Consider the following 288,358-nt stretch of genomic DNA (forward strand, 5'->3'; position numbering starts at 1 on the left):
GTGGTGCTCCCCTGAAAACCCCTGGACCTCCACCTATGTGGTACCATTCTGGGTCTATGGTTATGGCTGCTGTGAGGGGATGCAAGTGCCATGGGTACCACACTCTCCTGGTCAATGCCAACTGTATGCTGTCCCTCGCCTATGGCCATTGGTGGTGAGGGATGTATTGACAGTATGAGTGTGCGCACAGATGGGTTTGAACGCTGTGTACTGTCGATTGGCGGACCAATGACAGTCAAATCTTCCTGTGTCAAAATACATGTGTCATCATCACCACTATTCATGGCAGTGGCTTCAGGTTGCCTGCTGCTTTCGCCAACCACTAACTCAGCACCTGTGAGAGGAAGACAGGAAACACACTTTATGGTCTGCACATGCACACATGCACACATGCACACATGCACATATGAACACATAAACACATGAACACATGCACACATGGACACATGGACACATTGACACATGGACACATGGACACATGGACACATACACACATGGACACATACACACATGAACACATGAGCACATGCACACATGAACACATGCACACATGCACACTAATACACACCTCACTACAGCACATACACACACATACCAGCAATCCAACACATACTCTATAGTGGATGAAGGTGGGTGTCAGTATCACAAGGTAGACAGTCACCACACATGTGTCAGCATGCAGAATATGTGTTGCACAAGACCATGCAGTGCAAGTGTAGGCGTCCCTATTAAATGGCAGTATACATGGCTTTGATGCAACTGTGTAGTTGTTCAGTGATTGGCTACACCCTGGAACACAATGTGTACATGGACACAACATTGCTGTGCAGGTATTATCAGCTCTGCAATGCCCTGTGCACCATCACTCACAAGTATGCATGCCATGGCTGCATGTATTATCTGTATGACACATAGATATCCATGTCTGAGTGCAGTGTCTGTGTCCATAGCAGATAATAGTGGGCACGGGTGTAGCACATGCATGCTATGTACACACATGGGATGTGCGGTGCATGTTGACATGAAGGAATCCCAATGTCCAACATGGCCAGTGTACAGTGGTTATGGTGAGTGTGGGACATATTGCAGATATGTGAGTGCCAGACATGGCATGGCATGCTACACGACTGCAACATTAAACACCACACATACCCAATGTGTGTCAAGTGACCTATACACCCACTAGCATTCCAGGACATATATGTGACACTTTGTGTGGATGGTGACTGCTGTGCATATTGTGTATACTGGCATATGTAAGCACACAGACAACATGCTATGCATATTGTGCATAGGTGCATATGTTTGCACACACACACAACACTGAGGTGCAAAGCAATGACTGCTATGAGTAGTACTGTGGTCACTGTAAATGGATGGGGTGTAGTACCCTGTTCCATCATCAACACGCATCTTGTGGTCACTCACAGCTACTAATGTGTGCAAGACCACCGCCTAGCATGCTGTACCTGAACTGCAGTGCCATGGCTACATTCACAATTACACAGCCACCTTGTACATGGGTGTGTGAGGTGCCCAATAGGGAGCATTGCCTAACATGTGTCGCAGAGTGTTGCACAGCCCCATGATAGGCCTCTACCCCTGAGGTGCATCATGTGTGTGTGCATGACATGTGGGATACTGGTGTGACCTTACAGCGGGTGTGTGGTAATGCCAAATGTAGCATGTTTTCGTGTACTGCGTATGATAAACTTGTTCTGTTGTGTACAGCTGTAGCAACTATGCATATCCAATGTGCAGTACAGTGTTGCCACAATTGTGTCTGCTGCACTGTGCATTGCATGTGAGTGAGGCAGCTACTGACTTTACTGAGATGATTGATGTCTCACAGCAAACATGCACAGTATGCATTATGCATAGGTGTGCTACGTGTACATGGCCTACACCTCACCTATGACATGCACATTTCATTACCAATATTAAAGTGTTAACACACTCACCAGCATTTATTGTCTGCCCTGCTGTCACACCAGAGGGACCTAGAAGAATATGACACAGTTTGTCAGTGGCCACAACTGTGGCATTGCTACTGTGAGTGTGCTAAACGACAGTGGAACAACAGTCAACAGTCACAGGTGTACGGATACTATTCCAAATATCAGTATTGTACACATTAGGCAGCACAGCTGCTAAACACACAGTACACATCTCACATATGCATATTCTAACAATACAGGTAACGGTAGTCTACAGCTATGGCGTGTTACCTGCATGCTCCATGTCATACTGCTGGGTGGCTCCAGCCTCCATGGTGACACATGTGTGGCGCTGTTTCTGCTGTAGGCCAGGAGCCACCACACTTAGGAGCAGCTCCTCCACTCTGATGAGGCGGGATGTATGGCCGCCCCACCACCTGTGGCAAGCTGTTGCCTATGGATATCAGATGCACGCCGCCGGACATGTCTAATTAAATCACTGCAGTGATGGCGTACCTGCTCATATGTCTGGTTATGCATGCCTATGTCATTTACCCGGCGAACGTCTTGCCACAGTGCAGTACGGTCATGCTGGTGCTGGCTGGCCCTGGAAAAAAGCAGGTTATAGTGCTGCACCAGGCTGTTCAGAATTTCCTGCTCCTCCGCAGCTGAATACGATGGGTTTTGTTGATGAGCCATAACCCTGGAAGACAATAAAATGATATGTGTGAGCACGTCATGTGGCACACTTAACATTATGAAGTACAGATATCACTTAACTGCCATATATAGCATCTATCTGTCTATCAGAGGATACACACATTCAATACCACATATCAGTGCTCAGCCCACAACTGGCTGACAGTGCCATATAACACACCAGTATACACCAGTAGTCAGCACACTGTTTGGGATACAATGCACAACCTCGCCCCAGGGGTATATATCAAGCTAATGCATGAAGAAATATGTCATCCAGTGCAATGAATGTCATGTACATTTACAGTATTACCGGTAAACCACCCTAGTCTTTGATGCCATACCCCTACCTGACATATGTGCACAGTTGTTGATATAGCTGGCATACTGCTGTAACAGAGTATACATGTTGCTAGGTACACACACATACCCTGTAACACACATGTCATTGCGGGCATGGCACAGGTATCATTAAACACACATTGGACATACATATGACACACAGATGTATGCCGACACAGATGAGCATTACCTGTGTACCTTATAGTACTGTGTGCCCCTACTTACAGATACCTATGCCTGTGGTATGTAATCTGTGCAGACTACAGGAAAAAACACAAGACAGTGTTACCAGGGACTGTGAACATACACCATACTGTGCTGTTTAGGCCTACAGCTTCAGGTAGTACAACAGTTCATATGTGAGCTGGAGTCACCAGCAGTACCACTTACTGAGTATACATGTATTGCTTCAGCCTACATTAGGACACCACAGTCGTACACAAGGAACTACGTCACAACATATGCCATCCTACTATGTCTGCATCCCAATAACTGACACATCTTTCTCCGGCCTCACACCTAGGACACAAACTACGATGACAGACACAACCTCACACTAAGCTATCACACCTTTACAAACCTTGCACACACTGTCACACTCATTCTACCTCACATAGCAGGTATTGCACTGAGTACATGTGTGTGTGCATTGTGTCATAGGTAGGTAATACGCTATTGGCCCTAGGGCCTAGAGCAGCCTAGCCATATGCTACCCTGGCCTTTGACACACATGTAATGTGATTTCACTTGCTCCTGTCAACTGGATACACAGAGGTGACTCCCAGGGCATATTACCTATCTCCAAAACAATCATCAGGGGTATGTATGACATCTGCTAATGAGGAGCCTTGTTTGTTCATGCTGGGTGGTTTAGTCCAGAGTATGGCATATTTGTGGATAGGAACCTGTACCTCCAGCATGTGCTGTTTAGTGAGGTGACAAGGATTAGGGCCCTAGGTCATGTAGCCCAGAGGGATTGTGAGGTGTTGTCATGGTGGTTGGCCGACTGCTATGGGTGTGACATACCTCTGTATGTCCTGCAGTGGTAACCTCTGGGTGGGCGGTATGCAACACACTCTAGCTGTGGTTTGTGAGTCAGTCTGCATAGGGCATGTGTTTGAGGGCAGTATTACTCTTTGTTAGGTATGTCTGTGGCCTTTCCAATTGCTGTAGTTGTCATGTGAGGTACATACCACATGGGGCATTGTGATGAGTACAGGGGAACACCGACCTATATTTCCCTAGATGACACACCTTTTGTGATGACACATACCACGTAGACAGATTACATTACTACTGTTGTCACTGTGATTATCAAAGGGGAGTCTACTGTCCATCTGTGTCCCATGTACCCTTCTGACACCATCAGTGTTAGGCAGGCTACCACCTATGTGGCAGTTACTGCCTAAGGTGTTTTGGAATGGGGTATGGCACTACAGGCACCTGTTGCAGTACATATGACCCCATGTCTCCCTCACTCTCTCTCTCATATATATATATATATATATATATATATATATATATATATATATATATACACATACATACATATATACATATCTATCCATATCTATCCGTATCTATCCATATCTATCCATATCTATCCATATTTATACATATCCATACATATCTATACATATCCATACATATCCATACATATCTATATATATCTATATATATCTATATATATCTACATATATCCATATATACATATATACATATATATCTATATATATCTATATACTGCTTGGTAGTAACTTGATTAAAGTGTAGCTATCATTCTAAGCCTTTTGGATTAAGCACTTGGGCTTCAGACCAGTTGTTTTACATTAGGAAGGTTTGTGGCCTGCACTGTGGTGGCAGGACTGGTAGCTTACATCCTTCTAAGTTGGGAACTGCTGATTGAGGGCTCAGTGTCTGTTATTCTAAAAGTGTATTAGTTCTGGTTTAAGCACTTGGACTTCAGGCCAGTTATTCTACATTAAGAAGGTTTGTGGTCTGCACTCTTGTGGGAGGAGAGGCTGGACTCTGCCCTTCTGAGCTGGGAATTTCTGGTTAAAGGCTTATAGTGCCTGCATATTTGAACTGTTTCTTACTGAAATTGGTACACCTTGTTTGCTGTAGCATAGACTAGATCCAGGCCTGCTGAATCTAGCTTTGTTTGTATGCTTGTTTGCTTGTTATTTCCCTGAAATGGTAATTCCACCTAAAACGCGGCTTTTCAGCACTTCTGTGGATCCCTAGTGATATCAGCATTGCTTACTGTACTTATTTCCTTGTTTCACTTGAAAGAAAGTTACTGTTTGTCATTTTGCATTTAAGTTACCTGTAACACATTGCATTTAAGTTACCTGGCACTTGCTCACTAAAGCAATTATATAAGTTAGCACTAAAAAAATAAAAGCACTACACCCTCACAAACTCCCCTTGAGTAACTTGTTCCCCATTGGTCCTTTTTTCAATTATAAAGGAATTCCCAATACTATTCTAGCATGTCCAAAGGTCAGTTGTCAATCTCCTCTCCGGTCCAGCTGGTGAATCTGGGAATGTTGAGGCAATGTTACAACTGCCTCATGTACACAGACAACCCTCTCCTCCTCCCAACAAATTCCAACACATGTGAGAGATGCAACCATATAGCCAAACTGGAGGCTAAGCTCTCTCAACTCAGTACTGGCGTAACCAGTCAGGAGGAGAAGGAAATCACACTCACTACAATTCCAGTCTCACATAGACCTACCACGCCAGCAAACCAAACACATAAACACACAAAAACATACTCAGAGGCTCTAAATAAAAACCTGCCTAAGCAGCAGAGACCTCCAAAGCAGACACCCAAGCAACCGCTACCCCAAAACAAAACGCGTGCAACACATAGCTCACAAAGCCAGTGTGCCAAACAGTCACAGCCTTTAAGGCTAAACAACACACCTGATACACTTGTAATAGGTGACTCTATCGTCAGGCACACTGACGTCCCGCTCACCAGGCTGAACAAGGAGAAGGTCACAGTGAGCTGCCTGTCGGGCGCTAGGATCCGCCACATAACACAAGCACTCAGGTCACTCCAAGGCAAGTACAAATATGACTCAGTCATTGTCCATGCTGGTGTGAATGACCTGAGACATACCTCCCTGGACTACATGAAAAGAGACATAGAGGAGCTCTCTGAGCATGTAGCCCAGGCCGTTATGACCCTGACCTTGAGTAGCATCTTACCCTCACCAAGAATGATGCCACAATATGAAGACAAGATGATTAATTTCAACAAATGGCTTAAGTATTGGTGTCATTCAAAGGGGATCCAATGCCTGACAGCCTGGGATGACATGCTCGACAAGCCACGATGCTTCACTAGGGACGGCTTGCACCTGTCACCCCTGGGCTTTCAGATATTGGCAAAAGCTCTTGCTACCCCCATATTGCCTTTTTTAGGCTAGGCTCAAAAAACAAACCACCTCCATAGGTATCACAAGGGATAAGAAACTAAGAGTAATGCTACTCAACGCCAGAAGTCTAAACCTCAAGATGCATGCACTCGAAACTCTCCTTAGAATGGAGAACATCGAAATCTGTGCAGTAACAGAAACCTGGTTCAAGGCTCCCTAGAGCACCTCAGCACTACCAGGTTATACCTCATACCATGCTTTTAGGCCCCAAAACTTGGACCGAACCAGAAAAGGAGGGGGAGTATCAATATTCGTCAAAGATACCCACACCTCCAGGTTGGTGGCACAGCACGAAGCATCAGAGACTATCCATGTGCAACTAACAGTGGGTAAAACTGCCTTCCAGTTTATAGCCTGCTACAGAACACCCTCCCAAACACAGGAACCCCACTCAGCCTTCCTGAGAACATTGGAAAATATGAAGGTCTCTCCAAACACCATTATATTGGGTGACTTCAACTACCCAAACATAGACTGGGAGCATTACTCTAGCTCCAACACCCCTAGCTCAAAGGTTCCTAGAATTTATAAACTCAAATGCTATGGAACAACTTGTTGCCACTCCCACAAGAGGGGAAAACATACTGGACCTGATCATCACCAACATGGGGACTCTATGCTCCAGACTAGAAGTGTATCCCTCACTGGTAAGATCAGACCATAAACTAATCTCACTGGATATTCACATCTCGAACCAACCCCCTGCCCAGAAAACCACAGTGAAAAACTTCTCTAAAGCAAATTTCACACTCCTCAAAACTGAGGTGGAATCCTTCAAAGCCCCTGGGCCTGTGGAAAATACGGCCCAGACCGCAGAATCCTTTATAAACGCATTCTATAAACAAGGAAGCTACTACATGATAGAGCAAAATCCCGAAAAGGAAAGGCTTCTCTGATTAGTGTTAGCAAAAAACTACGGGCACTCATAAAATCGTCTAAGGCCAGCTTCGAGAGAAAAATTGCACAGGACACTAAGGATAAACACAAGACTTTCTTTAGTTATGTTAGGAACCTGGGTGGGAATTCACAGATATGCTCAGAAATAGTCCAAAATGACAAAAAAATACACCGAACCCACAGACATTGCCAACATCCTAGCTGACAGGTTCAGCGCAAACTTCTACCCCCCCTCCCCACCAAAAGGGCAAATATCTATCCCAGCAGAGTGCTGCCCCCCTGACATCTCAGATGCTCAGGTAAGAGCCGCCCTCTCCAAAGCAAAAAACACAGCATCAATGGGACCAGACGGTGTCCCGGGCTGCGTCCTACATGAACTCCAAGAAGAGGTAAACCCAAACATAAAACTACTGTTCAATCTCAGCCTTACCACAGGATATGTACCCAAAGAGTGGCGTACAGCAACAGTGGTCCCTCTCCACAAAGGTGGTGCCTCAATGGATCCTGGAAACTATCACCCCATAACCCTGACTAGCTTGGTCTGCAAAGCTATGGAAAGGATTACCATGGACCTCATAAATAAAGATATTGGGGACCTACAGACACTGGATCCTACCCAGTTCAGCTTTGTTAAGGGAAGATCCTGCCTCTTAAACCTGGTTGATTTCTTTGAAACAGTCACCAAGGCCATTGACGAGGGGAACCTGGACCTCGCAAAAGCCTTCGATACAATACCCCACTCTGGCATTATAGATAAGCTCACCAGCTTAAATATAAACCCCTATGTCACTAGATGGGTTGCAAACTGGCTCAAGGACAGAACCCACATGGTTAGAATTGCTGGAGCCATGTCAGACTCCAAACCAGTTACAAGTGGCATCCCACAAGGCTCAGTCCTGGGACCTCTCTTGTTTGGTATATATTTCTCGGAGGTACAGGCCAACACGGAAGGACTGTGGCTGACCAAGTTCGCAGATGACTGCAAACTGGGCGCCATAATCGACTCTCCAGCAGACACAAGCATCCTCCAAAAGGGCCTCATAGAAACAGACAACTGGTGCCAGAGCCATGGCCTCAAGCTAAACGCCAAAAAGTGTATAGTCATCCCCTTTGGCAAAACAAAGTGCCACAAATTACCACATAGGTGGTAATCCATTAAGTACGGAAGAAGTAATTAGGGACCTGGGGACCCAAGTTGATAGCAATCTCTCATTTGACAACCACGTGGCCAAAGTGGTTAGAAAAACATTTTATATAGCCCACCTAATCATGAAGGGATTCACATCTAGATCAGGGAAGGTCATCGTGCCTCTTTACTCATCCCTCATCAGGCCCATAATTGAGTACAATGCCCCTTTTGGGATGTACCTTACCAGACACCTGCAGCAACTGGAAAGACCCCAAAAGTACCTCACCAAGAGGATCAAAGGGCTCAAACAGATGCCATATGCTGCCCGGTTAAAGAAACTCCAGCTCTACTCAGTGGCATACTGCCTGCTCAGAGGAGATCTGTGCCTGACGTATAAAGACATGTCCAACCCAGAATTAATGGACATGCTGCACCTCAGAAAATCCAAATCCCATCGAGCTACGCGCTCGAGAGACTTGAACCTCAGCACTGAAATAAATAGGACATGCTGGATGGACAGATTCATAACCCAGAGGCTCCCTTCACTCTGGAATAAAATCCCAGTCCAGGTTAGGCAGAGTCCCTCATTGACTCTCTTCAAGAGGAATCTTGATGAGTGGATGGGGGATTGTAGGTTTACCCTGGGTATCACTTCTGTGTCACTGTTAGACAGAGGCATAGTATACTAACCTTGAAAAAGGGCATAGCAAAATTAATTTAAAATGGGTGGCGAAAGCCAAACACACTCTGGCTAGGCTTATAAATGCCCAAGGGCAGATAGCCTAGTATGAACCTATGAACCTATGAACGTATGTATCCATATATATCGATATATATCTATATTTATCCATATATATCCATATATATCCAAATATATCCATATATATATATATATATATATATATATATATATATATATATATATATACATATATATCTATACACACATATATATGTATATATACATGTATATTATACACATACATGTAAACATCCATTCCTGTAAATATAGCTGCACATATAGGCACATATACTGCCCACCTTTCATGGTGGGGATGTCAATTATGCAACAGTTGTGAGACATACGGTTATGTAATACTATTGCACAATGTTGTACAGAATGCATTCTGCTGTCCTCAGGCTGTATAGCTGTTGCAGGCCTCACTGCCTGTAGCTCAGTCCCACAGCGTTTAACACCACATGACATATACTGGCACTGCTTGCTTTCTGCAATGCCACACACTACAACCTACATACATATGTGCACATAGCAGCCTTCAACAACATACTTATGTCCAGCCTTCACTAACAGTTGCAGTATGTCCCTTGCCCTATGCAAATGTGCATGTGCATATAGATATGGACTGCTGCCACATATGGATGATTCACAGTATGTAGAGTACCCTTCAGACACATCTTTCGGATGTCACCAAATACATATCTGTTACATATCTTACCTTTGTATTCCTCACCTCTGTCTGTTGTAGGTGTTGTTTTTTTATTGTTTATTTATTTTTTTTTGGTTTTTGGTTTTGTTTCCTATGTGTGTTGCTGTTTGTTTTCAGCGTCTGTCTCCTTCTGCCTGTTTGTGTCTGTCTGTCTCTGTCTCTCTCGCTTGTGCTCTCTCTCTCACAGTTGTTGCAATGATATTATTGCATGTGTGGACAGCAGATATAGGCTGCCTTTCTAGGTGTCTGCACATGTGCATGTGATGGCCTCTGCACCAATTGGTGGCCACCATTTAGTAATTGCATGCAGCCTGCTGTGTGGTAATTGCAGTTCTCACTGTGATTTCAGGAGACTGCTATAAAATGATAGGTTAGGTAGGCGTAGCCCTTTCAGTTTTGCAAGGTGGGGACCATGCTTGTTTGCTGTGGACACTGTTATCTCAGTCAGAAGGTTGGTATATGTCTCATATCTGAAGCTGGGTTGTAGGCAGTGAAATGAATGTTGTACTGAAACCTGACTGTTGCTTCTTCCAGTACACTCTTCTCAGTGTGTAGGTTTACTCACACCTCCTAATGCTAACACTGGATACATGGGAGTATGTACTTTCTTTTCGAATTAGAGAATTAACTGGCATACAACAGTAGTTATTGCAATGTATTCCTATGGCTTTCCTATTTTCCCTTTACATTCACTCATTGTAATGCATGTTATATTTCTTTCAGCACCAAGTTATTGTATATCTGCTGTGGCTTAGTGATACGTCATGCAGACTGGGGAGTCCAAGGTGTGGGGTTTAAGACTGACAAGGGTATTTTATTTTGTTGCTGAGCAGTACAAGGGCCCTGTCATACAGATTGACTAAGGCACTTTTAAGCAGTTGTAAGTGGGTTTGCGCGATGCTTAGTGATGCTAAGCTAAGCTTAGCTTAGCTTATGTTATTTTAGCAATACTAAGCCAGGCTGGCTTAGCTTATCATATCTTAGCAATGCTAAGCTAAGCGCACACATGCGCACACTGGTGCAAACCCGCTTACTACTGTTTACAAGTGCTCACTCCCGCTAACCCCTGCACTCATTTCTTTGACAGAAAAGTAAATGGGGAGATAGGAAAGTGGTGATAAAGGGTCACAAAGAGGGGAAGACAGTAGGGAAACCAGCTCGGGATGTACAGGATGGGTGTGGAGAGGGTCCATAGCTGCCCATTTCTTTACCAGCAACAGCTGTGCATATGCAATACATTAGAATGGATTTTTGAAACCTTCCACCACTGAGAGAGGGGTGAGGACAACTAAGTATGTTGTACTACCAATTATGAATATCAGGCACATGCACTGTTTGTGAACTGCTACACTGTCATTAGTACGTTGCTCACTTCTGAACAGTTTGTGGTTTGTTTGTGTTGGCATTAGCACAGTCTGCTCAGAACAACTGGACATATTTCACTACTGTGTATGCCTACCTTCACCCTTGGTTGTGCCTGACTACACAGGTATATAGTACCTTTGGGTAGGGGTGCAGAAGAGCAGAGTGCATTATTTATTATCGTGTGATGTTTATCTTACTGAACATGCAGAGTTGATGTGTACCTGTAAGTCTATAAAGGCTAGTAGTCTGTCTGAGTAGCTCCCACCTGTGGACATATCTAGATGGTAGACAGAGGTCAGCCTAGTATTCTTTGACTGTGCACCACAGCAGTCTTTTCAGCACCTGAACAATGGCATTGTCACAGGTGGTTGCTAGCAGTACATGGCTACATCCTTTGATATTTCTGTGTTGTACTTCTACATAAGGGCATGCTTGTGGAATTCATTCTACAGCTATTTGCAGAGTGTGTAACAGCAGACAAGCTGATATGCCTGTGTGTTTCTGACTCTTCCAGGCCTCAGATACTTTCAGGTATATATTTGAACAGCCTCAGGGAAAGGTACATATAACTGGGATACGCCTGTGATATATTTCAGACATTTTGCAGTTCAGACTTTGGGGGATTCAGAGCATATGTATTACTACATCTTTTCTGACGTGCAAGCAGTGTCTACTCTCACTTATTGACATTTGTCATTAAGTGAGATTCAACACCTTTCTGCCTACTGTTAGTACATTTCACAGGGAGTCAGAGGGGCACAGCTAACATTTGTTTACAAATCAGGGTCATCACTGTAGATCAGTCACTGTTGGGAGGTCTGGCCTGTGACCTATGCAAATATGCCAGTGTTTATCCTGCTCTGATATTGTGTGGGGTTTGTAAGGTGCTACTGTAACATTATTCCCTACTAGCATGGCTGATTCTCTTTTCACAGTCATGTCATGCAATTCCACAACACCTGCTGGTTAAGGCCCACAGAACAAGATTTGTGTTATGCCATTCCTATTTTCCCTTTACATTCACTCATGGTAATGCATGATATATTGCTTTCAGCACTGAGTTATTGTATATCTGCTGAGGTGTAGTGGTACTTCATGCAGATGGGTGAGTTCAAGGTCCTGGGTTCGAGACTAACAAGGTTTTTTATTTTGCTGCTGAGCAGTACAAGGGCCTTGTCATACAGAGTGACTAAGGCACTTTTAAGCAGTTGCAAGCGGGTTTGCTCGACGCTTAGCAATGCTTAGCTAAGTGCACACAAGCTCACACTTGCGCACCCCCACTAACTACTGCTTAAAAGTGCTTACTCCCGCTAACCCCCACACTAATTTCTTTTAAAGAAAAGAAAATGGGGAGATAGGAAAGTGGTGAAAAAGGGGGCACAAAGAGGGAAAGACAGTAGGGAAACCAGTTCAGGATATGCAGGATGGGTGTAGGGAAGGTCCATAGCTACCCATTTCTTTACCAACAACAGCTGTGCATATGTTTGAAATTTGGTGTGAAATTTGAAACCTTCCACCTCTGAGAGAGGGGTGAGGAAAACAAAATATGTTGTACTGCCAATTCGAATTATCGGTTTACATGTCCAGCGGACATGTGCGCGAATTGGGCAGCTATGTATGGGGTGTATTTTTTTGTGGGAACAGATTGCCCTTTTTTTAAATTTTTTTTTTCAGCTGAGAGTGGAGTGTGAGGTTGAGAAAGTAGGTATATTTGGGGAGGTAGGTTGGGGAGGTAAACAGACAAGACAAACAAGATGCATACAGGGGCGGAGTTTGACACATGGGGTGGGTGAACACAATTGACGGGGAAGGATGTTTGGAAATCGCAAGCCCATGAGCCCACAGATGGTAACAGTGGAACTGAGATCCCCACCCATGGGCAGTCACCCCTGCACCTTCACAGCCCCGAGGGTGGCTGTGCTGAGTGCTGTGTAGGACGGGCAGGCTCACCCGAGTGACGTGCCACTCTCGCCTCGAGCTGGTGTAGGGGATCAGCGACTGAACGCTGGATCTCCCTACTTACCACAGCCCGGACCCTAGCAAGGGTGGCAGGTGGCCCTCCTCCGCCCACGCTTGCACGGGGGGGACAAGCCCCATCCCCTGCAGCGCTTCCACCCGAAGGTGGCACACGACCAACAGAGGAAGGGAGCCCGGGCTGGGCACCAGAGCCGCTGGTGCCAGGTGCACTCGCCAACTGAGGAGGGACAGGTGGGTCCGCTGGGACCGGCCTTCCCAAACGTTCTGTGATTAGGTGTGTTTAATTACAACATAAACAACAGCATTCCAGATTAGTTGTAACAGCATGCAGTAATATTTCCATTAACCCAACACACCAAGGTTCCAACAGTTGAACAGCAAGCATAAGACATGCATATATTGAACAACAGTGGATGTTCCAACAGCATGCAGGGATGTTTGGTAGCAACAGGCTACCATGAACGTGGTGTTTGAACAGGGCACATGCATCAACATTAATGCAAATATTTATAAAACAATAGGACATATGTCCCAACAAATATTTAAGATTACACATACCCATTGAGGTGTGGAATTGCATGGTTTATGCACATACGGTAGGGTGTAGAAAAAACCTTGGTTAACATCTTATAATGACCTTTTAGTCTACACTACATTCCCAGTGACTGCAAGTGTATATCCCCTACCTGTATTATTACACTTGCCACCATACATTAGGTTGTGTCATGGGTTTGGCTAGTTCAATATATGCTTGACCTATATCTGACATGCTAACTGTCCAGGATGCAGATGTTACTGCTACATATTTCTTGTTTGCATTTATATTTCTTTATCTACATATCTGGGATGTTTTCACATGACATTTTCACTTCAATTTGTACAGAACCCTGCATTTCTTGACACACACTCACATTTCTGGTGAATATTTACATGCTACACGTGTGCCAGGTTTACTTATTCATGCCAGCCACTAACTGACTATTGTGGACTGTATATATGTTTCACAGCTACTAGCACTTCCATCACCCACTTTATATGGGACTGCATAACTCTGGGTTGCCAGCACATTTTCAAACAGTACTGTTTGTATAATGCAAGGGTACAACAACATTTCAGACTCTGTGACACAGACACACTCTGGGTTTTAGACCTTTATTAATGACATTGCACACTTTTCCACAGGCTCACTCCTTTATTTGTTTTAACGGTGTTTATGGCAGACATGTTCAAGACATATTATACCTTTATTAATAGTTTAGAACAATCTTTTTTCAGGCTCACTCACGTATGTTATATGACAGTGCCTGCAGGGATATTATTCCAGACATATGTTACCTTTTTTAATGGGTTACTACACTCTTTTTCTGCCTGTCTGACGTTTTTATCTGACAGTACATGCAGAGGACTTATTCAGGCAATTCTATGGCTGTTTTATTGGACTACAACACTTTCTTTCATGCTCTCACCCATATTTTATATAACAATACATGCAGAATAATCACTAACCTGCCTGGTGGCGCAGCCTTAGCAGCCTATCAGCATAGGCTTGCTGATTCGCAGCACGGTCACCTGCAGCTGTAAAGTAAATGAAGGGATATTGAGACATACCTATCCGTTATACATACTCCATTATCAACTCTTGCATACTGCATTCCATGGCTACATACTCAGTTGTGGGGCATTCTGCATCCCACAGGCCTCCTGTATCCACTGGTTCAGGCGGTCCTGCTTTCGTCTCTTCAGATCTGCATGGTGGTGATGGACCTGCTCACCAGTCCGAGGAATGCCTGTGGCACTGGTGAGGTCACGAGCTAACCGGTTCCAAGCCTCTGTCTTGTACTCCGTCCCTTGGAACTGTCCCTGCAGGAGTCTTGTCTTGTGATGGTGGACAAGGAGCCAAACCATGTATTTGGTCTCCTCGATGCCCCAACGTTGTGCTCGGAAGCATGAACCCTCTCCTGCACCTGCCATTCTGACTGCAAATGTGAGCTACAATCAGTTATGGCGAGTATTCCCACCTATGGGGCTTAAATATGCTGCATTTCCCGCACTTTTTTGTGATTGGCCATTTTGTAAAATTCTTGGCTGACTGCAGACCTGCTTAGTAATGGTTAAACTACCATTCGTAAGTTTATGAATGTTAATAGTGGCTGCTTCCCCTATGTTGTCATGGCTTAGTGGTTCTGTACTTTGATTATGATGCAAAGGGTCCTGGGTTCGAACCTTGTCATTCTTTTATTTTAATACTGTCTAGACAGGCTAGGGGGTGTGGCTGCATTTAAGCAACTTAGCTCTACGTTGCTCCCTGGTGCCCTATGGTGCCCTGGTTGGCGCGGCACGTCCGCACAAACACATTGCGCTGGGTAAAGCATTTTTAAACTTTGGGCAACTCTATTGCACTGGGTAAAGCACTATTACACTATGGGCAACTCTGTTTAGCTGGGTGAAGTGCTAGTAAACTATGGGCAACTCTGTTTAGCTGGATAAAGTGCTATTAAACTATGGGCACCTATGTTTAGCTGTGTAAAACGTTGCTTAACAGCAGGCTATTATATATCTGAGTCCTTCAAAAATTTATTTATTTTTATTTATTTATTTTACATTTGTTGACTGGGCTAGTCTAGCTGGATACATGTCCCTTTTCAGTAGAGGCCCAGAGAGATAAGCTCCAAGCAAAGTAAAATTACAGAAAACAATAGTTTATATTTTGTTCACTGATACATTGGCCATGTCACTGCTTTTAATAAAATTTTAATCATATATGTCTGGTATCATTTCAAATACTGATTTAAAACATAAATAAGAAGGGGAATGGTGGGACTCAAACCGTGAATGCCTTCTCTTTGTGCATACGCTCTACCATTACGCTATTGCAATTTGGTGTGATTTGCATAAACATTCTTTCTTATGCTCTTCCATGTCAGAATTGCTAACTCTAGCTAAGCAATGGGCACACCCACGCACACACGCACAAATATGGGCAGCTATATAGTGGATTTAAAAAAAAAAATTTAATTAATTACTTTATATAAGTGTGATGGGGGTTTACAGTGTCAGGGAATGTGGTGTTGGGGGCAAGTACATTTGAGTGAACTCGCTCTTGTGTGTTGACATTATGCTTTTTAAAACCTTGCAGGGGCGTACACATTTAGACTGCTCGGCAGTCAGATTCGCCCCCTGCTTTCCTACTCAGTCCATGTAAGAGTTACGGTTGAATCAGTGTGTCCTCATGAATATTCATGGCACGCTGACATCATACCATTCAACTGCAGCCTCCGAGTAAGACTTATTAAGTCTTACACGGAGGATTCGTGAATCCAGGGGCGTATCTTTCTCAAAGTAATGTGTTCTCTAACAAGTATTTTATTTATTATTATTTAATATTTCTTAATGGAAAACTCCTACTTGGAATGAACCAATTTTCAGTGGAAGCCCAGGGAGAAATATTCTAGACACATGTCTTTCTAACATAGGAGGAAACTCACATGACATAGGGAGAACATGATGCAGACTCCACACAGGAGGAACCCTAGCTGAGAATCAAACCAGAGAACCTCTTGCTGTGAGGCAACAATGCAAACCACGGTAACACTGCACCATCCAAATATGAAAACACTACCACAGCTTCCATCAGGTCCAAATGAGTGCTAAGCACAAAACTCCGGTATGAAAACACTACCACAGCTTCCATCAGGTCCAAATGAGTGCTAAGCACAAAACTCTGGTATGAAAACACTACCACAGCTTCCATCAGGTCCAAATGAGTGCTAAGCTCAAAACTCCGGTATTGAAGGAGTACTCTCTGGGGACTTTTAATCAGCTTTTTTAACAACATACCCATGGATGTGTACCAGATGTAGAAGGGCCTTGACTTGCTACAGTTCAAATGTAGAAAAGAGACAAGATTTTTTTGTTTTTTTGCTTTTGCTCTTCAATTGAACTGCAAAGAGGAAGAGGAAGAGGAATGTGGCTTGGAGCACCAGACTAAGGAAGTGGTCCTTCTTCAGTAGAAAAGCTGAGGGGGTGGAGTCCCAGATCGCTGACTAGATCCAAGCACTAGATGAGCCAGATATGGCTCTGACTAGAACCTACTTGATATGGTCCAGTGGTTGATTTGGAGATCAGGCTGGGAAGGTCATCAGCTGGACCTTGCCTAAAATGGTGCAACAGGGACTGCAAAAGCTTTCATAAGTATGCAGAAGCCTTGGAGTGAAAGGTGCAGTCAGTCTCTGGTAAAGCAAGTACAGTAGTTAGCCGTCTCATTCCATGCTGACACATGCTAGTGTCTCCTAGAATAACACCAAATGTTTAGTCAATTGTCAAACCCATCATTTTTCTTTACATGTCGGCCTCATTTTTGGTGATGGAAGGATTCTACTCGGTACAAGGGTATATTCTGCATTTGTGACATGCATGGAGAGCTCTGTCATGTCTCTCATTATATCCCTCTGGGTTTTGCACACCAGATCACTTACACCAACATGGACAATCACTGTACCATACTCATCTGTTGAGGTAGCATCCCATGCAAAGCTTCTAGGAGTCCTTATTGATGAATAAGGGTCTATATTAGATGAACGAACAATTAAAATGTTGAGGACAACATGCTCAATACACTTTAATCGAATGTTCATCTGATCGGAAGCGGAAAATGATGAAAATAGGAGTTTTGAAAACTTTTACTTCGCCATGCCAATGCATTTGAGTTGTGACATCAGTACGCTAACCTGTCTCGCAATGTTGACTTGTGACATCAGTACGCTAACCTATCTCGAATGGCAAGGTAAGTGAATTCTTTCCTCGTGAAAGCATTTGCTTTGGCATTGCTGCGGTAGCGTTGTCGCCTCACAGCAAGACATTGTCGCGTTCGATTCTCAGCTAGAGCGTCTTCTGTGTGGAGGCATGTGTGAATGGGCGTGCCTTCGTTGAAGGTTGTGCATCAGGGCTGGTAACTCGGCATGTAAAAATCCACTACCAAACATTAGCAGACCGGAGTTCTGCTGTGGCGACCCCTAACCGGGATAAGCAAAAGATACATTACGGGAATTGCCCTTTCCCCAATGTAGATCAATCTCGAAGGTGGTATATTTAGTTGGGGGGGTGTGGGGGGCACATCAGAAGAATGTTTTTAGATATGAAAGGTTTGAAATACTATGAGCGAGTAGGATTGTACATATATTGGTAGTTTCTTTATGTCTCATATGTCAGTACAGGGAAGGTGTTGGCCAAACAAAATCTTTCGATTACCTGATTTTCAGCCATTCCAGTTTCCTATTAGATGAACGTTCGATTACAGTGTGCTGAGTATGTTGTACTCAACATTTTTACTGTTCGTTCATCATCGAATGTCATATGTCATATGGTCGAAACCATATGATCGAACTTCGAAAAGTTCGAAGGTGAAATGCAATGGCTGTGTACGCGCAGAATGGGGAAATTTCCCTTTTCTGCACTGAAGTGCGATCTCAGAGTTGGTTTATTTAAGTAGGGGGGTGTGGGAGGTGCAGGGGGGCTTGCCCCCTGCTCAGAGCATTAAGGTAAGTTTTTTTTTTTTTTTTTTACTTTTTTATTATATATTCGAGGTTTCAAGTTTTGCTCATATGTTGTCGAACATATGAGGTTCGACATTTCGAAACTTCGAATATATAATATAGACCCCACCTACCTAACAGACTTCTAAGATCCAGTAACCAGAATTTGCTTGAACTGCACAAGCCTGCTCGTCCTCCAGGCAAACACCTGCTATCCTTTTCCCCAGCTCACCTCTGGAACTCCCTGCCACCTATCATTGGTACTATAGACAACCACTCTACCTTTAAGACCCTGCTTCATTCCCATCTCAAAGACCTCTGGGAATGTTTCTGCTCTCATCCCACATGACTCACCTCTTTTTCCCCATTTCTCCCACTCCTTTACTTCTCTCTTCTCTTCATCATAGCAAGCTTCTCTGAGAGTATTACTATATTCATTTTTCTCATTTACTCCTACTCTTGCTCTACTTTTTTTCTTATTGTCCCACCCTTTATAGATTCAACAATTAACACCTCTTATCCCCCTTCCTACTTTAACTCTGCTAATATTTAATGTAAAACTGTAATGTCACCCCTGTTTTATTTCACATTCTAACAAATCTAACAGGAATATGCACAGGTGTGTGTGTGTGTGTGTGTGTGTGTGTGTGTGTGTGTGTGTGTGTGTGTGTGTGTGTGTGTGTGTGTGTGTAATTTTACCTTTTACTTTTCTGACTGTATTTTCACTGCAATCGTGGATTTTTTGTCATGTTGTGTAATACCATAATTCTTCAATAGTATTACTTAAATGTAAATGCATTGTCTTCATATTATATTGTTGTTATTACATCCATGTAAAAGCATTGTCTTCATATTATATTGTTGTTATTACTTAAATGTAAATGCATTGTCTTCATATTATATTGCTGTTATTACATACATGTAAAAGCATTGTCTTCATATTATATTGTTGTTATTACTTAAATGTAAATGCATTGTCTTCATATTATATTGCTGTTATTACATACATGTAAAATCATTGTCTTCCTATTATACTGTTATTACATAAATGTAAAAGCATTGTCTTCATATTATATTGTTGTTATTACATACATGTAAAAGCATTGTCTTCATATTATATTGTTGTTATTACTTAAATGTAAATGCATTGTCTTCATATTATATTGCTATTACATACATGTAAAAGCATTGTCTTCATATTATATTGTTGTTATTACTTAAATGTAAATGCATTGTCTTCATATTATATTGTTGTTATTACATACATGTAAAAGCATTGTCTTCATATTATATTGCTGTTATTACATACATGTAAAAGCATTGTCTTCATATTATATTGTTGTTATTACTTAAATGTAAATGCATTGTCTTCATATTATATTGCTATTACATACATGTAAAAGCATTGTCTTCATATTATATTGTTATTACTTAAATGTAAATGCATTGTCTTCATATTATATTGCTGTTATTACATACATGTAAAATCATTGTCTTCCTATTATACTGTTATTACATAAATGTAAAAGCATTGTCTTCATATTATATTGTTGTTATTAAATACATGTAAATGTATTGTCTTCATATTATATTGTTGTTATTACATAAATGTAAATGCATTGTCTTCATATTATATTGTTGTTATTACATAAATGTAAATGCATTGTCTTCATATTATATTATTGTTATTACATAAATGTAAATGCATTGTCTTCATATTGTATTGTTGTTAATGGAGCTTTTCTCCCGAGGACTCCATTGAAAATGGGATCTTCTTGGCCCAAAGGATTATTCTGGTAAACAAACTGTAAAATAAATAAATAAATAAATAAATAAATAAATAAAATGTTTGTCTGTGTTAAGGGTACCTCATAGCATCAGAAATCTTTGCTCCAGAGAGATAGCTCTCTGTCACCCTGTTTCTTCTAGCCTTGTGACTGTAGATTATGTGTGTCTAACTATGGAGTCACCAGTCACCATTACATTTCCATTTCTTAGGTGTAATTTTTCTGAGATATGCTGTTTCCTGGTGACTCACTGCTTTGTTGTCTTGGTGTTGCAGTACTTTTATGCTGGGACTTGCAGCTACTAGTCCTTTGTGGCTTGGGTGAGGATTTTTTAGGGTCTCAGTATATAATAATTTATTATATACAGACTGTAGTGTAGGTGAGTGATGCTTACAGGCCTGGCTAGCTACTTACATCTCTAACAGACACTGATGAGTTAACTCACTCAAGCCTATAACACCAGCTTTGTATACTTCCAGTTAACACCCATAGCTCTTTATGTTGTCTAGACCTTTTTCTGGGCCTGGCTTCTTTAACCAAATGACTTATTGGCTAATAATAAGCAAAATTTCTCCTGGGGGTTCAAGGTATACCCTTGAAGAATAAGAGAATATAATAATGTTTCAGTTCTCAGGTTAGCGTATTTGTTAAAAAAATGTATATGAAGATTCATTGATATTTTGATCCCTAAGACAACAATCTGCAGTCAATATTCTAGTCTACACTAGCTATAAGATCAGTTTGGTTAGTGAGATAGGAGAAGATGATACTATTTTGGCTTCTAGTTAAGGTATTAATTTGGGATAAACTAATAACTGCAAATAGGAAAAAAATAGTTTCAAGCAGCAAAGCCAGGTAGGTAGTAAATATTTAGGTCTAGACTAACTATGAACTTAGAACTTATTTTTTACTATTTGGGCCATTTGTTTTGGCTACGTATGTACTGCTTTTGAAAACTTTGAAAGATTTGTATAAGTTTTCAGGGCAAAAAACATTTCTTATGATCAATGCTTGTGTACACTTTGACACCTTATCTACTGTGTTTTCTGTCCGTGTATTTATGTAGAGTTTTTTTTTCATTTTTGGCAAGGATTTTTCTGTACTGCTTCTGCTTTTACTTTTGAATGGAGACTGTGCAGGGAACTTTAAGTGTGTGTGTGTGTGTGTGTGTGTGTGTGTGTGTGTGTGTGTGTGTGTGTGTGTGTGTGTGTGTGTGTGTGTTCTGCTTCTGAACACTTGGCCGACAACTTACCTTCTGACTGACCCTTTCAAGCAGAATTTATAGGTAGTCAGGCTGCAGCATGAATACTTACTCCTGTCCTGCTGTCTCTTCCCATTGTACCTAAAACTAAAACATAAAAAAGAACAAAACAGCACAGTAAAAAACCCTTGCCTTCACTGCAGGATGACAGTTCTCAGCCATTGGTGGATAACTCTATAGTAGCCACCTGCTGTTCCTCAGACCACTTGCTTCTCTAGGTTCCTCTGGGGTAGTTTCTTCAGCTACCATGGACTGGCATCAATCATGTCCACTATGGCTGTTCCAGTGTCATATCTGGGAAAGGGAGAACCATCTTCTGTGGGTCTAGGAAACACTCTGGAAAGTTCTTCTCAGTATGGCTGGGGAAATAGACATCTTGAGTGGGCTGAAGTACCATCTCTTAGTCATTTTTTTCAAGGGTGGTCCCTGCAAAACACAAACAAAAGGTTAGATATTGTTCATCTGATGACATGGGGTTTGTTCATAAAGATGATTTTCTTACCTGAGCCTGACAATTCTGCAAGATTTTAAGCCTGGTATTCAGAAACCCCTACAGAGGGCAGTATCAATAAAGAAATTCCCAATGAAACTTTATCAGAGAATTCTGACATTGACAGAAACAGGGTTTCTTTTGCAGGAGATTCCCAAGCCCAGATCTCGGATTCTGAGAAATGTTGGCCCTGTTCATGTCCCTTGGCAAAATGTTCCTTTTCACATACCATTTCCAGGAAGAACGAGGTATTTTGTGGGAATGAGGTGTTTTGTGGAATGTCGGCATAATGTTTAAGGTGTTTACCTTACAAACACAAGGTGCAGGATTTGATTCTCACATGGGGTAATTGGCTAGGCTTAAAATGGCCCCCAAGGGCAGTTAGCCTAGTGCTAATCTATGAATCTACGAATCTATGAGATCGACTATAGATGTGCAATGATGTACCAATGCTTAATTCTGTGATGTATAAACCTATAACTGATGGGCATATCTCTCAGTTCTCCATGATTTTCAAAGACTACCCTGATTTTGACTCAAATTTTAGTTTTGTCCCTCATCCTTCCTAAAATTGGTGACTTTTGGAGAAAAGAGGGTGAATTACACTTAATAAATTGTGGTAATAATTAGAATTGCAGACTTCTTTTACTTCAGAAAATGTATATTAATTCACATTCTTTTATTATGTCAGTGCCTCAAATTAATAGTACTACTATTTTAAAAGTCCTGATTGTCCCATCTTATTTCTGGATTTGTTACTGATTTTGTTAAGATTTATCCCTGATTGGCTGAGAGTTATGCAGGGAGGTGGAGCTAACTAAGTTTCCTAAGAGAGAATTTGAAAATGAAGGTACCTGTATCTGTTAAATAAAGCATTGCACAACCAGGACCTGAGTGCTACAACCCATTGTTAAGCTTAGGGGGGAAAATTAAAGTACCAAAAAGAAAGCCATTAGAACTCCAGCTAATAATGTCCATCTTGTCCAACTTTCAGAAACAGCAACAAATTATTCCCAGTCACCAAATAACTAATACTGCTGTTAGCAAGTGTACACTCTGACTTAAATATATATAATATAAATATATATATATATATATATATATATATATATATATATATATATATATATATATATATATATATATATATACATATAAAATTTAATGTAAGATTAAGCTGTAAAATGAGACAAGGAGTGGAAAGCCATAGGGAAAACACTTTCTTTAGCAAAATGAAGAGGCAATGTAATAAATAAAATGACAGTAAAACGCACAACATAAACAATTTCAACTGAAACTTCTTCCAAGCCAAATGCTCCTGTTTCCACACGACATATCACCAAACATGTCTCCTTTCCAAGTCTCTGATCCACTCTTACGATTTACTGAAGACTGACCCACTTTAGATACTAATGAATAAATTTTAAATTGCACTTTTCTTGATTGTACATTGCATTCTGCTTGCTCAGTCGAGTGTATATACAGAGTTATTGCTATGTAACTAGTCTGAACCACTCTGTTATTGCCTACACTTCTGTATTTTTTGGTTATGAAAATTTTATCTATTTATTTCTTTTACATTTGTTGACCGGGAATGTCTGACTGAGCTAAAGCCCCTTTTCAGCAGAGGCTAAGGGGAGAAAAGCTCCATATATATATATATATATATATATATATATATATATATATATATATATATATATAATTTGGAAGGAGGAGTTGAAATTTTTTTTTTGTGTGTTGAGGATGAGATAGTTATTAGTCAGCCATGTCTCAACAGCATTGAAGGATGTTTGGGTAGTTGACAGGAGTTCAGAGGGTGAGTCGGCAATGGTGATAACTGTGGAGTCATCAGCATATTGTACGAGGGTAGACTGAGAACAAGAGATATGAAGTGAATTAGTCAAAATATTAAAGAGCAGAGGCCCAAGAATGGATCCTTGGCGGACACCAGTTTTAACTGATAGAGGGCTGGATAGCACAGAGTCCCATCTTACTTATTGCTGTCTGTCAGTGACATAGCTAGAGAACCATGAAAGTACATCAGGGGAGAAGTGCAGGTCTGCTAGTTTTTTTAGTAGTAGAGTGTAGGAGACAGTGTCAAAAGCCTTTGAGAGGTCAAGGAATAGGCAGGATATGAGTTTATGGTTGTCTTTGGCTAGAGTTACAGTGTTGAGAAAGGATAGTAGAGCTGTGGCTGTGCTGTGCTTGGGGCTGAAGCCATGCTGTGTGGGGGTGAGTAGATTTTCCTGTGTGAGATAATGAATAACGTGTTTGCGTATACATTCCTCTAGGACTTTGGAGAGACGGGAGAGGATAGCAATAGGTCTGAAGTTAGAGATTTCTGTGGAGTTACCACCTTTATGTATAGCAAGAGTGTAAAACTGTTTCCAGATGGGACTTTGGACACAGAGATGGAGCGATTGATTAGGATAGATATAGGCATAGCGATGGAGTGTGCAGCAATCTGGAGAAAACATGAAGGGATATTGTCAGCAGATACAGAGCAGGGTTTGAGCTTAGAGAGTAAAGTTTTGATATAGTTAGTGGAGACAGGCTTGAGAGAGAAGGAGTTAACTGCGTTAGTGATTGAAGGGGGTACAGCGGGGTTTGAAGTATTGTTGTTTGAGGGGTTTTGTGTCTGGTCCTCAGCCTTCCAAACATTTTACTATTGCTACCCAGTTATCTGAACTTTTAAGAGTGTTTAACTTTTTTAACTTTTTTACAAACGTTTTGTATTTCAGCCGGGTTAAGCCTGAAATTGGTAATGACTGATCAGTGTAGTACCCCGGTAAACAAATCTAAATAAAAATAAATGTAAAACATTGTAAAAACATGTAAAATCACAGGGAATACAGTTAGATTAAACTAAAGGGAGTTCAGGCTGATACTGCAATAACCAGGGGACTGCTCAAGAAACAAAGCCAGCAACTTTAACCAAAAAATACTTTAAAAAAATTATACAAGTCAATAAAATAAGCAAACAATTACTGAAATAAGCAAAACAAATAAAAATGCAACAAAAGTGAAATATTTTCTTGAAAGTATGTGGAGTTTATACTTGAACATTCCGGAGAAATGCCTCTCAGCACACCTGCTTTGCAGCAGTCTCCTAGAGTCTTCCAAACAGACGTAGACATAGGCCTGCAAGTAGTGTTAAGGTGAGGAAAAAGGTTGAAGAACTAATCCAAAATCAGTTAAAAGTTCAGATAATTAGGTAGCAATAGTAACATGTTTGGAAGGCTGGGGACCAGGACACAAGTTCATAAGTTTGTTAAGAGCCTTTTACAAAAGTACTGCAGCTTGGAATTTTGGTCAATTGGAAGTTGTCAATGGAATTGCAGATCCAGATGCACGTAGGGCAGGGATGTCCACTAACACTCAGCTTGGTCAAAATGGGGATGGTAATCTTAGCAGGAGGTAAAATGGAGGAGCTAAAGTCACTGAAGAAGGAAATAAAGGAAAGAGAGGGGTATTTTCCTGAATGTTTGCCATCAGTAGTATGCAGTACTTGGAAAACAGAAGATACTCTGAAGAGGGTCACAGAACATTTTGGAGAGAGAACTTACCAGTAATGCAACTGGAACAAAAAAACAGTGATGGTGACAAAAAGTAAAGGAAAGAAGCAGGTGATATTTGGCAATATATGGCATTAACCAGTCGCCTTGTTCGGAAACCGAATATGAAGGATTCTACAAAGAAATGAAAGGCGAATGTGATAAATATTATGATAAACTCAGTATGGTTACTTCATATAAGTTAAAAACAATTTAGTTACAGAATTTCAGAAATGGATGTTCACTACAGCATAACATATTATTGGAATTTATTATTATTAAAGCCCCCGATACAGGTTGCTTATAATATTCACCATGGTTACATACTTCAACTGTAGCGCTATTACAAAAGGATTTCAATTACAACTGAAAATAAAGATATGCTGAAATCACAGCTGCATTATATAAACTTGCTTCACTAGTATTTTCAGTGTTCTCTGTCTATATAAGTAATTAGTTCCATTTTAATGATATATGAATATCTGAAATGTTTAACAAAACTAATTTTGCAGGATTGAGTTTCAGCCTCTCTCCACTAGTAATACACACACACACACACACACACACACACACACACACACATACACACACACAGACACACACACACACACACACACACACACACACACACACACACACACACACACACACACACACACACACACACACACACACACACACACACACACACACACACACACACACTAAATCTATCCATTTAGATAGTCCTTACTCTAAATCTAAAACATGTACACTTGCCCAATGCTCACCTCTAAATCTAAAACATGTACACTTGCCCAATGCTCATCTTTGTCGATCATAGACTCAAACAAGTGTTCAACCAAATATTATGCCAATCAGTAGGTACAGCAGTTTAGTTGCATGGCACAAACAAGTGTCGACCAAGTGCACTTAACCTGGCTTATTGCACTACTACCATATTGCTAAGTGCAGCATTTATTTTGTTATCACTCAAAGTGATATGTTAGCACACTTTAATCACATACAATATATAGTTCCACTTTAAAAATGGAAAGGAGAACCAAAGATTTACAGATGCTCATTCAATTACAGAAACTTTCATTTCATGCTAATGTTTTAAAGTGCCACCTATCCAAGCCAAAATATGCCATGTCAGTGCTCTGTACTGGTATTACATCTACTTATTTATCTCAGCCATGTTATCATGCAGCTTGTAAACATTTGCTTAACAACAGTACTGCTGGTAATTAATAATTAGTGCACACAGTTAAGGCTCTGATTTGTTAACAAGTTTTTTTGCTGTAGCCAAGGATACTGGGTTTGATTCCCTCCACCTCTATTTTCCTACGGAGTTATTCTGAGCTAGTTGTCACTTAACCAGAAAGAGTTCCTAGTTCATCCCAGAAAAGAGACACTTACATCCAGTGGGTTTACCCAGTCAAAAATGTAAAAAAGTAAAATAAATAAAAAATATCCAATTAAAGAAAAAGAACAGACAAAAAAGCAGTAAATAAGACTTTATCAGTCCTCTAGAGTATTATAAAAAAGCATTTGTTAGCTAGGTAAATTCAATATACATACTGTCAAGGGCAAGCTGGGATTAATATTGATTAATTGACTAGCTTAAATTCATGCAATAGTTAAATGGAGGCTGTGGAAATCAAATCTAGGACTGTTGCAAAATCTAGGTCTAGCAGGACATATCCTAGGATTTAGAAAATCCTCACAGCTTGCAAAAATTGCCTACTGCAATTCAAGGACAGCTATGGCCATGATGAGAAAGATCTCAGCATATATCTGAATCACTCTTGTTTAACACACGTACTGTCAGACTTGGTGGTGGTAGTGTTTTGTCTGGTGAACCATGCATCTCATTCTCAAACACACACATACACACACTATCAGACACCTGTGCATACACATACACACATCTAGCAACACACAAACTCCCCTAAAGTCAAGCACTTGCACAAAGGTGCACTCATCCATTCAGCCACACACCTGCCCCACACACATACACACACTATCAGACACCCGTGCATACACATTCACACACCTAGCAACACACAAACTCCCCCAAAGTCAAACACTTGCACAAAAGCACACTCATACAGCCACACACACACACACACACACACACACACACACACACACACACACACACACACACACACACACATGCACACACAACACGTCCACACATATAAACACTAATATGCTCCCACCCCATGTTTTCACTGAACTTACCTGCACCACAACAGCTTCTATAGGAGTGAATGGTGGCCACTGTCTTTTTCCTTTTTCCTCCATCAATACTACCTTATGCTACCAGAACAATCTCTGAAAATTCATCAGCACATAGGAGTATCACAGGAATTTGTAAGGGAGATCACATGACTAATTAGCATTAGCCCCTCCCTTGGATTGATGCATTAGCATGCAGCTCTATCAGTGACATCACCCTACTTCCTGAGACTGACACTAACAGGAAACTTCAGTGGTAGGGTGGTCTTATCAACTTCAAAAGGCCGTCTGTGACAGAAAAGCCACGCTAAAGCTTTTCCATTAACGATAAGCCTTTCTGAATCCCAGCCATATTTTTAAACTGCTTCATCAAACAAATATCGATTAAACAAAGGAAAATGTAAGGATTGTTTATACTTACTGAAAATCCTGACACAGAAAAGAGCTACAGACCCAACAAATAGGGTTTCTGCTTTGTATGATAATGAGTTAGCTGCAATGATTTTCATGCAATGCTGTTAGCTGCAATGATTTTCATGCAATGCTGTTAGCTGCAATGATTTTCATGCAATGCTGTACATAGATGGTCTACAGAAATGTTTGACCATAGACCATGCAGAGGTTAGAACACATTTTCTACCTCTGTGTGGTTTATTTATTAGTTATAAAAAAATGAACAAGCACAGAAATCTGTCTAGTTCCAACCTCATCACCATGATTGTTGAGGAAAGGATAAAAACAGAGAAACTAGTGGTCTTAAAACTTTGTTGATGAGCTCAGTCGCAATAATTTGCAAAATCATCCGCAACATAGAATGATTTCCTCACCACTGTAGACATGTGATGGTCAAAAGCTAGATTAGTATGTGTATCCCTGACTACTGGGTCAACTCTAAGGGGTGTGTTGTCAATATGATAGCTACCAGGGATGGATGACTTCTCAAAGGATACTATTAGACATTTCTTGGCATTTAGTTGTAGTCCATGGCTCTGACACCAGTTGTTTGTCTGTGTCAGCCCCTCCTGGAGATCATTTGTGTCAGTGTGAGATTCAATGACAGCTCCTACTTTGCAATCATCTGGAAATTTAGTCCGCCAGAGATCACTCACATTTGACTAGACTTCTGAGAAGTAAATGACAAAAAGGAGCAGTCCAAGGACTGATCCCTGAGAGACTCCACTTGTGACTGGCCTCTTTGTAGAAGTGGACTTTCCAATTCTAATTTCCTGGATCCTGCCTGTGAGCCAGTTGGCTATCCACTGGGTGACATATGGGTTTATACCTAACCTCTTGAGTTGTCAACAATGCCCGAGTGGGGTATTGTGTCAAATGGCTTGGTCAGGTCAAGGTAGGCAGTGTGAATGATTTTGCCCTCATCCATTGCTTTGGTGACCTCCTCAAAGAAGTCCACCAGGTTGAGTAGTCATGATCTGACCTTGATGAAACCAAGCTGAGTTAAGTCCAGTGTCTAGAGGTTTACTATATCTCTTTTGATCATTTCCATGATAATTCTTTCCATGGCTTTACATATAAGACTAATGAGATTTATGGGTCTGTAGTTTCCAGGGTCTGTAGATGGCCCACCTTTGTGCAGAGGGATGACTATTTCCTTTCTCCATTTATATCGCACAAAGCCTGTTTGCAGGCTACAGTTAAATAGTAATTCCAGAGGCCCTGATAGGTCTTGTTTCATGCTATTTAGAAGGCATCCTGGGATATTGTCTGGACCCATTGATACAGTGTTCTTGGTCATAGAGAGAGCATTAAGGACCTGTTCTCTAGAGATAGCAGGAGGAGTTATACTTCATGGTATTTTCTGAGGGAAGGCTGTGGGGGGTGAAAGGGGTAAAGCTAAACCTGAATTTATCAGCCATGAGGTTTGCTATATCTTCTGGCTCAGCATAGGTGGCTCCATTTACAATGAGCTCTGCACACAATTCTGTATTGTTTTTGAGGTTGTGGACATAGCTAAAGAATGCTTTTTGGTTGTCCTTGGCCTGGGAGGTCAAACTTACCTCAAATTTAGCTTTGGAGGAATTTATTTGTCCTCTGAGTTGTTTGTTTAGTTTGATGAGAGTGCTTTTATCCTGCTGGGTGCTGCACCTCCTAATTTTTGCCATGATTTTCTTCCTCCTGTTAGATAGCCTATTGATGTTGTGATTCCGCCAGGGTGGCTTGTATTTTGAGTTAGTTCTGTACTTCTTCCTGGTGGGTACAGCTGCCTCTAGGCAGCTATTAACATGCTCTTATAGGGTTTCTGTGAACAATTCTGCATAGGCAGCAGTGTTCTCAGGGTTTATGGGGGCTTGGAATTTTGCCAGGCTGTCACTTAATACCAGGTTAGGCATTACAGTAAGGGGTGTGCAGCAGTCTCCCATATTAGTGAGGACCAGATCCTTTATGGTTGCACCCCTGGTTGGTGTATTGACTATCTGGTCCAGAGAGTTTGTGTTTACAAAATCCAGGAATCTCTGTGCATGTACGTTTGGTGTCGTATAGGATTCACAATTAATAGTGGAGTAATTAAATCACCCATGAATATGGTATTGGGTTGGATGGTTAGTGTTTCTTATAAGTTTATATACATGGTATGGGTTTCCTGGGTCATAAAGGGGGACCTATAGCTTGCAAGGAAGTGGTATTGGATTTTACCTATGGTGATTTGAACATGGAGCAGCTCAGTTGCATTGTCCTGTTTGACAAGTCCTGAAGTATATTTATTTTTGATGTAAGTACAGACACCTCCATCCCTAGTCGCTACCTGTGAAGTAGCTGGCATAAATATGTGAAAGGCTTTATAACCTTGCACTGTTGGTGTGCTTTCACAGATTTAAACCATGTCTCAGTGACCTCACACACGTCAGCATTCTCTCAGGTATAGAGACCTTCTAGGGAGCAGGGGTTTTTGTTTAGACTCCTAGCACTGAGCAGTAATGCCTTTAGATTTTCTTGGTTTTGATTTGCTATGTTGGAAGTACTTTCACTTTAGCATTACCTAAAAAAGGCACTATGAGGAAAACAATTTTTTAGCTAATATTCGGAAGCCTAGAGGGGAGAGGTGCAGACCATGCCTGGCAAAGCAGTGTTGTCTGTTGACCATCTCCTTCCATGCTGACATATATTGCACCCCCTTAGAATGACACCAGGAACTAAGCCAATTATTAAAGTCAATCGTATTTTGTTCGTATTGTGGCATCATCCTTGGAGAAGGTAAAATGCTATTTAGTGCTAGGCTTATACCAGCCTGGGACACATATTCCAAGAGCTCCATGATGTCTCTCTTCATATAGTCTAGGGAGGTACGTCTCAGGTCATTTACATCCACATGAACTATGACTGAGTTATACTGGTAATTGTGGTCTAATGACCTGAGTGTGTGCGCAATTTGTAAATGTGAGTTAAGGCAAAGATTGAAGGGTGAGTAACTTCTTATCTCATTACTGTGTACTGCTTAAACATTTCGATGATTGTCTTTCACCTGAAGCTCTTCCGCTAAGAATGAAACAAAATGAGTAAAATATTCAAATTGTGATTTGTCAGCATTTCCTCTGATGTTAGAAAATGCAACTTGCGTCTCACAATCATTACTTGTCTATGTGGTTAGACAAGAAATAGTACTCTGTAAAGTGGGCTAGCAGAGTTAGCCCTCATCTTAATGTGCACATACCAAATTTAAAAATGTTGATATTGTGCATACCTCTCAAACTCCAAGCATTAAAAATTACAGCAAAGGTCAAAGAGGAACACATTAGTTTTGCAGTAGAAAGTATTTATGTAATAGACTCTGTGTAGTTTGTGGTAGCATACCTCTCAACCTTTTAGGAAAAGAAATTTGGACAAAGCCAAAAATAATGGGGTGACAAAGGCCACAATCAGGGACAGATCTTAAATATTGCTCTTATAAACTTAGAATATTGATAGAATAGCAAGCTTTGCATTTGAATGCATTTTTCTGAAGGATATGAAGTGAGAAACACAAATGTCTGTCATTCTTTATCATACCTCTGAGCTGTACAGGTTTTCTAAGAATGCCCAGATTTTTGCCTCATATTTCTGGCCTGTTTTTAATAAAATGGTGGTTTTCTGGCAAATTAGTGGCAAATCATTAAAGACTGAAATAAGAAAACAATGACAGACATTTGAGTTTCAGACTTCACACCCATTAGAAAATGCATGCTAATGCCAAATCTGTTATTATATTAACTATCTAAGTTTGTAATTGCAATATTTAAAAAAAATGTCCCTGTTTTGGGGCCTTTGTCCCAGTTTTATTTATGCCTTTGTCCAGATTTCTTGCTCTAAGGGGTTGAGAGGTATGAGTGAATTCAATCCCAAAGGTTTTGCCAGAAAACATAATATGAGGAACACACAGCAAATACGAGGCACAAATCTGGCCAGCTTAGAGGAATAAGTGTTGAGGAATATTTTTATACACTTGGTTTAAGTATTTAATAAGGCATGTTCCCATAAACAGGTCTTACTTTGAGGAGAATCATAAGTCTAGGAGGAGCAAGGTGAAAAATGAAAGACAAAATCATGGTGCTATGTCTAAATCATAGCAGTTGGGAGGTAGTGCTATGTCTAAATCATAGCAGTTGGGAGGTAGTGCTATGTCTAAATCATAGCAGTTGGGAGGTAGTGCTATGTCTAAATCATAGCAGTTGGGAGGTAGTGCTATGTCTAAATCATAGCAGTTGGGAGGTAGTGCTATGTCTAAATCATAGCAGTTGGGAGGTAGTGCTATGTCTAAATCATAGCAGTTGGGAGGTAGTGCTATGTCTAAATCATAGCAGTTGGGAGGTAGTGCTATGTCTAAATCATAGCAGTTGGGAGGTAGTGCTATGTCTAAATCATAGCAGTTGGGAGGTAGTGCTATGTCTAAATCATAGCAGTTGGGAGGTAGTGCTATGTCTAAATCATAGCAGTTGGGAGGTAGTGCTATGTCTAAATCATAGCAGTTGGGAGGTAGTGCTGTGTCTAAATCATAGCAGTTGGGAGGTAGTGCTATGTCTAAATCATAGCAGTTGGGAGGTAGTGCTATGTCTAAATCATAGCAGTTGGGAGGTAGTGCTATGTCTAAATCATAGCAGTTGGGAGGTAGTGCTATGTCTAAATCATAGCAGTTGGGAGGTAGTGCTATGTCTAAATCATAGCAGTTGGGAGGTAGTGCTGTGTCTAAATCATAGCATTTGGGAGGTAGTGCTATGTCTAAATCATAGCAGTTGGGAGGTAGTGCTATGTCTAAATCATAGCAGTTGGGAGGTAGTGCTATGTCTAAATCATAGCAGTTGGGAGGTAGTGCTATGTCTAAATCATAGCAGTTGGGAGGTAGTGCTGTGTCTAAATCATAGCAGTTGGGAGGTAGTGCTATGTCTAAATCATAGCAGTTGGGAGGTAGTGCTATGTCTAAATCATAGCAGTTGGGAGGTAGTGCTATGTCTAAATCATAGCAGTTGGGAGGTAGTGCTGTGTCTAAATCATAGCAGTTGGGAGGTAGTGCTATGTCTAAATCATAGCAGTTGGGAGGTAGTGCTATGTCTAAATCATAGCAGTTGGGAGGTAGTGCTATGTCTAAATCATAGCAGTTGGGAGGTATGACGTTGTGTATTGATTGCACTGGGTATCAGAAAGCGGCTGAACCACAGACTCTGATGTTTCAGGAATTATTAATTATCAGACCATAGATTCCCATATTTTGTCCTTCTATAGGTAATTTTCTGTTTTGGGCATATTTATTTATGGGGTTTATACATTTACTGTAAGAGAAAAAGGTTTGCAGGTTTGGCTGCCAGAAAGTATCTACTGTCCCTTATGTTTTGTTAAATGTTAAGGGACTGAAGCAGTACTAAACGGAGGCAATTAATATTGTGTGTTGTGGACACGCAGCTATTTTAAATCCATCTGAAGCAGATACAATTAAAACATGACAACAATCAATCACTATCCTTATAATAAAGTAAATTCTTTAAAAAGTGGGTCTTGCAGCATTAATTAGAAATAGGACAATTCAAGACATGCAAACATTTTATGACATTTAGAGCCATATATTATTAAGCAAGTTCAAACTCAGAGACACACTGTTGACAATTGTTTATATTCCTTTTGCAAATTATCAAAGTTTTCTGTGAAAAACTAAGTTCAGGCTATTAAAATGAAAATCAAGCATAGTTCTTGCTGCTGACGACTTGAATAAAGCTTTAAGTGTTCAGCCGGACAAGTCAGCATCTGTTGTGGGCAATTATTTCAGAAACCATTTCTGTTAGTTAATGATTTTGTAAAGCAACAGAAATATCAATAAGTCTGGCATACTATAATTTTAATTCTGAAAGCCCATACACATCGACCATAAAAATGAAACTTTTCTTACAACAGATTTTTTCTTATATCATTTAATGTAATTATTAAGATTTGTAGCATTGATTTTGTATACTGGTCCTATGTAGCTGTTAAAATGCTATTTGGTTAAATGCAAAGAGAGCTTACAATGAATGAAGATTGACCTGTCATTTAGTCTCCATTGCGTTTGTTTTAGAGCTCATTAAAAACAAAGCAGCGAACATTAATCATTTAATAATAGACATTATTTTAGTATGAAATGGTCTGAGAGTTAGCTCAGAGGATTGAGATTATAAGTTGTTAACAAGCGGCGTCCTGTGACAGAGGGTTTGATTCCCCTAATTTTCTTTTGCCAACCATGTGATTTTGAGTAAGTCACATAACCAAACAGTGCTTTAGCGCAATTGGGGTAAACTTGTCAAAGATCTCCTGGACCCCATGCTTAGTAACTAAAAATGGGATATTTAACAACTTTATCTAGACAAAGTGAATAACCAACAATATCAGTAAACTGGAGAAGCAAACGCTGATTAATCTAAAACAATAACTTATGGTCAATTGCTCCCTTATTATCTGTAACTGTGCCAGTCCTGTGATTTAGAAAGCCTTACTGCAATGTGGAAGCATTAATTGTGACGGTTTTCTGCATTGCAAAAAGCCTTTATGAAGTAATCATTTGAAATGTCAGGACTTGCAATGCTGAGTCCATGAATGTGGATCATGCTATCCCAAACAAAACCAAGACCCAATCATCCAAAGGCAGGCATCCAGTCTGGTGGACCCCTGCCATAAATAAACTGTACAACAGAAGGAGGAAGCTACTACATGATAGAGCAAAATCCCTAATAGGGAAGGCATCTCTGATCAGTACGCAAAAAATTACGATCCCTCATAAAATCCTCTAAGGCCAGCTTCGAGAGAAAAATTGCACAGGACACCAAAGACAAATAAGGCTTTATGTTAGAAACCTGGGATGCAACTCCCAAACCTGTTCTGAGTTGATTCTAAATGACAAAAAATACACTGAACCCACAGACATCGCCAATATCCTGGCAGACAGGTTCAGTGCAAACTTCTCCACCCCCTCCCCCCCAAAAGAGCAAGTATCTATCCCAGCAGAGGGCTGCCTCCCAAACATCTCAGATGCTCAGGTGAAGGCTGCCTCTCCAAAGCAAAAAACACTGCTTCCATGGGACCAGATGGTGTCCCAGGTGCGTCCTACATGAGCTACAAGAGGAACTAATCCCTCAAATAAAACAGCTATACAATCTCAGCCTCACTACAGGATATGTGCCCACAGAATGGCGTACAGCAACAGTGGTCCCACTCCACAAAGGTGGAGCCTCTACGGACCCTGGAAACTATCGCCCCATAAGCCTGACTAGCTTAGTCTGCAAGGCTATGGAGAGGATCATCATGGAGCTCATAAACAAAGACATTGGGGACCTACAGACACTAGATCCTACCCAGTTCGGCTTTGTCAAGGGCAGATCCTGCCTTTTGAACCTGGTTGACTTCTTTGAAACAGTCACCAAAGCCATAGATGAAGGGAAGGTAGTCCACACAGCCTATCTGGGCCTTGCAAAGGCATTTGACACAATACCCCACTCAGGCATCATAGATAAGCTATCCAGCTTAAATATAAACCCCTATGTCACAAGATGGGTCACAAACTGGCTCAAAGACAGAACCCACAGAGTGAGAGTTGCTGGAGCCATGTCAGACTCTAAACCGGTCACAAGTGGCATCCCACAGGGTTCTGTCCTGGGACCAGTCTTGTTCGGTATATACTTTTCCGAGGTACAGGCAAACGTGGGAGGACTATGGCTCACCAAGTTCGCAGACGACTGCAAACTGGGTGCCATAATCAACACTCCAGCTGACACAAACATCCTTCAAAAAGGTCTCACAGAGACAGATAACTGGTGCCAGCGCCATGGTTTAAAGCTAAATGCCAAAAAATGTATAGTCATACCTTTTGGCAAAAACAATGTGCCCACAAATTACCACATAGGCAGAAACCCATTAAGTACAGAGAAAGTTATTAGGGACCTGGGGACCCAAGTTGATAGCAATCTCTCCTTTGAAAACCACATTGCTAAAGTGGTTAGAATGACCTTCTACATAGCCCACCTCATCATGAAGGGTTTCACATCTAGGTCAAGAGAGGTAATCGTGCCCATTTATTCATCCCTCATCAGGCCCATCATAGAATACAATGCCCCTTTTGGGATGTACCTTACCCGACACCTGCAGCAATTAGAACGACCCCAAAGGTATCTCACCAAGAGGATCAAGGGTCTCAAACAGATGTCATATGCTGCTCGGTTAAAAAAACTCCAGCTCTACTCAGTTGCATACTGCCTACTTCGAGGCGATCTATGCCTGACATACAAAGCTATGTCAAATTCAGAATTAATGGACATGCTCCACCTCAGTAAATCTAAATCCCTTAGAGCCACATGCTCGAGGGACTTGAACCTCAGCACAGAAATAAACAGAACTTGCTGGAGGGACAGGTTCATAACCCAGAGGCTCCCTTTGCTCTGGAATAGAATTCCAGTTCATGTGAGGCAGAGCACCTCACTGAATCTCTTCAAGAAGAATCTCGATAAGTGGATGGGGGATCGTAGGTTTGTCCCAGGGATTACTCCCGTGTCACTATTAGACAGAGGCACAATAAACAAAACCTTAAAAAGGGCACAGTATACTCAAATCAAGGGGTGGCGTAAGCCATACAGAATCGGGCTAGGCTTATAATTGCCCCAGGGCAGATAGCCTAGTATGAACCTATGAACCTATGAACCTATGAGTGAATAACTGAAAATGTGGGATTACATCTATTACGTCCGAAATTAATATTTTGCTGAATATTTCCTTTTTTACCAAGATACAGTGATCTTGGAGTTGGTACAGACATGTTTGGGGGGCATGGGGGAACAGGTGGTTCCCACTGCAAAAAACAAGTTTAAAAGAGAAGAACAATATTCAGTACTCAGATTTATCCTATAGGTTTGACCCTATTTTTTGTGCTGTTTTAGGGCTTGGAATTGCAAGTCCAGAATACTCTTTCTCAGAAATGACCACATCTTCAGATTGACTTACTCTGCCAGGTAATTTGGATGTCTAGGAGAACATGTCATGGCATTCACCCAGTCTCACTTATTGAGTAGTCACAGCACAGGTAAGCACAGTGGAGCCATATGGCATATGTGCAATATGCCAGGAGAACTGTATGGGGCCAACTCACAGAGTCACCATGAGTTGGTTTTGACTTGAAGGCATCTACCTTACTTACTTTACTTTTTCAAGATGTAACCCTTTGCCTACCTGAATGACATCTTATATCATGATAAGAATTTATTACACTGTTTAATATCTGCATCTTCTTTTTGTCTACCTTTTAATTTCTTAAACTCTACCAAACTACTATTGAAATTCCCAGCCTATAGTGTCAACAAAAGTGGATTGCAACCAATACCTCACCTTCTCCCAAAACTATTTCATGAGTAAAGCAGAGTTGTAATGCATACATTTATCAGTCTCCAAACATTTCAAACACATTAAAACTTCTAATTAAGTATCTACCTGGATCAATGTCAAACCAAGTATCTATCCAGATCGATGACAAACCAAACATCTATCTGAATCAATGTCAAACCAAGCATCAACCCAGAACAATGTCAAACCAAGCATCTATCTGGATCAATGTCAAGCCAAGCATCTATCCGGATCAATGTCAAACCAAGCATCTATGCGGATCAATGTCAAACCAAGCATCTGTCCGGATCAATGTCAAACCAAGCATCTATCCGGATCAATGTCCAACCAAGCATCAACCCAGATTAATGTCAAACCAAGCATCTATCTGGATCAATGTCAAACCAAGCATCTATCCGGATCAGTGTCAAACCATTGTGATATTTTAAAGTAGTTCCCCTAGAAATGACTACAATCCCAAACAACATATTTAAGCCTAATGACCAATTCTAGAACTGCCTAAATATAAATGTATATTTTTCTGTACCTGACATGCCTCCTGTAACAAATAAACTTAATTAATTTGTTCTTTACTGATTGCACAACACCCATTCTATGTACAGATAAAGTTACACTATTTTCACTTAAAGCAAAGAGGTTCCTCATATACTCATACGAGGCAAATAGATGGCTCATATTTAAGTCTTCTTCATTCACTGCTTTTCATTTCCCAGAGTAACCTTACATAAACGTCTTAGCCCATTCCCCCCAAAGGGTTTAATTTTTATTTTTATTTTGCTTTATTCTGCTTTTGCTTTTATTTGTTGGGTTTGTCTGACTGCAGTTAGTTAAAAAACTCCTTTCAGCAAAGGCCTGGGGAGGAAAAAACTCCAACATATTGCAAGCATTTTAAACAGACATTCAGCAACATACACAAATAGACATTAAGTAATATACATTAACAATTACATATACATTTGCTAATTAGATTACCATCATATGAAATAAAGGAACATATTACAATATCAGACAGATCACAGGCAGTCAAATGGAAGAACTCCATCTCTTCCTTCCTACCTACCCCAACTGGCATACCACAGGGATTGATCCTTGGGCCAATGCTTTTTAACATGTTCATCAATAACTTTCACACTGCTATTCCTGATGCTAAAATCATTCAATACGCAGACGATTAGTCTGCTCTGCCTCAAACCTCTCTGAATTGCTGACTAAAACCCAAACTGTCTTCTCAACAACTGAAAACTGGATGTGCCAAAAGCACCTCTCTCTCAATGCAAATAAATCAAAGATTCTACTATTCCCTCCCACAAAGACCCTCTCCTATGATAAAAACAACTTCAAAGTCTATAGTCAAACCAACTCACCTATAGAAGTAGTACCCTCTGCCAAACTACTTGGCATTACTGTAGATGAACACTTCTAGTTTGATATTCATATTCAACAAAATATTAAGAAAACCCACCAAAAGCTAGGTATGCTGTACAGGAATTATCGCTTTCTCTCCAGGTCTACCAGGCAAACGCTGACTTATCTTCTTCCTTCTTTATTATACGGAGCCCCTCTCCTAACCAACCTGTCCTCCTCTATCACCTCTAAACTAGAAAACTGCTACAACAAAATCTCTAAATTTGCCTCTAAATCTAAAAATACCACCCATCACCGCCTAACCCTACAATCCCTGAATTGGCTTGAATTCCCAAACTACCTAGACTATCTCCAACTCACTACTGCACATAGACTCATATTTCACCCAACAAAATGTCCTGCTCTAACTAATATCCTTCCCCCTTATACACACAACAGAGCTCTCAGATCTGAAAATCAGAACTTAATCACTATCCATAAACCTAAACGTCCTGCTGACCAACTTCTCCTATCTTTCTCACTAGGCAAAAAATGGAATTCCCTTCCCTCCACACTAAGAACCATACCAAACTCAGAAAACTTCAAAATCCAACTATTCAAACACCAGTCCAGTCAATGGAAATGTACCTACCTTCACCCAACCTAATCCAAGGGGGTTCTAACTCTGGTTCCCAAGCTCTACAACTCTCATAGTTATCTTCCTATGAGCCTATCTAAGCTCTCAATAATTTCTATAGCTTCTCTCTAAGCTCTCAACAACTCCTACAGCTACCCTCACACAGCCCAACCTTGTAAATATTGTAAATAGCATTCTACTGTTGATGTGTGTATGTAAAGTGTATTTACATTTTCTTAAAAGGTTTGTATGTAAACTGTTTCCACACCTAACCCACTTCTGTTTTCCTCAAATGAAACTGTGTGATCCCTACCTTCAAGCTTAATGAATTTGACTATGCATGGTATTGAATGCATTTATGAGTAACTATTCTACATAAGATCTTTAATATTAAATATCATTTATATCTAAATTGTATAATGCATCTTGGATATTTTCTCCCCGGGCCTCCACTGAAAATGGGTCAATTCGGCACAGTGGACTTCCCCAATAATCAAATTGCAAATAAATAAAATAAAATAAATAAAAGAAACTTAGGCATTAGTAGATGTTAAACATTGAGCATTTGAAGAGATGTATTAGTGGGTTTGTCAAATAGATAACAGATCTTGTAAACGGATTATAAATCAAAAGAAGTCGAAGTGACGGAAGGAACTTGTGAGGACAGAAAAATGTAATACTGTAATTAGTGGTGGGGTATTAATCAGCTTCAGGGGCAATTATGTTGGATGACTTATAGTAAAAGTATACAGGTGGGGTGGGAAGCAGTGTTGCTAACTTTATATATGGTCAGGAGATGCTAGTAAAAGTCTTCAGGTATTTGGAGAGATCTGGTTGTGGGGCAGAGGTCTGGGAGTGAAAAGAAGTGATTTGATGATATATCAAAACAAGAGCAGATCCGTGGATAAGAAACGTGAAGATTTACTTTTATTTTTAAAGAATTTACATTCTGAATGTAAATGGCAGACAAGTCCTGTTTCAGAGTGACCTTCCTCACGATCTTGAGAGGATCCCTTTAAAAAGAAGTTGGACAAAGGATAGTTCACATTCTGTTCATTGGCCCACCTGCTGCAGTAATCAGTCCTGTCTCTTGAGTGTGTCTATATTTACTGACAGATTTGAGTAGGCCTCATGACTCAGAAAGCTAATAAGTGAGTTCTAGTTCAATAAAAATAAATAAATAAGTAAATAATGATCAGCTGCTCTAGCAGACTGTGTCGATTTTGTGTTTTTTTTGGCAATATTAGAGCACAAGAAACCATCATCCACAGAGGTTCTGTGTGAAGCATTATCCAAGAAAAGATCTAGTGAGTACTCAATGTATTTTCTGACAAGGATATGACAAGCAGATCATGTTTCACTTAGTAAATCTCCTTCATCCCTTCTCCATCACTCCATTGCTTTCATGCTACCATACCCAGCGTAACTTAACAGGAAGAATATGCGAATGTCCCTTGTGCCTGTCAAAATGTCGTCTAATCAGTATGAAGACTACCCTTGCTCTCCTCTGAAAATTGGCCATAAAACTTAGTTCGACTGGCATAGTAAACAAAATATAATATGTGCATATACAGTTACAATATCCATACATACATACATGCATGGATACATACATGTACAACCCTGCTCAGTTTGGGGGGGTGTGAAATATTAAGTGCTTGTAGAGAATCTGCTTAAAGGTGTAGATGACTAGACATGTTAAAGTCCCCATAATCACTTGCCTAGTATGTTCTTATGCCCCTGCACATCTAAATAAATAAGGTACTTCAGTAAACATAACATTATCTGCTACCTGCATAAGCACACCACTGCCTCAAGCTTCCATGGTCCCATATCTACCTGTTACCACCCCTCCCCAGACATATGGCTGCCTGGAACCACTGCAGATAGATCACTGTCTGCTATGTCTGCAGACAGGTCAGTACCTGCTATGTCTACAGACAGCTCAGATCACGTATACAGGTGCAGGGGTGAGTGCATCTGTTTTTATACTATAGTTTTGATAACTGATTATTTTTCTCTGATGCACTGCAGTACATATTAGACTGCATCATTGTGAGGATTGTTATTTATTAGGTAGTACATAGGTTTTACTTTTGGGTGGCTGCGATGGTGCAGAAGTTAGCGTTGCCGCCTCACAGCAAGAGGTTCTCCGGTTCGATTCTTGGCTGGGGTGCCTTCTGTGTGGAGTCTGCATGTCCTCCCTGTGGTCGCGTGGGTTTCCTCTGGCTGCTCCGCTTTCCTCCCACATTCCAAAGACATACTGTAGGTGGATTGGACACTCTAAATTGGCCCTAAGTGTGAGTGTGTGCGTGTGTGTGCCTTCTGCGAAAGGTTGGGCGCTGGGCTGGCAACTCAACACCATAAAACTCCACAATCATGAGCAGACAGGTGATCTGCTGTGGTGACCCCTAACCAGGAAAAAGCCAGAAGAAGAAGAGATAGGTTTTACATTTGGCAGTTAGTTATTATAATGTTTTATTTATTAGTTAGTACATAGGTTTTACTTTTGGCAGTTAGTTATTATAATGTTTTATTAATTAGATAGTACATAGGTTTTCCTTTTGGCAGTTAGTTATTATAATGTTTTATTTATTAGGTAGTACATAGGTTTTCCTTTTGGCAGTTAGTTATTATAATGTTTTATTTATTAGTTAGTACATAGGTTTTCCTTTTTTCAGTTAGTTATTATAATGTTTTATTTATTAGGTAGTACATAGGTTTTCCTTTTGACAGTTAGTTATTATGTTTTATTTATTAGGTAGTACATAGGTTTTACTTTTGGCAGTTAGTTATTATAATGTTTTATTTATTAGGTAGTACATAGGTTTTACTTTTGGCAGTTTATTATAATGTTTTATTTATTAGGTAGTACATAGGTTTTACTTTTGGCAGTTAGTTCATAGCTTCATAGGTTCATACTAGTCTATCTGCCCTAGGGCATTTATAAGCCTAGCCAGAGTGTGTTTGGTTTTCGCCACCCATTTTAAATTAATTTTGCTATGCCCTTTTTCGAGGTTAGTATACTGTGCCTCTGTCTAACAGTGACACAGAAGTGATACCCAGGGTAAACCTACGATCTCCCATCCACTCATCAAGATTCCTCTTGAAGAGAGTCAGTGAGGGACTCTGCCTAACCTGGACTGGGATTTTATTTCAGAATGAAGGGAGCCTCTGGGTTATGAATCTGTCCCTCCAGCATGTCCTATTTATTTCAGTGCTGAGATTCAAGTCTCTCGAGCGCATAGCTCGATGGGATTTGGATTTTCTGAGGTGCAGCATGCCCATTAATTCCGGGTTGGACATGGCTTTATACATCAGGCACAGATCGCCTCTGAGCAGGCGGTATGCCACTGAGTAGAGCTGGAGTTTCTTTAACCGGGCAGCATATGGCATCTGTTTGAGCCCTTTGATCCTCTTGGTGAGGTACTTTTGGGGTCTTTCCAGTTGCTGCAGGTGTCTGGTAAGGTACATCCCAAAAGGAGCATTGTACTCAATTATGGGCCTGATGAGGGATGAGTAAAGAGACACAATGACCTCCCCTGATCTAGATGCAAATCCCTTCATGATTAGGTGGGCTATATAAAATGTTTTTCTAACCACTTTGGCCACGTGGTTGTCAAATGAGAGATTGCTATCAACTTGGGTCCCCAGGTCACTAATTACTTCTTCTGTACTTAATGGATTACCACCTATGTGGTAATTTGTGGGCACTTTGTTTTTGCCAATACACTTTTTGGCATTTAGCTTGAGGCCATGGCTCTGGCACCAGTTATCTGTTTCTATGAGGCCCTTTTGGAGGATGCTTGTGTCGGCTGGAGAGTCAATTATGTCGCCCAGTTTGCAGTCATCTGCAAACTTGGTCAGCCACAGTCCTTCCGTGTTGGCCTGTACCTCCAAGAAATATATACCGAACAAAAGAGGTCCCAGGACTGAGCCTTTTGGGATGCCACTTGTAACTGGTTTGGAGTCTGACATGGCTCCAGCAATTCTAACCATGTGGGTTCTGTCCTTGAGGGTATTATAAACAAGAAATGTTTGGATTCACTTATGGTTTCTGAACCTTCCAAACAGATATTGTATCTTTTACCCAAAATCCACAAGTCTCTAAACAAACCACCTGGTAGACCAATAGTCTCTGGAATAGGTTCACTGACCGAACCCTTATCAGCCTTCTTAACCAAATATCTGAAACCTCTTTTGGGACATATAAGATCTAGGTTGCAGGACACCACACAATTTTTGCAGTTAATCAGTGGTATTTATGTACATTGGATGTAAAATCATTATATACAACATGATATATGATATATCACACAACATCTTTCAGGTGGAAATGGACATTTGGTATCTTAATGACAATGTCTGGGGACTTGATTCCATCAATTTTTGGGCGTCACTGTTTACAGGAACCCAGATAATACTTTGTCCACCAAGGTTTTTAAGTACCCGCAATATAACACTTTGTTACATGCATCTATTCCCATATCCCAATTGTTCAAACATAGAGGAATATCAGTTGGCCAGTAGGGATCTCAGTCAGAGGTTTACATATGATAGATTTGATATTGTGTCTGCATGACTTATTACAATACCAGATCAAGAACAAAAATCTCTCCTCGCAGTACATGTGTCAGATTTATCACTACTTATGGCAGAAATATCAATATGATCAGAAACATTATCAATAAACATTATGCTATGTATTTAAATGGATGAACTGGTTCTGTCCTTGAGCCAGTTTGCAACCCATCTAGTGATATAGGGGTTTTATATTTAAGCTGGTGAGCTTATCTATAATGAGTAGGGTATTGTATCGAAGGGTTTTGCGAGGTCCAGGTAGGCTGTGTGGACCACCTTCCCCTCGTCAATGGCCTTGGTGACTGTTTCAAAGAAATCAACCAGGTTAAGAGGCAGGATCTGCTCTTAACAATGCCGAACTGGGTAGGATCCAGTGTCTGTAGGTCCCCAATATCTTTATTTATGAGGTCCATGATGATCCTTTCCATAGCTAGTTATTATAATGTTTTATTTATTAGATAGTACATAGGTTTTACTTTTGGCAGTTAGTTATTATAATGTTTTATTAATTAGATAGTATATAGGTTTTACTTTTGGCAGTTAGTTATTATAATATTTTATTTATTAGGTAGTACATAGGTTTTACATTTGGCAGTTAGTTATTATAATGTTTTATTTATTAGGTCGTACATAGGTTTTACATTTGGCAGTTAGTTATTATAATGTTTTATTTATTAGGTAGTACATAGGATTTACTTTTGGCAGTTAGTTATTATAATGTGTTATTTATTAGGTAGTACATAGGTTTTACTTTTGGCAGTTAGTTATTATAATGTTTTATTTATTAGGTAATAGATAGGTTTTACTTTTGGCAGTTAGTTATTATAATGTTTTATTTATTGGGTAGTACATAGATTTTACTTTTAGCAGTTAGTTATTATAATGTTTTATTTATTAGGTAGTACTTGGCAGTTAGTTATTATAATGTTTTATTTATTAGGTAGTACTTGGCAGTTAGTTATTATAATGTTTTATTTATTAGGTAGTACATAGGTTTTACTTTTGGCAGTTAGTTATTATAATGTTTTATTTATTAGGTAGTACATAGGTTTTACTTTTGGCAGTTAGTTATTATAATGTTTTATTTATTAGGTAGTACACACGGTGCTATGTTATTATAATGGTTTATTACTTTATTTGCTTCTCAGTAGCTTGGTGTTGGATGGTACTAGTTGGATAGTTCATGGCTGGCATTTGGAAAGTTCCATGTTCTATTCCTACAGCAGGTGCTCTTCTAACACCTGCATGACCTACAACCCATTGCTCCACTGGGGGGGGCATAGGATCTGTTGTCCTGTCTGAAATGCGACTGCGGGACCCACTTGGACTTTTGTTCAGGAAGTGCATACCACAGGGTGGCAACATTCATTGTTTGTAGGGAAACAGTGAGTTGTATCATTAGGGATCAAAGGATTACCAAAGCTACAGAGTCTTGCGCCCATTACACCTTGCTAGTTACCAGACTAGATGGTACTTCCCTTCTGGTACCTTGCCAGTTACCAGACTAGATGGTAACTCCCTTCACACCTTGCCAGCTACCACACTAGATGGTACCTCCCTTCCTGCACCTTGCCAGTTACCACAATAGATGGTACCTCCCTTCTGGCATCTTGCCAGTTACCGCACTAGATTGTACTTCCTTTCAGGCACATTGCCATTTATTACACTAGATGGTATGTCCTTTCTGGAGGAGGGCTATGCCAGTCAAGCCCAGGCTGAATTTATTAATACCCATCCAATTATCCAGGTCTTGTTTGAATGAAGACGGTTAATCACAGTGTTTCGAGTTACACATTTATCTTTTCTCCTTGTTTTACTTATCTCCTGTAGCAGGTTTCTAGCTCTTAATATTGTATTTCAGGGACTATTTGATTTATGAAGGAACAGGACATTCCAGACTACTGGGTCCCTGATTGCTCAACAGGCAAGACACAGGTCTCCTGTGAGGATCATGTAAGACACAGTAAAGAGGAACATTCCTTCTAGCTTTCTAGCTTTTTTTTGGTAGCTTCAGGATTTTAAGCTTGTTATCCTCTTTGTTAAGAACTTCTGTGGCCTATCCAATTGTTTTTATGTATGGTGAGGTACCTCCCAAAAGGGACCATTAAATTCTATAATTGGTCTGATCAGTGCTAAATAAAAGGGGATAGCAATGCCTTTTGATCTTTATATTTTCTTGTCAATCAGCTGCACCAAATTGAAGAATTTCTTGACTATTATTGCTACAGGGTGGTCAAAGAAGAAGGAATTATCAACCTAAGTTTTCAGATCTCTAACTATATTTTCATTCTTGTTGTGGGTATTGTAAATATTATATGCCTGAGAACTGGAGATGTTCTGTTTATCCAAGCCCTGCAGGTGCCGATTATGCTTTATATCCCATATGTGATCGGAAGTTAAACGATCCCAGCCAATCACCCATTCCTTGCTCAGTTGCAACAGATTATTAACACAGGGGTTCTGGGAGAATCAATGAGGAGGACAGTCTCTATCTCAGACAATTTAGGGGTTCGGTACTTCCACATCTCCCTATGAAGGCAATAGCATTCAAACTGATCTAAATATTGAGACTTAGCAATAAAGAGTGGAGAATGGAGGCACTGCAGCTCAACACATTAAAACATGGCTGTTATCACTGCAAGAGTAGTTAGTAGAACCCTACATGGAGTGTATAGGGTGACCTGCTATGGGGTAGCTGGCTTACAAATATGATATCACACCACTCAAGTGCCATGATCAATATAGGGACCCAGAGAGCTCAGCTTTGGTCTGATAATGTTATTACTGACTGGGATAATCTAGTAGTAGGAAACGGTGCACATGCCCTCAGATGTTTTTGGAGAGTTGCATTCAATTTTCCACAAAGAGAACAGGAGTGGTTCCCTTATATACAGCTACACCGAATTTGGATAATTCACATAGTAGGGGTCCGAATGGAGAGATGACAAATCAGCAAGCAAGGGGTAGTATTGGTGAAGTTGAATTCATCCTCAAGTCTTGGTTAGTACCTCCATGAGGTGGACCCTATTTTCACAAAATCTCTCCAAGACGACACTGATATATATAGACTGTATTTATATAACATACATCATGGATAGAAGTAGGTTAAAAATAAAAAAAGAGAGCTGGGTTCACAAGATCCAGGATTAAAAAGTGCCCAATTCTGCTAGGCACACTGGTGCCAGGACTGGAAAAGATGACAGTGTAGAATCCTTAAAATATGGAAACATTCCTACAATGGGGCCAGGCCAGGCCCAGGGGGAGGATGACATGACCCCCCCATGTTGTAGAAGGAAGTAGTAGTCCATAAAAATCATAAAAACTGATAGGCCAAAGAAGAGCCACAAAGACGACAGAGTGGATTATTGAGGATAAGAAAGAAATGATGTATTGTTACTATTATGCAAAAGGCCCAGAAATTCCAGACACAAGATATACAAAGTGATTAAGCGAGAAATTAGACAAAAGAAAAATACTTCCACAAGTAAAACTGTCAGAAGCCTCAAATGAAAATTTGTGTCCATTAACACAACAGATTTGTGAAAAGCAGTCTATAGATCAAGAAACTTTGATCTGTTTTTGGAAAAGAAGCATCTGAGGAAGTGCAAAAATATAAACAACAAAACCAAGAGATATTTGACAAGTATAAAAAAGAAAAATGGACATGGGAAAGAAAGAGAGATTTGATATGGTGCAATATTTATGCAAAGGAAAAAGCCAAGTTAACTAATATTGAGAAGGCAGTCTCAAAAGTATTTGAAGAGAAATACAGGCAAAAGCGTCCAAATATGGAAAAATTCACAATAAAAAGATTAATAGCACAAAGATGTAATGTAGAAAAGACGATTAGTAAAGTAAATGTTAAATAAATAGAAGCTGAAGTTATGGAGTGCCTGCGAAGTGAGGGATTTGGTGTAGAAGGTCTAAGACAGACTATATCACAGCATGATGGAGTGAGTCCCCAGAATAAGGAAAAGCAAGATGATCAGGAGACATGAAGAAGAAATGCGGACAGGGGAAAGGAAAAGAGATTTAATATGGTGTAATATTTATGCAAAGGAAAAAGCCAAATTAATCAATTTAAAGAAGGCAGCCCCAAAGATATTCAAAGAGAAATACAGGCAAAGGTATCCGGATATGGAAAATATCAGAATAAAATAATAATATCACAAAGATGGAATGTAGAAAAGAAGATTAGTAAAGTAGAAGTTAAAAAATAGAAGTTGAAGTTAAGGAGTGCCTGTGAAGTGAAGGATTTGGTGTAGAAGGTCTAACACAGGTTACATCACAGCATGATGGAGTGAGTCCCCAAAGTAAGGAAAAGCAGGAAGATCAGGAGACATGTGAAGAGGAAATATGGACATGGGAAAGAAAAAGAGATTTAATATGATGTAATATTTATGCAAAGGAGAAAGCAAAACTAACTAATACAAAAAGAGCAGCACCAAAGATATTTGAAGAGAAATACAGGCAAAGGAATCTGAACATGGAAAATTGTACAATACAAAAAAATAAGAAGACAAAGAGGAAACATAGAAAAGGAGATCAGTAATGGAGAAGTTAAAGAAATAGAAACTGAGGTCATGGAGCACCTGCAAAGTGAAGGATTCAGTGTAGAAAATCTAATTCAGAAAGAACCACAACAGGATATAGCAATGGATATCCAAATGATAGGGATACCAGAGAAACAGGAAGCAATAGGTGAGGCGCCATATGAAGATATTTTGGACCCTTTCACAGGAAACCAGTATAAATGTTCTCTTGAAGCTAGACAGCAAGGGAAGGAACAGGAAACTGTAGAAACATGCAGTCAATGTTGAGGAGTGATAGGCCAGTGAGTTCCCATATGACAGAGCAATGGATGGCACGGGATGAAATTGAAGAGAATGTGCCAGAGGAAGATGTTATAAAACTTTCTATAGAATCCCCGCAGGAAACGTAAAACAAGGTATACGCTCTCAGTTTGGAAGAAAATGAGCTAAGAGATGAGTTGCTTGATTTATTAGGCATAGACAGATATATCAAGATCAATGAAAGAAGTAGACTGCAGAAGGTTAATAAAACCGAAAAAGTCAGAAATCTGATAAAACAAATGAACACAGTCATTAGGACTGTCCATAGAGATCCATGCAATATAGCAGAAGTAAACAGCATATGTTACTGTGCAGCTAAATTAATAACTGATAAATTTCTACCACAAGAACACCGGGTAGTTAGGGAAAGGAAGGGGAGAAATCAAATACCATCATGGAAGTATTGAACAGAGAAAACTATAAAGCAGTCAAGATAAGAAGTGTCACTGTTAGAAGACTATAGAAGAGGGAACAGATCAACAAAAATACTAAGAAAGATCGATGTGATAAAAGCAATGTGCAGTATTAGAACAGACCAGGATCTATCATGCTCTATCGCAATTAAAAAACTAAAAATTTCAGCATAAGCGGAAAAATTTAGAAGATATGAAGATAAATATAATGGAAAAGTACAAAATAAGCAATTTATTGATGACCCAAAAAAGTTTTCATAGAGAATTGGGAAACAAGGTAAAAGGAATTGAAAGACCACCAAAAAAAATAAGAAATAGCTACATTTTGGAGAAGTATCTATGAAGATCCTGTGGAACATAACAAAGATGCTAAATGGATAGAAGATGTTCAAGAAAGAACAAGAAGTTTAAAAGTACAGGATATGAAATGGGATGAAGTAACAGCCAGAGAGACGGAAACAAAGTTAAGAAAAGCCTCTAATTGGAAAACCTCAGGCCCAGATGTAGCACTTAACTTCTAGCTAAAAGAATTATCTTTTCACGAAGATTTAGCCATAAGTAAGAACTATTTATATGCATACCCCAGACACCATTTAGAAGAAAACCCAATTATGGCAGTAGAACAAAAGGGCAATAAAAAAAAGTCATATGGAAATAAGAATCATTTGTTGTTAAATAAAGTCATAGTGGAGAACTGTAAAATGAGGAAGCATTCAATATGGCATGGATTGACTACAAAAAGTGTTTGATAATACCCCCCATTCATGGATGAAAGAGTGCTACACTGATCAACTACATTACAGTGACCATAAAACAGCAGCAGACCACTTTGCAATTAAGCCATGATAAAGGACAAATTATTATCCCAGGGATAAAAATTCAAAGGGGGATATTCTAGGATGACTCTGTCACTGCTATTCTGCCTTGTCCGTAACCCATTAAGCTGTCTACTTAACAGCTTAAGCCGTGGCTATAATTTGGCTACTATTAAACAACAAAGTGTAAAGATTTCTCATCTTCTCTTTGTCAATGATATATAACTATATAGAGCTTCAGATGTGGAATTGAAATCAGAACTGCAAGTTGTCAAAACTTTTTCCGATGATATAAGAAAGTCATTTAGTCTACATAAATGTGCAAAAGTACCCTTTAAAGCAGGAAAAGTGCAACACCAGGAAAACATCAGTTTGGGACGAGAATGTGATATAAAAGAACTTGAGAAAGAAGGAGTGTCTAAATATTTGTGAAATGATGAAGGATCAACAATAAAACATGAACAAATGTGAATAAAACTTAGTAAGGAATACTTTAAAAGACAAATTAATTCTGAAAACGGCTTTGACATCTAGGAACAAAATCCCAGCTATAAAATTTGCTCTTCCTGTCCTAACTTACAGTTTTGAAGTGATTGAGTGGCCCCAAAAGTGTTGGATAGATTAGATAGGAAAACAAGAAGGATGCTTCATTGTTACCAAATGATTTATAAAAATCAGTGCATACCAAGATTATACATTCCCCGTTCCGAAGGAGGTATGGGCCTCCTTGAAATTGATTACATGTATAGATCTGCAATGGTGGGAATCCACACATATCTGCTGAACTCACAAGACCCAAATGTAGTGAAAGATTTGAATCATGATGAGAATAAATCTAGGATGACTTCCCTGCTTAGGCTAGCAGAAGCATATTGGTGTCAAGCAGGAATGAAAATCAAACCAGAAGTAGATAAAAATCAGGCAGCAATTGAATGTGCCAAAAAATGAAAGAAAGAATATAAAGTGAAGGACCAGATGAGAAAGCAGGAAATGTGGAAAATGCATAAATATATAGTTAAAGTACAGAAAACGTCTGGAAGAACCTTGTGTTGATCAGGAATGAAAGCAGGCATGGTTAAGGAGAGGCGAATTCAAACCAAGAGATGAAAGGTTAATATTGGAACCACAAGATAGTGGGCTACGTATATGTTGGTTTACAAAGTCCATTGAACATGTGGGAGAAAAAGACAAATGTAGGCTTTGTAAAACATAACTGGAAACAGTCGCACACCTTGTAGCTGGTTATGACCTACTAATGACAGAAGGACAGTACACTGAAAGGCATAATAATGTAGTGAGACTGTTACACTGGGGATTGTGCAAGCATTATGGTATTGAATTGGCTGAAAAACACTGGAAACATGAGCCACAAAGCATCATAGAAGATGATGAAGTTTACATCACATGGGATCACCCCATACCAACAGTTCAAAAGTTAGATGCTAGAAAACCGGATATAGTGGTCCAAGAAAAGAAGACAGAAGTAGCATTGATCATTGAAATCGCCACACCTAGTGACTACAGTGTCTTGCGTACAGAGAGACACCAAGTCATAAAATATCAGGATTTACAAGCAGAAACAAGAGCAATGTTGAAGAAAGATACACAGATAGTTCCAATAGTAGTAATAGCAATGGGCCTTATAAAAAAAGAGTCTGCAATCATATTTAGATATGCTACCAATACATGTAATTCTGTACAGATTGCAGAAGGAGTCATTACTGGGCCTATTGTGGGTGCTGTGAAGGGCACTTTTGGCAAATATCAGAGTGAAACAATACTAATTTCATGAACTTTAATCTGACTTTGACTTAGGAATGGGGTCCATTTCCATCATGGTATTAGAAATCCAAAAGATTTGGAGAAATTAAAAATAGGGATAGAAAAACAGAAATAGCATGGGCTAAATGGTCAAAGGTTAAGAAAGTAAGACAAGTGCCATAAACAAAGGTATATTAGGGGCACAAGCTAAAGCAACCCCACGCCAGTTAGGAGGAGGATAGCAGAGGCAGGAGGGACTCCCCTGAATGAAAAGTAATGGGCTGAACTTTGGAGTACTCCCACTAAACTAAATAGGTGGCTGTGCTAGGAAGACAAGCAGATGTGATTCCTATATAGATGGTTATTGTACTCCTGCTAAGGAGTTTACTCAGGATTTTAAACAAAGTTCCAATTGTTGGTAGTGGAATGCACTGAGAGTGGATAATTTCCACATATTTCGGAACTGCTTTCTCATTAAGCCCTACTGGGTGTACCTTACCTGTCTCCTGAAGATGGTCTATAGGGCAATTCTTGCTACGGAATGGAAATTCTGGCTTTTTGGGATGGGTAACCTAGAATTAGTGTGCACTCCTTCAATGTACGTTGGGTTCTTACAAGTGTTGTTAACTGGTGCTAAATAGTGGAAATCTAGGAGGTAAATGCAAAAGGATATGTGAAACAGGTCATGCATACACATTTATGGTATAGTTTGTACTTTTTTAGGCATGCTGGTGACCACACTAATATCCCTGTCACATGGAGTGCCTATTTTGAAAAATTAAAGAGTGACATTGTTTAATTTAAACTAGACAAAGTTACTGTGACCAAAAAGACAAAAAGTTCTGTACCACCGACAGATAAATCAATTCTTTTATTTTCCAACTCTCACAGTAAAATTCAACGAAATAAGCGCTTTCGTCTGCCCAAAGCAGACTTCATCAGATAATGAACCAGTGGTGCCTCCTGTTTTTATACACATTAAAAACAATTAACTAATTTACAAATAATTATTCAATTGATTACAATTGTTGAAACCAGAACTCTGAAGGTTAAAAAATCTTCCTTAAATATACTGTTTCCTTGTTTAAACTGCAAAACATTAAAAAGCTGATATAAAGTGCAACAGTGCTTGAACATATGATCTGGTTTTCTTTATATATATGTATATGTAAAAAAAAGAAGAAAAATTCTTTATTATACAATTGTTAAAAATTAATAAAAGTTAATAATTTATTTTGTTTTTTAAAAAACAGGTTTATAAGTAAATGTAGTGCATATTTGATGTGTTGTAAATAATAAATTTGGAATGCCCTCCTTTTTATTCAGCCGTGTATTTAATTTATACTGAGACTAGTATAATAATGAATAAAAATATATAATAATGGTAAATTATTAAATATATATATGTATGTATATATCACAAAAATATTTTTTAATGATGTTATCAATGAATTTACCAAAACTAAAAGAAACTCTAATGAATAGGTGGGAGTCAAACAATTCCTGCTTTGTCCACTAGGATGGCCTTTATGTTGATATATTCATTGAGACCTGGTGTGATGTTGGACCTCAGTCTCAATTGCCACCTAATCTCCTTTTGTAGTAGAATGTTTTTAGCATCCCCTCCCCTGATGTCCATTTTAACCTTATCCAAAATACCAAATTTAAAATCGGTAAGCAAACTACACAGCGTAGTATGCTTGTAAAGGGCACTGGTCTCCTTTTTAATCCGGATGTCATTCATATGTTCGTAAATTCTATCTTTCAGTGCCCTTTCCGTTTTACCGACATAAATGAAGGACATCGGGTACAGGTAGCCAAATATACCAACATTCTACTTCGACAATTACCTTTACAAAACTTCACTTTACTATCCAGGCCATTCCTCAAATGTACACCTACTACCTGGTTAATATGTGAACATTGTCCTCATCTACCACAGGAAAATGTTCCTTTCCTATTATTAAACTCTGTATTCCCTTTCTCAAAAAGTCTCTTGAAGTTCATGCCTGTCTTGTAAATAAATAAAGGTTTATTCCCTACTATCTCATAAACTTCTTTATTAGTTTTTAAAATAGACCAATTATTTTCCATAATTTTAGTAAAATAGTTAGAAAAACCATTATATTCCACTATACAAGCACCTAAAAAGTTTTTTATCTCCTCCTGTTTAATTTAATCTTTCTCAGTTTGTAGCCATATTGTGGTAGGATTGATGTTTTTGTTATTATTGTTAGGTCAGTATTTGTTGAAATAGTTGCTGCTGAATAGCTGACTTTGTAAACAATGTCATAAGATTTACTCTAAGAAATATTATTTCATTTTTGTTGTTCAATGTTGTTGTGATGTTCTTCAAATTAAAAAAAATAATGCAGTTTAAAAATTGTTATATGCTAACTAGGATAGTTTGTCTTCCAAACGCAACAATGCTGCATTTTTTAGCATTTACTTTAAGGTGATTTTCAATACACCCGGCATTTTATAAGTGTAAGTTCCTGTTGGGGGGCTTCTTTGTCAAACGGGGATTTGACAGTGATATCCTGTTTGCATTCATCTGCAACCATAGTCTTGTTTTTTACTTTGTAGATCAGAGAAGTAAATATTAGAAAAAGTGATGCCAGCACTGAGGCCTGCAGGACAACACTGCTCAATTTCATGTTCTCTGATGTTGCCCCTGTCACCCACATTATGTGCATTCTGTCTTTTAGTTGATTAGCTGGCCATCATACCACATAGGGATTTAATTGTAACACATTTAGTTTATTAATTATACTAGAACTGGGGGGGGGGGTCAAAAGCCTTGGCCAAATCAAGGTAAGATGTGTGAATAGTGTGACCACTGTCAACAGTTTATGTTGCCTTCTCAAAAAAAGTTAATCAGCTTCATTAGACGGGATCTACCTCTAATGAAAGAAATTTGCTTTGTATCTAGCCTTAATAGATTTTTAATGTTGATGTTAAATCAGTTATGTCCTGATGTGTTCCACAGCCTTACAAATCAGACTAATCTGGCTGATGAATGACCTTACAGTTTATGGGGTCAGTATTATGACCACGTTTACAGAGTGACAGTGACAGTGCTGTACACTATACTTCTGTGGTTGATCCTATAGCCAGACTCATGTTAAATGACTTATGCAAAGGTTCTGAGGGGGAATGTTTGTCACTATTTATCAAACAACCATGCATGTTATCTGGTCTTATGGAGGCAGTATTTTTAGTATTGGAGAGTACTTTCAGTAGCTGCTCTTTAGTGACAATGGGGGCAGGGTGATGTGCATTGAGAGCTATGGAGATAGTAGGGCTTGGGATAGCTGTCTCAAGAGTCACCCTGCACTAAATTTATTTGCTAGGATATTGGCAATGCCCAACAGGTCTTAGTAAGTTTTGTCATTTGGTATGAGTTCTGTACATTGCTAAGTGTTGTCTCTTAGTTTTCTTACAAACCTAAAGAAAGATTTGTAATTGGCCTTGGCTTCAACTGTCAACCTGAGTCATGAGCTGTCTTACTGGATCTAATAATCTTTTTAAAATTGTTAGTCAAGTTCCTAATGCTCTTTGATGTTGGTGTCCTTAGATCTGCTAAATATCATTTAATTGCAGTTTTTATTCATGCCAGTGGACCACAGGACTGTTAGCTTTTAAATTTGCCTTTATATTTTGATCTGGATGGGACTGCCGATTTTACACATGTATTTATATGTGTAGTGGTGCTGTGGTAGCGTTGTTGCCTCACAGTAAGATGTTGTCCTGTTCGATTCTCAGCTAGAGCGTCTTCTGTGTGGAGACATGCGTGAATGGGCATACCTTTGTTGAAGGTTGGGCGTCAGAGCTGGCAACTCGGCACGTAAAAAATCTACTGCCAATCATTAGCGGACTGGAGTTCCACTGTGACGACCCCTAACCGGGAAAAGCCGAAAGACACAATAACAACAACCAACCTCCTTGGTGAATTCATCTGCTGAAGCAACGTCTCAATGTCTGGAGTGATGTTAGAAGTGAATTTTGGGATGTCACCATAAAATTTGAGGAAATGTGTGCACTTGAAGTCTATGCATTCTGCTATATTGGGTTCAGGGGTTCTAGATTATTTGAGGAAAAGGTTATTAGGTTATGTTCTGATTTAAATGAAGAGATGGTTGCTAGGGGAGTTGTCTCTGATAACACTACATTTGTAAGTACCAGGTCAAGAATATTTTGTCCACTAGTTGGGCTACTGATAATTTTGTCCACGGATTGTTACTTACTCCATCTAAAATCTTCAGAGCATTTCCTACAGTCATGAAGTAGATACTCCACTTAATAAATGGGTACTTAAAGTCTCCCAGAATAATAACAGTTCTTATTTATTGGGCGTTCCTCCATGACATTTAGGAACCTGACATGGACTTTTGGGGTCATGGAAAAGGTCCAGTAACAGGCGATAAATTGATAGTTGATTTTGTTTAATGTGATTTGCAGTTTGGTAAGTATCATTTGTGGGTCTCAGGGAATATGTCCAGAGATGATATAGTCTTTGACAAATATGGACGTGCCTCCACAGTTGCCGCTGTGTCTGAGAACATGGTAGGCTGTGTACTGACAAAAATCAATCAAACAAGAATTCAACTAATAACCACTCCAGAAATGTGGAAGAAACAGCAAAAGTCCAGATAAAACGTCAGAGATTTATTACAGACAGTTAAGCTCTGGGACTTCTTCAGAACTGCCATTATTGAAATACCAGCCATTTAAATATATCTCAAGCTAATCATGTGACATCCAATGAGTCAAATCAGTTTAATAAAACAATAAAACACTTAAAATTGTGTATAGGTTCATAGGTGTTTACTAGGCTAATGACCACAAGGGCCTTTTTAAGCCTAGCCATGCATCCCAAATCTCTGACAAGTTCTGATACCTTTGATAAGTGTAAGCATGGGCCTGGGAGATGAAGCATCTATAGGTTACCTGTGTCCATTAGAGACCTAGGTGCCAAAACAGGGATGAATTTCCAGTTTCCAATCCAAGTTGCACTTGAATTGGGTTAGGGAGGAATTCTGCTTCACATGGATCCATATGTTCCATAGATGGGGAAGTATCTGGGATACATACCTATATCTCCAGCAGGTCCTATTTATATCACAGGCATGGTTTAAGTCTTTAGAATGGGTACTTCTGGTGCTGTGTGTTTTGTGGATATGCAGGACGTCCATCAGAGTGGGTCTGACAATGACCTGTATGCAAAGCATAGATCTCCCCTCAAAAGTCTGTAGGAGATGGAAAAGAGGGATAAGGCCTTGAGGCGGTCTGTATAGCACATATTACTTACACCCTGTATTCTTTTAGTGAGGAACCTCTGTGGGCATTCCCATTGTTGGATATGCCTGGTTAGGTACATACCAAATGGGGCATTGTACTCAATGATCGGTCTGATGGATGCCGAATACAATGGAACAATGACTTCCTTGGACTTAGATTCCATACCTTTGTTTATAAGTTGGGCAACATAGAATGACTTCCTCACCACTGTAGACATGTGATGATCAAAGGCTACATTACTATCTATGTGTGTCCCTAAGTCTTTGACTACTGGGTCAGCTCTAAAGGGTGTGTTGTCAATATGATAGCTACCAAGGTGGATGACTTCCCAAAGGATACTATTATGCATTTCTTGGCATTTAGTTTTGGTCCATGCCTCTGACACCAGTTGGTTGTCTGCATCACCCCCCCCCCACCCCGTAGAACATTTATGTCAGTGTAAGATTCAATGACAGCTCCTAATTTGCAATCATCTGCCAATTTAGACAGCCAGAGACCACTGACATTGGCCTTGACTTCTGAGAAAAAAATGCCACAAAGGACCGGTCCAAGGACTTATCCCTGAGGGACTCCACGTCTGACTGGCCTCTTGGTAGAGGTGACTCTCCAATTCTAACTTCCTGGGTCCTGTTTGTGAGCCAGGTGGCTATCCACCAGGTGACATATGGGTTTATACCTAACCTCCTGAGTTTGTCAACACTGCCTGAGTGGGATATTGTGTCAAATGCCTTGGCCAGGTCAAGGTAGGCAGTGTGAACAATTTTGCCCTCATCCATTGCTTTGGTGACCTTCTCAAAGAAGTCCACCAGGCTGAGTAGGCATGATCTGCCCTTAACGAAACCAAACTGGGTTGGGTCCAATGTCTGGAGGTTTACTTCATCTCTATTGATCATCTCCATGGCAATTCTTTCCATGGCTTTACATATAAGACTAGTGAGACTTATGGGTCTGTAGTTTCCAGGGTCTGTAGATGGCTCACCTTTGTGCAGTGGGATGACTTTCTCCATTCATGAGGCATGAAACCTGTTTGGAGGCTAAAGTTAAATAGTAATTCCAGAGGCCCTGATAGGTCATGTTTCATGTTATTTAAAAGGCATCCTGGGATATTGTCTGGGCCCACTTATGCAGTGTTTTTGGTCTTAGAGAGAGCATTAAGACCTGTTCCCTAGTGATAGTAGTGGGAGTTATATTTGATGATATTTCCTGAGGAAAGGCTGAGGTAGAGAGAAGAGTAAGGTTGGAGCTGAATTTATCACTTAGGAGGTTTGCTTTATCCTTTGGCTCAATATAGGTGGCTCCATTTACAATGAGCTCTGCACACAACTGTGTATTTCCTTTGAGGTTATAGACTTAGCTAAAGAATACTTTGTGGTTGTCCTTGGCCTGGGAGGCCACACTTACCTCAAATTTGGCTTTGGTAGACTTTATTGTCCTCTGAGTTGTTTGTTTAGTTTGACGAGAGTGCATTTATCCTGCTGGTGGTGCGCCTCCTAATTTTTGCCATTCCTTTCTTCCTCCTGTTACACAAATGATTCATAGATTCATAGATTCATAGATTAGTACTAAGCTAACTGCCCTTGCGGGCCATTGTAAGCCTAGCCAATTATCCCTTGTCAGACTCAAACCCTGCACCTTGTGTTTGTAAGGCAAACACCTTAACCATTAGGCCACCCTCCCAACCCTAATTGATTTTGTGATTCCACCAGGGTGGCTTATTTTTTGAGTTAGGTCTGTGTTTCTTCCTGGTGGGTACTGCTGTCTTTGTGCAGCTATTAACATGCTTGTATAGGGTTTCTGTGAACAGTTTGGCATGGGCAGAAGTGTTCTCAGGGTTTATGGTATATGGAACCTAGTGCTTAAACTAAAACACAAATACATAAAACAGTATGAAAACAAATGTGTGTGCCCCTGAATGATAAACAGATTCATATTAAAACAACACCCCCTTAATTTAGATTTAGATTTAGGAATCGAATCTATTTTTACATAAGTTTAAAAATATGTATAAATAATATTTGTTCTATAAAAACTACTAAATATATAAACTTAATAAAGGGCTAGTAGACCAAGCTTCATTCAACCTACGGGGTGCTGCTGCATTTAATTTCAACTGCCAAATAAGTTCCCTAACCAACAAGTGTCCTTCAATAATATAGACCCCTGGGTCTCTTTTTATCTGCTGAAGAATTGTAAATTTAAATCTCTGACTAGGGCAAGCGTGTACATGTCTGAACAAGACATTAGTAGTTTTTGCCTTATTAACCTCCAGATCATCTTCATAAATTCTCTCCTTTAGTTTTCTGGAGGTTTTTCCTATATAAAAGGCAGGGCAAGAATCACAACAGGCAGTATAAACTATCCAACTAGACTCACAGTCGAAATGTCCTTTAACTTTAAATTTGTGTTCTTTTATATAAAAGGTGTCCCCCACTAATATAAACTGGCACAGCCTACAACACCCACATTTAAACATACCGCTATTACTGTGCTTACTCACATTCCCGGCTTTTCTTTCCAGTAGATTCTTGAAACATTTATTTTTTTATACACCATTTTGGCTTGCCACCCAACAGCCTCTTGAAGTGTTCATCAGAGGATATAATGAGCCAGTTTTCTAAATTACAATCCACTATTTTATCAATGTTGATGATAAAAGTTAGAATAATGGATTTACCAAAATCCATCCCTTTATCCACTCTTACAATGGAGTGCTTTACATTGAGTGGTCCACCACAAATTCTAAATGTTTGTTGTAGCAAGGGCATATAAACCCCTCTCTGCCTTTTCCCCACTTGGGGATGAAAGCGCTTAACTGTTTGTAATAAATCTGTGGAGTTTTACCTGGACTTTTGCTGTTTCTTCCACATTTCTGATGTGGCTAATGATAGGCAGTATATCCAGGTATGGAGTGAGTGCTTCCTGGGTTAGGTTTCAGTGATTACAGATATATGGATGCCATCCAAAGGCAGGAGTGCTTCAAAGCCATTTGTTGACTTCTGTCACTAAGCGGGTCTACCTTAATTTCATCCTGTTTCTGTATTAATAGGTTTACTACATTGTTGTTGTTGTCTTTCGGCTTTTCCCGGTTAGGGGTCACCACAGCGAAACTCCGGTCCACTAATGATTGGCAGTAGATTTTCATAAATGCCGAGGTGCCAGCTTGACGTTCAACCTTCAGCAAAGGCACGCCCATTTACACATGTCTTTCGAATGCCCACCCAACCGCGGGGAGGACATGCAGACTCCACACAGAAGGCACTCCCCGCACTCCAGCTGAGAATCGAACGGGAGAACCTCTTGCTGTGAGGCAACAATGCTACTGCTGCACCACCGCATAGGTTTACTACATTACCAAACCAAAAGCACAAAAGTGAACAACCAAAAAACACCACCAGTGGCTGCAGAATATAAAATAGGAAGGCTACAAAATCTAGCATCAAAACAGTTTTATTCCGCTTTCATCAACAAACTTCTTCAGAATACTCAGTAACATCTCCCCATCATTCTTATAAACCCTTATAATAAAATTGTTCAACAATTAATCAATTAAATAATTAATTAGACATCATTAAACATTTAAAAACACAGTACACGTTTCACAAAAGACAAACTACACTTTTTAAACTTACAGTCTTTTGCTTTTAGAAAACACTTGATGTTTATATTTTCATTCATTCCTGAATGTTGATAGGATCTAAGCCCAATTTTGTTTTTAGTAAAGGAAGGTGTTTTAAAATGTTTTTAGAAAGGGAGGATTTTTTTAATGAAGCCACAACTGATGAAAAGAGAAATTGGAATGTATAGTTGTGGAATATGTAACATGTGTCGGTATATTTATTTTACTAAATATATTCATGTTGAAAGTGTTAACTTTACTGTTTGAAAGATAGATATTCCTGCAAGTCTGAAGGTTTAGTGTACGTAGCTTTATGTTCAGGATGTCCAAGTTTCTATGCAGGTATAACCACAACAAGCCTGGACAAATGTATTAAAGAACATTTATATAATATCAAGGTCAAAGATTCCAGTAGTGCTTTGTACAAACATTCAACTACTTGTACTGGTTATAAGAAATGCTTGTTTTCTGTTTTAGAAAGTTTACCCCAGGATTTTAGATGGAGTAATTATAAAAATGAATTAGAAACTTTAGAAGTAAAATGGCAAATTATATCAAGTGCTTTATTGGTTCGATGTTTACTACACTAACTGAACTTTTCATAAAACAGGCACGACAGGGCCAGCAAAGGCTTTAGCCAGTATGCGGAAGGGAAGCCTTTGAAAAACAGGAGCACATGATCATTTGCAAAGTAGCATAGCCAAGCAAGCCGTTACATGATGACACATACTGTATCCATTTCTTTGTACCATTGTATCATTCATGGACGATTCTGAACAGTATTGCCTGCATTTGTTACATCCACAGAGAGTTTAGCCATCTCTGCATCTGATTGATATTTTTTTTCATGCCATTTTATTCACCCCTACATTCACAGTTATAATATTGTGGTTACATTTGCATGGTACAAGAAACCTAAGGGCACTCGAGATGTCTCAGATGCTTCCAACTGAGATGTAATTCACTGTCACGTTGTCTTTTTCCAACCTAGTGAGTGGGAAATATGTCAGTCTTATTATGGAGTCACCAGTCACTAAACCATTTTTTGTGGAGTGGTCTGCTGTACTGGAATTGACACCCTTTGTCGCATGGCGAATCTTTGTTAAATGTGAAATAATATGCTTATTGAAATTTGATTTTGATTTCTAGTTAGAGTTATGCAGGGATTCAATAACCTCTGTGGGGGCTTTGCACAAATCATACACGGAGTTTACATGTTTCCATGATGAGCAGCTGTGCTAATCTTTGTCGTATGGCGAATCTTTGTTAAATGTGAGATAATATGCTTATTGAAATTTGATTTTGATTTCTAGTTAGACTTATGCAGGGATTCAATAACCTCTGTGGGGGCTTTGCACAAATCATACACGGAGTTTACGTGTTTCCACGATGAGCAGCTGTACTAATCACGTATGCACGCTGTGCTTACATGAATACAAGCAACAATTTTTGGCCAGTATTGTTGGCCATGAAATAATGCAGAGCAGAAGAAACACAGAAAGAACATGCATACAAGTTTGCCTATGGGCACACCTGCTCTGTGAGATTGTGCTTTCAGTCACAATAACAACCAGGTGTGAAAGTTCTGCAAAAACTGCAGTATTAAACCATTATAGAAAAATGTGCTCATTGCAATGTACACTACAACAAGTTTTTGCACACTGAAATAATGGATGTTAGGGTGATCAGCAAGGGCAAATACAATGCAACATAAATACACTAGGCAGGGAAAGTGTGCTGATTAAAATGGCCACAGACATGAATGATAGAATAAAGAAAGAGGAAGTAGGCATGTAAAATATGACAATGTAACCAGGATAGGATATGTCAATGTATTTACACTTCCAAGACATGTCAGTAGCATAACATAAAGCACATATGTACACAGCACAGTATGTGCTGCTGTTTACATATCCTGTGCAAGTATATGTTTGTCACCACACATGATAGTATATATGTGACAGTCACACAAAGGTACGTCAGTGGAGAAGAATGGTTATCATATAGACATCACTAATGTCTTCACTGGAGAGAACATTTAACAAGAATGATATCTAGAACAGAGGAGATGTGCATGTTGTGAAGATCTTCAAAATGACTTGTTTGAATATGGCTGGAATGTCATCACACCTGATGACCGATCATGGAGGCATAACATCAGACTCATGGACAACTGCTGTCAGAAACAGGCACAATCATAAATAATTTAAAATATCAACAACATTAATCTCTGAAATTGCCAGAATATGTGACTTTAATTTATTATACATGTTCTGCAGGAACAGATGTGTTACAGCTATAATAATTGCCAGTATTCTATAAGGGGGCTTCACCAACCCTTTTCCAAAAATAAACTGTCTTTGGGTGAGTTAAGTGGGACAGTGTTAATTGTAGAGTTAAATTCAGGGACAATTCTGGCCATTTGAGAGGTTTCCATGACACATAAGCCACAAGCCACACATGCAAAAATCAAACCCATTCCATGCATGCTGTCAGTGATCCACATATTTACTGGGTGCAACACAGAAAGATGTATCACACATGCATCTTGTATAACACCTTGCAGGGAAGTCTGCACTGTCAATTCCTATTAGGTATGCATACCAAAGAATAGTTCTGTATGGGCGACAAGTTGTGTCCAAGTTCACTGTGCCAAATGTAATACACTTGACTAAAGCATCCCTGGCTGATACAGGTATCGACCATACAGATAACAACATACTATTATGAGTAGATTCCTTACATGCATCTGTGTATTGCATGCATCTGCCACATTTAATAACAACTGATAAATTGAAGCATCTGCAATTGATGTTTGAATTCAGAACAGGTGTGTTATAATGAATGGTAAAGTACTATGTGAGACTGATGGCAATGCATCAACTATGCAACTGTGCACAGATAGTACAACAGTGCAAAGTCTAGCATTAATGAGTGAGGAAGCTGTCATATGATATTGTTCACATACCAAAGAATGTATGGAGCACACTGTATAAGCACATGCCAGACCTCATGACATGTGCCACATGATCACTGTAACCCTGGCATTGCCAGTAAAAATGTTATACTGATATGAATTCCTGACATACATCCATATGTGTTCATGCAAACTACCAAGTGGTAATACTGTTGTGATGTAGCAGTATATCCATGACTCACTGCAGTCACACTATAGCTGTACTCAGGCTACAAGTGGTAATACTGCTGTAATGTAGTGATACATCCCTGACACAGTGCAGTCACACTATAGCTGTACTCAGGATACACGTGGTAATACTGATGTGATGTAGTAGTACATCTGTGACACAGTACAGTCATACTATAGCTGTACTCAGGATACAAGTGGTAATACTGATGTGATGTAGTGGTACATCTGTGACACAGTACAGTCACACTATAGCTGTACTCAGGATACAAGTGGTAATACTGATGTGATGTAGTGGTACATCCCTGACACAGTACAGTCACACTATAGCTGTACTCCGGCTACACATGGTAATACTGATGTGATGCAGTGGTACATCTGTGACACAGTACAGTCACACTATAGCTGTACTCAGGATACAAGTGGTAATACTGATGTGATGTACTGGTACGTCTGTGATGCTGTACAGTCACACTATAGCTGTACTCAGGCTACATGGGGTAATACTGATGTGATGTAGTAGTACATCTGTGACACAGTACAGTCACACTATAGCTGTACTCAGGCTACATGTGGTAATACTGATGTGATGTAGTAGTACATCCATGACAAAGTGCAGTCACACTATAGCTGCACTCAGGCTACAAGTGGTAATACTGATGTGATGTAAGGGTACATCTGTGACACAGTACAGTCACACTATAGCTGTACTCAGGCTACACATGGTAATACTGATGTGATGTAGTGGTACATCTGTGACACAGTACAGTCACACTATAGCTGCACTCAGGCTACAAGTGGTAATACTGATGTGATGTAAGGGTACATCTGTGACACAGTACAGTCACACTATAGCTGTACTCAGGCTACACATGGTAATACTGATGTGATGTAGTGGTACATCTGTGACACAGTACAGTCACACTATAGCTGTACTCAGTATACAAGTGGTAATACTGATGTGATGTAGTGGTACATCTGTGACACAGTACAATCACACTATAGCTGTACTCAGTATACAAGTGGTAATACTGATGTGATGTAGTGGTACATCTGTGACACAGTACAGTCACACTATAGCTGTACTCAGGCTACATGTAGTAATACTGATGTGATGTAGTAGTACATCCATGACACAGTGCAGTCACACTATAGCTGCACTCAGGCTACAAGTGGTAATACTGATGTGATGTACTGGTATGTCTGTGATGCCGTACAGTCACACTATAGCTGTACTCAGGCTACATGGGGTAATACTGATGTGATGTAGTAGTACATCTGTGACACATTACAGTCACACTATAGCTGTACTCAGGCTACATGTGGTAATACTGATGTGATGTAGTGGTACATCCATGACACAGTGCAGTCACACTATAGCTGCACTCAGGCTACAAGTGGTAATACTGATGTGATGTACTGGTACGTCTGTGATGCCGTACAGTCACACTATAGCTGTACTCAGGCTACATGGGGTAATACTGATGTGATGTAGTAGTACATCTGTGACACATTACAGTCACACTATAGCTGTACTCAGGCTATATGTGGTAATACTGATGTGATGTAGTGGTACATCCATGACACAGTGCAGTCACACTATAGCTGCACTCAGGCTACAAGTGGTAATACTGATGTGATGTAGTAGTACATCTGTGACACAGTACAGTCACACTATAGCTGTACTCAGGCTACATGGGGTAATACTGATGTGATGTAGTAGTACATCTGTGACACAGTACAGTCACACTATAGCTGTACTCAGGCTACATGTAGTAATACTGATGTGATGTAGTAGTACATCCATGACAAAGTGCAGTCACACTATAGCTGCACTCAGGCTACAAGTGGTAATACTGATGTGATGTAGTGGTACATCCATGACACAGTACAGTCACACTATAGCTGTACTCAGGCTACATGTGGTAATACTGATGTGATGTACTGGTACATCTGTGACACAGTACAGTCACACTATAGCTGTACTCAGGCTACATGGGGTAATACTGATGTGATGTAGTAGTACATCCATGACACAGTGCAGTCCCACTATAGCTGCACTCAGGCTACAAGTGGTAATACTGATGTGATGTACTGGTACGTCTGTGATGCCGTACAGTCACACTATAGCTGTACTCAGGATACATGGGGTAATACTGATGTGATGTAGTAGTACATCTGTGACACAGTACAGTCACACTATAGCTGTACTCAGGCTACATGTAGTAATACTGATGTGATGTAGTAGTACATCCATGACACAGTGCAGTCACACTATAGCTGCACTCAGGCTACAAGTGGTAATACTGATGTGATGTAGTGGTACATCCATGACACAGTACAGTCACACTATAGCTGTACTCAGGCTACAAGTGGTAATACTGATGTGATGTAGTGGTACGTCTGTGATGCTGTACAGTCACACTGTAGCTGTACCTAGCATACCATTGGAGCTCATAGGTTCATAGGGGAGTACTAGGCTAATGTTCCAAGATGACATAAGACCTAACCATATTTGACCTGAGTTTCACAATTTTAAATATCTATGTGAACAAAGTTCACACAGGTATGAGCCTATACTATGCTATCTAAGACCAACTCTATTCATGAAGGACAAGGGCACAACACCAGTTGTTCAATTAACATTAACCATCCATTGATGTAGGTTGCACTTGAGTACAATTAGGAAACATCTTTCCTTTACATGAATGGGAAGCTACCGACATAATTTATTATGCCAGAGGTTATCATCCTTTGAAAGATTGACCCTCTTGCATGTTGCTTTACTGATGTGTGGCATTCACATCAGGGCTGGATTGGAGACTAACCTGTAGGCCAGACAAATATCAGGCCTTATTAGTCTGAAGGGGCAATATACAGTGTTATGGGTTTCAATCATTCCATGTAGGACTTGTCTAGTACACCGTGTATCCTCCTTGTGCAAAATCTCTGGTGTTGCTCCAGATGTTGCATGTGTGGAAAGTTACATGAAAAAGGGTGCTTTGTTCTAAATTAGTTTTGTGATGAAGAACGAGTGCAATAGAATTATAGTGTCCTTTGAGCTGGATGCCATGGCCATACTTATGAGTTGTGCCACACAGAAGGAATTGGTCACCACTGTGGACACATGGCGGTCAAACTTACAGTTACTATGTACCTGAGTACCCAGTTCATGTACCACTGGGTGTACTCATTGGGGTGTGCTGTCTATGTTGTAATTAGGTTGGATATTTGATTTACAAAAAAAAAATAATTATGCTTTTTTGGACATTTAATGTGTCTCCATGGCTCTGGTACCATTCATTTGGGTATGTTAATACTTTCTGCAGTATATCAATATCGTTACTGGATTCATGGCCTCTTGCTAGAGGTGAATTCAAACACTTTGACAGTATGTGTCCTGGTGGTGATCCACTGGACTACTCTCTTGGTGATGTAATGGTTTATGGCCAGTTGAGACATTTTTCTGTAAGGACTGAGTGTGAAATTGTGTCCAATGTCTTGGTCAGGTCAAGTTATGTGGGATGGCCATTCTTTTCCTCATCCATGGCGTTGGTGACCTTCTCAAACAAGTATGTTGGATTTAACAGAAATGATCTAGCCTTACCAAATCAAAAATTGGTTGGTTACACAGTCAAGAGATTACTGATGATCTTGTTGATAAGGTCCATGATAACTCTTTCGACTGGCTAGTCAGGCTTATGCATCTGTAATTACCTCTGTTGGGTGATGCCCTCCCCCTCCTCTGTTCAGATGGATGACTGTTACTGTCCACCATTGTACCAGAAAATAGCCTGTCTAGAGGCTGTGGTTAAGTAGGGACCCAAATGTGTCTGCTAGGTCAGGTTTTAATTTATTAATAAGGCAACCTGGGATGTTGTCAGGGCTCACTGATGCTGTGTTTTTAGCCTTAGAGAGTGCACAGGTCAGCTGCTTTCTTGATAAAATATGCTGAGTAATGTTTGCATGTATACCTCGGGTGATGAGCACTGGGAACAGAAGGGTGAAGTTTGGTCCAAATCTGTCAGCTAGCAGGTTGTCTATTGCCTCCAATTGAGTATTGGTGGTACCATCCACAAGCATTTGCGCACAGAGCTGTGTACTGGTTCAAGGCTCCAGAAAGCACCCCTGCATTACCAGGCTATAATTCATACCACACCTTTTGCCCACCTAACATGGACTGAAACACTAAAGGCTGAGGTGTGTCCATATTCATTAAGGATATCCACACTGCCAGGCTAGTTGCTCAGCATAATGCATACAAGATTATCCAAGTGCAGCTAACTCTGGCCAAGACTGCAGTCCAAATTGTAACTTGCTACAGATCCCCCACCATGCCCCAGGATTCCCACTCCTCATTTCTTCATACATTGGAAAATATTAGGATACAACCCAACACCCTAATAATGGGCAATTTCAACTACCACACTATTAACTGGGAAAACTACTCGTGTACCAACTCTTTTGCTCAATGTTTTCTGGAATTCATAAATTCCAATGCCTTGGATCAACTTATCCACACCCCCACCAGGGGCAGCAATATCCTAGACCTGGTCATTACCAACATGGATGACCGGTGTTCGACATCAAAGGTCAATTCCTTGTTGGTCAGATCCAACCACAAGCTAATCAGCCTAGACATCGACATTCCCCCCCCCCCCATTAGGGAAACCACCATAAAAAATTTCTCCAAAGCCAGCTTCACCCTTCTTAAGACAGAAGTGGCAAACTTCACGACACACATGCAGAGGGACAATAGTGGTACAACTGCTGAATCCTACACAAATGCACTTTATAAGCACTTACACGAGTGCATGGATCGTGCTATCCCTAACAGAACCAAGATGCTATCCTCCAAAAAAAGGAAGCCAATCTGGTGGTCCCCTGCCATAAACAAACTCTACAACAGAAGAAAGAAACTGTTGCAAACAAGAGTAAAATCCCATAATTGGAAGAACTCCCTGGTCAGCCTCAGTAAGAAGCTGAGATCATTCAGAAAATCCTCCAAACCTAGTTATGAAAACAAAATCGCTACTGATTCTAAAAACAACTACAAAGCATTCTAAAGCTATGTCAAGAATCTCAATGGCAACACTCATATCTGCTCTGAGTTATAGCAGAATGGCACTAAATATACAGAACCAACTGATATTGCCAACATCCTGGCAGATAGGTTCAGTGCTAACTTTACCCCCCTCTCACCCCCCAACGGGCCCATCTCTATACTGGAAGAATGCAAAGTTCCAGTAATCACGGCTGCAAAGGTAAAAACCACACTCTCTAAAGCCAAGAACACAGCATCCATGGGACCTGACAACATCCCAGACTGCGTTCTATATGAATTACAGAATGAGCTGTCACCCCACCAAAGCACCATGTTCAGCCATAGCCTCACCTCAGGCTTTGTGCCCACTGAATGGCACACAGCGACAGTTATCCCACTCCACAAAGGGGGAGCCACCACAGACCCTGGGAAATACCGCCCCATTAGCCTAATAGCCTGGTCTGCAAGGCCATGGAACGTGTCATCAGGGAACTTATAAACAAAGACATTGGTAATCTCCAAACTCTGAACCCCACCCTGTTCAGGTTTGTAAAAGGCAGATCATGTCTCCTAAACCTGATAGACTTCTTTGACGCAGTCCCAAAGCCATAGATGAGGGTAAGGTGGTTCACACAGCCTATCTAGATCTCGCCAAGGCTTTTGACACCATACCCCACTCTGGAATTATAGATAAACTCACTAAACTAGGTATAAATCCCTATATCACAAGATGGGTTGCCAGCTGGCTCACTGACAGAACCCACACTGTGAAACTAGCCGACTCCAAATCCGACTTCAGACTAGTGACAAGTGGAGTACCACAGGGTTCAGTCCTGGGTCCTCTCCTGTTTGGCATCTACTTTTCTGAAGTACAGGCTAACACAGAAGGTCTTTGGCTAATGAAGTTCACAGATGACTGCAAATTAGGAGCCATAATTGAAACTCCTACCAATGTGGACATCCTACAAAAGGGCCTCACTGAGACAGATGCCTGGTGTCAAAGCCATGGCCTCAAGCTCAATGCCAAAAAGTGCATTGTCAACCCCTTTGGTAAAAACTCTGTACCCATGAGCTACCAGATTACCTACACAAGAATGACAGCTTAAAACACCGACACCCACATAGCCGACACCACATGGTTGACAATCAAACCACCAACAACGTAATTGCTGCACAAAAAATGGAAAATAAAATTTCCTTTTTTGTACTAGCAGGGGGCATAGCCCTCCTGCACCCCCATGCCCCCTGTAACTTTAATATACCAACTCCGAGATCTCACTGAAGTGCAGAAATGGAAATCGTTCCATTCTGCACTAAGGAGACATACCGTTTCCCCATTGTCGGCATTTTGATTGTCGACCATGTGGTGTCGGTTATGTGGGTTTTAGTCTTCTCAGCTGTCGTTCTTCTGTAGGGGACCCAAGCTACCACATAGGTAGTGTCTTCTTTGATAATCACATTGCCACAGTAGTCAGGAAATACTTCTATGTGGCACACCTCATCACAAAAGGTTTCTCATCCAGGAAAAAAGAGGTCATTGTTCCCCTCTACTCATCACTCATTAGACCCATTATAGAGTACAGCACCCCTTTTGGTATGTACCTCACAAAACATCTACAACAACTGGAAAGGCAACAGAAATACCACACAAAGAGGATTACCAGCCTCAAACAGATGCCCTCCGCAGACCGTCTCAAAAAACTCCAGCTTTACTCTGTCGTATATCGCCTACTCAGAGGTGATCTCTGCCTAACATACAAAGCTATGTCAAACCCAGAGCTCTTGGACATGCTTGACTTAAAGAAATCCCAATCCCTTCAAGCTACACACTCTAGGGACCTACACCTTGTCACCACAATAAGCAGAACATGCTGAAGGGATAGATTCCTGTCCCAGAGACTTCCCATACTCTGGAACAAACTACCTATCTATATCAAACAAAGCTCCTCATTAGCACTCTTCAAGAAAAATCTTGATGATTGGATGGGAAATAGGAAATTCACCCCAGAGTCACCTCTGTGGCTCTGCTCGACAGGGGCACAGGAAAATAATTTTATTGGGTGGCGAAAGCCAGGGTACCTTTTTGGCTAGGCTTGTATAGGCCCTAGTGCCGATAGCCTAGTACCTACATATGAACCTATGAAGATTTTATACTTACTGTAAGAAAGATTTGATAGACCACCTTGGAATACAACCTTGGGTATGCATCACATGGCACACAGTGGAACTATTAACACAGGCTTGCAATTCTACCTATTTCACATTACTGCATCACTTGCACATCATATGCCTTTATGCTTACCATTGGAAAGATGTGTGTGAGGGCTCTGATACCATATATGGGCACATTACATATGAGGTGGCTGTGGTGTTCATGCAGAAGTGTTAATGAGTTAATGATTCAAATACTGACAGTCACACAGTGCTGCTGGGCAACACATGAATAATCTTGTGAATAGCAACACAATTGGACATACAATGAATTCACCACAGCTGCAAGAAGATCTGGACTGGTTCTATGTTTTTGTATATAACAACATTACAACATGTGGATGAAACAAGATGTATGTGTCCATGTAATAAGTATGATGCAATATTGCTGTGTGTCACATAGCATTTCATAGGTTCATAGATTCATAGGTGTGTACTAGGCTAATAGCCTTGGAGCCTTTACAAGCCTAGTCCAAAAAAATTTCCCAGGTACCGTGCCACCTGATGTTAGTTCACAGTGCCCCTATCCAGTAGGGCAACTGGAATGATCCCTAGTGTGAACTTTCTGTTACCCATCCACTCATCAAGATTTCTCTTGAAGAGGGCCAGTGAGGTGCTCTGCTTGACATAAATGGGAAGCTTATTCCAGAGTGTGGGCAGTCTTTGGGAGATGAACCTGTCCCTCCAGCATGTTCTGTTAATTGTGGTAATGAAGTTATGATCTCTGGAGCATGTGGCATGGGAGGATTGGGATTTCTTTAGGTGTAGCATTTCAAGTAGGGCTGGGTCAGACATGGCTTTGTAAGTCAAGCAGAGATCACCTCTAAGTAGATGAAAAGAGACTGAGAGCAAGTGAAGTTTCTTGAGTCTGTCCATGTAGGACATGTGATTAAGGCTTAGGATCCTTTTTGTGAGGTACTTTTGTGGCCTCTCCAGCTGTTGTAGGTGTCTGGTCAGGTACATGCCAAACAGGGTGTTAAAATACGATGATTGGTCTAATGAGGGATAAGTAGAGAAGGATGATGACCTCTTTCTTCCTGGATGCAAAACCTTTGGTTATAAGATGTGCTACGTAGAAGGACTTTCTGACCACAGTGGCAGTGTGGTAGTCAAAGGTGAGGTGGCTGTTGACCTGGGTGCCCAGATCTCTTATGGCCCCTTCAATGTTCAGTGGGCTCCCATTAATGTGATAATTCATGGAAACTGAGTTTTTTTCCAAAGGGGATGATAATACATTTTTTTGGTGTTAAGCTTCAGGCGATGTCTGCATCACTTGGGGAGATGATAATGACTCCTAGCTTGCAGTCATCAGAAAATTTGGTCAGCCAGAGTCCTTCTGTGCTGGCCTGGACTTCTGAGAAGTAGATGCCAAACAGGACAGGGCACAGGACCGAACCCTGTGGGACTCCACTCATGACTGGTCAGCAGTCTAACTTGGAATCCATAACTTTTACTCTGTGGGTCCTGTCTGTGAGCCAATTTTCAGCCCACCTAGTGATGTAAGGATTGATGCCTAGTTTGATGAGTTTATCAATGATACCTGAGTGGGGAATGGTATCAAAGGCCTTGACCTGGTTGAGGTAGGCTGTATGCACTGCCTTTCCCTCATCCACAGTGTTGGTGACTGTCTTGAAGAAGTCAACCAGATTCAGCAGGCAAGATCTCCCCTTGACAAAGCCAAACTGTGTGGGGTCAAGAGTTTGGCTAATGGGGCAATAGTTCCCAGGGTCTGTAGTTGCTCCCCCTTTATGGAGCGGGATGACTATAGCAGTGCACCATTTGTTAGGGACATAGCCTGAGGTAAGGCTGTGATTGAACAGGGCACACAGATGTGGTGCCAGTTTATTTTGTATCTCATGTAGGATGCAGCCGGGGATATTATCAGGTCACTTGGACACTGTATTATTGGCTTTGGACAATGCAGCTTTTATCTGTGCTAAAGAAATGGTGGGTACCAGGCTTTCTTCTGGTATGCTGATAGGGCCCTTGGGGGGATAGCGAGGTAAAGTTAAAACTGAATATGTCGGTCAGTATGTTGGCTATATCTGTTGGCTCAGTAACGGAGGTGCCATTGTGAAATAACTCAGAGCAAATCTGGGTATTGCCTTTGAGGTTTTTTATAAAGCTATAGAAGGCTTTGTGGTTGTTTTTGGTGTCAGCTGCAATTCTGCCTTCATAGCTGGCTTTAGAGGATTTGATAAGGGATCTCAGCTTTTTGTTGAGACTGATGAGAGGTGTTCCATTCTTGTGACTTCATTTTTTTTTGCAACAGTTTCTTCCTTCTTTTGTAGAATTTATTGATGGCTGGAGACCACCTGCTTGTCTTCCTTTTTTTTGAGGGAGCATCTTAATTCTATTTGGTATGGCAAGGTCCATGCATTTGTGTACATGCTCGTACAGTACATTGGTGTATGATTCAGCAGTGATGCAGCTATTTTCCATTGGCATGGGTACCGAGAAGTTAGCCACCTCTGTTTTTAGGAGTCCAAAGTTGGCTTTAGAGAAGTTTTTCAGGGTGGTCCCCTTAGCAGGGGATGTAGGTGAGATGGAGATTTCCATGGTAATTAGTTTGTGGTCAGATTTACCAGGGAGGAATTGACTACAGGTGTAGAGCAACAGTCTCCTATGTTGGTGATAACCAGGTCAAGGATGTTGCTTCCTCTAGTTGGGGGTCAGAATGAGCTGGTCCAGGGTATTGGAACTGATGAATTCCAGAAAGCGCTGGGCCTGTACATTGGTACTTGAATAGTTTTCCCAGTTGATGGAAGGGTAGTTGAAGTCACCCAGTATGAGAGAATTGGGTTGGACCTTGATAGATTCCAGGGTGCTTATGAAACTAGAGTGAGAGTCTAGGGACAAGTTTGGGTTCTATAGCAGGCTATGACTTGTATCACCATCTTACACAGTGTTAGTTGTATCTGAAGTGTCTCAGATGCATTATGCTGGGCTACCAGTCTAGATGTGTGGGTATCCTTTAAGAATATGGAGACACCATCACCTTTGGAGCTTTCAGACATATTCTGGGACCGAAAGGTATGGAATGAGTTGTAGCCAGGGAGCACAGGAGTGCTTTCTGCCTCTTTAATCCAGGTCTACGGTACAGCACAGATGTTGACATCCTCCATTTTGAGGAGAGCTTAGAGTGAGTGCATCTTGATATTTAGACTTCTAGCACAGAGCAGCATGACTCTCAGATTGCATTTATTTGTAGCTGTTATGGTAGAATTTTGGTCTTTGGAACACTGCCTAAAAAGGCACTATAGGGGAGGCAAGAGCCTTAGCCAGTACCCAAAATTCCAGTGGTGACAGATGCAGGCCATCTGGCAAAACATTGAGGTCTGTCGCTCATGTCATCCCAGGCAGACATATACTGGATGCCCTTAGAATGACACCAGAAACTTAGCCAATTGTTGAAGTCAATCATTTTCTGCTCGTACTGTGGTATCATTCTGGGTAACAGTAGAATACTGTTCAGGGCTAGGGTCATACCTGCCTGGGCCACATAATCTGAGAGTTCCATCACATCTCTTTTCATGTAGTCCAGGGAGGTATGTCTCAGGTCATTCACACCCACATGGACAATGGCTGAATCATATTTGTACTTGTTGTAGAGTGACCTGAGTGCATGTGTTACGTGGCGGATCCTGGCACCCGATAGACAACTGATTGTCACCTTCTCCTTGTTCAACCTAGTGAGTGGGACATTAGCGTATCTCACAATTGAGTCTCCTATGATTAGTACATTGGGCAAAGTGTTTTGTCTTAAGGGCTTGGGTTGAAGGGCACACTGTGGTGGTTAGCTATGTGTTCTGGTGTTGGTGTTGTGTTGTAGTGGTCGAGTGCGTTTCTGTCTCGGGGGTCTCTGTTGTTTGGGTAAATTTTAATTGAGAGCCTCCACAAAGGTGGGCGTATGGTTTGTGTTTCTATGTGTGGGTTATAATGGCTGGTGTTTTTGAGAGCTGTGTGTTCTATGTAGTGAGTTGCAGGTGTTGACCTTCTCCTCTTGACCAGTTAGTCTGGTCTTGGTTGGAGGGTGCACTGCTTCCAGTTTGGTGATATAAATGCATCTCTCACAGGTATGAGTGTTGGGAGGTAAGAGGAGAGGGTTGTCTGTGTACATTAGACAGTTGCCACACTGTCTCAGAATGCCCAAATGCACCTGGTTTGCAGGAGAAAACACAGGAAATTGCCCTACAATCACACCAGGAGGGGGTGGTCATAACTAATAAGTACTGCTGCTGTTACTGCGTAGGAACAGCTAGTGCCAATAACACCTAAGTGTGCTACAATAAATGCTACAAAAGTCTGTTAAACTGCTAGCTGATTAAGCTAATTGAAGTGCAAGAAGTAAAAGAACAAGCATGTACTAAGAGAAAAATTGAAGAGCAGACTTTCTGCCACCAGTAATAGTTTATCTCAGCTGAGCGTCACTGCACAGTGTGCAAAACCAGAAAAAACAGAAAGTTGAAAGAGATGGAAAAAATACCCAAATGACCAATAAACTACAATTTCTGGACCAGAAACCACTCCTCTTGTGGTAGATAGGCTACCTAGTGCTTACCACTCCCACTGATATGCTGGAAGGCTTCCCTCCAACACAGAAAGGTCTGGAGGTGTCAGAAATTTACAAAACAGTCCTGAATATAACAGTGTGGCAACTGTCTAATGTACACAGACAACCCTCTCCTCTTACCTCCCAACACTCATACCTGTGAGAGATGCATTTATATCACCAAACTGGAAGCAGTGCACCCTCCACGAACTCAATGAGGAATTAAACCCACAGCTAGGACAGCTGTTTAATCAAAGTCTTACCTCTGGATACGTACCCAGGGAGTGGCACACTGCAACTGTGGTCCCACTTCACAAAGGCGGTGCCTCCACAGACCCTGGAAATTACCGGCCCATTAGCTTGACAAGCCTTATCTGCAAAGCCATGGAGAGGATCATAATGGACCTCATAAATAAAGACATAGGGAATTTGCAGACTTTGGATCCAACCCAGTTTGGCTTTGTCAAAGGCAGATCATGCCTTTTAAACTTGGTTGACTTTTTCGAAACAGTCACCAAAGCCATTGATGAGGGAAAGGCAGTCCATACAGCCTACCTTGATCTGGCTAAGGCCTTGATACAATACCCCACTCGGGTATCATTGAAAAACTCATCAGCTTAAATGTTAACCCATACATCACAAGATGGGTTGCAAACTGGCTGAGTGACAGAACCCACAGGGTCAGAGTTGCTGGCGCCATGTCAGACTCAAAGCCTGTCACAAGTGGTGTCCCACAGGGCTCAGTCCTGGGCCCACTCTTGTTTGGCATCTACTTTTCCGAAGTACAAGCAAACACAGGAGGGTTATGGCTGACAAAGTTTGCAGATGACTGCAAACTGGGCGCCATAGTAGAAAACACATCTGACACAGATATCCTTCAGAAGGGTCTCACAGAAATGGATAACTGGTGCCAGAGCCACAGCCTAAAGTTAAATGCCAAAAAATGCATAGTCATACCCTTCGGGAAAAACAAGGTTACCCCTAGCTACCAAATAGGTGGCAATCCACTGAGCACAGAAGAAGTTATCAGGGACCTGGGGACCCAGGTTGATAGTAGTCTGTCATTCGACACATCTTGTAGCTAAAGTAGTTAGGAAGTCCTTCTACATTGCCCACCTTATCATGAAGGGATTCTCATCTAGATCAAGGGAGGTCATAGTCTCCCTTTACTCATCACTCATCAGACCAATGATTGAGTACAATGCCCCATTCGGAATGTATCTGACCCGACACTTGCAGCAGCTGGAGAGGCCACAAAAGTTCCTCACCAAAAGGATAAAGGGTCTCAAAAATCTGTCCTATGCTGCCCGACTGAAAGAACTCCAGCTCTATTCAGTCGCCACCGCTTGCTCAGAGGTGACCTTTGCCTAACATACAAGGCCATGTCAAACCCAGATTTGATGAATATGCTTCACCTCAAAAATCTAGATCCATCAGAGCCACAAGGGCGGAGACTTAAACCTCGACACGGCTATTAATAGGACGTGCTGGAGGGATAGATTCATCACCCAAAGACTCCCTATGCTGTGGAACAAAATCCCGGTACATGTGAGGCAGAGCACCTCGCTGGCCTTGTTCAAGAGAAATCTTGACCAATGGATGGGAGATCGCAGATATACCCCAGGAATTACCTCAGTGTCACTGCTCGACAGAGGCACAGCAAAATAATGGGTATAGTTCCCCATACTAAAGGGGTGGCGTAAGCCACAAAACAATGGGCTAGGCTTATAAATGCCATCGGGCAGATAGCCTAGTATGAACCTATGAACCTATGAACCTATGAACCTAAATTTGTATCTGGATTAGACTAGTTTCAGAAAAATCGAGAAACAAGCTTAATTTTTTTTTTTGTTTTTTTTTTTTTGTTTGTTTGTTTTTTGCAGAAAGTAGTTAGAACAGTAGCAGAAACACTTTAAATGCACTACAAGCTAGCACATTTGCGTGTGTAGCAATATTAAGGCACATACAGTTTAAATAAATGCAGATGAATTAAAAACAACAAAAAGCAAGTGCAGAGAGCAGTAAATTATGAAAAAATCAAAATGGAGGCACTTAAAGTATTTCTTTCTCCTTTCTGTTGCTTTTGTAGTCTACAGGATGCCAAAACTGGATCCGCGGAGCTTAAACAAGCACAAACCCACATAAACATGTGCTTTTAAACCATAAAGTTAAAAGAGATGGAAAACCTGCCCAAAAGGCCAATAAACTACAATTTCTGGACCAGAAACCACTCCTCTTCTGGTAGATAGGCTACCTAGTGCTTACCACTCCCACTGAAAAGCTAGAAGGCTTCCCTTCAACACAGAAAGGTCTTGGAGTTCAGAAACTTACAAAACAGTGACTGGATACAGCAAATCTGTATCTGGACTAGACTAGTTACTGGACAGGTGGGAAACAAGCTTAGAACTTTTTTTTGGGGGGGGGGTTGCAGAAAAGCAGTTAAAACAGTTGCAAAAATACTTTAAATGCAGTACAAGCTAGCACACTTGAGTGTGTAGCAATATTAAGGCACATACAGTTTAAATAAATGCAGATCATGATGGTAGATAAACACATGCACACCTGTGTCATACTGCAAGTGTTACTGTGATGGCTGAATGAGAACTGTGTAGAATGTAGAGATACTGCACTACAAGAACACATACCTTAGTAAGGCAAAAATGTACATAGCATCATCCCATGTCAGCAGTTCTCAGGAGGCATATTACTACAGCTGTTAGAGAAGGAACATGTAACCAAATAGCAGCAGTGGCCATCAATACAGTACCTCAAACCACAGGTTGTAATACACTGTTGTAGGGTCCCATACATTCACACCACAATACAGCACATGTGGATGACAGCAACATTGACATGTGCAATCTTCATAGGGTCATAGAACATTACTAGTCTAATGACCAACATCACACAAAATAATCGCCATTATTCCAGCCTTTAAACCAAAACAATATATCTTTATGATGTAAGATAGCATGGTTCTATGTGTTTGATTGCATTACATATGGCCTCTGTCTATACATAACATGTGAACCACCCCATGACAGAATTAGCAATTATACATCCAGTGGTCCTCAGATGGCTTGCACATGGTCATGGAAGGGTTGTGATTCATGATGTGTGAACAAATTTTTGAGATGATGACATCCTCTGGTGTTCTGCAGAAAAGATATTATGTTGGAAGAGGGAAAAAGGGCATGCTGGATTCATGGAGATATGTTAAAGGCTGTCATGAGTGGGATTCAAGTGAAAAGAGATTCAAAAGATCATATACTGGCAGCATTATAATCACCAACTATACACACACAGCAGCTGACGGGAGTCAGATTTGAACTTTAGGCCTGTGCATGTATACCTATTGGATTCCATACAACACAACAATAGCACCACCACAGATTTGAACATTGTCACAGCACACTTTACATAGCATGACAGCATCACTAAATGCTGAGAAGCAGATGTTGGGAGGAGTGGAGTCACATCTGGGTGTAAAATTGTCTCCATACTCATAGCTGAATGAGCACACACACCAGTAGTCCACTGTGAGATTAGAACCACAAGCTATCTATCTACATGAGCTAGTGAACATAGTAGTTAATGCTCATGTCAATACAGACATCAGTGTAAAACTGTCAAGAGTGGATTTTAGTGGGGATCACAGCATCATTGTATGTTGAGAACAAGAAGTGGGCAGGAGTGCATGACATAGCTGTAGTCTTACATGCCATTTTAAAATTGTCTCTAGATTTGTTAAATGTGAGATATTATGGATTGTGAAATTTGATTTTTATTTTTGCTTAGACTTACCAGGGAATTCAATAAACTCCGTGGAAGCTTTGCACAAAGCCTACATGGAGATTACATGATGAGCCACAGTGCTAATCACATATACGTGCCACACATTGTGCTTACATGAATACAAGCAATGTTTCATGGCCAGCAACAGTATTGAATGAGCACATACAAGTTGACTGCAGTGAAATTAGAACTCCTACCTACCTAAATGCACAACCAAGAGAACACAGTACTTAGTGCTAGTGCCACAGCACAAGTCTGATTTTCATATTGTCAGAGAATAATTTATAGCAGATGACATCATCAGTGTCTGGTGAGAAGAAGATGTTGGTACGAGAGTCTCACATGCTGCTCTAGAATGGTCATCAGACTGATAGCTAACTGATCACACACAAGTTGACTGCAGTGAGATTAAACCCCTATGTAGCTACAGAATGCAGTACTTAATGCTAGAATCACAGCACAAGTCTGATTTTATATTGTCAAAGAACACTTTATAACTGATGACATCATCATTGTCTTGTAAGAAGATGTTAGTAGAATTGTCTCACATGCTGCTAGAAAATGGTCTCTAGAACAATGACTAACTGAACACAAACAAACTGACTGCAGTAAGATTAGAACCCCTTTCTAAGTACATAAGTTAAAGAATACAGTACTTAATGTTAATGCAACATCACAAGCTTGGTTTTCATACTGCCAAAAGAACACTTTATAGCTGATGACATCATCAGTGTGTGCTGGGAAGAAGATGTTATGAGGGCTGTATGAAATAGCTGTGTAGTCATGCTCGACTGAAAAGCCGATGACATCATCAGTGTATGCTGGGAAGAAGATGTTATGAGGGCTGTATGAAATTGCTGTGTAGTCATGCTCGACTGTAAAGCCGATGACATCATCAGTGTGTGCTGGGAAGAAGATGTTATGAAATTGCTGTCTAGTCATGCTCGACTGTAAAACTGTGCTCTCATTGATACTTGAGTGATGAGATTAGGACATAGACTCCTGCTCTTCTGCCCACATACACACACATGGACAAGTTGCCTGTCGTACAATTCGAACCCCTACTTAACTAGTTAGTCCAACTGCAGAAATTAGTTCTTAACATTCACACCATCACAGAAGTCTGATATTTTCAATGTCATAGTGGTCTTTATAGAGGATAAAATTATCATAATGTTGCTGGTAACGTACACTGTTATGAGACTTGCATGCAAGGGCTGGACTTCAGATTTGCTTTTGTGATTGCAGTGTGCAAAAATACTTTAAAAGAGATCTTGGTAATAAGCTGTCATGAATGCATGTTGCAGAAACGAGACGTACATGTACCAGTTTCTCAGTATGTTGCTTACATAACATATTCACACACGCACACACACACACACACACACACACACACACACACACACACACACACGCATGCATGCACACAAGCAGGCACACACACATACACACTCACAAACCCATGCACACATGTGCACACACACACACACACACACACACACACACACACACACACACACACACACACACACACACACACACACACACACTTTGGAAACAGCAGGACTGCAAGTCCTGACAGTACTGGATTTTTCTGACAATATCAATGTGTTTTGATCAGCAATGACCAATGTCCAGTGGCAGTACAAATCCATAACATATGTAACAATGTGGTTGTGCTCTTTATTTATGCAGTGCACTTGACAGTGGACCAATTACTGAGCTATCATTTGCAAGTGTATTGAGGCAGGGCACACATAAGTCTGAGTAAATATGTTTTCAGTGAAGAACACGTCCCTTCCTTTCATTTGTATTTATGAATGTCTTTTGATAAGATGGAAGATAACTGGACAACAGCCATAATAAGACATACCAAACACCTGTTTACATAGCACATCGCCAAGAAATTGATTTGTTCAAATGATAGCAGTGTTAGCGCATGTGAGATTCGCATGTCATGAGTACACCTTGAACTTGAGAATTAGGTATGTATATATGCGATGGGAGAAGCAGCTGACAGATATTATACTGTTAACACTGTTGGTTATATTGGAAAGGTTGTGTCATGACCTTTATGACATTAAGAACTGTGTTGCTATTGTTTTCCCCATTTGCATGGAGTTAAGCTGCGAGCAAACGTGGTTCTCTGCTTAAATGTGAAAATACTAATTTTTCTATTGGTTCACCTTCCTTAGTGGAAACAGGCTAAGCAGCAATGGACAGCCATTAGCACTCTGGACAGTAATGAGTGTAAAAAATACACCAGTTGCCTAGCTTTTCTGGAGGCAGCAGGTATAACAGCAGTAAGTCCATGGTCAGAACACAGGGTTCAAATTGAGCTCATTCAATTATTTTTACAAATGGTGTTAGGATAGCATTACCTAAGTAAATGTGATAATGACTACAGTAAAGTATGTGTCTTCCACAATTTTTATCATTAATGCCTACCTCTATACAGTTATATAACTATTAGCTGCTTCATAGCCCTCCCTGCAAATCACAATTTAATTGTGTGTACAGATTTCTAGAAATGACAAGGAGCGGTACATGTTTTGAAATGATTATTTCTGACTCAACAGATACGTTAACTATTTGTGTATGGCCATGTATCCTGAAAAGTGTGTATAGTATGTTTTGCAAAGTAAGGACAGTTTGCACATCACATTTGATGAAGAGTTCATCCATCATCACCTGAACATGTCACAAAAGGAATCCTATGTATGATTTTAAAACATTCCACAGTACATGAGTACTGATAAACTCTTGACTTAAGTTAACATGTTAGCATTATCCATCAGCACAGTCAAGTCAGCCTGCAGACACCATCCACTGACCTAACAGATGCACACATATACAGAGAAGTTGAACTGATGGGACGAATACAAGGAGAGATGAACATACACCTAGCAGTGTTTTTTATGGCACATTAATGCTCATGTTTGTGGTCTGTTGTCATTATTAACATCACATGTTGTGTAACATGAGATCAGTGATACAGAATGGGGTACAGAAGACGTAAGAGAGGGACCACAGGATTATGACAAGCAGAACAAGGCTAGCTAAATATGTGATAGCAATGGGGAAGGAAGTCCCTTCAGATACTCATTTTTGGGCAGTAATCAAATTATCTCAATGAGAAATCATAACTTTTGCAAATTTTAATATGTGAGTGATTAAATATATAGTACATCATCACATTAAGAAATAATGAGAGATGCATCTGGAATCAAACCCTTGAAGATATTGTCAGAAAATCTTCAGGTCAGTGATTTATGTCAATACTCTACAAAATAATTTGCATTTTATTGCATTCAGCACTCTAAATAATTGTCAGAGTAGATGTTTCAAAGTGCTGCCTTTACTCTGGTTTAACTATATGTACTTTTCCCGCAGAGAGTTTAAACAGCATTGCACTGAGATAACTAGACTAGTTTGGCTGATGGGAAAAACTCACCAGGTTTTGCCAGAGAACATGAAGAGCTATTGACTGTCACTCAACATTGCTGCACAATGCCAACTCCACACAAGTGCAGAGGACAAAAAGTGAAGACTTTATTAGGTGCCATTTATCCCATGTGGGTGGCATGTGATTCTATTTTTGACTAGATTAAAGATGTGAAAATGTAAATATGAAAGTGATGAAATGGGGGTCCAATCAGGGGGGAAGAACAAAGGGGAAATGATAAAGGAATTTGCAGGAAGGAGATAGGAAAGAACCATAGCTGTCTACTTCTTTAACACTGTAATGTGAAGATGGACAGAACATTGGATGAATTTGGACTATCTGCACAACACAAATGGGTGGCAACAATGCAATCATGTTGTATAGCCAGTTGGACTGAATCAAGTCTGTAGAGAAAACACATATGCAAAGTGGAGAGCTATATATGGAACATTTTTTTTTTTGTAGGACAGGTGACCTTTTTTTTTTGTTTTGTTTTTTTGATTTCAAGAAGAGAGGAATGTTGGGGAAGAAAAGTAGGAATCTCAATATCAAGTAGGTAGGGGAGGTGATGAACCAGGTAAAGACAAAGAGGACAAAGAAGACAGACACGGGGATAGTGATGGATGCAACAGGTTGGGGGAACCATGATGGGGGATAGGTAGGGGACATCGGAGGCACATGCCTATCAAGCATGGGAACAGGAAGAATCTAGTCCGTACCCTCAGAATTGTCATCATGGTCCTCTTCCTTGGCTCCCTATTAGATTGCTTGACATGGGAGTCTTTTCTGCATTCTAAGGTGCAACATCTCTAGAAGCCTGAGGTGTGCACCAAAGCTCATTTCTGATACCTCACACACCATCCCTGGCTGCTCTTGGTGGGTGATGCAATTTCCACCTCTATCAATACTCCCGGCGGGTACCAATGCCCCACCTGCTGGGGAAATTCTACCTGATGTTAATGGGCCAGGTAGTGCAGGGGCTATGGAGGCAATACTGACAGATTGCATCCCAGAGGTGCTGGGTGTTGGTGTGGCAGCCAGTGGAGGGTTGGCAGGCTGAGATGCAGTGGTTGGCCTACCTCTCTGTGCTGAAAATCATTTTGTTTGTTGGCAGAAAAGTACAACATCAGAACAGTGTGTTCACGTATGTAAAAAAATAAAAAAGAGAGATACACGGTGAGGTGAGACAAATAAAGAAAGCAGATGATTAGAACCATTATTACCATATAAGGTGCAACATCTCTAGAAGCCTTATATTATTATTATTATTACATTAGCTATACAGCTTTCCAAATGCAAAATAGGATTGTAAATTATGACAACTAATCCTTGCAATTTGCAGGTATTGCATATATGCTTTTAAATGCAGTGCAGATTAAGTTAACAGCATGGTATTAAAGCCAGTTTCGATGTAATTAAAATAAAAAGTGATATTTTTCGAATTTGAATGTATTTGTTACTTGTAGGAACTGAACTCATTAAATCTGAATACACCATTAGACTTGCCTAATCCAATTACCAAGAGCTAAAGAAGAAAGCATGCATGCTTGCTTTTACAGTTAAAATCTGTATGCTTAAGTTGCTGGTAATGTCTAAAAGATCAACAGTTTTAATGCAATCACATTCATTTGTGCTGCATACATACCCCTTGCCTCTTTGAGTGTTTATAATCTTTCAACATGTGCCTCCCTGTTCACTGAAATTTCCTGTGCAGCTGTAAAATAAAGGGGAGAAAAAGAGACATGGCAGCATTATGCATAGCAGTCTTTATCTACAGCTTTCCTTAACACTTAAAGTTACTTCATCTTCATACTTCCACAAGTGTACCATCTCATCAGTTCTAAACTCACCCAGCCACCCATGAGTTGTGCCTGCAAGCTCATTTCAGGTTATTATAATGGTACCTGCATTGCTCCCCAGTCACACTGGAGACAGGCTTGGCTAGACTGTTCCATACCTCAGCATTATACTGAGAACCAGTATAGTCCCCTGCAGCAGCATCAGTGTATGGCTGTAGCACTTTTCAAGCAGTGCAATGAGTATTTTTGATTCCACCACAAGCCACCTTTGAGACCTGAATTTGGCATCATTCTTCTCGTTTTCTGCTATGTCTGGACACGTCCTCCAACATCAGTAAAAGTGTTTTCCCACCAATTTGTGATATTTTCCTTTAGGGCCATTGTGTAAATCCACACAACCACGCCAACCATGTTTGCATGATATTAAGTGGAGAGCAACATTCACCAACAAAGAGGAAGGCAGTTTATGAAATTTGAAATAGGAAATAGAATCATATAACAGTTGTCATTAATTTATGGTATGTGTGCTGTTATACCTGACAACAATTTGTCCAGTGGTCAACACTGATATGGTAAATGACTTGGCTTTTAAGACCTGAATTTGGGGGTTTCAATTTTATAACTTGACACATAACTTGTGGGGCCTCACACACTGATAAAAATAATTTGTACAATATGGAATTCAAACCTGTATAAAAAGAGAATACCTATAATTCCACACAGGTGTTTTTTTCATTATTGCCATATAAGAATTGTTTTCCAAACATGGTCAGTACTGACATACACCTTAAAGAATGACTGGTGCTATACTTCAATTAATCATGTATGTGTGTCACATGACAAGGTCCTGGTTTATGCATTCTCAGGTGTGATGCAGGAATAATGTGTGTGACAATATACTTTCAGAGTAGATTTTTTGAGATTTGGTTCAGATCACATAATGCATTCTGTTTTACAGCTGAGCGTGTGTTATGGGTGGTGTGCAGACAACTGTCGGTAAACTATGAAGTCCATCCCAGGTCAGAAAATATATTTATAATTACATGATCATCACTGTCATGCTACATCAGTTACACATGTAATACATATGATACCATGCGGCTGCTACACCAGTTACATATGTAATACATATGATACCATGTGGATGCAACACCAGTTACACATGTAATACATATGATACCATGTGGATGCTCACCAGTTACATATATAATACATATGATACCATGTAAATGCGGCACCAGTTACACATGTAATACATATGATACCACGTGGCTGCTACACCAGTTACACATGTAATACATATGATACCATGTGGATGCTACACCAGTTACACATGAAATACATATAACACCATGTGGCTGCTGCACCAGTTACACATGTAATAGATATGACACCATGTGGATGCTGCACCAGTTACACATGTAATATATATGATACCATGTGGATACTACACTAGTTACAAATATAATACAAATGACACCATGTGGATGCTATACCGATACACATATAATGCATATGAATCCATGTGGATGCGACACCAGTTACACATATAATACATATGATACCATGTGGGTGCTACACCAGTTACACATATAATACATATGATATCATGTGGATGCAACACCAGTTACATATATAATACATATGATACCATGTGGATGTGACACCAGTTACACATATAATTCATATGATGTCATGTGGATGCTACACCAGTTACACATATAATACATATGATACCATGTGGATGTGACACCAGTTACACATATAATACATATGATACCATTTGGATGCTACACAAGTTACACCTATAATAGATATAGGTTAACAGGTTCATAGGTAGGTACTAGGCTATCACCCCTGGGGCCTACATAAGCCTAGCAAGAAAGGTTCCTTGGTGCCATGATACCATATGATTGCTGCACCAGTTACACATATAATAAACATGATACCATGTGGCTGCTATACCAGTTACATGTATAATACATATGATACCATATGGCTGCTAATCCGGTTACACATATAATAAGCATGATACCAAATGGATGCTACACTAGTTACATATATAATACATATGTGGATGCGGCACCAGTTACATGTATAATACATATGATACCATGTGGATGTGACACAAGTTACACATATACTACATATGATGTCATGTGGCTGCTACAGCAGTTACACATATAATACATATGATACCATGTAAATGCTACACCAGTTACACATATAATACATATAATACCATGTGGATGCAACATCAGTTACACATATAATTCATATGATACCATGTGGATGCTACACCAGTTACACATATAATGCATATGATAACATGTGGATGCGGCACCAGTTACACATGTAATAAACATGACACCATGTGGATGCTACACCAGTTACACATATAATACATATGATACCATGTGGATGTGACACCTGTTACACATGTAATGCATATGATACTATGAGGCTGCTACACCAGTTACACATGTAATACATATGATACCATATGGATGCTACACCAGTTAAATATATAATACATATGATTCCATGTGCATGCGACACCAGTTACACATATAATACGTATGATACCATGTGGATGCGACACCATTTATACATATAATACATATGATACCGTGTGGATGCTACACCAGTTACGCATGTTATACATATGATACCATGTAGATGCTACACCAGTTACATGTATAATACATATGATACCATGTGAATGCTACACCAGTTACACATGTAATACACTTGATACCGTGTGGATGCTACACCAGTTACACATACAATACATAAGATACCGTGTGGATGCTACACCAGTTACACATATAATACATATGATACCATGTGGATGCTACACCAGTTACATGTATAATACATATGATACCATGTGGCTGCTACACCAGTTACACATGTAATACACATGATACCATGTGGATGCTACACCAGTTACACATATAATACATATGATACCATGTGGATGCAACACCTGTTACACATGTTATACATATGATACCATGGGGCTGCAGGACCAGTTACACATGTAATACACATGATACAATGTGGCTGCTACGCCAGTTACACATATAATACATATGATACCATGTGGATGTGACACGAGATACAATTATAATGCATGTGATACCATGGGGCTGCGACACCAGTTACACGTATAATACATATGATACCATGTGGATGCGACACCAGTTAAACATATAATACATATGATTCCATGTGGATGCATAGGTTCATAGGTTCATAGGTTGATACTAGGCCATCTGCCCTAGGGCATTTACAAGCCTAGACAGAGTGTGTCTGGCTTTCACCACCCTTCTTAGATTAGTTGACTGTGCCTCTGTATAGTAGGTCACAGAAGATAGCCCATTTAAGGTTAGTTTACCGTGCCTCTGTCTAGCAGTGACACAGAAGAGATCCCAGGGGTAAATTTACGATCTCCCATCCAAACGTCAAGATTCTTCTTGAAGAGGGTCATTGAGGGGCTCTGTCTGACATGGATTGGGATTTCGTTCCAGAGTGAGTGGAGCCTCTGGGATATGAATCTGTCCCTCCAGCATGCTCTATTTATTTCTGTGCTGAGGTTTAAGTCACTGGAGCGTGTAGTTCTGATGGATTTGGATTTCTTGAGGTGGAGCATGTCCATTAATTCTGGGTTGGACATGGCTTTATACATCAGGCACTGATTGTCTCTGAGTAGGCGGTAAGCAACTGAGTAGAGCTGGAGTTTCTTTAGCCTAACTGCGTAGGGCATCTGTTTGAGTCCCTTGATCCTCTTGGTGAGGTACTTTTGGGGTCTTTCTAGTTGTAGCAGGTGTCGGGTAAGGTACATCCCAAATGGGGCATTGTATTCAATTATGGGCCTGATGAGTGATGAGTAGAGGGGCACAATGACCTCTCTTGATCTAGATGTGAACCCATTCATGATAAGGTGGGCTATATAGAATGTCTTTCTAACCACTTTGGCAATGTGATTGTCAAAGTAGAGATTGCAATCTACTTGGGTCCCCAAATCCCTAATTACTTCTTCCATACTTAATGGATTACCACCTATGTGGTAATTTGTGGGCACTTTGTTTTTCCCAAAGGGGATGACTATGCACTTTATGGCATTTAGCTTTAGGCCATGGCTCTGGCACCAGTTATCCGTCTCTGTGAGACCTTTTTGGAGGATGCTTGTGTCAACCAGCGAGTCGATTATGGCCCCCAGTTTGCAGTCATCTGCAAACTTTGTCAGCCATAGTCCTCCTGTGTTAGCCTGTACCTCAGAGAAATATATACCGAACAAGAGAGGTCCCAGAACTGAGCCTTGTGGGACGCCACTTGTAACTGGTTTAGAGTCTGACATGGCACCTGCAATTCTGACCATGTGGATTCTATCCCTAAGCCAGCTTGCAACCCATCTTGTGACATAGGGGTTGATATTTAAGCTGGTGAGCTTATTTATCATGCCCGAGTGGGGTATTGTGTCGAAGGCTTTTGCAAGGTCAAGGTAGGCTGTGTGGACTACCTTCCCTTCGTCTATGGCCTTGGTGACTGTTTCAAAGAAATTGACCAGGTTCAAGAGGCAAGATCTGCCTTAACAAAGCCGAATTGGGTAGGACCCAGTGTTTGGAGGTTCCCAATGTCTTTGTTTGTGAGTTCCATGATGATACGCTCCATAGCTTTGCAGACCAGGCTAGTTAGGCTTATAGGGCAATAGTTTCCGGGGTCCGTTGTGGCACCACCTTTATGGGCTGGGACCACTGTTGCTGTACGCCATTATTTGGGTACATATCCTGTCGTAAGGCTGAGACTGAACAGGGATTTTAATTGAGGGTTCAGTTCTTCTTGGAGCTCATGTAAAATGCATCCTGGGACACTGTCCAGTCCCATTGATGTTGTGTTTTTTGCTTTGGAGAGGGCAGCTCTCACCTGTCCATCTGTGATGTCAGGGAGGCTACACTCTGTTGGAATAGTCATTTGCTCATTTGGGGGGAATGGGGAGAAGTTTGCACTGAACCTGTCTGCCAGGATGTTGGCAATGTCTGTGGGTTCAGTGTATTTTTTGTTATTTTGCACTAACTCAGAGCATGTCTGGGAGTTTCCACCCAGGTTTCTGACATAACTAAAGAAAGCCTTGTGATTATCTTTAGCGTCTTTTGTAATTTTTTTAGCTGCCAAAATTTATGGGATGTATTTCCATTGACTAAAAAGACCTGTTGCTTTCCTTTGTTATTTTAAGCTAGCTTATTTCATGGGACGTAGTTTTCCTACCTTCTGATGAGTGCTTTTTCAGGGTCCTATCATTTGGCTGGTACCATAGAATGTTGGACAGCAGTTCCTGCCTAGGTGGTGTGTTTTTGGGATCAATATGCTTTGTAGGACATATGCATTTCATGGTAGGTTGGCCATGATGGCCCACTTTGAAGGATTACCTTGAAGGGGATTGCTTTTGACTTTGACCTGGTCCTTTGAGGGATATCATGTGCTAGTGTTTTGATGTTTCCATTGGGAACTTGATTTGATGGTTCCTTTGTTGGGTGGTGGGGCATGTGTCCCTGTTTGAGTGTGGAGTTTGACATTTATTTAATTGGGGAACCTTGGTCTTTTTGGCTGAGTGTCCCTATTTTGGGGTTATGTCCATCAATGTTGGAAGTTTTCTCCATGTTAGGAAATGGGGATCCTGGGTTTTAAGGTTTGGCAGTTGGAAGGTTTTGACGGTTGCCTGGTGGTTTGGCTTGCTAGTGCTCCAGGTTATGGTCTTTGGTGTTATCACCCTTTATGGTTGGTTCCTGAGAGACCTTGCTTCAGTGTCTTGGAAGTTGGTGGTGTCCTGAGCCTGACGGTTTAAAAGATACCCTAGGAAAGGCTTTTGCCTGTCTTGGTTTGCTGGATTGTCTCGATTGTCTAGTCTTCCTGGGGTTAGAGGGTTTCTTTAACTGAAATGATTCTGGCAACTTTTCCAGTACCTGGTGACAGCAGTTTTGGGGCCAAAATTTTCCCAGTGACAGACTATGCTTTATGACAGGGTTCAGCCTTGGGACATTAGTTTTGCTTATACGTCATCTTAGTTAGGTACCAACTGAGAGAGCCTCATGCTGCACTATTGAGGTTTGTTCGGGTCATTAGCAGGAGGTACATTTCGGTTTCCTAGGATGTCTACGATTTGTTTGTTTGTTTGGAGCCTTGCCTGAGGCACTTGGGGGGCCTTAGCAGCTTATCCCTGGTGACAGTTGGGGGGGATGTCGTGACATAACTTGTAAGTGCATGTGGTGTTGCGAAGGTGTGCTGTTGTACTGACTTTCGAACTATGTGCAATTGGGTTTGGTAAGTTGTGGTTTCTTCTGTGGGTCTTTTGCTTGGGCAGATTTTTATTTAGAGCTCTCATATGGTTTTGGGTTTAGGTTGTTGTGCGAGAGTCTATGTGAATGGTTTGTTGTTGTGATTTCCCCAGCTGACCATGCCATTTTAGAGAGCTCAGCCTCCACTTGGCTATATAGTTGACTCAATTATTTAGCTTGTTGGCATTAGGAGTGGTTTTAGTATAGCTTGTCATTGGTAAGATTCCAATTCACCACGACTGGCATTACAAATGACTCTTATCCTTTGTTAAGCCTGTAGATTGAAAGCCTGAAAGACTAAAGCAGTATAATGAGTGTATTGTGTGATGTTTAGCCTTATGGGCTCTGTGAGACATTTGCCTACTTTGTGATTTGAATTTGAAAATGGAGATTTGTGGAGCAGGATTAGTTTACTGATTTGCTTGGGTTGCCTTTGGAACGAGTTTTAGTAGGGATCGAGTGATGAAGGCTTTTAAAGTTCTAGGTTTGGATTCCAGTGCTGATAAGTTTAGTGAGACAGGATTTTTTGATAGCGCATGCCTCCAGATTACAACACAGCAACTTCTAATATTAAGTTAAGAAACAGTTTTTATAGTTGCTCTGTAAAATATAAATTAGACAGTTGGAAGAGGCAAGATGACCTTGTAGGCCAAAGCAGTAAAATTAGCTTAAGAAAACAATTAACAGTGACAAGGAAACGAAACTGCTCTATGGTCTCCAGAACAGTTAAAGAATTCTTTGAGGAAAAAAGGGCCAAATAGGCAAGCAAATTAAAAGTATAAGAGGTAATGCTTAAATTAAGTGCTCCTTAATACATTTTCCTCTACTGCGGCTTAAAAGCCAAAAGTGAAACTAAAGATTGGAATGTTTATGGGAATCAAGGAGTGGATTTTAAAGCCATAACTCAGTTTTAGCGAAACCACCAGGGCCAGCATCTGTATTTACCACTCCAAGAGTTAAGAGGGATCAAGTTTGGAATTGACCCAAAAGGCATAAAACAAGTTTCTAGGCAGTAACAAACCAAGAGTATTTAATGAACATGTAACACCTTCCGTTTAGCCCAAGCAAAGGCATCCAAGAATTAAAAAATTAAACAGGCAAATCTGTAACAACTTATTTATTTCAGAAAGGGTAAAAAGCAAGTTTTATTGGTTTGTTAAAAAAAAGAGGAAACCAAGAAACAGATTAGAAAGTAAAAATGCCCAATTGATTCTAGCAGCAGGTACACATTACAGTTTTAAAAAAAGATTAAATTAAGTGAACACAGAAACATAAAAGGTATGATGTGGTGCTAAACAGTTAACTAACCCAGATATCCAATTTAACAAGTTACTGAAATATCCAATACTGGCGCTAACCAGTTACACATATAATACATATATACCATGTGGATGCATAAGTTACAAAAAACTTATAAACATTTGCACACATGTTACATTATAATATGATACTGGCTAGCAATTAATTTATACCATTTGGTTTTAACCATACCATAAAATGTCTGACACCAGTTACCATGTAATCATATGGATTATGAGAGGAGTTAAATAACTTTGATCCAAATGGCGAAAAGACATAATTTTTATGGGCACCGTAACAAATCATAAAACCAGTGCACAATAATGTTACATGCCATGAGGGCTCAACAGTTCCTGTAAAAAACCATACGTGATGCAAATCCATTACATAACATACATAACCATTCATGTAACAGTACAATGTGATTAACATTATTACAATTTCAGAAACAGTACAAAAGCAAATTTTTATGTGTCTTTATTAATAATATGATAAGAGCTAGTTACAATATAATACATATATACCATGTGCTCCAATACACATATAATCTATGGTACTAGGCCAGAACCAGTTACAGTAAAATGTAAGTGCTACCAGTTACACATTAATACATATGATACCATGTGGCGGTAAATCAGTTAACAAAACATATGAACCTGGTGCTACACCAGTTACACATTAATGCATATGATACCATGTGGCAGAAAATTTACAATAATATGAATACAATGCTGTACACCAGTTACACATATAATACATAATACCATGGTTACCAGTTACACATGTAATACATATGATACCATTGGTGCTACACAGTTACATGTAATGCATATGATACCATGGGTGCAAACCCAGTTCACATATAATACATATAATACCTGTACACAGTTACACATATAATATATGATAACTGTAAACCAGTTAACATATAATTATATACCAAATGTCACGTTAAATATATAATACTATGATCCATGTGGCGTAACATTACACATGAATACATGATAACCATGTGGTGTACACCAGTTACTAATTTATAGTAATGTGACCTAGGCCAGTTACATATTAACAATGATACCATGTACTTAATTTAACTTTATAATGCATAGATACCATTGGTGCTACACCAGAAAATGTAATAAAATGTTACATGTGGATGCATAATACATATCTACCAGTTATGATAAACATATGTACCATGCCAACCAGTTATGACATATAAAAAATATGATACCATAGCCTACATACACATATAATCATATGATACCATGTGGACACCTGTTACACATTATACATATGATACCATGGGGCTTTCACCCCATTACATATATAATACATGGTTACTTTGGTTACACAGTGATACATATGCTACACGGCCCTATACAGTAGCAATAATTTCCGTAAACATACTGTGCACCATTACACATATTACACATGATACATATGATACCAGGTGCTACACCAGTTACACATGATCCCATGGGACCTTACACCAGTTACATGTATAATACATATGATACCATGTGGCTGCTACACCAGTTACACATTAATACATGATATTATGATACATGCTACACCAGTTAAACATATAATACATATGGATCCTGTGGTTACACAGTTATACATAATGATACCATGTGGCTGTACACCAGTTACACTGTAATCATTGATAGTTGATGGACCAGGTTCATATGTATACATAATACCGGGGTTTACACAAGTTAACAATACATGATACCATGTGCCATAATACACAATACATATATACCATTGGATGCTACACAGTACACTGTATAATCATATATACATGGGTGACACGTTACACATGTTAACATAATACATATGATACCATGTGGATGCAACACAGTTACACAGTAATAATATGATACCATGGTGCACCATTACACAATAAAATAATATGATCCATGTGGATTTAAACCCAGTTACACATATAATAATATGGTTCATTGGGTACCATTTAATGTAACACAGTTATACATAGAAAACAGTTCCCAGTGAAATACCATTACACTGGATGCTAACAGTTACACATATAATACACAAATACCATGATGATACTTGTTACACATTATACATATACCATGAACAGTACACATGTATAATAAATTACCATACTACACCATTAATATAATACAATATACCATTGGATGCTACACCAGTTAATATAATAATATGTCGGTGCTCTTACACTTTATATACATATGATCCAGGCTGCAACCAGTTACACATATTACAATGATATATGACCCCTTAACCAGTTAAATAATAATGATACCATGGCTGCTACACCAGTTACATATAAACATGATACCATGTGGCTGCTACACCATTACACAATAATACATATGATACCTGGATGTAATTAAATTAAATTATATGTGGATACCATGACAATTACCATATAATATGATACCAGTTACACTTTACACCATAAACATGTGATACATATAACCATGTGGCTGTACACAGTTGCACATGTAACACATATAATACCATATGGATACCAGTTGCAACCAGTTACATATGATACCAATGATACCATTAAATAAATATAATTCCATTGGAAGTGACATGTTACATATAATAACATGATACCATGTGATGAACCAGTTACACATAATACATATGATACCATTGATGCACCAGTGCAATTAACATATATACATGTGGTATACACCAGTTGACAAGTACATGTTCAATGTGTACAGGCCAGTTGCCATAGCATACAAACAATTTGCTGCTGTTACACCATAATACATATTAAGTGTGGATAGTACAAAATCATTGATACATGTGCTGACCGTTACAGTAATAAATAATCAAGATTTGCCCTTAACCCAATAAAATATTTCCATGTGGATGATAGGTCAAGTTATAGGTTTGGGTTCTCCAGGGTTTCAACCAGAAGAATTGTCTGGCTTTCACCTTCTATGTGAGTTTAGTCATAGTGGTCAGATGATTTGCATAGGTTAGGTTAGCCTCTTCTTCGGGTGATGAAAAGGGATCCCAGGAAATTTGTCTCCCATCCAAAGGCAAGATTTTTGAGGGGGTCATTAGGGTTTCTGACATGGTTGGGATCCTTGTCCTGTGAGGCTCTGGGTATTTTTCCAGCTGTCATTTATTTCTGTGCTGAGGTTTAATTTTATGGTCTGATGGATTGGGATTTGAGGTGGAGCAGTCCTTATTCGGTTGGACGCTTAAAAGGGCTCAAGAATGCTTACACTTGGCAAGGATGTCATGACTTTGCCTAACTGCGTAGGGCATCTCTTGAGTCCCTTGATCCATCTTGGGGTTTTTTGGGTTTTTAGTTGTAGCAGGTGTCGGGTAGTACCCAAAGGGGCATTGTATCATTAGGCTGTAGGCTGGTGGCCAATGACCCTCTTGGATCTTTGTGACTTTTTAAAAGGTGGGCATTAGGACTTTCTACCACTTTGGCAATGTGTTTCAAAGAGATCCGTACTTGGCCCAAATCACTTTTTCACAAAATTAAGATTACCTGTGGGTATTTGTGGCTTTTTACCCAATGGTGTTTTACTTATGGCATTTACTATGGCCAGCTGGCACCAGTTATCCCTTGGATTTTTGGAGTGCTTGTTATTTACAAGTCTTTTGGCCCGTTTAGGCATTTAACTTTGTCACCCTTGTCCTCCTGTGTTATCCTTACCTGGAGAATTTTAAAAGATGGCCGAACTGAGCCTTGTGGGCCCACTTGAATGGTTTAGACTGATGTCAGCAATGCCATGTGGTTCTATCCCTAAGACGCAACCCATTTTGGACATAGGGGTTGATATTTAATGGGATTTTTGGTGGGTGGCACCTTTTCGAATGTTTGTCAAGCCAGGCTGTGGGACTACCTTCCATTGGTTGGTGAGTTTCAAAGAAATTGACCAGTTCGGGAAAATTGTTACAAAGGAATTGGGGCCCAGTGTTGGGTTCCTGCTTTGGTTGTAGTTCACTATACCCTTATTTGGGGCCCCGCTAGTTAATTATGGGCTAGTTTAGGGTCCGTTGTGGCACCCTTTTGGGGGACCACTGTTTGTCCATTATTTGGTACATACCTGTCGAAAGGCTGGACTGAAGGGTTTTTTCAGGGTCTTCTACTTGACTAGAAATGCACGGGATACTGTCTCCCATTTTGTTTTCTTGCTTTGAGGGATTACGTCTTCTTGATGTCGACAATCTTTTGGATTTGCTCATTTGGTAGGTTGTTTGGAACCTGTCTCCAGGTGTGTCAAGTCGGGTCCTTTTGTATTTTGTAACTCGGGGTTTGGGAGTTTCCACCCTTTCTGACAAAAAGAATTTTTGGTTTCTTTGGGTTTTTGTTTTTTTTTCAGGCCTTAGATGTTTTATCGTAGTTTCTTGAGTTGCTAGATTTTCTTCCCTTTAGGTTTTTGTTTATTGTAGTGATTCTTCTGTTGTATATTTTGGTCGGTCCACTGACAGGTTCCTCCTTTGGAGATGTGTCTTGGTTTTTTGGGATAGCCTCCTGTTTCCTGTTTTTGAATGCATTTGAAGGGTTTCCCAATTTTGGGGCATTTTCCACGGCCTGGGGCTTTGAAGGATCCACCTGTTTTGGAAGTGGGAAGTTTGCTTTTAAAGGTTTTGACGTGTTTTCCTTTCTGGGGTGGGATTGGAGGTCCAGTGAGTTTTATGGTGGATTTCCAATGAGGGGCTCTGTTGGAACATTCCCCATGTTGGTGGGGTCCATATGTTTTCCCTTAGGATGGAGGTTGTTCCATTTTAAAGTTTTAAATTCCCGTTGGGCTGGGTGGGTTGAGTGGGCCCGTCTTTTGGGTTTGAGTCCCCATATATGGTGTTTAGAACCTTCATTTGTACGTGTTAGGAAAGTTTGGGTTGGTGGAGGGGTCTTAAGGCTAACCGGGAAAGGAGTTTTGCCCCTGTTTTTTGGTTGTCTGAGTGCTGCGGGGTTGGCTATTAATAATATGGTTCCTCCTGTGGTTGGAATTGGGCCAAGCATGACATGGGGAACTTTGGGTGCTGATGTCTCCCCTTGACAACTTGGTTCCAGTTAACCCATACTAGGAGACGGTGATTGATTTCTTTAATTTGGCATTAAATTCCCTTGTTATTTTTCTTCTGTGGGTCAAGGTGTGGGTTTGTTTTGGGGCCTGCCTAAACCTTGGGGTGCAATTCCTTTTCAAACCCAGGGTGACAGTTGACCGCTAAAAAACCTTGGCTTGTAAGTGTTCCGGTGAAACACTGGGTCCCCTTTGAGTACCAACTTTAGCCAATTGTTGAAATTGATCATTTTGTTTTCTGTCGACATGTTTTGAAGTGCACTAAGGTGGTTTACCAAGGCGGATTATCAGATGCTTTATGTCTGTTCATGTTATTGAGGTACATCTCAGGTCGTTCCGCATGGACAATGAGAGTCTTTTTTTCTTTGAGTGATCTGAGTCTTGTGTTATGTGTGGTCTGACACAGATTTAAATGACTTCTTTGTCGCCTGGTGAGAGGTGTCGTGGGTCTGACAAGCACCTATTACAAGTGACTCTTTTGCCTATAGGGTTGGTGTGTGGCACATTTTGTAACTAGTGATAGTGGGTATTGTTAAGGGGTGATTGTGTGCTTTCGGGGTCTTGTGTTTGGGAGTTTTTAGAGCCTTGGGTTTTGGTGTTTAGGTTGGTTTTGTTGCGATAAGTATGGAGACTAGATTTGTAGTTTAGTTTCCTTCGTTGCATATATGTTGAAAGCAGCCTCCTTTGCTATATAGTTATCTCTCAATATATTCTACTTTTGGGAGGAAGGTTGGTCTGTGTAATAAGGCAGTTTAACTTTCCTAATTTCCCAACCGAGGGTGGGAAACCTGAAACTGACTTTTGAATGCCAGAATTATAAGGAATTCTTGTTGAAAAGGACCAATAGGGAAAAAAAGGAGTATAAGAGGTATTTATTTAGTGCTATTTGAGCACTTACACTAGGGGTTTTAGAATAGAAGGCTTCTTAATTTAAAACTTTAGAACAAAGTGAAGAAGAACTTTGTATTTGAAGTTGGAATAAGCGTTTGTGCGTTTGTTAAAAAAGCAAGAAGGTTAAGAAGGGTCAAGGAGTTTGAAATTACCCAAAATGAATAAAGACAGTTTCTAGGCAGTCAACTCCCACAGGGAAGGTTGTTGAGTAGTTCCACGCCACTGATGCAGAAGAGTTCCATTTACCAAACAATGCCTAAGAAATTACAAAGTTCAGCAAAAATCCAAACTGAACATTTTTAAATTTCAGAAATGGAAAAAGCAAGATTTTTAAATTTTGTGTTTTTAAAATCAGAATTTCTCAGTTGGTGCATTAAAAACCAATTTGAAAGGCCAGAACAGGAAAAGGGTTTTAAGAAAGATTTTAAAATAAGTCAAAAGGAAATAAAACAGTTTTAGATTTACACAAAAGGTAACAGATATCAAGTTTACAACTGAAATGAAAAGTAGGCGTACTGAAAATCCAACAAAATCGAAGAAAAATACTTAAAATTCAAAACCCCTTTCTTCTAAGCATTTTCCTCCATTTGGGTTCACCATTTCCCCTCTTATTCAAACAGAGGAAAGGTTTATGAAGGGGAACAAGGAGTTTGGAATAAAAGGCCTAAAAAGTTTGAGGGAAAACTCCAAGGAGGATGTTAGTGTTTACCACTGCCACTGAGAAACAGGTCTCTTTTACCAAACATGGCCCCAAGAAATCAAATTCAAACAAATCAATAACTTTTTAAATTTCAAAGGAAAAAAGATTTTTTTTTTTTATGTGGTGTTAAAAAAGATATACAAGTATAAAATAGAACAGTGCAATAAATGACCCAATTAGTACTAGGCCAGAGAGGTACAATGAGTTTTAAGAAAAAACATTTTAAAATAATGCAACAGTTAAATGCAGTAAAAGGTCAATGTGTTCAAAACAGTTCCTAATAAGATATCAAGTTTAGCAAAACACAGTTACACATATATAAATTTTATACCAGTTAACTTTAATACATATGATACCATGTGCATACACCTGTCACATTATACATACTTAAAAATTGATACATTATACCATGATTAACCAGTTACATTGTCATCCACATTAATACATGTAATGTGGCTGCTACACCAGTTACACATTAATATATATGTACCGGATGCTACAGTTACTATACACATAATAAATACCATTGGATGCTATACCAGTTACACATATAAACTTATGTAACATGTGCTGACACCTGTTACACATTTATACATATGATTTGTGGCTGCTGCACCAGTTACACATAATACATATGATACCTGGCTGGTAAACAGTTACACATGTAATACATATGATACCATGTACACCAGTTACACATGTAATGCAATGATCCTGTGACTGCAGGACCATTATAATACAATGATACCAGTGGTGCTACAACATTACACATATAATCTAAGAATTATGTGTGTGACACCAGTAACACATATAATACAATGATACCATGTGGATGTACACCAGTTACATGTTAATATAATTGATACCATGTGGCTGCACACCAGTTACATGTAATACATAACCGTTTTGGATGAAACCTGTTACCTGCATACATAATAACACATTACCAATTACCTATGCTAATTATACCATTGATCTAACCAGTTGAACATATACACTAGGTTCCTTTAATGAACCAGTTACACCTGTAATTGATACCATGTGGACACCAGTTACACATATAATAGATATGTTAATTGGTTCATATGGTACTTGCTATAGCCCTGGCCTATATAACCTAGCAATAAATGTTCCTTGATTAATGATACATATAGCTGCTGACCAGTTACCCATTACACATACATATGATACCATGTGGATACACCTTACATATAATACATATGTACCATGTGGATGCTACACCAGTTACACATAATACATATGATACCATGTGGCTGCTACACCAGTTGCACATGTAATACATATGATACCAGGTGCTATACAAATAAATACATATGATACCATGTGTGCACGTTACATATATACATATATACCAATTGGCTGTACACCTTACACATAAACATATGATACCATGGGCTACACAATTACAAATATAATTATATGGATGCACACCATTTAAAACAAAAACACATATGTTCCATGGGGGCAAACCATTACACATAATACATATGATACATGTGGATAACACATCACATGTAATACATTTTGACATGTGGCTACACACCATTACACATGAACATATGATACATGTGGCTGCAGACCATTACACATAATACATATGATACAATTGGTTACCATTAATAAAAATTATGATACAGTGGATGATACAGTTACAATTATAACGTGTGATACCGGTACACCATTACATATATACATATGATACCATGTGGATGTGACACCAGTTAAACATGTAAACATAATACCATGAGGCTGCACACAGTTGCACATGTAAACATAAATCATGTGGTGCACACGTTACACATAAATACATTTACATGTGATGCTCCATTAACAATACAATATGGTTCCATGTGGATGACACCAGTTACATATAATACAAATACCATGTGGATGCGACACCATTACACATATAATCACATAATATTGATGTATCAGTTGCACATAGTTCATATTGATACTGGCTACTACCCAGTCACCGAAACCTATAATTTGGCTGCACCAGTTACACATGAAATAACATGATACAATGTGTTCCAGAGCAACATTAATAGATACCATGGTTAGAACATTAAAAATATACATCTGCGATCCCTTCAATCATATTCTGAGGGTCAAGGTTAAACTAAAATTTGGATTCTTTGGATGATAGGTTCTAGGTTATAGTTTCTAGGCATTGCCCTAGGTTTAAAGCCAGCAAGTTTGGCTTTAAACCTTCTTGTTAGTTGAGTGGCCCTTTTAATCACAGGGAAATAGCCCTTAAAGGTTTAGATTCTTCTGAGTGACAGAAGCCAGTGGTGAATTTCGATCCCCCAAACGGGAAGATTCTCTTGAAGATGTCTCGGGGCTGTTTTGGTTGGGTTTCGTTCAGGTGGTGTAGTCAATGAATTGTCTCAATGCTTATTATTGTCTGGGTTAAGTCCTTGATCTAGGCCATTTGGATTTCTTGAGGTGAGCTGTCCATAATTCTTTGACGTTTAACTCAGGCAATTGTTGAGATCTAGGACATGGTGGTTTCTTTAGCAACTGTGGTGCATCTGTTTGAGTCCTTTGTCCTCTTGGTAAAGGTATTATGGGGTCTTTCTGTGTGGGGTGTCGGGTAAGGTACTCCCAAATGGGGCTTATTGAATTATGCGAGAGTTGATGTAGAGGGGCACAATGACCTCTTTTTAGTTCCAATCATTGTAGGCTATATATTTTCTAACCACTTGAATGTATTGTCAAAGTAGGATTGATTACTGGACCATTTACTTTAGTCTAATGCATGCATTCTACCATGTGGATTCTCCTTTTAGCCTTCCAAGATGTTTGACATAGGGCGAATTTAGTTTAGGCAGTTTGCACTTATCGCTTTTGCTGGTTTGCTAATCAGGAGGTGGGAAACCCCCCTTTCCATGGCCTTGTGTTTCCCAAGAATTGGTTAAAAGGACCTGTTAACAAACCCAAAGGGAGGACCCAGTGTTTGTTCCAATGTTTGTTTTATGAAGCTCATATTTCAGGGTTTGTTAAGGCTTAAGGCATTTTTCCGGGTCCTTCCCTTTTTGGGGTTTGGACTTTCATGTAGTATTGGAAATCCTTAAGGCGACTTTTTATGAGGGTTCATTTTCTTGGATTGAAAGATGACACTTCGCCCAGATGGGTTTTTAATTTGAGGGCCCTTCCTGTCCTTTTGTTGGGCTCTCTGGGAATATTTGGCTTTTTGGGGGAATGGGGGGAAATTTGCACTAATTTTGCCGGGGTTTGAGTTTGGGTTTGTTTTTTTCATAAGATGTTTTTGGGAGTTTCCCCGGTCTGTATTAAACTTGTTTTTGTTTTGTTTTTTGTAGAAAATTTGTATTTTGTTTGCAGTTGTTGGTTCATTTTTTTTTTTAAATGGCCTTCCCTGTTGACGGGTTTTGCCCAAAAGTTTTTTTTTGGATTTTTGGTTTTTTGGGATCAATCATTTTGTAGTTGTGATTTTAAGGTTTAATTTCTTTTCCTGCCTGGTTTAGGTTCCCCTGGTTTTGGAGGGAAGTTTTTTTAAAAGTTTTTCTGGTTTCTTTGGGGGGGGGGAAGCTTTGTGTTTTCAGACTTCCAAGTTCGGAGGTGGCCCATTTTTGGGGGGTAAAAATTTTTTTCCCCCTTTTGGGGGGGTGATTTTTTATAGTTTTTTGGGGTTTTCTGGCCGTGGGCTAGGGTTTTGGGGTTGAGTAGTGTCTTCTATGGGGTATTAAAAGTCCCATTTGGGTTGGGGGTTACCCAAAGTTTTTTTAAAGTGATGGGTTCCTGAGTTGGATTTGGTTGAAACATAAACCGGCATTTTTGCTTTAGTTCTTGGTCTAGTTGGGGAGTTCCGGATTGGATTTTAATGAGGAAACCCTCTCCTCTTGGGGTTTGGTCCGAGTGGGGGAAGGGTAAGGTTGGGGGTTCTAGTCCGGAAGTTCGGTTCGGGTATTTTTGGGACCTAATGAATGATTTTCCCTTGTTTGGGCCAGATTCCTCTTTCTTGTTTGCGGAGGTGGGTTTTTACTTGCAAAACCTTTTGGGTGGCCTTGAGTGAAAACGGGTGAGTTAGTTATCGGGGCCAGTTACCATTTCGGCTGCAAAAAGGGTCCCTTTGAGTGACAAAATTTGCATGTTGAAATTCTTTCTTATAGCATTCTTGGTTGGGGAAATGCTACTAGGGGTGTCATCCGCCTAAAGGCCTCTTTGCCTTATCCAGTGAATCAATTAAACCCCTGGACAATAATTTTTACTTGCTTAGGTGGGCTTGGGTTTTGGCGAACCCAAAATTGTATTTCCTTTTCCCTGTGGAAATCGGTTGGAAAGCCCTATTAGTGTATTGGTGTGTTGTTTGGGTGTGCTGTTGGCACACTGACTTAACATGTGATCTGGTTTTGCTAGCAGGTTGGATGTCTCTTTGGGTCTTTGTTTTGGGTTTTTTTTGAGGGTTGGTTTGTGTGTTATGCTTTTGCAAAAGTCTGTGAAAATTTTGTGTGGGATTACCTCCCTTTCCAATGTTGGTTTTTGGAGCTCAGTTTTGTGGGGCTATATTTGGGTTTTATAATTATTGTGGAAGAGGGGGTGGTCTGTTTCTTGCTTGAATTCTTTTAACTCACCAGTGGTGATAATAAAACTTTTTTGGGTTGGAAAGGAATATTTTGGGTTGATCAAAGGCCAAATAAAGCCAATTGGAGTAAGTGGTGGGTTTTTTATCTTCAAAAATTTTAAAGTGGGTTTTAGAAAAAGGAGTTATTTTTAAAATTAAGGGAAAAGGAAGGAGATTTTGGGATTTTTAAAGGTATCGCCATGGGTAAAAAAAGGGTTTTAAGGGAAAGGGGTTTGGGAAAAACCCAAAGGCCAAAACTTTTGGAAAACCCCGGGCGGGGGGTTTGCCAGCAAGAAACAGAGTTCCTTTAGAGAAGAATTGGCTCCCAAAATTTACAAACGTTCAGAAGAAATCTAAGATTTTAATTTAAAAGGGGAAAAAAATTGTTTTTTTTAAAATGCAAGAAACACAAGTAAAAGTTAAAACAAAACCCCAACTTTTAAGCCAAGAAGGAAAAAAAATTTTAAAAAAGTTTTAAAAAAAGAAAAAAAAATAGTAAACGGGTTAGATTTCAATTTCCTATAGTTAAGTAGCAAGGAAAAGCAAATGGGGAATAAATTTTTAACAAAACTGAAAAAAAACAAAAAAGGGTTTTTTTCCTAATTTTTCCCTTTTGGGGAAACCAAAAACGGGCAATTTAAAAACCCAAAAGATATAAAGATCAAAGTTGGAATTGCCCAAAATGGCCAATAAAACTACATTTTGGAAACATCCAACAAAAGGGACTTTATTTACCATCCCTTGAAGGATTCCCTTAGCCAAACAAAATGGCCCAAAAACTTAAAAGTTAACACAAATCGAAGAATTTTTTAAATTTCCAAAAGGGAAAAAAAATTTTTTTTTTTTTGGAAAGTTTAAAAATAAACAGTTAGAACAAAAATGACCCCCTTTAAGGCCAGAAACGGAAAAGAAGTTTTAAAAAATTTTAAAATAAGTAAACAGAAAGAGTAAAAAAGGCAGATTGTTTAAATACTTTAAACAGAAATTTTTAAAGAAAAAACAAAATAAAATAAACCATTCAGACACCAAAGGTAATTATTTAAATAACCTTAAAAAATTACAAATCCAGTACCATTTTAAGTTACAAATATAATTTAATCCAAATATAACCAGTTACACATATAATACATATAATACCATGTGGATGCTATACCAGTTACACATATAATACTTATGATAACATGTGCATGTCACACCTGTTACACATGTTATACATATGATACTATGTGGCTGCTGCACCAGTTACACATGTAATACATATGATACCATGTGGCTGGTAAATCAGTTACACATGTAATACATATGATACCATGTGGCTGCTACACCAGTTACACATGTAATGCATATGATACCATGTGACTGCAGGACCAGTTACATATGTAATACACATGATACCACGTGGCTGCTACAACAGTTACACATATAATACATAAGATATTATGTGGCTGCGACACCAGTAACACATATAATACATATGATACCATGTGGATGCTACACCAGTTACATGTATAATGCATATGATACCATGTGGCTGCTACACCAGTTACACATGTAATACACATGATACCGTGTGGATGCAACACCTGTTACACATGTTATACATATAATACCATGAGGCTGCTACACCAATTACACATATAATACATATGATACCATGTGGATGCTACACCAGTTAAACATATAATACATATGGTTCCATGTGGACGTGACACCAGTTACACATGTAATACATATGATACCATGTGGATGCGACACCAGTTACACATATAATAGATATAGGTTAATTGGTTCATAGGTAGGTACTATGCTATCAGCCCTGGGCCCTATATAAGCCTAGCAAATAAATGTTCCTTGGTTGAATGATACCATATAGCTGCTGCACCAGTTACACATATAATACACATGATACCATGTGGCTGCTATGCCAGTTACACATATAATACATAGGATACCATGTGGATCCTACACCAGTTACATGTATAATACATATGATACCATGTGGCTGCTACACCAGTTGCACATGTAATACACATGATACCATGTGGATGCTATACCAGTTACACATATAATACATATGATACCATGTGGATGCAATACTTGTTACACATGTTATACATATGATACCATGTGGCTGCTACACCAGTTACACATGTAATACATATAATTCCATGAGGCTGCTACACCAATTACACATATAATACATATGATACCATGTGGATGCTACACCAGTTAAACATATAATACATATGGTTCCATGTGGACGCAACACCAGTTACACATATAATACATATGATACCATGTGGATGCAACACCAGTTACACATATAATACATATGATACCATGTGGCTTCTACACCAGTTACACATGTAATACATATGATACCATGTGGCTGCAGGACCAGTTACACATATAATACACATGATACAATTTGGCTGCTACACCATTTACACATATAATACATATGATACCATGTGGATGTGATACGAGTTACAATTATAATACGTGTGATACCATGGGGCTGCGACACCAGTTACACATATAATACATATGATACCATGTGGATGTGACACCAGTTAAACATGTAATACATATAATACCATGAGGCTGCTACACCAGTTGCACATGTAATACATATAATACCATGTGGCTGCGACACCAGTTACACATATAATACATATGATACCATGTGGATGCTACACCAGTTAAACATATAATACATATGGTTCCATGTGGAAGTGACACCTGTTACACATATAATACACATGATACCATGTGGATGCGACACCAGTTACACATATAATACATATGATACCATGTGGATGCTACACCAGTTGCACATGTTATACATATGATACCATGTGGCTACTACACCAGTTACACACGTAATACATATGATATCATGTGGCTGCAGGACCAGTTACACATGTAATACACATGATACAATGTGGCTGCTACACCAGTTACACATATAATACATATGATACCATGTGGATGTGACACGAGATACAATTATAATGCATGTGATACCATGGGGCTGCGACACCAGTTACACGTATAATACATATGATACCATGTGGATGCGACACCAGTTAAACATATAATACATATGATTCCATGTGGATGCATAGGTTCATAGGTTCATAGGTTGATACTAGGCTATCTGCCCTAGGGCATTTACAAGCCTAGCCAGAGTGTGTTTGGCTTTCACCACCGTTCTTAGATTAGTTGACTGTGCCTCTGTATAGTAGGTCACAGAAGATAGCCCATTTAAGGTTAGTTTACCGTGCCTCTGTCTAGCAGTGACACAGAAGAGATCCCAGTGGTAAATTTACGATCTCCCATCCAAAGGTCAAGATTCTTCTTGAAGAGGGTCATTGAGGGGCTCTGTCTGACATGGATTGGGATTTCGTTCCAGAGTGAGTGGAGCCTCTGGGATATGAATCTGTCCCTCCAGCATGCTCTATTTATTTCTGTGCTGAGGTTTAAGTCACTGGAGCGTGTAGTTCTGATGGATTTGGATTTCTTGAGGTGGAGCATGTCCATTAATTCTGGGTTGGACATGGCTTTATACATCAGGCACAGATTGTCTCTGAGTAGGCGGTAAGCAACTGAGTAGAGCTGGAGTTTCTTTAGCCTAACTGCGTAGGGCATCTGTTTGAGTCCCTTGATCCTCTTGGTGAGGTACTTTTGGGGTCTTTCTAGTTGTAGCAGGTGTCGGGTAAGGTACATCCCAAATGGGGCATTGTATTCAATTATGGGCCTGATGAGTGATGAGTAGAGGGGCACAATGACCTCTCTTGATCTAGATGTGAACCCCTTCATGATAAGGTAGGCTATATAGAATGTCTTTCTAACCACTTTGGCAATGTGATTGTCAAAGTAGAGATTGCAATCTACTTGGGTCCCCAAATCCCTAATTACTTCTTAAGTACTTAATGGATTACCACCTATGTGGTAATTTGTGGGCACTTTGTTTTTCCCAAAGGAGATGACTATGCACTTTATGGCATTTAGCTTTAGGCCATGGCTCTGGCACCAGTTATCCGTCTCTGTGAGACCTTTTTGGAGGATGCTTGTGTCAACCAGCGAGTTGATTATGGCCCCCAGTTTGCAGTCATCTGCAAACTTTGTCAGCCATTGTCCTCCTGTGTTAGCCTGTACCTCAGAGAAATATATACCGAACAAGAGCGGTCCCAGGACTGAGCCTTGTGGGACGCCACTTGTAACTGGTTTAGAATTCTGACCATGTGGATTCTATCCCTAAGCCAGTTTGCAACCCATCTTGTGACATAGGGGTTGATATTTAAGCTGGTGAGCTTATTTATCATGCCCGAGTGGGGTATTGTGTCGAAGGCTTTTGCAAGGTCAAGGTAGGCTGTGTGGACTACCTTCCCTTCGTCTATGGCCTTGGTGACTGTTTCAAAGAAATTGACCAGGTTCAAGAGGCAAGATCTGCCCTTAACAAAGCCGAATTGGGTAGGATCCAGTGTTTTGAGGTTCCCAATGTCTTTGTTTATGAGTTCCATGATGATGCACTCCATAGCTTTGCAGACCAGGCTAGTTAGGCTTATAGGGCAATAGTTTCCGGGGTCCGTTGTGGCACCACCTTTATGGACTGGGACCACTGTTGCTGTACGCCATTCTTTGGGTACATATCCTGTTGTAAGGCTGAGACTGAACAGGGATTTTAAGTGAGGGTTCAGTTCTTCTTGGAGCTCATGTAAAATGCATCCTGGGACACTGTCCAGTCCCATTGATGTTGTGTTTTTTGCTTTGGAGAGGGCAGCTCTCACCTGTCCATCTGTGATGTCAGGGAGGCTACACTCTGTTGGAATAGTCATTTGCTCATTTGGGGGGGATGGGGGGGGAGTTTGCACTGAACCTGTCTGCCAGGATGTTGGCAATGTCTGTGGGTTCAGTGTATCTTTTGTTATTTTGCACTAACTCAGAGCATGTCTGGGAGTTTCCACCCAGGTTTCTGACATAACTAAAGAAAGCCTTGTGATTATCTTTAGCGTCTTTTCCAATTTTTCTTTCGAAGCTAGCCTTAGATGATTTTATGAGGGATCGTAGTTTCTTGCTAGTACTGATCAGAGTTGCCTTCCCTTTCAGGGATTTTGCTCTATCATGTAGTAGCTTCCTCCTTCTGTTGTATAACTTATTTATGGCTGGGGTCCAACAGACAGGTATCCTGCCTTTGGAGGAGTGTGTCTTGGTTTTATTTGGGATAGCACAATCCATGCATTCCTGTAGGTATCCATAGAATGCATTTGTAAAGGATTCTGCGGTTTGGGCCGCATTTTCCACTGGCCCTGGGGCTTTGAAGGATTCCACCTCAGTTTTGAGAAGTGGGAAGTTTGCTTTTGAGAAGTTTTTGACCGTGGTTTCCTTTGCTGGGGGTGGGAACGGGATATGGATGTCCATAGTGATTAATTTATGGTCAGATCTTACCAATGAGGGGTATACCTCTGGTATGGAACATAGAGTCCCCATGTTGGTGATGATCAGGTCCAATATGTTTTCCCCTCTTGTGGGAGTGGTGACCAGTTGTTCCATAGCATTTGAGTTTATAAATTCTAGGAACCGTTGGGCTAGGGTGTTGGGGCTTGAGTAGTGCTCCCAGTCTATGTTTGGGTAGTTAAAGTCACCCATTATAATGGTGTTTGGAGAGACCTTCATATTCTCCAGTGTCTTCAGGAAAGCTGAGTGGGGTTCCTGAGTTTGGGAGGGTGGTCTGTAGCAGGCTACAACCTGGAAGGCAGTTTTGCCCACTGTTAGTTGCACATGGATGGTCTCAGATGCTTCGTGCAGTGCCACTAGCCTGGAGGTATGGGTATCTTTAATGAATATGGATACTCCCCCTCCTCTTGTGGTTTGGTCCGAGTTTTAGGGCCGAAAAGCATGACATGAGGTATAGCTTGGTAGTGCTGGGGTGCTCTCGGGAGCCTTGAACCAGGTTTCTGTTACTGCACAGATATCGATATTCTCCATACTGAGGAGAGCCTCGAGTGCATGCATCTTGAGGTTTAGACTTCTGGCATTGAGCAGCATTACCCTTAGTTTCTTTTTCCTTGTGTTGTCTAAGGAGGTGGGTTTGTCTTTTGAGCCTTGCCTAAAAAAGGCACTATGGGGGTGGCAAGAGCCTTGGCCAGTATTCGAAAACCCAGGGGTGACAGTTGCAAGCCGTCCCTAGCAAAGCAACGTGGCTTGTCAAGCATGTCATCCCAGGCTGACAGACACTGGGTCCCCTTTGAGTGACACCAATACTTTAGCCAATTGTTGAAATTGATCATTTTGTCTTTATACTGTGGTATCATTCTTGGTTGAGGGTAAGATGCTACTCAAGGTCAGGGTCATACCGGCCTGGGCCATATGATCAGAGAGCTCCTCTATGTCTCTGTTCATGTAATCCAGTGAGGTACATCTCAGGTCATTCACACCAGCATGGACAATGACAGAGTCATATTTGTACTTGCTTTGGAGTGATCTGAGTGCTTGTGTTATGTGGTGGATCCTGGCACCTGACAGGCAGCTTACAGTGACCTTCTCCTTTTTCAGCCTGGTGAGAGGGATGTCGGTGTGTCTGACAATAGACTCACCTATTACAAGTGTATTAGGTGTGTTGTTTAGCCTTAAGGGCTGTGACTGTGTGGCACACTGACTTTGTGAACTATGTGATACGTGGGTATTGTTGCGGGGTAGCAGTTGCGTGGATGTCTGCTTTGGGGGTCTTTGTTGCTTGGGCAGATTTTTATTTAGAGCCTCCGAGTATGTTTTTGTGTGTTTATGTGTTTGGTTTGCTGTTGCGATAAGTCTATGTGAGACTGGATTTGTAGTGTGTGTGATTACCTTCTCCTCCAGACTGACCATGCCAGTACTATGTTGAGAGAGCTCAGCCTCCAGTTTGGCTATATAGTTGCATCTCTCACATATATTTGAGCTTGTTGGGAAGAGGAGAGGGTGGTCTGTGTACATAAGGCAGTTGTAACATTGTCTCAAGATTCACATATTCACCAGCTGGACTGGAGAGTAAACCTGAAACTGACTTTTGGATATGCCAGAATAGTATAAGGAATTACTTTTTGACTTGATCAAAAAGGACCAATAGGGAGCCAAGTACTTAAAGGGAGTATAAGAGGGTGTAGTGCTTTAGTTTATTAGTGCTTACTTAAAAGACACTTATCCTAGCTACTGCTGGGTTTTAGAAGGAAAATAGAGTGCTTACTTTGAGATTTGGAAAAGTTCTAAGGGAAAAAGTGAAGAGCAGACTTTGTGGAGCCGGGAATAGTTTAGACCTGATTAAGCGGTGCTGCCCGATGCTGCGCTATGCGCAAAAACGCACAAAAGAGGGTTTTAAGAGAGGGGGATCAAGGAGTTTGGAATTGACCCAAAATGGCCAATAAAACTACAGTTTCTAGGCAGTAACCACTCCCACAGGGGCAGGCTGTTGAGTGTTTGCCACTGCCACTGATGAACACAGAGACTTCCCTTTAGCCCAAGCAAGCAATGGCCTCCAAGAAACTTACAAACAGTTCAGAACAGCAAATCTGTAACTGAACTTATTTTTAAATTTCAGAAAGTGGGAAAAAAGCAAGATTTTTTTTTTGTTTGTTTTGTTTAAAAATAGCAGAGAAACACAAGTAGCAACAAGTTAGAACAGTGCAATAAATGACCCCACACTTGAGTGCTAGGCCAGAGACAGGTAAAATGCAAGTTTTAAGAAAAAAACGATTTTAAAATAAGTGCAACACAGGAAATGCAGTAAACAGGCTCTAGATGTGTTCTAAATACAGTTCCTAATACAGATATCAAGTTTAGCAAGCTGGAAAATGCCAAAAAGTAGGCGGCAATGCAGAAATCTTAACAAATAATCTGAAGAAAAATACTTAAAATCTCAAAAGTGGCTCCTTTCTTCTCTCAGCATTTTCTCCTCCTGTTGGGTGCTTCACCAACAGCCAACAAGTCTGAAAAGACACCAAAACCATGAGGCAATCGGGTTTTATGAGAGGGGGATCAAGGAGTTTGGAATTGACCCAAAATGGCCAATAAAACTACAGTTTCTAGGCAGTAACCACTCCCACAGGGGCAGGCAAGCTGTTCAGTGTTTACCACTGCCACTGATGAACACAGAGACTTCCCTTTAGCCCAAGCACGCAATGGCCTCCAAGAAACTTACAAACAGTTCAGAACAGCAAATCTGTAACTGAACTTTTTTTTAAATTTCAGAAAGTGGGAAAAAAGCAAGATTTTTGTTTTGTTTTTTTTTTTGTTTTGTTTAAAGAAAGCAGATATACACAAGTAGCAACAAGTTAGAACAGTGCAATAAATGACCCCACACTTGAGTACTAGGCCAGAGACAGGTAAAATGTAAGTTTTAAGAAAAAAACGATTTTAAAATAAGTGCAACACAGGAAATGCAGTAAACAGGCTCTAGATGTGTTCTAAATACAGTTCCTAATACAGATATCAAGTTTAGCAAGCAACACCAGTTACACATATAATACAAATGATACCATGTTCATGCGACACCAGTTATACATATAATACATATGATACCATGTGGATGCTACACCAGTTACACATGTCATCCATATGATACCATGTGGCTGCTACACAAGTTACACATATAATATATATGATACCACGTGGATGCTACACCAGTTACACATATAATACATATAATACCATGTGGATGCTATACCAGTTACACATATAATACTTATGATAACATGTGCATGTCACACCTGTTACACATGTTATACATATGATACTATGTGGCTGCTGCACCAGTTACACATGTAATACATATGATACCATGTGGCTGGTAAATCAGTTACACATGTAATACATATGATACCATGTGGCTGCTACACCAGTCACACATGTAATGCATATGATACCATGTGACTGCAGGACCAGTTACATATGTAATACACATGATACCATGTGGCTGCTACAACAGTTACACATATAGTACATATGACACCCTGTGGATGTGACACGAGTTACATTTATAATACATGTGATACTATGTGGATGCTACAACAGTTACACATATAATACATAAGATATTATGTGGCTGCGACACCAGTAACACATATAATACATATGATACCATGTGGATGCAACACTAGTTACACATATAATACATATGATACCATGTTGATGCAACTCCAGTTATACATATAATACATATGATACCTTGTGGATGCTACACCAGTTACACATGTTATACATATCATACCATGTGGCTGCTACACAAGTTACACATATAATACATATGAGACCATGTGGATGCTACACCAGTTACACATATAATACATATGATACCATGTGGATGCTACACCAGTTTCACAGATAATACATATGATACCATGTGGCTGCTACACCAGTTACACATGTAATACACATGATACCATGTGGATACTACACCAGTTACACATATACTACATATGATACCATGCGCACGTGACACCTGTTACACGTCTTATACATATGATACCATGTGTCTGCTACACCAGTTACACATGTAATACATATGATACCATGTGGCTGCTACATCAGTTACACATGTAATACATATGATACTATGTGGCTGCTAGACCAGTTACACATGTAATACACATGATACAATGTGGCTGCTACACCATTTACACATATAATACATATGATACCATATGGATGTGACACAAGTTACCTTTATAATACATATGATATCATGTTTCTCTTACACCAGTTACACATGTAATACATATGATACCAGGTGGCTGCAGGACCAGTTACACATGGAATACACATGATACAATGTGGCTGCTACACCAGTTACACATATAGTACATATGATGCCATGTGGATGTGACACGAGTTACATTTATAATACATGTGATACCATGTGGATGCTACACCAGTTACTCATATAATACAAATGATACCATGTGGTTGCGACACCAGTCACACATATAATACATATGATACCATGTGGATGCGACATTAGTTACACATATAATACATATGATACCATGTGGCTGCTACACCAGTTACACATATAATACATATGATACCATGTTGATGCTACACCAGCTACACATATAATACAAATGATACCATGTGTATGCTTTGTCAGTTACATGTATAATACATATGATAACATGTGGATGTGACACCAGTTACACATATAATACATATGATACCATGTGGATGATACACCAGTTACACATATAATACATATGATACCATGTGGATGCTACACCAGTTACACTTATTATAGATATGATACCATGTGGATGCTGCACCAGTTACACATATAATAGATATAGGTTCCCTGGATCATAGGTAGGTACTATGCTATCAGCCCTGGGGTCTATATAAGCCTAGCAAAAAAAGGTTCCTTGGTTGCATGATACCATATGGCTGCTGCACCAGTTACACATATAATACATATGACACCATGTGGATGCTACACCAGTTAAATGTATAATACATAGGATACCATGTGGCTGCTACACCAGTTACACATGTAGTACACATGATACCATGTAGATGCTACACCAGTTACACATATAATACATATGATACCATGTGGATGCAACACCTGTTACACATGTTATACATATGATACCATGTGGCTGCTACACCAATTACACATGTAATACAAATGATACCATGATGCTGCTACACCAGTTGCACATGTAATACATGTGATACAATGTGGCTGCCACACCAGTTACACATAAAATACATATGATACCATGTGGCTTCAACACCAGTAACACATATAATACATATGATACAATGTGGATGCGACACTAGTTACACATATAATACATATGATAAGATGTGTATGCTACACCAGTAAAACATATAATACATATGATTCCATGTGGATGCAACACCAGTTACACATATAATACATATGATACCATGTGGATGCAACACCAGTTATACATATAATACATATGATACCATGTGGAGGCTACATCAGTTAAATATATAATACATATGATACCTTGCGGCTGCTACACCAGTTACACATGTAATACACATGATACCATGTGGATGCTACACCAGTTACACATATAATACATATGATACCATGTGCATGTGACACCTGCTACACATGTTATACATATGATACCATGTGGCTGCTACACCAGTTACACATATAATAGATATGATACCATGTGGCTGCGACATCAGTTACACATGTAATACATATGATACCATGTGGCTGCTGCACCAGTTACACATGTAATACACATGATACCATGTGGATGCTACACCAGTTACACATATAATACATATGATACCATGTGCATGTGACACCTGTTACACATGTTATACATATGATACCATGTGGCTACTACACCAGTTACACATATAATAGATATGATACCATGTGGCTGCAACATCAGTTACACATGTAATACATATGATACCATGTGGCTGCTGCACCAGTTACACATGTAATACAAATGATACCATGTGGCTGCAGGACCAATTACACATGTAATACACATGATACAATGTGGCTGCTACACCAGTTAAACATATAATACATATGATACCATATGGATGTGACACAAGTTACATATATAATACATATGATATCATGTGGCTGCTACACCAGTTACACATATAATACATATGATACCATGTGAATATGACATGAGTTACATTTATAATACATGTGATACCATGTGGATGCTACACCAATTACTCATATAATACATATGATACCATGTGGATGCAACACTAGTTCCACATATAATACATATGACACCATGTGGCTGATGCACCAGTTACACATATAATACATATGATACCATGTGGTTGCTACACCAGTTACACATGTAATACACATGATACCATGTGGATGCTACACCAGTTACACATATAATACATATGATATCATGTGCATGTGACACCTGTTACACATGTTATACATATGATACCATGTGGCTGCTACACCAGTTACACATATAATAGATATGATACCATGTGGCTGCGACATCAGTTACACATGTAATACATATGATATCATGTGGCTGCTGCACCAGTTACACATGTAATACACATGATACCATGTGGATGCTGCAACAGTTACACATGTAATACATATGATACCATGTGGCTGCTAAATCAGTTACACATGTAATACATGTGATACTATGTGGCTTCTACACCAGTTACACATGGAATACATATGATACCATGTGGCTGTGAAAACAGTTACACATATAATACGTATGATACCATTTGGCTGCTACACCAGTTACACATATAATATATATGACACCATGTGGATGCTACACAGTTACACGTAATACACATGATATCATGTGGCTGAAACACCAGTTACACATATAACACATATGATACCATGTGGTTGCTACACCAGTTACACATGTAATACACATGATACCATGTGGATGCTACACCAGTTACACATATTATACATATGATACCATGTGCATGTAACACCTGTTACACATGTTATACATGTGATACCATGTGGCTGCGACACCAGTTACACATATAATAGATATGATACCATGTGGCTGCGACATCAGTTACACATTCAATACATATGATACCATGTGGCTGCTGCACCAGTTACACATGTAATACACATGATACCATGTGGATGCTACACCAGTTGCACATATAATACATATGATACCATGTGCATGTTACACCTGTTACACAAGTTATACATATGATACCATGTGGCTACTGCACCAGTTACACATGTAATACATATGATACCATGTGGCTGCTACATCAGTTACACGTGTAATACATGTGATACTATGTGGCTGCTACACCAGTTACACATGGAATACATATGACACCATGTGGCTGTGAAAACAGTTACACATATAATACATATGATACCATTTGGCTGCTACACCAGTTACACCTATAATATATATGATACCATGTGAATGCTACACAGTTACACATGTAATACACATGATACCATGTGGATGCTACACCAGTTACACATATAATACATATGATACCATGAGGCTGCTACACAAGTTACACATGTAATACATATTATACCATGAGGCTGCCACACCAATTACACATGTAATACACATGATACCATGTGGATGCTACACCAGTTCCACAAATAATACATATGATACCATGTGGATGGAACCCCTGTTACACATGTTTTACATATGATACCATGTGGCTGCGACATCAGTTACACATTCAATACATATGATACCATGTGGCTGCTGCACCAGTTACACATATAATACATATGATACTATGTGGATGGGACAGCAGTTACATATATAATACATATGATACCATGTGGATGCCACACCAGTTTCACATGTTATACATATGATACCATGTGGCTGCTACCCCAGTTACACATGTAATACATATGATACCATGTGGTTGCAGGACCAGTTACACATGTAATACACATGATACAATGTGGCTGCTACACCAGTTACACATATAATACTTATGATACCATGTGGATGTGACACAAGTTACATTTATAATACGTGTGATACCATGTGGATGCTACTCCAGTTACACATATAATATATATGATACCATGTGGCTCCGACACCAGTTACACATATAATACATATGATACCATGTGGATGCTACACCAGTTACCCATATAATACATACGATACTGTGTGGATGCTACACCAGTTACACATATAATCCATATGATTCCATATAGCTGCTACACCAGTTATTCATATAATACATATGATACCATGTGGATGCTACACCAGTTACACATTTAATACATATGATACCATGTGGATGCTACACCAGTTACACATGTGATACACATGATACAATGTGGCTGCTACACCATTTACAAATAATACATATGACACCATGTGAATGCGACACTAGTTACACATATAATACATATGATACCATGTGGCTGCTACACCAGTTGCACATATAATACATATGATACCATGTGGATGCTACACCAGTTACACATATAATACATATGATACCATGTGGATGCTACACCAGTTACACATATAATACATATGAGACCATGTGTATGCTACACCATTTACACATATAATACATATGATAACATGTGGATGTAACCCAAGTTACACATATAATACATGCAATACCACGTGGATGCGACACCAGTTACACATATAATGCATATGATACCATGTGGATGCTACACCAGTTACACATATAATAGATATAGGTTCATTGGTTCATAGGAAGGTACTAGGCTATCAGCCCTGGTGCCTATATAAGCCTAGCAAAAAAAGGTTCATTAGTTCCATGATACCATATGGCTGCTACACCAGTTACTCATATAATACACATGATACCATATGGCTGCTACACCAGTTACATGTATAATACATATTATACCATATGGCTGCTAATCCAGTGACACATATAATAAACATGATACCAAGTGGATGCTACACCAGTTACACATATATTACATATGATACCATGTGTATGCTACACCAGTTACACATATAATACATATGATAACATGTGGATGTGACACCAGTTACACATATAATACATATGGTACCATGTGGATGCGACACCAGTTACACATGTAAGGCATATGATACCATGTGGATGCTACACCAGTTGCACATATAATACATATGATACCATGTGGATGCTACACCAGTTACACTTATAATATATATGATGCCATGTGGATGCTACACCAGTTACACATATAATAGATATAGGTTCATTGGTTCATAGGTAGGTACTACGCTGTCATCCCTGGGGCCTATATAAGCCTAGCATAAAAATTTCCTTGATTCCATGATACCATATGGCTGTTGCACCAGTTACACATATAATACACATGATACCATGTGGCTGCTACACCAGTTAGACATATAATACATATGATACCATGTGGATGCTGCACCAGTTACACATATAATACATATGATACCATGTGGATGAAACACCTGTTGCACATGTTATACATATGATACCATGTGGCTGTACACCAGTTACACATGTAATACATATGACACCATGTGTATGCTACACCAGTTACACATATAATACATATGATAAAATGTGTATGTGACACCAGTTACACATATAATACATATGGTACCATGTGGATGCGACACCAGTTACACATATAATGCATATGATACCATGTGGATGCTACACCAGTTACACATATAATACATATGATACCATGTGGATGCTACACCAGTTACACTTATAATATATATGATACCATGTGGATGCTACACCAGTTACACATATAATAGATATAGGTTCATTGGTTCATAGGTAGGTACTAAGCTGTCATCCCTGGGGCCTATATAAGCCTAGCAAAAAAAATTCCTTGATTCCATGATACCATATGGCTGTTGCACCAGTTACACATATAATACACATGATACCATGTGGCTGCTACACCAGTTAGACATATAATACATATGATACCATGTGGATGCTACACCAGTTACACATATAATACATATGATACCATGTGGATGAAACACCTGTTACACATGTTATACATATGATACCATGTGGCTGTACACCAGTTACACATGTAATACATATGATGCCATGAGGCTGCTACACCAGTTGCACATGTAATACATATGATACCATGTGGCTGCTGCACCATTGACACATATAATGCATATGATACCATGTGGATGTGACATTAGTTACACATATAATACATATGATACCATGTGGATACCAGTTACACATATAATACATATAATACCAAGTGGCTGTGACACCAGTTACACATATAATTCATATGATACCATGTGAATGCGACACCAGTTACACATATAATACATATGATACCATGTGGATGTGACGTCAGTTACGCGTATAATACATATGATACCATGTGGCTGTGACACCATTACGCATATAATACATATGATACCATGTGAATGCTACACCAGTTACACATATAATACATATGATACCATGTGGATGCTACACCTGTTACACATATAATACATATGATACCATGTGGATGTGACACCAGTTACACATATAATATGTAGGATACCATGTAGAGGCTACACCAGTTGCACATATAATACATATGATACCATGAGGATGCTACACCAGTTTCACATATAATACACATGATACCATGTGGATGCTACACCAGTTACACATTTAATAGATATAGGTTCATAGGTTCATGAGTGGGTACTAGGCTATTGGCCCTGGGACCTATATAAGCCAAGCCAAAAAGGTTCCTTGGTTCCATGATACCACATGGCTGCTACACCAGTTACATATATAATAAACATGATACCATGTGGCTGCTACACCAGTTACACATGTAATACATATGATACCATGTGGATGCAAAATCAGTTTATAATACAAATGATACCATGTGGATGCTGCACCAGTTACACATATAATAGATATGATACCATGTGGCTGCTACACCAGTTACACATATAATAAACATGATACCATGTGGATGCTGCACCCATTACACATATAATACATATGATACCATGTGGATGCTACAACAGTTACCCATATAAGACATATGATACCATGTGGATGCTACACCAGTTACACATATAATACATATGATACTGTGTGGATGCTGCACTAGTTACACATATAATACATATGTTACCATGTGGCTGCTACACTAGTTACACATATAATACATTTGATACCATCTGGATGCGACAACAGTAAAACATATAATCCATATGATACTGTGAGGCTGCTACACCAGTTACACATATTATACATATGATACCATGTGGCTGCTACACCAGTTACACATATAATACATATGATACCATGTGGCTGCTACACCAATTACACATATAATTCATATGATACCATGTGGCTGCTACACCAGTTATACATGTAATCCATATGATATCATGTGGCTGTTACACCAGTTACACATGTAATACATATGATACCATGTGGCTGCTACACCAGGTACACATAAGACATATGATACCATGTGGATGCCGCACCAATTACACATATAATACATATGATGCCATGTGGATGCTATACCACTTCCACATATAATACATATGATACCATGCGGATGTTACACCAGTTACACATATAATACATATGATACGATGTGGATGTGACACCAGTTACTCATATAACAAATATGATACCATATGGATGCTACACCAGTTATACATGTAATACATATGATACCATGTGGATGCGATACCAGTTATACATATAATACATATGATACCACGTTTATGATAAATCAACCTGCTATACATAGTTATTGTCATGTATAATTATCATTACATTTATGAATTACATGGGACACCATTAATAAAAAGTTGGATGTGCTGGATTACATCCCTGACTCACCTATGTTCTAACCATGAACTTATAACTAGTGCAAGAAAGAAAGATAGGCAGCATGTGTAATTTTTTTAATTCATTTAGAAACTCGCTGAAGTTAACTCCACACTTTGCAAGTGTATCCTCACTGACACACCCACTGCAGGGAAGGCTGTCTGAATTGCTGTTGTGTTTTCCTACTCTCTCACGCTAATCATTCACAGTTGCAAGCCATTAGCAGCTAATAATGGTGTAGAGCTTGCAATGTGTTTGCATCTGCCACACAAAGTCAGAAGTTTGCTATTCATCAATTCTAATGAGTCCACACCTCATTTGCATCTTCACCATGTTTAGAGGCCTGCATCTACACTATAAAAAGGTAACCGTGTAACTAAGGAAATTAAACCTGAGGAGAATTGTGTATTTGGACAAAACAGAAGGCTGATATTCCTTTGAAGGTGCCTTCCCTGCAGAGAAGGCTTGTAATTTGGCTAAGGTATGCTTGTATTATTCAAGAATTTTCTAAATTTTGTACAATGTTACAAATGTATTTATATATCCAGCAGAAAATAGAACCTTTATATCTGCATGCACGTGTTATAGTTTACTATTGGCATGGGCATTTTTGGCAGGCATTTACATTTCAGAGATAGACACAAGTTTAACTTTCAGCACAACTATTATTTTTACAATTTGATTTTATAATATTCTATGTCTTTGTAGAGAAATGCTATGTATGTGTCACTGATACTGGTGTTAGGCTTCTGGGATAGCCCAGGACCACCTCCATAGGAGTGTTGGGTGCAGTGAGAAGTGACTGGCATTCTTTTCTGTAGTAAATGTGTACACATCCTGATAGTTGTGTAGAAAACATATATACATTATGTCTGTGGTACCCCTTGGTTTGCAGAACCCTTCACTTGTTTTGTGTTTTGGGGCTGGGAGAGTCACCTACCATTCTGTAGTTCAACAGGAAAGCTGTGTTTTAATTCAAGTGCTTTTCTGTGGAAAATTTGCATGTAGTCTGATTTTTTTGTGGGAAATATATGAATGCATTATTTACGTGGTATTTCTTGGTTATACAAACCTTTGTGTGTGAGAGGTAGGCAGGATAACCACCTAACCTTGAGTTTTATTTAATGAAAAGTGTGTTTCCAGTTCTTAATGGTGATAAAAGGGTACATAAGCAATGCAATAGTTATGTAATATTTATATGTTTTAATTTACATACGATTATAGCACCTAGGCCTGCAAATGCATGTAAACCCCTTTCTGTGACACAGAAAATGAGGTGATAATACAGGCTCTGAGGTGCCATGGAGCCTTTCTACTTCATAGCTTCATAGGTTGGTACTAGGCTATCAGCCCTAGGGCCAATACAAGCCTAGCCATAACAATTCCCTGGCTATTTCTTCCCACATTATTTACTTTCCTGACTTGAGAGAAGACATGGGGGATATGGCTACCAGAAAGGATATTTGGAGACATTTAGTCAACAATGTCAGTGCAGTAGGAGGTCAAAGCAGAAATTATTATGAGGCATGGCATTGAGCCACAGATATGACCTCATCAGTCCAAAGGACAGAAGCTGCAGTTCCACAACAGCAGCTTCCTATGGGGGTGGTCTTGCTACAGAGCCCCCACTGACAACAAATGAGGAGTTTTTGTCCACTGTCAGAGATCTAGAAAGCTCAGTGGAGACTGTGTACAGTTTGCTTGATGTCGGTTCTGATGTGTCTGAGGACAAGTGTGTCCCAGGAATAGCTGCCAGGTAAACTTACATATGGCAACTTTTATATCTGTTTGTTGAATAAAATATATGACTTAACTAATACTTCCTGTGAAAAATGGTTTTGTATCTGTACCTATTAATAAGTAAATAGTACACATGGCTGTAGGTGGACGTCTGAGCCAAGTTTGTTTCAGCTATTTTTTTAAAGGACATATAGGTGATTGTGTATTCATTGACCCCCCCCCCCGTATTATTCCCATTGTGATGCTTAATTGCTGTCCTCTCCTTGCTTCATTTCTACCAGGACCGTCCTCACTGCAAAGACATCTGCACATGGTAAGAAATATCTACTTGCTTATTACTGACATTATTTAGATATACAGTTACCTGCATGTGTGGTATGTGTAGTCAGTGTCTGTATTGCTGTGCCATTTGTGATTGTGTGATCAGTGTTACTTTATTTTCATCGTTATCGGTTTAAATTGCATTATTATCTAAACTGGTTTAATAACTAATGTTGGAGTAATTTCATTCTTGTTTTTGTTGGTTATTATCTCCGGTGTTCCTGACAATGGAAGTTTAGGACTCCTACCACCTGATGTCGGAGTATCAGTAGGCTCTAAAGATGATGGTGGCCAAATAGAGACACACATGGGGGTGCACAGGTTGAATCTGACAATGAGGGTGTGATTCACTCATCACCTGTATTTCCTTCAGACATTCAGTATGATTATGCATACCCATTCAACTGAGCCCTTAGATATTGGAGAGGTTGACAGTGACACACTTGATCAGGGCAGTATGGTTGCTGTGGCTTCAGTGCTGGTTGAATCTGGGTGTAGCCAAAGTGTGGGTGAGGTGCCATGCAGGGGGGTTGGTCAAGGTGCTCAGAGAAGGCCTGTTCTCCACCCTTCACCTGATCCTGGTCTGTAATTATGTGCCACTTGATGTATGTTTAGGGCCATCATGGAGGCACAGGCATATTCCACTAGGGCATTTGAGGACATGCTTAGCATTCTATATGTGGCACAGGCTGACATTCATGACTGCCTCTGCTGTGAGGCTGACTCAATGGATTGGATGAATGAAACAATGTAATGGGCAATGTTTCTGATGGAATGTCTGCTTGGAGAGGGGGCAACATCCACATAGCCATAGTTCTGCAACATCATCTGCTGTTAGCCAATGTGGCCATGCATGATTCTTCTCCCATACATAAGTAGAATATGTGTGATTTGTCAGCAATGACATGAATATGTGACAGGACTGAGATACATCAATAGTTTTCTTCCTTTTATCAGCTAACATGCCTCATGCATTGAAAATACACGCAATACAAAAAGCAGTAACTTGAAATCATTGAGGCACTACTTCCACTGCTCCATTAGTGGTTGAGGTGTCCACACCAAGATGTGGTAGGCCACTGGGTTGTGGACCTGGGCATTGTCATCCATCAGACATCACTCATATTCAGGTAGCACCAGCACATTTGACCATGGGCATGGACGTGCTAGTGCAACTCCTGGCAGAGCTAGTTCTCATGGTCAGGGGTAATGACTATGAACTTTTACCTCTACTATGCATGGCTCACACCTATCCAATATACCAGGATGTAGAGCTAGCACAGAGCTTGGCTGTGTTCATGCAGACACACACACACACACACACACACACACACACACACACACACACACACACACACACACACACATTGAGTGCCCATACAGATGCACACACATAACAGGTACATAAGGCATTCATGAGGTTATCAGGTCATTCTGTCTCAGTGGCCATTTGATAATTGGCTACATTTCTGCCTGCCTGCCTGTCTTTCTTATTCACACATACTCGCTACTTTTGTATCAGCCTTCCCACCCCTAAACACCACCCTGTGCAAATGTTTCTATCTTTTGAATTCAGGGATGTATATGTATGTTGCTAATGCACAGGGTGCATAGCTAGCTGAGTGCTTTGTATATGCACTGTTGATGCTGGTTTGAATGTTTTCTGATTTCTTACAGCCTTTTTACTTTTGTGATGACTACCTTGAAATCACTGATACATCAGTGAGGCTTATTGGTCCACTTGTGAGAACGTAGGAATAATTAGACTTTATACTGTTTTTCTATTCTGGATGTTTTTAGATGCATGAGGGATATTAGCTGATAAATGGCAGAAATCTGTCAACATTAGTCAGCCCTGTCAAATATTCATGTCATTGCTGGACACTCACACACACATTCTACTTAGGTACATTTTCAGGTAACAGCATGCAAGTACCTGCCATTCATTCATGTTCGTATCCATTTATTTTCATGCTCCAGGTTCAACACTTACCTTGATAGTCCTGCCGTTACAAAGAAAAGTATTAAACCCAGTCATAGACCACAGAACGTCTAAGACAAACCAAACCAACATGGCATGCAAAACTGACTTTATTCAGCAGTAAAATCCACATAAAACAGACAATAAGTAACCACTTTCACCTACGGTAAAAAAGACGTTTCATCAGACCTCATCACACCTGAGTCCTTCACTTACAACTGTTGTAATTCAGGGCTGACTCTGTGTGATGCTAACAGTGCACAGCCATACATGAAGAAGTAAAGGTTGTGAGCACTGCCTGGCATCAATTGTACCATATGCTTGTGCATAGGATGAAAGCATATGTGCTATCCTTTGCCTCTTGGCCAGGGTAAAGGCATATTGTACACACCTACATCTGGTGGTGGAATGTGTGCTCCTTCCCCTTGGTGTTCTTGTTGCAGCTGTGTTCTCAGGATAATACTCTGTAGGATAGCACAGACAGTGACAATTTCAGCACAATGACTGGGATTGTACTACAACCCCACCACCACCACCAAAACCATGACTTCAACAGCCCAAACACATGCTCTATTATATTTCTTCTTTGAGGATGTGCTTCATTATAGTGTTCTTTTCTGGGTGTGTGTGCATTTCTGATGGGCATCAGCAATGGTTTGAGTGCATACCCTGCATCCTCCAGTAAATGGCCTTATGGGATATCCCCCCTGTAAAACCTGTGGTAGAGCTGTGAGTTGTGCAAGATAAGGGATCCATGGTAACTGCCAGGGTTGCCAGCACACACATTTAGGATGATTCCCTTAGCAGTACACATGACCTAGCAGTTAATGGAGTGGAAGCCCTTTCTGTTTATGTTATGTTTCTGTTTATGTAGACCCTTCCCTGTTCCCTGAGAGGTGCTTTTTACCTCAATCTGTGTGTAGTCTATGGCACCCAAGATCAGGGAAGTGTGCTATGGGGTAGAAATACTGCATAACTGTAGCTCTGTCCTCATAGGTATGGAGAAAAAAAATTGACAATGAATACATTGGATTTGTTATATATCAAAAACATTGCTGTATCACTGTACTTTCTCACTGTCACTTAATGTGTTATTGTAGTCTTGTCTATTTTGTACATCTGATCAGTTTTTGTCCCTGGGCCGGGATGGAACTTGGTCGGAAATGATCAGTGCACTACCCCAGTAAACAAATTCAAATAAATAGTTAATAAATAAAAAATACCACTTTGTGTGGTTTTAGATGGTACACAGGAGCTTCACCTTCTAAGAGTCGGAAAATATTTCCATACACACATATGGCTGTGTGCAACAATACTTCAGTGTCCACATTCACAGTACTATGGCTGCCATGTTGAATCAACAGGTAGCCTCTCACAGCTCATATAGGTAGGTTCTTGGTTCTGTCCAGACATAAAGTGCTTTGTTTCCATGTACATGTAATACATACATTACACTAACATAGAGGGCCAAATTCATAAAGGTTACTGTGAGGTGTACAGATTATGCACACTTCTAGGTAATCTTTTGGAATTGCAAGAGACGCCGTACCACAGTACTCCAACACGAAGATGTGCAGCACTCCAGTGAGCTGGCTCCATTGCCATGCTACATGGCACCTACCACAGTACTCCAACATGAAGATGTGCAGCACTCCAGTGAGCTGGCTCCATTGCCATGCTACATGGCACCTACCACAGTACTCCAACATGAAGATGTGCAGCACTGCAGTGAGCTGGCTCCATTGCCATGCTACATGGCACCTACCACAGTACTCCAACATGAAGATGTGCAGCACTGCAGTGAGCTGGCACCATTGCCATGCTACATGGCATTTCAGGGGAGACATATGTGATAATTAGTCATGTGCTCTTCCCCAGAACTGCCTGTAATAAGGTATTTATACAGCTGAGTGATTAGTGCAGTTAGTCCTGCCCCACTTAATAGTTGGCTGTGTTCATGCACTGTAAGTGCCGGGCTGATTAGTGGGAAGGTAGTGTTAGGGGGGTATGCGAAAGGGTGTATGCCAGGGGCTGGATGTGTGAGTATCTGCCTGGGAAGTAGCTGTAGGGGAGTTAATGAGGGGGTAAGTTAGGTGTGTGTGTGTGTGTGTGTGTGTGTGTGTGTGTGTGTGTGTGTGTGTGTGTGTGTGTGTGTGTGTGTGTGTGTATGTGTGTGTGTGTGTGTGTGTGTGTGTGTGTGTGTGTGTGTGTGTGTGTGTGTGTGTGTGTGTGTGTGTGTGTGTATATGTGTGTGTGTGTATGGGTGGGTTAGGATGGCTATCATATTTTCACACACCCCTAGACTAATAAGCAGAGCCTGCAACATTGGGTAGAGAGAACCACTAGCCACCAGGGATCCCTTGTTAAACAAATGACTAAGTGGTACTTAAACAGAATGGAGATCAGGGGAGGAAGGAACCATTAGCCTACAGAGGTACCTCTTAAGCTAAGTGCCTTCTTGGCAGATGTGGTAAGGAGAACACTAGGCAAAAGGATTAATCTGCATAGCATGAATGAAAGGCACTTAAACATAACATAGGTTGGGGGGTATACTAGACACAAGTGCAAACTCTTTGACATCTCGTGCCTTAATAGCACCTCAACATAATGGAGATAGGGAGGACCACTAAACACCAAGGATAACTCAGACAACATTGGTCAGGGGAAAACACTACACATTAGGGATACTTTCTATATGGGGGTCTATATTATAAAATTGAAGTCTTAAAACTTCGAATGTTATAATATTGAACCCTATGCACCGAACGCTGGAAATAGCAAAGGTGCAGAATATCGAATACTTTCCTTGGAAAAGTATTTGGTGGGCTGTTTCTGCAGCTTCGTTATTTCCTCGACTGTGGAGTGAAGGTTACGGACCAGGTTAAGGTAAGTGTGCGAATGAAGGTGAGTGTGCGATAGGGACCTTAGGGTTAGGGAATGGGTAAGGTGAGTGTGCGATAGGGCTTTAGGGTTAGGGAGCGGGTAAGGTGAGTGTGTGATAGAGACATTAGGGTTAGGCAGCGGGTAACGTGAGTGTGCGGTAGTTACGGACCTTAGGGTTAGGATTGGGGTAAGGTAAGTGGATAGCTAGTAGTGTATGTATGGTTTAGTGTAGGGTTTTGTGAAGTGTATGTGTGTGGGTTATTTATTTTGGTGTGCTTCTGTTGTGTGTATGTTTGTCAGAACAGCAAATTTCTTCCCTGGGAAAAAATTCACTATTCTGAGTGTTCGCTGTTATGGTGTTTCGATCAAAATGGTTCGATATTATAACATTCAAAGTTTTAAGACTTTGATGTTATAATATAGACCCCTATATGGTATGCCTTAAAGGCATGTATATAAAAAGTGTGGGTCAGAGAACCACTAAACACCAGGGACAAATATTTTGTCTTAAAAGGCACTAAAAGAAACTCCAACCATGTACCCTCCCACCAAGGATATTAGTTGTCTGTGCCACCACTAAGTACCAGAGATATCACTTTAAAAATAAACAAGTAAAAAAAAAATTAAATACAAAGGCATTGAACCCTGTACTCTTGGCACAAACCCAGCATTAACCCCTCATTATAAGTTCATGCAGCAGGTTTTTTTAACATACATTGAGGATCTTGAGTATTATGCAATGCTTGCAACAGCTCATGACTTCGAGGTTGAGGGTTTGCATAATGGTTAAGGTGTTTACCTCACAGATACAAGATATAGGGTTTGATTCTCACCTTTGAAAGTGGAGTTGACGAGGTTTAAAATGGCCCACAAGGGTAGTTAGCCAAGTATTTATCAATAAAGCTACAAATTTATAAAAATAAAATGAACAACATTGGTGCTTTCTCTTTACAATCTCTTTTTTGGACCTTAGACTTGATCAGAATTCATTTTTTTCACACTAACAATCATTTAAATAACACAAAACACACATCTCAAGGCTAATCTTGTCATAACAGATACCTTATTTGTATTTTTTTTAAAACACATTTGTTATTGATACTGGTATTACGGCCGTTGTCCCCACGTGTCCAACAATATCTGCCATTTGTACTCTGTATAATTTAAATCATCATCCCTACCATCACCACTTTCCGGTATTTGTACATGATCCAATACCTAAATAAAAATTTCTTAAAATCCATGCAGTTCTCGGAGTATCTGAAACATTGCATTCCGACTATCCTTATGTTTCACAGCCTGTAGGTGCTCATAAATTTGACTCTTCAATTTCCTACAGGTTTTCCCAACATAGAAACTTTCACAAAATATACAGACTATCTAATAAACTACATATTCAGACTTACAAGTGAACCTTCCTGCTAGCTTGTATGCTTTTATTGTATTGAGGCAATAAATATTGGAAACATCCAAAATGTTCCTGCTGCTTTGCAACCTAATCACTTGTAAGTACTTTCCAGTTTTTGCATTTTTAACCTATTCCTTTTGTTCACTTTCTAAAAAGGCTTTTAATATTGTTAACCTCTTATTAATTTATTAACAAACTTTGGTCAAAGCCCTACACAGGTAAACACTTACTGATTACCACTTAAAAATGTTCTCTTCTCTTCAACAATATGTTTGATGGTCTTAATCTAAATCATATTAGTCCACCAATCATTTTTAGATTTATTTTTGCCAAACTCACAAGATTCTGTAATTAATATTGTCTCATGTACCTTCTTTTTATAAATCTCTCTTTCAGCTGCTCAATAATATAACTCATCATCTGTTTTTTTTTCTGCTGTTAAATTTTATATCTATATTCCGTACTTTTAAATTGTTTCTTACATATGTTGGATGCATACTGTTGTAATGCAACAATGAGTTGCTTCCTGTTTCTTTGAAACTCAGTTATTTTATTAGCATTCATTGTTTTTTTGCACTTTTATGCACTAACATGTCAAGATAATTGATCTGCTTATGATGAACAACATGGAATCCAAACATTTTGTCAATGCCGTGAGGTACACAATGAAAACCTCCAATTGACCTGTGGTATCCGTCCATATTAAATCAATATCAATAAAGCAGATATAAAAATACCTTTCTGCAATGTTTGCTTGGATAAACAAATTCCTTCTTCCAGGGTTCCATCACCAAATTTGCATAACTGGGAGCTAAACTTGCTACTATTGCAACCTGCTGATACAGCTTACCATCAAAGCTGAAATAACTGTGTTTCAAAACCTAGTCTGTACATTCTCCAACAAATTTTACTTCATCAACAATATATTTCTGATCACTTAATAGCTTAACTCAGTACCTGTTTCATGGGAAATCACAGTATCCACAGCAAATAACAAATTCATCTACTCTATAATAAGTCCATTTAACAATTCTTTAAAATGAAAGCAATCCCTAATAAAGGAAGTTGTATTAAAAATTGCCTCCAGACATGGACCAGAGAGAATAAGATACTAAGATGTATTTGTCTGGACCACAATCATCAGCATCAATGCATTATCCTGTAGAAAGCTAACTGGATGCCACATAGGCTAAGGCTAATTACTTATTCACTAACCTCATCTTCAAAATAATGAATGACAGGTACTGTACTTCAGGTCTATATCACTTTGTGGAACCTTGAAAAATTTGAATGTCATATGGTCGACACCATATGATCGAACTTTTAAAAGTTCGAACGTTTCAATGGAGATCTCCATACAGTGTGAAATGGGAAGATTTCCCTTTTCTGCACTGTAGTGCGATCTCGGAGTTGGTATATTGAAAGAACGGGGAGTGTGGGAGGTACAGGGGGGCTTTCCCCCCTGCTTAAACCATTCAGATAGGTTTTTTCTTTGGTTTATTTTTTATTACATTTTCGAACTTTTAAAAGTTAGATCATATGGTATAGACCATATCACTTTTAAAAGTTTGATTACTCCATTTAGAGCTATGCTCTTTATTAGAATGAAAAGGAAACAGGGTCTAACAGTGAGCCCTGTGGTTTACTACTGGCAACATATCTGCTATCAGAAGGAAGTAGCATCTGCAAATCTAACCGCATGGATTCCACAAGGCAATCAGTTAGCTATCCACCTAACAACATAAGGACTTACATTCTTATTTACAAGTCTGTTAATAACATCTGCATGAAGAATTGTATCAAAGGCCTTGGTCAGGTTTAGAAATGCTGCATGCACTGAATAACTACTATCTACTGCTTCACTTGCTTTTTCAAAAAGATTTTAGAGTTTAAAAATGCACGACTTTCTTTTTAAAAAAGATAAATTGATGAGAGTCCAGGATTAAGAGATTTTCAATGTCCAGATTATTGAGGTCTGAGATAGCAGACACCATAGCTTTTCATATGAGGCTAGTGAGGCTAATAGACTTATAGTCACCAGGCTTCATGGTTGCTGCACCCTTGTGTAATGGCATTACAATGTTTGTTTTCCAGACATCAGAAATGCAGCCAGTAAAGAGCCTTAGACTAAAGAGGTTAAGTGGGAGTTCATATTGGCAATATTTGGCAATGATAATCTGGCAGTCTGGTATATTATTGGATATCACAGATGAAGAGCTCTTAACATTTGAGAGGGCATATAGAGCTTGTTCCATTGTAACTAAAGGGGGTGGCTGGGATTGTAGAATCTGTGGAATAGCTATAACAGAGGCTGGAGTAAAATTTGCACTAAATAGGTCATCTAGGATATTAGCTATTTCCTTTAGGACAGAGTGCGCTGTAGTACTGCAACTCCAAACATTGTTGGGTCTTAGTTTATAACTTCCTGACATAGTTAAAGAAAGATCTGTAGTTATTGTATGGTTTTACTGGTTATGTTAAGCTCATGTTCAGCTTTGTAACTTCCTGACATAGTTAAAGAAAGATCTGTAGTTATTGGATGGTTTTACTGGTTATGTTAAGTTCACGTTCACCTTTGAGTTTCTTAATTTTTCCCTTAAATTCTTAGCTAGTTTGCTTTACTTTTGTTAAGGTATGTGGAATGAAACATCTTATAAGCATTAAGCAATTTATTTCTGTTGTTATATAATTTATTCAGTTATTCTACAATAGAACTTTATTTTTAAATTTATAATTATATTTTGTGTGTTTATGGACTGTATTATCAATACAGCTATTTAAGTAGGAGTGGACATCAGAGGCACAGGCAATGGAATTGGCAAAAGGATCCAGTGAAGGAGGATTACAGCAGGATTTATTCAAAGGGATGAGGATTACAGTGGAATTTATTCAAAGGGATCCAATGAAGGAGGATTACAGTGGAATTTATTCAAAGGGATGAGGATTACAGTGGAATGTATTCAAAGGGATCCAATGAAGGAGGATTACAGCAGAATTTATTCAAAGGGATGAGGATTACAGTGGAATTTATTCAAAGGGATCCAGTGAAGGAGGATTACAGCAGAATGTATTCAAAGGGATGAGGATTACAGTGGAATTTATTCAAAGGGATCCAGTGAAGGAAGATTACAGCAGAATTTATTCAAAGGGATGAGGATTACAGTGGAATTTATTCAAATGGATCCAATGAAGGAGGATTACAGCAGAATTTATTCAAAGGGATGATGATTACAATGGAATTTATTCAAAGGGATCCAATGAAGGAGGATTACAGCAGAATTTATTCAAATGGATGAGGATTACAATGAAATTTATTCAAAGGGATCCAATGAAGGAGGATTACAGCGGAATTTACTTTGGTCATCAAGTAACAAGAGGTGCATCAGTCTTAAAACTGTGTAAACCAGAAGGACATTGACATGCACATAGAGGTGTCTCATTGACCAATATGCAAATAGGCTAATGACATGCTATACATGCTAAGAGTTGGTTGTCTTACTATAGCAGATGTGATATACATGTATCTAAAATGAGGGTTATGTTCATGTGACATATGCAAACATGCACATAAATAAAGGTACAGCTCATGTGTACTCAGTCCCCTGATATATAAATTATGTGTTTTGAATGTCATGTATATCACCATGCATATATATATTATATGTATTATGTATATAATACAAATGGATAGGTAGTCCAGACAAGACCTGAGCAAAACAAAATAACATGCCAGCATTATGGTGTTATTAGATCAGCTACTGGAGAAATGCAGCAAATGTCAGGCTACAATTATCTGAGTATAATGCATTCATGGTACTGTAATCAATGGTATGACGTGTCCTTCCTGCTGCGTCATGACATACATATTGACATAAGAACGTTTATCAAAGTACTCATGTGAATGCAGTGTGCAATGATGTTGTAACTGATATTTAGTCATGAAGTCAGCCTTGTTAAACACATTAATATTTGTAAGATGCTACAGTAATATATGTCATACCCAAGTGAAACATTAAAGTGCCTTATTAAGTGACCATCTGACAATTTGCATTTCACATACACTAACTGTATGTTGGCCAGAGACAAATGCTGCCATCATTCCTGTAGAGCAATAACTGCATTGCACAGATGCTGGCAAAGCCAACCTTCCAGAGGTTAATACTACATATGAGAAGAACCATCTCAAGGCATCGATTACTTACTGTACTTAGTGCTAAATGCATCATTATACTGGGCATGCTCATAAGAAAGTATACTAAAGGATACAATAACATCAACTCTCCAACACAAAACCAGAAGAAAGTACAACACAGGCTGACTCATACTTTGTGATGGTTTTGCAGCATAGCTCATATTAAAAAATTATGAAAAAGGCCTCAACTCCTTATAGTGTGAACAAAATAATAAAATGCATATGTAAATGTTTGCATGAAAGTAATGTAATACAGATCATTATTTTTGTTGAAAGAAATCATCACTGTGAGCACTCACAACATACTCAGAAGTTACATCTTTCCAGACGTGAACACATGCTGAGGTCAGATTTCAAAGAGAGGTGTATCAATGATAGATGCCACAGAAAGAAGCATATTTCATGTGTCATGAAGAACACACTTAAAGAGATAACACCACTATCCTATTGTAATAGGTGTGGCTCCCCTAACACGGAAAGTGAGACCTAAAACAGTTGTCCTTATACTTTGCCATATCTCTAGTGTTTAGCTAAGCCCCTCCTGACTGTCACACCTGTCTCACAGACAGACCTTACTAGATTCAACCCCCTGTCAATCATGCTCTGTACTCTACAGAGTTGTGTAGTAATTGCATCTACCACAGCAGATAGCAATGGATGGTTTCACAAACAACACAAATCCAGATGTGAAGTAAGAAAGGCTTTTGATGTTCATTTATCTGATACAAATAATTCTTAGGAATAAAAAGGATGTAACAATGTTATTGTTTGCACAAGCGTGTTGGTTGTCTAAGCCATTCTTGTACATCCATATTTTTATGGATATACACATTCCCACATTTCAACTACTGCCTATCTGGGTACACATGATATACAAGCAAGTATTAACTGCATGTGCACTGGTAAACTCTCACCACAGGCATCACTAAACATATATTTCACTCACATTATGCTTTCTCTTGCTAGACCTGAACAGCTGCTTACGTACGTCCATAATCTACAGAACTGTGTATTAACCACACGATCCACAGGCAAAGTCTTACCACAATTGTGCGACAGAATATATATGAATACATGTCATCATGATTATGGTGCAAGGCAGTTTTTTGTGCTGAAAGTAAAGGAGGAGCCCTCTCCCTCCATAACTGTGGGCATTATAACTGTGGTGGATGTAATTCATGCATGGCAGTATACTGACACACACTCATACTGTTCAGTAACTACTAGTTTTGAATGGGTCCCCTTCAGAAACCTGAAATCCCACTTACCTGAAACCCAAAAGACCGAGCTGAAAATCCCAATATCCCAGAAGACTGACCGCCTGGAACACTGACAAATCACTAACAGTACATAACCAGTTGGCCAGCATGCTGACCTTTGCCCCTTACCTCCCCAGTAGTGTAATCTTGGAGTTGGTATATTAATTAGGGGGGTTAGCCCTTTACATAGGGGGGTGTGAGGGGCATAGCCCCCTACATGGGTGTTTTTTTTTGTTTCTGTTTTAGTGTGTTTGCAGGTTTGGTAATTAGTTACTTACCATTAGTGTTTTGTCGGTGTTCTGTGTTGTTGATCTTCTGGGATGTCGGGAGTTTCAACTCGATCTTTTGGGTTTCTGGTATGTGGGATTTTGAGTTTCTGAAGGGGATCCGTTTTGAACAACTACCTATTTCACTACACAAGCTACAGAATGTTTTCTCACCTACATACACCACAGAAGAAGTCATGCTACTAATGTGAGATCGGGTGTATTTGAAGCTATTACATCATCTTATTGCTGAAAGGAATTCTGTGTTGAGATAAACCACATTTCACCATACAGGCTCATCAGTGGTGGACAAAGCAGTTGTCTGTGCTAAAATGGATGTAGTGAAAGAACCCTCTTTGGATATATATGCACACATCAGACATGTGGGTGACATCACTGATGACATCATTCTTACCTACATGTACATTCACACACACATTAACACAACTGAGTCTATTGAATAATATCCAAATTTAAAAGGTCTATATTAGATCACCAAATGCTTAAAAAGGTGAACGGTGAGTAATCGATCCCATGTAAATGAAAGCTTACAATGCTGAACTGTCAGAACAGTGATTTTTTTCCAAGGGAAAAAAATCGCAGATCCAACAAAAAAAAAATAAAAAACAAAACACTTTAAACATTACATTAAGTGGGGGGCTTCACCCCACACACCCCCTAATGTGGGTGGCTGTGCCCCACACCCCCCCACTATTTAAATATACCAACGCCGAGACCGCACTACAGTGCCGAAAATGGCAACGTAACAAAGCTGCCAAGTAAATTCTTTCGCAGGGAAAGAATTCACTTAAAAGCTGCTTCGATATTTTGCCAGTTTAGTCTTTTAAGTTCGACCAACACACATTCAAAAGAATGCATCTTCGGTCTTCTAATAGGAACCCAGATTCAAACTTACTACCTTAGTAAGGTCACAAGCTAGAGAACATTTCATGACTTGCAAGTGTTGCACAAAATGTTTGTTTTTAGCTGTGACAGTGCACATTTGAAAAGATGGCCTCACCATTGTTTTGTAATGGAGACATGTGTGCTAAAAGGGACTAAAAATGCTGGAAGAGTCACTACCAATGTAAAGTTTATAGGTTCATAGGTGTTTACTAGCCTAATAACCACAAAGGCCTTTTTAATCCTAGCTGTGCATCCTAAATCTCTGACAAGTTCTGATACCCTTGATAAGTGTAAGAAGGGGCTTGGAAGATGAACCATTTACAGGTTTCCTGTGTCCATTAGAGACATAGGTGCCAAACCAGGGATGAATTTCCTGGTCCCCATCCAGTTGTCCAGGTTGCACTTGAATTGGGTTAGGGAGGAACTCTGCTTCACATGAATGGGGAGCCTTTTCCAAAGATGGGGTAATCTCTGGGATACATTCTTGTCTCTCCAGCAGACAACTTATCATATCTGATAGTGAAGTCATTTCTACCTAGCACAAGAGAGACTCACACACACACTCACAGTAGTTACTCACTGATGGGATTCGATCTACCTACCTACATAGTTAGACAATCTAGAGATCACAGTATCAACGGGAGGCACCACAGAAGTATGGTTTCACTACTGGGATAGTGCACATTTGAAAGCATTACCTTTTCAGCGTGTTGTACAAAAAATGTTTTTGCAAAAAAAGCATCAAATTGATGGGGCGAGCCTCTCCCAGTTTAAATGTGTCTTGTAAGTGGAAGTGTACAGAATAGATCTTTTTATGGAACTAATTCTACATGACACTACAGACACACACTCATAGCATTTGCACAATGCTGGATTTGAACCACCTATCCATCTAGCTTTACAATCTAGAGTATGCAGTATTAACTGCAAGCACCTTAGGAGAAGTCTTAGTGCAAGTGCGAGACAGAACACATTTGAAAGGACTTCATCAGTGTATAGCAGAACAAGTATTAATGTTAAAAGTCTAAGAAACTAATGTAAGAGCACTCAACAATGTAAATATTTCTCCTATGTGGAATATGTACACATCAGACCTGTTGTTGAAGCCATACTTACTTAAAGCTAAACACACACTAGTTAAAATCTGTTGGAGTTGAACCATCTACCTGTCTAGTTATATATATATATATATAGTATGCAGTAGCAATTTCTAGCTCCACAGTCAAAGTCTGACTACAACATTGAGATAGTGCACATTGGAAAGGATTACCTTATCAGTGTCTTGCATAGAATGTGTTTTGGCTAAACACACAGCAGATTAATGGGGGAGCCCTCTCCCATTGTAAATATGTCTTGTAAGTGGAATTGTACACAACAAATCTTTTGAGGAAACCACTTCTGCCTGAAAGTACAGACACAAATATACAGTCATAGTATTTATGCAACTCTGGATTTGAATCACTTGTCTAGTTTTATAATCTAGAACACACAGCACCAGCCACAAATGCTACAGGAGAAGTCTCACTACCCCAGTGAAAGTGCACATTTGAAAGATTGACCTCATCCATGTGTTTCAGAGAAGTTGTTAGGATAGTATTGAATGATTGAATGGATTGGATGTGTTTTAATTAAATCATTTTGTATTTTAATTGATGTGAATATTTAAGAGTGGGAATAATGGGCAGTTATTGACTCCTTGAAGGCCAGCTGGCCAAGGTGCTAGAGCTGCAGTGTGTTTGAATAAAAGATTTGGAATTTTCTGGATTTTGTGGTCACTTATACCTTTGCTTCAGTGCAGTAGTATTGATGCTGCAGAGAAGATGTTTGTGGAAAAGGTGGAAGAAATTGATGGTGGATCCTCTCCCAGTTTAAATGTATATCCTGAGTAAAAATGTATACATCTGCTCTATTGTTAAAGCCATACATATCTGACAGTAGCCACACACTCTAAGTTGACACTGTGGGATTAGAACTAGTTATCTATATAGGTAACATAATCTAGAGCACACAGGATTAACCAGAAGTAACAAAGGAAAAGTCTGACTACATCAGTGAGAGAGGGCTCTTTCGAAAGGATAAGCTCACCAGTGTGTGTAACAGAGAAGATATTTGTGACAAAAGTGGAAAAATGATGGGGAAGCCTCTCCCATTTAAATGTTTCTCCTGAGTGGAAGTGTAGACACCAGACGCATGGTGCATCCCATCCTACCTAGCAGTACAAATGCACATCACCCCCTCCACCCCACACACACACACACACTCACACTTACAGTAGTCAGTCACACCAATATTTGAACACTTACTTATCTAATTAAATAACCTAAAGTGCATTGTATTAATCCCAAGGACTACAGGAGGAGTTTGACTTTAAATGTGAGATAAGGCACATTTGTAAAAATTACCACATGAGTGTGTTTTGGAGAATCTAGTGGGCATTACAGGTTTATGAGAAAAGCATGTGTTTTGACATGCAGAAGAAATGGCAGTGTGTTGATCATAAGTAACTACATTCCGCTCAGATAATTTGTGGAGTGCCCTCATTATACTCCAAAACTGGAAAAATCATAAACGTGTTGTTTGCTTCTCTAGTCCGAGACTTGACCATAACAATGCTCCCAGAGGTGTCTAACAGTTACTGAGACTTGACCATAACAATGCTCCCAGAGGTGTCTAACACTTACCGAGACTTGACCATAACAATGCTCCCAGAGGTGTCTAACACTTACCGAGACTTGACCATAACAATGCTCCCAGAGGTGTCTAACACTTACTGAGACTTGACCATAACAATGCTCCCAGAGGTGTCCAACACTTACCGAGACTTGACCATAACAATGCTCCCAGAGGTGTCCAACACTTACCTCCCCAGAGCACTGTTACAGTCCGGTCTCACAGGAGGTGTCTAACACTTACCTCCCCAGAGCACTGTTACAGTCCGGTCTCACAGAAGGGATGTTAGTTCACTTTTAACTGTCCCTGAAGTACTTGGTTCATATTTTCTTTCTGTCCTTGTCAGTCAGTAAGTAATTTAGTTAACAAAAGACAGAATTTAAAAACTGTCCCTGACTTTTTTTCTCTAATAATAGTTAATTGCTGTTTATGAGACAGCACTCAGTAAATACTTTGCTAGCTTTAAAAGCTGGTGTGACACTTTGTGCTTTTTTTACTTTGTAACTGGTCGTACAAAGAATAATTAAAATTCCACACAGAACAAAGAGTTACGATCTGGTCTCACCATTTATAACCCATTATTATGTGTTCAAGATATGGATATCAAGATTCACAGTGAGACCTCAGCTCTCAAGTTGGATGACTGGCATCCATGTCTCGATTACATAACATCGTGGTTATGATCGGACACCCAATCACAACTTCTGTATTGTGCTATTTATGTACATAGTGGTATTATGTGTGACATATTCCCGGGATTCATGAAGCTCGGCGCAAGGACGGTTTTAGCCTTGCGCAGAGTGTCCTCATTACAGATGGTGCAGCAACACCATATGAATATTTATGAGGGCGTGCTGCCGCACCCTCGACGTGCACAGGAAATGTGTGCGAGTGCAGGGGGCATGTTTAAGTGCTCTACGAAGGCAGAAACATGCCCCCACAGTTGCACAACCTACTATACTTACTATTAGAGCCCGACTTTAATAGTAAGCAATTAATTCAGTGTTTGTGGATACTAAAATGTATGCTAAGCATACAAGAGTGTCCACGAACACTGAAATAAAATCAAAGTAGTAAACACACAAGCACGTATAGGAATACTGAGCCCCTTCCCTAGAACTTTCACAATTAGATTCCCCGTGTCCCTATTTTACATTTGTATTGCTTCAATATCGAAAGTATAAGCGAAGCGCAGCGTGTTTGCACGTCGCTGCCCCCTGCTTAGTGTAAATCATCCAAATAGAGAAAAACATGTGGAATCAACGTTAACGTCAATAGTGTAGTGGTTAGCGCATCCGCCTAACAAACAGGCATGCACGGTTTGAGCCCAACTATAGCACATATCATTTTCTATGTGGAATGTCATTTTGCTGTATAACCTACATAATAACATGTAAATGTGAACTGGAGTACCGCATGAAATGTTTAACTAATGTCATTCAATCAAAGTGGTAGTGTCATAATGAATAAGGCACTAGTAAGCAGGTGTAAGCACAAATAAACACCAGTAAGCAAGTCTGAGTGCGCTTGCGTGGGTATAAGCAGTGCCCAGCATAGGAAATGTATATAATTATATAGATGTATGCACAACATGTGTATGTACAGATATATAATGTATATATATATATATATATATATATATATATATATATATATATATATATATATATATATATATATATATGTATGAAGAATGAACGTCGTGACAATAAGGCATACAAAAAGAATGAGAAGGGAATCAACAGCAACCCCAGTATCATTTAGTGCTGTCAGCGTATGTCATACCCAGCTGGGCAAGGGTGAGCAGAGCACTGCTACTCACAACATAGGCAGGATACTACCAGTGGGAGTAACATTGCCGATCTGCTAAGACTACTTTACAAACAATCACAGGGTAGTCCCTGGTGGGACTACCCAAAAATTGCTAGGATGGTTGGACCTCCGACCATTACACAAGCAAGGGCAGGTATGTTCAAGGACTAAATGGTGGGAGACCCTGATAATACATGTGTTGGGACAACATACATGTAGGGTCCCTAATGCTGGGAACAGGGCAATGTGTGGAGGTGTGTCATGGCTGTGACAGCAAATGGAAAATGGATGGTTTGCATGTATGTCGAACTCAGGTGGGGTGGAGGAACTATGGGTATGAAATTATGGATCCAGGCATGTCAGGACTGGATGGCCTGGTTCTAATTGGACCGCTTCATGGAAGTCAGCGAGTTCGTTATAAGTATATATGCATACACACATGCATACATCTATATGTAGAAGAACATTCCCTGTAACACATTCATTCCTTTACAGACATAAATAACATGAAAGTGCCCCTACAAACCTCAGCAGTAGATAGAATAATAGGCTGTGAAGAGGGACGGGACAAAACTGCTAAAAATGCAGAAGTGTGTACAATGTCCGAAGTCAGTGCTGTTCTCAAAAAATCAAATGTCAGGACTTTCTCCCACGTAGAATCATACCTGAGATCTGCCTGCTACGGCAATGCCAATCACTAAACCGGTCCTATTTGTAAAATAATTTCACCAAACTCATACATTATTAGCTCTCATGTGTAACGTGTGCGTTACCACATAGTCATACTTATTAATTTATTGTAGTGTCATATTAACGGGAGTAATGATGTAATGAAGTATAGAGTCTAATTTTGAAATAAAGATATGTGTCTCCCAGGTGGGACCACCCAAAAATTGCGAATAGTGTCCTATTGGTCACTCATTTCACCAATGTTTGTGGACTAAAAGTTTGGGAGTGGCCAATGTGTAGCGGTGTGGATACAACGTGTATCCAACTGGAGAATGGATGACTGCTGTGTTAGTGTAGTGTTGGGGTGGGTGTTTGGGGAACTAGGAGTCATGGGTATATGGGTATATATGCAAATGAAGCAGCACAGCAATAGTGTAGTGGTTAGAGCATCAGCCTAACAAACAGACATTCCTGTTCCGAATCCCACTGCAGCACATACCATTTTCCATTGGTAATCTGTATATGAACATATTTTGACATCTGTCTGCTGTACAACCTGCATAATATCAATTAAAAGTGAACTGGAGCGAAGTGTCAGTGTCATAATGAATAAGGCAGTAGTAAGCAGGTTTAAGCATAAATAAGCACTAGTAAGCGTGTTTAAGTGCATTTGCGCGAGGGTATGCATCGCCCTACAGACATATATATATATATATATATATATATATATATATATATATATATATTTGCAGACATATATATATATATATATATGTGTGTGTGTGTGTGTATATGTGTGTGTGTGTGTGTGTGTGTGTGTGTGTGTGTGTGTGTGTGTGTGTGTGTGTGTGTGTGTGTGTGTGTGTGTGTGTGTGTGTGTGTGTGCATAGATATACACAGATATACAGCTATGATAGGAAACAGCACACAAGAATGACATATGTTCATAGGCTATGCCATTGGGAGTGAGGGGCCCAAGCAAGAAACATGTAACACGTAACATGACCTCACCCCCCCCCAGCCAGACAGAGGAAACATATACACAAACCCACAAACAATGTAAATAATCCACTGCTTCCCAGACCACAGGCAGGATACAACCGGGGGGGGGGGACAGAGTGCACCCATGAAATCTAATCTTGGAACAAACAGGAGCGTCCCTTGCAGGACACCCCAAAAATTGACATATAACCAAAGGAAGCCGATACAGTGACCATTCTGGCTGGGGTGTGTACATACCCAGAATACAAGGGTGGGAAAGCCTGATGACCCATGGGTAGAGACAATGTACAACATGATTCCCATGAAGTGGAGAGTAGGCAGCATGTAGTGGTGTGTTCAGATCCGACCTGCACCCAGAGTAAGGATGGGTGCAGTAGAGGAGGTGCAGTTGGGGGAACTATGGGTAGCTAGTTATGGGTCTAGGTGTGCAGGTGTTGGCTGATGTGGGCCTATACAGACAGCCCCAGGGATGTGAGCAAAAGTGCTCATTGGGCAGAGGAGTCGACCAATGAGCAGCCACACCAGCTACAAGTTCCAATGCAGCAAAGTCTAATCTACATGGCAGAGAATGGAATAACCAGATGTAGATGTATATATGTAGAAGAATGTGTATGCATATCTACCCATAGCAACATGGAGATATACCTCTCCCTCTCCATAGTACAAATGTATGCATGCAGAGACAGAATACATATACATACCCACATATTGATATATACATATGCGGACACCCATGCACCCATATGTTGTTAGATATACATTGACAGCAATATATAAATATATTCATATGCATTCATATACAGATATATCTGTATATAGTAATGTAGATAATATATACATATATATTCTCCAGTCTGAGTACACTGCTCTGGGGCACAGAAACTAACAACCTGTAGAACAAGGACCCTGTCCAAACTCCCTTCAGTCTCCACAGTTGAGCAACCTATCCCTGTACTTTCTCAGTAAAGGGAGCATGAAAGTATGTGTCTAAACTATCACGGCCAGTATAGCTTATAACTTATTATTAGATCTAGGTGGTTATAAAGCGCTAGCTAGGAAAAACAGCAGCTTTACTCCCTCCCCACTCTGTTACCAGTCTAATCTACTTTTTCCACCATTTAAAGACATTCGGAACCACTACTCCTTTTCTAGCATTAGGAACCTAAACTCCCTCCTTTTTTACCCTGCTTACAATAAATTAATTTGGGCCACCAGGTGGCAGACTTATCTCTTCCAGGCCTTGAAGCCTTCTCCTGACCTGTACTACACCTTTGCTATATACTGTTTATCCACAGGCTTGCTATTAAACTGTAGCCCATAACATCTATTTATTTTTATGGTAAGCTCTCACACACCCTCCAAATAGCTCTATTATCTAGTCTTTTAACTTTATTCCAGTATTTAGGGTTACCTACCTACTATAATCCCTGCTTTAACTGATTGTTCTTTTCAGCTCCTTACCTCTCTTGTCTCTCTCTCTCCCTATTTAACCTATACCATCTCCTCCCCTTCCCCCACCTAGCTAAGACTTTGACTCATCATTACTTCACTGTCCCCTCTCTCTGCCCATCTTCACATCATATTTCTACACACTGGTATTTTACCTATACGTCTATCAGCCTATCCAATTTCTAGTAGCACTAGCCCCTCCTAGTTCTCAGCCCTCATCTCTCCTTCCCCCACCCTCCTACCTCACATCCTCCACTTTTCCCATCTCTCCTTCCCCCACCCTGCTACCTCACATCCTCCACTTCCCATAAATACATGCTGTCCTGGGCTGCCATTTCCTTTATAGAACTGCACCCATCTGCTTTGTGTTCCTGGCCCAGCATCCTGGCTAATGTAAGTACTGAACTATTGCCTTATTGCTGAGTACTATGCACTGTTTAAGAAGGAAGTGAGGCTTTCATGGTAACATATGTTTAATTTTTTTGGTGTAGATTCATATATGAAAACTTAACTTTTTACTACCCTCCCTTGAGAGATAGTTTTTAGGTGTCTCCCATTAATGGTGCACGTTTATTCTCCAATGTGTTGAGTGCTAGCCTTAGCAGTGCAGCATTACTGTACTTCAAAGTGAGCTTCTGTAGAACGTTTGGTGCGCACGCTAAGAGACGTCTGTGTTTCTTAAGCAAAGCAATATTATCTGGTTGCTGTAGTTTACATAAATTTGACCAATACGCAATCCTGCTAGTTTGGCTCTGAGAAGCCACGTAAAGGGTATATCACATCTCATTTTAAGAACAATCTAAACCTAGGCTTCTCAAACTGCGCCCTCCACGTGGAGAGTCCTTAGCGACCAACCCCACTTAAGGAACTTGGAAGAACTATATAGCTTCTAAACCTATGGTGCTCTACCTCTAAGAACCCCATTAGGAAGTACTTTATTACACTTTCTCTTCAATTTTGTTTTTATCACTTAAAGGAACTTGTTGTAATTTCCACTTTTTGTAAGACACCCCACTATATTCAGTATATCTGATATGGTACTACCTTAAGGTACACATAGAGTTTGTACAATTGTGCTCAGCCACAGCTGTTTTCCACACTATTATTGTTTCCCTAACTCACACTGCTCTAAATGTAAGAACCTTATTTAAACAGCATCTTAACAAATCTGGTCTCTGTATCGTTGTCTACACAATAAGACCAATACGTACGTTTAGAGAACACAATAGCAGAGCGGTATCGGGGCAAAATCATAATTTGGCTCTTACTTACATCTTCACCACAGATTAGTGAAGTGTCTGGAAAGCCATAACAGAATACTCTAGCCAATATAGTTTAAAAGTAGACTAAGAAATAAATGAGGAGACATACTTGCCTACATTTAAGATTGCATCTAGAGTAATAGGTGCTTATGGTAATCACTAACCTCACCTCTACTAGCTAATTTAATGTGAAGCATATGAACGTGACTGGTTTTTACACAAGTAGCATTTGTAAATTTCAACAAGGATAAGCGGTATATGTGAGAACACTAGGACTGCACCACAACTAGCTAATATAGATAAGAATGAAAGAAAACATGAACGGAGAGGCTAACTCTAAACTTGAGCTTTGCCTTAGCTAAATATCCACACCTACAGCTTCTACATTAGAATTCAGGTTCGTCCTCAATGAATTAGTGTACCATTAGACATACTGACTTTAAGTATTACTAAGTGAATTTGTTTTTACAGTACACTACCTGAAGGGTTTTCTTAAGTCTTAAACATTGATGTGAAAGCTGCACCACCTTAAATCAGATGCCCCATATGAGTGGTCATTTAATGTAGTATTTTTAATGCTTGAGTCTTTACTTTTCTTAACACTCCCACATATTATCTACTTCCCTGCAATGTCCACCTAAGGGTATGGTTTCAGGTCTATGATTAAAAACATTGGGAGTGCTGTAACAATTGTAAATGTTTTGGCAGATAGCATTCATACAGGAATAATTGTATATGCTTATTTAATCATGCTATCCTTTTGCAATACTTATGTTCATTAAGCACAAATAGGCTTACATATATAGTTACTATCTGCATTATTTATTTATATATATGAGCTGTTAATAAAAAGCGTGAGCTACATTATTAATGTAAGCTATAGTTAAGATATAGTTATAGTTATTGCTCTATAGTGTTAGTGCTAATGATAACTTTACAGCTATCATTGTTACCTAACTGGATATATACCCTTAGCTTCCTACAGTCTTGTTCTTAGCCTAGTTAGAATAATAAGATTTGAACAGAATTTTGCTGACTTACTTTTGATAAGGACTTGCTATAATACTGATTAGAAGACTTGTAAGGAGTGATGCATCTTTCTAGACAACTTGAGAACTTGATAGCCTGAACTACATTTCTGTAGAGTTCTACGTGATTATATGCTTGTAATACTCTGTTTAATTACAATGCCTTTGATACTAAACTAAATATCTTGTTTCTGCTATTTCTCTCTCTCTCTTTTCCTCCTAAAATAATCTCAGCTCTCCAATCTGAGTACACTGCTCTAGGACACAGAAACTAACAACCTGAAGAACAAGGACCCTGTCCAAACTCCCTTCAGTCTCCACAGTTGAGCAACCTATCCCTGTACTTTCTTAGTAAAGGGAGCATGAAAGTATGTGTCTAAACTATCATGGCCAGTATAGCTTATAACTTATTATTAGATCTAGGTGGTTATAAAGCGCTAGCCAGGAAAACCAGCAACTTTACTCCCTCGCCACTCTGTTACCAGTCTAATCTACTTTTTCCACCATTTAAAGACACTCAGAACCACTACTCCTTTTCTAGCATTAGGAACCTAAACTCCCTCCTTTTTTACCCTGCTTACAATAAATTAATTTGGGCCACCAGGTGGCAGACTTGTCCCTTCCAGGCCTTGAAGCCTTCTCCTGACCTGTACTACACCTTTGCTATATACTGTTTATCCACAGACTTGCTATCAAACTGTAGCACATAACATCTATTTCTTTTTATGGTAAGCTCTCACACACCCGCTAAATAGCTCTATTATCTACTCTTTTAACTTTATTCCAGTATTTAGGGTTACCTACCTACTGTAATCCCTGCGTCAACTAATTGTTCTTTTCAGCTCCTTACCTCTCTTGTCTCTACCCACTCCGTTGGCCCTGCAGGCTCACTCCACTTCCCTACCCTACCCCCAATTCCCAACCACCCCTACTGCTCCTAAGCTTATACATCCTCACCAAACCCTCTTCCTCCCCAATCCAATCACAGTAGTCATCTTAACATTCTACATACACCTCTCTCTAATGACCCCTAGTATAATTCCTCCCCTTTAAAGAACACCAGTAAGCTTATTAGTCACTATGCAAACACGACCTTTCCAAATCCAACTAAGGCTCCAAATCATTGTCTTTCTCCTACTTTCTCTAACAGCAACCTACCTGATAACCTCATATGAACTGTCAAAATATTTACAGCTGAACTTCCCTAATGCACAAACAAGTACTATACCTCTAATCAACTCCCCCAGAACACATAACTATAACATCTTTACCTGGCTATTTACCTGCTAAATATCACAGACTGACCCATATCAAATACAACTATCTAAAAACCTAAAAAACCTCTTCATCATTACTTTAACCTCCACAATCCCTTAAACAAACTATTACACCTCTCCTTACTAGATGGGGACATTCATCCTAACCAGGGACCAGGGCAAAAAACAAGCACAGAACCACAAATTCATGTTCTCGCTACCCAAATATCCCATCTAAATCTCTCAATACATTCTATATAGCTCACCTCAATACTCGCAGCATAAATAATAAAATTGCCCACCTCCATGCTATCCTGGATGCTCATTCCTTTGATATACTTTGTTTAACAGAAACATGGCTAAAACCCACTACACAAGATGTTGAAATTATTCCATCTGGGTACAACATCTTGAGACAAGACCGCAAATTAAAAAAGGAGGGGGTGTTGCTATCCTCTATAAAGAAGGGCTACAAATATCTATACTAGATCTTGGTTCCTCCTCTGGAAACAATGCAGAAATCATTAGCACCAAACTTCAACTTAATCCCAGCAAATCTCTAAATATAATATGTATCTACTTGCCCCCAGGTAACAACTTCATCACTCTGGAAGGTATCCTTGCTGAGCTCTCCACAAATATTCCACAAGAGACAATAATTCTTGGAGACTTTAATATAGACTGGAAGAACTGCTCTACTGAATCACCAACCTCCCATATTAACCTTAATGGCTTCTCACAAACAATTAACTCCCCAACCAGAATTAATAAACCCAATAACAAAGAATCAATCCTAGACTAGATTCTAATAAATAATCACCAACAACTCTATAATGTAGGGACCCTCCCTGACGATCTAAGTGACCATTCTCTCACTTACATAATCAGGCAAAGATCAAGCTCACACAACCCAACCATATATAAGACAATAAGAAGCAACAGAAACTTTAACCCCAATAACTTCCAAGCTGAACTAAAAGAATGTGATTGGTCACCTATAAAATACCTCCCACTTGAAGAAGCAGCAAACTACTTTAACTCAAAATTCTTAACAATCCTTAACCACCATGCACCAAAGCGTTCCATCAAAATTAAATCTAAAACCGCCCCATGGCTTACAAAGAAAACCAGGCAGAAAATTCAACAGCGAAATAAAGTTTGGGCACTATGGAGAGCAACTAAAAACACCATACACCAACAACAATTCAGACAAAAAAGAAATGAAACTAAGAAAGCTATACTTGAAGATAAAAAAAAAACCTTTTACTTCCACCTCCAACAGACCAACCAAAATAATCCACAAAAGTTCTAGGCTAGCATAAACAGACTACTTCAACCAGGTCAATCCGCAACACCACCCCCTATAGGATCAAATTCTGGCAATCCAAAGCAAACTGCTAATGCTTTTAATACCTTCTTCACTGAGACCATCCAAACACTTGCTAATCAGCTAACAGCCGATAGCTCTGCCCTTCCAACCAATACTACTAATTTTCTCCCAACTCTAAACCTGCAACCTGTCCCAACTTCCCTCATCTGCAACCTCTTAAGTAAACTAAAACCTACTACCCCCTCAGCTGACCAGCTACCTGCTGAATACCTGCAAAAGGCAGCCAGAGTCACACTTATCCTGTATCATTGCTGATAAATAGAACCATACAAGAAAGCACTATTGCCACCTTCTGGAAAATCTCCTACATTATTCCTCTACACAAGGGAGGAAACTCCAGAGAATATTCTAACTATCATCCCATAGCTCTACTTTCCTCATTAGCTAAAATAATGGAAAAGTGCATCCACAGAGAGTTACTAGACCACCTACTCCAGAACAATTTACTGGCCAAATCTCAACATGGCTTCAGGCCTTTCCACAGTACAACAACTGCACTCCTATCCTTCACTGACAGCATCAATAAAAACCGTAGTAACAATCTTCTCTCTTCAGCACTTTTCATCAACCTTTCAAAAGCATTCGACATGGTCAACAACCACTTACTTCTCAATATTCTAAAATCCTTCTCTCTGGAAACAAAGGCTATAAAATGGTTCCAGTCCCACCTTGATAATAGACAGCAGGCAGTGCTATGGGACAACAACCTCTCATCCCATCTCCCAGTTACCCTAGGTGTTCCACAGGGCTCTATATTGGCCCCCTCCTTTTCTCAATATTTATCAATGACCTCAACCTAGCTATTCATTTAACAATACACAGATGATTCAACAATGATCTGCTCAGCAAAATCTCAATCCCAACTACAGACTCTAACTCAGACAATGTTCAATAAAACAGAAAATTGGTTTCTACAATGCTGCCTCCTCTTGAACCCCCCCCCCCAAAAAAAAAAACAACTCCTCTTCACTCCTACCTGTAAATCACTCCCAATGAACCTTTCAGTCTTATCCAATAATGGTACACTCATATCTCCCGATCCAAAAATTAAACTTCTAGGGGTAACCATTGATAACAACCTGAACTTTGAAACCCAGATCAACAAAACCATAAAAACTGTCAACAGGATACTAGGCTCCCTCTATAGGATAAAACCCTTTCTCTCCCCACTAGCCAGAACCACTATTGCCTATTCCCACCTTATCCCCACACTTTTTTATGCTTCTTCCATATATACTAACTTGTCAAAAAATAACCTTAACAAGCTAGCCAATGCTTACAATAGCATTGCCAGATTTGCTACTGCTTCCTCCTTTAGGACCCATCACTGCCATAATCTGAAACAATTAGGCTGTTTAGAGCTTCTGAATCAGATTCACTTTAAACAGCTCACCATTGTGCACAAAACCCTTTTCCAACCTACCAATACTTGCGAGTCTCATTATGCGATATAAGAACCTTTCAACTTTATGCTCATCTAATAAACTACTTGTATCAACATGTAAATCTAATAACATGGCAGGAGATGCTCTGTTCTTAGATGCAGTTGTAAAGTATTGGAACCAAGTCCCCCATGACCGTACATCACTGTCTTCATTTACACTTTTTAAACACAATCTGAAACTCTATCTTAAAACCCATTGGTTATGCCCCTGTACAAATCCAGACTAATCTCATACTATATCCCAAATACCCTCTCTTAAGACCTAATTCCTGCCCTATCTGTGTCATTTTAGATCAAGGCCTGTCCTTGGCAAAACATATCTTATCCTAATAGGTATTTTAAATTATCTCTAGTTAAATTCTTCTGCATATAATTCTAAAGCATCCTACCTAAGGCAGGCAACAAGTATTGTTTAAACTGTGAGCATTGCTGAACTGTTGAAACTTGAAGTATGTATTTGTTTAACAATTGCTTTCTAGTTACTAATGAAGTCTTCTACATAAAGTCTAAAATATCTTATCTAATGCTTGTAACATATTTTTGTATAAACTGTGAAGATTCATGAACTGTTTAAAATTTGTAGTATTTAACTTTATAACAACTAGTAGCTGTATGTTAGCAGTCTAGTAATCTCTTGGAGCTTATCTCCCCGGGACTCTACTGAAAATGGACATAAATCCAGTTAGACTATCCCAGTCAACAAATGTAAAATAAAATAAAATAAAATAAATAAAGTGTGTGTGTGTGTGTGTGTGTGTGTGTGTGTGTGTGTGTGTGTGTGTGTGTGTGTGTGTGTGTGTGTGTGTGTGTGTGTGTGTGTGTGTGTGTGTGTGTGTGTGTGTGTGTGTGTATGTAAATATACACATGTAAATAGCTAGGATATGATACAGCAGTTGCGACTTACATATGTTCACAGGCCGTGAAAATGGGGGTGAGGGGTCCAATCAACAAACCTGCAACACGTAGCATCAACCACCCCCACCTAGACAGGTCAAACATGCAAACACATGATACAAGTAAACACACCACTGCTTCCCAGACCACAGGCAGGATACTACCAGTGGAAGAGACCCTGCCTGGTCTAATCATGAAACAAAGACATCAATGTCCCTTGTGGGACACCCCAAAAATTACTGATCATCGGAGTCAGTCCTTGTAATAATTCATCAAACCAGGCTGTAGATGTACATGGACCAGTAAGTTGTGCAAGCCTGATAACCCATGGGTCAACACAACGTATGACATGGGTCCTGACACGTGGAGAGTGGGCAGTGTGTAGTGGTGCGGTTAGACCCTACCCACACCCACAGTAAGGATGAGTGCTGTAGAGGAGGGGCAGGTGGGGGAACTATGGGTATGCAATTATGGGCCTAGGCATGCAGATGTTGGCTGGCGCAGGTGTATTAGGACCACTCTGGGGATGTAAGTAATATTCTGAAATAGGCAGAGCTTACGCCCATACCTCTCAACCCCTATGAGCAAATCCCCTGGACAGAACATAAACCATCGGGGGAACAAATAGGGACAGAAAGCACATATTCCACTTACAACCTTAGAAAGCTGATAGAATAATAGGTATACATTAGCATGACTCGGCTGAAGGATGTGGGGTCCTAAACCCAATTACTTGTCTGTATTTAATGGTGTCAGTTCCCAGGTATTTGCCAGACAGGTGCAGATTGTAAAAGGAGCACACCAATAGTATGAAGCAAACTCTGGACAGGCCACGGATTCTATACAGTTGACCGACATGCTTATGCCTAATGGGCAGCCATTCCCGATATGGGTCCCACTGCAGCACAGTCCAGTTTAAATGGCTAAGTACGATATGACCATATGTGTCGTTGCATAACCCACTACACAACATCTACGAACACATGGTCGCAACACCCCACTGTAAGTATGTAAGCCGATGTAATAGGCATCCCAAGGTACTATTGTAGCCCTCACCCCCACCGAGGGGTGTGAGTGTCAGATGCAAACACCAAATGCAGTGTATTTGCAAGTGTGGGAGCAAGTGGGTGTAAGCCTGTTTGGCCACCGGTATGCGAGTATCACACTGGTGAAGCAATGGAGAGGCTAACTAAGTGTAAGGAACTGTAACCAGAGGTTAGCATTGCTTAGCTCCATGCAAACTCATACACACCTGCTCACAACTGCTTTAAAGTGCCATAATCACTCTGTACCCAACAGCTAGTGTTCTGGCCAGAAACAAAATAAACAGCCTCTGCAAGGATAGAACGCAGGACCCTGCACATCACAGTCACAACAGTTAATCACTACGCCATGATAACAATACATATAAAGGAGGTATCACCAAACTAATCCTCACCACAGGGAAATCAAATCAAACATGTAAACTGAATCTATGTACAGTGTAATGTTCTATAACCTGCCACAGACCATGTATATGTGAATTGGAGTACTGCAGTAAACATAGAGTTGACCTGTCACTGTAATAAAGTTATGAAGTCCCCAGGACCCCATACAGTGTATGTACACATGAATGATGGATACCAGACACATATATAACCTGTAATGAATAAGACATAGCTTAACCTTTTCAAAACCTGCCAATTACGGAAAAGTGTGGGAATCCAGCCCTACTTAAACCGAAGAGGTGGGAATACAGCTCATAACTTGTTGTAGCATCCCCCTGCAGGCAAAATGGCTGGAGTGGTAGAAGGCACTCACTTTACAGTGCAGCACTGGGGCATCCAGGAGTCCAAATTCATGGTATGGCTCCTAGTAAAGCACCATGACAGGAGACTACTACAGGGCCAGTACCAGGGCTTGCAGTACAAAATGGAGGCCTGGGACAGTCTCGCCTGTGACCTCAGTAGTGCCACAGGTATCCCCCGGACTGGTGAGCAGGTCAGGTACCACCATGCAGACCTGAAGCGGTGGTGGGGGGATGTCATGGAACAGTGGATCCAGGAAGCAAGGCAGATGCAGAATGCCCCAGAACTGAGTAAGTACTCCTTCCACTATGTAGTTAATAATTGTCTAGCTTGTGTATACTATGGATAGGTATGGCTAAATATCACTGTACTTCTCTGACAGCTGCAGATGAACATGCTGCAAACCAGCAAGTCTATGATGCTAGGCTGCAAAGGATGCGTCACGAGGCAGGTTAGTAAATAGCCTGCATGTACTGTCATAACAAATAAATGTAAGAACCTCAGAAAGTGTTGTACCAGTATACAGATTTGTGTAATATGCGGCGAATAAAGGTGTAACCCCTGCATTGCTTCTATTTACTCTGCAGTCATATGTTGTTGGACTGTTGCAGTTATTAAATAGTACTGTTGTAGTAAGCAGTGTTACCCACACTGTGGTATGCAGATAAAATGTGTATGACATGCTGTGTAACAATGTTGGAAGTGCAAACAGGCCAGTCATATTAGACTAAATACATTCCAAAGCCTCACAACAATTGCCTGATAGCATAGTGTACAGTGATCTTAACTGTAATGCTTTTGTCACACACAACAGGGCTTTGGATCCCAGGAGCGCCAGTGAGTTATATGCATAATCATTCCACACAACTGCACACAGTTTGTTAGAATGTTCAGAGAGAAAGCTGTATGCATATATACACTTAACAACTGTACAGATTATGCTAGAATACTCAAATAGAAAGTGGTATGCATATTCATACCCCTCAACTGTTCCAATCTGCCCAGTATGTCCTGATAAAAGGCCCACATCACCTGCCTTTTGCCCTGTTCCCCTGACAAATTAGTGGGATGATCCAAGAAATGTAGGCAGCTGTAAATGGCATATAACTGATAGTCAGACTTGTACATAGTCAGAGAATGTACATGCAGACATACTTGTCATCCCAGCATCTCACCCAAAGTGTATGACAGCAGTCAGCTGTCTCCAAACATGTTGCATTACACCTACATCTTGTCAAGCCTGTACATAAGACACAGGTCCCGTACATACTAATCTACAAACATACTATTGTACAATATAACGCCATTGGGTAGAGTAATAATACATGTAAGGGACAAACCACTGCAGTGACTACAAATGCTGTGTAAACTACAAGGATTTATTAGTTGTTAATTGAACTCTCTCCCTCCCCCCTACCATATGTGTAAAAATAACCGATTTACACAACTCATTTGATATGTCTACACTCCTAACCTTTGTTGAGACATATATCCTATTGGTTTATAAATATTCACATCTGTTTCTATGCATGCGCCATGTTAAAATACCCCCATATTGATGTCCTGTTGCCATCAATGAAACCTGCATGTTGTTGTAATGGCCACTGTTTACCCATACATGCATGTGTTCTGCCTGTTCTGCAACTATTTTATATCTGGTGCCCTGGGTAATGGGAATACCTATGCTAACTAATAATAACTAATTGTGAATGCTGTTGACTATTACTAACCCATATCTGCCTTAAATATGCTGCAACATATAAGATAAGTATTGTATTTTATAAGATTAGATTCTTCTTCATTTATTTTCTTTGATAGTGTACCTTTAAACAGTTAAGGATTTGATTGTCTTGTGGTTTTTGGTGTCTGTAACTATTTAAATATTGAAATGCTTTAGTAACTTGGTTTTATCACTTCTGAAGAAGTCTGCATTGGTAGCACACGAAAAGCGCTTTAGGTGATGTTTGTTTCGAGTTTACTAAACCTCTGTGTGGAAGCTGCTGTGTCTGGGACTTGTCTTCTCTGTTTAAAAAGTTTTTTATGCCTCCTTGTTTACATAGTTGCTACAACATAGCTTGTATGGGAAGGCCGGTCCCAGTGGACCCACCTTTCCCACCTCAGCTGGCCATGGCACCGAGCACCAGCACATCTGGGGCCCAGCCTGGGACCTCCTCATCCGTTGGCCCTGCACCACCTTCAGGTGGAACCGCCACAGGGGATGGGGCTTGGCCCCCCCAGGAGCAGGAGCAGACAGGAACCTGTCACCTGTGGTATGGTCCGGGCCGTGGTGTGTAAGGAGCTCGACAGGATGATTCGAGACTGCCTATACCAGCTTGAGGGCCAAGTGGCACAACTAGAGGGTGAGCCTGCCCCTCCTACACAGCCCCTAGCACAGCCACCTTCTGGGCTGTGAAGGTGCAGTGGTGACTGCCCATGGGTGGGGACCTTGGTCCCACTATATCCATTTGTGGGCTCATGGGCTTGCGTCTTCCAAACACCCCTCCCTGTCCAAGGTGTTTACCCCCCCACATGTGTCATATACTGCCTCTGTACGTGTCATGTTTGTGTTGTCTGTCATCCTACCCAACCTATCCTCCCTGATCATACCTACTTTCCTTCCCCAACATCCCACTCTCACCTAAAAGTAAAAGAAAATAAGGGCAATCCGCTCCCACAAAAAAGCATGCCCCATACATAGCTGTCCATTTTGCACACATGTCTACTGGACACATGCAAACATTTCTAATTGGCATCACAACATACTATTTTTGTCCTCACCCCTCTCTCAGGGTTGTGAGTGTCCATATGTACTGCCAAATTTATTGCATATGCACAGCCATTGTTGTAGAAGAAATGGACAGCTATGGACCTTCCCTATACCCTTCCTGCACATACCTAGCTACCTTGCCTACTATCTTTCCCTCTTTTTGCCCCTTTTTCACCACTTTCCTATCACCCCTTTTTTCTTTTCTGTTAAAGAAATTAGCGCAGGGGTAAGCGGGAGTAAGCACTTTTAAGCAGCAGTGAGCACACTTGCAAATACACTGCATGGGGGTAAGCACTGCATACACAGGTTAAGCAATCAAGAAGGTAACTGAGTGTATGGATCTGTAACCAAAGGTACCCACTGCTTACCGTCACACAAACTCACTCACAACTGCTTAAAAGTGCCTTAATCACTTAATCACTCTGTATCCAATGGCCCTTGTTCTGCCCAGCAACAAAACAAATGGCCTCTGGAAGGCTTGAAACCAAGGACCCTGCACACCACAGCCAATGGGATTTACCACTAAGCCATGGCAGATATGCAGACATTGGATGTTATCACAAACATAGCATCCAGCACAGTCGTTCAATAGTATAGGAAATGTATTCCAGTATGTAGATGTATGTGTGTGTGTTTATGTCCATATATATATATATATATATATATATATATATATATATATATATATATATATATATATATATATATATATATATATATATATATATATATATATATATATATATATATATATATATACATGCATAGATATAGCTATATATAGATATATCAAGAACATACCATGTGACAACAAAGCAGTAAAAAAGAATGAAAAGGGAAACACCAGCAGCTCCTGTATTATGTAGTGGTGTTGTCCTATGTAATATCAAGACTCCCTCAGACAGACATGTGTCATTAATACACACACGCATTAAATACATTACTTTGAGCATTTCATTTACAGTAACAAAACAGGTCCTGTCCAATCATTATGTGAGAACAGTATTGCAAGGTGCTGTGTGCAACATCATCATTATTAAAAAGTTAAATGGGGTAACCATAGAAGGACTGGCCATGTCGTGTGTACAATGGGGTTGTCTGCATCACGTGTAACTGGAACCTTTAGGAGTCATGTGCATATCAGGATCGTGTGCCTGAGAGAGGGGTGAGGACAACAGTAGTATGTTGTGATGCAAGTTACAAAGGTTACATGTGTCCAATGGACACATGTGTGAAATGGACAGCTATGTATGGGGCGATAGTTCTTCTGGGAACAGATTGGTCTTTTGTTTCTGTTTTCATAAGGTGAGAGTGGGATGTTGGGGAAGGAGAATAGGTATGCTCGTGGAGGATAGGTTGGGTAGGATGACAGACAAGACAGCATACAGGGGCTGTATATGGCACATGTAGGGGGATACACCTTGGATGGGGAGGGGTGTTTGGCAGCCACAACCAATGAGCCCCCAAATGGAAACAGTGGGATGAAGGTCCCCACCCATAGGCAGCCACCACTGCACCATCACAGCTGCAAAGGTGGCTGCACTGGGAGCTGTCTAGGAGGGTCAGGCTCACCCTCTAAATGTGACACTCTGCCCTTGAGCTGGTGTAGCTGGCCTCAAAACCACTTATTGAGCCCCCTATGCACCACGGCCTGGACTGTACGATGGCTGACAAGTTCCTGTCTAGACCTGCTCCCTGCGCCCCATCCTCAGTGGCAGTTCCAACAGAAGGTTGTACAGAGCCAACAGAGGTGGAGGTCCAAGGCTGGGCCCCAGACATGCTGGTGCCCGGTGCCATGGCCAGCTGAAGTGGGACAGGTGGTTCCGCCGGGACCTCCAATGCCATGGTGTTACAGTTTTAACACAGATAAGGCTTAGTAATAGTCAACAGCAGTTAGGATTACTTATAACAGCATGCATAGATATTACAATCAACCCAAGACAACAGATGTCATACTTTCGCAGAGGGTGCACAACACATGCATATACACTGCATGACATCTGTCCAATCGTAGATGACTTGTGACTGCAGCTATGAACAGTGGCCCACTATTGGCATGTCATTGTGATAACCTCAGACAGTGACTGTCATACCACTGTTTCTGTGACGTATGTCTAATCAGGGATGTGATGGCAGTAACTCTCATCACTGTCATCATGTACTGACTGCAATCCTCACACTATGCTTCTGTAGCTCACAGATGTGTTTTCTGTGAGTAACACAAGAAACAAATGTATCCACACACTGACCAGTCCACAGATGACCATACAGATGGGGGTCTCCTCACAAACAGAGCACTGTCTTGTCAGTTATTAAAACATGCAGACTAGCCATTACCACACACAACTTGTTAAATTGGCAGTAGTCTGAATGAAGCATAGCTACACTTACATGCTGTAGTCATGTCTGGCACATCACCCTCCCATCTTTAGGCTATTTTCCACTGTGTATGTCATCTGAGGAATATCCAGATTTCATCTGTGATGCTCTTTACCAAACACCAGATCCAGATTCCACTCACAGTGACTGTCATGGGCAAACACCAGCCTGATGTTCCTAGATATTGTACTGTGTTTCCATGCAATTAGCTATGGGAATGTCACCACAGCTATTCCACATGCAGTCAGCTAGAGGAGGACTGCAATACATGCAGAGGCCATCACCTGATCATGACCATCACTTACAAAACACGAACTGCTGCTGAGCAGGTGTACATCTCGACATCCACCAGAGAGTGTGTGAGAGGGACAGACAGAGGCAAAGTACATCAGAGAAGGGCTGGGAGACTAAAACCTAAGCATCGTCTGTCACACACCTACCAATACAGGGGTTCAAACCCCTGACTCACTAGCCATTACTACGACAAGTGCATGCAGTTACTCCATGTGCCACATAGCTGACATATTGGTGTGCTGTAAGAACATATATGTGTGCTGGTGAGCGACATCTGCAACAGAGATATAGTAGACATACATTAGGTGTAGCACACATGGCTATCCACATGAACAGATGTCATTGCCAACACAACCACACTCTCTAAGTGACTCAGACACATTGGCACACTTTGTCAGGCTCACAAATACACTTCCTAACTACTTAGTTTGCCACACTACAGTAATGCACAGGTATTACATGCACCACAGGGGTTATCCTGAAGTTCTATGGGTTAGGGCATGTGAACATGTCTGACATCAGTCAGTATGCCAATGGGAGTTATACTGGGTGTGACTGTGGTTGGGAACATCATACCCCACATGCAGACACAAGGTGCCAGTACTGACATGCATGTGTGCATTGCTTCATGGGTGTGTAGTGGTTGGCTGTGCAAGATGGCTGTACAAGGCTGGGTTAGGGTAATCCTTGGCATCAGGCCACCTGACAATGGTCTGCAGTATGGTTCAGGGGTGTAGTGTCTGCAATGTCCCACACAGATGGGTATTGTATTAAGTGTCCTGTCATCCTGGTTACCATTGTGTGTGGCCATTGCTTTGCAATGCATGCCATATCTGTGTTTGATAGTCAATGACATGGACATTGCCTGGGATGTACACATCCCACGTTAATGTACAGTGACATGTTTAGGTGTACCCGGTTAGCCTGGCACATGTTGTGTACAAAGACTGTTATCATCAGATGTGCCAATCCTGGCCTGGTGTGGCAGGACCTGCTAATAGACAGCAGGTTGACCCTGCACCTGCATTGATGGCATGATACAGGTATTCCCTGGTGTCAGTGGCATCTGTCCATACAGGTCATGTGTGTAAGGCATTGTATGTCTTTTTTGGATCACATTTGATGGCACCACATATGTTGCAGGTGTCGAGTGGCGAACATAGCAAAGGCACATTGTCTGCAATTATGTGCCTATTGTACTGGTGGACAGGGTGCCATGCCCTCTGCAGCCCACTGCACTCACACCATGCTTGCTATCTGTCAACAATGTGCAGGGTAATAACAACATAGCAGGATTTTCTAGGCAAGTGTGTTTGTGTATGACACATGGGTTCAGACCATATTCTGGGTAATAGTAGGGGTGCTTACTTTGTTCACCAGGCCTTTTGCCAGATGTAGGGGTATGGCTTGCCAATGCAGTCTCTTGGCTGATTGAAATCTGTAATCCTTGTGAGGTGGACATTGTGACATATAATATGGCCACCATATAGGAAAACTACAAAAAATGCTCCTCAACAATTCCAGTGGTTAGACACTCACAGCCAACCCCACACAGGCTCTGACTGTCAAACACACACACCCACACCTGCCACATCTTGGAATAGAACTCCTACCTAACTAGTTTATCACACTATAGCATTACGCAGTTATAGCATGTGCTACAGAGATTACTGGGCTACCCTATCCCCAAAGGTGTATTTCACAAGGAATGACATCAGCAGGGTTACCAAAGTAGGGAAATTTGAATTTCCTGCAAGTGAGTAGCCCAAAATGCATTGCTCACAAAACAGACAGTGAGACACACACAACACATCCATAACTGACATGTGTGGGTATAGAGCCCATGACCAAGATCTACATCACACTGCATGGAGATGTAATAGGATGCACCACGAGGATTACTAGGGAACTTGTTCCACAGAGGTGTATTTGACAAGGAATGATATCAGCAGGATCAATAACGTAGGGCATTGTAAATGTCCTGTGAGTGAACAGGCTATAATGCATTGCTCCCTACACAGACATTGAAACACATAGAAAACACTTAACTACCATGGTTGTGGATGGAACCCTACCACAGTTCTAAATCACACTCCAGCAGTACACAGTTACCCGACGTGCTACAGAGATTACTGGGTTACAGCGGTCCCAGAGGTGTATTCCTAGGTGGGTGACATCAGCACCCTTGCCAAAGTTGAGTATGTGAATTGTAAGGAGTGTGCATAATCTAAAAAGCATTGTTTCCTTCTCAGGCAGGCAGACAGACAGACACACAGTTGGCAAGTCTGGGATTAGAACACCTACCAAATTAGTTTATCACAATACAGCATTACGCAGTTACAGGACACGCTACAAAAATTACTGGGTTACTGCAGTCCCAGAGGTGTATTTCTAGGTGGTTGACATCAGCACCCTCGCCAAAGTTGGTTATGTGAATTGTAAGGAGTGTGCATACTCTAAAAAACATTGTTCCCTTCTCAGGCAGACCGACACACACAGACACACACAGACACACACACAGTTGACAAGTCTGAGATTAGAACACCTACCAAACTAGTTTATCCCACTACAGCATGACGCAGTTGTAGAATGTGCTACAGAAATTACTGGGTTACAGCAGTCTCAGAGGTGTATGTCTAGGTGGGTGTCATCAGCAGGATTGCCAATGAAGGGCATTTCAAGTGTACTGCAAGTTGTACATGTCTTTTACCTGTGTGTGCCTGCTGCATATTGTCAAAGCACATTTACACCTGCTGAAAAGTGTCTTATTCAGTCCTAAATGACATTATCAACAACCCTTGCAGGTCTTGAACCCTGGACCATGCACCCCAAGGTCACTGGGCTTACCACTAAGTCATCTGGGTTGTATACATGTTTCATGTTTTTTATAATACACATTTTACTACAGGTATTCCACAGTACTGAAAACAAATGGGACAGTCACTTTGTGTACATATGTACAGTACCCTTGAATGTACTGTACTCTGTGAAGCAACATAGACAAGTCTACATATATACAACTGTTATAAGTAAATACTAAATACATATATGCACTTACGGGATGTGTATACACACACACACACACACACACACACACGTATATATATATATATATATATATATATATATATATATATATATATATATATATATATATATATATATATATACATATACACAGACACAGCTATAGCCATATATATAAACATGTCTGAACACCCTTTGTGACACTGAAGGGATCCAAAGGAAATGATGTGTACACAAAACAGAGGCATCTCTTGTTTTGTAACATTTAAATCATAATCATTTCGCCTTAGAAGGGATTGTTGTCGTGTATGTGGAGTTTGGGGTGGGGAATGATGGCTAAGGAAATATACCCCGGGGATTGTGGAGCTTGGGTGGGGGAATGATGGGTATGGACATACACCCCGATGACCACTTCTGTGTCACTGCTTGACAGTGGCACAGGAAAACAACATACCCAACTGTAGTCATTCTTGGCTGTCTATTCTTTTCTATTCTGAACTATGTAATCATTTGTAGACTCCACTCACCACAGATGACTACCATGGTGTGCAGCATGTTAAAAGACATAAGACATGTGTATGCCTGGCTACAGAGTAGTCACTCACACACACACACACACACACACACACACACACACACACACACACACACACACACACACACACACACACACACACACACACACACACACACACACACACACACACACACACACACAAACTCACACACACACTTGCCAGTATTGTGCATACATGTCTTGCCTGTGTAAAGGTAACTAGTAGAGTGGTATGCAGTTAGGGTATGTGGCACAGACACCATACAATTGCACTTACTCTGATTCTGCTTCTGAGCTGGGTGACATCACAGGACTGATTACTTGCAGTGGGGTGGGGAGGGGGGTGGTTTAGCAGATGACAAGGATAAAGGCCAGTGCAAAAGGTGGTTTCTCTTTGGAAAGCAGCAAAACCCACTGTCATAACAGGATGCAGACACAAATACACACACAAAACCACACTCAGCCATTTGCTCACACACACACAGTTGCTAGTGGCGGGATCAGAACTCCTGCCTATCTACAGATCACTATTACAGTACTACGTGATTGTGAGACACGCCACAGAGATTACACATTTCAAAGCAGTCAGAATGCCCTTCTAAGAGTGAGGACAACAACAGGGATACTGACAGTTAAGATGTACATAGCTGTAAACCTGTGTGTTAAAAGTAGGATTCCATTACAACCTGTATGCACAAACATGACACATCATCTGCAGGTAAGACATAGGTAGGCCTGAGAGGTATAGTTGTAGCACAACAAGCCCTGAACTGGAGTATGCCCATCTGTGGAATAGACAACTACTATCACTATACAGGGTTACAGTGGTCATGCTCATACACATAGAATCACAGGACTTGTTTGGATGCATTGACTCCAATTACACAAGGTGACAGTGGGTATGCTCATACACTTAGTAGCACAGGGCCGTTTGGGATGCACTATGCCAACAACTACACAAGGTTATACTGGGCATGCTCATACACTTAGAAACAAAGGGCTTGTCCAGATGCACTTATTCAAATTTTACAAGGTGGCAGTGGGTATGCTCATACACTCAGTAGCACAGGGCTGTTTGCGATGCACCCGGATCCTAACCATGGAAGGCGGCAGTGTGCATGCTCATACACTTACATGTACAGAACTCATTGTAATGGACCCCTATTGTAAACACACAGGTTTACAGCTATGTACATCTTAACTGTCAGTATATATGCACAACATACAGATTTAATACCAGATACCTGTATGTGGCCCGTAAATTATATATCTGTGACTGCTGTGTGATACACATGCATACATGTACATGAAGTACTGACATATATATGTAAAGTATACACAGTCATGCATGTGTGGAAGTGACAGACAATAGGTTAATTGAGACACACAGGAGGATGCTAACTACAGCATGTGTCACAGACATTCCTGCCCTGAAAGGCATACATTGATAGCAGGTTGTGGACAGTGGCATTATACTTGGAACAGTGGCATGTGCAAGCATAATATGTGAGCCCCATTGTCTAATGGTACTGAGGTGCAGGTGTCAAGATGACCTCTCCCGACTGTGTTAGTAATTGTCATTATTAGCAGGATGGCTACGCTAAGTATATTTGACATTGGTCATATACACAACATCTGCTGGTGTCTGTTACCTTAGTTGTAGCATTTGATACCAACCACATTACTGCCACTTGCAGTGATGTCATGGTACGAGTGGCAACTGCTTGGCCAAAACAATTAGCCAATGTCCTGCTGTAATTATGAGGCTGCCCAGTGTCTCATTCCGGGATGTCATGACTGAAAGACAAGCCTTTGTCACACAGCACATGCATCCATGATTCAAGGGAGTGTGGATAATACCTAGGTCGCATTTACCCATATAGTGGCATTCCAAGGCAAAAGTCCTAAACACAGAAGTAACACCTTGACACCTACAAGACAATTGCATTGGATGCTTACGCTAACCAGTGCTAGATGTGTGGCTTTTGTAATCCATTTGTTCAATGTAGAACCTACAATGAGGAATACTGACATCTGTGCAGTGAGTAACACCTGGCTGAAGGCTCTGTAGTGCACAATTGCACTACCACCATATAACTCAAATCCAAACATGTGGGCCATAACACTGATACGGACCATTCCAGGTGGTAGTGTCCACATATTCATAAAGGCTACTCACAAGTAAAGACCACTACTCCAACATAAGTCATCACAGATGAGTCAGGTACAGGTGACTGTGGCAAAAGCTGCATTCTAGGGTGTATCCTCATACATCCACCACCATGTCCTCAGACTACCAACACACATCCATACATGTGGTATGACATAGTATGGTAGAACACCAAATAACCTTTGATTGGTGGACTGTACCTAGCCCTACATCAACTGTGCAAAGTACCCATGTACTGCCACAGTTGCATAATGTGTTATGCAATGCAATTATTCCACTGTTTGTAACCAGGTCAGTTGTACACATACCAGGGTCCCTCGGATGTTGTCAGCATTAACACAGTCGACTGTTGCTGTACACCAGTAAACAACACCCTCATGGTTGGATATGACCTAAATCTACCTGCCCCTGGATATGTACATCCCACACTCATACAACATAAATGAAGATACCATAGCTGTTGTTGTCCTTTCTACATGCAGCTGGCTACATTCATTACACACATGCACATGATAGATAGGTCCATGGCTGCTGAATGATAACAGTACATAAGGTTTGATATCTATGTTGACAGAGGTAATATTCCCTCTCTACTGGTCACCCATGACACCAATCATATCATACAACAACCCATGGGGCATGTATGTCATTAGACATGTCCACCTAATGCAATGCCTACAAACATACCCAAATAATAGGATTATAGGACCTACACACATGGCCTGTATTGACAGTCTCAGGGAAATACAGCTATGCTCTGTATGTTCCTGAGTAGTTACAGGTGATATGTCCATGACATGTACAGCCATGTGTGCCCACAGCTCCTACAGTTACCCCATGTCAACAATTGCAAGCCATGCATGTTGTGTGCTGTCTGAACATTAACCTTATTACCACAATAGCCAGAACGTGCTGGGATGAGATGTTTACAAGCCACAGACCTTGCACATGCTTGAATGAGTGTAATGCCTAGCTCAAACAGAGCATATTGCTGGCACTCTTCCAGTAAACATGAGGTGTGAGTGGCATATATAAAGTACTCACTGTTGACCATTACAGTGCCCTGGCTTCACCGTGGAACTGTCAAGTAACAGTTTACGGGATCATGACATGGAATATTGCTGTGTGTGTGTCTTGCTGATATGTGCTGTTGGCATGAATGCATACTTGGCTACTCAGTAAAGGTGGTTGTGTGTCCTACCAGTACATGAATACAACAGCCATTATGGTGTAATGCTCGTCTAGGTTTCACACATGGTGTGGGGAAGGTGTGGTATGTATCTTCTTGACCTGCTAGTCCACTTACTGATGGAGACTGCATATGTGTACATGTATTTATGTGTGTTTAGATTCCATGCATGTGCAGTGTCTGATGTTTGAAGGAGAGTGTTTCTTAGTACATCATGCTGTTGCAATGCAGCCTCAACATTGCCAACTTTATATGATGATATGCTAAAAGCACAGTAAGCTTTACTTTAGGTATGAACAGATGTTTGGACATGACTACTAAGTGGTGGGGCTACTTTGCAGATGAATGATTACTGAGGACAGCTCACAGGTGTGTTACAACCATTCCTACAATAACCTGTGTAACTGCTATGCTATGGTTCTTTTAATTGAAGTGGAAGACACACAACGTAGAATGCAGTAAGTGTGACACTGAAGGCAAACCTCTTGACAAATGTAACAGTAACACCTCCCCTGTGCATAAATTGTGCATATATCAGCACAGGTGGCAAAGGAAAGAGTCAGTACACTTTGTAGCATGTGAGATAGTGCTGTAACTCTGTAATACCTATCATGAGATAGGTAGGTGTTTGATTCACAGTATTGGCATGTGTGGGTGTGTTTGTGTCCATATATGTCACATATGGTGGGGAATACATCCCAAATGTTTTTCACTCTCCTGAACACTGTGGTAGACATCAGTACAGAGTGAAGTGTAGAAAGAAAGGCATAGGCAGGTGGTTGAATCTCACATATGTCAAGTGTCTGTATGTGTGTGACATAGGTGTATATCTTTGTGAATGTCACAGTGTGTGTGTGTGTGTGTGTGTGTGTGTGTGTGTGTGTGTGTGTGTGTGTGTGTGTGTGTGTGTGTGTGTGTGTGTGTGTGTGTGTGTGTGTGTATTGCTGTCCGGTCCTTGGTGTGTGGCTGTATTTTACCATAGTGAAATGTTAAGGCCCCCTCCCCCATCCACTCAATGCAATCTAGTATCCCTGTTGATGTCATCAATCTTAGAAGAGCATTCTAACCGCCTGTAAACATGTACACCCTGGGGTGAGGCTTGTTGTTACATAGCCGACTGATGAACCCCCCACCCCACATTCACTCACTGCAATCTAGTACCCCTGTTGATGTCCTCGATCTTAGGCCATTCCGACTACCTGTACATGTGTAATCTCTGTGGCGCACCTTGCAATTGTGTAGTACTATAATGATGATTTGCACATAGACAGGGGTTCTCATCCCAACACTGGCAGCTGTGTGTGTGTGTGTGTGTGTGTGTGTGTGTGTGTGTGTGTGTGTGTGTGTGTGTGTGTGTGTGTGTGTGTTACTGTCTGTGAATCTATGTGTGTGTTACTGTGTCTGTGAATCCCTGGGTGTGTCTGTGTTTGCATCCTGTCATGAGAGCGAGTATTACTGATTCCCAATGAGAAGTCACTTTTTCCACTGGCCTTTACCCTTGTCATCTGCTATACCACACTTTTACCTCCTCCCCACTCCAGGTAACTATACCTGTGATGTCACCCACTATGGATGTGATAGCTCTGAACACAGTAGCTTATTACACAGCTATCATGCTCTTTGATCATTAGATCAGCAAACATAATTGAAACTTGGGAGATTAAAACTGCGATGTGGAAGCTACAAAGTGCATACAGGTATTGTCATACAGACCTGTGAGTAGTCAACATTTACATATGGGCACTAACCACAAACACTAACATCTCCTGGCACATGCAATTACACCTGAAAGAGGAAGGCAGAACATCAAGATCAACATGCAGTTACTATTATACATGATACATACAGTCAAACGTACCAAATGCATTGTAAAACTGTACTACATGGTATGTCCATTGCCTGTCAAACATTACTCAGCAATATTAATCTACAATTGTCTTCCTAGTATGTTCACCCTGTGCTTCAGACCATATGAGCATGTCTCTGCACCGATGATGTGGATGACAGGGATGCGACACAGGCATCATCATATGCACAGGGTGATAATGTTTGCCAGAGGCCTAGGCTGCACCATTGGATGACATCATGTGTGTGGGTTAGGGCCTTTGATATCACTGGGTGTGTGGATGTTATGTGTGTGTGTGTTGAAGTGCCCTACATTTGTTTCTGGTGTGTGTGTGTGTATGTATGCACATAGGTCTGGCATGTGGCTGGCCTGCACTGGGGTATTATTGACAGCTGCAGACTGTACACGGCAGGTTATACAGTTCACGGTGTCCAGCCACGGCTACGTGACCTACGCCTGCCAGGGGTTGCACGGGCACTACCAAGCAGAGGTCCAGACTGGATCCTGTCTGATGACACATGTCCACTGGAACCGTGTCCCAGTTGGGACCGTTCAGGACCATGTGCATGTGGCCTGCTGTGTTCTGGTGAGGACAGCACAGCACCAGCTGCACTGCTGCTGCTACTACCACTGCCACTATGGGAGTGGGCATGTGAAGTAGCATGTTCACGTAGACCTTCAACAGGTGATGTAGCTGGCCTATGTCCATGTGCCTGACGCCACTCTCCCAGCAAATGTTCCAGCACAGACATTCCACACTCAAGGATTGACATGCCACTGTCAAGGACTCCCACCATGTCACCCAATCATCTATCCAAGACATCTGCAAGATGATGGTGAGCATTTGCAATTGCCTGGATATTGTCAGTTAAAAAATGGACAGCAGCCTTCTGAAGCCTCAGACCTTCTCTGCTGTGCCATTCAGCATGTGCCTGTGCCTCCATTACAGCCTGAAACATGTGTCTGGTAACACCAGCTAATGTGCTTTGTCTTGCAGGGGCATGTTGGCTAGTGGTCCTCCTACGAGGAGCACTGGGCACATGCCTGTGTGGGACATCACCAGTCAGTTGTCTGGGATCATGGTGTGCAGGCACACCATCCATAGTCTCCACACTTCCCTGTTCCATGCTACCATCTGTCAACTGTCCTTCCTCTACGGCCACTGGTGATGGGGTATGTGTAGGCAGGAGAACTGTGTGCGGGGATGAGGGGGATACAGTTGGGATGGCAACCAATGGCACAGATTCAGCCCCTGACAACACTGCCTGTGCCTCAATCATACTTTCATCATCACTGCTAGAGTCTGTGGGGACACTAACATCAGGTGGATTGCAGGAGGGCAACGCACCTACATCAACACTTGTGGGGGCAGACAAGAACTGTACATTACAAGTTATACAGCACACACAGACACACACACACTCAGACAGATACACACACACACACACACACACACACACACACACACACACACACACACACACACACACACACACAGATACACACACACACAGACACACACACACAGACACACACACACACACACACACACACACACACACACACACACACACACACACACACACACACAGACTGACACACAGACACACAGATAGACACATGCTATGGCACCCAGTGACATGCAACATGCATGTGATATGACAGATAGCATTCAGCTTAGACAATTATAGTGGTAGTTATCATACATCCCTGAGTTGCACACAACAGCATGCATGTGTTATAGCAGAAGGCATGCACCTTACACATTTATAGTAGTAGTTAGCATACATCCCTGTATTGCACCATTTGTGTTAGCAGCTTATGCCCCATACTTGCAACACAATGCATGCACTATGCACCATTGCACCACACTGCCATGTTTTGTGCAACATACCCCACATATTAACAGACCTTCACTGACCTTTGTACATCTGCCACTGATGCTTTGTGTTGGCCACTGCCCCTATGTGTGAGGAGGACATATGCAGAAGGGTATTTGGAGTGAATATTATGTTTGCCTGGGCCCTATCTTGCATATCTCCCCCAAAGCACTGCATGTCTGTTCAACATTATTCTGCCTACCCCTGAGCTGAGTCTACAGACAATGTGAATGTTGCTGTACACACATGTTTGACATGGCTGTCCCTACTTTGCAATGGTGCCACAGACCAGCACAGGTTAACAGTACACCAGCCTGATGTGTGGCATATGACCTTGCCAATCACATGTAGTATGACATGTCTTCTGCTGACGTGTTGAATAACATGCATACACGTGTAACACAATGGTGTTCTTTCAAATATACAGTAAGGTAATGGTGTCCCAGTGCAGGGATGTGTTATACTAACATGGACCTTCAGCTGACGCAATGTTGTCAGTCCACCCTACAAATGTGATGTGCATAGCCATTGCAGGGCATCATGTGACTTCACTATTGCTATACAGTGTGAGTTACAGACACAGTTCATAGCCATGACTGTGTTCAGATACAATACATATCTACTGTGGAATGTGACCCACGTCAGTGAGGTGCATACACACTAAATCTTAATGTGGAATGTGAGACACAGGTCACTGTAGGGTATACAGATGACACCCCTGCACATCTGCAACCATATTACTGATGCCTGGCAAATATGCCCAGATATGGCTACCTTAGCAGTACTCCATGTTCCACATGCCATCTGTGTACCTCACACACATGAGGAGCAAGCATGACAGTGATGTCTGGCTCCAGCAAGGTGAATGTACTGTATCTGTGGCCTGCTGTAGTTGTATGTGTATGTTGTGCAACACATGCATGTATTTGGATACTGTATAGGTGAATGCTTTCATGTTGTGACACACTCAAGATGTTTAAGACATGTTATGTGGTGGTTTTGATGTCATACCTACACAAGCTATGCACAGGCCTGTATGATGTTTAATGTTTCACATCTGCAATATCACCATTACACAAAAGCCATAGTTGTATTGTGTTGAGCCACTGTACAACTGGGTGTACCCAAATGTACATCACTTCTGCTGTGTGTGTTGCTTCATGTCTCTGGCCATCATCCATGGCCATTTGTACACATGTTTTGTCCAATGGTTGTGATGAACTTCTATGTCACATGTCAGTGTTATCCCATATGACATACACCCATAGATGTCATATGCTCCACTGAGGACAGGGTTATGCAGACAAAGGGTGGTATGTTTGAGATGTGAGATATCATGTTTTGCAGGATAGTTGAGCAGTGTTGCAGTCAGCCCACTACATGTCATGGAGATGTCAGATAGCACATGACATTTTGTGACATTGATAGCACGGGTATAATCCACAAGTGTGAATCCTGTGAGCTGGTCATACTCCAGCTTCAACACATTTAGAGTGTGTGCACACATAGGCTCTCTGTATAGTACTGTTTGTATTCCTCACATGTGTAATGCTGATCTGTAGTACCTGTCCCTACAGTGAACCACATCTCCACCATTGTATTCACAGCTGTCCACACATCTAGCAATGACAGTATGCAAGGTTTAGTGTTGGTGTTTCATATAGTCTTCAATCATTCCACATGGGTAACCACTGTGATGCATTGCAGGTCTGACCAGTGTATATTAACAGGACCACCACACATTATGTGTACATGTGTTAAATGGCCACATGACAGATAGCATGCAGTTAATATGATCTGTGCATTATCCAGACTGGTAAATAGCAATCTCACCTGCAACAGGCTGGTGTCGTTGTGAAATGTCAGAGGTACCTAAATAGGAGTGTCACAGTAGTAAGATCATTATCCACACCTGTGTGATAGTTACAGGGTGCAATGCCCATGGTAGCACATTAGCCAGTACAATAGACATTACTATGGAGTATGCACATCTGTGAATACATAGAGTAGCAGACTATAGTATGTGGCATGTGCACATACATGCCTTGCATATGATGTTACATTAAATATTGTACAGTAACACATGTAACTATATAAAATATAGGTGTGTTATATGTGCAGTAGTGACTTACCAGGCAACTCCAGGCTCGGTGGTTGAGAGACACCCACCTCCACAATACCAGCTAAAGCTTGTGGATGGAGGTCTGCAGGTGTCCCCAGGTTGGCCAGTAGCTCCTCGGTACATGTGAGTGGGGGCTGGGTTAGTGTCCCCCACCTGTTGCACCTTGTTCCCTGGCGATTGCATTAGCATGCTGTTTTGCCCATTTTATGAGGTCCGTGCAGTGTTGGCGCACCTGCTGATAGGTGTGATTGTGGCCGCCAACATCATTTACCCTCCTGTGGAGTTCCTCCCACTGGGCATCCCACTGCTGTGCATCCTGTGGCACATGGCTGAAGAGTGTTACATGGTTGTCGAGGAGGTATGGGATGAGGAACTCATCCTCCAAGCAGGTGTATGTTGGCAGCCTGGCACATGGCATACCTGGAAGACATAATGATGGTAAGCAGGTCACAGTAACTCACAGAGAAGTGCAGAAGTACAGCTGAACATACATGTATATCACATTTATTAAGATTACAAATATGTCTTTGCAAATCTACATGACACTAAAACCACTGACATGTTTAACTCACACACATTTGACACTTTGTTATCACCATATATGTGTGTGTCAAGTGATGACATTGCTCATACTCCATGTGGATGTCTTGATGTGGGCATATCTGTTTGCCTGTACTGGTGTCTTTACCTATCAGCACGTGCCTGGATGTGTTCACATTAATGCAATAGACCTTAATGCTGTGTATATGTCACATATATAGTCATACACAGTCTTAAAGGATGTGACCTGTGACCCTGCAGACTTGCTCACAGAATGTTTTACATGTATGTATTTTGCCATATACATCTACATGACACTGTACAGCTGTTTAGCATCCTGCCATGTATTACCCGTGTTGCACATGTGAAACACATGGGATAATGGCAAGCCTGATGGTATTTGCAGGGCTGGATATCAACTATAGCATTTATGGTCATAGTGAACTAGTAGGCTGTATTCCCTGGGCCATTTATGAGCCTAGACTGAAAGGTTATCTAGCTGTAGCCAACCGACAGCTAGGTTTCAGTGGCCAGTTCATGCAGTGCCACAGAACTGATCCACAGGGTCACTGATATATTTGCCATGCGGTCCTCACACCATGTCACCAAGAGGGGCAATGTGCAGCTTCGCTGGACAGTGATGCATAGTATGGCAGGAGTATGTAAAGTGTATGGGACAGATATCTGTCAGGCATGTTGTGATCCTTGTACTAGAAAGGTGGATGTCCATGAAGTATGTGTTTATTTGAAATCAGGATGTGTAAGTGTAACATGTCCAGCATCTCTGGGTTGGACATGGCTTTATTCAGGGTAGGCATCATGCTACATAGTGAAGCTAGGGATTGGGAAGGCCAGTGTAGGCCATCTGAACATGGCCAATAACCCTTAAAGGAGATATGTGATCTACTATGGGTCACTTGAGTGTTGAGTATGGCTGAACAATGATCTCTATATTCATTGATGGCACCCTGTCATGATTAGGGGTGCCACATATGACTACCTGTCTGGTGTGATGAAGTAACTATCAAAGGAAAGATTACTGTCCAGCTGCATCCCATACACACACATTTTCCATTATGTTGACCGCTGCCTAGGTGGTAGTTCATAGGTACAGGGTTTTTAACATAGGGAATGACAATGCAATACTTAGCTGTCAGATTGTGGCCATACGTCACACACCACACATCGACCCACAAAGACCCTTCTGTATGTTGACCGCAGTACACATTGAGTCAACTATTGCTCCTAGTTCATAGTGATTTGCAAACATCAATAGGCAGATGCCTTCTGTGTTAGTCTGTGTGGTATAGATAACAAAGAGGGGCAGTACCAGGAATTAACCCTGTATTACTGTAGCTGGCACTGGTTTGATGTGGTGTATTAGTTAAGACACCTTCTGTAGTGTTGGTTCTGCCAGCAGTCCAGTTGCCAACCACTCCTGTGACATAGGAATATACACCTAGTATACTGAGTGTAGCTGGAACACAGTATGGGTGATGGTGTCCTAAGACCTGGCAAGGCCATGATATGCTGTGTGAATCAACCTTACTGTCATCTACATCTGTACTGACTACATCAAATAAGTTGATCACGGTTCATGGCCTTCCAGACCAGACAGGGCAGGGTAGTAGTGCACTATCTCCCATTATCATAGGTTCATAGGTTCATACTAGGCTATCTGCCCAAGGGCATTTATAAGCCTAGCCCATAGTTATGTGGCTTTTGCCACCCCTTTAGTTTGAATAAAACTATGCCTATTATTTTGCTGTGCCTCTGTCAAGCAGTGACACTGAAGTAATCCCTGGGGTATATCTGCGATCTCCCATCCATTGGTCAAGATTCCTCTTGAACAAGGCCAGCGAGGTGCTCTGCCTCATATGTACCGGGATTTTGTTCCACAGCATAGGGAGTCTCTGGGTGATGAATCTGTCCCTCCAGCACGTTCTATTAATAACCATGTCAAGGTTTAAGTCTCCCCTTGTGGTTCTGAGGGATCTAGATTTTTTGAGGTGAAGCATATTCATCAAATTTGGGTTTGACATGGCCTTATATGTCAGGCACAGGTTACCTCTGAGCAAGCGGTATGAGACTGAATAGAGCTGGAGTTCTTTCAGTCAGGCAGCATAAGACATATTTTTGAGACCCTTTATCCTTTTGGTGAGGAACTTTTGGGGCCTTTCCAGCTGCTGCAGGAGTTGGGTCAGATACATTCCGAATGGGGCATTGTACTCAATCATAGGTCTAATGAGTGATGAGTACAGGGGGACGATGACCTCCCTTGATCTAGATGTGAATCCCTTCATGATCAGGTGGGCAATGTAGAAGGTTTTCCTAACTACTTTAGCAACATGAGTGTCAAACGAAAGGCTACTGTCAACCTGGGTCCCCAGATCCCTGATGACTTTTTCTGTGCTCAGTGGATTGCCACCTATATGGTAGCTAGGGGTAACCTTGTTTTTCCCGAAGGGTATGACTATGCATTTCTTGGCGTTTAACTTTAGGCCATGGCTCTGGCACCAGTTATCCATTTCTGTGAGGCCCTTCTGAAGGATATCTGTGTCAGATGTGTTTTCGACTATGGCCCAGTTTGCAGTCATCTGCAAACTTTGTCAGCCATAAACCTCCTGTGTTTGCTTGTACTTCAGAAAAGTAGATGCCGAACAAGAGTGGACCCAGGACTGAGCCTGTGGGACACCACTTGTGACAGGCTTTGAGTCTGACATGGCTCCAGCAACTCTGACCCTGTGGGTTCTCACTTAGCCAGTTTGCAACCCATCTTGTGATGTATGGTTTACATTCAAGCTGATGAGTTTTCGATGATACCTGAGTGGGGTATTGTCGAAGGCCTTTGCCAGGTCGAGGTAGGCTGTATGGACTGCCTTTCCTCATCAATGGCCTTGGTGACTGTCTCGAAAAAGTCAACCAAGTTTAAAAGGCATGATCTGCCTTTGACAAAGCCAAACTGGGTTGGATCCAAAGTCTGCAAGTTCCCTATGTCTTTATTTATGAGTTCCATTATGATCCTCTCCATGGCTTTGCAGATAAGGCTTGTCAAGCTAATGGGACGGTAATTTCCAGGGTCGGTAGAGGCACCGCCCTTGTGAAGTGGGACCACAGTCGCCGTGCGCCATTCCTTGGGTATGTATCCTGAGGTGAGGCTAAGATTAAACAGCTGTCCTAACTGCGGGTTTAATTCCTCATTGAGTTTGTGGAGCACACAGCCGGAGACACCATCCGGTCCCATGGATGCTGTGTTTTCTGCCTTGGAGAGAGCAGTTCTCACCTGGGCGTTGGAGATGCTTGGGGGGCTACAATCCTCTGGTATAGATATCTCTCCTTTTGGGGGGGAGGGGGGGAGAAGTTTGCATTGAACCTGTCAGCCAGTATGTTGGCAATGTGTGTAGGTTCAGTAATCTTCACATCATTTTGAACTAATTCTGAGCATATCTGGGAGTTTCCTCCTAGGTTTCTAACATAGCTAAAGAAGGCCTTATGATTGTCTTTTGAGTCCTTGGCGATTTTTCTCTCAAAATTTGCCTTGGATGATTTTATGAGAGCTCTTAGTTTTTTTACTTATAATGATCAAAGGTGTCTTACCTTTCAAGGATTTCGCTCTATCTTGTAGTAGCTTCCTCCTTTTGTTGTAGAGCTTGTTTATGGCTGGGGTCCACCAGACTGGACGCTTGCCTTTGGTACAAAGAGTCTTAGTTTTGTTTGGGATTGCCTGATCCATGCAGTCCTGTAGGTGCTGGTAGAAGGCATTTGTAAGTGATTCAGCGGTTTGAGTAATGTTTACCACTGGCTCAGGGGCCTTAAAGGAGACCACACTAGTTTTTAGAAGTGTGAAGTCGGCTTTGAGAAGTTTTCACTGTGGTCTTTTTATTTCAGGTGGGGCGGGATGAGGACCTCCAGCGAGATTAGTTTATGATCTGATCTCACCAGTGAGGGGTATACTTCGGTGTTGAACATTGTGATCCCATGTTCGTGATGATGAGATCAAGTATGTTTTCTCCTCTTGTGGGGATGGTGACTAGTTGTTCCATGGCATTTGAGTTTATGAACTCCAGGAACCTTTGGGCTAGAGTGTTTGGGCTTGAGTAGTGTTCCCAGTCTATATTAGGGTAGTTGAAGTCACCTAGTATGATGGCGTTTGAGATACATTTATCCTCCCAATGTTTTCAGGAAGGCCATGTGAGGTTCCTGAGTTTGAGAGGGTGGCCTGTAACATGCTACAAATTGCAGAGCAGTCTTGCCTATGGTTAATTGCACCTGGATGGTCTCCGATGCATCGTGCGCTGCCACCAACCTTGAGGTGTGGGTGTCCTTTATGAATATGGACACCCCCCCGCCTTTCTTGGTGTTGTCCGGATTTTGGGGCCAGAACGCATGATATGAGGTGAAACCTGATAGTGCTGGGGTGCTCTCAGGAGCCTTGAACCAGGTTTCTGTCACAGCACAGACATCGATGTTCTCCATACTGAGAAGGGCCTCGAAAAGTGCATCTTGAGATTGAGACTTCTGGCATTGAGCAGCATTACCCTTAGTTTTTTTCCTTTTTTGTGTTCTAGGGTGGTAGGTTTAGAATTTGAGCCTTGCCTAAAAAAGGCACTATGGGGGTGGTGTCTCCCCCTTTGTGGGGTGAGATAACTGTTGCTGTGCACCATTCAGTGTGTACACAGCCTGACATGAAGCTATTATTGAACATGATGTGTATGTGGAGAGCCAATTGTTCTGACATTTCTGTAGGATACACCCTGGGATGTTGAAAGGTCACATGAAAGCTGTATGTATGGCTTTAGAGAGTGCAGCTTGTACCTACACAGTTGTTATTACAGGGGGTCTGTAGTGTACATGGATATATAAATATGTGTACCTGTTGGGGGAGAGGTGGGAGTGGGTTTAGGTTCTCCAAGACCCTATCTGGATGAACAGGTGCTGTTTCTGTAGGTGCAGTACTTCCCATGCCATAGTGCTGTGAAGCACGGCAGGTCTTGTTGTTGCCGTTACGATTCATGACACAGCTATAGAATGCTTTGTGGTTGGCCTCATAATATGTGGCTGATTAGTTTCACAGTAGCTTTGTGTAGTTTTATATGGTGTATCTGCATCTTACTGAGGCTGACCAGGGATCACCACCACTCATGTGTGTTCACTCTTGCAACAGTTAAAACCTTCTGTAGTACACTTCAAGGCAGGCTACCACCAGTTTGCTTTCTTGTTTGTGTTTGGTTGAATCTTGGTTCTGTTTCAATGGCACAATCACTGCATTTATGTGAGTGCTTAAAGTTCATTTGTATAGGATTCAGCATTTGCACATGCATTGTCCATCTGCATGGGTGCCATGACAGTCACCACTTCACTCTTAAGAAGCATAACATTGGCTTTGGAGACTATGTGTAGAATACTGTTAACCCTGTTTCTGTGACTATGGTGATCCAGGTCATTGGGATTGATGGAATCCAACATGCACTGAGCACAGGTATTGGTACATGAGGGGTCTTCCCAGTTCATAATGGAATAGTTGAGAATAGCCATTATTATGGTTTTCTGTCTCAAACCTAATATTCCCCATTACAGCACATTATGACAGTTGGGAAGTCCGTGGCCTGGTGGGTGATGTGTCACAAGGTGCAATTTGGATTCCACTTTGGCACAAAGGTAGTTGCTCAGCATAATGCATCTGAAGTTATGCAAGTGCAATCAGCATGGGGGTGTACATATCCTTCAGGAATATGGACACACCTGCGGCCCGTGTGTTCCAATAAAGGATAATGGGCAAGACGTGAGGTATGTGTTATAACATGGTCATGCAGGTGTGCTCTCCGGAGCATTGAAACCTGTCTCAGCCACTGCACAGATATGTTCTCCATGTTAGGGATTGACATATGTGTGTCCGTATAGTGTTTCTGACATGTATCATTGTGTAGTGAGACCCGCAGTTTATTGCTTGGCTGTCCCTGTAACAGCAGTGGACCCTCACTTGAACCATGCATGATGAAGGCATTGTAGGGGAAGCATGAACCCTAGGCAGTATCCAGATTCCCATGGGTGACAGGTGCAGGCCCTGTCTGGCAATGCATCATGGTCTGTCAACCATGTTATCCCAGGCAGAGAGATACTGGATACCCCTTGCATTGCATCAGTATATTAGACAATTGTGGAATACAATCCTTTTGTCCCTGTACTTCAGTATCATTCTGGCCAATGGCAGAATGCTACCAAGGCCTTGGGACATACTTGCATGGGCTACAAGACCTGAAAGTTCCTACATGTGTGTTTCCATGCAGTCCAGGCTACTGCATCACAGGTCCTGCACAACAACATGGAATATGCCAGAGCCATGTGTATAGTTCAAAAGGTGGTCTGAGTGTATGGGTATGTGGCTAATCATGGCAGACAGGCAGCTGACAGTATGTATGCCCTCGTATAGGTTGGTGTGTAACATAGTGCTAGAGTTTGCATTCACAAATGAGTACTGTTGTGCATGTTTCTGGCCACATGTTCTGAGGTGTGGCACAATTATGCAAACTATGTCATACAGTTTGTGTATTTTGTTGTCTGACTATTCCACCTTGGGAGGTCACTTGCTTGGCCAGATACTTAGAAGCCTCTGTGAATGTGTGTGATTTCTGGTAGTATGTGTGGGTGTCCATACTGTGTTCTGGTAAGGGTATTTGTTGGTTGTGATGATGAGATGCATGTGTTAACCTACACTTTGTGACTGTCCAGTCCAGTCATGGCTGTAGACTGGACTGCCTTCCAACTTACCCCTGTAACTGCATCCCAGACAATGTGTGGGGTGTGGTGTTAGGTGGGTTTGACAGTGTACATGGCATAGAGATTACATTCCCCCAGGATGGCCACATACACAAAGCTGACATTAGTAAACACCAGTAGTTGACTAGTGGACATGCCTGGATGAGCAGTCAGTACTACAAGTACCAAGTACTGTATTTAGTTTACTTAATGCTTATGAAGATGTTTTAGGCAGTGATGCTCACAAGTAATTACTTGTGTTATGCACGTGACAACACTGGCTATTACAGAAACATAGTAGCTACCTTTAGCAGCAATCCTCCTCTGAGGAGCACATTACATCCTGATAGTCGATTACAGATGATGTAAGTGTCTACAGGTCTTTTTCCTTTTCTGGGTATATACTCACATATCCACCAGAACCATGAGCTCTGTTGGACATAGACACCCACTCCCCAAACAGAGTCATGTATCAATAAACTCTGCTGCCACTATCAACATGATCAGGACATAATCTGATAGTGTAAGCCATCACTTAATATTACACATGGGCAGCTGTCTCCTGCATCTTACACTCCTACTGCAGATGTTACACTGGAGTTAAAGATGATATGCAACCTGTTTCATTACCAGTACTGTGCACTACCTTACATACAGTATTTGCAAGCAGCTGTTAGGATGGCAATGAGAGGTTGGGCTACACAAACCTGGTAGTTCAACCAGTGTGTCTGTGCTCTCAATATCTACTCTATGTAGGTGTGCACATAGCCATTTGGCCCAGCCCTGTAACAAGGGTCACTACACATTTGCATAACATGTACACATGCACAGCTGTTATTGCTTGCAAACGATACTAGAGAGGTGGATATTACATGTGTTATGTGCATGGATAGTTACCTAACTCTTCCAATTATCTTTGTTATCATGCTGCTAAACTGTCAGATGAATACAAGTCATATATATCCTGTTATTGAGTTTTGTATTTGCCAATAGACATAACTAATGTTTGCATAACATAACATAAATACTATGTAAAATGGAATACAGATCTGCCTAAAATACTGTACATTACACACTTATTGGAACAATATCCCACAGTGCAAACCATATTTACACAGTAAGCCCATCTTTGACGTTCATCTTACTTATACACCCATACATATGTGTACTGTTACAATATATCGACATATACTATTCCCTGTTATAGCACATATTTGTTGGACCAGCCCAGACACTGACAGTGGCTGGAAGAGAATTGGTGAGTTCCAAGCCCATATATATCATCCTTTGTGGTGTATGAGGAGTTTGACTTGAGACTTACAGCAGTACACACATAGAATACTACAGGCATTACTACTGCTCAACAATACATCGCTGCAAGATAGCTATTTTCACTATATGCATTGTTTACACTGTAATTCTTACAGAACAGGTACTACATACACAGACATACTACATGTTACACATACCTTCTTAGTAATTGGAGGTGTTATTGACAGGTATATTACTCGTTTTCAGTTTGTGTTTCAGTATTTTGTACTGTTCTACAGGTAGATACAGATGGTTTGAATGTGTGACAAGGCATCCATTTATAGTTAGAGATCAGTAACATGTGCTATCCTCATAACCAGTTGGTGTTCCTAAGTAGTTAATTACATACGCATCAGCTGTGCAGCTACTGCCTTAGCCAATACCATGACAACAGTGGAGTATAATTGAGTACTTCACTTGGGCACTGTCCCTTTGCCTTACTTGTGAGGAAGACAGCCTGGAAGTGTTGTTTGCAATCTATTGCAACAGCTGTATGGAGACAAACACTAATATATTGTGTGTAATGCCTAGAGGATTTGGTCTAAATGTGAGTACTGCTGTTATATTTCTGAACATTGCTACTTGTGCAGGGTTTGCCTGTACCTAATACTTCTGCATATGTTTCAGTCTAGCCAGGTTGTTTGACCAGCTGAAGGCTGTATGGCTATGCATATAATGTTAGGGGGTTTACAGTGTGCTTACCAGACATCTTTAGTTTGGTATTTAATGTGTATCATACTGTGCTGATAATCAGTAATTAGTAACACTTCCTGTTGTAATTACTTTTCAACCCTCTGAAACGGGAATAGTTCAAACAAGCCCTGTAACATCAGCAGCTGTTCCACTGTATAACAGCAACTATTTCACATAGGGCCATGTTAGTGTGTCTGTGTACAGGTATGTTAAGGTTTCAGCAGATGTCGTACAGTGGGTGAATAATTGATTATGGTATGACAGTATGTATTGTTGTAATTAGTTTGGGTGTGGGGGAGATGTTGGTGGATGTACATAGCAGATGCAGGTGTGTAGGAACCGCTTTTATACATCTTCTATATGTGTGTGGGGGTTCTTTCCCTATGTGAACACCTATCCCTTAGTGGACTAATACTATGGTAATTGCAGGATGATTCATTAAGGCACTGTTAAATGCTTCCTGTATAGCATGCAGGTACTGTTAGTCCTTGAACACTTTTGACAATACATCGGAATGTAATAAAGTTTTGCTAAATGAAAGTTGTCTGTGAATTTCTGTCATGGATATTTGCAGTCATTGTAGTTGTGTTGGTGGCTGTGTCCATAGAACATATTTGTAATAGTGTATTGGCATATCCTTTTATATGTTATGTTCATATTGTTTGGGGGGGCAGAATGTGTGATTGCTATGGTCCATGTTATACTCAGATATGAACACTTCAAATGCTGTATACACACATGTATGTATGTGTGTGTGTGTGTGTGTGTGTGTGTGTGTATATATATATATATATATATATATATATATATATATATATATGTGTGTGTGTGTGTGTGTGTATAGATATATAATATATATTATTGCATAAGTTTATCTGTACCTCCATAGATGTGTAGATGTTTTTAACCTATCTATATATCTACACATATATATATATATATATATATATATATATATATATATATATATATATATATATATATATATATATATATATATATATATATATATATATATATATATATATATATATATATATATATATATGTATATCTATATATCGACATGTATCTATGTCTCTCTCTCTCTCTCTCTCTCTCTCTATATATATATATATATATATATATATATATATATGCATACATAGCATACACCTTTCATTGGGTACATGGCGGTTTGTCCTATTTCCACATAATCCTCCCTTTTGTGTTTTAACCTGTCTGAATACACAACTGGCATAGGTACATCTCAAGTAGCTTAGTGGTAGGTTACTCTGAGGATGGTATACATGGTTGCAGGTTCTAATCCTGGAAGGGGTTATTATTCTACCTCTCAGAGTAGGCACTGGTAAGGAAAGTGTGAATAACACACATTTAAGTGATTGTAAGCAGGTTTGCCCATGGACTGTGCGACGTTAAGTAAAGGTTAAACCTATGAAGCGCTTATCCATTTAAATGTGTTTAAGCGCCGCTTACTGTTGCACAAACCCACGCAAGCCCGCTTACAACTGCTTAAAAGTGCTTTAATCCACCTGCATCCAACAGCCCTTATTTTGGCCCTAAAAATACATTAACAGCCCTTGCAAATTTTGAACCCAGGACCATGAACACCACAGTCACTGACTTTACCACGAAGGCATCTGAGATATGTACAAATGTTATGGTGTTTAGAATATACATTTTACTACATGCAGTCCTCACTACTGAAAACCTGAAAACAAATGTGACAGTCAGTTGGTGCACATATGTATGATACATGTTAAGGTTCATATATCTGTGGAATTAGGTGTTGCAATGTGACCTGACACAGTGTATTATGAATGAAAAAGGTTCTTGTTTTGTGTTCTTTGTATATTGTCCCAATACTCCATGTATACCCCTCCAGTTCACTTATTGAACATCCAATCCAGGCTCTCCTTGATGCATAATTTCATTACCCATCATTCCTCCCCCACCCCAATCTCCACATATACAACAACCATCCCTTCTATGGTGAATCAGTTTAATATTAATAGTTATAATACCAGAGCTGCATGTATTTTGTGTACACTTCAATTCCTTTGGATTGTGTCATGAAGTGTGTTCATAGATGTTGATATATATGGCTATAGATGTAACTATATATATATATATATATATATATATGTGAAGACATCACCGACATGCATATATATATATATATATATATATATATATATATATATATATATATATATATATGTATATGTTGATTCACAAACTACAGTACATTACAATGTACTGTACATATGTACACAAAGTGACTGTCCCATTTGTGGTCAGTACTGTGGAATGCCTATAGTATAAGGTGTAGTCTAAAGACCATGAAACATGCATGCAGTTCAGATGGCTTAGTGGTAAGTCCCATGACTATAGAGTGCATGGTCCAGGGTTCAAAACCTGCGATGCTTTAAAATGTTTTTAACTCCAGAATAAGGCTAATTTAAGCAGTTGCAAGCATGTTTAAATGTGTTTGTGTGGCATTAAAGGAGTAGTTAAACAGTTAAACAAACTTTAAAATGTATAACCTGTGCGCACAAGCACAGCCACATCTGCTAACTACTCAGGATATATACATGTCAGTGAAGTAACATATCACTACGTGCTGACATAACATTACATTCTCTGTTGACTGTACTCTCGAGCCCACATGGGTTTATATGGGTGTTTTGAATGTTTATTATACAGGCAATTACTACCTATATATGCAAGCTGTGGTTAAGGTATACTTTTTAACACGATAAACATCCCTGACTTTATTGGGATTTGAACCTTGAATGCACAGATACTATGAGAATGCTGTAACCATTACACTATTGACATCAACGTTGCTTCTGCCTATTTTCTATTTAGATGATTTCTATGTGTAAGCTAGGCTAAACAAAGGGTGGAGGCACCCAATCCCACTGCGCTTCACTTACTTTTGAAATAAAAACATATAACAAATGAAATGGGAAACTATAAATTACATTCCTAACTACATTAGGCATAACCTCTCACTGACACACTTCAAGGGAAACCTTGATGTGTGAATGGGTAACAGAATATACACCCCTGGGATCATGTGTCCCAGAACCATACAGCCAGGGGGTGGGGGATCTCCTCCAGTTTTGTAGCTTCAAGACCTGTTGAGAAAATTGAATGGTGTTGATTTTTCATGTTAACATGCCCTCTTTAGATCACTAAGTGCCCCTATCACCATCCACCACCCCAGTCTTCAACAGCTTCCTGCAACTCTGCCTGGAATCACTTCATTGGCTATGCTTGACAGAGGCTCAGTTACTTCATCAATGGTGTGGAGAAAGCCAACACATGGTAGCTATGCTTCTAATTGCCCTTGGGCAGATAACCTACTACCTATCTATGAACGTCTAAGGTGCAGGCCATCACAGCCATAATATGTGAATAAACAGAGCTTTCAGATCACAATATACAGTGAAATATCACCATGTAGCCAGAAAACAGTTAGGTACAGCAAGAACATACAGAACACTGATACTTAATCACTCCAAAAGCCTATCTTGGAAGCTAGAAGACTTGTATAAGTTTAAGACTTTCTATGGCTTACCAGTAGGTTACTACAGGAAAGATGAGAAACAAGCACAGATGGGAAACATGCATGCAACATTACTATACCTGCTTATGTGTCAGCCTTAGGCTTTGGAATACTGGCCAAGGCTATTTGCGCCCCTATGGTGCCTTTTCTAGGGAAGTCTCAAAGGTGAATCCCACCTCCATAAACAGCACAATAGCAGAATCAATGAGGGTTATGCTACTCAACACAAGGGGTTGTGATCACAACATGCACACACTCACAGCACTCCTCAGTATGGACAACATCAGCATCTGTGCAGTAACTGAGACCTGTTTTAAGGCTCCTGAGAGCACACCGGCACTAGCAGACTACAACCCATACCACACATTTCAGACACAGAACATAGACTGACACAGACATGGAGGGGGTGTATCAATATTCATCAGGGATACCTACACCTCAAGGTTAGTGGGGCAGCATGATACCTCTGAGATCATCCATGTGCAGCTAACATCAGCCACAACTGCAATGCAAACTGTGGCCTGCTACAGATCACCCTCCATGACCCAGGACCACCACTCCACCTACCTGGAGACAGTGGAAAACATGACAGTCCTACCTCACACCCTGGTATTGGTCGATGTCAACTACCCTACCATTAACTGGGAAACTTACTCAAGTACTCACTTCCAGGCCCAGCGCTTCCTGGAATTTATCACCTCATATGCCCTGTATCAGATGGTAAACTCCCTAACAAAGGGTGGAAACATTTTAGAAGTGGTAATCACCAACATGGACGATAGGTGCACCACAGCAGAGGTAAACCGGTCACTGGTTAGATCTGACCATGAACTATTCACTGTTTCCACACCCAACCATCTCCACCACCCATGGAAACCACAGTGTATACCTTTCCTACAGCTAAATTCACACTACTAGAGACAGGGGTGGGGAGTTTCACAGCCCCCATGCTAAGGGAAAACACTGCTCAAGATACAGACAGATTTACAAATGCACTCTATAAGCACCTACAAGGATGTATGGATCGTGCCATCACTGGTAAACCAAGACTCACTCCTCCTAGACAAGTACACCAGTCTGGTGGACCCCTGAAATAAACAGGCTATACAACAGAAGTAGGACAGTAGTCCAGAAAAACAGCAAATCCCAAGAAGGGCAGACATCTGTGACCAGTATTAGTAAGAAACGTAGGTCTCTCATGAAATCATCCAAGGCTGACATCAACAGGAAAAAAAGCAAGGATTCAAAAGATAACCACAAAGCCTTCTTTGGCTATGTCAAGGATCTCAGTGGTAACACACAGATTTGCACTGTGCCAGTGCAATATAGCACAAAATATAGTGACCCTACTGATATCACCAACATCCTTGCAGATACATTCAGTGCAAACTTCACTCCTAAAGAGCCCACAACAATACCCAAAAAGTACAGTATCCCAGACATCAGAGACACACAGGTGGAAATGGCCCTCTCTAAGAGCAATACACAGCATCAATTGAGGCAGATGGTGTCTCAGGCTGCATCTTGCAAACACTACAAGACAAACTGACCCCCCCCCACCTAATTAAGCTTTTCAACCTCAGCCTCTCCACAGGCTACATGCCCATACAATGGTGCATGGCAACAGTTATTCCACTCCATCAAGGTGGAAACACAACTGACCATGATAACTACCATCCCATAAGCCTAACTAGCTTGGTCTGCAAAGCGCATCCTCATGGCACTCATTAACAAAGACATTGGTAACCTCCAAACACTTGACCCAACCAAGGTCAACTTGGTTCAGTGCAGTTAATGCCTACTGAACCTGTTTGATATCTTACAGACAGTCACCAAGACATTAGATGAGGGGAGAGGTGGTTTACGCATACTACCTGGATCTCGTTGAGGCTTTTGACACCATTCCCCACTCAGGTATTATTGATAAACTCACCAACCTGTACATACACCCATACATCACAGGATGGGTTGCCAACGGGCTTACACACAGAACCCACATGGTACAACTAGTGGTCTCCAGGTCCAACTCTTAACCAGTCATGACTGGTGTCCCACAGGACTCAGCCCTGGGACCCCTACTGTTTGGCATATACTTCTCAGAGGTACAGGCAAACACAGGTGGACTACGGCAGACCATGTTTAGCAATGACTGTGAACTGGGAGCCATACTTGACAGTCCAGCTGACACAGACATCCTTCAAGGGGGCTCACAGAGACCAACACAGGGTGTCAAAGTCATGGCCTCCAGCTAAGTGCCACAAACTACATGGTCATTCCATTGTGAAATATTAAGCACCCACATATTAACACATAAGTGGCAGCCACTTTAATACAGACAAGGTAATAGGGTATCTGGGGACTAAAGTAGATAGTGATCTCTCCTTTGACAATCATATCTCCAAAGTAGTTAGGACATCCTTCTATGTAGGCCATCTGATTACTAAAGGGCTCACATCTAGACATACTGAGGCTATAGTGCCCCTTTACTCATCACTCATCAGTCACATCATAGAGTATATTAACCCATTTGAGATGTACCTCAGAAGACACATCCAACAGCTGGAAGGTCCACAAATGTACCTCGCCAAAAGGATTACTGGCCCTCAAACATATGTCCTATGCAGCCAGACTGAACAAACTCCTACTTTACTCAGTGGCATCTCGTTTACTCAGAGATGATCTCTGCTGGCCAACAAAGCCATGTCAAACTCAGGCTTAATAGATATGCTCCACCTATGGGAATCCATGTCACAGTGAGCCACACGCTGTAGTGAGCTGAGCCTTGCCACAACAATAACTGGAAGATGCTGGAGGGACGAATTCCTGTCACAGAAACTCCCCATACTTTGGAACAACATCCCTAATTACATTATACAGAGCCCCTCACTAACACTATTCAAGAGAAACCTTGTAGAGTGGATGGGGAACGGTAGATACACCCCAGGGATCCTGCCATTGGCTCCGCTCTACAGAGGGACAGTTAATGAATCAATTGGGTGGCAAAAGCTGACACATTTTGGCTAGGCTTATGAATGCCCTCAGGCAGTTAGCTAAGTTCCTACCTATGAACCTATACATACAGTATCAGCACATGATGATAGCTTAATTTACTGTTCAGGTGTTGACTTACCTTGTGCCAATAGCAGTTGTGTGTGCAATAGTCGGGGGCTGCCTATGTTGGATGCACACAGTAGACTGCCTATACATGACAATTTACAGGTAGTCTTGTGTGTGTGCCATCCATTTTTACTGTGTGTGCAGGTGGAGAAAGGTGTCAGTCCCTAGGTGCCTACACTGTCAGTGTGTGTGCTATATGTCCCCTCCTTGCCAAGGCATGGGCATATTGGGCATGCCTCGGTCTGCCTACTGGGTCTGGCTCAGGGTGTTCATGGTCTGGGTATCTCTGTGCCTGTGGGGCCCTTGGCAATGGTGGTGGGCTGTGAGGGCCTTCACCATTCTGTCCCTGCTGCAGCTGTTTCTGCAGGATCATATTGTGTAGCATGGCACATGCTATGAAGATGTGGACACACATGCCTAGAGAGTACTGCAAGGCTCCACCAGATATGTCCAAGCAACGGAACTGTGATTTAAGTATCCCAAACACATGCTCTATGATGATTCTGGTTTGTGCGTGTGTCTCATTATGGCATTCCTGCATGGGTGTGTGTGCATTTCTGATGGGAGTTATCATCCATGGTTCCAGTGCAATGCCAGCATCCCCCACCAGGTGGCCATATGGGATGTCCCCCCTGGCAAATACCTGATACAGCTGTGAGGCATGCCAGATGTGGGAGCCGTGATAACTTCCAGGGCTGCCAGCACACACATCCATGATAATGCCCTGGGCAATGCACATGACCTGGCAGTTGATGGAGGGGTATCCCTTGCGGTTTATGTAGCGCCTACCCTGCTCATCGGGTAATGACTTGATGTGTATGTGCATGCAGTCTATTGCACCCAGTACCTCCAGGTATTCTGCCACATGGTGGAAGAGACGCATATTGCTGGCCAACTCCTCCTGCATTTGGGGGAAGTATATGTGCTCATTGGCATGTGGTAACATGGCATCCAGGAACTGGTGAAGTACCCTGGATGCTGATGCTTGTGAAATCCCCATAATATCCCCAGTTGGCCTTTGAAAGGTACCTGCAGCTAGTATTCTCAGGCTTACACATACCATTGTATCCACTGAGATGGGTTCCCCCTCTGTTTGTTCTGGCTCTGAGATGTGGCTGGCACAGCTCCACAAGTTGCTGTAGGGTGTCCCTGTCCACTGTGCAATGCTCTTCTATCTCCAGATCATGTAGTCCCTGGTAGGTTACCCTGGGTCTGAACACTCTTCTCCTCCTCCTCTGGTGCCTGAGGTGGTTGTGTGCATCATCCTCCACACCACCTTCAGTCTGCAACACATGCTGGTGGATCAAAGCTATGGCAGCCCCTAACATGTACATACTAAAAGTTCCCTGTCTGTATACACCAGTGGTGCAGATTGTGTGGGAATACACAAGTGTGTGTGAGTTGCTTTCACACACTTTATACTATTTTGCTATGGATGCTGCTGATGTCATTGGGTGTGTATCAGCAGTTCCAGCTGCAGGGTATCTTAGTTATGGGTTTTACAGTGAGTATTGCAAGTGTGGGGCTTTTAGTGTGGAGTTATGCTTGCCTGCCTTGATTAATCTCTTGCCCTTTAATTCACTTTTAAACCTGGATCCCCTAACATTATCAGGCAAGCATCCACCAGCCATCTTTCTTGTTTTGTACTTTCCCTACCCAGTCATGTGTTGCAAAATGTATCTTGTAGCTGATATACTGCAAATCCGCTTTGTTCTGCTGTGACACTTTACTGTTTTCTTTGCAGTACAGCCCCTCCCCTTTCCTGTTCTGCAGGTAGCTGCTTGTAGCCTTGTTAGCTGTTGTCAATGGCCCACTGTAGGTTCCTAGGTGTTAATTAGTCATTTGTACTCCAATTTCCCTGCTGCAGCATTTCCTTATTTCTTTCCTATATCCTTCCTGTTTCAGCTCCGGTGCGCGCCGTGCAAACCCATTTACCGAGTTTAAGCGCGTTTTCATCTCCGTTCACATGCATACTCGGTTACCTTGTGTACTCTCAGCTAAGCAAAGCTAGAGCCAGTTCAGCACACCCCTATCCTGCAGCTTTGTTCAGCTACAGACAAACCAGATTAGCAATGCTCCAATGTACTTACAAGCAAAGGTGACACACCCCTCTGCTGATGTCATCTTTATCTCAAGGGCACATCTCGGTGTTATAACGCTACGCTGTGAGGTGCATCCTTACACCAGCAGGGAATCTGTGATTCAGTATTACTCCTCTCATTTGCATGGCATTGCCTACTAATTCTTAGCTACTGTGCAAATCACTGTCACAGCCCCTTAGCAACCCTTGAACCATGGTGTGGTGTAACATGCCTGCCATTGACTATTATGGAAAAATCATGATATGTGTTACATTGCAGTTTTATTCTATATTTTTCTTGTGATCCAGTTTGCACACTGCTGCCCTGCGCTTAAACTTCGCGATAGTGCAAAAAATTAAATTAAATGTTCTTTTGATATTTTGTACATTTTGTCTATATATTTAGCCACTGGCATATATTAATGATATAATACATGTGTTTGGCTGGCTGTCATGGCTCCGATTTTATGTTTGCAAAAATATAAACCATTTTTTTACGGTTTACATTTCTGCATGCTTACACTATGCCTGCACCACTTCCTGGATTGCTAAATACCTTCATTTGCATGCTAAATTGCTACAACTGGGGTAATTAGCATACAGGGTCCGGGAGCTGTGTGGGCATAGCGTATGCTGGTAGAGCATGTGGAAACAGCTCATACCTGGATCGCTCGCTGGCCATATTTGCTGTTGGAACACCAACGCTACGCCTGCACCTGGTGCAAGCTTCATGAATCCTGGGGATTGTTGTTTCACAGTATAGTGTATATGACAATCACACATGTAAAACAATGGATTGACAACAAAGCATTCCTGAGTGCTCAACACATGAGGATTGTATGCAGATAGTAATCACTTGTCTCATTTTCAATATTTCCTCCTGCTTGGACAGTGTTCAGTGTAAATACAAACAGGTCAAAAATATGACAGTGTACTTTTTAATACCACTAAGGAAGTATATGTGAAAATGCCCTATACTATTGTACATCATTTGCAAGTCAAAATGTGTTGGAATGCAGACGTAAATTTACATAGTGATGTGTTTAGCCAGTTCACAGTTAACTCCACATATCTTGAGTAGAAAAGTTCATTACAACATACACAAGTAATACAAATCATTACATTGCTCTCTTTTTTTCAAAATTGCTCATTGACGTGCACCATGGACAAGCTATTTTGCACAATTGATAGCAAAGTATTAGTCTATGCATAATTGCATTTTGAGGTTTTGAATTTAAAATGTGAAGTAACAGTAGTCTGTGGTTCTCCAGGCCAAGCTTTTGTGCAAATAAGGAGTGTAGAAATGGAAACGGTTCTGATTATGATCAAATTCTGAAAACCTGAGTATTATGTTAATGTTTTGTGTGTCATGATTACATTTGCCCTGATACTTTCAGTAAAACAATAAATATACATTGATTTCTTATTTGAATTACAAAATGTACGTACTGATTGGTGAGCCCAAACAGTGTGGTCATTGTAAATTGAGCATATACCAATAGAAAAAAAGTATAAAAGCTGAAGTACCATTGAGCAGACAGACTTTTTTGTTGATATATGCAACGGAAGGCAGACCAAATATAAAAAAAAATAAGCAGTTCTGCAAAACAAAGTAACAGAAATGTACCTTATTTTCCTTGTATTTCTGCACTGTCCCTTTTTAAATCTCAGCACACTGTCATACCTCTGAACTGTCTTTATTTTCAGAGAATATTCAGATTCTTGTCTCATACTGAAAAAAAAATGCCTGTTTGGCTTCTGTTGAACAGCACTGATGAATTGTACAAGTGTGGGAACATAAGTCCCATAAGCAGTACATCAGAAAGCATAGAAGAATGTGGAAACAACGCTGAGGAACAGTACAGTGCCACATAAAGACATTATTTAAGACAGGTAAGTAATCTCATTTGTATAATAGCAATAACTCGCTCTACCCTCATGATCAAACCATACTGACTGTGGGTAAATCCAGCATTACCCACACCCAGCCATGGGTTATTGATTAATTATATGTATAATACAGAATTATATGGATAATACAGATGCATACTTACATAATCATCATATTTGGTGACTGTCCATGTATTTCATGGATATTGTACTATTTCTTATGGAAATGTATGTGTTTGTATGGCATCACTGACTAATACAGTCACTATATGATAAGAGACATTTGGGTGTCATAATTAAAAGACTTCAGTAAATGGACCTTAATTCATCATATCATCTTATGTGTGCATAGCAGAAATATTTCTCAGATGTGCCTAGTATACTTTGCTTGTTTATAGGTATATACTGAACAAACTGCTCTAAAGGGTCACTTTAAGCCTAACCAATAACTCAAGGTCACAATCAAACCCTGTACCTTGATGAGGTGAAGACTTCATCCATTATGTCAAACCTTAGCTGTTTATTCCTTTACCTTCTTTTCTGATTTCTTTATTATCACCTAAAAGAGCCTGCATACCTCTATGATCTGAAAAATCTACTCCTGCCCCCACCTGCTACTTTATCGAACAATTTATCTCTGATTTAAAAGTTCTCCTTTTTTGCATCCTTCATTGCATCACTTCTTTTATCATCTTTCATCTAGATTGTCTTTGTTCTTTCCTTACCTTATAGTTAAAGTTTACAAATGGCTTCCTATTAAAATGTTGGCATTCAAAATGCAGAGTGCTGACAAACAGAAAAAGAAAGAACGTTTAGAAAAACAGCAAATATCAAACACCATTCTTCTTAGAAAATTGCCCTTATTGCAGGGGACAGCTCCAATGCGCCTGCAGAACTTGTATATGGCAACTCTTAAATTGCTTTACCATGGAAAAATGTCTGGATATTCGGCCATTCATTCTCAGTGTTATAAACTCACTGAAACATGTCTCTGCATTGCAGATTGTTACAGTCCCCCTCATTGCTATTGATATGTTTCATATCACATAGTGTTTAGTTCTCTAAACATTTTTTCTTTCAGACATGTTTTTATGCATATATAGCCATTATCATGATACACTTTCCATTTTTTCTCAACTCACATATTTTCACCCTGGCTGATATCACATTTGTTGCATCCAAAGGTTTTTCTTCGTCTTCTCTTATTAATACCCCAACCCAGAACATGATTCATATCTTACTGACCAGATCATCTTTTTCCTCATACAGCTTCATTTTTTTTGTTTTTTTCTTGCATATCTTAAATTTAATAAACATAATACATTTGTCGTTTTCTTCTTGCATCATTCAACAACCATTAAAGCCCTCGCTTTCTTTCTTACACACATTTAGTCCCACAATACCTGTTTCATCTCCTTCCTTTTCTGTATCTTTTTTTCCTCCTGTTTTTATTTTTGTCTTTCTCCCTCCCTGGCTTCTTTCTGCTGTTGCTCTTTCCCTCATTATGAGTTACCATATAACTTCACTTGCCAGCCCATCATGGCTTATTTCTTGTTCGCATCTGAATTTCTTCTACCATTATTCGTTCCCCTTTCTTCTTTTCTTCGCCTTTAGTCATGTTCTCTTCCTCACTTATATTAGCCATTTGACTTTCTTCTCGAATATTGTTTTCTACATATCGACTTCTCCTCACTCACTTTCATTCCGTGTACTCTTTCTTTTGCCATTACTGGACATTCAAACCAAAAATGGCCAAATTTATTACATTTCCTACTAAAAGGTTTCGATGATTTAACAGTATGGCCTTGATTCGCACATTGTCCACATCTTCTTTTTATACATTCCTGAAGCAAATGTTTTCCATCCTTATAATACCAGCAGATCTGCAGTTGGCCCCAATACTTAATGCATGCTCTTTTCTTATTTACTATTATAGCTTTTGCACTATGCTATAATTTCCCATAATGCGTATCCTATATAGTTCATATTTCTACTATTATAGCTTTTGCACTATGCTATAATTTCCCATCATGCGTATCCTATATAGTTCATATTCTACTATTATAGCTTTTGCACTATGCTATAATTTCCCATCATGCGTATCCTATATAGTTCATATTTCTACTATTATAGCTTTTGCACTATGCTATAATTTCCCATCATGCGTATCCTATATAGTTCATATTTCTACTATTATAGCTTTTGCACTATGCTATAATTTCCCATCATGCGTATCCTATATAGTTCATATTCTGCTATTATAGCTTTTGCACTATGCTATAATTTCCCATCATGCGTATCCTATATAGTTCATATTTCTACTATTATAGCTTTTGCACTATGCTATAATTTCCCATCATGCGTATCCTATATAGTTCATATTCTACTATTATAGCTTTTGCAATATGCTATAATTTCCCATCATGCGTATCCTATATAGTTCATATTCTACTATTATAGCTTTTGCACTATGCTATAATTTCCCATCATGCGTATCCTATATAGTTCATATTTCTACTATTATAGCTTTTGCACTATGCTATAATTTCCCATCATGCGTATCCTATATAGTTCATATTTCTACTATTATAGCTTTTGCACTATGCTATAATTTCCCATCATGCGTATCCTATATAGTTCATATTTCTACTATTATAGCTTTTGCACTATGCTATAATTTCCTAAGATGCATATCCTATATAGTTCATATTTCTATTATAGCTTTTGATCTATGCTATAATTTGGGTCTATATTATATCCTCGAACGCTTAAAAAAGCGAACGCTGATTGATCAAACTTATTTTCACAAAACTGCAAAATATCGAATCAGAAGAAACTCACATTTTTTCCTAGGGAAAGAATTCGGTTGTCCGTTTCTGTTGCTTCGGTATTTTCAGTGTTATGGTAGAAAGTTACCGGTCAGATTCAGGTAAGTGTGCGATTGTGTGGATGTGAGTGTTAGGGTGATTTAGGTGAGTTAAGGTTAGGGCTCGGGTTAGGTGTGTGTGCGATTGAGTGGACATGAGGGTTAGGGCGGATTTAAGTGAGTTAGGGTTAGGGAGCGGGTGAGGTGAGTGTGCAATAGTGACGGACCTTAGGGTTAGGGTCTGGGTTAAGGTAAGTGTGTAGTTAGTGTTGTGTGCATAGTTTAGTGTAGGGTTAGGTATCAGATTTTAGGTGTATGTGTGTGGATTTCTGTTTGTTTGGTGTGCTTGTGTTGTGTGCATGTGTTTTGGATCAGCGATTTTTTTCCCTGGGAAAAAAATCGCTGATCTGACAGTTCGAGATTGTAAGCTTTCACTTAAATTAGGTCGATCAATCAGCGTTCGCTTTTTTAAGCGTTTGATGATATAATATAGACCCTATAATTTCCCATCATGGGTATCCTATATAGTTCATATTTCTACCATTACAGCTTTTGCACTATGCTATAATTTCCCATCATGCGTATCCTATATAGTTCATATTTCTTGTCTCCTGTTCATACGTTTCTCTTATCACACATCTTCTTTATGCCATGCACTTTATCACATCGTGTCAGTAACAAGATTTAAGTTCAAATTTCTCCATTTCTGAAGTTTTGACTTGCACAGTTTTCTTTATAACTGCAAGTCGAAGTTCAGAAAAATAGTCTTTCCAATATGATATGTTATTTCTTTATTTGTATTTTACTCATAAATGTTTTTGCACCTAAAAAATTAGAGGGTAGTATAGTGGTGGCAAGCTTAGCATTGTTACCTCACAGCAAGAGGTTATCAAGTTCAATTTTCAGTCGGGGTGCTTTCTGTTTGAAATCTGTATGTCCTCCCTGCATTCTCATGGGGTTCCTCCAGCTGCTGTGGTTTTCCCACATTCCAAAGACATGCATCTGAAGCATTCTCCCTGGGCATCTACTGAAAATGTGTCCTGTCCCAGTCAGACATTCCTAGTAAACAAATGTTAAATGAATAAATAAAAAAAAAAGTTTCAATAGTTACTTCACAGAAGTTTCCTGGTTCCAAATGTATCGTAACTGTTATTTCTCTTAACATAAATCCTAGTGTTGATATGATATTGTCCGTAATGTCACACCTGTCAAAGCAGCACTGGTTTTTATTCTTGTTTTTACCACTGATCGTTTTTTTTCTGAAGCTGCTGCCCTTTTAATCCTGCCAAACACCTCTCTTGACTTTGTAAACTGGTTCTTCAACATACTTCTAGATTTCAACCCTTGACTGTCTAATAAAAAACAAGTATACAGACCAGAGGATCATCTCAGTTCACCACATAGGAACTCCTATTTTATTATGTTAAAATCATACATTTTAAGGCATACTTGCTACAGGCTGAAGAAATGTAAAATGTAGGCATCTGCCTTCATCACAGTTATATCAATTGTAACAACCCTGAGGTTGTGAGAGTAAATATGTTATACTTTGGTACGTTTAGTCTGTTTTTCTATAGAGCAGCAGACATCAGCAGATTTGCCATCCAACATGAACTTCCATTTACCATCAGTTGCTGCTTGGGACACGGCATTACGCAACTGCTGGGGATTCAGACTAATAACGCAGAAAGGGTAGACACAAAGATAGGTGGAGACGGAGACAGGCATGAAACATTTCTGGTTATGGCTATTTCTGGCCATCTTTCATGTGTGTTACTCCCAGGTTTGATGTCATCATTATTCCATTTTGCTCTCTATAATAAAGTGTTCACAACAGCGAACAAGCAGAGTAAGACAGAAGCAGGATAACGGCAGATAAGTATCCAACAGTTGCACACAAAATAGTCATACAAAAAGAGGCAACAATAAGACGTGGACATACTTCTGCACTATAATTCTTGATAATATGCTAAAAGTAGGCTATAGATCAGAGAATTATCTCAGCAAACCACACAGGAGCTTCTAATTTAGCAAGTTTAAATCACATAATTGAAGGGACAGTCACACCAGATTGATGCAAGGGATAATGTTGGCTTTAGGCTACATCATAGTAATGACAATTGTAAAATCCCATAAAAATTACGTCACGAAAACTAATAAATATGCAAGAGTAAAAAGTGATGACAGTAGAGGAACAGACAGAGCAAGAGAGATGGAGAAAGGGAGAGAGACATACAGAGTTTTGTTTATGGTACATTTAGGACTCTGTTCATGGCGTGTTACTTTTAGGTAGTTCCTCCGTGCATAAATGGGCACACCTTCGTTGAAGGTTGGGTGTCAAGCTGGCACCTCGGCGTTTCGTAATAATCTACTGCCAATCATTAGCGGACCGGATATCCACTGTGGCGACCCTTTACCGGGAAAAAGTCAAAAGACAAACAACTCTTAGGTAGTTCCTCATTATTATTCTGTTATGCTCTGTACAATAAAGTGTTTGCTATAGAGAACAAGAAGGCCAGGGGAGTAGAAACAAGATTAAGACATGAGTAGGATAACGTTAGTTTAATGTCACCCTTAAGGGGCTGTAAAATGTTCATAAATGTGTTAAAATGCTGCTCTCTACTTTCTCCTTTTCCTGCTTAATTCATGAAATGCCATAATATCCAAGCAATAAAGATGTTTGTACTTTACACATACTTCTTCGTCTTTCAGCTGCTCCCATTAGGGGTCGCCACAGCGGATCATCTGTTTCCATTCCTTCCTGTCCTCTGCATCTTGCTCTGTCACACCAACCACCTGCATGTCCTCTCTCACCACATCCATAAGCCTTATCTTAGGCCTTTCTCTTTTGCTGTTACCTGGCAGCTTCTCCTTAGCATCTTTTTCCCAATATACTCTGCATCCCTCCTCAGCACATGTCCAAACCAATGTAATCTTGCCTCTCTGGCTTTTTCTCCAAACCTTCCAACCTGGGCTGACCCTCTAATATAATTATTCCTAATCCTGTCCACCCTTGTCACACCCAGTGCAAATCTTAACATCTTTAACTCTGCCACATCCAGCTCTGACTCCTGCCTTTTTGTCAATGCCACTGTCTCCGACCCATGTAACATAGCTGGTCTCACTACCCTCTTATGGACCTTCCCTTTCACTCTTACTGGTACTCGTCTGTCACAAATCACTCCTGACACTCTTCTCCACCCTGCCTGTAGTCTCTTCTTCACCTCTCTTCCACACTCACCATTACTCTGAACTGCTGATCCCAAGTATTTAAACTCAACCACCTTCACCACCTCTACTCCCTGCATCCTCACCATTCCTCTATCCTCCCTCTCATTCACACACATATATTCTGTCTTAGTCCTGCTGACCTTCATTCCTCTTTTCTCTAGAGCATATCTCCACCTCTCCAGGGTCTCCTCCGCTTGTTCTCTACTCTCACTACAGATCACAATGTCATCTACAAACATCATAGTCCACGGGGACTTCTGTCTGATCTCGTCTGTCAACCTGTCCATCACCATTGCAAATAAGAAAGGGCTTAGAGCTGATCCTTGATGTAATCCCACCTCCACCTTTAACACATTTGTCACTCCCACCACAGACCTCACCACTGTCACACTACCCTCATACATATCCTTTACCACTCTTACATACTTCTCTGACACTCCCGACTTTCTCATACAATACCACAACTCCTCTCTAGGCAACCTGTCATATGCTTTCTCTAAGTCCACAAAGACACAATGCAACTCCTTCTGACCTTCTCTGTACTTCTCCATCAACACTCTCAGAGCAAACATCGCATCTGTAGTGCTCTTTCCTGGCATGAAAACATATTACTGATCACTAATCATCACCTCCCTTCTTAACCTAGCTTCCACTACTCTTTCCCATAACTTCATGCTGTGACTGATCAATTTAATCCCTCTGTAGTTACTACAGCTCTGCACATCACCCTTATTCTTAAAAATCAGTACCAAAACACGTTTTCTCCATTCCTCAGGCATCCTCTCACTTTCCAAGATTTCATTAAACAGTCTAGTTAAAAACTCCACTGCCATTTCATCTAAACACCTCCATGCATCCACAGGTATGTAATTTGGACCAACAGCCTTTCCATTTTTCATCCTCTTCATAGCTATCCTTACTTCCTCCTTGCTAATCCACTGCACTTCATGATTCACTATCTACACATCATACAACCTTCCCTCCCTCTCATTCTCTTCAATCATCAACCCCTCAAAGTACTCTTTCCATCTGCTCAACACACTCTCCTCACTTGTGAGTAAGTTTCCCTCATTATCCTTTATCACCCTTACCTGCTGCACATCTTTCCTAGCTCGGTCCCTCTGTCTAGCCAATCGATACAGGTCCTTTTCTCCCTCCTTAGTGTCCAACTTTTCATACAACTCTTCATACACCTTATCCTTAGCCTTCACCACCTCTCTCTTTGCCATGCACCTCATCTCCTTATACTCCTGTCTACTTTCTTCATCTCTCTGACAATTCCACTTCTTCACCAACCTCTTTCTCTGTATATTCTCCTGTACTTCCTTATTCCACCACCAGGTCTCCTTGTCCTCCTTCCTCTTTCCAGATGACAGATCAAGTACCTTTCTAGCCATCTCTCTTACTAGCTCTGCTGTAGTCACCCAGCTGTTGGGTAACTCTTCACTGCCACCCAGTGCCTGTCTTAACACTTCCCTGAACTCCACCTCACAATGACCCTTTTTCAATTTCCACCATTTGATCCTTGGTGCTGCCCTCACACTCATCCTCCTCTTCTTGATCACCAACGTCATCCTACAAACCACCATCCTATGCTGCCTAACTACACTTTCACCTGCCACCACTTTACAGTCTCCAATCTCCTTCAGACTGGCCCTCCTACATAAGATATAATCCATCTGTGTGTATCTTCCTCCACTCTTGTATGTCACCCTATACTCCTCTCTCTTGTTAAAATACGTATTCACCACAGCCATGTCCATCCTTTTCACAAAATCCACTACCATCTGACCTTCTGCATTCCTTTGCTTAACACCATACCAACCCATCACTTCCTCACCCCCTCTGTTCCCTTCACCAACATGCCCACTGAAATCTGCTCCAATAAACACTCTCTCACCCTTGGGTACAGTCATCATCACTTCATCCAACTCACTCCAAAATTTTTCTTTCTCATGCATTGCACACCCATCTTGTGGAGCATATGCACTAACAACATTCATCATTACACCATCAATTTCCACCTTCATAAACATCACTCTATCCGACACGCTTTTCACCTTCAAAACACTCTTAGCAAACTGTTCCTTCAGGATAACCCCTACGCCATATCTCCTCCCATCCACACCATGATAAAACAATTTGAACCCACCTCTGATACACCTAGCCTTGCTTCCCTTCCATCTGGTCTCTTGCACACACAATATACCAACCTTCCTTCTGTCCATCATATCAGCTAGCTCTCTCCCTATACCAGTCATACTGTCAACATTCAAAGTTCTGACCCTCACTACCATAGTCCTAGCGTTTACCTGCCTTCGGGTATGCCTTCCCCCCCTCTTCTCCTCCTTCGGCCAACAGTAGCCCAATTTCCACCAGCACCCTGTTGGCCAACAGTACTGGTGGCAGTCGTTGTTAACCCAGGCGTTGACTGATCTGGTATGTATATCTGTACTGTTGTCCGCATGTATGATTTTGGCAAAATTTTATGCCGGATGCCCTTCCTGATGCAACTCTCCCCATTTATCCAGGCTTGGGACCGGCACAAAGAAATGCAATGTCTTGTGCATCCCTAGTGGCTGGGTTGTACTTTACACATACTGGTAATATAAAATATTGTTAATAATACTTTGGCATACTTCTGGAATCAAACCCTTGATGCTTTGTAAAATCTATAGAATATAGTCTATAGACACGGCAATTATTACAACATACCACATAGGAACTCTTACTGCATTACATACAACAGCCTGATAACTGTTAAGAGTAATGTTTAAATGTAGCTCCCCTACTTCAGATTCCTATAGCCAGTGAATTTAAGCACATTTGAATGGAGATAACCAGAACAGTGCAGGCAATGGCTAAAAGTTACCAATTTCTGCCATAGGATATGAAATGCCATTCACCATCACTCAGCACTGGTGTGTGATGCCAAGCTCTGTGCAGATATTGAGTATAAAATGTGAAGGGATTTTGTATGGGCCATTTCTGGTCATGTGTGGTGTTTGTGATTCCATTTATTCAACCAGAATAAATGTGTGAAAAGGGGGTTGATAAGATAGTGCTGAAAAAGGGGTGTGGCAACCAGAGGGGGGGACACAGGGGAAAGAATAAAGGAATTTGCAAGATAGTGGCTGGAGATCACTATAGCTATCCACTTCTTCACAACATAAATGCAGATCTGCAAAGGAATGTGATGAATTTGTAGAGTCACCACACCAGGAATGGGTGACAGAAACAGAATAATGTTGTATGGCCAACTGGATCAAATCAAGTGTGTCAAGAAGATACTTAGGCGAAGTGGAGCGAGCTGTGTATGGGGTGTAATTTTTTTTCTTTTTTCTTTTTTGTGGGACAGGTACTCCTTTTTTGCTTTTTTCTTGTACAGAAAGAACTGTTGGGGAGGTTTTAATGAATGAGAGGGTCAAGCAGTAGGTTAGTTTTGGTAGCAGGTGCAGACCTGCAGCATGTACAAGACAAACACAGAAGGTTGGGAGACACCATGACTGGGATAGCAAGGGGACATCGGAGGTGCATCACATTCAGCATGACCACAGTGATCATCTAGTTTTCACCCTCAAAACTGTCATTGCTTTCTGGATCAGTGCTGGATATGGCATCAGTTTTGTTATCCAATCCAGGACTTTTTCAACCCTGCTGATTTGGGCTCCAAGGCCCCTCTCTATTATGCTGTTCACCAGCCCTGTCAGCTCCTGATGGGTGACAAAATTGCCACCTTCACTACTACTGCTCCCAGCAGGTACCACTGCACCAGTAGCTGGGGTAGTGCTACCTGACACAGGTGGAGCAGTACAGTGGGAGTTGTGGAGGTAATACTGACAGTTGTGACACAGATGTGCTGGTGTCTGTGCTGCCTGTGGTGGTGCACAGGGCCAAACCCCAGTGGACAGTCTACCTCCCTGTGTTGATGGTCATTTTGTCTGCAGCAGCAATGTATTAAAAAAAAGAAAGATATGGTGGGGGAAACAAAACAGATATGATAAGATCAATGCCATGTCATAGCTTAATTTCAACACATCAGCAAACATGACACATAATTATGTTTTCCATTTCTACACCCAGATCTCATGTGAAGGCTTCAATGTGTCATTAAATAAATATACGAATTCTAAGTTAATAAATCCAGTTACTAAAACTAAATTTTAATGTCATCTAGTATTGCAGTAAATGATTTATACATATCATTCTGTGATAAAAGCTCATTGCTACTGCTGAGAATTGAACCCACACACAACTAAGCTGTTCTGCTCATTGCCTAATGCAATCATTAAGAGCTACTTGAGAAGGCATGTCTGCTTGATAGAAAGGCTAGATATGCTTACACAAACTCATATCTTCTGATGCCCTAAAAGAATTATCTTGCTTGCGCTCATACCTAACACATACTTACCCCGTGCCTCTCTGAGGCAAGCCAGTCTCCTCTGATGTGTCTGATTGTTCAGGGGAAAAGTCTCAGCAGCTGCACAAAACATAAATATACAAGAAAGGGAAGCATAATGCATGCTCTATCATTGACTGGTGATGGCTCACTATACTTACACAACTGAGGGTTTTCAGTCCTAACCTCATCCTCCCATTGGCTCAGGACGTCCTGCTTGCAGCTTTTCATGGATGATATTGTTCTCCAGTGCTTTGAATGCCAGTTGCACTGCAGACAGTCTTGGTCAAACTATTCCAAGTCTCAACATTGCACTGAGACCTGATATTTCCTCCTGCAGATGCCTGCAGCTGTAGCTTTTGACAAGAACAACAACAATGATCCTGGACTCGTTTTCACACCTACATTTGTGCAACTAAAAGCATGAAAATGACTTTGAAGTCACAACAGGAATGATTCCTTCAAAGAAAGAATGAAGATGACAAATATGGCACTGAGGCTTGGCGATGGGTGACGCTCAGCTTACTTACACATGTTCTACGGTAAAATAATGGAATGCTGTACGATGTTTGCTATAATCATTCTTATTTAGAGGTAAAATGTTTTTAATTAGCACATAATGGTGTGTTGTGATATATGGAAAACAAAGATTGATTAATACCACCTGGGAATTGAACTCATAATAAAATGAATAATTAAAAAGTAAACGCTGTTTATTAACTATCAATGTCATGGGAGAACTTACTTTTTCAATTGCAAGTTGAGGTATACAAATTTCAACATGAATAAAGATATATTAAAGATATGCCTTTATATATGTGTGTGTGTGTGTGTGTGTGTGTGTGTGTGTGTGTGTGTGTGTGTGTCTATGTGTGTGTCTGTGTGCGTGTGTGTATGCATGTGTGCGTGTGTGTGTGAGTGTGTGCATGTGTGTGCCTGTGTGCGTATGCGTGTGTGTCTGTGTGCGTGTCTGTGCGTGTGTGTGTGCGTCTGTGTGCGTGTGTGTGCGTGTGTGTGTCTGTGTGCGTGTGTGTGTGCATGTCTGTTTGTTTCTGTGTGTAAGTGTGTGCGTGTGTGTGCATGTCTGTTTGTTTCTGTGTGTGAGTGTGTGAGTGTGTGTGTGTGTGTGTGTGTGTGTGTGTGTGTGTGTGTGTGTGTGTGTGTGTGTGTGTGTGTGTGTGTGTGTGTGTGTGTGTGTGTGCGTGTGTGTGTGCACGCGTGTGTGTGCACATTGTGACTACCACTACTCGTGGTAGTGGAGTGTTATGTAAGAGTCAGTATTTATGGTTGTAAACACATTTCATATGCATGTGGTTGCATGACTGAGCAACACATGTTGGGATAAGTTCCAAACATACTTTACATGACATATTGTCCCACACACACATTATTATATGTTTTGAGCCGTGTAATTGTAATTACATATTGTGTGTTTCATACTTTTTACATTCAGTATCATTTCCATGTTTAACATACTTTGCACACATTATATTTGAGTTGTGTAGCAATCATTCATGACAGTTGTATTGCCAAATTCATGTTTGTAATTGCCATTTGTATATTATTGATAGACTACTATGGAAAATTGTGTAACAATACTTATTCTGCCCCACTCTGTAAAATTTACTTTAAACTGGTTCCAACCCTGCATTACCTGTATTCTTTCTCCAAGCACACTACAAATCCACTTTATGCCCCAGAGACAGGCAATTGGCAGGTGCAGTTTCTTCACTCAGTACTATCCAGAGTACTGAGTGCAGTGCAATGACACCAGGCTCTTTTGCACAACTTAAGGCAGCCCAAATTAAAATTTTTCTTTGCTGCCTTCAGATGCAAACCATCACTGCCCACTTTGAAGTAGTGAGCAAATACAAAAACAATAAGTAAAAATAAAAGTATTATAGGGTATATCTGGCAATGAAAAGAGCATTTATGTCATTAACCTGACACTTTCATCCTTTTAACGTCTGTTTGACTCATCAGAATTTGAATTTGCATTACACATCATCGGGCCTTTATGTAATGGCAATTACTGAATAACGGAATCCACAGCAGATGACTTTAGTTCATATTTTCATAGCATATACAAGTAATAATGGCATATACTTTTAAAGGGAATGCTGTACTGTCATGATCACTACTAGGAATAAATGGCTAACAAATCCAGTATAGATTATACATACCTCCACATTCCTCATGTTACTGATTGTCTCTATCACACTTTACAAAACTGTTATGTTTGACATCATGCATATCAAATGTTACTACTAATAATATGAATAGTTGTGTTTCCAACTCTCAAAGGCTATAGGCAACATACTTGACATGTATTACACAAACAGGCTGTTCAATTTATAAAGAAAAATATGTTTCAATGCTTAATCTGACACCATTAGAAAAGGGATCAGGAGCCTAGATTTGAACCCACCATTATCTTTGCTGCTGCTCACAGCTCAATGTATGTACACCTTGTGCTACAGAGATATGTAGCTGAAATGTACATTTTATTCACCCAGTACTGCCCAGAGTGCTGATGTCAACACACTGGTACCAGTCTCATTTGTGCCACTGATGGTGCATTTTATTCACTCAGTACTTCCCAGAGTGCTGATGTCAACACACTGGTACCAGGCTCATTTGAGCCACTGATGGCGCATTTTATTTACTTGGTACTGCTCAGAGTGCTGATGACAACACACTGGTACCAGGCTCGTTTGTGCCACTGATGGTGCATTGTATTCACTTGCTACTGCTCAGAGTGCTGATGACAACACACTGGTACCAGGCTAATTTGTGCCACTAATGGTGCATTTTATTTACTCTGTACTGCCCAGAGTGCTGATGACAACACACTGGTACCAGGCTGGTTTGTGCTACTGATGGTGCATTTTATTCACTTGCTACTGCTCAGAGTGCTGATGACAACACACTGGTACCAGGCTCGTTTGTGCCACTGATGGTGCATTTTATTCACTTGGTACTGCCCAGAGTGCTGATGTCAACACACTGGTACCAGGCTAATTTGTGCCACTAATGGTGCATTTTATTTACTCTGTACTGCCCAGAGTGCTGATGACAACACACTGGTACCAGGCTGGTTTGTGCTACTGATGATGCATTTTATTCACTTGGTACTGCCCAGAGTGCTGATGACAACACACTGGTACCTGGCTCGGTTGTGCCACTGATGGCGCATTTTATTCACTTGGTACTGCCCAGAGTGCTAATGTCAACACACTGGTACCAGGCTAATTTGTGCCACTAATGGTGCATTTTATTCACTCTGTACTGCCCAGAGTGCTGATGACAATACACTGGTACCAGGCTCGTTTGTGCCACTGATGGTGCATTTTATTCACTTGGTACTGCCCAGAGTGCTGATGTCAACACACTGGTACCAGGCTAATTTGTGCCACTGATGGTGCATTTTATTCACTTGGTACTGCCCAGAGTGCTGATGTAAACAGTGGTATCAGGCTCATTTGTGCCACTCATGCTGCATTTTATTCACTCGGTACTGCCCAGAGTGCTGATGACAACACACTGGTACCAGGCTTGTTTGTGCCACTGATGGTGCATTTTATTCGCTCAGTACTGCCCAGAGTGCTGATGACAACACACTGGTACCAGGCTCGTTTAAAATTTGAGTTTTTGCTTTGAGAAGTGAACTGCCATTCACTGCTAGTGACATCTGACAGTCAACAGTGCACAATGCTAAACAGTGAGCAAAGGATAAAGCCAAAAAAAGAGATTATTGTAAACTGTCTCTTTGTGATGTTTTCTCACCTTTATCTTATAACATGAAAATATGCAGATTAAACATCATGACTTTCACCCAAACAGCACCCTATCTAGATTTGAATCTTGACATCATTGCATTAAAATGATACATTTGAGATTATTTTCACTATTTGCCAAAGCAATAGACATATTTTATGAAAATGAGAAAGTTGGTTACATATACTCAAGATGCAAGATGTAACATTGTATCACTTTACAGTAAAGGTCCAAGATAAGCATTTTCCCACAGATGGCCTTTGTAATTTCCCAGTATGTTTGTAGATGCATGGAGTATTTGAAACATTGAAGCTAATAATTCCTGACATAATAATAACAAATATGTTCAATACTTTTTTCTTCTCTTTTCTTTTTGAACATCATTCTCCTTTTTATACTTTTCTAACTTGAATGTAATGTAAGTTGGCTTTTTGATATGTGGTTGTATATTTAAGTTTTATGTACTTCATATGAATTGCAGACACGTTTTTACTCAGTGGCACAGTTGGGTCATAAGCCTTTAGTAATAAAACTGTTGCAAAGTTATTTCCTAAGTCAGTCATATAATTCCTGACTTTTTGGTAACTCTGTTCTCACTAACACATCTTCAGTAAGTGTACATGAAAGTGATAGGATTGTGAAGCACTTTTAATTATATCTGCAGTAAGACTAATCATTCACACTTGCAAGCCCTAAGCAAGCATCAGTTCTGACTCTTTGTTCTTCTACTTCTAGGGCATGTGCACAGCATTGGATAGGTCCTTGTACTATGTTTACCTGCCAGCACTTCATGCAGACTGTGTGATTTATGAATGGTCATGAGTTGGTACCTGTTTGCATATTCACCATGTTAGCAAGGGTTAACCTGCAATATATAAGCTCATTGTGTTGGTAAGACACTTGCATCATAGTAGGAGAGACTTTTTAGATCCAAATACTTATACTCTACTACTGTTATCTCATAATATTTTTTCTGCCTTCACATACCATGGCAATTTCCTATTGCTTCCTTCATATCTTCCTTCATCTGTTTCATATAGTTTTATATGTATATTTCTACCATCATGTTATTGCTTAGTATTTTTAGTATTTCTACATTCTGTAAATAATTATGTAATTTTTAAAATAAAAAAACAAAGGCAAAAGTAAGTTAAAAGTTCCAAGTAGGGTTTTTATTGCCCAAAAAGACAAGTGAAGTAAGTACTTTTGTCTTGCTTCCATGAATAAAACTTCTTCAGACAAATTGACATCACCAAACACATCTATTTAAATTAATCAGTAAGTCCCATGACCTGCTAATCACAACCTAAAAGATATATTCTAAAGAAGATATAGAAATATATATTTTTTTCTTTTTTTCTTCTTTAAAACAATCGATATATAACAAGCACTCTCCAACACCAATAAAACGAGAACCAAACCAGCAAAAGCACAGTTCTGAAGTAATTGTTAACTGTAGTTGTAATGAATACATTAGATTATGAAAAGGCTATAGAACACATGTTAAATGATAGAACAGTGTACCAGCATGTCACTAATGGAGAGAGAAAAAAGAGTTACAACAAAATTGATGTGGCACTTTTTGATATGTTCAGCCAAGGAGAGCTGAACAATGAGAACTATTTGTTTGTACAAGTAGAACATCCGAAGGTAGCCACACTTTTTGGGATTCCCAAAATTCAAACTGATAGTAAAAACCCTCTGTTTAGACCAATAATTTCAGCAAAAAATTCTAAAACTGAATACATTTCAGTGTGGTTGGACCAAATATTAAATCCTGTCGTTCAACAATCTAGATTTTATTTAAGAGATTCTTGGCATTTGTTAGAAATATTAAGAGACTACAAAATGCCAGAAGAGACTATTTATTTTGGTACTTTAGATGTCAAGTCTCTTTACACTTATATTGAACAAGAGGCAGGTATAGAGTATCTTAAAGAATATTTGGCAAACCACACTGACTTTACAGGAGTAAAAATAAACACCATATGTGATATGATGGAGCTGGTACTGGCAAATAATTACTTCAAATTTAACAAAGTCTATTACAAACAGATATCTAATATAGCTATGGGGGCAAGGGTTGCACCATTGTTTGCAAATTTAGTAATGGCAAACTGGGAGCACAAATTTCTTAAACAACATTCGAGTTTTGGTAAGGTACAAATCTATTATAGGTTCATAGATGATTTATTTTTCATTTGGAAGGGTAATCAAGAAGAATTTACTAATATAGTACAAGATTTGAATATCACTACAGAATTTTTAGAATTTAAACTAAGTGGATTTGGAGAGTCTATAAATTATTTGGATCTAAACATTTGTATAGACAAGGAAAATAATAGATTTGTAAGCAAAATATACAGGAAACCAGTTTTTGCCAAACAATATTTGCATAGGGATAGTGCTCACCCACAGCACATGAAAAAGGGAGTAGTAAAAGGTCAATTGATACGGCTAAGTAGATTGACCACTGACAAGAATGTTTTTAAGCAAGAAGTTCAGTTTTGAGGGGTCTTTTTGTTTCTAGGGGTTATGACACAACATGGATACAAAAGATAGAAAAAGAAGTGTTGTTTTTGAGGAAAGGGGTAGCATCTCCCATTTTATATTCTTCAGATATGTTAGTAGGACCTATAGAATGTATATTGGAAACAAGGCACAACTATAATAAAGACTATAGGATAACTTTTCCACTTCCTATAGTGAATGAAATAGGGCACATAAAGGGTATTATAGAAAATAATTGGAAATCTATATGTCTATATAGAGACATTTAATTGGTTCCTATGAGAGTTAATTTGATATTTAAATAGGTCCTTTGAATATTTGTATTTGTCTTAAGTCTGATGAAGCATCCAGGGAGACGTGAAAGCTCTTACTTTTATAATAAAGAGGCCATCTATTTTACAATAAGCTGTGGATTTATGGATATTTGAAGCAGTTGTTCATCTGGTTTGCTTCGATTGTCGTGGAGTATTCACCTTTCTCCTTTTTGCCTTGATACAGTATTTTGTTTGGTGATAACTTACCCCTAGGTGTTTTATTTCTGGACATTAAGCATTTAAATTGTGTATATTATGTTTATCAAAGTTTATTATTTTTCATCTATCACGATTTTTAAAACTTGTAACTTTTAAAGTGTATGTAATATAAATGGCTGTTATGTCATTTCCTGTTTAGCAATCATTGTTTAGTATAAAAGGAAGTTTTTAGGGTAGGGATCTGTTTCTGAGGAAGTTCACATATTAAAAGTGAATGAAAGCACTAAATTGATTGTCCGCTTGTGGTCATTTGGAAATTTCAGAACTGCGCTTTTTCTGGTTTGGTTCTCGATATATAACAAGCCTAACAAGGTATTTTTTTTATTTTGGAAGTGTTTTTACATTTAGTACCAGTTTATCCTTAGTGAATCATATAATTTTTACTTTTTGTAAATAATTATGTCACTATACTGGAGCTTTTCTCCTCGGGTCTCGGCTGAAAATGGGCTTTTTAGCTCAGCTGAACTAACCCGTTTAACAAATGTCAAATAAATAAATAAATAAATAAATACATACTGCTGTTTTACTGCTGTAGTTGTATTTTTGGGGTGCTTTTGTACAGGGTCTGTGAATGTATGTGATGTTTATTTAAAAAATATTTTTTTAAATATTACTGATGGTTTACTTTTCACATAGCATCGGTTGCTGTCTGCAGTTTGTACATTGTTGCCTTGTAGCATGTAAAACATTAATTTATTTTGTAAACTCGAGTAATGTTATCTGTGTTTATAGAAACATTTCTCTGAGGATGTGAATATGTTATAAAAAAATGTTACATGACTAGTAGCTATAGCAAGGTTACATTGTAGTCCAGTAAATGTGTTAAGTCTGTTATAAATGCCAAATGGTGAACATATTTAACTTCCTTACTTTTTGATTTATATATTTATTACTGCTGCTATCACAGACTTACACATTCCTGTCATCTTTAAATAGTCTTTGTCATTGCTTTTAATTATTTTTATTTAATTTGGGAGGATTTTATAGTTGTATATTACCTGTGTATAGTCATAGATAGTCATGCATTCTGTTCATGATGCCGCCATGTATTCATATTTCTTTTGTGGCCAGTCACTTTTCTTAATATTCTGACACATATATTTGTCTGCGTTCTTTTTCATTACATACAGGGGAGATGGTTTCCAAGAAATCTGGCCCATGTAAGCTGCTATTCTCAGATGCTTAGTATGAGGTGATGTTACAGGCACTCCTTCTACACAGATCACTTACATTAAACAGAGTTAAAGCTAACTATTACTTCTGTGACCATATCTGGCTGCAGGTCAAAGCTAACCATTACTTCTGTGGCCATATCTGACTGCAGGTCAAAGCTGACCATTACTTCTGTGACCATATTTGGCTGCAGGTCAAAGCTAACCATTACTTCTGTGGCCATATCTGGCTGCAGGTCAAAGCTAACCATTACTTCTGTGACCATATCTGGCTGCAGGTCAAAGCTAACCATTATTTCTGTGGCCATATCTGGCTGCAGGTCAAAGCTAACCATTACTTTTGTGGCCATATCTGACTGCAGGTCAAAGCTAACCATTACTTCTGTGACCATATTTGGCTGCAGGTCAAAGCTAACCATTACTTCTGTGGCCATATCTGGCTGCAGGTCAAAGCTAACCATTACTTCTGTGACCATATCTGGCTGCAGGTCAAAGCTAACCATTATTTCTGTGGCCATATCTGGCCGCAGGTGGTAGACAATGTCAGTGATGTGGGAGGCCATGGCCATGATTATATCCAAGTCAGAAAAAGGGACAATGACATGCTCATGAAAGCAAAAAACAGGGTCATTGCTATAACACTGGAATGGATGGCTATTAGTGGTCATCCTGCTACCGATCTACCACTGACAAAGACAGAGGAGTTCCTGTCCACTTTAAGGGATCAAGACAGCTCATCAGGAAGGGTCTCAAGTAGTGGCTGACGTACCTGCAAGTTGTGGCTGACGTACCTGCTGAGGTAGAGGATGAACAAATGGTGTCTATTGATGAAGATCCATGTATGTCATATTAAAAACTATCATACATACAGAGAGAGAGAGAGAGAGCAAGCAAGAGGGGTGGGGTGGTAGGAAGAGTAAGACAGAGAGAGACAGAGAAGGAAATGGAGAGAATAATATAGGTGTCGGAGATCCTTCTTAATCTGCAGATATAGTTATCTGTCCAGGCATATCTGGTACTGAGTTTCTATGACCACCTACAAATGGTTAGTCCATTTTTTTCTATTACTGTACTGAAATTTGATTTATGTCTGAATTAATTCATTTTTAATTGCAATTGCATATATCATTGCTTAACTTCAGGTTTATGCATTATACATTTGATCAGGTTTTCCTCTATTTCTCCCTTTGTTGTTTTACTTTCTTGTTATCACAGGTGAGCCTCCCACCAGTAATGTGAAACTTCTCCTGCCTGATAGTGGAGTATCAGTAGCATCTGATGATGAGGGGAGTATCAGTAGCATCTGATGATGAGGGGAGTATCAGTAGCGTCTGATGATAAGGGGAGTATCAGTAACATCTGATGATGAGGGGAGTATCAGTAGCATCTGATGATGAGGGGAGTATCAGTAACGTCTGATGATGATGAGGATGATAATGAGGATAGCAATGTTGAAGAGGCACAGTATAAATGAGCAGAGAGTTAGTCTGACATGGAGGATGTGGCCCCCATCCCCTACCCATACCCATAACACAGAGCCATGAGAGATAGGACAGGTTGAGGGTGACATGGTTGATAAGGGTAGTGTGGTTAGCCCTGTTGCAGAGCTGACAGAGTCTACCCATAGACATTGTGAGGATGAAGTACCACACAGGAGGGTTGCTAAAGGTTTTCAGAGGAGTCTGGCAGTCCACACTGTTGTGATGTTGGTCTGTCAGTAGGTGCCACACAATGTATGTGCAGAGCTATTACACAGGTAGGGGTGTTATGTGCAGAGCTGTTACACAGGTAGGGGTGTTATGTGCAGAGCTGTTACACAGGTAGGGGTGTTATGTGCAGAGCTGTTACACAGGTAGGGGTGTTATGTGCAGAGCTGTTACACAGGTAGGGGTGTGTTCTATCTGATCCTAATAAGAGGTAGTCAGAGTACTGCATGTTCTGCTTTCTGACATGCGACACTGCTGGAACCATGTGGGTTGGACAGGATGAGAAACCCACTCGATCATTCAGTGGCAGTGATGGAACATCTAGGGGGGAGGGTCAGCATCCATGTGGCTGGAAGACCACTACATTATCAGATGTTAGCTGATGTGGCCATGCCAGATGCCACTCCCATGGTGGCAATGCTTCTTCTGCTACATCAGTGATTGAGGTGTCCACATCAGACATGGTAAAGACTCATGGTCATGGTGGTAGACATAGTCATGATGACCGCTCAACCAGCAGACATAGTTTGTCTTCAGGTAGCACCCCATCTTCTAGCCCAGGCCATAGAAATAGCACTTCAATTCCTGGCAGAGGTTGTTCAAATGGTTGGGGAGGCAGCGGCAGTGAACTGATTACTCTACCATGCACATCTCATACTTACCCAAGATGCTAGGATGTAGTGCTAGCACAATGCTAGTTTGTGTTCATGCAGACACACACATGTTTATTTATTACATTATCTACATTTGGTTACTGCGTAGTGTCCAACTGGGCCAGAAGCCTGTTTTCAGTGGATACCCGGAGACCGAGTAGTGTCCGACTGGGCCAGAAGCCTGTTTTCAGTGGAAGCCTGGAGAGAAAACCTCCAAATTACATTTACATAATTAAAACACAATGAAAAGATGAGAAATACCCTAAAGTATTACTTACAGAGTTAACTGATTAAAGATACAGCTAAGCAAGTTCACAATATTCCATATTCAGGAGTGGAGAAATCATGAGAACATATATGCAATATGTATAGTACACACTATTTTTTTAACATCACAGGTAAAAAAAAAACTTTTTTTTTAAACATCAAAGGTAGAAAGAAATGTATTATCTCATAGGAGAGAGTAAGACATTTACTGTGTAATGGGGAGAAAGTTTGTGGAAGATGATGCAAGGTAGAGTACAGACAGTAGAGTAGAGGTGAGAGAGCAGAGGGTGTATAATTAGCCTGGAGCTGTGCAGAAACATGGCCATTGTTTGGAGTAATGTTATTCAAAATTGTGAGTATCAAGATTATTTAGTATATGCTGGGGTATAGAGTTCCAGGTTTTGGCTATGTTATTGAAGTATAAGGAATCTCCATGATAATTGTGAGCTTTAGTTACATTGAGCATTCATTTATCAGATGATCTAAGGGACCTGAGGTTTGTATATGGCTGAACAAGGTCAGTGAGAGCTGGGCAGTTGTCATGTTTGTTGATAACTCTATGAGCGATTATTACCTGGTTGAGAGATAGTAAGTTGGGTAGTTCAATCCAGTTAAGATGGTGAAAGGCAGAGCAGTGATGCAATCTGTGAGGTAGGTTTGAGGCAAATTTGGCTATTTTGTTATAACAGGTTTCAAGGCTATTCCAATCTGATTTGCTCAGGTTGGTAAAGATTTGGGAACAATAAAGTCGGGTGGATAGAAGGTGGGATCTGGCTGTGGATATTCTGGCATAGTTGGTTAGATACGGTTTTTCCCTGTAGAGTGCATCATGTTTTATGTGGACTTTTTTGATTGTTAGTGCTATATGTTCATTGAATTTAAGACAATTGTCTATTGTTGCACCTAGAAGTTTAGTTTGCTAGACTCGTTCAATTTTTGTTCCATTAGGAGAATAGATAGTGGGATGTGATGGCATGTTTTTTACACTGGAATTACTGAAAACCATGAGCTTGGTTTTGTTGGGGTTTAATATTAGTTGATGTTCAGACAGGTCATTTTTTATGTCTTAGAGGGCATTCTGAGTCTTTTCTTGTGTTTTTTTAATGGAGGGGCAAAGCAGATGAGAGAGGCATCATCGGAGTATAGAATGATAGCGAGTTGAGAGTTGTATGGAGCTACTGAGGCTGTTGGTAAACATGATAAAAAGAAGAGGGCTGAAGATAGAGCCTTTAGGGACTCCAACAGTGATGGGAAGAAGGGGAGAGAGTTTCTTATTCATTTAGTGGACTTTTGTCGATTAGAGAGAGATAGCTATGAAGCCAAGTTAGGGATGTTGTACTGAGATTATATGAGGCTAGCTTTTTGAGAAATATTAAAGCAATAACCGATGACGTGGTGCGGTATATTTAAGATTTACGCATGGTTGGTGTGGTTTAATCATGAGGTCGAAGCCTGAGTGATTAAACAAATGCAACCATGGGTAAATCTTCAATATACCACAACCAAGGAGTCGGTTATTGCTATTATACAATGACATTATTTAAGAAAAAAAATACTTACTTTTCTTAAATAACGTCTGTGTATAACCGCAGATTACTGTTCTTCCACCAGTTTTGGTATACTGCTTCCTCGTTTTGATGTACTGTGTATGCGTATGGGACTTGCATTCCCATGCATACCCAGTACATCAATGCTTTGAAATGGAAGCTGTGTTTTCTCTCTTTTTTTTTTTTTAATTGTAAAAAAACAGGTTTTGGGGCACTTTATACCAATGGAAAAAAGTCTGGGTGACCTGAACTTTTTTCATTGGTATATTGTGGGATTTACAATGGGCATGTTGGTTGGGCTGGGATAATCAGCATGCATGTTTTCAAATAGTAATAGGGAGTCATTGCATAATTGGTATGATACTATGTCAAAAGCTTTGGACATATCAAGGAAGGTCACTGAGACAAGTTGACCTTTATTTGTGATGAGATTTACAGTGTTTGTGAAGATTATGAGAGCAGTATTAGTACTATGCCTGGGTTGGAAACCATGTTGAGTAGACACACACACACACATACACACACACACACACACACACACACACACACACACACACACACACACACACAACAAGTGCGCGCGCACACACACACACACACACACACACACACACACACACACACACACACACACACACACACACACACACACACACACACACACACACACACACACACACACACACAGAAGTATTTAAACATTATAATTGAATAATATCGCTGCGTTGGTACAGGCCCTGATAATGGATACTTGATGTTTTCTCACTTGTACACGCTCATTTCTTTGGTGTCAGGCTTACCCACCTGCAACCTCCACTACCACCACCACCACCACCTCATGCAAGCACTTTGCACATTTCTTTGTGACTTAGTGTTGCCTATGTCTGATGCACAGAGTGGATAGCTAATGCTTCCTTCTTTGGATGCTTGCTTTAATGGAATGTATTGCAGAACCTATCTTGATCCTCAGTGTAGTTGTGTAGTTGTGTAGTTGTGTTATATTGCTAGTAATGCACTCCTTTGACTTAGTCATTATTTCCTGCTCAGAAACTACTGCAATTGATGCTAAAAGCCCCTGGCCACTGTTGGGGCAGCTACACTGGGCAGCTGTAATGCATATACAGTATTAGGCAGAATCATACATACATATTGCATACATCAGTTAGGCAATACTGCTGGCATTACTGTAGACGTAAAACCACAAGTTTGTGTAGAACAACAAAGCAAAAAACACAAAACCAAAGCCCTAAAATCAGTTGTTAGACACAAAACTTCAACTCATAATGTAATAAAAGATTAAGTGATTTTGTTCTTTATTAAATATCAACAGAACTTCATCAGACTCAGATTCTGATGAAATTACTGTAGAGTTGTGACATGTTTCATTTTAGTGGCATACGACAGTACTCATTTGTATCTGTTTTTTATAGATTTAAGACTTACCTTGTTTAGTACCGCTGCTACAAGATGTGTCTTGGGAGGGTAGCCTAATGGTTAAGGTGTTTGCCTTACAAACACAAGGTGCAGGGTTTGAGTCTCACAAGGGATAATTGGCTAGGCTTACAATGGCTCACAAGGGCACTTAGCCTAGTACTAACCTATGACTCTATCTGATGCTCACAGAATAGGACCATTATATGGGTAAGTCAAAGGTGAGGACTTTTGTGGGCATCAATTTTAATATTTGTGTGTGCTTAGTGCCTAAGGTTTTCGCATAGGCACACACACCTTATACATTCCTGAATAGCTCTGCCATGTTTAGATTGCTTAATTAGCATATATTTCAGTTACTTATGCCTTCACTAGCATATTTTACCATATACCCTGGTTTTGAGGGTGGGTGCAAAATGCAGAGCTGTTTAATGCATCCCAGATAGCAGACTCACAGATGATTTCAACACTAAGTGCACATGTACTTGGATCTGGCCCAATGTCCTCTACATAATCTATTTTACCATGAAAACAAGTAAGTTATTAGACAGCTAGTAAATAATGTCTAATCACTAATTGTTGCAGTTTGGAACACACTGAATAATGCAAGATTGGCCATAAAATGAATGCCAGATCCAGACCATGTCAACGAGGTTAGAAACGCTTTATTTCTAGACTAAATGCCAAGCAGAGAACAACTCATTAATAACTGTCCTACACAGCATAACTTGTTTCACAGTGGGCTATAGGGCTAGAATGTAAATTCTGAAACTGTATGCATGTTATTGGGCATGCATTGCATAACTAATAGCTGCATATCATATAAATACTATATAGTGTACTTAACAATACCAACACCATTACACTGCTTAGTATGTCTTTTACTATGTTCCCAACATGTCTGTTTTCTTAGTTCAGTTAACTCAGTTGTTCGGTGGCTTTAACATCAAACACCTTCATTTTAATTTCCATGGAGAGCCAATTTGTCTAGTGAAATTAAAGCTTCCGTTTTCTTTATCTGCATTTATAACACTTATGGTTCGGATGTTGAAGTGAATGTCTCACCAAAGGTTCAATCATAAATAGACACATTTGATATGTCACTCTTTTTCTCTCAAGGGAATTTATTCAGATGGGTTTCCAGCAAAGAAAGAGGTGCATCTGTCTTTTCAAGTTGAAAAGGGAAATCCATGTATCAACCTTTGCCTTGTTCTCAAGATGAATCTGTACTGGATAAAAATAGTTTACTCTGTATTCTGTGATGTGTGTGCATGTGTGTGTGTGTGTGTGTGTGTGTGTGTGTGTGTGTGTGTGTGTGTGTGTGTGCATGTTTCTGTTTGTGTGCATGTATGTGTGTGTATCTGTGATGTGTGTGTGTGTGTGTGTGTGTGTGTGTGTGTGTGTGTGTGTGTGTGTGTGTGTGTGTATGTGTGCACGTATGTGCACACGCATGTGTGTGTGTGTGTGTGTGTGTGTGTGTACATGTGTGTGTGTGTGCGTGTGTGTGCGCGTGTGCGTGTATGTGTGCGTGTGCTAAGCAGCAGTATATATGCATGTTTGTTTCAGATAAAATTCCAGTTCTATTACATTTCTCACAGAGTTATTTTAAATGGCTTATCCAGTTCTTTTTGGACAGCAATGCTATTGCCTAGTCATCATCCCTGTATTAGCATGCTGTGGCTATTGTTTTATTCTGTTAATCACTAATTAGTTTCCTTAGAATCACAAATCATCTTGAAGTAACCTATTTACCTTAGTTGTATTATATTTCATCCTACTATAATAAGTTGTCACCATTTCAAAATTCTGATTAAAAAAAGCAATCACCTCTAGAACATTAATTTTGGATAATTGTAATGTCTATCCTTCATAATTACAAGTTGTATTGATAATACTGGTGAAAGTGATCAATTTAGTTTAACAGTATACCATAAAAAGTGTGATCCATTTATAAAGATCAGACTTTTATTTGCTCATCATAACTACATATTTTTAATTTAACATTATAACTCAGCAAAAGTGTCATTTGTATAAATAAGGTACTGGAATAGGCACATATCTTGGTAAGAACCTGACAATGAATACTGAACTTGTTTTATAACACAGAAATTGTAAAAATATTGAACTAAATGTTAAATGACTGCAGAACCATATGACCAGTAGACTTAAGGGGCCAGATCCACAGAGATCTCTCTTTATATTTTAGAAATCCAGTGGATCAGATGTACTAGAAGTATCCAGAAGGGCAATAATAGTATAATCACTGACTTCAAAAGTTTCAAATATATTCTGTACAACTTCCTGTACTGCCATTTCTGTTCTGCATTTCAGTCTATAAAAATAATAAACCTTTCTTAAGGAAATGTTAGCTCCCGCACAATAACATGGGTCTATATGAATCAGCCAGATAAGAATCTATGGCAAGGGGTTCAGCAGTGAAGCTAAGTGAATCTCAAACACTGACGAAAGAAAATACTCTTGTTTAGTGTCTGAAACACCCTAGACTAGGAAATTTGGGTGAAAGGGTACTAGAATTAAACATACTCTGTACAGGACAAATGAAGTTAAGTACGCTCATCTTAATTAGTGTACAGCAGGTCTCATCCAGACACAAATATAGCTGGCTATCTCTCACAGAAAAGTATTTCTGACATTTTCCTCAATAAACAGCTTTAAGTCAAATTTGACAAAAACTGAACTTTGTGTAACCAATATTTGTTGTATGCTAAACATCCAAATCATGTGGAAGGTGTCCAAAATGATAGTAAAAATCCCTCAGCTAAATCTTACAAATTTGTAATGATATTATCAAACATTAAAAGAAAATTAACTACTTTCCTTGCCCTATCACTTCATGAAATGAATATCATCAAATTGAGCAGGGCCATACAGGGTAACAGTGAGGTAAATTTGTGTCCAAGTCTAATCATCAAGACTAGCCTTAAAAGTAACCAAGGTAGTACTTTGTTTGACCTGTTCTGGTACATTATTACATAGGCTAGAGATATCTTAAGAATCAAACCCTCCAGACAGTCTTGTTTATTTGTTAATGTAGATATAGGTCCATAGTGCAGGTGTTTGCAGAACCACTTATTTTGTGAAGGAATACGAGATCAAATAGGATTAGGTCTTTCATGTCTCAAAAGGTGAGACATAGGTTACCTATAGCAGTTTTTAGGCTACTGAGTATAAACAGTAATGTTAATCTGTCAGGATAGTTGAAGGATTTTAGACCTTTAACTTGCTTGGTTATTTTTTTTGTTTTTCTTTTTTTCTTTTTTTTTGGGGGGGGGGTCCAGTTGACTGATATACTCAGATTTGTGTATAGCAAATGGGAAATTGTATTTGATGATGTGATTGAGAAGGGAAGAGTACAGCATCTGATGACTTCCTTGACTCTTGAGGATATCTCCTTGGAAATTCTCAGGGCCAGATTGAAGGGTTTCCTGGTTATGGTGGGAAGATAATGATCGACTGCCATTTCTGTTATTAGATGTGAAATGAGACATAGGTTATCTACAACAGTTTTATTTAAGAGAGAAAAAAGATTTGCCCACATAGTCACTCAGGTTTCTTATGGCCACGATGGTCTGAAGAGGAGTACCATTTATAAAAAATGTGGGTGGGAACATTTTTTTAGGAACACTACTATACTGCCCTTTTTTGCATTTAGCTGGACCTTGTTCTTAGTATACCTGCTATGTGCATATACCTGCCCTTCCTTGAAATGCTTTATATCAACAGATTAGAGGATAACAGTGCCAGACTGCAGTCATCAGCAAGCTAAGTCAGCCATACCTCCAGGATGTTAGCCTGGATGTATGCAAAATAAATGAAGGATCCAGCATAGATCAATGTGGCAGATGTACAGCTTGCTATTCTGATACCCAGGGCAATACCCTGATGTGACACCCCTCCTGCTTCCACCCAACTATAAGTTGAAAAGTAACTAAAAATGAAAAAAATAACATCTTTCCTTTTAAAATGTTACAATTGTTTATGCCACACACTTGATTCAGATAAAAAAAGATTTGTTTCCCTTTAAATTGCAGAGGCTGTTAAAGTTTATCTTGTGCCGCGCACAAAGTGTAAACTACTTCAGTTAGCAAAATGGGAAAAAAAGAAAAAAAAAGACCTTGTTTCCTTTTAAACTGTAGCAAACAGCTGTTATAAGTTATGCCATACATGGAGCTCTAAGCATTTCTCTTCTAAAAACAGCTCCTCCTTCCATTTAAGCTGCAGCAAACTTCTTGCTACAATGTGTTAAACAGCTGTTGTACTTTATGCCAGACATGGAACTCTAAGCATTTCACTTCCAAAAAAGCTCCTCTTTACATTTAAGCTATAGCAAACTGCTTGCTAGAATGTAGCTAACAGCTGCTTCAGTTTATGCCACACCCAGAGCTCTAAGCATTTCACTTCTAATAAAAAGCGTGGCTATCCATTTAAGAAGTAACAAACTGCTTGCTACAACGTAGTAAGCAGCTGCTACAGATTATGCAGTGCATGTTGCTCAAAGTGCTCCAGTTCTGAACACAAATGTAATACCAGCATCTGTTCTGAACATCAACAACACACTGCACTGATGACCATTATCCACTGATTGCTTCTCATTACACTTTGCACCAAGGATGGCTGTCCCCATTGCCCCACTCTTGCCGTCCTACTGCCATGTAGTACCCCAACAGATGCAACTTTTTATTCAGAGAGGGACTTTATATTCAAAAGGGGATTTTACATTCAAAGAAAAATGACCCCATCCCCTAGGATGCATTGATATATCTCATAGTTATGATATATTTATTTTTATGCTCAGTTCCCCTTCTCTGGTGGTTGATATGTGCACCCATATTATTGCATTGCCTGTAATACTTCCCTTGCATGAGTGCACATCTGCCCATGCACAGCATAGGTTACCATCATTGGATGTTGAAAACTCTGATCCTTCTTTCTGTCAGATGTTTATATTGCTGTGGCTGGACGACTTGTGAGAGATGCACTTACATAGCCAAAATGGAAGCAAAGCTCTCTCCACCCAAGATTGTGTTAGACAGTCAAGAGGAGAAAGTTAACATCCACACTACACCTCAAGCAACACATAGCCCTTCTAAACCCACACCACCAACACCCACATATAGCAACACTAAATCCACATATGCAGAGGCCCTTAACTGTAACCTGCCCAAGCAACAAGAACCTCTGAAGCTGAAATGCAAACAAACACCAATCACAACCAAAGTGTCACATAGTTCACAACACCAGTGTGCCACCCAGCAACAGCCCCCAAGGCAAAACAACATACCTAACACTTTAGTCATAGGTGACTCTATAGTCCGGCACACTGTTGTCCCACTCACCAGGTTGAACAAGGAGAAAATTACAGTCAGCTGTCTGTCGGGTGTCAGGATACGCCACATAACGCATGCACTCAAGTCACTCCAGAACAAGTACAAATATGACTCTGTCATTGTACATGTTGGAATGAATGACTTGAGATGTACTTCCCTGGACTACATTGAAAAGAGACATGGAAGAGCTCTCGGATCATGTGGCCCAGGCAGGTATGACCCTAGCCCTGAGTAGCATCCTGCCTTCGCCCAGAATGATAACACAGTATAAGGACAAAATGATTGACTTCAACAACTGGCTAAGCTTCTGGTGTCATTCATAGGGGATCCAGTATCTGTCTGCCTGGGACGACATGATAGACAGACCAGGATGCTTTGCCAGAGATGGTCTGCACCTGTCACCCCTGGGTTTCAGGTTACTGGCTAAGGCTCTTGCCACCCCTATAGTGCCTTTTTTAGGCAAAGTTCAAAGGACAAAACCACCACCGTAACAGGTACAAGCATGCAAAATCTGAAGGTAATGCTACTCACTGCTAGAAGTCTAAACCTCAAAATGCACTCTCTCAAGGCACTCCTAAAAATGGAGAACATCGATATCTGTGGAGTAACTGAGACCTGGTTCAATGCTCCAGAGAGCACCCCTGCAATACCAGGCTACAACTCTTATCACACTTTTCAGCCACCAAACCAGGACTGAAACACTAAAGGTGGAGGAGTGTCAATATTCACCAAGGATATTCACACCACCAGGCTAGTTGCCCAACACAATGCGTCTGAAATTCTCCAGGTGCAACTAACACTAGGTAAGACTGCAATCCAAATTGTAGCTTGCTTCAGATCCCCCAACATACCCCAAGATTCTCACTACACCTTTATAAACATACTGGAAAATATTAAGATAGAACCAAACACCCTAATACTGGGTGATTTTAACTACCCTGCCATTAACTGGGAAAACTACTCATGTACCAACACCTTTGCCCAACGGTTCTTGGAATTCATAAATTCCAATGCCCTGGATCAACTAATCCACAGTCCCACCAGGGGCTCCAATATCCTAGACCTGGTCATTATCAACATGGGAAATCGATGCTCCATACCTATGGTCACCCCCTCATTAGTCATGTCTGACCATAAGCTAATCACCCTTAACATCCAGATCATACCCCCACCCCCCAATAAGAAAACCTCCATAAAAAACTTCTCCAAAGCCAACTTCATGCTACTCAAGTCAGAAGTGACAAACTTCATGACACCCATGCAGACGGGAACTGAAAGTTCAACTGCTGAATCCTACACTAAGGCACTGTATGAGCAGATCCACTCATGTATGAATCGTGCCATCCCATATAGAACCAAGATGCTCTCATCCAAAAAAAGGAAGCCAATCTGGTGGTCCCCTGCCATAAACAAACTTTACAACAAATGGAAGAAACTGTTGCAGAAAAGAGGAAAATCCCAGGATGCAAAAAACTCCCTTACCAGCCTCAGTAAGAAACTGAGACCCCTCATAAAATCTTCCAAAGCTAGTTAAGAAAATAAAATTGCCAAAGATTCCAAAGACAACCACAAGGCATTCTATAACTATGTCAAGAATCTAAATGGCAATGCTCAGATCTTTTCTGAGCTAAAACAGAATGGCATTAAATATACTGATCTCAAGGATATTGCCAATATCCTGGCAGATCGATTCAGTGCCAATTTCGCCCCTCCTCTCGCCCCCTAAATGGCCCATCTCAATACCAGAAAATTGCCAAATTCCACTAATAATGGCCACACAGGTAAAAAACGCACTCTCCAAAGCTAAGAATACAGCATCCACGGGACAAGATGACATCCTGGGCTGTGTACTACATGAACTACAAATTGAACTGGCACCTCACCTAAGTGTCATGTTTAATCATAGCCTCACCTCAGGTTTTGTGCCCACTGAGTGGTGCAGAGCTACAGTTATCCCATTCCACAAGGGGGGATTCACCTTGGATCCCAGAAACTACTTTCCCATCAGTCTGATGAGCCTTATCTGCAAGTCCATGGAGCATATTATCAATGGTACTTATAAACAAGGACATTGGCAACCTTCAAACACTGGACCCCACCCAGTTTGGGTTTGTGAAGGGCTGATCTTGTCTCCTGAACCTGATTGACTTCTTCGAATCAGTATCCAGAACCATGGACAAGGGTAAGGTGGTCCACACAGCCTATCTAGACCTTGCCAAGGCCTTTGACACCATCCCCCACTCTGGAATCATAGATAAACTTACTAAGCTGGGCATACGCCACCCAATGGGTTGCTAACTGGCTTACTGATAGAACCCACACTGTAAAAGTAGCCGACTCCAAATCAAGCTCCAGACAAGTGACAAGTGGAGTACCTCAGGGTTCAGTCCTGGGACCACTCTTGTTTGGCATCTACTTCTCTGAAGTACAGGCCAACACTAAGGGACTCTGACTAACAAAGTTCGCAGATGACTGCAAACTGGGAGCCATTATTGAATCCCCAAATGATGTGTATACTCTATAAAAGGGCCTTACAGAAACAGATGCTTGGTGCCAGAGCCATGGGCTCAAGCTCAATGCCAAGAAATGTATAGTTATCCCCTTTGGGAAAAAACATGTACCCATGAATTACCATATAGGTGGCAGTACACTAAACACTGAAAGTGTGATGAGAGACTTAGGGACACAGGTGGACAGTGGTCTCACCTTCGATAACCACATCGCCACAACAGTCAGGAAATCATTCAATGTGGCACACCTCATCACTAAGGGCTTTTCATACAGAAAAAAGGATGTCATTGTCCCACTGTACTCATCCCTCATTAGACCCATTATAGAATACATCGCCCCGTTTGGTATGTACCTCTCAAGACATCTGCAACAACTGGAAAGGCCGCAGAAATACCTCACTAAAAGAATCACAGGCATAAAGCATATGCCCTATGCTGACCACCTTAAAAAACTCCAGCTATACTCTGTCACATATCGTCTACTCAGAGGTGATTTCTGCTTAACATACAAGGCCATGTCAAACCTAGAGCTGTTGGACATGCTACACTTAAAGAAATCCCAATCCCTCAGAGCCACATGCTCCACGGATCTAAACCTTGTCATCACAATAAACAAAACATGCTGGAGGGTTAGGTTCCTGACCCAGAGACTCCTCAGACTCTGGAATAGATTGCCCATACATGTCAAGCAGAGCGCCTCTTTGGCCCTCTTCAAAAGGAACCTTGACGATTGGATGGGAGAAAGGAAATTCACCCCAGGGATCACGTCAGCTGCCCTGCTAGACAGGGGTCCAGGAAGTAAATATTGTGGGAAGAAATAGCCAGGGAATTGTTATGGCTAGGCTTGTATAGGCCCTAGGGCTGATAGCCTAGTACCAGCCTATGAACCTATGAACCTATGAACCTATGAACCTATGGACCTATGAACCTATGGACCATGTCTCTCCGCTAGGATAGGTGATTCAGCGATGGCCAATCACATCCACCTTCCCATTGTCTTTTCCTCCTCCAGTGCCTGAGTTGCTAGGTGAACTGGAGGCATCCAAGTAAGAGTCAGTGCGTTATCTCTCTGCATCATGAAGTTGACAAATGTTATGTAACTATCACTCTGTTTTTTACCTAAATTATTTTCTCACTTTTAAACCAAAGTTTATTTACTTTTATTGAATAGTTGCAATCAGAGAAACTAAAGCTATAAGCCCCATAGGTTCTCAGGTTAATACTAAGTTATTGATCCAGTGGATGATTTATAGTTTAGCCACACAATCCTACATTCACATTACCAGTATATAAAATAATATGATGCCACACAAAATGAAAGAACCTGTACATAGTTTTAACCCTGTCCTTAAGGGCTTGAGGGGTCAGAACAGGGGTGTACCCATAATTGCCCATTCAAGAGAAGTCTATTCCATAAAATAGGCACTGTCTATGATAGATGGTTATCACACCAACAGGCCCTATTTATGTTATGGTCAAACATAAACAGGACATTTTGGAGAGACAGATATGTTTCTTAGAGAATTCCCTTTCTCTGGAACAGGCTTCTCATCCATGTGGAGACGAGTTCCTCTCTATCCCTTTTTAATCACAATTTGGACCAATTGATGGGCAATCAGAAATTCACCCCTGGTTTGGCTCCTGTGTCTCTGATGGACAGAGGCAATCGGTAAATCACCACCTATATAAATCAAATTTGTGGATTACATATGGGTTGCACATCTAGGCTTATAAGGGCCCTAGGGGTCATTAGTCATTAGCCTAGTATACACCTATGAACCTATGAATCTATGAAATCTCTTGAGTGGGTGTTGAGGGTGCTACTCATTTTGCAGCTGTGCAAGTGATTGCATAGGGCCAGATCTTTTGAAGCTCTGTAGCCAAGGCAGAGGCCCCGTCTTAAGAGTCGAAACGAAATGGAAAAGAATATCAGCACTTTGAGAAGGTCAAGATAACTCAGAAGCCAATAGCAAAGGGCTCTGCCTAACTAAGGTTTCAGATGACTGCAAGCTAGGACTAGTTATTGAATGCTCAAATGACGTAGCCATCTTGTAGGAAGGTTTGTCTCAAATAACTAACTGGTGCCAAAATTGTGGACTGAAACTAAATACCAAAAAATGCATTATTGTATTTTTTTTAGAAGTCATCTACCTCAGGGAACTACCCCATTGACAATACACCACTAAGAGCTGGCACAGTTGTCCAAGGTTTGGAAACTTACATAGACCATGACCTAACTTTTGACCAAGTGTCTTTTGTCGTAACAAAGTCTTTCTATATTATGCAGCTTATAAACAAAGGAAATGTGTCTAGATCATGTGATATCATTGTCCCCATTTACTCAGCCCTTATTAGGCCAGTCATTGAACATAATGCCCCTTTAGCATGTATCTGTCCAGAAACATGCAACAACTGGAATACCCACAGAGTAATATCTTACTAAAAAGATACAACACCCAAACAACACAGGTTCATAGGTGTGTACTAGGTTAATGGCCCTGGAGCCTTTACAAGCCTAGCCCATAGAAGTGCCCTGGCATCGTGCCGCCCGACATTAGTTCCCAGTGTCTCTATCAAGTAGAGCCATTTGAGTGGTCCCTGGGGTGAACTTTCTATTTCCCATCCACTCATCAAGATTTGTCTTGAAGAGGACCAGTGAGGTGCTCTGCTTGACATGTCCCACCTGGACTGACTCAAAGACCTGGCACTATACTTGGTATCCTACAGAGTGCTAAGAGGTGACCTGACATACAAGGCATCCTCTGACCCATTACTGATGGATTTACTGCACATCACCAAGTCATATGGTGTCAGTAATACTTAGTCTAGGGATCTAAACCTTTTCTGCAACAACAGAACAGTTTTGATGGACAGGTATATCTCATAGAGGATACTGCTGCTGTGGAACAGACTCCCTAGCCACATAAAACAAAGTTCAACACTGTCCATTTCAAGCACAACATAGATTTACTGATGGGAAACAGAACATTTACCCCAGTAATTCTGTCTGTACAGAACTGGGATTAGTAAATGAACAGAGGCAGTCCTTAAATGCTTTATTCCATGCATGGGTCCCCTCAAAGTACCTAAAGTATGATCCCAGTTATCCACATTAGCACTAATATATAGTTATTAACCAGGGGATGGGTAAAGCCAATCTATAACCAAATGAGAGAGGTTATTTCAAGCAGAAAAAGGGAAGTTGGCTGGGCTTAAAATACCTATAAACCTATAAAATAACACGCCCTTGATTGTTGCAGTAAGGACAAACGGTGGTCACCCAAGCTGGGTCATGTTCCTAGATAAGTACAAACAAAAGAAGTCCATATACCCAAGTATTTGCCTAATAAGGGAGGAGTAAAGGATGGTGCTAACCTTTTCAACTCTAGAAAATATGCCCTTTGATGATTAGTCTTGCTGCATGAAAGGATTTCCTAACAACAATGGTCATGTGGTGGTCAAAAGATAGTGTACTGTCTGTGAACGTGCACAAGTCCCTGATGACTGAGTCAGTTTTAGAGGAGTTATCACCTCTTTGGCAGGAGCAGGGTTGCCAAGGCTTGTTAAAGGAAACAATGCTACATTTCTTGGTATTTAATTTGAGGCTGTGGTCTATGCACCACTTGTTAATGTATGTTAGATCCTCTTGGAGAATCTGTAGATCAGTAGAGATGTTTATGACAGCCCTGAATTAGCAATCATCAGCAAATTTTAACAGCCACAGGTCCTTGGTGTTGGCCTTAATGGCAGAGAAGTAGATCCCAAAGAGGGGTGGTCCCAGGAATATTCCAAGGGTGACACCACTGGTAACTACCCTTTCAGATGATAGCGTGCTTCCTACAACAATAGACTGGGCTCACTCAGTCAGCTAGTTTGCTATACAGTGTGTATCACAGGGGTTTCCTTTTAACTGAAATGGCTTATCAATGATGTCAGAATGTGAAACAATATCAAGGAACTTGAGCGAGTCCAGGTATGCAGCATGAACTGATTTGCCTAAGTCTAATGCCTCAGTGACTTGTGAAAAAAGTTCAACAAGTTTATAAGGTATGATCTGCCTTCAACAAGCCCAAACAGGTTTGAGTCCAGGGATTCAAGACCTATGAACCTATCAACCCAGGGATCACTTCAGTGGCCTTGCTTGACAGGGGGCACTGGGAACTAACTTTGGGTGTCATGATGTCAGGGAATCTTCTTGGACTAGGCATATACAGGCTCCAGGACTGTGTCTAGTACACACCTATGAACCTATATGCTCTTATTGATAAGTTCCATAATGATGCACTCCATTGGAGTGGGAGATCTTAGCAGTAATAAAACAATCAGCTTAATAAATTATGTATTTTAAAGGACATTGGGAGCACCAATTAATTGCAGCAAGATCATTTTAACTATTTCGGATTCAAATTTTTTTCACCAAATTCATTAGTGTTCACTAAAGATGAAATATGCCATACTTAACGAAATGACAACAGCAGTATCAGAAATTAAGGCCTAGTTGATTACAGTGTTATATGTAAACCATGGGGTTTAAATCACACAGGAGACATTATCCGTTGCATTAACTAGTTAATAACTCAAAGCAATTCTCAAAGACGGTTTCAGATTTATACTAAAATGTTCTACTTTTTCCAAATTAACTTTCTGTCCACATTTGCGTTACTATTAGGAAACAATAAACAAATCAGATAAGTATGTTTTGGACCAGCTACACCAAAGTTAATGCAAATAAGATAAAAGCACAGATGGATGGTGCAGTGGTGCAGCGGTAGCACTGTCGCCTCCCAGCAAGAGGTTTTCTGGTTCAATTCTCATCTGGGGTGCTTTCTGTACAGAGTCTGCATGTCCTCCCTGCATTCATGTGGGTTTCTTCTGGGTGCTCCAGTTCCTGAAACAGTAACAATTCCTTCACACACGTGTTTGTGTGTGTGTGTATATATATATATATATATATATATATATATATATATATATATATATATATATATATATATATAAATATATATTTCAGCAGATACATGAGCGCATGTCAGTCTCAAAAGAGGACAATAGTAGTGGACAACTTACCTGAATATAGTGCTATATCTACAAATGTAAACATCCCGATGACAAAAATATCTCCTAATAGCATTATGCCTTAAAGTTTCTTTTAAATAAAATATATCACTACCCTTTGTCCAGCTCAAGTCTCTCTCTTACGTGATTGTCCATTCATGTATTTTCTAAAATGTTTGTCCCAGAAAAGGTCGCAGTAGTAGCAAGATGAATATGTCACATAGAGCAATCTATATTTCTGTAAAAATAGAGTAATCTATAGTCCTGTAAACAATGAGTAATCCATATCCCTGTCAACAAAAAGTAATCTATATTCCTGTAAACACAAAGTAAATCTGTATTCTCATCAGCACAGTGTAAATCTATATTTCTGTCAACATAAAGTAATCTATAGCCCTGTAAATGAGTAATCTTTACCCTGTAAACAAAAAGTAATCTATATTCCTGTAAACACAGAGTAAATATATATTCCTGTAAACACAGAGTAATCTATCATCCTGTAAACAATGAGTAATCTATATCCCTGTCAACAAAAAGTAGTCTATATTCCTGTCAACACAGTGTAAATCTATATTCCTGTAAACACAGAGTAATTTATAGTCCTGTAAACAATGAATAATTCATACCCATCAACAAAAAGTAATCTATATTCCTGTCAACACAGAGTAAATCTATATTCCTGTCAAGACAGTGTAAATCTATATTCCTGTAAACACAGAGTAAGCTATCATCCTGTAAACAATGAATAATCCATACCCCTGTCAACAAAAAGTTATCTATATTCCTGTCAACACAGTGTAACTCTATATTCCTGTAAACACAGAGTAATCTATAGTCCTGTAAACAATGAGTAATACATACCGCTGTCAACAAAAAGTAATCTATATTCCTGTCAACACAGTGTAAATCTATATTCATGTCAACACAGTGTAAATCTATATTCCTGTAAACACAGAGTAATCTATAGTCCTGTAAACAATGACTAATCCATACCTCTGTCAGCAAAAAGTAATCTATATTCCTGTAAACAGTGTAAATTTATATACCTATCAACACAGTGTAAATCTATATTTCTGTTAACACACAGTAAATCTGTATTCCTGTCAACACAGTGTAATGTTTCTGTCAACACAGAGTAATATATATAGTCGTGTAAACAATGAGTAATCCATACCCCTGTCAACAAAACATAATCTATATTCCTGTAAACACAAAGTAAATGTATATTTCTGTCAACACAGAGTAATCTATCGTCCTGTAAATGAGTAATCTATACCCCTGAAAACAAAAAGTAATTGATATTCCTATAAACACAGTGTAAATCTATATTCCTGTAAACACAGAGTAATCTATCATCCTGTAAACAATGAATAATCCATACCTCTGAAAATGCTCCTGTAAACACAGTGTAAATCTGTATTTCTGTCAACACAGAGTAATCTATAATCCTGTAAATGAGTAATCTATACCCGTCAACAAAAAGTAATCTATATTCCTGTAAACACAGAGTAAATCGATATTCCTGTCAACACAGTGTAAATCTATATTCCTGTAAACGCAGAGTAATCTATCATCCTGTAAACAATGAGTAATCCATACCGCTGTCAAAAAAGTGATCTATGTATCTGTAAACACAGTGTAAATATGTATATCTGTCAACACAGAGTAATCTATAGTCCTGTAATGAGTAATCTATACCCCTGTCAACAGAAAGTAATCTATATTCCTGTAAACACAGAGTAAATCTATATTCCTGTCAAGACAGTGTAAATCTATATTCCTGTAAACACAGAGTAATCTATCATCCTGTAAACAATGAGTAATTCATACCCCTGTCAACAAAAAGTAATCTATATTCCTGTCAACACAGAGTAAATCTATATTCCTGTCAAGACAGTGTAAATCTATATTCCTGTAAACACAGAGTAATCTATCATCCTGTAAACAATGAATAATCCATACCCCTGTCAACAAAAAGTTATCAATATTCCTGTCAACACAGTGTAACTCTATATTCCTGTAAACACAGAGTAATTTATAGTCCTGTAAACAATGAGTAATACATATCGCTGTCAACAAAAAGTAATCTATATTCCTGTCAGCACAGTGTAAATCTATATTCATGTCAACACAGTGTAAATCTATATTCCTGTAAACACAGAGTAATCTATAGTCCTGTAAACAATGACTAATCCATACCTCTGTCAGCAAAAAGTAATCTATATTTCTGTAAACAGTGTACATTTATATACCTATCAACACAGTGTAAATCTATATTTCTGCTAACACACAGTAAATCTGTATTCCTGTCAACACAGTGTAATGTTTCTGTCAACACAGAGTAATATATATAGTCGTATAAACAATGAGTAATCCATACCCCTGTCAACAAAACATAATCTATATTCCAGTAAACACAAAGTAAATGTATATTTCTGTCAACACAGAGTAATCTATCGTCCTGTAAATGAGTAATCTATACCCCTGAAAACAAAAAGTAATTGATATTCCTATAAACACAGTGTACATCTATATTCCTGTAAACACAGAGTAATCTATCATCTTGTAAACAATGAAGAATCCATACCTCTGAAAATGTTCCTGTAAACATAGTGTAAATCTGTATTTCTGTCAACACAGAGTAATCTGTAATCCTGTAAATGAGTAATCTATACCCATCAACAAACAGTAATCTATATTCCTGTAAACACAGAGTAAATCTATATTCCTGTCAACACAGTGTAAATCTATATTCCTGTAAACGCAGAGTAATCTATCATCCTGTAAACAATGAGTAATCCATACCGCTGTCAGCAAAAAGTGATCTATGTTCCTGTAAACACAGTGTAAATATGTATATCTGTCAACACAGAGTAATCTCTAGTCCTGTAATGAGTAATCTATACCCCTGTCAACAAAAAGTAATCTATATTCCTGTAAACACAGAGTAAATCTATAGTCCTGTCAGCACAGTGTAAATCTATATTGCTGTAAACACAGAGTCAATCTGTATTCCTGTCAATACTGATCAGCTGTCTACTGGCACTAAATTGGTGATTTTATTTGCAAACAAGGGAGGAACACTATGGTAGTGAACAGAACCTTGATATCTTTAAAATATGCTATAATTTATTGATAGGCACCATAGAATATCAACAATTTGAAGATATGCTATAATCTATTGACAGTCACCATAGAATACCAGAAACTTGAAGATATGCTATAATTTATTGATAGCCACCATAGAATATCAAAAACATGAAGATAATCCTCCACATGTCATACAGAAACAGATATGATGTCTTTTAGAGGGCTATGTCATATTACTGAGTTTCTGGAAACTCGAAATTTTTATTTTTATTTATTTTTTATTTTACATTTGTTGACCAGGCTAGTCCAACTGGATATATGTCCATTTTCAGTAGAGGCCCGGGGAGAAAAGCTCCGCTTTTAAACTAGATAAAATCAAGACAATACAAAAGAAACACAATACAAAAAAGGATGCATGCAATATGTAAAGTAAAATAAAAATTTCTCCATCAGCTTAGGTTATATAGAAACTAAAAATAAACAAATTGTGAGTAGTAGGTTAATAAGGTAGAATGTAGTATTAAGAGCAAGAGAAAGGGATAGATCATTCAATATTAGTATAAAGGGTAAGAATGTGTCTTTAAAAAAGCTATAAAAAGGTTATGAAAGGTGAATAAAAAGGTAATGTAAGGTGTAAAAAAACAGCGTAGATGGTGAAATTTTAGAGGACAGGGAAGTAGGAGAAAAAAATCTGGAGGGTAAGTACAAGAGGAAGTAATTATAGTCAAAGTGGAAGAAATACTGCCCTTGTACCAGCAACAACAAGTAGGTAGATTTGGTGCAGCTTCCTCAGAGAAAACAAATTAACAATGAGGTAAGGAAATGACAACATGATAAGGTGAAACTCATTGTAGTAATTAGTAAACAAGTAGAAGCCTTCACAAGAACAACTTGTTCCTCAAAGAGAAAATGCAAACATTAATTCATGTTAGTAATAAGCATTTCAAAATGTGGAATGTTACCAAAGAAATAAACATAAAGTTTAAAATGACATATTTAAAATTCTTAAAATATGTGAAAAGAAATCATAACGTTAAAGTAAAAATTCAAACAAAAAGTCATTCAAATAACAAACTCATAAAAAGTAAGTATAATATGCAGTAATGGATTAGATCTTAGTAAAGAAGTAATGGTAATCCATTATAAGTATGAACCATAATGAGCAACTGTGTACCTTAAAGATATTATTGTATAAACAACAATAATAACTAAAATCTGTCACATGAAGTCAGAAACAAAAAATTTTGTATATTTGTCTTTATGTATGAATAAGAAAGTAAGGAATATCTACAAATGGGGGTACTACCTTAAATAGCTCCTCAATTTGAGTACTGCTGAGATGTTACAGTTACTTCTAAGAGTAGAGTTATTGGGCCTTGGTCACTTGATCTATGGCCATAACAGGGTGGTTGGCTTTTTCTTAATTGCATACATATGCTCATAGACACGGTCCCTAAGTCTGCGATCAGTCTTTCCCAGATAAAATGAGGGACAGCAATCACAAAGAGCCAGGTATACAACTGATCTACTTTCACAGTTGAGTGGAGCTTGGATTAAAACTTCCTGTCCCTTATAATGTAGGTCTGCCCTACCTTCATTTTGTAACACCAGTTGCAAAACCACATGGGTACATCCCTGTGCGCCTGTTAAAGGTTTTTAGTTAGGTCCCTCTGTAGAAGTTCCTTAAGATTGTTGTTCCTCTTGAAGACAAAATTAGGACAGGGGCCTAATTTCTCAGAGAGGCCAGGACTCCCAAGATGAATTGCCAGTTTTTCTTAATCTCAATGCAGTGGTAGTCTGAGTGTTAAGACTAAATGTAATGGCAAAATCGCATACATTGTTGGTCAGAGATCATTAGAGAGGGGAACACTCAATGGGTGACAGTAGTGTGTCTAAGGTCAAGTAGTACATGGCTTTGCAAGATAGGTTTATAAACCGCCATTATCCTTTTGGCTGTAACTTCAAGCCTAATTTCATCAATGAGATTCCGGGTAACCCCTATTAAGGAACATGTTACACAAAAGTGTGCTGCAGTTCTGGAAGGAAATCACATCACACACTCTAACAGCCCTAACCATTTGGCCCTTCACAATAGATTTCTTTTGTTTGAAGGGATGGGATGGTGTGAAGTGTGTGAAAGAATTAACAGTAGTAAGTTTTTTTCTGTAAACACAAGATGTGTAGGTGTTCATCGGTAATCGATTTCTACAGGTGAAAATTTTCAAGAAGTCAGTAGTACCATTTAGAAACTGTAAGAAGTGTCATTATGGAAGAGGATGAAAATATCATCCAGGTAAAAATTTCACTGTCTGCATCCTTTCACTGGAAAAGGAAGTTCTTTTCCCAAAACCCATAAAGAAGTTGGTCCTTATCAAAAGTAATTACATGAAAGGACTATGTCCAAGACTTCTGTAACCAAGTCAATTTCAGTCTGTAGTGCTCCAGTCTAAAAAAGCAGGAGGAAATCCATTCCACAGCTTCTTGGTGTGGAATGGAGAATGTTGTTGAAGTAAAAAAAAAAAGAGTCTTCTTTACACACACCCCGTCCTGTCCTTCAGGTATTTAGACAGATAGTGTCTACCAATCTGGCGCTGGGATATGTCATAGATGATCTACCATCAACCAGCCGCACGCATGGGGGATATTATCCTTATATGGGGACCTGGGATGCCAAACATGACTGGAATTTTTGCAGAGATGTGTCGATGTAATGTAAGTTTTTCTATGTCAATCTTACCCTGCAAGAACAAGTCTGTATTTCATTGGGAGAGAGGCAGGAAAGGATTAAGGACATGGGAGCATTTTTTTTTTATACAGTGAATTGTCCATACCATTAGTCCCACCCCCTTATTAGGTTTGACTACTACGAAACTGGTAAATGCATAATTCATCTAAGAGGGAGACTTGTTCTTTAGTAATGTTATACCGAGGAGTTTTTATAACTATTACATGCCTTAAAGGAATGTCTGATGTCTGCTTCACAGATCCTTTCAAAAAGCTGGAGAGAAGGGTGGATGGGGAGTTTGAGAGAATCATGTGGCAAGGCAACTTCATTGCTAAACAGTAACTTGAAATTTAACTGACAAAGCATTTTAGTTCAATAAGTTCCTTGGATATGTCACCATTTTACTAGGGACAAATGTGTAACCAAGGGAAAGTAACTCAACTAATTCCTCCTTAGTTCCAAGTCTGTGAAATTGTAAATAGTGAAGTCGGTTAAGTATAATTCTTGGACCTTGATGTAGGAAACAAGGGTTAAGGTCAGCAGTCGTGGTGAAGGAGGAAGAGACACCTGCTGTGTGGAAAGAGAGATGTGAAACGAACAGTCAGAACTGAGAGACCAGGGAGCTTTTTTCCTTTCTATCTCTTGTTGTGAAACTGTCGGTGGTTGCCTAAAAACTGTTGTTGTTTTTGTTAGTATTGGTCCTATTTGTGTTGGTGTTATTATTGCCTTGATTACCCTTCTTAAACCCTTTAATCCTGTCACTGGGGCTGGGCGAGAACAGGTGGGGTGCAGGGTTAGGATGTTCCTGGTGGGTACTAGTAGTAGTGTTGTGAGATTCAGAAGCCTGTAATTTAGGATATGCAACGTTATCCTGATAAGCCAATCTGTCTCTGACTAATTTTTTATTTTGCTTTAGTTTGACAAGAAGCGTGTTAATACTAAACCTGTACCTTACAAAATTCAAGTCTGCTTTAATCTCCTTGTCTAAAACATCAATCTCCTTCAGGAGAACACAAACATGTTGGTTATAATGTTTCACAATAAGCTGTAACAGGTCTAAACCTTGCTGTTGAAATAAGTCTTTTAAGTCACAAAGGAAATTGTTGTTGTTGATTAAGCCTGAAGGAGAAAAAGTACTACGTAGACCTTTTGGAACAAGTTTCTCATGAATGCACTGGTTAAAGTAACCAATCTCAAGCTGTAACTTTTTAAGTTTGAGAATTTTACTGTCAAAGATCTTTAATTTATTGGACAGTGACTCATTACTTGAAATGGTATCATGCTGATCAGCTGTACTTTCCATAGGGTTAGAAAAAACAAAGTTGTCAGTATTTGTCATCCATTCAGAAAAAATGAATGGAGCATTCACATTGTCAGTCTGGCCTGAAAAAGTGGAAGAAATAGAAAGGTTTATGTATGAGGTGGGAAGATAAGAGTTCACAGAGGAATGAATAAGAAATAAGGAGCATGGCCAGTGATAGCATGTTGGGAATAAGATACGAGGATGGGGAAGAGTGAGGAATTGCTGTTATACTTCAAAGTGGGTAAGGAGGAGAGATATAGAAAAGGTAATGGTGGGGGGGGGTTAGTCTGGGTTAGTACAAGGACAAAGCCATTGTGATTTTAAGTGAATTTTTAGTTGATTTTTAAAGAGAGGTAATGATGAAAGAGATGTAAGATTAGTGGGAAGTATGTTCCAAACCTTCCCCACAGAATTAGAGAAAAGAGAATCACCTGCCTTGTTGTGGGATTTCAGGGAGGTAACCAGTAGTTTATTTGCTGAGCGAAGGTTAGAAAGGTTTGTGTAGGGGGAGATAAGGCTACTGAGAATAGGAGTCTTACTAGGTTGATATAGTATTTTATGAGTAATGGAGAGTTGTTGAAATTTTAGCTGGTTATTTAGTTCAAGCCATCCTAGAAGTTTTAGGTTTAGAGAGTGATGTGTTCTAAATGAGGACCCAGTAGCAAACCTGGCAATATTGTTATACGAAGTAGACAGTTTGTTTAGGTTGCTTTTGGAAAGATTTGTATAAACTGGCGAGGCATAGAAGAGGGTGGAGATCAGATAGGTCTGGGCAATAGTAGTTCTGGCTTCTGGTGTAAGAAAAGGTTTTATTCTATATAAGGATCCAAGTTTTCTGTTTACAGTTTTGATGGTGGCATTAATATGAGCATCAAAGTTGAGGTTGTGGTCAATCAATACACCTAAGAATTTTGTAGTTGGGTCAGGAGCTATGATTGTATCATCAATGGAGGTAATAGAGAAATCTAGTGGGGTGGATTTGTTAGTTGGAGTAAATAACAATAGCTTGGTTTTTTTGGCATTGAGGAGGAGATGATGTTGTTGGAACCAGTTTTCAACATGGTTGAATACTGATTGGGTGATGGCCTGGAGTTCAGATAAGGTGGTTGCTTTACAAATCAAAGTGGAGTCGTCTGCATATTGTATGCAGGTAGGTAGAGGTAGACTAGTAGAAAGGTCATTAATGAATATGGAGAATAGTAGAGGTCCCAGGATAGATCCCTGTGGGACACCAAGGGTAACAGGGAGATGCTTGGATAGATTATTATCCCAAAGGACAGCTTGCTGTCTATTGTGCATATAGGACTTGAACCACTGTAATGCCTGTGTGTCAAGTGAGAATGAGGTGAGTGTATTGAGTAATAATTGATGGTTGACCATATCAAAAGCTTTTGAGAGATCAATGAATAGTGCAGAGGAGAGCATGTTATTGTTACAATGTTTATTAATACAGTCTGTAAAGGATAAGAGAGCAGTAGTGGTACTGTGGAATGGTCTAAAACAATGTTGACAGTCAGCTAGGAGGTTATATTGGAGAATGTGGTCAAGAATTTGTTGGTGGATACATTTTTCCATAATTTTGGCTAGTGGTGATAGTAGGGCTATGGGCCGGAAGTTAGAAAGTTCAGTTGAGTTCCCTCCTTTGTGAAGTGGGATTATATGAGAGATTTTCCATAGTGAAGGAATGGAGCCTTCTGTTATGGTTCTATTAATAAGAATAGAGATGGGGTAGGCAAGAGCTTTAGCAGCAGTTTGAAGGTATTCAGGTGGTAGAAGATCAGCTGAGGGTGTACAGGGTTTGAGCTTATGAAGCAGAGTATAGATGAGGGCTGTGGGAATAGGTTTTAAGTAAAAGGTAGGTGGTAAGGTAGTGGGGGAGGGTGATTGGGTAGGGGTGAGAGGTGGTAGGGAGTTTGCTAGAGATTGGATAGTTTCAGTAAAAAAGCTGTTAAAAGCATTAGCAATCTCATTTGGAGAGTTCTGGGAGAGACCAGATGGGGTCGGTATTTTAGAGAGTTCTGGATGTAAGAGTTTATTTATGCCTGACCAGAAGCTTTTGGGTTGACTATGGTGATTTTGTTGGAGTTTGAAGAAATAGTGTTTTTTATCCTGAACTGGATGTAAGAGTTTATTTATGCCTGACCAGAAGCTTTTGGGTTGACTATGGTGATTTTGTTGGAGTTTGAAGAAATAGTGTTTTTTATCCTGAAATACTGATTTTTTGGTTGCATTTCTTAGTTGTCTAAAGTGTTGCTGATCAATTGGGTCTTTGGTGTTTCTCCATTTGGACCAGATTTTGTTTCTTTGTAGGATTTGTTGTCTTGTTTCTTTAGTGAGCCATGGGGCTGCTTTGCATCTAGTTCTTATGGAGTGTGAGGGGGCATGGAATTCTAAAATGTGTAGGAATGTGGAGTTAAAATGGGATACTGCTTTGTCAATTGACAGGTGCCTTAAGGGTGACCAGTCACAGGCTTGAAGCTCAGTTTGAAAATTGACTGGATTAAATTTTTTTTTGTTGTGGGTGATTTTAAAGGTGGGTTGATTTGGAATATAGGATTTTTGTCTACATAGGTAGGTTAGTGAGTGGTCACTAATATCATCAGAAAGGACACTTACTTTGTAAGAGAGAGAGTGGCAGTTTATTAAGATCCAGTCTAATATACTTTCTTTGCCTATGGGTTTATGGATCCTAGTGGGGGTGGTAATAGTTTGAGAGAAGCCGTAGAGGTTTATATGGGTTGTGGGTTCTAAAGTGGTACAGGGGTTCCAGTATATATTAAAATCACCGAGTACTATGGTTTCTTGAGGGAAGGATGTAGAAAGCCAGCAGAGGATACTTTCTATGATGCTAATGTTATTGCCTGAGGGTAGGTAGGAGCATATTATGTTAATAGATTTAGTATTATTGAGCTGGAGTTTTGCAATAAGAATTTCCACATTGGTTTCTAGAGGGGGTTGTACCTGTATGGATGAGACCTGTAAATCAGATTTGTGCAGTATTGCTACCCCACCACCCTTTTTGGTAGTTCGGTCTAACCTCAGGATGTTATAACCAGGTGGGAGTATTTCATTTTCTTTTGTAACTGGTTTAAGCCAGGTTTCAGTTAGGCATAGGATATCAAAAGAGTGAGTATCTAGTAAAGCGTGCAGTTGGCTTACTTTGTTGTTAACACTTCTTATATTGAGATGAGCTATAAGTAGTGAATTACTGGGAGTGAAAGGGTGGGTGAGTTGTCTTATGGTGTTGTTATAGGGTCCTGGGTTGGGATGAATGTCCCCATGAAGGAGTGGATATTTGAGAGGACTATATGGATGCTTCAGTGGTTTAGTGTAGTTAAGTTGTGCTTTCCTAAAATGTGTAAATGTAAAATAAGCTACTCTGTGGTATTTAGGTGATAGATAGGATGAGGAGGATGTTATGTTAGAATGGCTAAGGATTTCAGGATTTATTATTAATGTTTGTTTAAGGGATTGGTGAGAAGATGAGAATTGTAGGTTTTCATAGTAAGTGAGAGTATAGGGAATAGAGAGCATAGATAGTAATAAAAGGAGGAGTGGCAGTTTTATGTAAATGAGTGTATGAGTAAAGGTCATGGTGAAGGAGGTGATAAAGTATAGTAGGAAATTAGGAGGTTGGAGTTAATGAGGGTGTGGACTAAATGGGTGTGAAAGAGGTATTGGAGAGTGATTATTAGTATGTAAGTGGTTGTATAAGTGGTAGGTTTGTACAGAGTGGTGAAAGATGATTTGATAGGAATGAAAGGGAGTGGCTTGGTAAGTATAAAGGTAGGACCCCTGGGGGTGGGTGGGAATTGGGGGTAGGGTAGGGGAGCGGAGTGAGCCCGCAGGGCGAACAGAGCGGGTTATAGCAGGCAAGAGAGAGTCTACAGAGACAATCAGGGAGCCGCAGACTCCTGAGGTGTCACTGGGTGAGTAGAGTGTGGTAATGCAGGAGAGAGGTAGTGAGTGATAGTGGAATAAAGAGAAGAAAACAGAGTACAGCTGGATAGTGGTGAGAGGAATAGTTCCTAGTAGCAAGAGGAGTTTCAGCTCATCAAGGGATAAGAGCTATAAAAGTATTAAGAACAGATAGTAGGGAATGCAGAGTACAAGGTGTAACTCTAGATAGGAAATTGGTGCCACCTAGTGGGCAGAAAGTATGGTGGACAAAGGTAATAGTATTAGATACAGCTAGAGACAGGAGTTGGAAATAAATGTAGGTAAGGGGGTGAAAAGAAGCAAATTACTATTGAGGTGTAGAGGAGAAAATAGTTGCTGCTGGTTTCCCTGCTCACTAGCTTAGATATTCTAGTTGCTAGGTAGTTATAAATAAATATATAATGTAGTCTAGCTTAGTTATTCTAATTGCTAGGTAGTTCTAAATAAATATATAATGTAGTTTAATAGGTAGGTCCAACGTGGAACATACTTTCTTAGTCCTTATGGAAGCTGGGAGCACAATATAAGTGCAGGGACAACAAGTTTCCTTGGCTAGATGCTGGGATGGTTGTAACAAAAAAAGCATGTTCGAGTTTCAGAAAACTTGAATGAAAAAAAAATTAAATTACGTTTTTGCAGGGGGCAAGCCCACCTACACCCCCACACCTGCAGCAAATGATATGTATATATATATATATATATATATATATATATGTATATATATATATATATATATATATATTCTACTTATCTTTTGGGACTTGTGGTTTTGTTTCATATATATTTATATATATATATATATATATATATATATATATATATATATATATATATAGATATGGGTCCCCTTTACATGGTCGACTTTTCATAAAGTCAACTTTCATATGGCTGAGACCATATGATTGACTTTTGAAAAGCTGACTATGGGAACCACTATCTCCGCACCATGTGGAATGGGAAAATTTCCCACTTCCACACTGTAGTGCAATCCCGGAGTTGGTATATTAAAGTTACAGGGGGTGTGGGGGTGGAGCCCCCCACGGGGGGTGCAGGGCAGCGGAGCTCCCCTGCTAACAGCTTAAGGTAAGTGTTTGTTGTGTTTTTATGTTTATTTTACATGGTCGGTATTCTGACAGTCGATCATATGGTCTCGGCCATATGAAAGTCGACTTTCTGAAATATCGACCATGCAAAGTAGACCCATATATATATATATATATATATATATATATATATGTGTGTGTGTATGTGTGTATGTGTGTGTGTGTATATATATATATATATATATATATATATATATATACCTACTCCAAGATTGCACTACAGTGGGATAAAGGGTAAATTCCCGATTAAAACATGTCTTTGTAGATGGTGGTACAGCAAGGGTCAGGGAAATTACCCTTTTCCCCAGTCTAGTGCGATCTTGAAGTTGGTATATATAATTGTCAGGGGATGTGGGAGGCACAGATCCCTACATAAGGAGTGCAGAGGGGCTTGCCCCCCTACATAAATGTAGATTTTTTTTCTTTCTTTTTTTTTTTTACATTTGAATTTTCGGAAACTCAAACATATGGTCTCAAATATTTGAATTTCGAGTTTCTAAAATCTCAATAATATTATATGAATCCCTTTTTGAACAGGTTATGGAACAAGGTCTTTTATCTAAAAGACTTGCTGACAAACTGCCAGATGGGATGGCAATCCTAGTATTCCCATGGTTTATAGTTTTCCCAAAATTCATAAAATATTGAATCTTCACCAGGGAGATCTTCTACTTTCAAAGTAGTGGAACTTTACCGAGATTAGGATACATCTTGGACTCAGTTTTATAATCGAACCTGTTATACTTTACATCCTATCTGAGGGAGAGGGGTGTGCTTATAAAATCTTCTAAATGGTGTGAAGAGTCTGTATACTGAAATACAGCAGATATTTATAGACATATATACATATATAGATATATTTAGAACAAAACACATTTACTGTTTTTATTCTTGATCTTTTTGAATGTTGCCTTAATAATAATTGTTTTCATTTTAATGAGGAATGTTACATACAAAAAGGGTATGGTAATGGGAACAAATTGTTTTGCCAACTTGTTTAAGGGACTGTCTGGAAGAACTACTATTTTACTCTGGTACTTATTTTCAACAAAACATGTAAAATGAGAAAAATAAATCACAGATAGATGGATGGAGTTTTCTAGGGGGTTCCTATTACATGACTGAATGCTAGAAATAGTGAATGCTCATTAGTCAAACCCAAATGCACAAAACCACAGAATATAGAAGGAATGGATCAGCAAATTTTTTCCAGGGAAAAGAATTTGCTGGGCTGTTCTCTGGACTTTGCTGTTTTCTTCACTGTGGTGTGATCTCGGAGTTGGTATATTTAAGGTGGGTGGCTGTGGGGGGCAAAGCCCCCCACTTTATATTGCCTGTACATTTTTTTTTTTTTAGCTGATCCGTTCCATGGACATTTTGTGGTTTCATGCATTTGGGTTTGATAATAGATTGTTTGCTGTTTCTAGCATTCAATCATATAATATGAACCCTTTTCTAGGTGCTAGAGCGATGACACACTTATTGTCGCACAAGGCAGTATTTCAGATTTAGTTTTTTCTTTTTTATGTAGCTTATACCAGCATCAGTATGGTGTTCATTCACTTATCCTGCACACCAATGCAAACTTGAGTATTTGTATGTATTGTTTTATATCAAACTGGCTGGCATGTATTGCATGTTGCAATAGAAAGCTACCACTGCCACCCCTTCCTTGCTCATTTCCCCTCTGCACCCTCAGCACTTGATTTCATCCCTTTATGCAGTGAGTCTTTAAGGGCCCATAAGCTTTGTGCTGGGAAGGATGGATTTATAAGACTGGCCAAGGACATTTATCAGAGGGTGGAAATGTGGGGCTTCACTGAGGAAACCATGAACCTGTCCCTTCAGGAAGCTAATGTTTTGAATGAGACTGCATACAATGCTCATTTTGTTGGTTGCTCTAGATTTCATGATCTGGTCACAGGTGTGATGTATTTTGTTACTCATTACACAATGTTTATTAAAGTGTTGTTAACATCCTTAAAATATGCATTGCATTCTTATGATTGATGGTGTTACTGGTTTGACATTGGAATAAAACTCATGAATCCACTTTAATGTACCACTTGGTCATTCCTAACTTTATATCGCAAGATGACCATGTGGAGAACTTTCAGTGCTGTAAGGACTACACAGTGTGCCTCTTTAAAGATCCTTCAACATCCCATAATATCAGTGATCATGAGTTCAGAGTGGCACCATACCTTTCAAAAGTCCATTTTTTGCAGAATGTCCAGATTTTTGCCTCATATTTTTGGTTCATTCCTCAAAAATTTGTGGTTTTCCAGCAAATCATTGAGTATTGAAATCATTAAATAAAACAGATATTTGAGTTTCAGATGTCATACCCTTCAGAAAATGCATGCCAATGCAAACCCTGTCATTATAGCACATGTCTACGTTTATAGGACTGATATCTAAAAATTGTCCCTATTTTGGGGCCTTTGCTCACCCTCCATTATTTTTGGTGGCACAGATTTTATGTGTTAACAGGTTGAAAGGTATGTTACTCAGTTGGAGTGTCTGTCATCAAATGCACATGTAATTATTATTACATAGGACAAACATGCAGGCATATTCTAGTTGCTATCTTAGAACATTTGAGGGGTATCTGAAATACTTTGTTTATTTGGTGCATGTTCATCACACACAATATATTTTCATTAAATGCACAGTAGAGACACTTCACATTTAAGGTTTATTATTGGGTAATATTGTCTGAATGCATACATTTTTAATGTGAGTAGTGACTTAACTGAGGAAAGAAGCTAAAAATATATCTTTAATTAGTAAATTCTGAATCCTCATAGCTTAAATAATGAAATCATCTGACTTAATTAATGTTAGACAGTTTATCGCTTCCCCTTATTTGAACTCTGTGTTTATTGGTGCAATAATTTCTTTATTGTTCTGCAACTTTAGAAGGTGTTAGCTAAGTGATTGTTAAAGACATGCACATAAAAGTTATGTTTCACTTAGAGAATTCCAGTTTTTATGTGTTAAATGTAGTGCATTCTGTTCTTGGACATTGCACCTACCTAAGCAAGTAAATAGTGAATGTTTTTCACATTTACTTGAACTCATAGTGAATTGATAACCCAAATCTTGTTTATATTAATTAGATCAGAGCTGTGATCTATAGGGACTTTGATCTGGCATCCTTATTCTAATAGCAGCTGTTGTAACTAAAGTATGCAAGGGCTGTGTGTGTGTCTGTGTCTGTGTGTGTGTGTGTGTGTGTGTGTGTGTGTGTGTGTGTGTGTGTGTGTGTGTGTGTGTGTGTGTGTGTAAGTGTGTGTGTGTGTGTAAGTGTGTACAAACTCTCGTTAAAGCATTGCACTCCCATGTTCATTTAAGCTGGAAATTTACAGGTACAGTAATAAAACAAGAAGGGAACACAATCTGAACAATATAAACAAAAATCTTAAAGATGTTAAGGCTGTACCTTCATCTAGTTACAGGGTATAGACTTTCAGTTCTTGATTTATCTAGTTTCCACAATAAATTTAAGCCAACCATCAGTTCCTAATGGCTAACGTGTATCCTCCACACAATGAGCCAGGTAAAAGGATGGCTGTTTGATCCCAGATTCCTGCATTCATGGATGGAAGCTGTCATTGTGCACTAGTTATAAAATAAAATCAGAAGTCAGTGCTGCCAAAAAGTAAAACTTTCCACTTTACTTAGTGAAATGGTAGTGCATGAGATTTACTTCACTGAAATGCATCTGATCATGCTCAGAGTAATGAAAACTGTTAAAGGTGTAACTGTGTGTTCATAGCATTAAATGGGCTCTCACAGATTTAACTGTTTTCAGTGTTTTATCTAAAATGCCCACACCATTTATATGAATGCAGTTTATAACTAAATGTGCTTAGGTGTTTATCACTCATTGAGGATAAAAAGTACTCTTTGACAGTTAATGACAGTTAACAGATGCAACCATTTTGCTTCACATATTTTTATCATGTGTGTCTTAGGGCCCTACATCATGTTCTATAGGGCCCTGCATCATGTTCTATAGGGCCCTGCATCATGTTCTATAGGGCCTTGCATCATGTTCTATAGGGCCCTGCATCATGTTCTATAGGGCCTTGCATCATGTTCTATAGGGCCCTGCATCATGTTCTATAGGGCCCTGCATCATGTTCTATAGGGCCTTGCATCATGTTCTATAGGGCCCTGCATCATGTTCTATAGGGCCCTGCATCATGTTCTATAGGGCCTTGCATCATGTTCTATAGGGTCCTGCATCATGTTCTATAGCACTGTTATTGCCATGCTCCTTTCTGCACACGTATATCATGGTCACTCCATAACATGCTAATGATGTTAGCACAAGTCATGAAGTGGGACCACAGGGATGGTATGGCTAAAACGTACTTATCCTAGCAATGGACCCAGACGTCATAGGTTCAACAGTCAAACTAACAATTTACTAACCATTATCCACATTGTTTCCCATAACTATTTCAGTATTAGTTTGCCTAAGCTGATGTTATCTCACCCAGTAGTACATTCTAGACAAAACTTTTAAACAGACCTGGATGAGACATACCCTTCTAGAACAGGCAGAGGTCACAACATAAATAAACAGAATATGCTGACAGTTTCTAAAGCCTTTAAGTGTCCATCAGCTTTTGCAAACCTATACATTTTTCAGAAATTATTATTTGCACCTTTTCTAGTTGTTTCAGGTGGCTTATTCAAAGATGATAGAATGCCGGACTGTATTCGATAGTGAGTTTCATCAGTAAGGTATAATGTACGGCAGTGATCCCTCGGGAGTACTAGATGTGCTTTTCAGCATAAGATGGGTACATATAACGCTTCTCTGACTTTAGAAGACAAACAGTCATCAAAGGTTAGATTGGTGTATACCATAGTCCCCTCTTCTTATGCTGGCGATAATTTTTTTAAGATTTGATTATATATTTTATCCTTACTACACTCTGATAGCTAACACAGAGCAATGAAGCTACTAGTCAGCATCTGCCAAAGTCCAGGGTACAGGGTTTAATTCCTTCCACATCTATCTACTACTCTGAACAAGTCACTTAATCAGACAGTGCTCATGAGTCACCCCTGAAAGGGAACAATTGTGTCCAGTGGGCTTACCTGGTGAATAAATAAGTAAAATAAATGCATTATGACCTTTTTGCAAGCTTGATGATGCTGCGTTGTGAGGTCATTACTGCTTTATGAGATATGTATTCTTTATAGACCACCTTGAAGATCTTTGTTATTAAAGTAATTGTCTTACCCAGTTTGCAGTCATCTGCATACCTGATTATGCACAATCCATTTCTCATTTTTATAGGTGAGGAAAACATAAAAATTCCAAAAAGAAGTGATGACAATATGAAGTGGTGTGGGACTGCTGGGGACATCACTGGGGGGTCATCTGCAGTTACTTTGCATGCACCCCAGGAGATAATCAAAGAGCCTGGCTTAAATTTCCCAAAGTATTGTCCAGTCAAGTGATTCAGTCATGGATACGCAGTAAGCAAATGATAGCTGAGGGAATCAAACTATGTACCATTCACTCACGCAACCTGCACGCAACGCCTTAACCTGGTCTGTGACATTAATACAACTTGTTCCCGGGATAGAGTTCTGTCCCAAAGACTTTCCCGTATATGGAATAGACTCCCTCTCCATGTCAAGCAGAGTACCTCTCTAGCCCTCTTTAATGAGTCTTGTAATGTAATTGTCTTTACTATGTAAATTAGAAGTGGACTGACAGCAAAGTCCCCTTTGAGAACTAGTAGCAAATACCTTAAACTAGCACTGAAAACCTTCAACTAGGACTGAAAACTTAAAACTAGTATTGAATACCTTAACAAAGTCAAGGTAACCAATATGTACTGTCAGGTCATCATCAGTTGCAGCTGTTAATGCTTAAATGAAGGCCACAAATATACAGTTATATGTATTTACTAGGCATTCAGTTCAGGAGATCATTGAGGAGCCTGGCCCAATTTTTCCAATTACCTCAGAAAATCATCTGGTTAAGTGGCAAACAAATGGAGGCAGAGGGACTCAAACTCTTAGACTATAGGGAACAACTCATTGCCTTAATCCTTTGTGCTAACTAACAGACAATGAATTATTATTCTTTCTGATGACTATGAGAGGACTACAACTTTTTGGCTTCTGAGCTAGAGTCAGACACCTTTTAAAATTAGGCCAGAAAGCCAACTCTTTAAGCAGCTTAAATTGTTCCCTGGCTGTCAGACATATATATATATATATATATATATATATATATATATATATATATATATATATATATATATATATATATATATATCCGTGTGTGTGTGTGTGTGTGTGTGTGTGTGTGTGTGTGTGTGCGTGCAAGGCGTCGCGTGTCTGTGTGTGTGTGTGTGTGTGTGTGTGTGCGGGTGCATGCGTGTGTGTGTTATTAGTAGCTCAATTGTATTACATTTCTTATTATGATTTTACGTCATGTATTAGTCTGAATTATGACAATTGTTTCCTTCTAATATAAACTCCCATTGTAAATTGTTACCATTGCAGTTTGTTGGCATATGTCAGGGGCATATTCACAAACTAACAGTTTATTTAACTTACTTACCAGGAGCTTCTTAGGTTTTTATTGATAATATGAAATAAAATTTCCTTCACTGCATTACCCCAAGTTAAACATTTCTGAATCATCAACCAGATAAGAAACAAAAAGGTCAAAGCTGCAACCTGATGAAATAATTATGTAAAATATTTTTGCTCAAGGTGGGCTTCACTCCCCATTTCTCTGCTCTGTTTTTAATATAAAAACTCCACTGTTATACATAAACAGAAAAAAGGAATACAAAAATTCCCTTACAGCTTATTGTGACTGTATGTACATAGGCATCACAGTGATCATATCTTTCTTGGTAAACATTGATTGCTGAGTTGAACATGGGCCTGCTAAAATCAACGTTGAATTTTCATCCATTTATGACTTCACAGCTTGTAGATTAATCAATAACAAGTACATATATAAATGATAGTACAGATACAACTGTCTAAATATACTTTAGCAGCATCTTCAGACATGTATCTTCACTTTAAACATATCAGTTTGTAAGAACTCATTTAAATATATTCAGCTGCTGTGGCAGGACTTCACATATTCAAAGCCAAATCCCTTAGTCCATCTTAGTCCAACTCTGTGACACAGAGGGATAAAGCCCCATGACCCAGACAACACAATTTCAACTAGAAGTTTGGACACAGAGACAGCCAAGGGAATATGAGACTGAGTAGCTATGTGGGCTTGTCCATCCCAGTGGGTGCAGATGATGATCATATACAGTAGTTCAGGGTTTGATTCCTCATGCCTCTATTTGTTTAATGAGTTACTCCAAAAGAGTCATGTGACCAGACAATTCTCTGAGGAGATTGGAAAAATTGGCAAATGGTGATGACTGGCACATTCCCAGTGGCCATAGAGGATATGGGCTTGGTGATTCTGACCTATTGAAAGTAGCTTTCATGGGCTATACATGTAAGAACATGTACATGATAGGGAGCGTTTAGGCATAGGTGTTCATGGTTTGCATTTAAAATCTGGAAACTGCATCGGTTGACCCACATGTGGTCAAATGGCAGTTTTCAAGTCGGCAGAATGTTGAACCAAAATGTATCGACTACACTACAGAGAACAGGTACTGTAGTTCAAGTATTTGGGTTCAACATTGTGCAGGGAGATTGCGGTTGAGTGAGGAACAGTGAATTAACCCATTTCCTGTAGTGCGATCTCAATCCGCGGTGGTGCAGCGGTAGCGTTGTTGCCTCACAGCAAGAGGTTCTCCCGTTCGATTCTTGGTTGGAGTGCGGGGAGTGCCTTCTGTGTGGAGTCTGCATGTCCTCCCCACGGTTGGGTGGGCGTTCAAAAGGCATGCATAAATGGGTGTGCCTTTGTTCAAGGTTGAACATCAAGCTAGCACCTCGGCGTTCGCCAAAATCTACTGCCAATCATTAGTGGACTGGAGTTCCGCTGTGGCGACCCCTAACCGTGAAAAGCTGAAAGACAACAACAACAACAACAACCTGTAGTGTGATCTCAGAGTTGGTATATTTAATGTGCAGAGGTTGTGGGGGTGTAGGGAGTGTAGCCCCCCTGCAAAATAGTAGAATTAACATATCATTGACTGTAGAATGTAACAGTATGTTAATGTGCATAGCAGGAGGTGAATGGCGTCACCTCCTGCTCTGTTGAATACATCAAACTACAGATTATGATGTATTCATTTTTGGCTTGGTTGTTCTTTTGAAATTCCAAATTCAGCATTTTGGGTCGAAATCCTGAATGGTTGACTGAAGCGGATTCAGAAATTCAAAGTAACTGGTGTCCACATTAGCTATCAAAGGGTGGGGTTAGGACCAGATTACAAACCCTCTTCAAAGATGCCTGTATGACAGCTATGCCACAAGATTGTTCTCGCTCCCCCTCTCAGTAATGAGAATGAATAGGTAGTGGCAGTTTGATGGTCAGCAGACATGAGGGGTGACAAAAATGGGGGTAGACAAACATGCTACAGGCAAGAAAAAAGAAACAAAACAAGTTTACCTTAGCTGGTTTAATTTTTACCCCTTAGGTCCCCTCACAGAGGGTGTTTTTTATGGTAAATTTCTTTAGTAGCCCTTGAGTGTGGAGTACCACAAGGCATGATTCCTGCACCATTATTGTTATTATTATTATTATTATTATTTTTTTTTTTTTATAATTATTATTCATAGTGTACATGCTGCCCTTTGATGGGTTGATTTAAAGAGCAAATTTATCATATCTGTCTTATGGTAATGATGTACATTTCAGCCTGTCTTTTACTAAGAATTACTTTCACAGTTTTCCATTCTTGAATACTGCTGGGAGTCAGCTCCTGACTGAATAGTGGGGAACCAATCATAAGCTGAACCCAGAAAAGCATAAGGTGATACTGGTGCATGTCACTGCTTCTCTTTTACCCCCCGCCCCTCACATCTGCTCCTTTTAAAATAGCAGTAGGCAAAAATTTGTCACCACAGTCCCACAGTGTCTAATCTGGGAATGATTCTTGATTACAGGCTGACACTGAAGGAACAAATAGCGGTAATCATTAAGATGTCCTACTTTTATGTAAAGAATATTGCCTGTATTCAGAACCTTATTCAATCATCAGACTTACCTGCATTCACATATGTATTGACATTAACTCAGTGGACACACTGCAGGTGAGAATATGTCACAGCTGCAAATGGTAAATAAGTATGCAGTGAGGGTATTGTGTGAGAGTTCCCATTCTTGTCACATCAGTCCTTCATGAAATATCAGCATTTGCTGCCAGTTTCTGCAGAGGCTGTGCACAAAATTTTACTTCACTTCTTAGACAGTCTTGATATAAACTATTTGACAGTGCTTTTTTATAATTTTTTTTGGGCCACCACCCCTGTAATGCCCTTCCCATCATGCACATAATGCACTCATTCATTACTTCAAGAGGAAACAACCTACCAACTCATTTGCTTCCTTTGGAGGTAGGATTTTGGATGCCAAGAATGATAGTGCCATGTGTTTTGCAAGTAGAGATTTGATATCTATATAGTTTTCTATGTCCCATGCCACAGATTAATTTCTACAACAGTTTGATAATAACAGGCATATGAATGCTGCCGAGCTGCCAGGCTTTGGTCCATGATGTTACGTGCCAGACAGTAATTGCGAAAGTTTCCTTAGACCAGCTATGGCCCTTGTCCCTGAGGTTGGTGAGTTGTCAACTACTTAGTGTTCACCTCCCCATGTCAGATCCTATCCAGAGCCTGACCTGCTCATAAAGCCCATATGGACTGAAGTAAAAATCAGGACCCTATATGTATCCTTTGTGGTATAAAACAAAAACGTAAAATATTATTTCACATTTTTTACAATCAAATGTGGGAAGAACTTTAAGTAATAGAGTACTTTGAGTTTAAAAGTTGATCAACATGCAGATCTCTGTAAATGGTGTGTTTTATGTATATAAATATTCAACATATTTTTCTGTTAATAACAGCTACATACATTTCTTAAACAATTAAGATCAATGTTGAAACAAACTAAGGTGATAGGATACCGTTTACAAATGCTATCCATTGTTCAGTTATTTATAAAATTCATGCTGTGTCCTGTACGTTTTCTGTTAGTGGACCAGAAACATGAAAAATGTACATTCTGTAAGCAGACTAATATGAATAGGTGTTAAAACAAAAGCAGATCTTTGAGATTCTAAAGAAAGAAGATCACATAAAGGGGCATTGGCATTTATCCCACGGGCCTCCATTGCAAGGAGGTTAAAGGTATCAAACAGTGAAAAGTCTAACTTGGCTGAGTTTTTCTTGCAGGTTTTACAGAATAATTTCAATATAGACTGGATCTTATGTTCATCACAAACCCCAGCCAGCCAGATTAATCTCCATGGGTTCTCCCAACTAATAAGATCTCCTACTAAACTCAATAAAAATAACATCAAAGACACTATCCTGGACTGGATATTCACTAACCAACAACCACATAACTACATCTTGGGACCCTCCCAGATAACTTAAGTGATCACCTCCTCATCTTTATCATAAAATCCAGGACCAATAAAATCCATCAGCAAACTTATCAGGCAATCAGGAGTAAGAAGAATTTCAATCCTTCCAACACTGAATCTGATCTAAATCATTGTAAATGGTCTGTACTTCACAACTTGCCATTCGATGAAGATGTAAATTACTTTAATTCCACCTTTCTGTCTATCCTAGACTCACATGCAACCCCAAGTACTTCCAGAGCTAAACCTAAACTAGCACCTTGACTTACTAAAAGTACCAAAATAAAAATTTCTGAATGAAATGCAGCCTGGTCCAAATGAAGAATCACCAAATCTCGAACAGACCAGCTAATCTACGGGCAGTTTAGGAATGACACAAAAGATCTATTCTAAAGGACAAAAGAGGCTACTTCTGTAAACTATTAACCACACATCAAAATCAACCACAAAAGTTTTGGGCAGCTATAAATAAAATATTACAGCATGGGAAAGTTACCACTCCAACCCCTTCTCTTCCTGCAGACACTAACCCTGATAATCTACCTGATACTTTCAATAAATATTTTACTGCTACCATAGTCACCCTAGTCAAAGAGTAAATAGATACCTCTACTGACAGTCAGGAACTAAATGTCACCCTTGATGAAATTACCTTTAGCTTAAAACCCATCCCAAGGAACTAAATGTCACCAGTGACGAGATTACCTTTAGCTTAAAACCCATCCCAAGGAACTAAATGTCACCATTGATGAGATTAACTTTAGTTTACAACCTGTCCCCGGGAACTAAATGTCACCATTGATGAGATTAACTTTAGCTTAAAACCCATCCCAAGGAACTAAATGTCACCATTGATGAGATTAACTTTAGTTTACAACCTGTCCCCGGGAACTAAATGTCACCATTGATGAGATTAACTTTAGTTTACAACCTGTCCCCGGGAACTAAATGTCACCATTGATGAGATTTCCTTTAGCTTACAACCCATCCCCAGGAAATAAATATCACCAATGAAGAGATTAACTTTAGCTTACAACCCATCCCCAGGAACTAAACATCACCAATGACTAGATTACCTTTAGCTGACAACCCATCCCCAGGAACTAAATGTCACCATTGACGAGATTAACTTTATCTTACAACCCATCCTCAGGCACTAAATGTCACCATTGTTGAGATTTCCTTTAGCTTACAACCCATCCCCAGGAAATAAATATCACCAATGAAGAGATTAACTTTAGCTTACAACCCATCCCCAGGAACTAAACGTCACCAATGACTAGATTACCTTTAGCTGACAACCCATCCCCAGGAACTAAATGTCACCATTGATGAGATTACCTTTAGCTTACAACCCGTCCCCAGGAACTAAATGTCACCATTGATGAGATTTCCTTTAGCTTACAACCCATCCCCAGGAACTAAATATCACCATTGACGAGATAACCTTTATCTTGCAATTCGTCCCCAGAAACTAAATGTCACCATTGATGAGATTACGTTTACCTTACAACCCTTCTCTTGCAGTTGCATTAGAAAACTCTTGACTAAATATAAACTAACTATCCTGGCTGCTGACCAACTTCCAGCCGAATGCTTACAACAGGTAACTGTTGTTACTGTTATCCCTATCTCAATCCTAATAAACAGGACAATCACAGAAGCCACCATTCCCAGCATTTGGAAAGTATCACATGCCATACCTCTGCACAAAAGTGGAAACTTTAAAGAGTTATCCAACTATAGCCCCATTGCCATCCTCTCACCATTAGCCAGAATTATGAAAAAGTGTATTGATAGCCAGCTTATGCACTACTTAATTCAAAACAAACTTCTCACAAATACACAGTATGGCTTTAGACCCCATCATAGCACCACAACAGCATTGCTATCATTCACAAACCCCATTAACCAGAATACGAACAACAGCAACATCTCATCTGCTCTCTTTTTAGACCTATCTAAAGCTTTCAATATGGTCAATCACAATAAACCAATCATCTTTCTTAGTAAACTTTCCCTCCGTAACCAAACAATCAATTGGTTTGAAAAGTTACCTTCAAGATAGAAATCAGGCAGTGCTCTGGCTCAACAGACTGTCCACTCTTCTACCTGTTTCAATTGGAGTTCCACAAGGTTCTATATTAGGTCTCCTACTTTTCTCAATATAACCCCTGAAGCTACCTGTATACAATACGCAGACAATTCTACTTTGATCTACTCAGCCAACTCCCTCCCAGAACTCCAGTCCCTGACCCAGAAAACATTTAAATCAATTGAAAGCTGGCTCTCTAGCAGAGAACTACTACTAAATGCTAATAAACCAAGCTATTGCTGTTCTCCCCTACTCCTCGGTCCTCTCAGGTCACCTTTAGAATCACATCCAGTAATGGTACCATAATCTTCCCTGATAAACTACTAGTGGTCCTAATTGACAGCAGTCTGAAATTTGACCAACATGTTAACCAAATAATCAAAAACACCAATAAAAAACTGGGCTCACTCTACAGAAACAAAGCCTTCTTATCCCCTATGGCCAGAACCAACACAGCATGCACCTATCTACTCTCCACTCTCCTATATGCCTCCCCCATTCTCACTAACCTCTCAAAAACTAAACTAAATAAGTTAACTGCCTGCTACAACCATGTCGCTACATTTGGTGCAGGGTCTATCGCACACATCACTGTCAAAATCTAAAACTACTAAAATGGCTTGAGTTCCCCAGACTACTTCTCTATAATCAAGTTATAGTAGCCCATAGAATACTTAACCACCCAGATAAAGTACTGGGAATACAATCCTTAGTAACCCCTCAAACCAGTACCAGGCCACTTAGATCCAATGACAAATTACTGATAAAACCTCTAAATCCTGCAATCATGCTGGTGACTCAGTATGCTCCAATTACATAGCAATAACCTGGAACTTGCTCCCTCCTGCCTTAACCCTGGAACCCTCTCTAACTAAATTTAAAATTGCAGCTAAAAATTACTTCACTAACCACTCGATACGCACCTGCTCTAGCCCAAGTTAAACATCCGTACCGCACCTCTTTGCGCACTCTGTCACTAGGCACTGGGTACGCACCTGCTCTAGCCCAGGTTAAACACCCATACCGCACCTCTTTACGCACTCTGTCACTAGGCACTGGGTACGCACCTGCTCTAGCCCAGGTTAAACACCCGGACTGCACCTCTTACGCACTCTGTCACTAGGCACTGGCACGCACCTGCTCTAGCCCAGGTTAAACACCGGACTGCACCTCTTCGCACTCTGTCACTAGGCACTGGCACGCACCTGCTCTAGCCCAGGTTAAACACCCGCATCGCACCTCTTTACGCACTCTGTCACTAGGCACTGGCACGCACCTGCTCTAGCCCAGGTTAAACACCCGCACCGCACCTCTTTACGCACTCTGTCACTAGGCACTGGCAGCACCTGCTCTAGCCCAGGTTAAACACCCGCATCGCACCTCTTTACGCACTCTGTCACTAGGCACTGGCGCACCTGCTCTAGCCCAGGTTAAACACCGCACCTCTTTACGCACTCTGTCACTAGGCACTGGGTACGCACCTGCTCTAGCCCAGGTTAAACACCCGTACCGCACCTCTTTACGCACTCTGTCACTAGGCACTGGGTACGCACCTGCTCTAGCCCAGGTTAAACACCCGTACCGCACCTCTTTACGCACTCTGTCACTAGGCACTGAGTACGCACCTGCGCACCTGCTCTAGCCCAGGTTAAACACCCGTACCACACCTCTTTACGCACTCTGTCACTAGGCACTGGGTACGCACCTGCTCTAGCCCAGGTTAAACACCCGTACCACACCTCTTTACACACTCTGTCACTAGGCACTGGGTACGCACCTGCTCTAGCCCAGGTTAAACACCCATCGCACCTCTTACGCACTCTGTCACTAGGCACTGGGTACGCACCTGCTCTAGCCCAGGTTAAACACCCGTACCGCACCTCTTTACGCACTCTGTCACTAGGCACTGGGTACGCACCTGCTCTAGCCCAGGTTAAACACCCGTACCGCACCTCTTTACGCACTCTGTCACTAGGCACTGATGCGCACCTGCTCTAGCCCAGGTTAAACACCCGCACCTCTTTACGCACTCTGTCACTAGGCACTGGGTACGCACCTGCTCAAGCCCAGGTTAAACACCCATACCGCACCTCTTTATGCACTCTGTCACTAGGCACTGGGTACGCACCTGCTCTAGCCCAGGTTAAACACCCGTACTGCACCTCTTTACGCACTCTGTCACTAGGCACTGGGTACGCACCTGCTCTAGCCCAGGTTAAACACCCGTACTGCACCTCTTTACGCACTCTGTTACTAGGCACTGGGTACGCACCTGCTCTAGCCCAGGTTAAACACCCGTACTGCACCTCTTTACGCACTCTGTCACTAGGCACTGGGTACGCACCTGCTCTAGCCCAGGTTAAACACCCGTACCGCACCTCTTTACGCACTCTGTCACTAGGCACTGGGTACGCACCTGCTCTAGCCCAGGTTAAACACCCGTACCGCACCTCTTTACGCACTCTGTCACTAGGCACTGAGTACGCACCTGCTCTAGCCCAGGTTAAACACCGTGCCGCACCTCTTACGCACTCTGTCACTAGGCACTGGGCACGCACCTGCTCTAGCCCAGGTTAAACACCTGCATCGCACCTCTTTACGCACTCTGTCACTAGGCACTGTGTACGCACCTGCTCTAGCCCAGGTTAAACACCCGGACCGCACCTCTTTACGCACTCTGTCACTAGGCACTGGGTACGCACCTGCTCTAGCCCAGGTTAAACACCCGTGCCGCACCTCTTTATGCACTCTGTCACTAGGCACTGGGTACGCACCTGCTCTAGCCCAGGTTAAACACCCGTACCGCACCTCTTTACGCACTCTGTCACTAGGCACTGGGTACGCACCTGCTCTAGCCCAGGTTAAACACCCGTACCGCACCTCTTTACGCACTCTGTCACTAGGCACTGGGTACGCACCTGCTCTAGCCCAGGTTAAACACCCGGACCGCACCTCTTTACGCACTCTGTCACTAGGCACTGGGTACACACCTGCTCTAGCCCAGGTTAAACACCCGGACCGCACCTCTTTACGCACTCTGTCACTAGGCACTGGGTACGCACCTGCTCTAGCCCAGGTTAAAGACCCGTACCGCACCTCTTTACGCACTCTGTCACTAGGTACTGGGTACGCACCTGCTCTAGCCCAGGTTAAACACCCGGACCGCACCTCTTTATGCACTCTGTCACTAGGCACTGGGTACGCACCTGCTCTAGCCCAGGTTAAAGACCCGTACCGCACCTCTTTACGCACTCTGTCACTAGGCACTGGGTACGCACCTGCTCTAGCCCAGGTTAAACACCCGTACCGCACCTCTTTACGCACTCTGTCACTAGGCACTGGGTACACACCTGCTCTAGCCCAGGTTAAACACCCGTACCGCACCTCTTTACGCACTCTGTCACTAGGCACTGGGTACGCACCTGCTCTAGCCCAGGTTAAACACCCGCACCTCTTTACGCACTCTGTCACTAGGCACTGGGTACGCACCTGCTCTAGCCCAGGTTAAACACCCGTACCGCACCTCTTTACGCTATTATTTCTTTCTCTTCCTTCATATTTTTTCCTGGAATTTTTCTCAGATAGTGCTCTACACCATATTCCTTAGTACCCAAAACCAACTCAAATCATTTACTTCCATCTTATCTCTTGTAATCATTGTTCACATAAATTGTATCTGCACTGTTGGTATTGTTCTCTTTTTATTTGTATTTGATAACATAACTTGTATTTCTGGTGCTTTTCCCTTCTGGCCTCCACTGAAAATAGATACGAATCCAGTTGGACTTTCCCAACAACAAATGTAAAATAAAATAAAAATAAAGTAAATAAATAAATAAATTTTAATCTGAAGTACAGTATCTTCTTAAGACATTCCTACATACATATATACATACATGAATAAATCATTCAATCAATAAATGAATGAATGAATAAATAAATCAACTATAACGTGCAAAAGGCCATGGGTGAGCTCTTTGAGAGCCAATCTGTTGAACAGAATTTTTGGTCAAAAGTAGCAATAACAGCACCGCACAACCACATCTTCTTTAGCCTCATCCTTACTCCCCATCCACTCTGTTTGTTATGAAGAAATATAGCATCTAGGTCAGGAGACATCATCCCTTGCTATTTTTGTCATGGAGTTTGAATGTGATTTGTTAGATAAATTTGCACAAAAACACACTAAATAAAACTGATTAAAAAAATGACCTATTATCTTGGAAAAGACAACACTATAGAATAATTTAACATGCAATCCCCAAGGACTTTATATAACTTTTAGTTGTACATTAGGTGAAGGCTGTATTCATATATTTTTCTTGTGGCTTTACATTTAACAGATAACATGTATATGCCACAAGAAGAACAGCTAATAATTCAATCTGTGGTGTGTGTGTGTGTGTGTGTGTGTGTGTGTGTGTGTGTGTGTGTGTGTGTGTGTGTGTGTGTGTGCGCGTGTAAATGCACACCAAATCACAGACACAATCACTTATAGTACTCATCTATATGGCAGCATGGTCACTTTTAACAGAAAGAGAAGCTACACATGTTTATACGTAGCTAATATGCATGTGGTCAAGAAGATGCCTGAGGACCACAATTATTTCCAAGGAACTTTCTAGCTATGTGACTTTCTCAAGGTAACACAGCAGAAAAACGAAGGAGGAGGGAATCAGACCCTGTGCCACAGGAAGTAGCTCATTTACAGCTTGTAATCTTAGTGCTCTGTGCAACGAAGGAGGAGGGAATCAGACCCTGTGCCACAGGAAGTAGCTCATTTACAGCTTGTAATCTTAGTGCTCTGTGCTAACTGCCTCAGACCTATTATATGCCTTTCTAGTTATTTAATGAGTGCTTAAACTTTGAAGGAACCATTGGAGTTGAGATCAGATTTAAAGCTCATAATAAAGCCTTCATCACTTCCCAGGTTTTGGGGTCAAGATTTGCAAAAGACCTCCCATCAAGCATTCCTCTTGCTTTACCCAGTCAATCCTTTCATGCCTTCAAAGGCAACAGCCCTGTCATTCCTTCTCAGAGGACAGAGTCAAGCAGTAGCAATGATTACAGCACCCTTCACAGGGAGGTGTGGATTTTATATTTAATCAATAACTATCTCCATTGCACATGCGTCTAGTGTCCCAAAGGGTTGGCGTACAATGGATTTATGCTGTGGGTGTGAGTTCTGCTTTTTAAAGATATATTCCACCATTTGTCCTGCCTTCTCGTGAAGTCAAGTATCTCTGGAGGTTTCTGCTCTGTACTTAGAATTTGATCTGAACTTTGCCCTTCAGACTTGTGTTAACCAATCTCTCTCACCAGATAGAAGCAAGTGGGTATTGCTTTATAACGTCTCTCTCTCTCTCTCCTCACTATGGCCACCTTCTTCAGTATCCAATCCACTAACTGAGTTTGGATCACCTGGCTCATAATCAGGGCTTTATCTCTATCCCAACAGGGTTAAGATATACTGTCCCGCATTTTAGTTTTAGTATGATTAGCCATGTTTTCCATTTGGGATCAGGAACTCCAAAGTTGTTGTCTGATCAATAGATACACTAAAACTGGAACTCCTCAGCAATCATAGTATTTTGCAATTTCTAGGGAAAGTATATGGGACTGTATCTGTTTTATATAGCCTCTGCCATTGAGTTACCTCCCTTGTCATACACAATTTTACTTTCTTGTGCTTAAGCATTGAATAGTCTTTTATTTCTTTGTTATTTAGTTCCAGGACCAATAAGGGTGTCTTAATTTTCATCAAATTAAATGTTCCATTCTTTTTATATTGAATTTGATTTGCTAACTGCTCAGAATAGTATAGTTAAATTTAAACTTTACAACGGCTGTTCTTCAAGCTGTACTATTGATTGACATACTCTACATATTAAATTTCCTACTTTAAATTTTACATTTTCGTTGATGTTTTACTGATTGCTTTTTCCTACTATACAACTGATCAACAATAACTATATATATATATATATATAATATGTCGAAGAATTCTTGTATTGCTAATCATTTGGGATCAGTCCACTACCCTGGTTAATAAACACTAGCTATCTATCTCACTAAATAAATACATTAAATAATATTTTGTTTCTTATGTGAGGACATATATAAAATGATATGTCTTTATGTTTTTTTTTAATTTGGACAATAACATATTTGCAAGTTATACTTAAATGTCAAGTCCAAACGTTTTATCATTTCTTTTTGCTGCAACTATGTTATCATCATATAAAGTGGTCATTTTGATTCTACTTTGGTTACATCGGGGAAACTGCACTGGGTTTTTGGTATGTATGCTGAGTAACTATCCAATGGCTCCTTGTTGTAGGAGGAAATAGCAGACAACAAAAAACACAAAAACTAAGAGGCCAGAAAAGTGCCATAAGGATGACAGAGTGGACTACTGAGAATAAGAAGGAACTTATGTATTGTTACTATTATGCAAGAAGCTCAGAAGTTCCAGACAGAAGGTATACAAAAAGATTAAGAGAGATATTAGAGGAGAGAAAAATACTTCCACAAGAAAAACTGTCAAAAGATTCAGATGCAGATTTGTGCTCATTAATACAACAGATTCATGAAAAACATTATATAGACAAGAAGCCTTGGGCCTTTTGGAAAAAGAAGTGACTGAAGAAGTATAAAAATATAAACAACAAAGTCAAGAGATTTTTGAAAGGTATAAAAAAGAAACATGGACATGGGAAAGAGACAGAGACCTGATATGGTGTAATATCTATACAAAAGAGAAAGCTAAACTAGGCAATACAAAAAATCAGCTTCAAAGATATTTGAAGAGAAATACAGGCAAAGGTACCCAGATATGGACAGTTTCACAAAACAAAAAATAAGATCACAAATAGGAAATGTAGGACAGAAGATTAGTAAATTAGTAATCAAACAAATAGAAGCTGAAAGTTATGGAATACCTGCAAAGCGGGGGATTTAGTTTAAAAAAGCTGAACAGAGGTTATATCATAGCATGATGGAACAATGAGTCCCCAAAATAAGGAGAAACAGATGGAGCAGGAAACATCTGAAGAAGTATGGACATGGGAAAGAAAAAGAGATCTGATATAGTGCGATATTTATGCAAAGGAGAAAGCAAAATTATTTATTTATTTAAGTTTGATGACCGGGAAAATCCACTGGGCCACAAAGAGCCCGTTTTCAGTGGAAGCCTGGGGAGAAAAGCTCCAAATATTGCATGTTACATGTTACAAAAGAATAACAAAGATTTGTACAGAACAATTAAAACTTTTACAGAAATATAATACATTATGTAATAAGCTTTTAGTGAGCTAACATTTAAACAAAAGGTTACCAGCCCTTTTGCAGGTTGGATATGCTGAACATTTGCAGAAAAAGACATTTTTGTCAAATAAGCTGTTTGTAAGTAAACATTAAACAAGTAGCTACTAGCCCTTTTGCAGGTTAGGTGGACCATTTTGCATTGAGATAGTACAAGAAAATTGGATTATGGAAAGTCTAGTACATTAGATAGCAGAGAGAAAATCAGTCCCTGGTAGGGCGAGAGTGTTTTAGGTTGAGATGAAGCAATAGAATTGGTAAATGGTAATGATTTCAGTGCAGGGTAGAAAGAGATGGGGTGGAGAGGGGTTTATGTTGGGGCATGACATGGGCATTCCCATTTGGCTGATATATGAGAGAATAGCTGAGATTTGAAATTGGTATGGTTTGGAAGGTTGCAAAGGTGGGGGGGGATTCCATTGTTTGGCTAAGGAGTAGGACAGTAGTAGGTGGACAGGAGGTCATGCTGGTTTGTGGACCTGAAGGAGATTTTGGTTTGTGGATCTGAGTTGGCCATTGGGTATATAGGGTTTTAAGGATATAGTGAGAGATGGGCAGTTTGTGTGTTTAAAGATGAGCATGTGGGAAATGGTGAGTTGTAGGTAACTGAGGTAATTGGGGAGTTTAAGCCAATTGATGCTGAGGAGGGAGTGGCAGTGGTGGGATGAGTTTTTTGAATTGGTTGCAAATTTGCAGATCTTGTGGTGGCAGGATTCAAGTTTGAATCATAAGCCGAGGTGGAGATTTGTGTACAGAGGGGCACCATACATCAGGGAGGGGAGCAGGAAGGTGGATGTCAGGGTTTGATGGGTAGAGGGGCTGTGGAAGTGGTTGTGTCTGTAGAGGAGACCTATCGTTTGGTGGGTTTTTTTGATTAATCAGTACAAAAATGCAACAACAATGATATTTGAAGAGAACTATAAAAATAGAAAACAGCCACCAAGTACAAAACTGGTAGTCTTGATCGGTGAAAAATGAATTTAATAACACACTAAAACATAAATGACTAAGCACTTTCACCAGATAAACACACTGGCTTCTTCAGAGTCATTTGTATTTTACAAACACTTCATTTAAGTAATAAATTATGTACTTAATTGATTAATTAATCATTCAAACCAACCAATCTGAAACTCACACTGCAAAACTAGGTGCAAGTTAAACACACCATATCACTTTAAAAATCCGTTACATTTCTCCCCTACAAAAAAATTTAAATAAAAAATTCAAAATACACAGGTATAAAAACAGGCAGAAAAAATCTCACTCAATGTGCCTTAAAATTAATCTAAGTCTACACAAATAAACAACCCTAAAAAATACATTTTTTGTTAATAAAATTCTACCAAATATTAAGAATTAAAAAACATGATAATGTTCTTCTCATGTTTTAAATTAAATATACTCAAATCTGGCTTGCTTTTAACTTTAAGATGGGCATGAAAGAGACCCCATCATTCAAACCAGGAAAATTCAAGGCATTAAGCCTGAGTTGCCACTCACTTTCCAAGGCACCAATTTTATTGTTAACATCACACTCCCTTTCAGTAGTGGCAACACAATCAATAACAAAAAAACAAATATTTTTTAAAATTCATGCATTTGATAGTATGTAAATAAAGTGCATTGTGTTCATCTTTTCTTTTAATACATCTCAAGTGTTCAGATATCCTATCCCATAACCTACGGATGGTCTTATAAAATGCTTCACATGCTGTACAAGAAGCAACATAAACTAAACACTTAGTATTGCAATTACATTGCCCTGGACATGAAATGGTGTATTTATAGTCCTTAACACAAATATGGACCTTCATTAATAAATCTACACCATCCACATGAACCACATTTTTTCATAAGTGACTTTTTGCAAGGTTTGACCTCCCTTTCAAGAATACCTTTAAGGTTAATACCTCTACTATACACTATCAAGGGTTCTAAACCTAAAACTTCTTTAGTACGATCACTGAAACAAAACTTCCACACATTCCTTAAACATAAACGCAGTTCATGAGACCTATCATTGTATTTTAATACAAACATTGCACTTGCATTTTCTTTTTTATCCTCCTTATCAATAACCAAAACCTTCTTCCATAAAATAGGGAAATAATATGTTTCTCTTTTTTTCATGACCTCTTTTTTGATGTTAAGTAACAATTTCAAGGGGTACCCCCTATCTAAAAACATTCCTATTAATTTATAAATTTCTTTTTGAAAAGTCTCATTGTCACTAACTAACCTAGATGTTCTCACCATCTGTCCCTTTATAATGCCTTTTCTCTGATGAAAACGGTGACAACTATTAAAATGCAACAATGAATTAGAATAAGTGTCCTTTCTATAAATGTTACTAGAGAGACCTTCTGGTGTTTTCTTGATTGTTATATCTAAAAAAAATAATTTCCTCAGTATTCCAAGTGTAACTAAACTTAAAAAAATTAGTTGAAGCATTTAAATAATCAATAAACTCAACAATAGTTTGTTCATCACCCTTCCATAAAATTAATAAATCATCCAAAAACCGATTATATAAAATAATGTTGTCATTATATTTTGTGGGAAAGATGAAAAGTTTTTTCCATGCAAGCAATACCAAATTGGAAAAAACAGGGGCGCACTTGGCTCCCATTGCCACACCGGTTAACTGCTGAAAGATTTCTCCCTCAAAGATAATGAAATTATTTTTTAAAATAATTTCCATTAAATCAATCAGCAGATTAATTTTGCTTTTGTCAGTTGTTGTACTAGTCAAGAGACTTTCATGAAACATATTTAAACCTTGTTGATGTGGAATAACTGTAAATAAATTGACGACGTCGACTGTTAAAAAAACATAAGTGCTGTTAATGTCTTTAACTTCCCTCAGCCTCTCAAGGCAATGCCACAAATCTTTTAATATATGTGCTGCTTCACTAACTGCAGGTTTAGACCAAGTGTCCACAAAGGAAGCAAGGGGCTCAGTTTTGGAGCCCTTAGCAGCAACTATTGGTCTAAAAGGAGGGTTGCTGGACCTTGGGAATCACGAAAATTGTGGGAAATTTTAGTGTTAGGTAATCATATTCCACCTCATTGATTACCCCCTGAAATAGTGCATCTTGTAAAAAAAGGTCAATCTTTGAATAAGCTCTATTTACTTCATTCTTAGATACCCTAACATAAGTTGACTCATCATTCAAAATTTGAGTCATTCTCATACAATAATCGGTCTTTGTCATAATTACCATCCCCCCACCTTTATCAGGTTTTATAAACCTGTACTGTTGATTTTCTTTCAAATTTCTCAATAATAATCTTTCTTCACTAGTAAGAATGTCAATAACATAACGAATTTTTAAAGTGATATGGTGTGTTTAACTTGCAATTAGTTTTGCAGTGTGAGTTTCAGATTGGTTGGTTTGAATGATTAATTAATCAATTAACTACATAATTTATTACTTAAATGAAGTGTTTGTAAAATACAAATGACTCTGAAGAAGCCAGTGTGTTTATCTGGTGAAAGTGCTTAGTCATTTATGTTTTAGTGTGTTATTAAATTCATTTTTCACCGATCAAGACTACCGGTTTTGTCCTTGGTGGCTGTTTTTTATTTTTATAGTTATTACAGTGTTTTTCTGTTTGGAATTTATGTTATTTTGGATATTTGAAGAGAAATACAGGCAAAGACATCCAGATATGGAACATTTTAAAATCCAAAAAATAAGGAAATGAAGAAGGAGAATATAAAAGAAGATTAATGATGGAGATGTTCAAGAAATATATAAACTGAAGTTATGGATTAGCTGAGGAGTGAAGGATTTAGTGTAAAAAATCCAACTCTGTTAACATCACAACATGATGAAATGATGAGGAATAACAGGTGGACTGAGAAGTATCTGATCCATTGCCACATGGAGATACTCCAGCACAAAGGTTCAGTTGGAGCGGCACAGCAAGGGAAGGGACAGTAAATGGTGGAATGCTACGCCAGTGAGTTCCCATATGAAAGAGCAAAGGATGACACAGGATGCAGCAGAAGAGAATATGTCACAGGAAGATATCATTTTCTGTAGCATGCCCACAGAAAATGGAGAACAAAGAATCTGTCCTTAGATTAGAAGAAAATGATCTAAGGGAAGAGTTGCTTGATTTAATAGAGATGGACAGACATATTAATATCGATTAAAGAAATAGATGACAGAAAGGCAATATAACCCAAAATGTTCGAAGTCTGATAAAACAGATGAACACAGCAGTCAAGATTATTAACAGAAATTCATGCGAGATAACAGAAGGAAATAGGATATATTACTGTGCAGCTGAATTAATAACAGATAAAGTCTCACCACAAAAATACAGGGCAGTAAGCAAATAAAAGCAAAGAAATCAACTGCCATCATGGAAATGGTGAATAGAGAAAAAGCTATAAAGCAATTAAGACAATAAATGTCACTGTTAGAAGAATATAGAAGAGGGAACAGATCAACAAAAATACTCAGAAAGATAGATGGGATAAAAGCAACATGCAGTATTAAAACAGACCAGGATCAATTGTACACGATTGCAAATAATAAACTAAAGATGTAAACACAGGTGTAGAAGATATGCATATAAATATAAAGGAAAAGTACAAAATAAGCAGTTTACTGATGACAGAAAAATTGTATTGAGAACTGGAAAAGCAAAAGGAATTGAAACACCACCAAAAAAGCAAGAAAAAGACACATTTTGGAGAAATATCTATGAAGATCCTGTGGAACATAATAAACTTTCTGAATGGAGAGAAGAATTTAAAGAAACAGTGAGAAGAGCCAGAAAAGCTGAAACAAAATTAAGAAAAGCTCCTAATTGGAAAACCCAAGGCTCAGATGTAGTACTTAACTTCTGGCCAACAGTATTAACATCTTTACATGAAGATTTATCCCTGATTAAGAACTACTTATATGTGTACTCTGAACAGACACCAACCTGGTTAACAACAGGAAAAATTATACTCCTTAAGAACCTGCAACCAATAACTTGCCTTCCAACGATGTATAAACTATAGACTTGAACTGATGCAGACAGTGTTTATAGTCATTCAGAAGAAAACTCAATCGTAGTAATAGAATAAAAGAGTAATAAAAGAAAGTCATATTGAATGAATGAATGATCATTTGTTGTTAAATAGAGTCATAATGGAGTTGTAAAAAGGGGAAGAATCTAAGTATGACTTGATAGATTACAAGAAAGCTTTTGACAGCATCCCACATTCGTGGATAAAGGAGTGCTTACAGATGTATAAGGTGTAACATACATTGATAAATTACATTACAATGACAATGAAACAGTGGCACACTTCTTTGCAGCTAAGCCATGAGAAAGGGCAAATTATTATCACAGAGATAAAACTTCAAAGTGGGATATTTCAGGGTGACTATCTGTCACTGCTGCTCTTTTGTCTTGCCCTTAACCCATTAAGCTGTCTACTTAACAGATCAGGTCATGGCTACAGTTTGTCTCCTAAAAAGCAACAAAGTATAAAGGCTTCTCATCTTTTTGTGGCTAGTTCATCACATGAGGAGCTGAAATCGTAAATGGAAGTGGTCAAAAATTTCACCCATGATATAAGAATGTCATTTGTTCTTGATAAATGTGCAAAATTAACATTTAAAGCAGGAAAGCTGTAGCAAAAATAAAATATCAGTCTAGGACAGGTATGTTATATAAAGGAACTTAAGCAGGAGGGAGTGTATAAATATTTGAGAATTGATGAAGGATAAACAATAAAACATGAACAAATACAAACAAAACTCAGGAATATTTTTGAAAAATAAAATTAATACTGAAAACAGCCCTGACATCTAGGAAGAAAGTCCAAACTATAAACCAATTTGTTCTTTTTGTCCTAACTTACAGTTTTGGGATGACAGACTGGCACCAAAAAGTACTGGACGAGTTAGACAGAACAACAAGAAAGGTGTTTCATGCTTATCAAATGATATATAAAAATCAGTGCATACTAAGATTACATATTCCTAATTCTGAAGGAGGTATGGGCCTCTTCGAAACTGATTACATGCACAGATCTGCAATTGTAGACTGCATATATATTGGCTGACCTCATCAGATCCAAACATAGTGAACATTTTGACACATTAAGAAAACAAGTCTAAGATGACCTCCTTGCTTATTAGCAGAAAAATAACAGTGTTAAGCAGAAATGGAAACCAAACCAGAAGTAGATAAAAACCAGGCAGCAACAGAATATGAAAAGCCCATGGAAGGGTATCCTCCTGAGTTCCTAAACACCTTATAGCTGGCTATAACCTTCTATAGCTAATTCCCATACGATCTCTCACACTCTGTAAATATTGTAAATAGCTTTTGACTTTTGACTTTAACTGTGTGAATTTGTTAAAATGTATCTGCACGATATTTTTCCACTATGGGCAATATGGCTCACACTTTGTATTATTTGATATATATTTGTACTTGTACTTTTATTTTTATTGGACTGCTATCTTTACTGTAATCTGTTTCATGGAGCTTTTCTCCACAGGCCTCCACTGAAAATGGGCTCTCTGGGCCCAGTGGACTTCCCCGGTAATCAAACTGGAAATAAATAAATAAATGAAAAAAAGAGAGAATATAAGGAGAAGGATCAGATGAGAAGGCAAGAAATATGGAAAAGGCATAAACGTAGTTTTATTTATTTAATATTTAATATTAGTTTAGCGGGAAAGTCCGACTTGGAACAAAGCTAGTTTTCAACAGAGGCCCGGGGAGAAATGTTCCAGATGCATGTCTTTGTAACATGTAATTGGAGAATACTTCTTGAGTTATATGATTGTTTAATTGATATATATATATATATATATATATATATATATATATATATATATATATATATATATATATATATATATATATATGTATGTGTGTGTGCATATATGGGGCAAGTTTTTTACTCTGTTATACTCCTTGAAGGTTTGGGACAAGACGTCAGAGTTTCATTAAATCTGTTGGATATACTGGTGGTTGTTTCGTTTTTGCTACAAGACAATTTTTTATTTTGTGCATCAGTTGGTCCACACAGAAGGAACTCCACCCGGGAATTGAACAGGAGAACCTCTTGCTGTGCGGTGACAATGCTACTGCTGCAAAGAGCACTTTCAGGTAACATCAAATTTTGAAACAATACTAATTTCATGAACTTTAATCATACTTTGACATTGGAATGGGGTTCATTCCAGTCGTGGGATTAGAAACCCAAAAGACTGGGAGAAAAGGTTTTAGGTACTGTATGTTAAACAACTATCCAATTTCTTCCTGATTTTGTGTCATCTGATGGCAGTTTCTGGTGATGTCATAATGGTGAACAACAGAGTGTAGTTGAATACCTTGACGTATTGAGTTGAAAGGAGTCTTGCTATGACAAGAACAGGTACTTATATTCTGTGACATTCTTCACTATCTATCCTGAGCATAGCCCAAACTTACCCGAGGATTTGGTGGGGTAGATGAGTCTGGCTGATGATCTCTGACACAGGAATTTCACCTGTATGTCAGTAGGGAGCCAAGCTTGACTTGTATGTGGGACAGCATGGCCATGACATGGTCAGGTTCTGTAGAGTGGCACAGTTATCACACCTGCATTATCCTCTTCCAAGATGAGTGATTAGTTGGCAGCACTACTGACCCATCAGAACATTAAATCTATTTCTGAAAACAGAACATTGCAAATCATTCCCACAGGAAGTCAGGGGAATCACTCACACTATACCGGACCTTCTATATGCACGATCCTAGGCTCACCCTCTAACTTCTGCAATACAGCTCCTCTTGTATATAGAACTCAGAACTACAGGGGGTTTGGCTTTACACCAGGTACTTCCTGCAGAATGCAGTCCCAAATACAAATAGAGCTTCTGCCTTGCCAACAAGTTCAGTCAGCTCAGTGAACATTTTTCATTCTAGCATTAATCCACTTGTTGTAGAAGGCAGCCACATTTTGCTGTAGGCTGTTGTTGCAGTTATTCACATATCCTTAGTTTTCTTCCTGAGAGTGACTATCCCATGCACACAACTGTTTATCGCAGTGTTATATCTGTGTTATTACACACCGCCGGGAAAACATTATACACTTTAACTAGGAATCTTATCCTGCTCCACTTCTCTTTCTCCCTCTTTCTTTTCTTACTTTTGTTTGAATACAAATGCATTTAGTTATTTATTGATTTATCGTCTGATTGTCTGACTGAAGGACTAGTTGAACGTGTTGCATTCTGGTCACTTCCTGGGTTAAAAACTGCTGCAGGGAACAGGAAACATCTAGCCGTCAACATGCTCTTCCCCCTCCTTATTGCATCATAAGAATATGGAATGACATCACTCAGAATCAGGAAGCACCTGACAGCTGCTCAGCATACAGTAAACACAAACTACAGTTTATTCATCATTATCATCATCATCATCAGCCCCCTTTTTCCTATTTTTCTACATCGAGTCGGGGTATCGTGTTAACTGTCGCCAACTCTCTCAATTCAGTGCCACACTCCTGCCTTCTTCAACACTCATGCCTAACTGTCACAGATCTTCTTTCACACAATCCATCCACTTCTTTGCTGGACAGCCTCACTTCCTCTAACCTTCTTCCTGTCTGTCCCAAATCTTCCTCACCAGATTGTCTTCTGCTTTTCTGCACATGCGCCCAAACCACCATAATCTGTTCTCTTTGATCTTTTCTGCAATTGGAGCTACTTTGGCTTCTGCTCTTATGTCCTCATTTCTTCATCTGTCCCACAATGTGCATCCTACCACCTTTCACAGGCACTTCATTTCCATCACCTCTAGCTTCTTCAACTGTTCTGCCTTTACTGCCCAGGTTTCTGTACCATACAGTAGTACTGGTCTCACCACTGTCTTGTACACCTTACTTTTCAGATTCTTTGGCATTCTTCTGTGTCATAGACTACACCTGACACTCTATGCCAGTTGGCTGCAGCCCCTCTGATTCTAGCTTTGACCTCTTCATTCAGACTTCCCATCTCCTCAACCAGCCCTCCCAGATACTTGAAGCTGTTTACCTGTTCCACTATCTTCCCATCTATCTCTATTCTCAGCTTCTTCTAATTTCCCCAATTTGCTGCCATTATGACTGTCTAATTGTTCTTTACATGATAAGAACAAAATTATTGCAAAAATAAATGGTAAAGAAAACATTTTTGTACTTGATCTTTTTGCTTTATCAAATACACAAGAGAAAACTTTCAGTAAAATTAAATTTATAGCATGTCTCAACAGTGACAGGAGAATTACAATTTTGTTTCCTTTGTAGATAATTTTGTCTGCAATATGCATCTTTCTGTGACATGAAAACATGGATAACTTTGTGTGTCTGGCAGTTAGCAAAGACAATTAAGGCTATAAACTCTTAACAAGCTCCTGCCTCGAGTCCACAGTTTGATTCCCTCAGCCTCCATATGCATCCTTTCTGACTTTGATAAAGTCACTTCCCCTAATAATGCTCTAGGTGTTAGTCTAAAAATGTCTATATGGATCAGTGTTCTACCCATTTTATCAAATGCAAATAAATAAACCTTCCTTTGTAAACTAAAAAAAAAAGAAAATTATGGAATTTGTAACTGAAGTATTAAGCATTATCCTCTATCTTCCTGAGTGGAGAAGTCAAGGGTAATAAGAATACAATTAAAAGATTCTTTCAAAGAGATAGCTGACCAGAGCTGGAATGCAGTCATTAGTATGGAAATCTGAAACTACTCCACTGATTTGTGGGGATCTGAATGTGGAGAAATCTGCTTAGATACATCTCTGGTTTATGTGGGGGAAATATAATGGGACAGCATATATATTTTAAAATGAAACCAGTATAGAAAGTCAGCCTTGCTGAAATGCACTGGAATAACCACATTGATGTACGTTAGCTGTTGTGTAGTCTGCCTGTATAATATTTTAATGCTTAGCAGAGCTTACATTTCATTTTCCGTTGGTTAGAGACAGCTAGTGCATTTATATACCTTCGTTACAGGTTTTCTGGATTTATTCTCTCCGTGCATCTGATTATTTTCCTTTACATTGTGCAAGTATCTTTATTCTGCATATTTAATTTTTATCAGCACTGTTTTGACTTCATTATTTCCCAGGTAATTCTGTTTAATTTATTCCTGTTTAAGGACTTGCTGCTGATATTTCTTTATGAATTATTTATTACCTAAGAAGAGGGTATTATTTAGTGCTGTAGGTTGCCAAGCGTCTGCTGTCCAACTCTAACTTGCTAGACAATTTATCACATGACCATTTTGTGTAGATTATTATTTTATTTTGCTATAAATCAAGAGTAGTTTTGTAGTTGGCAGGTATGTAGTGCATAATCTAGAGTGATGGCAGTACTATGTTCATGTGTGTGCGCGCATGTGTGTGTGTGTGTGTGTGTGTGTGTGTGTGTGTGTGTGTGTGTGTGTGTGTGTGTGTGTGTGTGTGTGTTCATGCACACGTGTGTGTGTTTGTATATGTCTGTGAGCATGCACATGAGTGCATAAGTGTGTGCGCATGTGTTTGTGTGTGTATTCTTTGAAAAAAAATTTATTAGAAAGGCAGTTACCATGGGTAAAATAAACTGGAACCCACTGAGATTCCCAAAGCATGATGGGGTGTTGGGCTAAAGACTCAGCTCACTAACTGCTTGATGTGGAGTCCTAGTGTAGGTATGGAAATAGGAAACCCATACCAGGGCAGCAATATATTCATTGAATGTTCTGGAGGCTAAACTGCATTTGGTGAATCGGTTAGTGAATCATATTTGTGTGATTATTTTTTTAGGTTTAATCTAATGATCACCAGTAGTTTGTCTTAGGATTGGATCCAAGAACTGTAGCCCCTGTCCTTCACATCTCTGGTGTGAAATTAAGGGGTCAGCAGTGTAATTCAAACCCCATCAGTTCCAGTTCATTCACCACATCCTTTTTCATGCTTTACATCCATAAACTACAAACAAAAAAGAACTATTACTTCAGCTGCCCAGCTTAATATGATTTACACACACTTGCACTGCTCTGAGTCAGTCGGCAGACCTTAGCCATCACTGCTTAATGTGATTTAGACACATTTGCATTGCTCTGTGTCAGTCTGCAGAGCTTAGCCATCACTGCTTAATGTGATTTAGACACATTTGCACTGCTTTGAGTCAGTCTGCAGAGCTTAGCCATCACTGCTTAATCTGATTTAGACACATTTGCACTGCTCTGAGTCAGTCTGCAGACCATAGCCATCACTGCATATCTCATTACCCATAGTTTTGGTATCATTAATGAGCTAAGATGCTTCACACTCTATGTTGTCATTCTAGATATTGGTCTTTTTTCTCCTTTTTAATGATCATCTTATTTAAATTATTTACCTCTAGTTTATTAACTCCCACATTGTTTATGTGGGTGTATGGCTAATGGGTGAGCTCAGAATTGCACTCACCTTCATGTGCTACCCCCTGCCTTTAGTAAAACAGTTGTTCCTGCATTGTGACTTAATATGTACAGCTTTATTTTCTATCCATGATAGGCTTTTCAGCAAAATATGAACAACCATCCCTCTTCAGTCAAGCAGGTAATCTCTGTACTTTGGAGTTTACCTTGAGGAGTATATTCATGTAAGGATTCCAAGGGAGAAAACTACCTATGTACACCTTGGGGGGGGGGTCTCACAGCCAGTGTAGATCATGGTGTTGATGATCCTGCTTTCAAATGAACTGGTTGTATTCCCTGAGTTTCACTTGAAAGTGATTCAGTCAGGGACATAAGCTGTATTCTAGTGCACCACATGCTCGGTTTTCCAGCTTTCTGACCATGCAGTATCACTAACCATTGACTCAGAAGTCAGCACTCTGACCTTTTGTACTGCAAAGTTCACAAGGCTATGGATTCTGTCCTCAAAAAGGGCAAAACTGTGGTCCTGTTGGCCTGAGATGGTCATAGCTGACAGAGGTGCAAGAGATAATGCAATAGTAATTGAAAACAGTAGTTGTATCTCCCTGACAACCTAGCCAAATTACATGTCATCAATAAGAATCTCGTCACAAGTGTCCCCTTAAATTAGGCCAGGCCTAGTACTAACTCAGTCAGCACAAGTTAATAATTCGATAAATTTGCTTCAGATCTATGCCAATAATTACTTGAGAATGATCAAAGTATATAGTTAATTGTGGTTTTATTCCCCATATAAGTGGTACAGGAGTGGTACTATAAACCAGTACTTTGTTTTGCTTACTACACCCATATGAGGGAGTAAAAGTCTGGACCCTCTTCATGGAGATACTAGTGTACCATTGGTTAGGGAGATTAAATTTTTTTTATCTGGGACAATAGTCTCTTCTTAGATTACAGAGATTAAACTTGAGGGGAGAGAACAGTCTAAGAAATGGTATACACCCAGCTTAAAATTTGCATCAGATATGATTGAAATACTTGGAGGACTAATATGTGTGAGTTTAGACTGAAAACCACAGAAATATACAGGATGATTATTTTTATCATGTTCTTAAAGATACCAGTAATGAGGTTTGGTGTTTGTGTTTCAGAAATTCCCTGACAACATGTACACTTTCTGTACATAGAATGCTGCAGAGGATTCCACCTTAGGAAACTGCATACAAAGACACACATTTTATTTGGATTTTGATACACACGTAACATCCCCATCAATTCCTGAAAAACTCTCCCTGCTTCTTTAGTTTCCATTCAAGCAATAACATGATTTGCAGTTTATGCAATTTTTTATGTGTCTAGTATTGTTTTTCTATCTGAAACTAACACTCTGTTACATAAACATATGATTTTCTTTTTATACAACAGAGCAATTTTATTCTCCACGTAACTTGACCAGGATGTAATATGGATTGAGATAAAATAGCAGCTTAGTTTGTTCTTTCTCCCTACCAGCTTAGTGAACCATTGAAATAAATGATATAGCACCTCGGTAACAGCTGACTCTGATCGAAGGCACCTTGCATTGAAATAAATGCAGCCATAACGTAAACATGGCAGCAGAAATTGAGGGTAAGATGGCAGGTGTATTGCAGTGATTGGAAAATTAGTTATTTACTTGTTTTATGGGATAATTCTGAAGAAAATACTATAACTGTTGTTTGAACACCCTTCAGTGATTGTGCACTATGTGAAGGCATTCCACTTGAATGTACTGCACACACAAGACATGCTTCAAAGTATGTAAGGTCAGATAACTGTTGCTTTTGAAGACATTAAGTAAATAAATGATGAAACAATGGTGGAATCAGACAAATGACAATAGTTAGAGAAGAAGATACAAATGCTACAACTGTAAGTGGACGGTTTGGAAAACAGAACTTGAAGATGGAATTTGCAAATTACTGGCATTTTAGAGAGCATACATTTTCAGGAATTGTCCAAATTTGTAAAAACATGGTGAGAGAGAGGATACAAATACCATCAATATTTACTTTCAGAACAGAATGGTTTAATTGAGTTGGAAAGAGGCAAATAGAGATGACTAATTTCAGGCACATGATTATCATGTTTAGTTCTTTTCCAGCAAGAGAGTGGATTATTAGATATAGTGGAAAAAAGATAGGTCTGCCGCAGTAACAAAACTGTATCAGATTCACGAAGGAGTACTCAGCAGACCTATTTCAGTGTTGGAAGGAGGCAGATTATTTTAAGAGAAAACTAACTGTAACAGGTTTTCCAACAAATGTAGTTTACCCCACCACACTGACAGTTTCAGCCTGGGACAAGACAAGAAGATACAATGACATATCAGATGGGTGGCAGTTTTATAAAGAAGAAAAAAAGGCAAAACTTCATGAGAAGGACTGGTGCATTCTTATAGCATATAAAGAAGTGGAATAAGAAGCAAATAACTCCTGAACAACAGAAGAGATGTCCAATCATCAGTCGACAAGGAAGAAGGCCAGGCAGGAGAAAAATACTATAGAAATCACTGAAAATATAGAGAAAAGCCATCCACATAGCACGTTTTAATAATATCATTATACCAAATCTTGCTGAACTTCATTATGCTTTACTTTGCAACCCTCACATCCTTATTTCACCTTGATATTCCATACACTCTTCATTGTCAGGAATCCTTTTCATTTTAAATCTCCTTTTTCCCCCCATTCTCCATATTTATTACAGATCAACACTACTAAGCCCTTATTTTTATTATCTTTTTCAACTGACATCTTATATAAACTCATAAGAGCCGCATACACATTTGGATTGATTAAACCAACTCACTTATCAAATATCTACTTTCTTTTTTTTCAACAATATTTTTTATTTTAATAAGAACAATAAGAAAACATTATATTTGCAATCATAACAAAAAGAACTATGTGCAAAGACCATAACAAAATAATACATTTCTATATACATACAGGAAGTTCAGCAGTAAAGAATGCAAATTTTACCAAGCAATTACTTTATGTGTTGAATTTTTTTTTCTGAGCTTTATGTTTGAAATTTTTTTATTACACAAATACTTGGCTAAATAAACAAACTCATGATTAAAGGAAAGAGGAGAGTAGTTTTTCCAATTTTTTGTTACAATCTTTCTTGCTACAACACGTATTAACCATAATATATGTATTTGAGTTTTGGGTATAACCTCTGGAATCAGTAGATTAAATAAAATGAGTGAAACAGAAATTATACATTTATCATTCCATAGTGCATTAGAGAAATGTCTAAATTAATTCCAAAATAAAGATAACATTTTACAGGTTACAATCATATGATACCAGTTAGCATTTTCTGCATTACATCACCAGCATTTTGTATATATTTTTTTATTTTGCCAATTTTTGTGGTGTTAAATAGCATCTATGAAGACATTTACAGGTATATATCTTCTAGTAGGAGGAGATTGTTGTTTTTCCTATTGATCTTAAAAAAACGTTTTTTTTTACTACTAGTAAATTCTTCATTATTAATTTTAGTAGCGTAGTTCCAGTAAGAGGCGTCTATGAAGTCAATGTCTGACCTGATAGTTTTATAAACCATAGATGTGAATGAGGTGCCTCTTACTGAGCCATTTATAATATTATATATTAGTTCCAAAGTTTTTGGTGTATTATTGCCATGACTGCCTACTGTGGTGGTGGTGGGGTGGTGCTGCGGTAGCGTTGTCACTTCACAGTTACACGTTGCCCGTTCGATTCTCAGTTATAGCGTCTTCTGTGTGGTGACATGCGTGAATGGGCATTCCTTCGGTGAAGGTTGTGCATTAGGCCTGGCAAGCTAGCACGTAAAAATCTACTGCCAATCATTAGCTGACCGGAGTTCCACAGTGGCGACCCCTAACCGGGAAAAGCTGAAAGAGACAACAACATTGCCATGACTGCCTAATGATAATATCATTTTATTGTAAAAAAAATCCCCTACAGACCTGTATGTCAAGCCAATTACTATTATTTAAGCTATATCTGGCAATTATTAGACAAATTAACTTTATTTACAGACAAAAACTGATTCCAATAGAGTAAGCTTCTTTCATTAAATTCATACATTTTATTAGAATTGAGGGAGATTAAGCATTCATTAATATAAGCAATTGGAAAGATGGATATTAATAGTTTTTTGATTGAGTGATTAGATTGGCTGAATCTTTTAAAGTTCATTAGTATGTGAATAATGAAAGAGCAGGATTTTAGTTTCTGTTTGTTATCTTGTGCATATTTTTAATGACCATGTAAAATATTTCTATCTAGTTTAATTATAGGTTCAAATAATATTTTATTAGAAACTAATATTGTTTCATGTATTCATTTCCAATATGGAGTAAGAGGGACTTAACCATAAGAAAATCATATTAAGGATAGCTGCATTTAAATAAAATTCAGTAGTTGGAAAACTAATGCCTATTTTAATTAACATTAGTCTTTCTTCAAATGTAAAAAAAAAATCTATTCCAGTTATCTATGACATTTGTAACTGGGCATATTAAGGTTTTATAATTGATGGAGATTGTATCTTGATTTTTAGAATGACATTCTACTAAATACTAGAAAAAAACGAGTTGGAACTAAAGTTAGAAAGCATACAATATATATATATATATATATATATATATATATATATATATATATATATATATATATATATATATATATATATGTGTGTGTGTTAACAAACTTGGCTACTCCTCTTAATCCTTCTTATTTAAAAAATATCTATTTTCTAACATATCTTCACACATCTTTATCCCCCACTGCATTCATAACTAAGGAAAACAAAATCTCACTGGGCAACCTTGCCATATGCCCCTTCTCATATGTCGTTGTGTCTTTCGGCTTTTCCCAGTTAGGGGTCACCACAGCGGAAATCTGGTCTGCTAATGATGGCAATAGATTTTTACGTGCAGAGTTGCTAACCCTGATGCACAACCTTCAACGAAGGTATGCCCATTCATGCATGTCTCCACACAGAAGACGCTCTAGCTGAGAATCAAACAGGACAACATCTTACTGTGAGGCAACAATGCTACCGCAGCACCAACACTGCATATTAGAGAAACTAACAATTTACCAAGATCCTGAACTATAATTATTATTATATACAGATTGTAATACATTCAAAATGCTGCCTTTCAAAGAATACTTTTTCACAATACATTGTAGGTTTTCATGATATACACAATTAAATGCTTTTTAACAGCCCCTCCAATCATCATCTCCAATTGCATTTCCATTTTAATTTATATTTTACTTTTTTTCTCATTAAATACCATACACAATTCCAAGCATGAGTCATAAAATTCCTTCATTGACTCTTGACTCATGATCACTCCATAACTGGTCATCCTGTCTTTCAAACACCTCTTTATCAAAAAACTTCAATGATAATCTCTCAGCTCCTATTTCTTCAACTATTACATCTTTACTTTCATCACATTCAACCTAAGTAATTCTATGATCAGAAAAAATATTAACCATCTTCCAATTTTTTATCTCTCTTAATGTTTCTGATAAAATAAAAACAGTCTTAGTATATACTTTACTTATTTTATTTGCCCACCCATCACAATTCTGCGTTTTAAATTTCCATATCTCATGACTTATTTTAAATTCCTAACATCCACCCCCTCTTTCATTTTACACTTTCTTAACCATAGTTAAAATCCGCATCACAAATTATTTGTCTAATTACTATAATGTAAGGCTTCTTCACTTTATTTTATTGAAGTAAAAGTGTAACACCCTATCAGCCTAAATACTTCCTCACCTTTCCCCACATCTGCAACTTTATCTTTAGTTTTTCCAGCCTTAACTCCAGAATCTAATAGTTTAACATCCTCCCCAAACATGAGCACCACATACTAACATCTTTCCTTTCCAAAATTCCATACAATTCTGTTGTTCCACAATGCTTCAATCTGAACTTTAACAAACTGGGAAATTAACCTTGTATCTTGTAAACAAATTACTTCACCCTCACATTTGTACTCCATTCCAAAATGTAATTTTTCTCCCTTTATTAATGAACAGTTAACATTAACTGACACAAACCCAACATTATTCCTAACCTTTCTTTCTAATTTTTGGTGACATATTTTTAAACTTTCACTTCCTTGTCCTTCACCTAGTTCCTATTGAATTCCATTTTTTCTATTTTTTTTTCTAATTTCCCATACAATTTCTTTACTAAAGTCTGATTTCTTGTTATTTTTTTCTTCTTCATTTTCAACATTTTCATTAATATTACATTCCTCCTCTTGACTTACTGCAGTTTTATCTGGTTCTCCATCAGTAACACTTGCAACATGATTGTTTACAACATTGTTGTCCCCTTCCTCTTATGCCTCATAAATATCAGAATATGCTGCACCCTCCACATGATCCCTTTCAGTATTACATTTTTTTACCCTTATCACAATTAAACCAAAAATGCCAGACCTGTTTTCAAATTCTACATTCCTTTATACGCTTATTCATCATATGTCCTTTTTCATTGCTTACATCTGATTTTTGCCTATTCATTGATAAGTTAATTAAAATCACCTCCCTGTTGAAATGTTGGCACTCAAGAGACTGAGTGCTGACAAGCTGAAACAAAAGACCGAAATTACAGGAGAAAAGTGATTTTTAAACAACACTCTTCTCCTTTAAGTTTCCTTTTGCAGAGAGGGCAAACCCCATTATGCCCCCAGATATGAGGGGGGAGCAAGCTTAAACTCCCAAAATTAGATTAGCTAACTCAGAGACTGCCATACCTTGGAAAAAAGAGAATATTTTGGAAATGGCAATCTTAGACTTAGTATATGTAAGTCAGTTTTTTTTTTTTGGTAACTTAGTCTCCATGTTTTGGGACTTGCTCTATCATATCCTAACTTTTCAAATGGTTACATTAGAGTCACTGCAGAAAACCAGGCATTTCGCTAACCCATATATCTAATTGTTCTCCTGTTGTCAGACGCTTGGTAAATGCTGTACAACATCTTTTTTCATATTTCAAAATAACATCCAATTCCTACCTCTCCATTCCAAATAACCTTTTCATCTTTAACTTTCACAATATTGTACACTGTATGACCCTATCAACCTAATAATTCCTCACCTCTCCTCACATTCACAGCATTAACTTTAACAAATCATACTGTTCAACTTCATCAGTCCAAAATTGCACAATCACCTTCTAATCACCTCCTTTAATTTAATCCAGCCACTGGGAATGCACAAGCCAGTGAATTTCTTTGTTTAGGACTCAAGCCTGGATAAATGGGGAGGGTTATGTCATGAGAGGCATGTGGTGTAAAACCTTTACCAAATAACATATGTGGACAACAATACAGATTTCCATACCAGATCGGTTGAGGCCCGGGTAAATAATGACTGCTACCAATAGTGTTAGGCAACAGAGTGTTGATGGAAATTGGGCTACTGTTAGCCAAAGGAGAAGGAGAAGTAGAGGGGGAAGGCATGCACAAAGGCAGGAAGAAAGGAGGATGGATGGGGTGAGAAAGGACATGCAGTTGGTTGGTGTTACACAGCAAAACACAGAGGACAAGAAGAAATGGAAACAGAAGATCCGCAGTGGTGACCCTTAATGGGAACAGCAGAAAGAAGAAGAAGACCTTCTGCTTTAATCTGTTGTTCTGCCCTGAAAAACATAAATTAATTCCATGGAAAACAGTCCTTCTTTGTTTCACAATGAAATATAAATGTGTCCATTAATTATTCATTCTCAAAATTAATATAACAAAAAAATTTGTTTACTAAATGAATCTGTGACCTATTTTATTTTGGTGCAGACTCTAATGGAAAGACTATTTGCTCAATATACATTATTTGCAATTAGTTACACTTTTATGTATAATACAAAACAGTCCCATATGCTCTAATCATTCCCTACCCTTTTTTCCACAGCCAAAAATGTATTTTCTTCAAAATCTCAGCTAATATCCATTTTCCATTAAATATCACTTCATTGAGTCTTTGTCCATAAAATATAAAACATGTTTTTCTCAGTTTTCTTAGCCTCTTTTCATTCTTTATTACTATAATATCTGTATTCAATCATATTCATATTTAAATTTTCAATGTTATCAAAACCGTTCAAACACTTCTTCACCTATTTTCACATAAATTCTTTATTCTAGTATATTTTAAAAACACATGTCCTGCTGTTTCAACCTCCCCACAATGATTACACACTCTTTCCTTTATTTTTTATAAGGCATATTAGCTTTAACAGATCATTTGCATATTGTCAGTCTCCACAAAAAAAGTCTTTACATTCATATATTTTCTTATACCATGCCAATCTTATTTTAATAGCATTTCTTTTTAAATTCTCTAAATGTTTCCATGGGAAAATATAATAATCTTCATTCATTATATGGAAATAACATCCGTTCCTATATTTTTCAACATAATTTATATTCAATTTCCATAAAAGAAGTTTGTTTTGGTACCCTTTCACATCTTCATTTACATATTTTTCCATCTTTTCCTTATATCTATCCTTTCCCAAAAAGCTTTATATTTAACATTCAATATATGTTCTATTAAATTCCTATTCTTTTTCTAAATCCTACCAAAGCTTTATATAAATTCAAAGAACCTGCATGAACAATTGGTTTTATTAATCCTAGTCCCCTTTATTCTTCCTTAATATACAAAATTCTCCTAACTGGATTTAGCCTTGATCCTATATAAATGAAAATACAAAGCACATCATCTCTTTTACATACTTTGGTGGGATCATATATACACTTGCTAAATAGGCCAATTTGCCTAAAATAATAAAATTTATTAAGTATACTTTTTTATATGACAGTTTATTAGATTTCCAACACGTACACATTTGTTGTTTGTTAGTCTTTCGGCTTTTCCCAGTTAGGGGTCGCCACAGTGGAACTCCGGTCCGCTAATGATTGACAGCTGTTTTTTATGGTGTCGAGTTGCCAGCCCAATGCCCAACCTTCAATGAAGGCACGCCCATTCAATGCATGTCTTTCAAACGCCCACTCAACCATGGGGAGGACATGCAGACCCCACACAGAAGGCACTCCCAACCCAAGCCGAGAATCGAATGGGAGAACATCTTGCTGTGAGGTAATAATGCTACCACTGCACCACCGCATAAGTGCCTTTCAACAGATACACATATGTCTCAATTTCTGCAAGATTTTCTACCACTTTTTTCTCTCTGCTCACCTGATCCAAATATTATTCAAATGTGTCTATAACTTCATCAAAAACTGAATGCCTTCTATTTTTACCTTAAATCCAAATCCTTTACTTTTGTCTCTATTTATACATAAACCAAGCATTTTATATAACTATTTAGCTTTCTAATTCCTTCTTCCATCCATTCATTTTTTTCTTAGTAACTAAAGCAACATCATCTGCATATGTAAGAATTATTGGAATTCATATTTTGTCTGTTATAACTTGCAACATAAAACATTCCATTCATTTTATTAACAACCACATTCATAACTAAACTTGTCTTTCGGCTTTTCCCGGTTAGGGGTCGCCACAGCGGAAATCCGGTCCACTAATGATTGGCAGTAGACTTTTTACGTGCTGGCTTGCCGGGCCTAATGCACAACCTTCAGCGAAGGAACGCCCATTCACACATGTCGACACACAGCAGATGCTCTAACTGAGAATCAACAACCACATTCATAACTAATGGAGATAAAATGCTACTTGCCTGGCATCCTTGCCTTATCCCACACTCTGTTACTATTTCTTCACTTAAACATCCATTTAAAATTACTCTTAAATTATTCTTTTCATATACTGACCTAATTGTTTTGATTATCTTTCACTTATATTATAATCATTCCATATTTCTTCTGTTAACACCCTCATACCTTCAAATATATTTATATGCATATCAAGTGTTGCACACCATTCCAATATGCCTATTCGTCTTTTAATATTATTTATACAATTAGCATTTATTGCTAAAATCTTCAGCTTCCTTTTAGAAAAGAATGATTATCCCCTTCTGCTTCTATCCTTTATGTTTTAATTTTCTTTCACAATTACACTTTTAAATTTCCTTTTTCTCTCTTTCACCCTGTTCCCTATAAAATGCGTCCCCCTCACTGTTTGCCAGTTTACACATTCATCTTTAATCACATCTTGCACTACTTCTTCTCTTTCATTTTTTTGACCACTATTATTCCTTTATTACTTTCTTGTCTAGCAATTTGCGCTTCATCTTCCTTTTCCACATTTCTTTCCATATTACATTCAAATTACTGTGTCTGTTCTTGTTCTATATTTTCTGTGTTTTCTTCCAAATCCACCCATATGTCCCCATTTGGTCCAGATTTTTTACATATCATATTACATTTCTTAGCTTCATCTGGCTTGGATCAAATAAACCATATTTGTTTATTACAGTTATATTTATATTCATTATTTATTTATTTGACATTTGTTAACCAAGTTGGTCCAACTGAGCCAAGGGCCCATTTTCAGTGGAGACCTGAGGAGGAAAGCTCCATCTATGTACAAGCATAAAATAAACATACAATAACATAACGGTCAAAATCACATTCCCATAACATAAGGAGACAAACTCCAGCTACAGCACAAAAACTCAATAATCCAATGAAAATTCCCATTGCAAAAGTATACAATGTAAAAGAGGTAAACTCAGTTGTTTAACAAAAGTCATAGCAGTGGTATAAGTTACTAATCAAATGATCATCCTTTTCACAAAAAAAGCATGTTTTCAGTTGTCTTCTATATCTAATAAAACCTCTATTACAAAGACATGCGTCTGAAGCATTTCTCCCCGTGCCTCCATTGAAAATCAGTTTCGTTCCAAGTTGAACTTTCCCGGTAAACACATGTTAAATAAATAAAATCTACATTTATTACACTTGGAACGTGTATAGCATTTTCATTTTCCATTTTCAAAATTACTCCACATTCCCAACCTCAGGTCCATAAACCTCTGTCATCATATATTTTTGTTTTATCCATGACTTCTCTACATAAAGTCTTTAAATAGTCCTTTAACACTTCTTTTTCAACTTCCTTTCTGAATTGCTCAAAAATTATTTTTTTTTGTTTCTCTACGAAATGCTTGCAGCAGATGAGTTACAAGTATAACAGTCCTTTTTTAAATTCATACTGATATAAGAATTTTGTCCATATAATGTCTAGTCTCAAACAAAATATCACAGTATATGTTTTTATTAATTTAAATAAAAGCTCTTACCTCTTTGGGTGAAATACCCAGTGGTGCAATCCCAGTGTCCTAAACCTCATATCTTTTGAGACCTTTTTCTTCTTTAATATTTAACCTTATCACAAACTTCTTTGGTATCTCTTTCACGTCTTTCACTCATTTCTCTCCTTTTGCTGTCTGCAATTACAATCTATTCTTTACTGCAATCTCAGTCAGCTCTTCCTTCTGTATCTTCTCCGTGATTTCTCCCCATGAAGGTGCTGCTATCTCACTTTCCTGTTCACTCTGATCTACCATCTCTTTTAGATATACAATCTGCACCATCCCGACTGGAGAGTTGTAACAACACATCTTGTGCTGAATCTTCTTACCTAAGAAGATTTTGCTGAAAGATGTCTTCTGAATTCAATATCGGTACAACTGCTCTCTCATTTGGTGCTCCACATTGCTCTTGAGAAGGCTGTGCTGCCTTCAACCTTCCCCACACCCTGCTCCTTCCTTTGCATGTTCCGCCATGCACCTCTGCTCATCTGACATCACCTCTCTGCTTTGCACCTCATTTTTTCCATCTGTCTTTAAAGATTCACTTTCCCTTATTGAATCTATTCTGTTTACAGTCTTAACAAACTCCATTCTATCATCCTGCTTCCTGGAGCCACCTTCACACTTAGACTGGAAGCCGGAAGTATCACAATCAGTAGCATACTCACACACAAAACGAGTAGAGGAAGTTTCCCAATGCCCTTGCCATATATCTCCTAGTAGTATAAGATACCACCTTGGGTCTCACCTGTAAAGAGGTCACTTGCTTGGTGGTAGTCATGCAGTTAACAAAATAAATATAGTAAAGTGAAAAAAACACAAACAACAATGGAGAGAAGAAAATAATTCAGACTCAGATATTCAAGATGGATACTGCTGGCATAGCAAAGTTAGTTTACAGAAACTTGACCATAGTGCAGCATTCCTGCAGTCCTGTCAAGGCACAACACCCAAGAAGTGGAAAGAGATGGACTTTAGTAAGTACGTTCAATCATTTTCTGGGTTTGTCAAATACAACAGAGCTCTAGTGGCCCATTCTGAGATTGCTAAACTGCACTGATGTTGTTGTGTCTTTCGGCTTTTCCTGGTTAGGGGTCGCCACAGCAGAACTCCGGTCCACTAATGATTGGTATATTTTTACGTACCGAGTTGCCAGCCCTGATGTACAACCTTCAATGAAGGTACGCCCTTTCACGCATGTCTCCACGCAGAAGACGCTCTAGCTGAGAATCGAACCGGACAGCATCTTACTGTGAGGCGACAATGCTACTGCAGCACCACCGCGATAAAGAAAGAATAATCAGTGTATGTTGGGACAAAATAAACTGAAGTTCAAAACAAGTGCATAATTTTTATTTTAATTTATAGTTATCTGGTTTCTCAGGGATGATATCCATCCCATATAAATGGATTTGTAAAAAGTATAAAAAATATAGTAACCACAAATGTCTATGTAAAATATTGATTTATGTTTAACTCCCATAAAGTTTTGGAATTTCACTATACTGTTATATATTGAACTGTATAAGAAATTTTTTTGTATAAGTTCATTATACATATACAGTGTGTTTTTTTAGCATGCATACGTTTTCAGTATGGTGCATTTTGATACTGATATATTGAATGGGTTTGCAATGTTTAATTTAGGAATTTATAAACAGTTCAACCAGTATCTGCAGTATGATGGCTGATAATTGGTTATGACTCACTCATTGGTAAATTATTTAATTGTTTAATTGATGGATTTGTATAAAAGTCATACTGTGTTCGATGTTAGTTATTCCCTGGAAGGTGAGTTAGCTGAAGTACTAGGACGCACAGTAAAGTTTGGATAGTGACTGTGGCTCTAGTGTATGTTTGTTTTTTTATAATTTAGCCACTAAACCAACAATTTATGAGGGATCAAAATGCATATTGATATGTAAAGTTTGTTATAACTGATTTAGTGGGTTTGTGGACTGCAATGAATGGGCTCATTGCTTCATTTTTACAGTAATATGCTAAGATAATACAGCCAGTAATTAAGTGTGATGCAGCATTCATAGTGTTTATAAGTCAGATTCATTATTGTTTTTGTGAGATGGTAAGAAAAACTAGCAATAAGTATGAGAGTGGTTAGTGAACCAAAATACAACACATAAAGGTGTTCAAATAAATTACCTTGTACAGATGTTGAAATAGCTGGCATGGAGTTTGGGAGGGCTATTTAAGTAAAGCCACCAAACTGTTTTAATACTAGGTACTTATGTAAATGTTAATAAAGCAGACAAGTGAGTGTGATATGTTGCTTATTGAATGCATTTTTGCTATCAGTGAGACACAATGCAGACCATTAAAGACATGTATATACCATAGATGATCTGAAACAGCAGACAGAATATATTACAGTATAAAATGGCATAGTTCATGTATTTTTCCGTTTCAGATGTATACAAGCTATAGAACTATAAAATGGCATAGTTCGTGTATTTTTCAGTTTCAGGTGTATACAAGCTGTATAACATTTTGCCTGTATGCTACAGTAAAACAAAAACACTTGAGGAAGAGGGAAATGATTTAATGAACTTGCTAGCTTGCTTAACTCCCATTGCAAATCAAGTCAAGTGAATTGACCTGTATTGGGAGTAGGCATACATAATGGTCAAAGAAGTTATACTCTACCCCAGGTGGTCAGTTCACCAAAATCTGACTGGACGGACTTATGCATAGGCCAGTGAAAAGGAGATAAAGAGAGCTAGAAGAAACAGAGAAGCACACTTATTAATTTCAGAGGGTGTGCTCACCTCATAAAGAATAAACACATTTCCCAGAGGCTAAAGTGTTATTAGTTCAAATACTACTATTACAAGAGACCAAAGTGAAGATAAGGGAGGCACATAAGATGCAACAACAAGAACTTACATAAACAGTTAGATCATAAGGCTGGTAGAGGGAAAAGAGAAGAGGCAATTTTGTTTCACAACTGCCTAAACATTATAAGTGACTTGTGTAAAATAAAGACAAGCGGGATATGAATTAAAAGGAAAGGTACAATACGGAACAGGAACGTGATGATAGGTAATATATATACACCAAATATAGACAATTCAACATCTTTTTATGATTTTTTTTTGCTAGCAATTGGAAAAACCAGTGGAGGAAGGGGGCATACAAGTAATGGCAGGAGGATTTCAATGTTACTTTGAGAAGTGAATTGGACAGTATACAATTTTAAAAAAGAATCCAATGTCAAAGCTCAAGACTGGCTAAAGCAAAAGATGAGTGAACATAATTTATTCAAGGACAGAGGGTGCTCAAGGCAGCAGACCTGACTATTCCTTCTAAGTAAAAGAGACCAGGTGACAGTGATACAGAGAGGTCATCAGCATTCTCATCATCTTTAACCCCCCCTTCCCATGTACTACATGGGGTCACAGCTTTAACCCCCCCTTCCCATGTACTACATGGGGTCACAGCTTTAACCCCCCTTTCCCATGTACTACATGGGGTCACAGTATTATGTAACTGGCACAAGGGCTCGCAATTCAATGACACTCTCCTATCTTTTTCAACAGTCATGTCTAACTTTCACGGGTCTTCTCTCAAACAATCCATCTGCCACTTTAATGGAAGTGCTTGTTTCTCTTTCCTTCATCCAGTATGTCCCAAATGTCCTTCACCTGACTGTCTTCAGCTTTTTTTCCCATTTACCCAAACCACAGTAATCTAGTCACTTTGACCTTCATTGCAGTTAGAGCTACGGTGGCTTCTGTTCTGATTTCCTCATTTCTTTGCCTGTCCCACAGTATGCATCCTACCACCCTTCTTAGGTGCTTAACCTTAACCTTATATCTTGACATAAGTAATACCTACAAATAGTCCTATCTATGTTCAAACCCTAGGTTTTGTTGTCAAGATGTAGCAAATTTGTATGTTCTTATGTATACTACATTTTGTTTACTTTATACTTTTTGATTATTGTAATGTGTGCATGAAAATTTACTGTTACTCGTGGAGCTTTTCTCCACGGGCCTTTGCTGAAAAAGGACCTGTGTCCAGTCGGACTTTCCCAGTAAACAAATGTTAAATAAATAAATATATTTCTATCACCTGTAGCTTTCTCAACTGCTTTGCTTTTACTGCCCAGGCTTTTGTACCACACAGTAATACTGGTCACACCACTGTTTTGTACACCTTACTTTTTAGTTTCTTTGGCATTTTTTTGTCATACGGGGTATCCCTGACACTCGGTGCCAGTTGTCTGCAGCCCCTCAGATTCTAGCTTTGACCTCCTGATTTAGACTCCCCTTTTCCTAAACCACCTCTCCCAGATACTTGAAGCTGTTATCCTGCTCCAGTATTTCTTATCTATCTCAGTTCTCAGCTTCTTATGATTTCTAATATTTGCTGCCATTACATCTGTCTTATCTGCCCTTAGTTTCATTCCATGTGCTTTCACTTCTTTTATTCCTCTGTCTTATCCTTTGCTGACGTTCCAGCTCAGAGTCTGCCTGTAATGCTGCATCATCTACATACAATAACTTTGTTGATCTGTCCTCTCTGACCCATTGCTAATGTAAGTCTATCACTAGTATTTATAGCAGTGGGCTCAGACCTAAGCCCTGATGCAAACCTGCTCCCACTGGGAACCCCTGTTTGAAAAGAAGCACCATTCATACTTGAGTTATTTGGGTCATTGTACATAGCTTGAACTAATGGTACCAGTGTTTCTTGGACTTCAGACCACTGTAGGACTGCCCAAATAAACTTTCTTGGGAATTTGTCATTTCTTTACCCCAAGTCTACAAATGCCTAGTTGGACTCTTTCCTTATATCTAGTTTCTTCTCAATTGTTTCACTGCAAACATCAGGCTGGCTGTGCAGCATTCTGATCAGAATCCATACTGCTAATCTCACATCTTACTTTCTACTACTCTGCGTATTTTTTTTTATCAATCACTCTCTCCAGACCTTCCATGTAGGGTAACAGGTGTTTGATACCACTGTACTTCCCACAGTTGTGGATGTCCCCTTTGTTCTTGTACACCAGCACTAGTATACTTATTCTCCAGTTACCTGGGAAATTCCTTTCTCTCCATACTGCTATGAGTGCCCTCAGGAGTCATTTCTCCACTGTCTCACTCGGCATCATTATCATATCTGCTGTGACCTGCATCATTATCATATCTGCTGTGACCTGCATCATTAT

The sequence above is a fragment of the Protopterus annectens genome, chromosome 7.part1, assembly GCF_019279795.1.
Source record: "Protopterus annectens isolate FY-2018-M chromosome 7.part1, PAN1.0, whole genome shotgun sequence".
Lineage (NCBI taxonomy): Eukaryota > Metazoa > Chordata > Ceratodontiformes > Protopteridae > Protopterus > Protopterus annectens.